The following is a 229,889-nucleotide window of genomic DNA, read 5'->3' as shown; positions in this document are numbered from 1 at the left end:
ATGCAAATCATGCAGTAATGAATAAACAAGGTTTACTTAATTTTTAAACATGTTGGTCAAATACTAAAATGAAAAAGCTTTTTGATTGTTTTTTTTTTGCTAAAAATAAATGCAATTTGTAATCCATTCAAATGGATTTGGTGGTTAAATGATTAATGAACAGCAATCATGGATTTGCGGTACCAGTTAAGCACCTAAGCACTATATGTGACAACAATGCTCTGATGTATCACTCAATAGCAACTGATGGGTGCAAGAGAAGGCCTAGTCAACAATGTGATGACCGTTTCTAACATGGCGCCTTGAATTAGATTGACACACTGTTTGGCAAATACAAACAAGACACAACGATAGGAACGCCAGATATGCATCCAACTTTACAATGTTGCCCCATTTTTGCCACCAATACATGGCAATGGGCCCTCAGAAGTACACTTTAAGCAACTGAGGCATTGCATTTTCTTGAGCTTCTCAAAAATAAAGCTCTTGAGAAAAACATACAATACTGATTCAAAATATCGTCAAATGTAAATTATATATGTTCAAATGAATTGTAACAATTTATTTCAAACAGTCTATTGAATTTTGATCCTATCAAAAACTTGTGAAACAGAGTGAATGGAATGCTTTGAAATGTACGGGAGCCATAAATTAGAAGCATGGTCCCACGTGTCACTTCTTGACGCAAACGTGACTCCTCCAGAGCCCAATTCCTCAAATACCGACAAGAGGAGGAGTGGTTTCATCTCCTGGCCCTTCTGAGCATGTGGAAGAGTCCTTGAACAACATACTGAACCCCCACTTGCTCCTGATTCTGCGTCATCAGTACGTGAATTTGAAATTAACGTGAAGCGCTTTAGTGCTATTTGTATTATTAGTAGTAGCAACGCAGAGCACATAGCATCGTAATATACAAAGTTTGTAAGAATAAATCCTAAAAGCAAGGTTTATGAATGAAGACAAAAACAAAAAGGAGTCGAGGCAGATCTCAACGCCGCTACTGGAACAAACTTCAGTCACATGGTAGATGACGTCACGAGTGATATGGCTGCCTTCTGTTAGTAAACCAAACCCTTAAAGATTTGTTGTTGACATTTTGGTTTTTTTCCTTAAACCCGAGAACCACGTTCACAAGGCAAAAGTACCGGGTGGGTATTCATTATTTTACGTACTGCATGTGGGGTTATTTAACCGGAAAGCGGATCAGGAGTTCGGATGGTGGCCCACATCGAGTCATATGGCAGATGCGGTCTGCTGTCGAATGAACGACACGTTTGCTCATCTCCCGTCTTTTATTTGAACTCACGCGGTTGTTCGCTATGAAAATCAAGAGCGAACCTTAGGTGCTCCGTGGTGGGAGTTGAAAACATCCAGATGATGTTCTTCTGTGGACCATATTCAATTGAATGATGTTGTTGTTGTTGTTGTTGTACTCGTGGCCTGGGAACTCACTCACCCCTCCAAATTTCATTTCATTTTCAGGACACGTAAAGGATCTGAGCGTGTTAGTAGTAGCGCGCAAGGAACCAAAAAGGATGAGCTCTTACAAAAGATACGTATTGTCATCTTAACGAACGTCAATCGCATGCGGAGCGGTCAACCAATGGTAACGCTCATCGATGAAGGATCCTAAAGCGTGATTGGGCGACATTTTTCAGCTTTTCCGCATTGAACGAGCTTTCGTTTTTGGGACCGAGCAATGAATCTACTTTGTTACTCAACATTCAACACATTTTTTTCTGCCCACGGTCGCAACGTTAGGACCACTTTTATTTTCATTGCGATCATTGTATCCACAAAATGCTGTTTATATTGATTGCATAATTCGTGATGTACATGTGCATGTACGGGTGTGTTGTTCATTAGGTGTAATGGTGTAATCATCCCAGCCTACACTGTACAAGGTTATTACAGTACCGGAAACACGCAAAAATACTAATAATGTCATAGTTTTCCATTCGATCAATGATGCCATTGACTGGATCTATAAAATATGCCAAATCAGCAAACACGAGGTTGAGTGTACAAGAAATATTTTTTTTCCTCTCTCCCTACCCAGCGTTTTCCTTTCGGAATTCTGATTGTAATTTCCCCATTGCGGGACAAATAAAGGATATCTTAATCTCTTAATCTTAAATAAATCAAGTTGTTTAAATAGATTAGATGGATCTGTCATCGGATAGGTGACCGGTTATTTTATTTTTAAACCTCGCAGATTACTGATTATCTCCAAAATCTTAATTATGGAAATCTTAGCTGGCATCAGCTCCAGCTCACCTGTGGCCCTAATGAAAAAAAGTCGTATGCATAGAAGGAATCTAGCAACACTACCTTTTTCCTCTTTTGCAAGAATATGATTCCCAGTGGAAAAAAAGGAAGGTTATGAAAAAGACCATTAAAAGAAGAAAGCTAGTGGTGGCCAACGTTTTTGAAAGATATATATCGGATCGGCTTTTATCTCAGTATCTCAGATGTATCTCAGAAAGAAATGGCACATTTTACTGACAAGATAATTCAAATGTATTTTAATTGCCGATAAAATAATCATTGCATCACACCCTCTCGACCTGTGCCGTACTTTAACGAAGTAAATTATAGTCCCACTGAGTCAAACCAAATCGAAAAATGCACCAATTTTTCTTTTGTGGAGATATGCAACTCCCCTGATATTTATGTGAGACTATCAACTCAACTCAACTGTACAGTATTTATAGAGCACTTTCAAACATCCATCGCTGCATGCAAAGTGCTGTGAATGGAGCAATTTAACATACATACAATAAACAGTAAAACAAATCGGTAATAACGAAAGCACCGAACAGTAAAACCAAGAACAAATCTAAGTCATGCTGAGTCGAATGCCAAAGAATACAAGTGAGTTTTGAGGAGGGTATATTTATTATTGTATTGTTGTATTGTTGGATGAAGTTTGCCCGACATCACTGTAAGAGGTGCTGGCACTAACTTGAACACCTACATTAGAAAAGCAGGATATTGGACATACCTACGGGTCCAGTAAGTACAGGGCAGTACATAACTCCGAAGGCCGACCACAATACAATCCGTCTTTATTCATATAACGCTCATTGTGGTCACTGGTAAGTGGCGCTTATCTTAGTTGACATTTGGTGAGAGGCCGGCTCCACTCTAGACTGGTCAGCAATCAGTTACATGACATGGGGACTCCAACAAGCATTCACACTCACATTTCTAACTGAACTACCTGGAGAAAACCCACAAATGGACAAGCATGCAAACTCCCTCCAGATTTGTTTAAATTGCGGGTGGGGTGGGGGGGGGGGGGGAAGATAAAATTGCCCAATGTATGAAAACGGAATTATTATACCGGATCAAATAAGATTGTGGTGGAGGTACCCAATGAAATATCCAGTCTGTGTACTACTTTTACCACTTCCAAGACACCTGTTGCTGAACCAGCATGTTACGGGGGTAAAGATCAAGATGTGATCTGTGAGCTCCACGTTAATAGACAGCCAGTTCGAGTGAGTCAGTCCTCGGGTCGTCTGAAGTCTTCCCAAATGTCTGGTAATGCCACTGCATGAGGTTTTAAATGAAGACTAAATCATTGAGATTCATTATTTTTGCTCGTGTGCTTTGCGAACATCCACAGTTGATTGTTGTGAATGATTTGTTGCGCTCTTTCAGCTGAATGACGTTGTTTTTTTTTGCCATTATTCAGACAGAAACATGTCTCCAAAGATCACAGGAGAGCTGCTCAGACAACTCCGCCAGGTGATGAAGAATTGTAAATATGTTTCGGAGCCTCTTCAAGCTTACATTATCCCTTCTGGTGATGCCCATCAGGTAAATTATTTTTACCCCTTTACAGGTTATGTCAGCTTAACTAGATACTGGACGTATTAACTCACAGTACTGATGCTTGGGTGATTGTGCACCCATTTTCTGCTTGTCTGATCTTTTAAAATGAATTCTTTCTTCTAACCTTCCCTTCTCCTTGTACAAGTCACGATGCGAGTAGGACAAATGGGCAAAGGTGGCACACAGGCTGAGGACCACTTTGCTCTGATTATTAATGAGGTGATCTACTCATGTATTATGTTTGTATTATCTCTGTGTCTTTAAGAGTGAATACATTGCACCATGTGACTGCAGGCGGGAGTTTATCTGTGGTTTCAACGGTTCAGCAGGTATGTGTTCTTGATGGTGTTTTTAAATGTGCCTTGCATGAACATGCACTTTGTCTGTGGAAACCTATTATTTTCATTTAAAACAACTGCCTCAATTTCTACTGTTTTTTAATGTTGGTTGTTGGTACTTGGTACTTTTTTGAGGTGGTACTTGGTGTTTGAGAACCACTGCTGTAGTGGCAACATTGAGTCTGAGGTTGTAGATTTTCAGTCATGGGTGGGCGTTGTGATGTACAGGTACAGCCATCGTCACGGAGCAGTATGCCGCCATGTGGACCGATGGGCGTTATTTCCTTCAGGCCACCCAGCAGATGGACAACAACTGGACCCTCATGAAGATGGGTAATTTACAACCTCATTTGCTTGCCAATTAAAAGTTGCACATCATTTGGACTGACTGCATTTATTCACTCCCTGTATTAGGAGTGAAATGATTTGTACCAAGATTTGCGGTGACCGATATGATTCAAGGACTATGTTGTTTCATGAACTGATACGAATCAAAATGAAATGGTGTCTTTCGACAATTTATCAACTGAAATGATTACCTTGGTAGTGGACAGTGTAGGTGAAGATTCCTGCTTTTTCTTGCCAAGATTTCAGTTATAAATCATGCCTATAATAGACAAATAAACAATAACTAATTGCAAACATTTTAAGTACAACAAACACTTCAGATTGAATTTAAAGGAGTTTAACCTTTTCCGCCCTCATCTTTTAACATTCACTGGTATAATTTTCCCTGCAAAAAGTGTAAGCAACATTTCAACAGTACTGTGGCGTTTACATTTAACGCCCCCCCAACATAAAAATAAGCCATAGAAATAATAAAATATTACCGTAATTAATTTTTTTAATTCAACAGCTAATAGCTGTCAGATGCTGGACAGAAGTGGACTGTAAAAACGCAGTCACATAATATGTACACAACAAATATTGATTTCCAGAAAAAGTGTTGCAAAGCCGACAAAGTACAAAGAAAAAAACGCTGGTAACCACACCTTGATAAAACAAGAGTAACAAAAGGCGCTTGCAAAAGGCATGGAAAAATACAAGAGGAAATAGCTTGTGTCAAAAGGATGAGCAAACCAGTTCATAAAAAGTACAAACCGAGAATAACTTACCAAAACCAAAGGGACTACTCCTAGAAAACCGAGAGCAAAAACGGAGCAAGATCAGCAATGTTGGGAACATTGCACACAAGTAATGGCTGGAGCAAGGCGAATTTTCCAACAGTCAGTTGTTGGCAGGGGAGTCCTCATCTCGTGGCTTGATTTCGATGCATGACAGGTGCGCAGCTGAAGGGGAAACGCCCACCGCTCAGCTGGACCTCAAAACAAAAACAGACAGATCATGACAATAGCATAAAAAGCATGATATCAGAATAAACCCAAATAATGGTTTTTTTGTCTTTTTTGGTTTGTTTTTAATTGCCATACAGGACTGAAGGAGACACCTTCTCAGGAGGATTGGTTGATAAGTGTCCTGCCAGAGAACTCAAAAGTGGGGGTCGACCCTTGGATCATTGCTGCAGGTGTTTTGGAGTTGAATTTCTAATTTCAAGAAACACAATGCATAGCAACGTGAACGCTTGTCATCATACCAGCAACATCCATCAAACCAACTATTTTCTGATCCGCTTATTCTCACAAGGGTCGCGGGCCATGCTGGAGACTATCCCCAGCTGTCTTCGGGCAGTAGGCGGGGCACATCCTGAACTAGTTGCCAGCCAATCGCAGGGCACACATAGACGAACAACCATCCGCGCTCACCCTCACACCTAGGGATAATTTATAACGTTCCAGTAACCTGTCACGCATGGTTTTGGAATGTGGGGGGAAACCGGAGTACCCGGAGAAAACCCACAGAGGTACAGGGAGAACATGCAAACTTTGCACAGGAAGGACGCAGCCGGAATCGAACTCTGCACAGTGAGGCTGACGTGCAAACCAGTTGACCAATCGTTGCAAATTCACATGATGCTTTAGGTACGGACTAATGGGCACACAACTAGAATAGCACATAATGAAGTACCTAATTTAAATATCCAATCGTAGCAATCAAAAACATTACCGGTAATACACTTTGTGATGCTATTCAATGAGGACTTGACTTCCCTTCCCTTTTGATTGTTGTAGAATTTTTACCTTTTAAACTATCTGTATTTGATAAATGTGTTCTTTTTCTTCCTGTCTGCATTCCATGTCAGACCAGTGGAAAGCCATGTCCAAGGCACTGACCAGTGCGGGCCACTCTCTCATAGCAGTGCAGGAAAACCTCATCGATGTGGTGTGGGCTGACCGTCCACAAAGACCCAGCACGCAGCTTCGCACTTTGGGATCGGACTACACGGGTGTGTAGAATTAATACACTCTTCTTCCTCCATTTGCGGGGAATAAGGACCGAGCCCTTGCGTGAATAGCGAAAATCCATGGCTGGAGAATGGCTACATGTTCACAATGAAGTCATTGATTCGTAAAATTGCTCCTCAAAGAAAAAAACAACAACAATATTTTGTATACCAGAGAGTGAACGCTACGAAAAGACGCAACACTAAAACTATCTATCATTTAAATTCCCAAACTATAATAAACCCATCCTGAGCACACAGAAAAAAAACAGCAAATAGTTCCGTTTTTTTTTAGCCAAGAACAGATAGCTTCAAAAAGGAAATCTGGAATTTGCAAGTAATATATCACGACTCTGCGGGCAAAACTACTGTATACCTTTGTCTGACCTTTTAATTTCACATTGTCAGCCATGATTTTGTTGTGCTCTTTCTTGGATTCAGACGAATAAGATTTGCAATAAGTGATTACCGATAGATGAGATGAAGACCGTGTGATTACACGATTGACATTATCTACTCTTTTAGGTATGTCGTGGCAAGACAAGATCACAGCGCTCCGTGCAAAGATGACAGAACGAAAAATGTCCTGGTTCATTGCCACAGCTCTGGACGAAATAGCATGTAAGTATTGATGTCATGTGAATGACTTTAACAACAGCAAAAAAGTCCTATGCACCTTCAGGTAAATGGGGAAAAAAATACAAATACGGGACCGTGACTAAAAACAACTCTGCTTGCGTTTTATTGCGAAGAAAAATAATATCCACTTGCGATAACCATATTTTCAAACGACAAAAGACGTGTGTACAGCAGTGTCACGTCTCTTGCCTAAGTCAGCTTTGATACATGATCACGATCCAAGGACCCCGGGATGTACGGGCGTACCACTCCATGTCTATTTGAGCGCCGTGTTGACCGTGCCTGAAGAGCTCTTGGTTCTGATTGCCTTCTTGCTGAATTTATGTTAATTACAGTGATTGTGATTGTCATCATCTTGTATTTGGACTAAATAGACATTTGGGTCGAAGGGGGAATTGCTCAGGCATCTGAGGATTAGAGGAACAGAGGATTATTGATAAATTAAAAATAAAAATAAAAAATAAAAAATTAAAATAAAAAAAATAATAATACAATTTATAGGTGCATATCATAGATTTCAGTCTTGGAGAAATATTTTTTTTTCAGCAGTTCGATTCAAATTGTGAACTTGTATGTCACGTACAGTGTAATATGCACGAATGATGATAGCTTCAGCAAATTCACCATGTCAAGCATTACAAGTCACATAAGAAACAACTAAACTAGCTAGGAAGTTTTGCCTCTGCTTCATTAATTTATTGAATGACTTTTATTTTTTGAATTGAATTAGTGAAATAAACGAAAAATTTCAATCATATTTTAATCCACTGGGATGCACAGATATTTCAGAGAAGAGTTTTGCTGAAACAGACCACTGAATGACCATACAGAAAATAGCATACAAACATTTTACTTTTTGGATAATTCATCATTAAAAATGCCAATAATTGTGACGTTTATGGTGGTTTTCCTCTTCTGTCTAGGGCTTTTCAACCTCCGTGGCGCAGACATTGAGTATAACCCCGTCTTCTTTGCGTATACCATTGTGGGGATCGACACAATACGGTTGGAATACATTGCATTCATTCATTGAATTTACCGCAAAGCTTTTTTTCTTGTGGAAAAAGAAGACAGACCATCATTTTTTCTTTGGATTTCATTCACTTGGTGTGTTTTTACTCCCGTGATTCATAAAACAATGTGCTGTGGCACATTCATGTGAGACAGAAAATTATAGGGTGTGCATGTGTGTAAAAAAACATTTACTTTATTACCTGAATCTTTACGCAGACTTTTTGTGGACATCAAGCGTCTAACCGACCCGGCTTTGAGAGAGCATCTGCAGCTGGACGCGCCCAGCAAGCCCGAGCTTCACATTCAGACGTTCCCATACGAATCGGTCTTCGCCGAGCTGCAGGCCATCTGCACTGAGCTTGTCCACAAGGACAAAGTGTGGATCTGTGACAAGGCCAGTTGCGCTCTCACGCAGGTCATCCCACAGGTGAGAGGATGCTTAAATTGTAGGTGCAGAAAGGGAGACGGGATGACTGTCTACTTTTTAAAGATGGACTATACTGTCTGTGTTTTTTTCTTTCCGTAGCAGAGGACACAAAAAAAAGATGCATATTAGTTTGCATCAAGTTTTTGTGTGGCATCAAACAAAAAAGACTTTCACATTACAGCTGTTAAAAGGCTTGTTTTGTTTTGTGGTGTTGGCTCAGATTACAATCATTCTCTCTTAATAAGCTTTATTAAGTTTGTCTGCATATGTGAGAACAAACACATTCTCAGAGATCTCCGTTTCAGGGAACATACACTCACTGTCTCCTAATTTTCTTGGCATAATCTTGTAACAGGTGTTTTGGGGGACAGGGGGTGAATTCAAACAATGCATCTTTTCATTAATGTCTTTGGTGACGAGAGAGTCAAAGTCGTTGTAAAACGTCTGCCGTTGCAAAATCTATTTGAGATGGTCATTGTCCAGAAAGTATTCCATTTAACAACACCCGGACATAAAACAGTGCCTGCTCTAAATTATTTATTTGAAAATATAGCTTGATGATTGTGTGCAAACGATATCAAGTGTTATTTGCAGTCAGTACATTTATAGAAGAATTTTGTCGTGTCGGATACAATTCAGGATAGATTCCGAACGGGTTTTCTCAAATGTCGGCTTGAGATGTTGTGCAGGAGCACGGTAGAGTTTTGATGTTAATTATTGTGCTTTTACTTTATAGTGATGTCGAACTGCACTGCATCGTAATGTGAATATTTTGCCACGTGTAAGGTGGGGCGGCTGCGCCTCAGCTGGTAGCGCAGGTCATGCATTGAACAAAGCGTGAAGTTCAAAAAAAAGAAGAAATAATAGGCATCCAAAACGAATAAGAGCTTTTATTTTGAAGCTCTGCGCCACTGCAAACTGCAACCACAATCCTAATCATGCTAATGGCTCTTTGGCAGTGTCTTATCTGCCTCCACCCTTCTTTAGATCCGTATTTGCCCCTATTTTTGGTCATTCTTTTCAAACGGTGAGCGTTTCCTTTTGCTGTGTGTACACAGGCACACAGGTCTACCATCCCCTATACCCCCCTCTGCCTGGCCAAAGCGGTGAAGAACACGACAGAGATTAAAGGCATGAAAACAGCCCATGTAAGATTGCTTCACGTTTTCATAAACCCCATCTCAGACTTTATTCGTGTATGATAATGGATGGATGGATAAACGTTCTGTCGTCTTCCTGGCAGATCAAGGATGCAGTCGCTCTTTGTGACCTCTTTGCTTGGTTGGAAAAAGAGGTAGGTAGAGTTTTGTGTATATAAAACTATATACATAATATCTGGGGCTGCATTCAGACAGAATTCCCAACTCAAGGCTGACCCTAAGCCCGTTGCCCATATTACCTGCCTGCATCAGCACCCTTCATTTTGGGCATCATGGCAATTTTGTTCTGCGTGGTTTCGTTATTCCCATCAAAAATGTAAACCGGCACATTCTTGACACTAATCAGTACCATTTAATCACCTTATTTGGCTTTTTTCATTTTCTAATATATAAAAACGGAAATGACAATGAACAACTTGATACGGATTTTTCATTTATTGTGTTATGGTTCACTCACGTGACTGCTTCTGACTACTTCAAAGACTTTTGAAAAGGCTTCGACTCCACTTGGAGCTATTCAGCACCACATTTAAGACATAATTGCTTTCATCTTTGCTATGAGTAATTCTGACAATTCTTTGTGTTTCCTCGGACTAACGACAGCAATCAAGTAGTGTAATTGTACCCGCGTCCTTTTAGAATTGGGTCATAAATCTTGCACAAGAGTTCTTTGTGGATTTGGCCCTAGATTTCTAACCGTGCCAAGTTAGTTATATCCTGGTTGAAGTGAAATATAATCCTTGCTCATGTTAAGTACTCCCTTCACTGTTTTATGCCCTGGGGAAACACATACTTTTGATTGAACTAGCTGTTATTTTGTCCTCTTAATCGTTTTGTAGATTCCAAAAGGAACTGTAACAGAAATCTCAGCTGCTGACAAGGCTGAGGAACTACGAAGGTGATGGCTTTTCTTGAGTGTTTCCAAACTTCATTCAAGGTCATGTCTTACTTCCCAAAACGGTCTCATGAAAGGCTCTCCCGGGGTTACAGCTCCCTCTACAGGATAGAAATAAAATCCATCTATCCATCCATCCGCCCATTCTTTGTACCGCTTAAACCTGAACGGATCTATGCACAATTTAATACGGTACTTTTATTGCTGGGACATGGTGCTTAATTTAAATTAAAAAAAAACAAAAACAAAATAAAGGTTCAAAAGTATTCAGACCGAGGCCACAGTTGTAATCAGTCCCTGCATCCGCAACACAAATTAAAACGAGATCTGCGCAGTGAGCAGTTTGATACAGATTGGATGAAAGTTAGTGTGGCATTAAATGTTCAACTTAAATACGTATTGAACATTTTGATTGAAGCTACCTTTTGGAAAGGTAACTTTCTTGATGGATGTCATGGATTTGTAAACCTTTTCATCAATCCATCCATAAATTTTCGGATCCGCTTATCCTCATGAGGGTCACGGGTAAGCTGCAACCTATCCCAGCTCTCTTTGAGCACTCGGCGGCGTACACCCTAAACTGGTTGCCAGCCAATCACGGGGCACACAGAGACAAACAACTATCTGTGCTCATATTCACACTTAAGGGACAATTTTGAGTGTTCCATTAACCTGCCGTGCATGTTTTTGGAATGTGGGAGGAAACCAGAGCACCCGAACAATACCCACACAGGCACGGGGAGAACATGCAAACCCCAAAGCTGAACTCAAACCCCACAACTCTGTACTGTGAGGCGGTCATGCTACCTAGTAGAGCACTGTGTCGCCCATAATGTAAACATCTTGAATTAAGATGCTTTTGTGTGTATGGAACGGTGACAACAGTATGACTTCAACCTGACATAGCCTACCTTGTGCACAGAGAAGGCAAAAGCGTTTTGCAAAAATAACGAACTGCGGCAAAAATATGTGCTTCAGCCATCAGAAAAAAAAAACTAAGAACGGGGACTGGAGTGTGTGTTCCAACACTCCTCAGCCTCCCTGCTAAGGTCTATTTGAGGCTTCTGGATAAGAGGGTCCACAGGATGGCTTAAATATTCAACTTTTTTTCTTTTTGGTATACATTTAGCCTACCTGTAAAATATTGTGGTCTTGGCGGTCGCTTATTGCTTAGGACGTCTGCCTCACAGTCCAGAAGTTCTCGGTTTGAATCTCAGCTCCAGCTTTCCGGCGACCCTAATTAGAAATGGATGGATTCAATGAATTATTCGAAGCACCACAAAAAAAAAGGCTAATTACAATTCTGATTTATCTTTTGCAGTCAACAGAAACATTTCGTCGGTCTTAGTTTTCCTACAATTTCCAGTGTTGGGCCCAACGCAGCAATCATTCATTACAGGTCAGAGAAGCCACAGATGTATTTGGGTTTGTTTTTCTATTGTTTTGGTCAAGGTGTGTTTGTAATAGAACTGACCTCTCTTTTCTCTATAGGCCTCTGCCTGAGACCAACAGAACGCTCACCGTCAACGAAGTTTACCTCATCGATTCTGGAGCCCAGTACATGTAAACTAATTGTTCACACACAACAACTTAATTGGCATGTGGTTTGACTTGTCTGCTTTTTGGCAGTGATGGAACCACAGACGTCACCCGCACCATGCACTTTGGAACCCCATCTGCATATGAAAAGGTGCATTCAACTGCAGCGAACAGTACTTGACATGCCAGAAGCTAATTTTAGCTTGAACAATACTATAATTTTAGCAGTTTCTTGGCGTTCCGCCTGAAATGACGCCGTTTCTTTGTATTCTTCAAGGAATGCTTTACTTATGTGCTAAAGGGACACATCGCCGTCAGCGCTGCGGTTTTCCCCAATGGAACCAAAGGTACCACTTTTACATTAGTTTGCAAGCACAAAGCAGTACATTCCCATTCTGTGATTGTCTTTTTTTTTTGGGGGGGGGGGGGGTACATGTAAAAGCTCCGTTTTGTGTTTGTTAAGATGTTGACATTAAATACCGTAAACATCTTGAACAAAAATAATTGACATTTGGATCTTTGTGTGTTTAAAGAACGATGAATGTCTTTTTCATTCCTCCCATCAGTATGTATTTGGTGCATTGTGTGCTGACTAATACGATGGCTTGTGCTAATTGTTTGACACAAAAATACAATTTTTACAAAGGACTGAAGAGTGAAGAAAGGCTTATTTGCTTTTTTCAAAAGAAGTACAAATAGCCAGTACAGTAGATACAGAAAATGTGCTTGAGCCTTCTGAAGAAAACTGTAATGCCACTCGCAGTTGAAATTTACCGCCAAACTAAATGTACAGTAGATTTAAAATGTTGCCTTCAGGCCCCCACTAGCTAAATGAGAACAAAAAATGAGAAATCCCATTGCAAACGGTTCACATCCACAGTCACGTTTTTACCGCCTTTCAACAATGGATCTTTGAACACATATGGTGGAACAACACATGTAGACAGCAAATATAATACTATTAATTAATGGCATTTCCATTCATTTGAATAAGTAAAGATGAGATAGGAGTAAATGTGAGTGTGTCGCCTATGGATTGAGTATTGACTGGTCCACGGTATTTATGCAGCTTCACGTGCAAAAGTCAGCTGGCTTAACCATGAGCCTCGTGAGCATCCGCGGTATACAAAATGGATGAATATGTGAGAACAATAACCGAGGCTCAAAGAACATGTGACTGCTTCTTCCTGTCCAGGCCACCTGTTGGACTCATTTGCGCGAGCCGCCCTGTGGGAGTCAGGCCTAGACTACCTGCACGGTACAGGTCACGGCGTTGGCTGCTTTCTTAATGTTCATGAGGGGCCCTGCGGCATAAGCTACAAGACATTCGCTGATGAACCTCTTGAGGCCGGCATGATTGTCAGCGATGGTATGCATTGATACACTACGACTGATACTACAAATCAGTGACACCGACTCCTTTCTGATATCGTTTTTCATTTCTAATTTGTAGAACCAGGGTATTATGAAGATGGAGCGTTTGGCATCCGACTTGAAAATGTGGTTCTTGTTGTACCAGCTAAGACCAAAGTAAGACTTTAAACTGAAGGAAAGCAGGTTCTTCAACCATTTGTACGGGTACAGTATTATTCAGTTGTTATTTCAACTATGACACTCTCTTTGGTTTCCTCCAGTACAATTACAGAAATAGAGGTAGTTTGACGTTTGAGCCCTTGACTCTGGTTCCTATCCAAGTCAAGATGATGAACACGGAGCTGCTCACCCAGAAGGAGGTAAACATCACCCACCACGTCCAACACCATTTCAATTCTTCTTAGAGCCGAGCAATTTATGTTTCACAAGTCGAATATTTCTTATTTAACAAAGGAGTCATTCTGACGTGTACCACAGGAGCTAAAAGTATGTTTGCGTGTCCGTGTGTTTGACAGAGGGACTGGGTGAACGAGTACCACAGGACGTGCCGCGAGGTGGTGGGGGCGGAGCTGGAGCGTCAAGGCAGAAAGGAGGCGCTGGAGTGGCTCGCACGCGAGACCCAACCCATCGTGTGAGGGACCACCCTGGCCAAGTGTACTGTGCCATCCAGTGCTGTGCAGTGATCCTTGTTTGTACGTGTCTCATCTTCATGTTGCTTCTTTTTTAACATGACATCCTATCAAGAGTTTTATTAAAGATCTGTGAAAATCCATTGATGTTTTAATTGTCTTGCATAGTGGAACCCTTTGAGGGACAGCGGTTACTACAGTGGACAGTTTATCGTGTTATCAGGTTATATCTTGTCATTATTGATGCATGAAAGGCTTAACTGTCAAATGACCAGCTTATCACAAGCTATAGGTTAGCTTGACCATCACTTCTGTCTTGGTAAATTTGGAATACAGTTATGGTGTTAGTTAAAAAAAAAAAAATACAGCACATTGGATTGTGCATCACAACATGCTGTTCAGAGGTGCTCCTTTTAGGTATGCTGTGAAAAAAAACATTTTTAATTTGTTTAGCTTAATCTGAGGTGCACTGAAGGAGTGTTCAGGAAATCCGCCTCACAGTACTGAGAGTGAGCGGTTTGCATGTTCCGCCTTTGTGTGAGTTTACTCCAGTTATTTCCTCCCTCATTCTAAAAATATGCATGTTATCTTTCTAAGACTAAATTGTCCCTCTGTGTGAATGTTAGTGTGATTGGTTGTTTGCATGCGATCCGCAACTGGCCCCGCCTCTGACCCAAAGTTCGCCGGGATTGGTTTTGTCTTACCCATGACTGCAATGACAGTAAGCGGTGTCGAAAATGAATAGATGACTACCGTGACGTAATCATCTGCACACACCACAGCAAGATAAAAGGAAAAGTTCTTATCATCATCTTGTGCACTTCTACGAAACTGCAAAACACTAATACACTAACAATAGTGAACATAATGTTAAATTAAAACCTCTTCTTTTTTTCCCGCAGCTCTTCGATTCTCAATAGATTGTGCAGACATGTTTTATGTGGCTGGCTGCTGCTGGTGTCAATATAATTTACTGAGATGTACAGTATCCAGGTAGTATATCTGATGACCTCTATACTTCCACCACAGGATATGCATTGTCTCATCCAACATGCTATAAAACCATTTTTGATTATACAGTACTGAGACAAATGGTAATGCGTAACACATGCTATAATTTTATTCACATTCACCATATGTACAACCAAATCAGTGTCTCACGTAAATGTAGACTAGACAATATACTTCACATATTTCATAATAATTATCTTACTGCACGTGTACTTCCAAAGATCCAGTTTTATGTTGGGAATGAAAAATAAACTCAAAAAGCACGTCCTGACCTTTGACACGTGTTGGACCAGCTCCAAAACTGCATCAATGTATAGTTTCCAAGCTGCGTCATTCGTAAGAGCCACACGTTTCAAACTTCCTTCATTAAGGTTTATAGACTTGAGTTCTAAATCCATCATCGTCTTGGCTGTTGATGAAGTCATTACGGGATTGCAAAAACGTTTCAGCGACTCAAAAATACCAGCGTGTTTTTGCGGCTGTCATGTTTATCACTGAGACAAGTACAATTGTAAATTGGACTCTGGATTTCACACGTGTAAGAATGTAATGCGGCGTCATCCCGTCCCCTAAAGCTGCATGTAAAAAATCGGTGGGTCCAGGATGACTCCACTGTGAGGGTCCTGTGCGTACTCCTCAATGGACAGAAGTGGTGGTAGTGTCACTTCCTCGGCTTTGCCTTCTTCATCCTCCTTGGCTCCAACAGGCAGTGGGTTACTATAGATGTAATAGATTCTGGAGTTGTCTTTAGCTCTCCCTGATCTATGAAAAAAGGCCAGCGGGTTGATGAAACTAGTTGACCTCTTTACCGCCCTGACTGCAACAGGGTCCTCCGGCTCAGCCTGGGTCACTGCACTCTCATACACTTGGGCTCTCTTTGATTGTCTGGAAAAAGAGGTCACTGGTAATTATGGTATCTCGTGTGCTAAAATCAACAACAACAACAAAAATGAAACTGCAGTCGCTCATTCGGTCCTCAATATTTTACCGAGTGGTGTTTGAGCTAAGAAGGAACACATTCAATTTTTGTGGGGATCTGGATAAATATGCACATATATGACTTGTTCACAGTTTGAGACATCGGGTTATCATAGGATGTGTCACGATCTAACAAACAGATTCAACTGTGTTCTATCATTTTTCATTCACTGTTGTCAACAGTTCAGTCTTGGCGGAGGTCTGCGCTTTTCTGAGTGGCATATATGATTGTTATGGCAGTGCGGAAAGCTAACGGTGGCCCACATGCACTGTGATGTATGTGTGTGCATCACCTGCTGCGGTTGGAGCACACACTGATGCAGTAGACAGCCGCGATGAAGAGGATGCACAAGGCCAAGGCAATGATGACTAAGTCAAAAACTTTGACTTCTAGGATGGAGAAATGTTATGGATTAGTGTGAGGAATCATTAGCATGATCAGTGGCTTCAGAAAATAAAATAAAAATAAAATACTTTGAGCAAATTTGTTCTTTCAGATGTGGTATCAAATTTGTAGCTTTTCACATTAATCAGTAGGGAAGACGTAGTGGGGGGAAAAAAGGTTGACGATCCTTGGTCTACGTGATCAAAAAAAGAGGAGAACAGACCAAAAAGCGCCGTTTTCATCTCTTCATCGTGCAGGTCCAAAGTTGCGTTCAGATGAAGGCTGTGAGCCGTCATCGCTCGCTCCTCTTGCGCGCCGCTCATGTTGTTGCTCGCAAAGGAGCAAAGCTGAGCTTCAAGCTTCTGCCATTGGATTCAATCGCAGCTCGGGCCAAGCGATTCACATGGCTTGGCTCGGTCGCCAAGGAGACGCCCACTCTTTTTTTGTCACCCTCATTTCAACTCTCGTTCTCCCTCTGGTCACCCCTCGTGTTGACTGCTCATTATTCGGCTCGAGGGCTTTGTTTCGGGGGGGACGATGAAGGGAGAAAGTTGCACTCTTTCGAACGGTTTGCGTTAACGAGGAAGACCGAAAAGGACACTTTTGTCATGTTTCGACTTTGACATGCTTGCGGTCGCATAAGTCAGTAAATCAGGGGAAACAAGTATTTTTTTTCATCAATATGTCCCCGTCTACTTTATCCAATATAATACGCCTGTCATAGCAGCTGGAGCTGTAATAACGCACTTCCCAGTACATATTATGTATGCTCTGAGCCAATATGAAAGCGTTCCTTTCAGAGAGGAACCCGAACAGGCCTCTGCAGATATTAGCTTTCCAAAAAGTTGCAAGAGCCAAATCAGTCCAATGAAAAACAAAGGCAGCATTCTCCCTTCCTTATGCTTCATTACATCCTGCACCACAATGCCGTTTATTCTATAATTAGTTGAGCATCTTATAAAAGAGTAGTCTGTTTGAAAATATAAACTGTACGTGGAGGCAGTACGTTTACCCACCTGTGTGTTTGCGTGTTGTGTATTCAGCTGCTTCTCAAATTCATGGAAAGCTGCATCATATTTCACTGCACCATTTCAAATGAGAAAAAGTGAGCCTCTTCAATTCATCACAGAAAGTGAAATATTTGATGGCTCTACTTTTTATAGTTTGGATAGTTATGGTTTGTAGCTAAAGAAAATCCCAACTACACCATCTCAAAATATTTGAACATTGCACATGAAGCAAAAAATATAAATAAATACATTCTGTTGGAAATGACCTTCTGAAAATTACTGTATTTTGCTGAGTTTTTAATGAATCTTAATAGACAATATCAGTTTCACTTTTTGAATTGAACAACGTAATTCAAAATAATTTTTGATAATTTTCAAATTTCTAATAGTTGTTTTGTCTTAGAATTGACTGGCGACCTAAGGGCCTCTTGCCCTAAAGTCAGCTGGGATGTGCTCCAGCATGGGAGAAGCATGACATAAAATAATTGAATAGATTAAAATTAATAGAGATGCACCTGCAAAGGAAATATATTACATTTAAAATAACACCATTATTGTTGTTTGAAAAAAAGTTAAAAAAAATGACTAACTGGTATTTTCTCATCAACCTGCCGCGCCCAATATTTTGGTGAAATATTAAATATTTCAATTGAATCCCAATGAAAAGCATTGTGTTTTATGTTTCTCCTTTAAATTACATTTCTGACAGCAACAGATTATACCCAAACTGTAATTATGTAAATATATTGTGAATAATACACATTTCTGTTACCTAATCCAGTTCCTTTTTCTGGTCCAAAAATAGTCGTTGCGATTTACGAGCGAGACTACACTTCACTCTGCACTCACTAGATGGCAGCCTTTGCTTTTATCTCTGCTCCTCAGTCTCGTTGACGCATCTGGTCGTGCCGCCTCATTCACTTCAGCGTTCCTGTTTTGCAGGGCAGCATCGAGTCTGGAAAAACAAAGACAGGTTGAATGAATAATGAGGCAGTGTCACACGGGGGCGTGAATGACACTCTCACGAACGTTTTCCTACCTCGTTTGATTTTCACATCGCCCCTTGGTTGTATTGGTGCGGTTTGTTTCAGTGAACCGGTTGGCATAAAACAACTCACTGCTATGTGATCGAGATTATTCCATTGATTACAGTAGCACCTCGTTTTAAGAGGTCAATAAAAAGGTGGGATGGATTTAAGGAATAGTCAACATGTAACATAAGCAGAGGGAGAAATTCTTAGTTTTGCTTTGACATAAAGCATAGGTGTCAAACTCGGGTCCTGAAGGGCCGCTGTCCTGCATGTTTTCCCAAGCCTCCCTGTTGCAACACACCTGATTCAAATGAACAGATTCAATGTCAGGCTTCCACAGAGCTTGCTGATGATCTGATCATTTGAATCAGGTGTGTTGCAACAGGGAGACTTGGAAAACCTGCAGGACAGCGGCCCCCAGGACCTGAGTTTGACACCTATGTCATAAAGGAAAACCAAAATGCTGCATTTGTAGTGGAAAACATTCAGAAGTGAAATGAGGCATCTACTTGGCTTGGTCAAATTTATTGTTTGTTTCCAGTAGAACGAGGGAAGATTGATATCGAGCATTGTAATGCTTTTCATCCTTTCAGAAATGAATGGAGGATATTCCAGCCGTAGTAAGAAACTGGAGAACCAAATGACATGCCATTCGGTCATTAAAGAGAAAAATTCAATTCAAACAGGAGTAAATGGGGATTTAATACAGGAACCACTGTGATTATGTTGGAAATTGAAAACAGAGGAGGGGATTTATATACAATGCATTTTGTGTGTGTTATGTTAAGCTCATCCATCCTTTCATTTTCTAGATGGCTTATCCTTTGGACGAGAGGTGAGGCACACACCGGACTGGATGTCAAACAATTGCTGGGCACATATAGACAAACGTAGACAAACAAGCATTTATAGTCACAATGGACAGTCATTAATTCGACTAACGTGGATGCATTTTTTTATTTTAAATGTACAGTATAATAGAGCAAAGAGCGTCACAAAGGCCCAAAAATTCAAAATGACACAAAATAAGAATACATTTTGTCTGTTGTCTGTTTAAGAGGCAGGACATTTCATCTGTCACATTTGACAATAAAGTTGTACTTGATACTTGACTTGATTTTTTTTTTTTTTTTTGTCATCCAGTCAACTCCATTCATCTGTGGTCGTCCAGTGAATTCTTGAGCATCCTTCATCGCCGCTCCTTGCCCCTGTCATGTTTACACATGGCTGTCTGGGAATTAATGTTCTGGTGCGATGCATTTGTTCTGATGTGGTTCAGTGGGAGGGTCCCGCATTGATTTATTACACAGTCACCCAAAGAGTTACCACTGAGCAACGACCGGTTAACCTATGACGCCTGTTGTGCTGCTCTTAATATATATATATATATATATATATATATATATATATATATATATATATATATATATATTATTTTTTTAAAACATGGATAAAATTAACATTGTGAGATTCCAGATCTCCAGCTTTTTTTTTTTTTTGGGTGACACTTATTCCAAACAAAGGCGCAGCCTCAACAAGGGGTGTTAAGGAGACGAATGTCAGAAAAAGAAGACTGCGCCCTGGTTACATGTGGGAGGCAGACTCACATTCACAGCTGTTAAAGTTCACCATCGAAAAATCAAGACCCAGTTTTGTGTGTACCGTATTTTCTGGACGATAAGTCGCTCTTGAGCATAAGTCCCACCAGCCATGAAATGGATAATCAAGAATAAAAAATAATACATAAGTCGCACTGGAGTACATGTGTATGTGATAAAATCCAACACCAAGAACAGACATGTCATCTTGAAGGGCAAATAAAAAATAGAAGACAACGGGCTGAATAAGTGTACGATATGCTAACATTACAAAACGCATAACCAACAAACTGAGAATGCACTTGGTATAGTCACGTAACATATTGAGAGTTATTCAGATAACTATAGCATAAACAACATGCTGACATGTTTACCAAACCAACAATATCACTCCAAATGACTAAATCCAATGAAATCTTCCTCTGTGTCACTTTTAAAGAACCCCACAAACTCCAGAGGGAGAAAATGCGGCGCTTCCCTTTCGACATTGTTTTTATCAGAGCACTGTCTTCTGGTTTAATGGGAAAATAACATGGGAAATTATATAATGTGTTAATAATGTCAAACATAAATGGCTCCAGAGTATAAGTCGCATCCTCAGCCAAACTATGTAAAAAAAAATGCAATTTATAGTCTGGAAAATACGGTAGTTGTATACTGTATGTCATTATTTTATGATGCTTAACTTGTTTTTACACGAGTGTGACTGTTGGTATTATTAAAATGTTGAGAAAGCATTGCTTGTATTGTATACCAGGTTTCAAAGAATCAAGACTTTCATGAGACAATAGGATGGACCCCAAAAATACCGAGGATTCTTAACGGACCCAGAAAATAATAATCTAGTGCACCTTCGTTAGCTCAGATAATAAACCCAACGTTACACGACTGTCAAAATATTTTTTTGGTCTCATCACAGTTTGTTACAACACAGGTTAATTCTTATTTAACATCAGCTATGCAAGAAAAAAACTATTTGTTTTAAAGGCCATGAACTTAGATTAGTAAGGATTTGTGGTATAACAGATATGACACACACACCTCATTATTACACTTCTTACATAAAGGAGGGACAAGCTGCAGTTTGATGTGAGGATGACTCACACTAATGAGTGATGGAGAAGCAATGGGGCATGTTTACGGGGAGAGCAGTGAAGTGATGCACCTGTGGGCACTGTGCTTTGCTTTTTGCTCACGTAAATCTTGCGACGCGTAGCCAGTGTTGTTTGATATTAGCTCATCTATTTAGTATGAGTAAAATATTTTGGCTGGAGCTCAGGTCTTAAAACAATCACGTCTTTCTGATGCTATATGTGTTTTTATTCTCATTGAGGCAAATGACTTGAAATAAAAATGTGCAGTCATCCGTGGATGAGGCACGCATGGTAGTATTGGTACAGCAAAGCAATGGGAAGTGCATTTAGTGCTTTTTTTTCACAACAGTGTTATCACATTTTAAAACTGGTCAGGTACTGGAGAAAAAAATGTATATTATTCACAAATAATTTAGGGGGCATTCTGAGAGTTAGTGCAAGCCACATGTGGCCGACTGGCTGCCAGTTGCTCATGTCTTGAAATTATTATCCTGTCTTCAAATGTACCTCCTAAATTACAGCAAACACCTTAAACGTGGTTACGATATGGATTATACAAATTATGGAGTCGGTATGTCAACTATGAAGTTGACCAGTCAAAGAGGAGTCAGAAAGTTTCATACAATTAAATACAAAGTTGATACTTTGCAGCGAAATATCAGAGTATTCAAAGACCCTCATCTCACATGTCTTCAAAGGATCAGTACAGGTAGTTTTATTTTTGTCTTGTTTGTTATTCACTGTTTGTAGTTTGCATATGATGTAAATGTTTTAAGCAGCAGCCATGCCATGTTTTTTATTGTTTTGTTTTTTATGGTGACAGTTGACTCTGGAAGAAATAATTTCAGTTTACATTTCACGCAAGATGAGTCATAGAAGGTGGAACACCTTATTTTGTCATTCGAATTATTTGGAAGTCAAAACTGCGCCAGGCGGCGTATTGTTTTTGACTTTGGAGGTTGCACTCTATCAAACTCTCATTCACAGTCTGAAAAAATGTTGGCAGCCCAAAAAGATCAAGGAACATCTAAGTATATCCAGAGCAGATCTCCTGCATACCAGAATAGTGAATAGCGTTTTATTGCATGCAAGTGGAGGCTGTTTGTGTGGGAAATGCATGCCAAACCACGTGTGACACTCGCTGTGTGTTTTTCACATATCTGGGCACTTTCCTGCACTTGGATGTTTACTTATGTTATCAGACAAGCATGAAATTACTGTAATGGGCTGATCTTGTGAAATATGCTTTTATATATACTGTATGTGTGTGTGTGTCTGTGTGTGTGTGTGCGTGCGTGTATGTGTGTGTGTGTGTGTGTGTGTGTGTGTGTGTGTGTGTGTGTGTGTGTGTGTGTGTGTGTGTGTGTGTATACATAAAAACAAGTATGAGTCAGAGCTCTGTTAAGTTCTTTGCAGCTAAAATTTCCACCATGTAGTTTAACATATCGTCCAACAAGATACATCTGTACATCATCAATATTACTCTTTCCACTTCAATACTTCCCCTCACGGATGGATTGTCTACATTTAGGACTCTTATCGAGGACCTCCTCTGAGTTTAACAGTAAGTCCACCTGATAAACTACCGGTACTGATGTCTTCAGATGATTTTGAACTCATTTATTTTAATATCTGCAACATTATCACAATATGTTTCACATTTCCAATGAACTAGGGCAGATAAATCTCCCTATGGGCGTGGACCACCAACTGCTTCATTTTCTGTCTGCTTCCCTCCTGCACAATGGAGGTCGGATTACGACAGCGTGATTACATCACTTGACGTGGTTAATGTAAAAGCAACCCAACACTGAGAAATATCTCAGTAGCTGAACCCGGTGTCATCATCAAAGATTGATAGGAATGATCAGGATTGTTGTGTTGGCAACTTCATTTGCCCTTGCAAATATCGGCCATTCTAGGATACGATTTTGGTTTATAATTGGAAAGCTTGCTTATTCTTTTTCAAGTCAACAATCCTTCGAAATGGATGTTTTTCAGAATATTTTATTTCCGACAGCATCCAAACAATACAACATTTTAAGAAACATAATACATGCTCACCACAGTTTTTTTGGTCGGCCTACACACGGTAAGTCAAATACTCCTCTGACAATATTAGTCCAAAGTGTCCATGAGTAATTTTATGAAAGCAGAATTTTGTTCATATTATTATGCTGCGTGTCCCAATTGAACACAAATACAAACAGAGAACAAAGAACCCGAGACACATTGTGGGGCTCCCAGTGACTTAATTGCGTTATCTACAAGGGCCCATCAAACATCACTTTATCTTTGTACATATGACATAGCAGACTGTGGGGAGTGTTAGTTAAACAGTTGGGGGTTGGGGGAAGGGGTTTTACTGAAGCTTCTGTTGACCATGAGAAGCCAACATTGGATTGCCTGAATAAAAGAAGGAAGGCCAAAGAGGTGGACATGAGGTGAATATTAACCACATGTCTGGAAAAGATAATTAGATTTGGGTTTGTGATGCAAATGCCAAATTTTGGATACAATGGCTTGCCGGTCCCACCTCCCACCCTCACCCAATTCATTACTTTTCCTTGAGTGATTTGTATCTCTTTGTTGATGTGACTCACCTCACAATACATACATGTCTGCCGTCCATCAAATCACAGCGGACTAACCATGTTACGAGAACTCCTCCCAGATCAACCAGAGGGTGCCTTCGGAAGGCTGTAGAGGACAACGTCAACTGATGCTGAAGTTGGATGCAGTATTTTTCGTAGTCACATTAGTGCCCATTGTATGAACTGGGTGAACTGGGTGGTGTCAACCTGTTAGGGTGTTTCTGTTTGTGACCAACAGGTGGCACTCTAATGCTCCTTCTGCAGTGGCACACCTGTTGATCATTATGTCATTAGTGTTTTGTTAAAAGGACTCCTTACCCGACCAGTCGATGTCGGGTCATTGTTTGTGGCTACTTGTGTCTGCTTTGTGTTTGTATTGTTGTTAAATACATTTTGTTGAGTCCATCCTGACCCTCTACTCCTTTTATGCATTCACTTTAACTTGTTATGTGTGCGCATGTGAGTGAGTGTGTGTATCTCGTTTTTCTTAATTTACCTTATGGGATTTAAAAAGCATGTTCATCCATCTATCTTGCTGTCAACGCCGATTAAAAATACTATTTTTACAAGGCGGCGTAGAAATCCAAATAAAGTAGCCGATTGAGGAAAAAAAAGCCCTGTTTTGTTTCAGAGACTTTTGCTGCTTATTCTGCACAACTGTGTTGGTCTCGTAGGGATTCCACTCGATAAATTTGGGGAAATTCCAGAATTTCCATACAACAGAGATAGATTCTGGCTTTAAAATAAAGCTCAAATTCCCCCAACTACCTGAATCCATGGCAAAAATTACATAATTTGTTGAAATTGTTTTACTTCATTTACAGGCAATCAAGGAATAAATGACGACCGTCACTTCAAGCTGACTTGGTATTGTTCCAAAACGCCTGGTCTGGACATTTGATATGTCATGCGTGTGAAACTATGTCCAATTGTTTATGGTTCATTATGTTGTCACGTTGATTTTGACAAAATCATTGTAAAGCTAGACAGTGCTGGTCATGGGCTTTAACATAAGGTTTGATTTGATTTGTTGAGAATGCCCAAAACCAATGGTGAATATGAAGTGTTTTTTTGCAGATTTGTCAGTTCAATAGGAGGTAAACATATTTTGTGCTCTGAGCATGGTGCGTGTTTCATTACTAATGTTGAAGTAGAAGCTCATTTTTGCAGATGTCGTTGCCACTGTGCTTTTGTTCATTGTTTGCTTTCTTTTCCTGTTGAGTGCCCTCTCTAAAAATCACATTAAGCGGTCTTGTTGGCCTTCGTTGTCTCACTGTTCATTCCCTTTTTGATTGTCCCCACTCAATGCATGCAAAGTCTGGTTACAGTTCAAAAAAAGACAAACTGCAACTGGAAGAGTATGCCTTACTCATCCCTCGCACTCCACGAATAACCGGCCACACAGAAAAAAAATACATAACGCCAAAAGTGTGTTTTTGTGTTGATTTGTGTGTGTGCGAGCCAAAAACAGAACCCAAACAAAAACAGATGCCAACAAACAAGCCCACAAAAAGACACAGTCTTGCTTGCACTTGCACTTGGTCCAAGATAAGAGACATGAAAACTTTAGGAAGAGCTTAGGGCCAGGGTTCACTGCAGGAATCAACGTTAATAGCGTCCCATCATTCAGCCATGACACTGCAAACCGCATTCCATACACGCTGGGATGCAATGATTACAGAGAAAAAAAAGAAAACACTCTAAAACGATGTACTCAATGGCGCTGGCTTTCATTCACATCAAATTGTTTCCATGTTGCATTAAGCTGTCAGTCACTTGCAGCCCACTTGTCTTAACCATCCTTGAAGGATTCAAGAGCCTAAACAGGCTCAAAATAACGTGAAAACAATCGAATAAAGTTACTGATGTTTCACTCCTACAAGAATCAGCGTATGCTCCGTGCCATTCAGAGCACCAATCTGCGCTGCACTCTGTGTTTTAAATTCCAATTAATCACACACGCAACAAACATACATGGACTTGTGTTTTGGGTTTTTTTTGGTATTTGTGAGTCATTCTCAACTTTTCGAGGGTTAAAATGAGCGGATTCACATTGCAATTTGTCAACCATAATGGCCATTTTTGCAACTTATACAAACACAAAATCAAAACTGAAAAACAGATATTTTTGTGGCACGACGCACGCATGTCACTTGGGAAGTAGGAGTCGGATGGAAAGCTACTTGGATGATGCAGTGGTATAAAAAATGTCAAGGGGAAAGAAAATATCCGGAAAATGGTGAAAGTGTGTTGGCGTCATTTCAGACTGAAATTCAAGGCGTTGTAACAGGGACCTTGCTCTCCACCAAAGACGCCCAGTCTGAAACGCGTAAGACTCAAGACAAGGTCAAAATAAAGCAACGCAAATCAGTGAGATTAACTTTAATGCACCTTACTGGCACAACGTCAGCGCTCTGAACAGGATAAGCGCCGTTTAAATGATTGTATAGGTAGGATCGCAAATGGATAGCGAATGCATATTTTGACATTGGGCATTAGTGCCTGCTTGGATTCAGATTCTGCTGGTGTACGTTGCAAATGAATTCCCAATTCCCCAAACCAACCTCATCTGTGGGACCCACGCACTTGGGCAGGCATAGATCTAACAAAGATGAGCCAAGAGGAATATATACATAGATCTCTGGGAAAAACACGTCAACAGACATTCTGTTAATGTGTGTGTGTGTGTGTGTGTGTGTGTGTGTGTGTGCGAGAGAGAGAGAGAGGAACTGTACCTAAAATAAGACGAACATATATGGAGATGGTTAGAGGAATGCAAATCCCCCCCACATGCATGCACTTTCACAGGGTGGTGGACAGTGGAGAGAGGCAAAGATCCCGATTTAATACGATCATTGGGATTGCACAGGGGGATTTATTTCTGGACAACCGGCGTTAGGAACGGTAATCCCATGATCTAGAATACATCAATCAAGGATAGGCCATGACTTCACAAATGAAATCCTAAAGTTTTTTTTTATGTATTGTACAACATGCGGCGGCCCGGTAGTCGACTGGTGAGCACGTCGGCTTCAGGGCAGAGGTGCAAGATTCGATTCAGGTTCTGACCTTCCTGTGTGGAGTTTGCATGTTCTCCCCGTGCCCGCGTGGGTTTTCTCCGGTTACTCTGGTTTCCTCCCACATTCCAAAAACATGCATGGCAGGTTATCAGAACACTCTAAATTGTCCTGAGGTGCGATTGTGAGCGCAAATGGTTGTTCGTCTACGTGTGCCCTGCAGGGTGTACAGCGGCTCTAGCCCGCCCCGCGACCCTTGTGAAGATAAGCGGATCAGAAAATGAATGAATGGATAATAAAAATGGTATTTGGATCAGTTTTCATGTTTCCTGAAAAAAAGGTTTTAAAAAATGACTTAAAGAGGGTCCAGCTAGATAGATACACACGCACACACACACACAATGGTGTCAAAATATTGAATGATAGATGTTTAACTGACACTTTGCTGGCTTAGAATCCAATCCAGTTATCAATGCAATATGGTGACTCGATGAGCGTCATTCTACTAAAATCTCGTGAGAAAACACGTTGACAGTTGACCTTGTCTGAAAGACAAGTGATTATTTTGAATAATGTTACTTCCACAATAGTTTTCTCAGGAAAACAGAATCCTTGATTGTTTTTTTGTGACAATCCATCGCTCACTTTTTTTTATTTTTTCATTAAGAAAGGGCCTGAACAAGACGACTAAAGTTTTAGTGACAGTTTTATAGGCAACACATGTTCCGCCGCTTTTGCATCCATCCCATTGTGAACGCGGTGTTCCGTATGCACATCATCTGAACAATGTGATGGATGGAGTTACTTGCATTTGAAAACAATAACGTTCTTAAGAATATTGCCATCTGTGTAGAGTCATAAGTTAGTGATCACGCTTGTATTACAGTCATATGAAGAATGTCAAAATGGCTGAGGAGTTATTTAGGGGTTTATTATGCAACAGAATATATTAATATTTCCAGCATTTCCTATGGGAAATTTATTTTTGAAGCTCGAAACTGTTTACCAGTGTCTTTAAACATATTATGCTCCACTGTGAATATGTTTAGTTTTTGTTGTTGGTGTTTTTCATCAGGAACAGGTACATCCGGATTATTTTTTCAGGTGAAGACCGTTCATTTGTAACCGCTCATTTTCTGTTAAACCTCATTATCATGTAATTTAGGATGTACAGAATGTATGTGTGTGCCTGTGTGTGGTGGTGGTGGTGGTGGTGGGTGGGGGGGGGCGGTGAGCGACATATAAACATTGTTTAATGATATTTGCTGAAGATTTTACTCAAGACTTTTGATGAAATGTTTATAACTTTTTTAGTTAACCTATTTGACTTCTGATAAACCAACTTGTTAACGCAAACAGTGCACTTGGCAGCATTTAACATTGGAACAGCTGCAACATATTCCAAAAACGTAGTAGGTATTATTTCATAATACTCATTGACAGAAGAAAAAAAAAAGCATTTTTTCAGTATCCAGTGTTTGTTCTTTAAAAAAATGTTTTCGAATTTGCATGGAATCATACGACATTTCAAGGTTACAAACAAATGTAATGCAATGATTTAGTTTGCGCAGCAATTTATGAACGTGTCAATCAGCAGCACATGGCATGACCGCACGCTCAGTCATCCCCATCAAACTCAGTACATTTGGAAAAATGACAAGATCAGAGTTTAAAAAACAAACAAACAAACAACATGATTTCTGTCAAAACGAGTATCCTCCAAAAGCAATCAATCATACCCATTTAGATCAGGAGAATATAAATCCACTAGTTTTTATGGCGGTCATAAAATTTAAACACTCTCCTGCAAAACGGCAAAAATGGAAAGAGGCCACTAGAGTTCTCAGGGGATAATTTTATGAGGTGGAGAAATGTGATTTATTTATTTATTCGTCATACTCATCATCATAAAATTTGTGACAAAATCAAAACCAAGGCGCTGAATTTAATCTGGATGCTCAACATCAAATGTGGGCACCCACGTGTCTTGTGTCATTCTATTGATTTTAACTTTATTCATAACTTTTAAAATAAGACCATAAAATACCAGCATGGATTACTGTGATGAGTTAGCTCGCAGAATCTCTTCTTGCCCACTTCACATAAAATCAACAAACGCAGAGCTGCTGCAGACAAAGATGACCTACCGCACTTTTGAGGATTTCGTTTTTCAAGGCGAAGGTCAAACATGTACTCGTGAATTACACAAGCCCAAGAGTGAACTCGTCCAAATTTCAAATAACGACCAGCGCATGTGTAAATGTGTGTCAGGCATAAACAAATGGTTGGGAAAAGATAGAGGGAGAGCGTGATTCATTGTGGTTCTGTGAGCGATCACGCGGAGCCTCACCTCTCCTGAATACAAAGAGGCCTACACAAGCAGGTTTGGCCAAACATAAAACAGAAATGACCCTCTGCCTCTGAAGGCCCCCCACTCCCACTCCATCTTTCAGACGGAGGTGTGGGATGACCCCACTCACAGCGCACTCACACTGGCAAAACAAGGACTCTCTTTGCGCCTCGTCACGGTGCGCAACCAAAGGGCAAACTCTTGGCCCAAATATTTTCTCAGCGTGGTACCGACTGTTGGGGATCAGCTAGTCAACATGAACCCCCTGGCTTCTGTTAGTTTTACTGCACTTCCCCATCTGCCAGAGCGCTAAACCTGCCTCGAGTTTATTTTAACCGCACAACGAGATCTTTTCTGAATGGCCCAGCGATAAAACTATTTGATGTCGCGGCAAGCAAACCGACTGATCAATTACTTCCACATCCCTCAAAAAAAGAAGACAGTCTGGAAGAAAATTGAAATAGGCGGTGGTGGAATCCTTTCATAGGAGAAGAAAACAGAACTTTGACATCGACCGAATACTCAACGCGATCGAGGGACATCTTCATGAATGTAAATTTACAGCCTGGTTCAAACAAGCGCAACCGTTCAAGTCAATTAGACGTCTGAAAATCCTTCAAATGTTCCCCAATAATATTTGTGAGACAGAGGAAAGCAAAGCCAACTTGGAATTAAGGAGAAGAAAAGGAACAGCTTGTGATTCACGTCACGCACCGCGTCAATCGTGATGGAGGCAGTGGTGTTTAGCCTTCGCTTCTTCTTCAATTAGTTGGGAGACTTCAAAAATAAGGCACAGCGTATGTCACCAAGTTTAATCTTGAATGAACAAATTTCAGCTGGCTTGTGTCCACGCCCTATTGATTTCTTCTTGCTCTGTTGCCTTTTAAATACTTAATAACGACAGAAAAATGGAAGCCAGCTGAGTTCACTGCAAAGTTGACACTTAAAAGCCAACGTAAACCTTTTGCTGCAAATAAATTGAGCAGCAGTGATTATTGTCGAGGTGAAACTGTGATGTATAACCGGCGCAGGGGGAGAAAAAACATTCCTGAAGCTGAGTGCTGATATTACATGGATGAAAGTTACTTTATAGGCTCCAAATTGTAAAAAACGCCTAATTTATATACTATTCTTTTTAACTGCCCCCCCCACCACACACACACACACACTTTATTTAAGAGCTATATTAGGTTTAAAGTGCCCAAGTGTTCATCTAAACAACAAACGGGACTGGACAAACAACATAAAAATTCATGCATGAAGGGTCTGAGTCTCTTCCGCTTGCTATCATATAGAGTGCATTTTCATTTATCATTTTAATCACATTGGATTTTTCATCTGTGGAACGATTACATTTTTTAGAGGGGGTGGGGGACTGATGATAGACAGACTGGTGGACCGGAGACGGAAGCGAAAATTGAAATGACATGACGGACTGACCAACTGCCAATTACAGTTTGGTTCGGCTTGAAAAAAATGACAGACTGACACTGACGGTCGGGTGCCGAGGCCTGTGACGGATAATGAATGAGAGACTGATGCGCGCACAGAATAGGAATTTCAATGATCCAATCATTGAGGTTGTCATTCATGCCTTTTCATGTCCTTCCAGTACGTTAATATTAACACATTAGCATGCCAAAAGTGTGCTTCTCTCATTGCAATTCAAAAAGGACAGTTGTTCCGTCCGACCGCCTGCAACGGATCCTAGTTCGAAAAAATGTCAGCTAACTCCTACCTAATATCATACAGCAGTGACTTATGGTTAAATGCAGCAGAAATGATCTCTGGTAATGATAATAATGTGTTGCTATTCAGTGTTGAAGTTGAGAATTTTTTGCCACTTGCTCTTGTTTGAGTCAGCTAAGCCTATTCATTCAAACTACTCCATGTGACTGGCAGATTGCGCACATGAGTGTTCGCGTCACCTAAGGAGAAGAGGTGAGATAATTGGAAAACAATTTTGGAGTTAAAAATGGGGGGTGTGGGGGGGTTACTGTACATTTGCTGATAAAATATTACCTTCCTACCATGTACTGTGTTGTTTTAACACATCTACAGTGTAAAACATACAGAAAATAAGATATAAAGAGCTGTCAAACTTTTGGGGGTTCTTGGATTGATTTTAGGGTGGGCTTCGGCGCCTCCAAAAATGCGTTAGACGCGCCTACTCGTGAGTTATGTCTTCCTGGTGAAATCAGTCGGCGCGATTCACTGGACCCACAGGAAGCGAGACTCGAGCGAGCGTCTGTTGATTTGCCCATCCCAAAAAGGGATTGAGGTCAGAGTTTTTAATCTTCCATCTGAATTCACCCAAGCATGCTTTTATGGACCTTACTTTGTGCACTAGGGAACGGAATAGCAATCTGGATAAAGAATTACAAATTTGATCGATTAAGTAGCATGCTTCGATATTTGCATGGGTATTAGCATCAATTCCCACTTAGTTTTTTCAGTGACACGTTATGAAAATAAATGCGGCGATGAAAAAGAGTAAATTAGTCGGGACAGCGAAAAGAGCCTCGGGGCTTCTCTTATTGCTTTAGATACAGTACTGCGTACGTCCTGCTGTGGTACCGACACTAGATAAACTCGGCCCAGTGTTTTCATACTTACTGCACTCTGCAGGAAACGCCGAACACACTGCACGGCTATACAAATACAAGCAATGTCTTCGAAGAGTGTGTGACCGCAGTTGTGAAATAAAACATTCAGTTAATCACAGAGGTCCTCGGGGTTTAATTTGGCAGAGTCAATAAATAGCAGAAAAGACTCAGTGGAGGACATTAGGGCCACTTGAATTCAATCCAAGGATATAATACATTCTTGCCATCTATATTTATATACATTTCACCGCAACAATATTAGTTTCACATGCACAAGAAAATGACATCTAATGTAGGAGCTATATCATTATTGTACATCTATACCTTTTTATAACCCTTTGAGGGACAGCGGTTACTACAGTGGACAGCTGATCACGTTATCAAGTTACAGGGTGCATGAAAAGGTCAAATATAAATGAAAATAGGACAAAATTTTAATGGAAAGGAGAAGAGAACACCCACCTCCCAACACACCCCAGAGAAAGCATTACCGTATTTTTTTGTGTTTTCCTGCAGTCTTTTTATGTAAATTTATGGATCAAGTAACAACCGTACTCCTGGTACCATTTGAATAGCTGTTCAGAAGCAAACAACAACAAACAAACAAACACAAAAAAAATGACGGCTTAATATTAGTAACTGTTGAATAATCACTTCAGTTAGAATGTTGCACCGTGTGGTTAGCATGTCTGCCAGACAATCGAGAGTTACTGAGTTTGAATCTTGGTGCTGTGTAGATTTTGCAAGTTCTCCCTGTGCTTCTCCCACATTCCAAAAACATGTCTGTCTGTCTGTCTACGCGTGATTCCTTACTCCGGATGTGAAATGTGCCGAGACATGCAATTAAATCATAACTGTATTTATGCGGATACCTTATTTGATGAACTCTAATCCCTCTACTCACTTTCATAAGTTGGTGAATGTATTTAAAGGACACGATCGGATACATATACAACCCCTTGGATCAAAACTCATGCATGCTTGGGGTATGCATTTTAGTCTGGCCATATTGAAACGTAATACTTTAAGCTTGTACTCAGTGGATGTTGGTTAATGTTTTTGGAAGACCCCCTTAAAGGTTCTATTAGGACTGTTTTCAATAAGATATGTTTAGTTTTTTCCACTATGTGCAACACGGGGATGAACATTTCTTGTCAAGATGATAACATTAAAAAAAAAAACTGTTGGCTAAGTACTCCGTGAACCGGTGTGAAAGATGCAAATCTTTATGAGGCACTTTGTCCATTGTGCGCTGTACCAAAATAGGTCAGTCTCACATTTTTCACATTCCCATGAGCAACCTCTTCCCTTGGTGGTGATAGCACTTTACATCATTACGTCATTGATCAAAGTGTCTTCCTGACACGCGTACATCTCAAAAGCACTTGCACATGAGCTAGGTTTTAGTTCCGGTGGGAGATGGTGAACATTCTGATTGGCGCGAACAGACGTTGTTGAGGCAGCTCGCACGAGAGCATTCCATTAAATCTGACCTCCGGAATCGTAGGTTCGACGATACCTCCATTATCCCTGCTGGCCCCTGGTGTACGTGAGGCTACTAATAAGTGAATCGGAGTCAGCGAACACTTAAAATGACCACAGGTCAGAGGAAAGAAATTAGAAGAACTTTGGTCGTGATCACATTTTCAGCTCATGTTTTCCTTTCTAAATGGAATAACTAAGCAGCGTTTCTGCAGTTTAGATGAATGGATAAATACTGTCGGTCTGAAGGTATTGCAGGCATGATGTGCTCGATGAATAAAATATTCCAATTAATAATCTTTTCTGATTACTTTGTTGAGAGGAATCAAATCACTAACGCCATTGAGGAGTGATTCAATCAAGTGGAAACAACGTCACGCCATGACTCAAGACAATTCAGAACACACTCGCGGAAAGAGTGAACAAACTCCACATGAGAGGAAAACCTGTCGGCTGTTGAAAGATGATGAAGATGATTGACTAAAAAGTAATGTATTGACAAATTTGGAAAGGAATGGTTTGCTTTATGTTCCTGCTTTCAACAAAAGCGATGCGGCTATCTGATTTTTGCATTTCCATGACAATTAGTTATTTTGTTACTCATAAAAGACAAGGCAAGTTTTAGGGTGACAACACCATGGAGAAATGTATTGGATTGATTATTTCCTTTAGAAAAGAACGTCTATCCAAATGTGCATCCAGGAATGGATTTTGTTTGACTGTATTTTCAATTTTCCATTTGTGATCCACTTTATCTCACAAAAGTCAAAGGGCATGCTGGAGCCTATCTCTTCGGGCATTAGGCAGAGGACACCCTGAAACGGTTGCCAGTCAATCAGAGGGCACACAGAGACGAGCAACCATCCGCGCTCACACTCACAATTTTTGAGTGTTCAATCAAGCCTGCCATGCATGTTTTGGAATGTGGGAGGAAACCGGAGTACCAGGAGAAACACCACACAGGCCCGGGGAGAATATGCAAACTCCACACAGGAAGGCAGGAGCTGGGATCGAACCCACGACCACTACACTGTGTGGTTGACACGCTGTCCACTGGACAACCGGGCCACCATATTTTCAATTTTAACACTAAAATATAAGATGGACTGTAGAATTGAAGAGAAGCATTGCACAGACTATAAAAATGGTGGAACAATGACAGTTCGGAAATACAGTACTGAAGTGATGCCTTTCACCTATAAGAAACTTTCATTCATTCATCTTCCGAGCCGCTTGATCCTCACTAGGGTCGCGGGGGGTGCTGGAGCCTATCCCAGCTGTCTTCGGGCAGTAGGCGGGGGACACCCTGAATCGGTTGCCAGCCAATGGCAGGGCACACAGAAACGAACAACCATCCGCACTCACACTCACACCTAGGGACAATTTAGAGCAGCCATGTCCAAAGTCCGGCCCGCGGGCCAAATCCGGCCCGCGGTCGAATTCCATCCGGCCCTCGGCCCCTGTTATAAAATCAGTGCCGTCTTGCCCGCAGGTTGGGCGCAATGGAACACGTGTTGCATTGACTGAGGTCTCGTAGACTGGTGAGTGATGTTTCATAGAGTACTGCTTCCCTCTAGTGGCTAAATGAGTAATAGCATTCACTAAATGAGTAATAGCATTTGGACACTAGGGGGCATCACTCACGAGTTAACAAGACATCACTCCGTGTTTATATTGACTGATATGTCATATTTCAAATGATCCTTGCAGTTGTGGATATGTGTATTGCTTGTTCATTTCCCTGTTGTTCGAGTCAAAGGTTTTGTGACTATTGAAAAGTCATGGTGATACATTTTATGTTTCAAATCAATCAATTTGCACTCAGGAGACTTCTGTTTAAGAAAATGTCAAGTGAATAAGCAGTTGCATGTGATATACCTGTTTCAAATGAACCAAAAGAAATTCTTAAGATTGTTGAAATTAAAATAAAAATGGAAATGTGAAACAGACTGGCTTACTTAAATTTGTTGAACAATATTGTTGTTCAATGTAAAGAATGTCAGCCAAGGTCGGCCCCCCGACATTTTACCACATAAAATCTGGCCCCCTTGGCAAAAAGTTTGGACACCCCTGATTTAGAGTGTTCAATCAGCCTGCCAGGCATGTTTTTTTTGGAATGTGGGAGGAAACCGGAGCACCCGGAGAAAACCCATGCAGGCCCGGGGAGAATATGAAAACTCCACACAGGGAGGCCGGAGCTGGAATCCAACCCGGTACCTCTGCACTGTGAAGCCGACGTGCTAATCACTGGACGACCGGGCCGCCCCCGATAAGGCCTTCAGTGACATCACATACATTAAAACAATACAAGTCAAGTCAAGTCAAATCAACAGTATTTATAGAGCACTTTCAAACAGCCATCGCTGCATACAAAGTGCTGTACATGGAGCGATTTAACACATACAATAAACAGTAAGACGAATCAGTAATAAGTAATAAGTAATAAGGCGGTAGAAAGCACCAAGCAGTAAAATCAAGAGCAAATCTAAGTCATGCTGAGTCAAACGCCAAAGAATACAAATACAGTAGAGCATGGGTGTCAAACTCAGGTCCTGGAGGGGCGTTGTCCTGCATGTTTTCTAAGTCTCTCTGTTGCAACATACCTGATTCAAATGAACAGGTTCAATGTCAGGCTTCCGCAGAGCTTGCTGATGATCTGATCATTTGAATCTGATCAGGTGTGTTGCAACAGGGAGACAGACTCGTGATCTGATTGGCTATTGCAACCAGACTGTGCCTGTTCATTTACAGCGCACAGGGGCCTGCTCTGTTTAATCTGAAGGCCCCGAGCAAATTTAATTTACCTGGCAACACAAGGTAGCTGAAATATGATTGGTTAAAAACTCTACCATAATAAATAAGTTATTTATCGAGTGGCTTTCAATGTTATTTAAAATAACATTAATAACATTGAAAGCCACTCGACGAAGTGGAAATAATATGACGTAAAGAATACAGAGAATAATTTTGTTTACATATTTATGAAAATAAAATAACATGAATTAAATTTATGTTATTATTGTATGAATGTTTAGGCCAGCAGAGAAGGCCTTGCTGGCCCTGAGGGTCCACCACTGGTGAGATATCCAAACACAAATGCATGGTTATTAAACAGTTACGAATAAAGCAATGATGAACTGAAAATAATCCTTCACCACATCAACAGAAGTAAAAAAAACAAAACCCCAAAACCTATACAGTGTAACATACAGTATATAGTACACACTCACAAGATAGCCTCATAAATGGAAACCACAACTTTCAAGCAGAGGAAGCATCCAAAAACGGACTCATGTGTTCTGCAATGAGGCGAGGAGATAAATATGGAGAAGGAAGGAAAAGAAAGATCTAAAGCAAATCACATCATGTGTGAAACGTGGTGGGAGCAATGTTACGGCACGGGCATGACCCTGTCAAAAGAGGATCACTCATGCTGATCGGTGAGACACGCTCACGGGTGTTATTGGATTGCTTTTTCATCTGAAACACCGGACGTCTAATCATAAAACGCACAGAGACACACTTGTGGTGATGTCTTCTTTCCCCCCTTCGATGCGGTAGTTATTTCGCCGCTGTCTACCTGCTTTCTGTTGACAGGTTCATGTGGATTTAACAGGACAATAAAGAGGCAATGGCTCAGTTTCCAGGAGGGAAGCCCACATCAACACCACAGGACAGGTGATAAAACATCCCACATTGTCACTGACTGCAACATATTACGGGAGCCCCTCTGCCTTGTCCAGCTGCTTTGGAGTGTGCCAGACGAGAGCATGGTCACAAATGTGAATCTTTTCCAAATGTATAATTTGCTCATGGTTTTGAGAGGAAGTTCAATATGTTGGATGTCCAACTGTGTTCTGAAGTGCTACAGTGTTTTTTCTTCCCTGGAAGAAAAACCAAGTACATATTTCAATACATAAATGGCAAACGTCCCATCTGGGTTATGGTGCGTTCAATTTCGGCTGTTGTTTTGGGTTTTGAAGTGCGGTATGGATTATCGATCTAAAATCTGGAAAGAAATACTGCAACTTTGTTCAATATACATGTTTAAACCATACAGTATATTGCTGTGGTTTAACAATGGTCACAGTGTCTTAAACCAATATATTTTGGAAATTTGAGTCTCGTTTGTCCTCCTGTATCTTTCATGGTGAAGCACAGTGATTAGTGGAATGCATGTCAGCCACTAATTAGTCGCGCACTCTAAATAGCCAAGCTATAACTTTGAGCAACCTTCTCAATTTTCGAAACGGTTGCGCACTCTGATATTATTTCTGAATGTGCCACTCACCCCGTCCAACCCTGCCCTCACAAACACACTTAGTGTACAGCTGCAGCACAAAAAGGGAACTGTAATGCAATGGTGTGGCTACTTATGTCTGAACTATAAGGAATATTTTGAAACTGAAATTCATTCATTCATCTTCCGAGCCGCTTGATCCTCACTAGGGTCGCGGGGGGTGCTGGAGCCTATCCCAGCTGTCTTCGGGCAGTAGGCGGGGGACACCCTGAATCGGTTGCCAGCCAATCGCAGGGCACACAGAAACGAACAACCATTCGCACTCACACTCACACCTAGGGACAATTTGGAGTGTCCAATCAGCCTGCCACGCATGTTTTTGGAATGTGGGAGGAAACCGGAGCACCCGGAGAAAACCCACGCAGGCCTGGGGAGAACATGCAAACTCCACACAGGGAGGCCGCAGCTGGAATCGAACCCGGTACCTCTGCACTGTGAAGCCGACGTGCTAACCACTGGACTACCGGGCCGCCCGAAACTGAAATAAATAACGAAATAAATTATTGCTGTGGTGGAAGGGGAGGCTATACGTGAATGTGAAGGAAAATTGTAAATAGTACTGAGATTTATCCATTGTGTTCATATTGTATTTAATTGAAAGATGTTTGTTGTTGTTTTTTTTTTCTCTTTCTCCTTTCTTCTTTCTACATACATTCTTGCTGCTGGAGGCTGTAAATTTCCCCAGTGTGGGACGAATAAAGGATATCTTATCTTATCTTATCTTATACGGATTCCTGATGGGGCAACAGCGTCCCTGAGCCCCGGTGTAGTGCTGTGCACTGCTGGTGTGAAGTACAAGGCGTACTCTGCCTCTACCCAGTCAGCTGGAATCGGCCCCAGATCAGATGGAATAGGCTCCCGATTACCTGAGTGTTGACAAAAGTTTATGGATATTTCAGTGCATATATGGAAAAGCTCCAGTCATTTTTTTTGTGGTGTTACTTTTTACTGTACATGTTCTGAATTATAGTTTGATAATAGGGATGTTGTTTTTACCCTTATGTGTTTTACCATTTAGTAGATTCTTTTAACATTTCTTCTCTGTAATCTTATCTCCTGTGAACCGCGTGGGCACATATGGATGTGGGTGTGAAAAAAAACCCACGCTTGCCAACACAAGCACACATACCATCCAAACCCACGACAGTCATCTTGCTCCCGAGTTATGCTTCATTGGACATGAGCGGTTTTTTTTCCACCTTTGGGCCAGTTGTTCATCTGTATTTGGATCTATTTTTTTCAGTACTGTAGATCTATAGACCGCTTAAAAAAATGTGATTCATATGGTTTTATTTAATGCAACTACTTGAGAAAATGCAGTAGAATGTTTTTTTTTCATTGTGGTCAAAAAATCAATATGTACCATTTTGGTGTATACCGCATAATTTTATTTGTGTCTTACACTTGATTTGTTCAACTGTTAAAATGTTGAAGTAGATAAAGTACACGTAAGATGCCAATTGAAGCTTTCAGTATAGTAAAAATAAAGTCAAAATCAAAATGATCTCATCCGCATAAAATAAACCCCATTTCAATAACAAACAAAAATAATATTTTCAATGTTTGTGGCTATCATTGGAGATTTATTTCAATGCAGCATCCTTTATTAAAAACATTTCTTCTGACATACAATTGCTTGTCTTTGCCTTCCCACAATTATGAAACAAATTATGCTTTTCAGGAGAAAATCACTAACAGACGTCCAAATTTCACTTGTGACTATCTGCCTCAAGAATGTTGGATCAGGTATTATTTAAAACAACGCTTTTGTTTTTAATCCCTCCTTCAAGAATAGCCGGGACAGGCACAGTTCACCTTCAAGCTCTGCTACCTCGGCCAGTTTGTGTGAGACATCATTCAAAATCTGTGAGGTTTTTAAACTAGAAAAAAAGGAACGATTATATAAAAGAGATGTATTGTGCATTTTCTACAAAATCTAAAACTGAACTTTACAATAAAATACAGATAACCCATTTTCAATATGTATTTGTGCTATTGAATGTTTCAATGAAGTTCTGAAAAGACGCTTATTGTGACTCAAATATTAGCGAGTGGAACCGCAACAAGCGTTCAATTTATTACTCTCTATCTATCCGTCTGTCTAGATAACAAAATAAGTCATGTGAACGTGGATTTGGTCAGTACCTCCAACAGGGTTAAGAACCACTGTGATAGATGAAGTCGCCTCAATTTTTCAACGTGTCTTGGTTTCACACATTTGGCAGCGACACCGACAGCATTTGAGAGTGGAGAGCATGATTCGAATTTTCACAATATTGAAGCCTCATTTAAAAAAATATTTTAATGTGATTTTTGTCAAAGCCCTTTTGTGGTGTGTCAAATTTTAGAAGAAACTAATTCTCTCTTTACAGCGACAAATGTATGCTCTTTCTACCAACCCACACACCACATGGTAAAATTGTGAGTTTCTGTGATTGGCAGGACGTCCTGTCTGCTCTCACCTATCTGACAATCTGACGATAAGGTATGCATTCATGTCTGGCGGTAAGCACATCACGCCTCCTCCTCCTGATTCCATCCGGACTCACCTTCTCTTGAGCTCATTGGGTCCATGAAGAGAGGCGTTGATCCCACTTGTTCTGGTTCACTTGTGGCTTTAATTCCCTTTTTGGATCAACTAAAAAGGAACATTTCCCTGTCCTCCGAGACAGCTAATAGCATGTCTTTTTTTTTCTTTTTTTTAGGGATTGGTGGTTTAGTCGGAAAACAGTCACACCCGAAGGTGTCCTCTTACCTCACCAGCTTCAGTCAAGGTTCAGAGCATTCCGAGATGCTCTTTAACTGGAAGTTTACGGGCAGAGCGATCAGGCCCAAGATCATCAGAGGTTTACGGGTGGACCATAAATACTCTGCTGTGGTTTGGGTGATTTCAAGCTCATCTCCTCTCACAGCCTGCCTTTTTACTCTTCCTGCCCTCACAGTTGAGAGAGGATCCTACAAACCTTGTGGTCTTGTTTCCCCCCCTAGTTCATGTATGCACTCATATCTCATGTTATCTGGGGCCAAGTTACATTTTTCAGCTTGACTACACAGTCTTCCAGTGGTGCGTACATCTCTGGCTTGTCTCACCACAAAGATGTCATTGCAGCTTAACTTAATGCACTGGTCTGTTTTCATCCCATTTGTATCGAGCAGAATGAGAAAATGACTCAATTTCTCACTTGGCTTATTACCTCGATTAAACAACAAGCCTTTGTAGAAACTGGATGATGTTGTTGTTGCCATGTTAAAGCACAGATTGCATCCAAACTGCTCATGTTAATTGTTTCACTTTGGGATAATTTTCATTCCATCGGCTCCCAGGCTACAGGACGGTTTAGAGATTGTCTCCAATGCGAATCAACAACGAAAAACATTCATTCAGGCTTCACCGAAACGCTCATGAGACTTTTCTGTTGTGACATGATGTCTTGAAATAAACATCGTCTGATAATGCAGCAAATGCAAACACTTTCTTTAATAGTTGTCAGTATTTTGGTAAGATGATTCCGATGACATATTGTTGCTTTAAATGAGTTAAGTCACTTTTGTGATAGCATGCTTTTCTGATTTGTCTGTACTACTATTTTATTTCATGGATTTCACATGGCCATGTTATTTTATGCATTTTGAGTATTTGTATGGTTTTGAGGTCAAAGTTTATGGAGGATGACCTTCCTTGCGATCATAATGTCCATCAAAGCAGATTGGCCCTCCTGTTTTTTTACCTATGCTGCCACAAATTGGAGGTGACAGTTTCAAATGTGGTCAGGGCTCTTCATAAAAGCAGCGCTGGGGTCAGTGGCACAGGTTTACATTCCTAGTTCGGGTTTACATGACAGAGGGCAGAGTTGAAGCAAAATCAACATTTCTCCATCATTTATCAAGGCAGACAGAAAAGGAAAATCCAAAGATGTATTTGCACCACAAAGATGTGACGAAAAGACACTATGATTTTGTATAGGTACATTTTCATACTGATTTGCATGAAAAACTAAAAGGGCAAGTCAAGTCAATTTTTACTTTACAATAAATATCCACCACAGGAGGGGGGGGGCAATTTAACGCTCGTTGTAGACTGAAAATGACATCACAATGTCGAGGTGCTCAGGTAACAACCAATCAAAGCTCAGCTTGCAAATGTCTATTGGTTGTTTATGAAACTGTCCAAAGGGGCATTGTATTATATGTGGTTAGAATGAATGCAAATGGCGGCAGATATTGTGAGTAGATAATGTCTTCCAAAACTTGGTCTCTTTAGAAATTAAGGCAATGCACTGTAAAACTGTGCTTTGGGGGTTTCAAACTGTTGCCGGCTGTCAAAATACATAGAAACACAGTGCATGCGAAGTTTTAGGGGTGTTCAAATTTGGAAGGTCCTCCGTCGCATTAAAACTGCTCACCAACAATCTATGAGCCAAATGCACTACTTAATCATAGATACTGATAATATTTCTTTCAAAAATGGCCAAACATTGCTAAAAACATGCATTGTGTGATGAATGAAAGTGCCCCAAGCTTGAGCTGAGACAGGAGGTCAGTTGCATTGTCGATGGTGAAACATCTTGACCAGCGCTGAGGTTTAATGTTTTATAAAGCATCCGCTGTCCGCCCAGCTGTGAAAATAAGAACAGGCCTGCAATATGGGAACATTTATTTAGAAAAATATATGTCCGACTTCTCTCCTGGAGGTGAGATTACTCACTGCATATTCAAAGTGCGTTTAGTGTTAAACGACTCACCGCACACTGTCCGCATTAGCTTGCGTCTTCCTGTGAGTCTGCTTAATGTCCATTCGTCTTCATGATTCATGTTGGGGAACTGAGAGATCTTTCGTCCTCTTGTGGGGTATTAGGTCTGAATGAAGTACCGACTAGCTCATGGGTGAACATAAAAATAATGTGGAAAACACAGCGAGGAAGTATAGATAATGTTCAGACTTCAAACTTTAAATATGAACTCCTCTGCAAGTGAAACTTCAATACATTCTGTCAACTTTGGCACTGTGTCCATTCATCCATCCATCCGTTTTCTTCCGCTTATTCGGGCCCCAGCATCAGTCTAAAATGGGATGTTCAGACTTCCCAGTCTCTGAGCACCTCACCAGTTCCACTCGAGCAGGGGACATCAATGTGGTGGTTCGTGACACCGGCACGAGAGTGACACTGAGGCGTTCCCCAAGCAGCTATGAGACTTGGTTCCTCCAACATGTCCAAGGTCCACTGCCCTGCCTCTCTCGGGTTTAACACGTAGGGAGCATTAGGGAGAATCAAGTAAGACATAGGTTCACCTGTCAGTCCTTTCAGAATGATGAATGTTCTCACACTATCTCTAGGGGTGAGCCTCAAAATCGTATGAGGAGGCCCATGTCTCAGTCAGGGGAACAAAAAGAAGCCCGGCGAGGCTAAATAGGAGGACGGGGTCCTCACTGAAACATCTGCCGCGTGAGTGGTGGCATAATCCTGAAACAACCAAACACCAAATCCAGGTTTCCTGAAAAGAAGAACTAAATGCAGCCTCTCCTATCTATCTATCTATCTATCTATCTATCTATCTATCTATCTATCTATCTATCTATCTATCTATCTATCTATCTATCTATCTATCTATCTATCTATCTATCTATCTATCTATCTATCTATCTATCTATCTATCTATCTATCTATCTATCTATCTATCTATCTATCTATCTATCTATCTATCTATCTATCTATCTATCTATCTATCTATCTATCTATCTATCTATCTATCTATCTATCTATCTATCTATCTATCTATCTATCTATCTATCTGTCTATCTATCTATCTATCTATCTATCTATCTATCTATCTATCTATCTATCTATCTATCTATCTATCTATCTATCTCTTTCTCTATATATCAAGGAAGATACTTGGGATGTTGTCCAATCAGTCCACATGTGCTTTGGGGACTTGGAAACAAAGTACTATATAGTATCTAATTTCTCCCATTTTCATCTTATTGTACCACTGTCTCCACTATCAGAAAATCTTTTGTTGTTAATTTAAAAAGAAAAAAAATCTGAATCATTAAAGCTCAAATCCCATTTTTCTTTGATAAACAGCTGTGCAGAGTGTCCTTGTTGTCCAAAGGTAATCCACTCAACCATTTACTAAATCCATGATCAACACACGCTAAGCCCATAATATCACCTTATCCGGTACTGGCGTAATGCACGCTAACCCTTTGCTCCCTGGTAGAGGGCCATAACTCTCATCCAGAAGTCACATGGTGTGGTTGACAGTATGATGAGTGGGATTTAGAAAATGAGGCTCTTCCCTACATTCATCTGAATTAACACAGCAAGGATGATTAGTGAAAGGAAAAGAGGGCATTTGTAGATAGATATAAGGGTAGGAAATTCAGTCAATTTCTGTCCAACAAGGTCCAGTCTATAATTAAGTATCCCAAAGGGAAAGGTGTGGAACTGGTTGTGACTTTTTGAGAGCCAAATGATTGAGTACAGGTATGAGCTGAAGCAGTCAGAATCAAAATCAAACTCACTAAACACAAGTTTTGAGGATATAATCGAATTTACAAGCTATTGCATACCAAAAGGCATTTAGCAATGATTTAATCCATTTTAGAACATTTCCAGCTCAATTGTGAATCCTGTGAAGATTTGAAATGTCCCTCATTCAACTTGGTGTTGCTGCTAATTCTCTGTAATTCAATTTCAATGCAAAATGAGTCATGAAAGGTGACCTCGACCGGCCGTGAGCGATTGCCGCCATCGCCGTCTTGTCAACGAGTCCTGGAATGGCTCGCTGATGAACTCGCTGATAGGATAAGAGGGAGCTGCCAGCCCCAGAGACGCGTGTATGCTGTGTAATGCTGCTGAAGAGAGTTGATATGGGTCAGAAGGGAAAGGCAAACAAGATGTTATAAGGAGAGAGCGAGAGACAGAGATAAACAAGTGAAGAAATGGGAGGAAACCATGAAGCTGGACTGCTTACTACCTGAGGTGATAGTTCATTTCAACCGGCTACAAATCTTTTTCTTTCATGGATTTCATTTGCATCAATAAACTCTTGGATGACAGTGCGATGGAAAGTAAAAATAACAAATTATGAAAACGTGCCACAAAGCAGAAGTTTTTAAAGCCATTTTGGTTCCCGACTAAACTATGATAGTATTTACCAAGTGCTGCTAATAACTAGACTTTACACCGATCTTATCCAGTGCATCAAAATCAGTTGGCATTTTATGTATCATCGCTGATCTGCTATAATGTCATAATTTGTATGATCTGGCACAAAAAGGAAATGGAAAATGTCAAGGAGGAATAAGCACTCTTGATCTACAAACACAGCAGGGTTTCATGGCCAGTTCAAGTTTTTATTATTATTATTTTTTTACTGAGATGCTCTTTGCCTCATTGCTCGGCCGCTGCAAAGTGACGAGGGAGATGGTTTTCTGAATTGCCGTAGCAGATGTGTTACAGAGCAGCTCACTCTCTGAATACTTTTACCGCAAGTGTGCCACCATCTTGGATCTTCGTTCTTTATTGGAGAAGCTTCCACAAAATGGCACCTATGTATTGAAAACAGTTTCCTGGCATGTTGATAAGCTTTTTTTTTCCGTCTGATTGGCATTTGCGAGGGTTGAAACTGAAAGAAAGGGAGACAGCTTGCGGGGCTTTATCATTACGAGTGAATGCCTACGGCCTTTGCACTGTGGCGCGGCTCAAGACGTTCTTAATGAGGTTCATCTAAAGCCTGAACATCCCAAAAAGCTCATTCACACCTCAGTGCTCAAAAATGGCCATAGACTCGGAATGATGAAAACGGTCCCTCTTACAAAATGTCTTTGGTCTTTCATTGCAACTTTGCAGCCTTTGTGGCTCGTCAGCCGGGTCGAGGTGGGTGGCTCTCCGTTTGTGCAAAATAAAACTACGGAGTAAAAAGGAGGGCAAAGGAGAACTCTTGTTTGCGATTTGCTTGGAAACTTCACAAAACTAACATTCTATAGAGTGCTTTCTATAGACGCCAACATTTTTTGTGTGTGAAAGTCATGGGGTTAATGCGATCCTCAAGGAACCTGGTTTCCATTTGCTGGCTCTGTGTAGTGAAGTGGTCCTTGTTGACTCTCCTTGTGTGGGTTTGTGCGCAAATGTGTCGCTGCACTCTCCCGCTGTGGAGACATTGAGGCAATCAACGAGAAGTAAGCATGGGCTTAACTAACTAATTCACAAACTAATTAACTAAATAACTAATGACTCTATTAAAAAGTGATATGGTGTATAATTTTGTTTCTGTGAAATGTATGCACAGCTGCGCACCGTTGCTGTCTACAAAGCATGTATTGTCAAATTTTCCAGATTTTGTTTTTTTTCAAACGTGAGAAAAATATCTTTGTTGATTTTTGGGTTGAAAAAAAACATTTGACATTTACATGCTTTGCATTAGACTTACTGATATATTTTCATCCAAAGCTGCGAAAAGCAGCCTATTTTGTCTGTCCAATGAAAAGCATCACATTATTTTGGTTTTGCTTTGCTTTTCTCTGGAAAAAACAAAAACAACAAAAATCACTTAACATTTTATTATCTTTCATAAAGAGGTGTGTAGCTGAATTCTCCTCAATCAAAACTTGTCCACAACAACAGTTTGGTTTGTGTTTATTTGCTTTTTTTTTACATTGCTCCCATTTTAATTCAAATTAATCATTTAAATCTCAAAATCAATCATTTATCCCTCGCTACTCTGGAGTACACAATGAGGCAATATACAACGTGATATATGCAAAAGTAGATACAAATGTATTTTTTGGAGATTTTTTCATACCAGTTCTACAATTTACAGGTATTATTTATTTTTCACCATGTGACTTCAAACTGATGTTTGATGTTGACTATATATATATCTATACTGTATATATATATATATATATATACATATGCAAAAATACATTATGGCAATTATATACATTTTGGGCCTTTATTCATTTCAATAAATTGTTAAAGTCTGCTGAGAATAAATTTTGTCATTCATGTATTTCCAGACATGCTATTTTGCGATAGCAGTTGACCGTTCTTGTTTAGAGACTGTGGAGATTGTACGAATGCTAATGGCTAAAGAGGGAAAGATGACATATGGCATATTACGCCCCTTTGAGGGCAAATTTCCTGTGGCTGCTGATAACACACACTCGTGTTTCACTCGCATGATGACAACATTTCCTGTAAGGACCTACTTAAGGGTAAGACCTGCCTTAAAATACTCAGGACCAGAGTGGGACACAATACAGCAACAGCTGCAAAGCCTCCACGCAGGGGCGTTGTTGGGGATATACTCCAAATCTGTCCCCTCTCGACCAGCCACTTTTTTATAACCATCCAAACAATCTACTGCCTTTGGAATGTGTACGTATTTTTTTTCCAAGATGCCCTTAAACTCATTATGTACCGTTGACGCGAAGATAACAAAGAACACTGTTGATGGCGAAGCCAATTTATGAAAATTTAAATGGCAAACATTCATGAATAATGTGGTGTGGTGTTAATGATTGTTAATATTTGAGCTGTTTTGATTTGATTTAGTTTTGCGTTGTCATGTTTTCTTTTCTTCTGTGCTTTTTTTTTTTTGCATCTTGCTAGCCAGGTTTTTGTTTCCACCAAGTTCAGAACGAGTGAGTCGGATTGTTGTGGTTGAGACTTTTTGTTGCCGGTCATTCCCCGGGAATGACCTTCTGTTAAATGTTAGGCAAGGCCCCACCCAATCCAGATTTAAAACTCAACACATCTTTTTTCTTTGTCTTTCGACCCAATATGAGACTGACGTTGTTATGTTGGTTTCTGCTGTCTACTGTATATGTATTGTTACAGCTGCAACTGTTGTGAAAAGTTGTATTGTCTTGTAATTTTATAGGCTTTGTATTGAGGCACTGGCCAGGACTCAGACAAAACTCATCATATTTCATCCGTAAATATTACAACAGTGACACGGTCGTGGGTGAAATACCATGAGGTCCACCACGCGTATCAGTGGAGCGCCAAATCTGTCTGCCTGAACCAAAATCGCGTTATACCGCCTGCACGACAAGATGAAGCACCTTTAAGCCAGTCTAAAATTCAGTCTTCTTTTTGTCACCAAATTGCAAGATGAGCTGAGCGGACAGCAGGAGGACCCAATGAGGCCTAGATCATCTACCGCATTCAAAAAACACGCTTAACTAGACCATAGCCTCGAAAATGACGATGCAGCCTTTTTTACGATACTTTCTGTCACCGAATATCAGATGCGTCGGGAGCGAGACTGCCTAAACATGTGCAACATTCCCCCAAACACATTAGACTACAATGGCACTGTCACAAAAATGTAATTACGCCTTTTTCCCAAATATAAATATTAAGAAAAGTACGACCTGAATTTTCTCAACACACTACTCTGTCTGTTTGTTTGTCTGTCTGCCGATTAAAGCTGTATCTTCCCAATAAGTCTCACAAAACGTTCTCTCGACCACCATGTTTCTCACCACTGCCTTATATTTCTGCAACCTTGTGATAATAGTCATCATGTGGTATGAGTAACAGTTGAGAAACAGTTTTGACGCCAGTCGTTTCCTATGAAGGTTGCTAAAATTATGGCAGCAAAGAGGCATTTGTAGATATCTGAGAGGCTGCCTTTGGGATGAATTTCGCTTCCTGGTAGACTGGGCTGAACATAATAAGGGCGACTATGGAAGAACTATAGGGGTACGGAGTCTGGATGCCAACAGCCCCCTTAATCCTCAGAGATGGAGGCATGACCAGACTCCCAACAGTCTTGAGTCGAAACTCAAACAGTTTGACACATCGATTGAGATGTATAGATGAAGCTTTTGTTTGGGCACTCTTTTTTTTTTCTCCAGTCTGGCTGCCTTAGGATATGTGCAGTGTCAATTTTCTGTTGACTCATATGTCTGTGGGAGTTTCCTCAACCAACTGAGTTTATTTACAACGGATATTCTTTTTTTTTCTGGATATTATGAATCTTAGGATGTGGATATCAAGACCTTTGCTATCACCTTTGTCTTCACATAAATAGCTTTGATGTGAAATCTGTTTGTTTTGTATCATGATATCCGTGTTGGGAAAACAATCTCCACATTTCATTGTTTTAAAAAAAATCGTCGAGGTGAGTGTCATTGTGTTTTAGTTGTATCACAGACAAATAATTCCCATTAAGATGATACATTTCGGGGATTGTTTTGGCTAAACATAAATCATTATGATCATACATGGCTCGAATGAAGAAATTGTTTTCTGATGAATGTACTGATGGAATCACATCACAAAAGTGTATTTCTATTTTGTGTCCCAAACCCTTATTTCAATGATTTAAAAAAAAGAGAAAAAAGAAAAGATACATTGTTGGTAGTGGTAATTAAGGTAGATTCATAGCCTTACAAAAACAGCTCTGTCACAATTTGATCACCGGGGAAAACGAGCAGGCTTTTTTTTTTCTTTTTTTGCCCTGATGATGGTCAGATGAAAGAGTCAGCTCAAGAGGAAGTGATGGAGGAGAGATTGGTGTTAGTGGATTGACCCCGGTCATCGTGATTAAGTCCAGAACGACTGCTCTGACCACATCTTATATTAGAGGAGGATTGGAGGCTGTAAACGTTTAGAATACAACAGATCTGCAGATTAACTGACACCGACGTTCAAGTCAACACCACTCACCATTCCACACGCTTGAGTTTACCCAGCAGGAAATTGACGAGCCTGTGCGCCATCATGTCCTGATGCTGTGTCTTTGTTGGAACTGTAAAAAGGTGTTAGCACGTGCTGACAGAAAAATGAACAGGATCTTTGAGAAGACAAAAGTGCAAGTACAATAACAGGGATGATAAACTGACTTTTTTTTGTATCGTAATTTCCATCTGTTAAAACACAATTAATTCTGAGATGCGTGTCGACCTTTGATTATTATTTTTTTTAACTGTACAACTCATTTTTCAGACAGGAGATTAATCTGTTCCAGGGTCAAACTGTCAACGTTCTATAGCCTGGAGACAACCTACGTGCTCACCAATTTTTAACAATGTGAGAGACCCACACATGACAGAAGAAAAATGTCCATGTGTTTTTACGTCTCTTATAGTTTGTGGTGGACCCTGTGTGGAGTTTGCATGTTCTCCCCGAGCCTGCGTGGGTTTTCTCCGGGTGCTCCGGTTTCCTCCCACATTCCAAAAACATGCGTGGCAGGCTGATTGAACACTCTAAATTGTCCCTAGGTGTGAGCGTGAGTGCGGATGGTTGTTCGTTTCTGTGTGCCCTGCGATTGGCTGGCAACCGATTCAGGGTGTCCCCGCCTACTGCCCGAAGACGGCTGGGATAGGCTCCAGCACCCCCCGCGACCCTTGTGAGGATCAAGTGGTTCGGAAAATGGATGGATGGATATAGTTTGCGGTGTACTCAAGTACTCACTACATGCACTCAGTATATGCAAGTTCAAAAGCCGGTTTAGACTTTTAGACTAGAATTTTTTTTTCGTCGCTGCGCGTCATGATGTGTTTAGACACCAAGAGTCGTCTGCTTTATTTTTACCGCCATGGTCGTCTTCATTCACAGCCGCTTTGCTTAGTGTGTGGCGGACATCACGTCACATTTTAACATTACTTATAATCTTACAAGTTGTAACATAAATGCAGCATTGTACGGTACATGCGTAAAAAACTAAAATGAAATAAAACTGCTCATACTGACATGCGATGATTGTCTAGCATTTAGAGAAGGAAAAACGCAGGTCAAATTATATGTGGATTAAATAATTGCCTATTTATGTTGCTTTTGCTGAATTGATGCAAATCTAAGACAAGATCTAAAGTCGGCCCATCTTAGGTGACGACCAGACAGGATGTGAGGACAGAATAATGAGAACCAGAGCTGTTCTAATCACATGCAAGCCTTAGTGAAGGGTTGATTCAAGCTTCCTCAGCACACACACACACACACACACACACACACACACACACACACACACACACCAGCTCATGTTGTATTCATTCATTCGTCAATATTTTGTACTGAGATGTTTTGGGGTCATATGTCATATCATAATGTCAAAGAGAGATCACGGAGAGCATATATATGTGTTTGAATGCAAGTTTTCGTGTGTGTGTGTGCCTGCGTGTGTGGGTGTATGTTTCCTCCCCAGTAAGCAGAGGTCTTACTTACATAAATATTTGGTCCCTTGAAGGCAGTTAACGCTGACATATGAATCATAAAGCTTGTTAAACGGGAGAGTAAATAAACAGTAAAGCGAGTCGCGGAGGCCCGTCGGGCTTACACTCCCGCCATAAGTCAGTCTGAGCCCCCCACCCCCGAAGACACATTCTCACCTCTCCACCTGACTTGCTAACCTGTTCATCTTGGCTGCGGGAGATGGAAGCTTTGTTGCTTTGGCGTAAACTCACGTAATGCCCGGATTGTTTTGTGAACGATCGCACTCTCAGACGTCCTTGCTTTTATAGGGTTTGACTTTGGAGGAAGTTCGGAGTTTATGGCGCGTGGATGGTCTTTACGAAGGCCAAAAAGATAGAAAGAGTGCGTACTTTTCTTTTTTGACTATACATGATTATTCCTCATCAGAACAACACCGCGCATGCCTCAGAGGTTAGTTTGAGGTCGCCAAACTGATTTGCTCTTTTTGTTCATCTTGTTTGGCATTTTAATGACAAACATTTCTAATGTGTTAGATGGTGGCGGTAGCTCCTCTAAGGGTGGTGGTGACTTTCACTAAGGAGTGGGCCTTCCCAGTCAGGATCACAAGTTTACAGAAATTTAAAAACAGCAACTAGTTGTTAAAGTTTACTAGCTGGTGTCGAGGGGCCAAAATAATTTAGATATTACCGGTAGTCATCTGCTGACCACAACAACAGTAATAAACAAGCTATCAAAAGTGAACGTGAACACCTTCGTCAAGACAAAATGTCTTGATAATTGAAGCGATGCACTTAAGCATGTGAGATGTGTGTAAACTTTCAAATGGGCAAAACGGCGATCCAAAATACAACAACAAAAATAAAGAAAGAAATACAGCGCAGTAGCATTGCATTTTTTTTTTGCGCATATATTTGCATCAATGATGGATTACAAAACGTAAAGCTTGATTATTGCTTCACGTAAGCACAATATAAGATGGCATGATGTGATTTATCCCAGTCAACCTCAGCAAAGACACACTACAGGAAGAAAGCAGTCTGGCTTCAGCTCCATTTGCGGAACATGATCGCACCACTGAGACCAACATTGGAGCCCAGATTTCCATCAAGTCCAACACCACTACAAGCAAGAAATTGGACGAACACACATATATTTCATTTTTATTTTTCTGATAGTAAATGTTTTGTCATATCCACTATAAAGGTACCGCCGTCCTAGTCCACGCATTTTTGTGCAGACCATAGCGATTCGACTCACTTACTCTAGCCAACTTTTTACTAGCTGCTTTCATTTGCTTTTTGTAAACCGATACTCGAAAAGCTTGCCTTTACCCCAAAGAAAGAAGAAGACGCCCGTAACGTAAAGGCACTTTCAGCTGTACCGCATAATCCCATCAGCTATTTTCTTTATTCCCCTTTCAGGAGGCATGTGTGGTAAGTGCTGTCTTCAGTCAGCGCGTCTGACTCCTGTGTCGACCACCGGCATCCTTTTGTTTGCCACTGCAAGGTTGATGTAGTGACCTTTGCCAGCCCTGGCGAGGTCATTGTTTCGCGCTTCTAAGTGCCTCCTGATTGCGGACACCATCGAGTGCTGATAATGTCTTCTAGGTTCTCCTGCCCTTATCACACATTGCACGGCAGCATGTCGGAGCACATTTCAACACAAGGCACGCACAACACTTACGCGACAGTAAACGCTTGATTCTCAGATGGCCGAAGAGGAACGGTGGGACTTGACGCCCTTTGTACTGATGACAACTGTGTGTTTTACCACAACACCCGCTAACTTTCACGCATGCACCGCAGGTATTACTATCCCACACCACTAAGTCCCCCACTCTCTTCACCCCAGTGAACACCCCCACACCGCGCCACTATGGTTACTTGAGCTGTCAACAGATGGGTGAGCCCACACTGTGAGTATTGATTTAGTCCGAGTTGGGAAAACAAACCAGGTGTCTCCTTTTCCTCTCTTCTCCACCTCCCCCCGAGCAACCCACCAGCACCACCGATTGCAATCCTATATGAAGAGTTATCTGTGTCATTCCAGCCAGATTATGCAACAGCAAAAATAGTATTTAATTTCATAAATAAATAAAAACATTTCATCTCATGAAAATGAAATTGTAGCGAATAATTTATCTTGGGTCTTTCCTAGAAAAGATAGGGTAAAAAGTATCAAGACAAGTACTTAATATAGACAAATTGTGGATTACAAAAACGACAAGATAAATGCATCGTACTTAAAATGCAAGATTGAAGATCAGCACAATTTATCTCACAGTGCATCAACCATATCATTTTTCAAACTACGCTTAACAAATTAATGTGTGATACCCAACATAGTATGCCACCACTGGCTCAAAATAACAGCATTGAATCCATCCATCCATTTTCCGAACGGCTTAATCCTCACTAGGGTCGCGGGGGGTGCCATAGCCTATCCCGGCCGGCTTCGGGCAGTAGGCGGGGGACACCCTGAACTGGTTGTCAGCCAATTGCAGGGCATAACAGCATTGAAAATAGCTGAAATGCCACGATTAATTAATTAATTAAGTAATTACTTAATTAATTACACCCAAAGTGTCATTAATGCTGAAATACAATCAGATAAAATAAGGGGGAAAAACACATCATAATTGCTATTTTCCATAACAAACATATCTCACTACAGTAAATTTCTGTTGTTCTAGTCACACCTCCACGCCCCCCCCCCCCAAAAAAAACCAAGATTATTTATTTTTGTGCTTTTCTAGCTTCTGAAAGACACTCCTTGTTGCATGTAAAGTAAAATGCAAACCCGCCATACATGGAAATTAAGAGCAACAAGTGGATACAGGAAAGGTGGACAGTTCGGAATAGCCCTTCAAGTGGGACTTGTGTGGCTAATAAATAGATAAATAAATAAATCAGGAGACAGTTCTTCAGTGGAAGACTCTAAGTAGAATGGGTCCGGCCTTTTTAAGATGGGGGTTTGTTTTTGGGCCAAGTTCTCAATAATCCCCTCTTCGTCTTTCACCACAGGGGCAGATCATTGGAACTTTTTTTGCGTGAGGCAGCCAACAAGGAAGCAGTTTAGTTGTTCCCAAAAGAGTTTTTTTTTTTTTTTTACGAGGGTATGAGGTGGTCCAAATGTTGGAACCGTCAGCATGCAGGTGCTCTTCTACTTTCCGTCGCTGTCAACATCTCGAATTTCCAACATGGCAAACACTGTACTTACTTTAAAACCACAAATCTGAATTTTGACAAGTCTAGAATCGACTGGTTGGAGCCAAGTGGGGGAAAAAAGTTTTTTTCATTGTGTTTTTTTTTTTAACTCTATACTTTATTTTGTTGAAAAGAACCAAATGAGCGTGTTAACTCTTGTAATAGTTTACCACAGTTGTGGTCTAGAAATCCATTGCTTTTTTCAGACTTCGAGGCTGTATTCATCACCTCGATTGTTTAACTGACAGAAGAAAAAAAAACCTCTTCACCTGTGGGCTTCGAATAAATCGAGTAAATTGGATTTGGTGGTTCCGTTGATGGATTCTGGGCACAAGAAGAAAGAAAAGACAAGGAATCTTTTGTTCATTTGGAATTCAAATAATTTTCATCAGATAGCTTAATGTCAGACAACTGAATTTTGGGGGCTGGATCGAGGCATATATAACATTTTTTCAACAATGCAACAAACCGTATTGAGCTCATGAACGTGAATGATACTACAAACGACATTCAGTCATCACATGTACAAATCCTGTCAATCATGACAAGTGAGTGTGTAGTGGGGTGATTGAATGTGTTCATTAAATAAAAGAACCCACACAATCCCCTCATGTGTCACACGCTCATGCATGCGCACACACGCACAAACAAAATCGATGAGCCATATTGCTGCTGGCTGCTCACGATGACATTCTCGATACACTTCAAACACACACCTGATTGGAGGTTTTCTTCACTTTTCTGTTACTCACTTTTGTTTTGCCACCTATTGAAGCCACCTCTCTACCATCTGCTCTTCTATTCAGCCAGCTCTGCGGCCTCAAGGCCTGCCATCTGAGGTCAGGCAGTGGTTGCATCTGTGTGTCGGCAGATAATGTCTTGACCGGACAACCCCCCTCCCTACACACGCTCACACTTCAAACACAATTCGCTGAGATCTAACACCGCGACCAGGCCGGCGGCATCTTTCAAGCTACGGTATAGGCGAGTGCCTGGAATTTATTTGTTTGTGTGTGTGTGTGTGTGTGCGCGTGTTAAATGTAATCGCTGTTCTGAGCATCAATCCATGTAAACACAAAAGCATTGTTCATGACGACCGGGCTCCCTTTTGTAAGTTGTGGCTCTTATTCCAGTTGAAAAGAATAAAAGCTCTCAAGTAGCACAAAGGTCTTGCCAAATTATTCAAGTAAGTCTATATTCAAATCTTGTTCCACTCTTTCATTCAGGTGCTTGGTAGGTTATCATTAATTGATGACCAGCGCAGTGTTTAGTTGACTTTTTATTAGTTTTCTAATGAGTGCGTAACAGTGCTCATCTTATCACAAGAATGAAGAACAACAAAACACAACCTACGTCACAGCTCTCGTCACCACTTGCTTGAGATTGATGCGTCCCATCACCTTGAGTGTGAACATTTATGACTGCTCTCCATCTGGCAAGCATCTTGCACAGATTCCTGTTGACTCTGCGCTCAGACAGGGAGGAGGAGAAGACGTCAAACAAGGAGGAGACGGTGGAGAGGTAAGAGAAACCCTGTCATGTTTTCACAGATGGCTCATAAATAGGCAATACCCAAAAAAAGGGGACCTATAATATCACTTGATAGGTCAATGGTAAAAAAGATGAGCACCGGCCTCAACAAGAGAGGTGAGCAAGGAAGTGAAGATACGAGTAATTAATCAAAGTAAATTGACTCGTGTTGACACTTTGTATGAAAGTTATCCAACATTGCCCAGCATTTCTAGTTGTGTCTGATCTTGGACTAGAGGGACCAGCAGAGCATACAAAAACACTACATTTCATAGAATACACTAAATGTAAATAAAAATTAAATCAAGAAGGTAGACTGTGTTCAAATGTGTCACACATTGAAGCGGGAGATACACGAGGATAATGGTACTGGACACTTTATCATACTATACTACACTAATATTATTAACTTAGTCGTGCAAACAAGCTTAAAGGAAGAATGAATAGTAGGTAATATTAAGCAGCCCCCAAAAAATGTGCAGAGGGCAAAAACAGTGAAAAAGATGGCAAAGTGGAAGCAGGGAACACAGTTAAGTAGCTTGCTAAGAAATGGAAAGATGAATGTTCAAAACAGAACAATCTTCCTTTTGTCCATTTAAAGCGCATGCAAAAAGTGGTTCACACGGCAATTTTGTTGATCATTTAATCATTTTGATGGCGCCAAATGTTTTTATAAATGTACGCTATCAATTCAGCATGTCAAGGAAGTAAAAATTGCATTTAGAGACAAAACACGGCATGTCACAGTCCGGTCAGCTCATATTTGGAAGTGGTTCTGTATTCAGTGGCAATTCAACAATTCCTGAACGACAACGAACTGTGCCATTCACACTAAACGTGAACAGCAAGCAGAACATCATCTGATTGGAATGCACCGCAGTAGAATCACTGCTGTGTTGTGGGCCACGAGCCAAATCATCCGAAAATTGACCCGTTTAAACTCAATTTGCTTTTTTTTTTAAAAATCTGTTGAAACATTCACACTATTGTTACTTTAAGAGAAATCGTAGCAGGATAGCACCTGCAAGGCCGAGGGCGGGGAGCAAAACCTCTATGAGAGAATTGTGACCTCATCTTCATACCAGGAGGATTTCTTCAGGATTCCAGAAAATCCGGCATACGCATGTTGCGTGCATGTGTGCGCCGTCCTGTGGTAGTGAAAGAAAAGCTGTGTGCGGGTGCACCAAAGCCAACAGATTTGGAGCTTATGAGCCAGACGTCCATCCCATTAAGGTCTCAAAGTCCAGAAGAAATTTACATCCCAAAGACAGTGACCATTCCACACTTGAATTCCTTCTAACGCCGAGCAAACTGAAGCAAAGAGTGAAATGTGGAAGACATGTGAGAGCCAATTCAGCTTTAATTTGCCAGAGCTGAAAAGCTTGGCAGAGGGAGATTTTCTTTAAAAAGGCCGCCATGTAAAACTGATGTTTTCAATTTACTTTATTTTTTTTTTCGCCTCTCTTGCCTTCCTTCACTTAGGCTTTTGGCAGAGAAACTGACCTTGTCGATTTGAAAGCGGTCCCTCAATCGCTCGTCACCATGGGACTGTCAGAAAGACAAACAGCATCTGTCGTTCTTTCATATCTTTCCGCAGAGAATCTCCAAGGTGAATTAAATTGTCTCAAGCAGATAGACTTCACATGCAGACTCTGACAGACATCATGCTGATGTTTTAATATGTCGTTGTTTTCTGTTGTTGTTGTTGTTTTGGATGTCGTCACAATACCATATTGCAGTTATTCTTCACAGGATTGATGAGGCCGCTCTGATGGCATCGGTTCAGTCAGAGAGCGCTAGGCTGGGAACTGGAAGGTTGTCGATTTAATATTCCAAAAATAAAAAGTAAAATGAAAAAAAAAAACCCACATCAATAAATCAGGAGGCCCAGAATTAGCAGAACATTGACTACCGACTTTGGAAACATGAGAATTAGGACTGGTTGCTGTAAAGATGACTATTGGCTTCTAAAGTGCTCTAGAGCAAGACCTCAAACCCCCAACCCCTCGTGGTTGCAACACAATTTGCGCAGCCCCTTCACTCTACCATTGCATATTCACGTACACTGTTTTGTAATTAACATGTTTTACAATACGGTAGAGCAATGAGTACAATGTTAATGTGTGATTTTAAACACCACCTGTACAGTTAATCAAATGTTTTATGATGGCAGCATTTTGACCCAAGAACAGACTCAAGTTGTACCGTGAATCACATTTGTTCTCAGCTGGACATTCTCAAACTAAGGAAATAAAACAAGGAAAAATAGCCGTGCCTGTGACAGAATAGTAGAGGGGCATCATCCATATATGTATTTCGAAGAACATTCACACTCTTGATGACGTGCAAAGTTCTTAACATCGTCAATCTGTCATGCTTCACAGATGAAGTTGTGCTTTTGAAGTGCATTCAAGATGGTAATGTGATTACTTTTGACACTTGAAGAGAGTCCAGCCAGCAAATCGGTTTGAACAGCATGGCTACTGCTCATTATCTAGCTGCAACAAGATCTTTCTCTCTCTCTCAATGCGTATCAATCTTTCCCAGATGGAAAATCTTTTCAAAATATTGCATCACATTGCAGCAAAATTGCTGTCTGTCATAGTTGTAACTGAAGGAGACTTCAGGAAAGTCAAATGTTAAACTAAAATTACTTATAATGGACACTGTACCGATGGAATAGCATGTTTGCAATGGGCAGTGGACACTTACTTTGGAGTGGAAAAAAAAAGAATGGTTAAGATTAGGGGTTAGAGGGTGAAGGGTGAGTGTTAGGGTTTGAGTTAGGGGGTTACGGTGCATGGTTAGAGTTATGATCACAGGTTAGGGTTTGTGTTGAGGTTAGGGTGAGGGTTGGGATTAGGATTAGAGTTAGGTTTAGGAGTTAGGGGTTAGGGTAATGTGTACGGATAGCATTAGAGTTTACGATTAATGTTAGGGTAGGGAGATAAGGGATGGGGGTTAAGGTTGGGGTTAGAGGTTACTGGGTTAAGGATCAGGGTAAGGCTTTGAGTTAGGGGGTTAGGGTTAGGGGGTTAGGGTATTATAGCTCATGAAAACTAATAAAATAACTCATCCTAAAATTGGCAAAGGGCGGCATGGTTAGCAGAGGATATGCGTTTGAATCCGGCCGTGGCCTTCCTGTGTGGAGGTTGCATGTTCTCCCCATGCCTGCGTGGGTTTTCTCCGGGTGCTCCGGTTTTCTCCCACATTCCAAAAACATGCATGACATGTTAATGGGACACTCTAAACTGTCCCTAGGGGTACTTGTGAGTATGAATTGTCCGTCTATCTACAGTATGTGTATGCAATTGGCTGCCAACCGGTTCAGGGTGCCCCCCGCCCACTGCCCGAAGACAGCTGGGATAAGCTACAACCTGCATGCTAGGATAAACGGATTCAAAAAAAAAGAAAAAGTAAATTATATATATATGAATAAGAATAAGAAAACCTTTATTAGTCTCGCAATGGAGAAATTTACAATTCACAGCAGCAATTTATATATATATACATACATATATACACTATAGAAATATAAAGAACTGTGAGCTCCCTTGTTTTAACAGACCGCGTCTCATATGCTTGAATGTACCACCAAATAAGAGGACCGGTGCTCAAGCAGCCCTCTCCTTTCTCACCAATCCTGAACATTATACAGTAAACACATGTCCTTCCTTTTGCAGGTCCTGAAACCATGACAACAGGGTCAAACGCAAACCGTGTTCTTAACAAATATATGGAAAACGCAGCTAGGCTCAATGTGCTTTTCAAGTTGGGTACAAGGACAGATGAAGAGGAGGAGGGTGGCCATTTTTGCTTTTGTTTGGGTAAGCATCCATTGAGTTGCACTTGGTGGGATGCCAGATTCTCTCCTCCACAGGCGGGCACCAGCTAAACTGGATTAGTCAATGAGAAGCCTTTCGAGCAGAAACCACAAACTAGGAGAGCACACCGCTTCAAAGACATTCAGGATGTGACAAAATTCGTATTCAGATGGAAATGTCTTCATCATTCCCTCTGGTGCCTTTCATAGCTTTTTAACTATACGTGCAGTACAAAAACTCTATTTTTATATCCTTTGCAATGTAAATGCTTGTGATGTAGCATAACTAATTAGCTGTCATATGGTCAGACTTATTCTAAATAGCTGTCCACTACTCAGAGACAATTAGATACATGTATACAGTATTATGATTTTTTTTTTCCTTCTGAAATTGAATTTGAAAACTAGCACAGATACGGTGCCTTGAAAAAATATTCATACTTACATTAAAACTTTTTTTTTTAAAGATTTGGTACAATCAATCAACACCAAATATCCAATAATTCTAAAGTGGAACGGAAATGAGGAAATTTTTGGCATTTAAACATTTGACAATTTTGCACTCAGACTCTTTGCATTAACACATTGTCAAGGCTCCTAACCCTGCGATCACAGCTGAAAGTCTTTTGGGGCAAGTCTCTACCAACCTCGCACATATAGACTGATTTTTTTTCCACATTCTGTGAACATCAATGTTCAAGCCTGGCCACAGATGCTCGATGGGATGTTCGTCTGGACTCTGACCGTGTCTCTATCAGGTGAATATGCTTTGATCTAAAACATTGCCAGGCAGCCTGGTTGCCATTGCCAGAGAGGTTGCTGTGTTGAGGATGATGAGAAGTGCTAATTGTCCGTCATGCATAGTGGTTGCAGTTTAACCAAAAGCAACAACAACAAAAAATCAACGTTGGTCTCTGACCAAATCATCTTCTTCCATATGTCTGCGGTATCCCCTACATGACAAACGAGACTTCTTACTCCTGTCTTTCCACAATATATTCCATTCTTGCCACTTTTCCTTCAAGGTCAGATTGGTAGAGTGAACCATAAAGTTGTCCCGTGAACAGATTCTGCCACCTGAGCTGTGGCTTTCTGTAGCTCCTCCATTCCAAAATGACCATGGGCCTCTTGGCTGTGCTCTCCTCGCTTGCTCTGTCAGTTTAGATGGACAGTCATGTCTTGTCATAGGCGGTTTTACAGGGTGGCAAGGGGTGGTCACTGCCACCTCAACCAAATTCCTTGCCACTCCACTTTCCACCCCTAATAGCAATGAATGCCCATCCATTTTCTTTTCTGCTTTATCCTCACAAGGGTCGCGGGGGGCGCTGGAGCCTATCCCAGCCTTCTTCGGGCAGTAGACGGGGGGACACCCTGAACCGGTTGCCAGCCAATTGCAATGCACACAGAGATGACCAACCATCCTCGCTCACACTCACACCTAGGGACAATTTAGAGCAGTGGTCACCAACATGGTGCCCGCGGGCACCAGGTAGCCCGTGAAGACCACTTGAGTAGCCCGCCAGTGCCTGGACATTGTGATTTGCTAGTAGAAATTATGATTTAAAAATGCAAACATTGGCAGTACTGTGAGACATTTCGAAACACGATCAAAGTCTGACAATTTAAATCATCAAGTATTAAAAATAACACATCCTCATATTATTGAAGGTATTTTGGACAAATATGTTATTTCAGACGTGTATCAATTTGGTAGCCCTTCACACAATCGGTACACATGAAGTTGCTCTCACCCTCAAAAATGTTGGTGACACCTGATTTAGAGTGTTCAATCAGCCTGGGAAACCGGAGTACTGGGAGCACATGCACACTTCACACAGGGAGGCCGGAGCTGGAACTGAACCCGGTACCTCTGCACTGTGAGGTTGATGAGCTAACCACTGGACCACCAGGCTGCCTGGCAATAAATATAACAACACAATGTATATGCGTTTGTATATATCCGTGTGTGTGTGTGTGTGTGTGTGTGTGTGTGTGTGTGTATATATATATATATATATATATATATATATATATATATATATATATATATATATATATATATATATATATATATATATATATATATATATATATCCCGCGACCCTGGTGAGGATTAAGCGGTTCGGAAAATGGATGGATGGATGGATGGATATATATATATATACATATATATATGTGTGTGTGTGTGTGTGTGTGTGTGTGTGTATATACTATATGTATATATATATATATATATATATATATATATATATACACATATACACATTTACAGTATATACATATATACAGTATATATAAAGAGCGAAAGAGACATTTGATTTCTGTATATCATTTGTTTTTCATTTATTCTATGTACATATCATTTAAATTTGACAGTTCACCAGCACAGAGTGACCGAAGCTTTTAATCAACACTTGGCCTTTGTGTGTAAAAAAAAAAAGAATTATAATAACTTCGATGTGCACCCCTCAGGAGAATTTCCGCATTGATTAATGTGTGTTTATATGGCACATTATGTTTTCACTGTACAGCCCCAAGTGCGATTGTGAACTACTGTTTGTCTAAGCACAGAGGAGGAAAAGCCTTCATGTGCCCGAACACACAACTCAGCAGCAGACTCAAACACAATAAACCACAGACTGCAGAGCAATCTCCTCGCAGAGATCACAACTTTACAGCTGGGATCTGCTGTTGTGCGAGATGACCGAAAAGATTAGCCTGTGTTTATTTGGGTTCATTTTTACATGGAAGGGAATTAATATTGTTTGTGCGAGTCAGCTCTAAGTGCTATTTCATCCACGCTGATGAAAGAAGGTTGTGATGAAAGTCAGCAGTATGTGTATCGTATGATCTTGAGCTAAAAGGGCGTTCGTTTTTCATCAGAACATATGTTATGTTAGTGGACTCTAGTTTATTCTACCAAGATTTTAACGCTAAGGATTAATTTATAAGGCGAGAATACTTCAACCCTGGTAGGCAACTGCATAATGCTCCAACAAAATGGAAAAATAAATAGTTGTTCTACTACCGCAGACGTTTTGATGTAACCGCAAGTGATCAGATATCACTTTGTAGCCTTTTAACGGGCTAAGAGCCATATTTAGGAATTTTGCAGTAGTTCAATAAGATACAACCACACATTGAGAAATAGAAACATCCACAAGTCTTGTAATGTGTAATCACTGTCCAAGGTCAAGCTATTGCCTGACTTTTAACATTTTATTTACGTAAGATAATGTAGTGAGTGCCATACAGGTGACACAGAGCACTCACCCTGCCCAAAAATTCGTCTGCTTTCGATCATATCCTTCATCAAGGCGGCCGATTGTGCGAGCTCGTCAATCAAGACGGGTCCAGAACAAAGACCAGGCAGTCCAATTGCCTGTAACCCTACACAGGTACATGAAACAGTGAACTCTGACCCCACGTGCAACACAAGTGGCGGAGGGAGAGGTGCCAAACACATTCCCAACCAATGTGTTTGCTGCTGTGACATGTTAGCGCTGGGCAGGCTTAAGAGAAGTGTGATTTTTTTTATTTTTTTGGGAAGAGTAACTGCGTGCCTCAGAATTTTGGTGATAAGCTTGATAATAATGAGAATTTGGGCATTTATCTGATCTTGGTGTCAAATTAAGTGAGGTACACTCATAACGATATTCGGGGTGAAGTTGAGCTCCTCCCCCCTCCCGCTCTGATTGAAGACAGCAAAAGCCTGATTGCCTGATGTCTTAACGATTATTTTGACTGATTATCCTGTCGTATGTGGTATGTGGAGTGTTACGCCCAATTCTTCCCCGGTATAGACCACCGGTGAATCCGGAAAATTTGCTTCCAAAAAAGTAGACCATAGTTCAGTCAGATGTAACTCGAGCCGCAGGTAGTGTAACGAGATTTTGGCAGACAAATCCTGCGCAAAATACCAAATGATAGAAAACCCCATCCATGCGCACAATTAGACTGCACTTTGAGCTAAGACTTGAGCTCAGCACAAAAATAGAGCCCTGAGAGTCAAAGTTGCAAAGAAACAAATAAACAGACAAACCCACACATCCTTGGAGGAGGTAATGAGCGACGATTGTATTGCGATGGAGGCCTGGAGTCCTAATGGCTTAACCTAGTGTTGTTTCTCAGTTTCTCTACAGGGACCGTAAAACACTAAAAAGGTGTTGTTTGTATCATTAGAAGAAGTCAGTACCAGTCAACCCATTTACAGTTTGCCCCCAGGCAGCGCAGTTTGATCTCTGTGCCCTTGATGGCAGTTTTAGTGCACCCCTCTTTGGCTCACTGTAAACACCCTCTCATGTTTATGACTTACAACAGGACCCGCCACTGCTCCTTCACCAACAGCAGCATAGGTCTGAAAAGAGGTTTGGTGTATGAATCCACAATCACCCTTAAGCGCTTGGATGGCTTTATTGGGCATGGTGGTGCTGGTGGGATTGAGGGGAAGGGTGGGGGGTGGCGAAGGGGCGTCATGTTCTGGCATGGAGACTGGTTTCAGTCTCAGGGAATGACATTGATGCATCACAATGTGCATGTTCACGGACACGTAGAGACAGACACAATTACAAAGTCTGTATGGTATTGTCAACATTGTTTTTTCACTTCTTTCCAGCTTTAATATGAAGCGTTTATATATAATTGAAAACTACACGGGTATTTAAGATTTCAGCATTTTTTACTTGTTTTTTTCGCAATGCTTTTACCAAAAAGGGGTACCAGACTAAGGGTGAAAGTAATAAGACTAACTTAAAAAGAAGGACAACTCTAGGTCTACCAACAAATTACCACTTATCATTGAATTTTAGTGCTTCATTTTATTTATTTATTTTTTGTGGGGTTGATCAATTTTTTTTATGTGTGAGAATGAAATATGACTCTCTGCAATACAATTCATCCTAGATGACATCGTCACCATTTGTCATAAAAGTTAAGCGTGTTATTATTGTTATCTGTGAGTTGTTATTAAACTGATCAACAGTGGAAAAACGTATACCGGTCATTTCAACATCGCCTGGAGAGTTAATAAAGAATTTATGATGGTGGCCTTTGAGTTTCTGCTGAAAACAAAAAACATTGAAAAGTAGGCCAATGTATTTTCACGCAATGGGTCTCAGTAGCCTCATATAAAGGACTCTTGAGCACAAGAATGAAGCGTAATGGTTTGCAGTTTGCATTTGTTTTTAATCCAACAAGCACGCTCGTTAACGCTTTGGTCATTATTATACTCTTAAATAAACCAGAGCTCCAGCATTTGCATTTCAACATGAGTTACATGGAAACTTTCCATTGAGCGAGACGGGCGATGGAGGGAGAGGGAGAATTGTTACACTCAGCTGATACGCAGCAATGTTAGTCCAAGAGCAGCGAGCTCAGGAGGGAGCTCACCCAAACGTGTGCGCGGCAGATGGTGAGGAGAGTCAAATAGGCTTTACAATATCAAAGGGGGCAAAATTAACATGATTCAAGATTAGATAGAAGGGGGAAATTAATGGTGGCAAGTAGGGCCCAATAAACATGCGTTAAAATGTGAATGGTTAATTTTGAGTGCATGAAAACATGAAATGATAAAAAGGAGAAAGCGATTCATTCAAGAAAGAGATGCAGGAATCGAAACTTACTTCTTCATTTGGATTCCAGAGATTTGACACGTGACGATTCGATATAAGATAAGATGGGGTAACCCTACCCTAACACAGTGGGATTTTTTTTTGTGCGTCTTCATCAATATGAAACAGAATGCCTGTGGAGAGCCACTTCCCCTGTTTGTCTTTGACACAACAATGCCCAACATAGAATACAAGAAAAAACAACCCGGAACTTAAATACACAGACTGCAATGTTAGATATTTTCCGCTAAAATAACCGGGAATATTCAAACTAATAAGCACAGTACATTACCACACACGTATTCTTTCACGAAGCAAGATTTTTTTTTGTTACCGTCTTCATAACATATACTTAAGGTAATCACAATGTTAAAAAAATATTGCCTCTACCTTTATTTCTATGAATGAAACTAGAAAGTCAGTCTTTAAATTGCTGCTTGGTTCTTCTGAGGACCACTTACAAGGACAATATAGATCTGTGATAGTTTGGGCAAGACCAGTAAACAGGGCACGTGGAATAACACAGTCCTTCAATGTCAGAAAAAAACATATTTCGGAAACTTGGGAATTGGAATTCACATTTTGACATCAACTAACACAACACCTAAAACGTTGATTCACCCGACCTTGTCATTTCAAGGCTTCAAACAGGAAGTTCTCCGAGGGCAGGTGACATCAGCAGCTTGCAACGAAGATGCAGAAAGACTGGAAGAGTCACAGAAAGGCACAGAAGGAGACGTCGTTTGAGATGTATTGATCGACTCATCGATCAAACGCCTGACTTTGTGCAAAAAAATCAGAAACATTGAACAGTTGGATGTTATACATGCCGAAGGTTGCAGAAGGTCATCTTAAGTTCCTCTGTAAAGGTGGTGTGCAGTTGAGCCTCATTTTGATTTGATCGACTTTTTTGAGTAGTACATAGTGAACCGGAGGAGTTTGACAAATGGAACAAAAGGAAAAAAAAGAATATTCCCCCCACCCAGACTTTCTACTTGACTCCCTGCCAACCTTTTACAAGTAAGGAAGTCTCTCCTAACTCGCCGCGGCTCCCTCCTCCTTCTTCTGGTCCTGCCTGACTCTCACCTCCTCTTCTCCCATGCTGGGGCACCCCCTCTGCCCTCCCCCTTCTGAGAAAGTGGGTCTCTCTCCTTCCTCTCACTCTCTCTCTCTCTTATGTGAGGTTTTAACACAACACAGCGCTGGCGGCCTCAGTAGTGCCTTGGACTGTAGCAGACGGAGCAACTTGAGCGAACACCAACATGGACTTCAAACTGCTGCCGCTGATGCTTCTGTTGGCCGTGGTCACACATGGACCAACATGTACTGGTACGTCTGAATAACTCTGTACTCATGGCGAGCATCATTTTAACTTTTCTATATTTTTAAGAACTTTTCTTTGTTATTCCGCAGGCTGAGGTCTTGACATTTATTTTCTGGAAAATACCGCATTTGTTATCCCCTTAATTATTATTTCTAAATTGCTGACATGCCTCCATCACGGAATCTCAAAAGGAAAACTTTTTTGTTCATGAAACTTCTTCATCTTCATCTTCAATTGGTATACTTTTCTAATATGTTTTATTATTATTATTATTATTATTATTATTATTATTATTATTATTATTATTATTATTAAAAACGCATTGCCATTGGTTAAAAATAAATTAAAGCACATGTTGTATGTAATATAAGCAATATGTAAATTTGTACACCAATCAAAAGAATATCTCTCAATTATTTTCTATAACATTTGTTTGTTTTTTCATAAAAAATATGTGTTTTAGATTTTTTTTTAATGGAACAACAAATGGTTATCTAACAACATTGCATGTTATCAACTTTGTGTCTTTTATGTTGCGAGGTGTCAAGTCAGACTGTTGAGCCGCCTGGCCTGCGCTTATAAGCTTGTTGCTTCTGCCCCGCTAGCACCCCCACATTGCATATTAAAGGCTTGTGTGCATTTGGCTTCTCTCTTTGCTTTCTTTTAATTACTTTCTAATTAGGGATAAACAACGCGCCGGTGATAGCAGTGGATGCTCGCTTTAGGTGCCAGTTCTGCATGCTGCATAATGATCCCCTAGTTTGCATTAGAATGGGGAATAGTCATTAGGCTGATATTACCTGGGCCTTCGCCATTTGTGGTGTCACATTCTAAATCGAATTACATCACTAAGAATATGTGGAAGGTCATAGATTCAATGGGTGCTTCTTACCGGGATAAAAAGTTGTATTTATGTTTGCTGTATGTTGTTGAAGAACTACACCAAATGTAAGAATACATCGCCGAAAGTGTCTTTGTGGAGCCTTTTGAGAACCGTCATTTTGGACCATTCCGCAAGCTGTATTATGGAATGCGCTTCCCAGACTTTGATGTTTGCCTTTATCATCTTGCATCTGCAATAGCGCACGGGGCCCCGCGAGCCTCCATGCCGGTGGTGGCACACGGGTGATTTGTAATCATTTTAAGAATGTACTTAGGGTGATTTCCACTGAGGCTGCGTGAGCTGCAGAGGGCTCTTTTATGAAAGAGGGCAACATTAGAAATTGTCAGCTGAGGACCCTTTAGTGAGAGAGTGGTCAAGCTGAATGCATTCTGACTGAAAAGCTAAAATGTGGTTGGGGCGGGGGGAGTAAGTGGTCAAAAAGGGAATAATCTCTTTTTAATGAACGTGTTGTGGAGAGCAATAGCAGGTGAACTCGCATGTTCCCATGCTTTAGAAAAATGTGACAGTAGATTAAACATGGTTTTAACACATCCAATGAGGGAAGTCAGGGATGTAATCGCGTCCTCTTTCAACAGATTAATTCCTTAAAATTCACTAGTACATTTTCTGTTATGCAACTGAGCATGTGAATTTTGCTCATCATTCATTTTTTTTGTCATAGCATAATGTTTAATCGTATATTGTCAAAAACATAAAAGTAGTGTATTTTCCTTACTCAAAACATGCCAAACAATTGTGCCTTATTGTCTTTTGTTTTAAGACATTTTTTTGTAAATGTTCGGTGTGTTTACAGCAAAGCCCATCAGTCTGGTGGAGAGGTGCTGGTGTCGTTCTACTATGAACACGGTTCCCCAGCGCTCCATCAAAGAGCTCAAGTTTCTCCACACACCCAACTGCCCTTTCCAAGTCATGTGAGTACAATGAAAAGATCAGCATATCAAATAAATGTCTGCTCATGGTTTGTCTGTTCTGAGGAGTTCTGGCGCATACAGAAACGTTATTTGTCAAATATTAGTGACATGTCAAGGTTTCCCGGTTGAGCTTCCATTGATCTGTAGTTTTGGTTTGAGGCAAAGGTTAAAGCAGCTATGCAAACAACGCAAATAAAACATGTTTTATTCATTACTCTGATTTTCACGTGTGAGCGTAAAATAGTTGGCCGGGCTCTGACAAGGAGGGATATATAAATTCCAATATGTTAAACGCAAGAGGTAAATCACAAGTGGTGCAAAGTTTTTGCAGGGAAATGCTGGAATACTTCTCATGTACAAATATACTGTAGTGTACTACGCTCCCACATCAGCAACTTTCAGGGCTCACGTTTTGATTTATGAAATGTGTGAGGAACATGAATTCAAACTGACTCCTCACAAAGAATGTCATGAGATTGGAAAAACAATGTATGATTAGATACGATGGCGTTATGAAATACTGCAATTGGCCGAAGGCCAGACCAGGTTGCAACCCGCCTCATGCCCAACGTCAACTGAGATCGGCAACACAGCTCAAGCACTATGGAGAATGGATAGAAGGATGGATGGGTGATATACTGAACAGGCCGATCCATCCATATGTCCATCCATCTTCACACCGACACTAAGCCTAAACCGCCTGCATCGAAGTCAGCCAAATCTGCGTGTGCATGTGTGTGTGTATAAATCGCAAAAGATGCATTTAAAATGAAAACTAGATGTTTCAGAATTACAAAGCCAAAATGAACTGTTTCCCCAATGTCAAAGACATAATATTTTGTGAATATAAAATGATTAGACAAATCACTTGCTCAACCTTTGAAATAAGTTCACATTCAACACATTAAATGTTCATGTGTAATTTTACACAATTCTCCAGTGTACATGCAACGAGCCCTTCAGAGTAGAAATTGTTGTGCAATGCTTTATGCGTTTTTTTGTGTGTGTGTGATGTTAAAACCATTCAAAAAGAGGCCCGACTTTAAAGCGTTGCGTTCCGATTGAGGGAAGAAGTGATGGCCGAGCTCAAGGGTGCAAAGGAAGCAATAATTAAGGGTCAAAGTGATTACCTTTGTGTTTCTGCTGACCCCCTGTGTCCCTTTTCCCCTTTTTTCTTTTTTTTTTAATCTGCTGCCTCCGACCACACAGCAAGGCTGAGTAAAATGTCACTGGCCTGGAACACATTAACTCAAAATCCTCATTCATTAGTTGTCTATAGACAATCAGGTGGCAGAAGCCTCACAGCCAAAAGGCAGAAAGGCTGCCAAATGAGGAGGGGGTGACTTGTGACTGCTTGGAGCGTGAATGAATAGCAAAAGGTCGCAGAGGACACAGAGATGCTACCAGCCCAGAGGAGACAAGAAGTCATTTAGGCAAGGCGACAGGGAAAAATACAGTTCATTTCCATGATATCTCCATTGAAGCACATGAAAGCATGCTCAAGTAACATTATACTCCTCTATGACCACCCTCCACCCCCGCCTGGCAGTGTCCCGCCGTGCTCCCCAGTATGACCCCCACAACTCCTTACCCACTCATCCCAGCATGCTGTTGGTATTAACTTGCTGTGAAGTAATTACTACCTGCTGCTTGTGGAACTCCAGCCCTCAAATTCTAGCCAAGTCAATTCGAGGTGAAACTGCTAGTTGCCGGGCCAGACAAGCAGACAGATAAACAGGACGAAGGAGGACACATCAAAAACAGGATGGAGGTCCCCAGCGGATGGACCCGCCACCCCTCATAAAAGAAGAGGAGGGGCAGAAGGGAGAGAAAGTAAACACAGACCCAGTTACAGAGCTGCCGACATGTTGGTTTGATGGTGGATTGGATGCTCATCATCCCTTTAAAGTGGAGATGCCATTTGCTCATGTGAGGTGAGGAACACAGAAGGTGGCCGGTTAAAGCGAGACGGGACATTTCATTTGTGGAACGGTGTGATGGAGATATGGAAGGAGGAGAAAGACCCCCCTCATGCTAACTCTCACACATGACCTTTTGCCACAGAAGTGTGACACACATATGTTAAGAGCCGTGCCGGCTACCCACCCCGGCTTGCGTTGCTCCAACTCTTCTATTTAGAATTTTTTCCATCACACCTGAATGCACACACACAAACACACACACACATGCACCGCACCTTGTGGCAGAATGTCAACTTAAAATTTTTTTTATGATGATAGAGATCTTAAATGGGTCTTTTGGATCTTTTAACTGGGAGAAAAGGTCCCTTTGTCTTTTTCTGAAGCTTAAAACCCTCACGGTTGAGTATTCTCAGACCACACTTTGCAAAATAACCCTAATTTGTATCCGCTAATCATTTAGTTCAATCACGGTTAAATTGAACCACCGGTCAGATCAAAAGGACTCGCCAAACTTAAGTTTACATCAAACAAATACGCACAGATGTTTTAGACTCTGTGCAATATCACACAAACAGGCAGGGGGTGATGACTTTTTTTTAACTACAATTTTTAAATCACACCTGCAGATCTGAGTACAACTGATGAGAAGCGGCAACCACATTTCTTCAAATAGTAATGTAATGTACAACAGTTTAAAAAATAATAAGTTTGAAACCAATCAAATGCTAGGCGAAGTCATAAATGCTTCGGTCACGCACGAATTGCTGCATCCTGCACAGAAATGTCTCCTTGCGAGATGTGAGTGAGCCACATTTAACGCGGAGTAAATTTGATTGACAGTGAATTAAGTCAGCTTTGTTCACCCCCACAGCAGCACACACCACCCTTTTTTAACTACGCTGGTTTGCACGTTTCTACAAAATTACCAACGCCCAGTCTAACACGCCACGGCGTAGATTCATGCTAGGGACCACGCCAGGTGTGTGCCAGTCATGAAGATATAGCTAGATGAAAATAGTTGTGTCTCTCGCTCTCCTTACTGCAGCTGCTCTCCAGTGGAAACAGAAGAGTGTTAATTTCTCACAGCTGGCCAGGGGTTGACAACCCGTCATGCTAAATAAGCATCACATTTTTAAGCTCACATGTGTTGGAGGACATGCTGAGATCTTTAGGTCTTCGCTCAGGTGTTTCTGACTTCCACTTTTATTAAATGTGGCTCAGTAATGAGTTGTCTCATTTTTTTACCGTCCGGATAAAACCCATTAAATGTCATCAAATGAAGAAACCTTGATTTGGATTTTTCCCTTTTGAAACATTGAGGTCACAGCACGCTGGAAGCAGTTTTTACGCGATATAAGTTCTTCAAAGATGAAGTGCTGCTATTATTCTGTACGCTCTAAAATATATATTTATGGGATTTATAAGCTACAGATAAACTAAAAAAGTCCAGAACCAACGGATAATCCTTTGAGTGTTTACACAGCAGTAGGTCATTACTTTTACCTTTTATCGCCGCAATATATATTTATTCTCCCATTGGGAATCATGAATGTGCATTCAAGTGAAAAAGAGCACGAGCGATATGCAATTTTAACCCTCCACAAAGACAAACTGTTCGTATTGTGCATTTACATACATTTGTCTTCACATTACTGGATTTCAGCATTCTAATTCTTTGAGTTGATCTTGCCAAAAAAGCTTTTAAAATGTTTCTCGTTTGGTTTCACGTGAACTTTATAGGCAAAGGATGCTCCATAGACAATGCAGTGTTGAATTTATGTCAACAATGATCCTGATTTATAAAGGACATCAAAAAAATATTGCCTCACGCATAAACTTGAAGAAATTAACCGAAGGAGGCCTTTTTGAGGAACGAAATTGAATCTAGCATTTTCTTTCTTCCATGAGCTTACATCACGTCAATAAAGTAGACCCTAGAATAGAAAGTCGCCCAGTTGAGCACATACAGACCTGCTTATGGAGCCCACAATATTTGCTTATTTAGTAAGCGGGACATGCTGGTATCCTGGTTCATGGAGGCTAGTCTAAAATGGCAGAGATTTACATTTTTTTTTAAATATGGGGCAGGTGGAGGGGATGGCTCTAAACATAAAAATGAAATGAATTCTCATAATTTTTACATTTTTTTTAATTCATAGGTTTTATGGTTATTCATACATACTGTACTATTTTCTTTTCATTCTGGGGTCGGGTGAATAATTCTAAAGAAAGCATCGTTTCAATTTTCTAGTCCATTTGTTGATTAGCAGGCTACTACGAAAGAAACATACATAACATGCGTACTACATGATGAATGACTCAGTAAGATAGCAATCCAGAATATTCTAGCACTTCCACCCTGGAGTAATATTCCATTGTGAGTCAAAAGGAAAGAACAATAGGAGGCTGGGGGGGGGGGGGGTGTTTGAAAATAATTAGAAATATTATTTGGGCTGACCATCTGGTCATTAGCAGTGACAGTAGCAGGCTGCTCTACCTGGTTTATGAAGAATAACACAATCAATAGACAGGTGGGATCTACTATTTGACATTGACTTGCATTCTGACTTCAACAGCAAAAGGATGAGAAAAAAATCCTGTATTTTATTATAGATCAAACAACAACTGCAAACTATCCCATAAACTGCATTCAAAACTGTACCTCATCCCTGTCTGAATAAAACAAAGCAACAGTCAAATAACCAAAATCCTCCTTTTCTTCATCCCACAGCGCCAAGCTGAAAAGCAACAGGGAAGTTTGCATCAACCCGGAAACCAAGTGGCTGCAGCAGTACTTAAAGAACGCCATAAACAAGTAAGAAACATGTCAACTCTCTCTTTCTCTCCGAGTGGGCTAGAGCATCACTGACAGACAGACGTGAATAATTACAATTTAGAGCCTGCATAGTATAAATAAACCTACCATAACAAATTGCTTGTTCACTGTCTCGCTAATAGTTACTCAGTGAAAGCAAAGACTTGGTTGACGTACTCAGCCTGAATGATCATGTGTGAAATGATGCACATGGAGTTAAGATGGGTGATAAATCTGCCTGCGCCGCGCCCGCTTCCTCCTTTCTCATAACCTTGAGGCGAAGCATCATCATCAGCTCACACGCCACACTTCATACACTTCAGCACAAAACTATGTCCAGCGGACTTTTAAATGCATTGTCCGCATGATTATCACCAGTAATTTCACATTAACAGCAGAGTTGTTGTGGTGGGGGGTGGGTGGGCGAATAAAGGTGGAACAAGATTGGCAGAACATTCACATTTTCACAAGCAATGTTGTTCAAATGTACACATTCCTCTTAAACAAAACTCTCCCGAAGTGACTGCTGGTGATTATTGCCAGGCTGCCTGTCCGAGTCTTGAAACACTACACGAGCGCTCACGATGAGAAGACACACAAAGTCGTTCATCTGAATGTATACGTTGTTCATTACTTTCATGCATGAATTACTTGGATAGTCCAGTGTTTCAAAAGATGTTCCGTTATGATCATATCAACATTAGGCATAGAATATGAAACAAATGCACTTAGGCACTGAGCCAAAGTGTGTCACCAAGCACTGTTTTTTTTCTCACCTTTTTTTCTGAACTTGAACCGTAATCGGTTGTTACCTGAGCTCTGATCAACAGTAATGTCATTTTTAGTTGACAGCGAGTAGCAAATCGGCTGCTCCCTGAGATGGGGGGAAAAATATGGGCTTAATTTATCTTCCACAAATGCAATATTAAAGAGAATGCTGTTTTTGTATTATTGAGGAAGGCACATAACATATTATTGTGAAGATTTTTGACTGAACTTCCTCTAAAACAGCAATATTTCAAAAATTCTGCATTAGATAGTTCTTCATCTTTGCCCGTTTTCAGCACTTACCTTCAAACACGTATAATGTGTTGAGAAACACGTCCCTGAACTCACTTTACACCGTCTGGATGTCTGTTTATCCTAATCTGGTTCCTTGCCCTCAAAACCAGTCAGAGCCGCGTTTTTTCTCAATTGTTTTGAACTGAAAGATGAAAATCTGGGGCCAATTTAAGAGGAAGAGTTATTGCAGAACAGAATCGTTGATGGAATTACTGCCGCCGACTTTTACTGTCTCAACACGAGACTCCATGTTTGGCATCATATGTTGCGACTGGCGATCAAACAAAACATTTCCCAGTGTGTCAGATGAGAAGATTGTGCCGCGACGCGGGAACACATTTCTATTGTTTATTGAAGAAGGGATATTATTATTTGCCAGTAAAAAATGTTTCCAAATGTGCAAACAGGGTGAAGAAATCAAGAAGACGTAACAGCAAGAAGAACTAAGTCCTCGGGATGTTTTCTATCCGGTCAAAGAAACCTTCAGGTCCAACCTGTGTATCACCTCACCACTGCTATGGATATATGTAAACACCGCTGTTATGTAACCGACCACCTCTCTGGACTGCTTGCGCAAGAAGCACTTCATTGCCAATTTGTGCCACCCGCCACAGGCCTCTCCGGATACTCACTGAGTGACACCCCGCACCGCCCAATCCCTCCGCGGTAGCACCAAGTGCGATTAACCCGCCTTGGGACAATGGATGCAAGATCATGCAACTTGTGCTTGAGTGACAATGTGTGTGAAAGAGTGTGTGTACAAAAAAAAAAATGTCTGAACAGATTTATGGGCAATGAATGTGCCCGCCACTTTCTGACAAGTGTCCTTTAAACATTCAAATCACTCAAAGGAATTATGATCTTTAGAGACAGGTCACACTAACACTAATCTCTGAACGCCTTTTGAAATATTTCATTTGTGCTATGATCAAGAATGTGATGAGATATATTCTGTTTTTATGCCTTACGTATGTGAAAGTGGCACTATTTTGAAACAATGTTATTTTCAGGATGACCAACGTGCCACGCATCAACGAGCATTGATCATGTGGTGCTACAAATTCATTTTAAAAGTCAGAATCGTTTGTACTGTTTGGTTCGTGCAAAACCATAATCGGCCGAGGTTATTTTTGGGAGCATTTCTTCATGGTCTGCTGTGAAGATGATGTGTCGAGTGTAGAGAAAGGTGATGAAGAAAATAGAACAAATGCAGTTTAGGTGTTTGTATTGTGTGTTAATGCAGCTTTTACGGATTGAACATATCAGAATATAGAAGAGACCAAATATTTATTCAGTGCAACAGGCAACAAGATAAAACCTCAGCAATAAGAACAGAATTCAAATAAGTCTTAGCTTCTTTTTTTTTTTTTTAACACGACTGACTGGAAACATTCGAGCAAGTTGACGGCGGGATTCTCAGGTGCGTATTTGTGGGGAAAGTACTCTATATCGAACAGCTGAATTGTCAAAAAAGGGAATGTTCATGATGGAAAAGAGAACGTTTGATGATATTTTTACTCTATACATGGAAATAAATATATATGTGTGAGCCACTTTATTATCAAATATGTCTTGTTAATGTTAGTTTTTAGTTTTATATTGCGTATATGCTCAATGAATGCCTTTTCAATGCAAGATGCCATACAGTAAATATTAAATGAAGGCTAGAAATGTCCCAAGCGAAAACATATTCCGGCTTCTTGCATCTGTTTATGAATACAACTTCTTAATCATTTATTACAAAACCGTTTGAAACCTTTTATTTTTTATTTTTTTGCACCAGATGAATAAGATCCTCTTTTTTAATACGTTAATGTTAAAAGCCAGCCAAGCAAATTGAATTCTGTCCATTCACTTGTTTTTGTTCTCTCTGCTTTCATTCCTTCAACAGCGGTTGTGTCTCACGTAAGGATTCTACGGCAACATCTTGTTTGAATCCGTCCGACAAATTGAGAATTAAAGTCAATATTATTGGGCCATGATCGGAGACATATTTCAGGCTGGCCACACCAAACACTTGATTGGCTTTTAAAATTCTTTATTATTTATATATGAAGCGTCAGCACAGCCTATGAGACAAAGCAGAACAAAACCTGCGGCCTGTAGTTCCAAGCAATCAACATGTGCTTTCTATTAGGACACTCCCAGCACCCCCATTGACTCTCTTCCCTGCCAAACTATTCACATAATATGGAAGTCGTGGTTGTGGTCTTTGTTAACATCATTTGTTGTCTTTGACAATTGGCAGGCCGCTTGCTAACAGGCTATAATCCAATTAGGTGGCAGGCAGCAGTGCAACCAGCATTCTTATGAGTGTTATAGATATGAATGGTCCATATTTTGTGGTTGTACTAATTCTTCACAACAATGCTTAATCAATCCATTAGATCAATGGAGAAGGGCTATCCCACAACTCAATAACAAAATTAGAGGTGACATGAGCAGCTCCTATGTTCATATAGGTGCATATTTCAAAGACAGAAATACTCTTAGATTAAAAAAAAAAAATCAGAATATAGATGTGCATTGGTCTCGCAAATACTACAAAGAATAATGACCAACATACTGTTTTTTCTTTTTTTTAAAAGCATTTTCTTAAGGATTGCACTGTATCACAATGCCTGGTTGCAACGACACTTTGTGTATTTCTTACTGTATATTTTTTGAACAGAGTTTCGCATTTACTTGTTGGTATGCAAAAATCATGTTTCTACATTTAGACACCAAGAAAATGTGAAATAACTACTCTTTGTAATCTGCTTTTGGACATATTTAAAGATGTCATATATTAGCGTTTTGGGGGTGGTTTTGTATGTGAACCAAGAGACAGTATTTTAGCTCTCGTATTCAAGGCCCCGTTTTCAATAAAGTCACATAAAATTAAATCAGGTAAATCTTTCTTGTCATGATTTCAGTACTCAGTAAGCCCAGAACGACTAGCAGGATTACCACGTCCCACATTTTCGAACATGTGACACAAACAGCCATGGTTTCGGATGTGTACGAGATGTGCAAAAAAAACACAAAACACTGCACTTTTACTCTACTACAACTCTTGCTTCTCTCTCTGTTATAAATTTAGTGTTATTCCTTGGCAAAATGCTGCTATGAGTCAGCGCCTCGCAAGCTGCAAGCCTCACCGCACATCACTGGTCCCAAGTCGTTTTTTATTGGGGGACTGACTGTTCGAATAAAATGTTGTGAAATATTTTATTGACCATCTTGCAGACACAAGTTAACTTAACAGCTTTTAGCCATGTTTGTTGTAATGGGATTGTGTTCTTTTAGCTTCCTATGAGTTTATACATACGTTCATAAGATGCTAACCCATGAATCAAATGTGGGTTTTTTTTAATTTTCCTTTTTTTGCTGAAAAGGTTTGGGAATGCCTGCTAAATCTACTGAATACGGAATCCGCTCAACAAATGAGACCTGAGAGTCACCAGCCTCTCACCAAACGTCAGTTGGGATAGGCTCCAGTTTAGATCTCTACGTTACAGTTCCCAGTTCCCAGTTCCCAGTTCCCAAGAAATCGGCAACATCGGAAATGAACGACTATAGGCCTGTCGCCCTGATGTCTGTGGTCATGAAGTCCTTTGTGCCTTGTGCTGAACCACCGAAAGAACGTAACCGGACCCCTGCTGGACCCTCTCCAGTTTGCCTACCGGGCAAATAGGTCTGTGGAAGACGCAGTCAACACAGGTCTGCACTACATCCTTGAGCACCTCGACAGCACAGGGACCTACGCAAGAATTCTGTTTGTGGATTTCAGCTCTGCATTCAACACCATCATCCTGGAACTCCTCACCCCCAAACTTCTCCACCTCGGTGTGTCCCCTACGATCTGCCAGTGGATCCTCAGCTTCCTGACGGGACGGACACAACCGGTGAGACTGGGAGCCACAACATAATCAACACGCACCACCAGCACTGGAGCCCCACAGGACTGTGACCTCTCTCCACTGCTCTTCTCCCTCTACACAAACGATTGCACCTCAACAAATCCAGCTGTCAAACTCATAAAGTTCGCAGACAACACCACAGTCATCTGTCTCATCAAAGACAGCGACGAGTCTGCGTACCGCCAACAAGTGGAGCAGCTGGTGCTCTGGTGCAGCCGACACAGCCTCGGGCTGAACACGCTCAAGACTGTAGAGATGATCGTGGACTTCAGGAAACATTCTTCTCCACAGTTGCCCCTCACACTATCCAACTGCCCTGTGTCAACCGTCGAGACCTTCAAGTTCCTGGGGATCACAGTCTCCCAGGACATGAAGTGGGAAGTCAACACCATCTCCATCCTGAAAATGGCCCAGCACAGGATGTACTTCCTGAGGCTCCTGACGAAGCATGGCCTGCCACAGGAGGTGCTACGACAGTTCTACACGGCAGTCATCGAATCAATCCTGTGTTCTTCCATCACGGTTTGGTTTGGGGCCGCCACAAAAAAGGACAAAATCCGACTTCAACGGACAGTTAGGACGGCGGAAAAAATCATTGGCAACGCCCTACCCACTCTTGAGGACTTGCTCACTGCAAGAATCAAGACAAGAGTACGGAAAATCCTCCTGGATCCCCCGCACACTGCTCACCACCTTTTCCAGCTACTCCCCTCAGGCAGGCGCTACAGATCCATGCGCACCAAATCCAGCAGACACTTAAACAGCTTCTTCCCTCTAGCCATTAACTCCCTAAACAGTCACTGACGTAGTCACTCTTCTTGTACTACAAATACTGCTACTGGTCACTCTAAAATGGTTCAATGATTTTCTGCACCAACTGTACAAACTGTCATTGTATTGTATTCTACCACTGATCGCTTTAGCTCTGCTTGATACTTTGCACATTTTTCTCACTTACATTACGAAATGTCCTTGCATACCTATTTGTCATGTCCTTGTTTACGATGATACTAATGCAGCGTGTTATACCGGAGACAAATTCCTTGTGTGTTCTACATACTTGGCCAATAAAGATGTTTCTGATTCTGATTCTGATTCTGACAACTGAATACAAGTCTTGTCGATGTGGTGTCATGCCATCTTCGGCAAGATTATACAACTCGACCTAAATCCCTGTGACAAGTCACAATACCAAGAGGATCGACTGGCTTTCTCGCCAAACAACACACAACACACGAATGAACAGTTCAGTTCCAAAGGCGCCATTATCCCCATTAGCATACTTGTCTGAGATTTGAACACTTAAATGTGTTCATTTGTGCTGGTTCATTACACCCGAGGAGCACCAGGGAGCCCACGGAGCTCCAATGTGCCGGCGCTAATCAAATGGAGCCATGCTGAGCGGATTCATTTCATGGTGCTGCTCTCTCCTCTGACCTGTGGCCAGTCATATGAGCAACACGAGACACTTTTTGGAAGTGGACCAAGTGCTTTCCAAGGTCAAGGTTGAATGTTTGGGGCCTTCTGGGCCCATTCAGAAATGATTATTGGATTTTCTATACTGTGCTTACTCAGCTGAGGCCCAGCTATGATGGAGGTGGTGGACACATGTACAGAATGTAATTATTAATATGGCTTTTAGCTGACAAGCCAGACATGCTCCATGCAGGTGACAAATTTGATCTTTTTATTTTAGGATTTTTTTTGACAATGTCAGCGGCTTAAAATGTTCTTATTAAAGCTGGATACAACATGACAAATCAACTGTGAGTCAAAGATTTAGTTTTCACATGCACCCTTAGTCTAATTGAGAACATTAATCATTAAAACAACCACATTTAAAAGGGAATGCATATTTTAGGTGGATTTTTTTCTTTTTGGCTTTATTTTTTGTTTGGTTAGCCAGTCTGGGTCTGTTATTCATTCATTCATCTTCCTAACCGCTTGATCCTCACTAGGGTCGCGGGGGGTGCTGGACCCTATCCCAGCTGTCTCCGGGCAGTAGGCGGGGGACACCCTGAATCGGTTGCCAGCCAATCGCAGGGCACACAGAGACGAACAACCATTCGCACTCACACTCACACCTAGGGACAATTTAGAGCATTCAATCAGCCTGCCATGCATATTTTTGGAATGTGGGAGGAAACCGGAGCACCCGGAGAAAACCCACGCAGGCCCGGGGAGAACATGCAAACTCCACACAGGGAGGCCGGAGCTGGAATCGAACCCGGTACCTCTGCACTGTGAAGCCGACGTGCTAACCACTGGACTACCGGGCCGCCCCTGGGTCTGTTATGTTTTACGTAATAAAAACATTTTTTTTTCAATTCAGGTGTATTTTACTCATTTAGAATTGTGTGTCATTTAAACCCACAACTAATCTTTTTATACCACTGTACAAGATAAAGGCAATTTGAAATAAGTTTAATATATTAAACCATAATTAACAAAATATTAATCAATATCTGTCTCTTTCTTTCAAATATTGGGCAAGCAATTTACTTCAAAATCATAATTCATAAAAACAAGTGGTCTGAATTATATTGTTAAACTTGCCGCCGTTCCACTTTAACTTTTGCACCTGCAGAGAAGATGACGGTGGGCTAAAATCATGAAGTTTTCTCTGAAAAAAAAGAAAAGAAAAAAAAGTGTCAGTCACATGAAAAAGACAAAAGTGCTTGAGTGAGCGCACAGGAACCTTCAGGTTGAATCACCTGAGCCAGAAAACATAACCATTGTGGACAGTAAATTGCCCGACCCATTTGCTCTTGGAAGTTGTGTGTAACGCTGCATGATTTGAGGCTCTTGACTGTACATCTTTGAACAACTTATTATCCAACCGGCTGAATGCCAGTTAATAGGAAACATGATGGCTGCAGAACTGCACTAGACTGTGTATGTGAGTGTGTGTTTACCTGGCATTGCTCATGTTGTGGGGACATAAAACTATATATAATACTCTATGTACAAGCGCCCATTTCCTTTTAGGAACGCCATGTAAGTCCACTGTATGGAAATCCTTGCAGGTCATTGTGAAGACGTGGCTAAATGGAAAGGTCAGATGGAGTCCACATTCGGTGTCCTGGGGTGATTTTATGTGGTTAGTCCAGTAGTCAAATGCCATGTCACCTAGGAATCCGCTTTTCATTTGACTTACCAGAAACTGATATAATGGTAAGGGGGGATGGTACCATCATGAGCAGTTCATGTGTGTGGATATGGGACTGACAGACAGAACAGAGTGATCATGAACACACGTTCTTTCGCTTGTGGGTCTTGTTGCAGAGTCAGTGTACGTCTTCCATGTGGTCGCAGCAACGACGGTTCAATCATCTGCTGCTTGCCTGGTAGAATATTTTGGAGCAATATCAATTTAGTAGAAGTACGATAGAGCACTTACAGCTGCTGTGCACTGAAAATTGATTTTCTGGGGCCTGGAAAAAAAGTTTTGCTCAGTGTAGGAATGGCTAGTGTAATCCTCCAAGTGGTGATATTTTGTAGGGTTTTGTTGAAGTTAAAATTTTCTCATGAGGTTTCTTCATTTTAGTTTGAACACTTCCAGAAAGTCATTATTATTATTGTTGTTGTTGTTGTTCCCTTATGTTTTTGATACAGGAAATGCTGATCTGAAATGGAAAGTATTTGAAAAGTGTTTTAAAGTGCCCCACAGAATATGTTCCTCGGCAAGAAAACAGTTTGCTGGTGTGCATAATGTGAATTTAAGAAATACATGATATTACATGTATGACTGAAATTATTCAAATTGTAACAGCACGCAATTTTACTTTACTAGTTCATTGGCATACAGTGTCTCTTCAAGTAAGAATCTGTGTCTAAAACTATAAATTATTATTTTTTATTTTTTTTCAAAATAGGAATGACAAAACTGTAATGGTGATATCTACCGTAACAATGGAATGTTTTTCTTGAAACGTGTCTTGCAATTTATTTGAGATTTTAAAGCCGCAGTGTTGAGGGTTCTGGTAATGAGTCCACTCTTCTGGCAATGGAGTGCGCACGCAAACACACATATTGACAATGTAATTCTCACAAGCAGAAAAGGGACACTCTGTGATCCCTCCATCCCGCATCTCCCTGACTGCGTGGTGACCGCGCCACATGCACATCAACCATTGGTTACCACCCACCGCCAACCAATCACCAGGCCTGAACATACAAACAATCCACAATGGCGGTCAACAAACAGTGTCTCTCTGAGGACCATGGGCATGTGAAAAGACTGAGAGAACGACAGACAGGACGAGAAATAAGGATGAAAGGGTTCTCATCTGGAGCTACCGATTCCTTCTTTCTTGTCAAAAAGACACATTTACATACGCAGCTCCAGGGGGCTTCAGAATGACCCCTAGTCCATCACGGCTGAGTATTTAAGGCTCCTGGGGACAGGTTGATCAATACTAGCCAAATATCTTGTGTTTGAACAAGCAACAAAAGGGGGAGAAAGGACCAAAGTTAGTTGAACGGGAGATAAATATCATCCCAAAATCATGTTTTGTGAGTCCCAGCTACGCAGAGAATAGCATGCAATGTATCCGTGTTTATTTGCATATTCTGGAAAACATGAGGAGAGAATGTGGCTGGTGAAAAGAAAAAAGACAAAATAGACATCATCATTCACGGCTCATTTTAGAGGACGGCATTTGGAAACAAGGCTGCTATGATCCCCGTTTAATGAATCGTTGCACTGTGATGCCGGCCTCGCCGGATTGTCTTTGTTGCCTGCTTATCAGAGTGCTCTGTTGCCATTTCGCTGACAAGAATCGTTAACTAAACAGAGAGTTGACTTCCCAGCTATTTCCTCCGCAAAGGCGAACAAGGCCTGCAGGCAATTATCAGTGAAGCCGCAATGTTCCACTGTAAAACATGTCTTGTGTTAGTGCTTAGCGCACAGATGACCATCAACAATCATAATATTTCCATGCAAGACATGTCACTCTCACATTAAGGATGAACACGAGACAAGTCGCGTAAGGTCACAGATGGTCGCTGTACAAATGAGGATTTTATTCAAGGCAGATGAGGAATTAATTTTTCGCTATAATAATGCTTGGTTGAATCGCTGCGATTCACTTCGGAAAACAGCATGCAAACTTGACAAACTGATCCCGATTTTATACATCTTGTGAATGTACGTGTCTTACAAATTCGAGCCGGGGAGAAATAAATCAATCCAGGGTAATTTTCTGCACCCTACGACAACATAGCAGAGAGTGCTATTCCTAAAATTGTGCGCAGTTGGTCAATCTCCAAATGTTCATGTTTGTTTTTCATTTTTCTCGAAAATAATAAATATAAGGGGGAAACCACCCATTCCACGGTCGCACAAACATGTCATTAAAACCATTATTTACGCAGCAGGTTATCATCCAACGAAGGCACGAATGTGACTTTGCTTGGCCAATGTACGTCATCCTTGTCATATTTTAACCTTCTTACTCACAAGTGTTAATAATAAATAAATAAATAAATAAAAGAGCATGAGAACACATTTTAAATATTTTTTTCCTAACTATATTATGTTTGGGGATAATTTCTGGAAAAGTGCAATGACTGACGGCTATGCAATACTGAAATGTGGATTTGAAATGTTCATCTGTTTTCCACATTTCCCCAGCGGTCTTGAACTTCTATACTGTCATTCATTCATTCATTCATTCATTCATTCATTCATTCATTCATTCATTCATCTTCCTAACCGCTTGATGCTCACTAGGGTCGCGGGGGGTGCTGGAGCCTATCCCAGCTGTCTCCGGGCAGTAGGCGGGGGACACCCTGAATCGGTTGCCAGCCAATCGCAGGGCACACATAGACGAACAACCATCCACGCTCACACTCACACCTAGGGACAATTTAGAGTGTTCAATCAGCCTGCCACGCACGTTTTTTGGAACTTGGGAGGAAACCGGAGCACCCGGAGAAAACCCACGCAGGCCCGGGGAGAACATGCAAACTCCACACAGGGAGGCCGGAACTGGAATCGAACCCGGTACCTCTGCACTGTGAAGCCGACGTGCTAACCACTGGACTCCCGGGCCGCCCACTTCTATACTGTAATCTCCAAAATCATCTCACATGCGTATTGAGCACGACTGGATGTGTTAAGATTATGCAATGAAATAAGACCTTCATGATTCAGACATTTAAACTTGAGTGTGTAACATGGTTAAGATTTGGAATCCAAGCTATTTTTTGGCAGTATGCGTTCACATTGGAGTATTAGAAGAGCTGGAAAGATTTCTCTCAAGTGAGCTGAGCCACTACAAGGAAAGTTTGAGCTTGACTGCCAAGAGAGCAGGAGGACAACATCCAACATCCAAGCAAAACATGTCAGTGTCCGCAGGTGAATGATGAAAAATATTTTTTATGTTATATTTGAAACTCTTACGTGAGTGACAACTAGACCGAGAAAAAAAACAAAAACAAGCTAAAATATCCACTCAGAATGTCTATCATCAGGTTTTACTGCAGTGAAATAGATACTGGAAGAAATTTCTGGATTAAAGCCAAAGTAAATGAGTGAGAAGATGTTATTTCAGATAAAAGCAGCAATTTTAAATAAGCGGCAGTCGACTTTTGCCTTCTGGTCAATTTGTAAGTCTCTGGTCAGAGGTAGAACACAAAACGAGCTTCCATCATTTTCCTTCCGGTGTGGTTACAAGATGATATTGACCTGGACTTTTCCTCCCTGGCCCAAGAGAGGCCAAGTGTTTCTCATATGCGCTACAGTTCATAAACTTACATTATTACTTGGGAAAAGGTTAAAGTGAACTCCTGGTATGTGTTTCATAAGTCTTAATGTCTCTAATGGCCTCATTCAATAGGTGTGATGTTAAACATAAACACCAAAGGACTTGGCCAAGTACGTTTCAATTACCGGTAGTTTGGGGATGTTGCAGGTCTTTTTGACCATGTCCAAGGCCTGTTAAAGCTTGTCTCATTTTGTTATAGGCGACCATTTAATCCAACAGCAGTATACAAATATAGCTATACTGACAGTGATTGGATTGTAATAGCGGCTAGAAAGGAATCTAGAATTCGGCAAATTTGCTATGCCTCCATAGGCGTTCCGGGGCATTCTATTGCAGATCTGGAAATTTGGTGGGCAATAGTAACCTTGATTTTTGACGGCCAAAAAATAGGTCTAAGTTGTGGCAAAGGTAGTGTAACGTGTTTTTGGTGAATTTAAAATGAGGGGAGGGTAGACAGATTCTGAGGTCCGTGGAAAGTGTGTGGTGCATGTTATCGTATTTCATTCATATATATGAAATGGGGGAGTGCGGGGTCACACACGGACGCACGGTTGTCGGTCGTGATGCTAATGACGTAAACACTATTCTCCTCATTGCAAGCGAGAGATAATTTTACTGGGAAATACTCTCAAAAACGTCACTACAGGTACCAACATTATTGGATCATAATTTAAATTGTGCTTTTGTCATAACACTGACATTTTGAGTACAATTATTTGACGTGCACATTACCAATCAAAGGTTCTCTGGTGAAATGATCATCTTTAGGTGCTTGTTTATGTGACATTGATGGCATTTAATGTAAGAATATTTGACTTCATTCGAGGGAGAGATTTTCACATCACTGCTGTCATGACAACGCTGAATTATATGCATTCGAGTGATAACAATGAGATATAGCCAATGCGCGCTCTTTTGGGCATACTTCAGCACGGAAAGCTTGCATTTCATGCGAGCAAGTATGTCAAAATACGGCGGCGCGTCCGTTCTTAGCTGGTCGATGTGAGAGCTCACCGTGGGTGGGAACGTACAATAAAATGCAACACTGAAAAGCACTGAGACGCGACTCCCTCCAACAGCGAGACAGGTCACATGAGGGATGTCACACAGGGTCAAAGGTTGTCCAACTACCTTGGGTGGCATAGTTTGGTTTCGCCTGCCAAATCCTCCCTCGGGGAGCCATGAGGAGGCTTTCTCCAAACTTGGACAAACACAAATTGCTCTCTCAGTGCCCCGCTGTGCCTTGACATCGACACGCTATTCCCATGTCACACATCATGTGTACTGCAAAAGAGCTGGGGAAAGATTTAGACGATAAATGTCTTGAGTCAGAAGCACGTGACAGCCTGGGTGGGTTATTAAAGGAAAATGTTGTCAGTTATCTATGCCAGTGAAAATAAAATTCCAATCTGATGAAAATAAACATTCTATTGTAGTCATGAATGGGAAAACTTTTACAAGGTGGCAACATCATTTATCAGAAATAATCTTGATGTTGAAATTGCTTCATCAATATTATGTAGTGCAGCCTCACACCACCGCAAATTACACCCACAATGATAAAAAAAAGAGCAATTTTGCTGTCCATTCATGCATTTTATATCCTGCTTGAGGTCATTGGAGTTGAGGGTGAGGAAAAACAACAATCATTTGATTTCAATTCGCATTGGACTAGAATCACGTCATTCTCGTGGCTCACAAAAACATTTAAAACAGCCAACTTGATAGATGGACTGCAACATTTTGGGGTTCAGCAAGTTTGGGCAGGGCGCTAAACTTCAGCCTCGGGGCTGACGGCATCGTGTATTCAGATATGGCTGCGTCATTTCAAATCTTTATGGTGTTTCTATCGCCAAAAGGAAATAATATAATGAAGTTTTGAAAAAGAACAATTAAAATATTCCTGCCAGAATGCTGACAAGAAAAGATGGCGAGCAACGTGAGCCGCCACATCTTTGTTCAGATTTCATTACAATCTGTAAGAATGTTATGAAATGAAGCAATAACCAATCTGAACTTGACAGCGAAAACCCACACAAGCGCAGGGAGAACACGCACACTCCGCACAGAAAGTTTGGAGAGTGCAACACAGAACACTTTAATATGAGGCATACGTGCTAACCACATGCAGAAGTAGGAGCTGCGGGAATCCATTCAAGGGGTCCAAACACAGCAGATGGTTGATGGGGCATCTGCCTGAGAATTGATGGGCACAAAGTGAAAAAAAAGAAAGAAAAAAAACCCTCTTCGATCCCCCAACCTAAGATCAAAAGAAAATTGTTTACAAAAATGTGTTGTTTTCCTTAATTGTGGCGGGTGGAGTCTTGGAAGCCAACTGCTTGTGTCAGATGTGATTTAAGTTGAAAAGCAGTGGACCCTGGCCTGCTTCTACAGTATTTTAGTCCAACACATCTTGTGGACTTCATTCGGAATGAGTGCACATTTGGAGTGGTGAAGTGACCTGAATGCATCACTTCTGCAACTGGCGGGTGCAATGATGAACGTCTCGTACTGTAAGTGTTAGTTAAGGACACACAAGGATGTCGGACAACTGAGGTTTATGGTTTTTGTGAGGAAATCAGGACAGAACAATAAAATCAAAACAGATTTCACATGGAAAAGCTGCATGCTGCGTTCAAACCCTCTTGAAAAACTTGGGAGCAAAAGATAACCAGAAGAAATCATTGAGTCGAAAAGAGAAACATCCTCAACGAAAACATAGTATACTCTGGGCCAAATTCACAAAGACTAAACGGTGGTCGCTAAGAACACCTTCAATTACACTTAATTTGCACCGGCGGTTTGCTTGTCTTCACTCCTATTCACAAAGGACAGTGATAATGATGTACCAGAGCAAGCACACTCACTATGTTTGACAATTTGGTGCAGTTTGCACCTGATTTGCCTCTGGGTGCAGTAAGCCACACATAACAAAGTAGAAATTCTGGCTTTGTTTCAAGAAGACCATGGTGAAACAATCACAGTACAGACAAGAAAGATTACATTTTCAGAATGCGACGAATATGCAAATTGCATCGGAACCCACCCCAACAACATTCCGTTTGACAGAGTGGTTTGTGAAACATTGAATTAGTTGCTGTTTGCTCCATTTTTAATGGTTAGCGCCATAAAACTGTAACAGTCATAAACAGTAAGACGTGCAACACAAATTTTGTAAATTTCCCCAGTGTGGGACGAATAAAGGATATCTTATCTTACAAAACAGAATGAGGAGTGTGAGTGAACTGGAGCCAAAAGCAGTGTCGGTGAGGACAAGCACAATTGAAATTGTAGATGGATGATATCAATAAAACTGTCCACCCCACTTGTATTTGTCTTTAGTGTTACGCGAACCAGAAAACAGCATTCCAGTTATACAAGATATGGAACAATGTTAAAACAAATGTTAAAATGTAAACGTTAAAGTGGTGGCTGATTATACTTCTAAACATTTGACTCCCATGGAAATGTTACAAACAAGCTTTCTGGTATTGCACAAGTGTCTCCTCCGACTGTTGTGTTGCTGCGCCGATATCACAAGCAACAATGATTGTATACCCAGTGGTTGAGGTCTGCATCTGGGAAACATCAGTTGTGAATCAAAAGGTAGCACGTTTGCCAAGCTGGATACAATCAAGGGGCAAGAATGTTCTGGAAAATGGAACCAAAACTATCAAAAAAATGAACGGATGATTTATTCAACAATGTAAATTAAAACCATCTTCATGATACATAAGATGAAATGTGATACTTTGCATTAATTATTACCGAACAGTTTTCTCCTCTCTTCGAGGTCAAGATTATCCAATGTGACTATGTGAAGACAATAAACGTGTTTTTCCCTAAAAGGCTGACTTTCTGTGAGAAAATCTTGTATCCTTAGTTTCCGTTTTTTTTCTTGACCTACAATAGTCTTAAAACAAGCACGAGAATTCCTTTTTAAAGATATATTTGCACAATGCAGAAGCACAGACAAGCTGCTGTCAGTCTTTCTCTTGTTTGTTGAAAGATCCAATTCAGTCATGAGAGTGTTATTTCTGTATGGATTTCTTTGTATTTGGCCTTTGATTCCACGTCGGTACTTTGTGGGAAACATGTGAATAAATCCAATATTTTTAACAGCAGAAACTCATTGGTCAGAGTTCAGTGTCACAGGTCTACGGTGAATCTTTGTCTATAGTGTGTCTATCAACGTTGGCAGCTCGAATCCATAACCATTCGTTCACTGCAAGGTGAAGCATTCAATAGACATTTGTCTTTATTTTATTTTTAAATTGTTTTTGTTTCAAAACCGAATGGGTAAATGAAATGGTGCCATCGAAACAAAACCAAATACACAATACAAACAGATTTGACAAAGGCATTTGTAAATGTATTCAATGATTGAATTCATGCTGTGTACTAAAAGAAAAATCAAGGAGCACAAAGCAAATTGAATGGAAACGAAGAAAGCCAATAAAATATGTGACATAAAAAGTCTTAAATCACGCATGTACTTTAGCTGCTTTGCCAAGTGTTGTCCCCAGAGATTAATAATACTGTATAAATGTTTGCTCACATTGCTATTCTATCAAATATAAATAAAAAGAGTGGCTAGGAGAGTGCTAATATAAATCAAAAATTGAACGAATTTATATGTATCGCTTATGATCAATTTTCAATGGAAATGGGCTGTGAAGCTGGACTGCGAAACCGAGTTGAAAAGTAGCCATAGTCTTGTTCTTAAATCATCAGCTTCCACATAGAGGCTTTTGTTTCTCCTTCCTCCTATGATGCTGCACCCAGTGAAACAATGGCAAACTTTAACAATCATCTTAAAACCACATGGAGTCACACATGGCCAGCCCCTAGTTCCAACTTCGAGGTCAGAGTGCTTCATATGAGATGAGAGTGCGTCTCAACAGTTGGATCCGCCACACAAGCGCAAAACGATGCATATGCTTCTCTCTCTTGTGTTTGTGAGGGAGCATTAATCATCAGTGGACACCGCTGACAGCAGTATTTGTGATTTTTCTTGATTGAAACTGGTGATACGCGGTCACCCGAGACTGTTCCTGTTCAATATCAGTCTGTGTGAAGACGGCAAAGTGCTTCAAGGCGTCACTGCAGCACACATCCTGGTTCCAGACCATAACACGCACACACTCCAGTCAAAGTTGACCTTTTGGAAAGTGAAGGTGTGCCACCCAGGTTTTGGAGTGAAACTGATAGAACAGGCCGACTAATGAAGATCACAACATTATGAGCACGAGCATAATCTAATGACGAAAGCGAGAGCTGTGTCGAATATGTGTCGGCCTTGACAAATTCACGGCAAGTCTATTCTAATTGAATGAGAGGTGTCGAATTCACAACATTTGATGATTGTGGTTGAAGTTTGCAGTGGTGTAAAACTGAATAAAATCATCACGAGAGCCATGTCTGATCATCTGGTTACTTCAATTCAAGATTTCATTAGGATATGCACTACCATATCTAATCATAGTAACATATTAGTTTTATGCTTGATTCAGCTGTTTGTCATTAACTTCTCATAAACCACCGGTTATGATTATCAAAATACGCTTTTATCCGACGACATCATTTGGATGAGGGCAGATATTAAATGTCCAATGATGATCTCAACCTCCTTCAAAGGAGATAACGTCCTGGAGCTCACAACTGCAATATCGTAGTCGAGCACAAAACACAACTTATCAAGGCTGCAATCTATTACTAACATGCCCTATTTGGACAATTCCAAGCCTACGCACAGTGAAATAACGTAAGTCATGAGGAGTGTTTCCTTTGCTCATCAAGACCAGATGCCATCAGCTATTAGTTAAGAACTTGATCTTCACTGGAAAATGTTGGATTTCACAGCAAATGTTGTTTCCTTATGCGAGTCAGCTACCGACACTCAATGTCAATGCCTCACACATGCTCTTTTATCCAGGGGGAGTAGCCTCATGAAAGGAGACAAGAAATATGCATGCCCTAAAGGGTTTATTATTGTATATTAATCAGCTTTGCAGTGCCTTTCACAGAAGGCTCTGAAGAAGATTATTTTTTTCTTTTAATAAAATGAAGAATGAAATTAACTCAGTCATCGGATGATTTTAAGTCCTACAGTGATAGAGAGAGAGCGAGTGAGAGAAAGAGAAAGTGATAGCTACCTAGCTAGCTGGCTAGTTGTCATCATGCTGTGATGTAGCTAGCCAGCTAGATAGATGACGAAATGAATGGGAAAATTATAAATAATATTAAAATTAATTTACACTATATTTTCTATCCATGCAACAAATATATCGAGTGTCTTGAGCCCATGTGATCCAGGCACCCATAAATAGTTATATTATGTGAAGTGTTTTATTTGAATCTTTATTAAACGAGACATTGAATTTATTTGAAAGTGTTAAGAAATGTATTCCTTCTTGTGATTTTATTTAGCCCCTCTCTGTTGTTGGTTCTGTTCAAACATGAAAACAAAGAATGTAGAATGCAAGGTACCGTATACAAATACTGTATTCAAGTCATTGTTTAACTGAGGCCAAATAATACAGTCAAAAGGAACATATTCTTCTGCTACAGGGCTAGTACATAAATGGTTTCCAGATTGAACCTCACGTCCAAATCTGCATGGTGAGCAGACCTGCCTTGAATAAACGAAAGCATGAAATAATTACAACCTGGTTGAAATAGACTGAGAGTGGTGAACCTTCCTGCTGTCCAGATGATCTACAACAGTGATGAGTGGTCCAATCACATAGAGCACTTAATGCTCAATTAACACAGTTGTCATGATGATATCTTTGAAAAAGAAGAACTCATAGCCCATCGACTCCCCGAGCAGATTTATTTTTGAGGTGGATGGATTTAGGGTGCAGGAACTTGTATGCATGCATAGGCCAATGCAAATACCACTCAGACATTTAAATTATGGCAATTTATGCTCTGTAAGGTAAAAAGACTGCAAATATACCATCTGGAACTTTCTAAATTACCAATTGCTCTTTGACATAACAACTTGCAGCTAAATTACACATCATACAAATGTCTTGCAGTTACAATTAGAAAAAGATTTTGATAAAATAAGATAAATGTATTTATTCATCCATTTTCTTTACCGGCTGAACTCCTTCGAGTAACTAGTACCAGATCTCCAACGTCCTGGTTGGGGAAAAGTTATATTTTAAGTAAAATGGAAAAAGGATGGTAGCCCTGGCGAATGTGCAGTTATTTTGTGGATCTAAAAGCTGCACCAACATTTATAGTGCAATGGCTGGACACTTTCAATGGGAATAAGCAGAAATGCGTGTGATTAATATCATCTGGCTGGGAATGTGATAACAGCTAATGCTAAATCAGAATCAGAATCATCTTTATTGGCCAAGTATGTAGAACACACAAGGAATTTGTCTCCGGTATAACGCGCTGCATTAGTATCATCATAAACAAGGACATCACAAATAAGTATGGAAAAATTAAGTATGGAAGGACATTTCGTAATGTAAGTGAACCATAGTGCGGTGGTACCACCCTGTGACAACTGTGAGACAAAGTGCAAAGTATCAAGCAGAGCTAAAGTGATCAGTGGTAGAATACATTACGATAACAGTTGTACAGTTGGTGCAGAAAACCATTGAACCATTTTAAAGTGACCAGTAGCAGTAAATGCTGGCCTAATTGTTCATTTGCCCTATTTCCGTGCAGGCAGGGTGCAGGCAGGGTGGGTGCAGATCCCACACAGTGATGCAGTAAATGTGGCTGTGACTGGTCGTTTGTCTCTGTGTGTGCCTTATGTTTGACTGGAGACCAGTAATCCGTCTTTAACACACAGTCATTTTAAATAGGCTCCAGCTCACACATGACAATGAACAGGATCATCAGTATAAGGTGGAAAAAACATAAATGGATCAATTAATCTATTTTAGGGGAACAACAATGGCTTCAATAAATATACCGGTACTTCATATTGCATTACAATCAACAAAACAACGTTTCTACATTGCATTAAATGTTTCGTCTTTCGTTAAATGTTGTGTGACAGACAATCCAAAATCTAATCTCACAAATTTAGTCATTAAAGTGGATTAATGTGAATCTTTCCAAAATTCCCCTAACAAAACTTCCCATGGTGAGTTACCGGAAATACAGCAGAGTGCCCTCCCTTATGGCGTGCTCCTGACATTTTCGTCACAATTTGTTTGTACGTATTTTCTTGTTGACTATGTTCCCAGAGTCACTTTAGTCCAACAGTCTCCTTGCACAGACAGGGAGTCTACCTGTACACTGTTTACCAGAAAACCTGGAATCCCCCTTCTGAACAACAAAAGGTGGACGTGCATGTGCAAGTGGACCGTGTCTATTTGTGTACACTTAAGTGTGTGGACTCCATGTCCTCTCAGATGTCTCTCCGTACGTCCCACTCACGTAAGTAGGTGTAACCCATTCTGCACAGCGCCTCCACTCCTCATCCTTCCCAAGTCGGGGGAGCGAGCGATCGAGGGAGCGGCCGTGATCTCCGGTGCTCGCTACGGAAACAATGGCGACATGCCTCTGGGTGACAGCAGGGGACAGGAACATGCACAAACACAGGAACCAGCCATTCTGCCACGAGGGCAGGCCACCCTGAGAATCTGGAGGCGGGATTCGCTCCCCCTCTCTCTTATATGCCCTAATATGAGAAAAATGACACACTTGCTGATTGTGTGCTGTTGTTAGCCAACAGGTCCCTATGGGAGCGGCTCTGAGCGCCACACAGTCTTGAGGAATGAGACAGAGATATTTTCAGACACAATGTATGATCACTTGGAGTCAAGAAAACAGTTTAATTAGATTTTCCAAAATTAGATCAAATTATAATATCATACATGGGGTCAGCTCGGTGGAGTCATGGCTTCTGTAGTTTAGAGGTCCTAGAGTTGAATCTCAGTTGTGGCACTTTATAGACATTTTGCTGGTGTTAAAATAAACACCCTAGGTGACAAATTATCACCTGCAGATTTTCAGTAGGGCGGCCCGGTGATTCAGTGGTTAGCGCATCGACCTCACAGTGCAGAGGTATTCCAGCTTCGGCCTCCCTGTGTGGAGTTTGCATGTATCCGGATAAAACCCACGCAGACCCGGGTTTTCTCCGGTTTCCTCCCACATTCCAAAAACATGCATGGCAGGCTGATTGAACACTCTAAATTGTCCCTAGCTGTGAGTGCGAGCTTGGATGGTTGTTCGTCTCTGTGTGCTTTGCGATTGGCTGGCAACTGGTTCAGGGTGTCTCCCGCCTACTGCCCGAAGACAGGTGGGATAGGCTCCAGCACCCCCCACGACCCTTGTTAGGATAAGCGGATCGGAAAATGAATGAATTAATTAATATTGGCAGTATAGCTGTGACATTTACCTCACAGTCCCACATTGGATCACTAGCAAGATGCTATCAGAAACGCTCAGTTCAAATTCGGTTTCACCGCAGCATTAGACTCGTAGGATTACAGCTGATTCATAATTCATTTTGCTAATTTTTTGCTTATTGCTTGAATCCAAGTTGGGATGATAAATTTGAGGAAGGTTATTTTTTTTCCCTGAATGACTGCGCCCCAGTATGCAAAAGCAAAATCCATAAGGCAGACTGGGATGATTTTGGTGTACATGAACAAGACAGAGACCTGACCTCAACCCCATTACAACAGAGATTCTGAGCCTCTCCTACAATCGTTATCACTGAGTCAGACCTCAACAAATGTTCTTCTGAATGGATGTACAAATATTCCCAGCCACATTCCCAAGAAATTTAATGAAAGTCTTCCGAGAAGAGTAGAAGCTGTCTCATGCTTTCGTCATTGTGGACTACCCAATTGATTGGTTATCAGTGGGATTTGAAGGACTAAGTTGCTCAGTCAATGGACTTGTACAAATGTTTCAAGAGAAATGAAGACATAATCTCAATATTTAATTCAGCCTTAAAAGATTTTTTCATGAATATTAAAAAGAGGGGTGGAAGTACTTTCTTTACTCACTCTCTCCATCTTTGTCCACTTTCATTACGCAGTTAACGTGTGTCACTCACCAATTTCTCTCTGCCCACTGTACTGATTGCACTCTTACCTTCGATCCTTTTAGGCCTTTAGGGTATCTCTCACACTCCAGGTTCTGATCAATTTTGCTGTTTTTGTTTTGTTTTGTATACTGTCTTAAAATAGGGCTTGTTTGGAATATGTTATCTTTTTGTTGCGCTCCGAATCTTGTTCCATATCAAAAGTCCCTTAAGATAACGTTTGATGGACATTTTGGGGCTACGAGTGCATCTGTGTAATTGGAATGAATATATAGTGGCCTGCAAAAGTATTTTGCCCCTATGAACTTTTTGACATTATGTCACATGGTCAAGTAGTTAACGTGTCGACCTCACAGTGCAGAGGTTCGATTCCAGCTCCAGCCTTCCAGTGTGGAGTTTGCCTATTCTCCCCGTGCCTGCGTGGATTTTCTCCGGGTACTCCGGTTTCCTCCTATATTCCAAAAACATGTGTTGCAGGTTAATGGACCCCTCAAAATTATCCCTACGTGCGAGCGCAGATGGTTGTTCATTTTTGTGTGCCCTGCGATTGGCTGGCAACCGGTTCAGGGTGTCCCCCCGCATACTGCTCAAAGACAACTGTGATAGGATCCAGAACGCCTCGCGACCTTGTGAGGATAAAGCGGATCAGAAAATGCATGGATGGATAGATGTCACGTTTCACACTTTAAAAGTAAAAATATAAAATTGGCAGATTTTTTTGGGGTGGGGGGAACGAACACCAAGTGGGAAACAATCAAGAAGTGCAATGAAATTCATTCAATCATTTCAACATTTTTTAAAATAAAAAAACTCAAACGTTAATTAATTTTAATTAAGTATCAAATAGGAAGGTTAATCGTTGCTTTTACTTGTTGGCAATGGTGGGAGGACGGTGAATGTTTTGTATGTTTGAGTGCGTCAGCTGTTTGCGTCTTGAAGCAAAATAACAGTGTAGTTTGAACTAGTAACGTCATTGTAATCTTAAAGGCTGGAAGCAGCCATGGGACTGGACTCATTGTCGGTGTAGTTCCACCAAGTCAAACAGCTCGCATTCTATTTTAACTGCATGTATGGTAGGAGCTCATTAATTATACTTTTCACAATGGACTCACTGATAATAACATAATAGGGCAATAAACCTGCAAATCAGCGATACAGAACAAACCATTGACTTTCGCCTTGCTTATTGTTGTGTACTAATGTCAAGTATTGAAAGCCTGCAGCACTACAATAAGTAAGCAGATTACATCGCTCAGCACCCATTGGGTACCGAGGAGCTCACACCACCCTCACAAAGCTCCTTCTGCTTCTTGGAGCATTGTTCGGTATTGATGAGCTTGACCTTGAGGAAATCCTCCGGAGCGCCTGTCAGTCTGTCCTGATGGTGGCTGCCAAAGTAAACAAGACTAATCAGCCAATAAATCACGCTCGGACATACATGACACCTCCCTGATGAGCAATAAGATTGTTGTGAACTTTTACTTTTAACTTTTGGTGAACTATATTTTTAACTTTTCGTTATGAAACTAGACGTGCTTGGGCAATGGTGTTAGGAACGCAGGCAACAGAATGTTGGGAGCAAAGCAGTTCTCCCTCTGTCCTGTAATGGTCCCACAGGCTGCTTTTCTTGCTGCAGGAACCCACCACTGAGTGAGGCTTCACTTTCTAACAATCCAGATTTAAAGAAGGGCCACCAGGCGTTTTCTGCAGGTCCAGTGTGAGAACCTGTATTCAATGTTGTTTGTTTGTGTAATAAACATTTCGTGGACTGAGGGATACTACTGCGAGTGGTTCAAAACCGTTTCAGATGTTTTACATAATGCATGGCCTTCCCCCTGAAAGGATATTATGTGCAACATTGAGCTGTCAAAAAAAATAATCCAGCCTGCTAGAAGTGGACATATGGAAAACGTACTTTTCTAATTGCTTGGATACAAATAGTTGTGTGTCTGGTGTGCCGACCAACCCATCAAGTGTGAAATTAAACAACCATTAAAGCGCTTCTCTGCCCGTGTTATTGCTTACAAATGTTTGACCAATCTAAAGTGTTGAAAATGGCTTGCGCTCTCTGACGATGCAATGTTAAATGGCCAAACAAACATGCCGTTTTGGGGGTGTTCTGAAAAGTGATGATTTTGGAGGAACAAAGATTTCTCCCAGAGATATTAACCACAGTCACATCAACTTACGCCACTGATAACAACTAACATGGCTGAAGCAGTTTCAAGACCTGGTCGATGTCAGTAGTCTACAGGCAAAGAGAGCCGCAACACTTTACTAAATTGAAAGATTCTGAAAAGGGCCACATACTTCATTCCTCAGGTGTCGATAATGCGTCACAAATCCAGATGTGCACACCAATTCACAAGTGTAATAAGGTGACTGTCAGTTAGACCAATGGAATCTTATTTTATCAGCGTCATTTAGGAATAGAAATTAGATGGCTTCAACTCGCTACACATTTTGTCTTTTTTTTAAATAAATAATTTCACTGCTTTTTTGTGATACTCAAAATTGTTGAGTTTGTCTTGTGAATTCCCTGGTGAAGGAATGTGTCTCCTTGGGGAAATGGAAAAAAAAACATTTGGTGGCAGTTCAAAGGCGAGAATCCTTGGACTCCGTCAAGCAAACTCTGAGACGTTTCACCCAAGAACACAATCGATGTTGTGATGCATACAGTTCTTTGTCTATTGTCAGATTCTCCCAGCCTCACCCTGTGTTATCCACAACATGTCCCTTTGACTATTACTGGAAAAAACATAGATTAGACAAGTGAATCCTGAACTCCTTTTGTTTTCAAATACAGCCCAATAGCGAGAACTTTGTCTGGCCTAAGCCCAGATTTCCATGGTGACAGGATAAATGTCTGCATAAAAACAGAGGTTGGAAATGTGAAACACGTCCGTCAACACATCCTTTTTTTTTCTCATGTCCTTTATCATCTCCACCGCAAAAAAGTCAATATTTCGTTATTCTTTTCTGCAATCTTACATTCAATTTGAATGGAAAATGTTTGCTACTAACCAGATGTTATTGTTCACTCAGCTGGTGTATTTAACAGCAATTCTATTGTCACAGGAACGTGTCACATTTCTGCATACTTAATCTACTGTAAACAGATTGGGTGATGGGGTGGGGGGGTGGTCGTTGAAGCATCCTATGAAGGATTCAAATGGTAGACTGAGATCAGCAGAATTTCCTGTCCTTTGTGGCTTATCCACCACTCGTAATCATTTTCTCTTGTAAAGTGGAATTTCTCCTCAACAATACATTTAGGGTAGTGATCAGGCTTATGGTTCTTCTCTGCTCCATATGTTTCGGATTTTCTTGGAGACATAGAGGATCATACATACTGTACATTGTTAGGACAGGAGATTGTTGAGGGCAGGAACAAGTAAAATAGGTCACAATGTGGAACTTTAACTTTCAGGGAAAGCATTTGCAGAATGAGCAGCAGGGTAATTTAAACAACTTTTAAAAAGAAAATCAATATTCTTGATAGAGCAAGGAACTACTGAACGTATTAAGAGAATCACAGATATGAGGGAAAAAAATCTTCAATGAGTACTGTATTATGGCATTGTTGCAACAGTGGTTTCAACCTGTGGCATTCTTCCCAGACAATATGTCAGATACAATGAATGTCAAACCAAGAGTGAATGCAGAGTACGTTTAACCATCATTAGCTTTCCTCCATCCCAGCTTCCCATCCACCTGCACTTTATAATGAGGCTATTGCAACACAGTCAGCGAGGAAACTGTGATCAAATCTGCCTGGCTCAGTACACTTTCCTTTTTTTGTTAGCCCACAGCCTCTCACACACGGAGCTCCAGCATGTTTCCTGTCATGGATCCAAAGATAAATGTGTTTCTAATTATACACTGGGCCCGAGGTTAAGCACACTCTCTGCAGGCCACCAATAGCCACAGGGATTTATGGTACCAAGTTCCAAACTCCCACCCGCGACACAAGGCTACCCACTTTCTTCTGGCCATAAATCAAACTGGTAGCTCTACTTCTGTTTTTAACTGAGATGTATACCTGCATGAGAGAAAGAGAGAAAAAAAATCTACATTTCTGCATGTCCTCTTCCAATCACCTGAAATGTATACTCAGGCTCAGTAATTCATCTTGCTTCACGACATTTAAAAAAAAAGATCTTAACAATGAGCCTAAGTAAGGATAAAGTAGAACTATCTCAAACAACATGTCCATTAACCTTCATGATGCCAAATAAATTCAAGTCAATATCCTTCAAGTCAATATCCTTTATGGCTTTAGTCATATATTCCTATAACTTCTCCAGGAAAGAAATTGCGCAATTACAAAAAGTAATTTATTTGCAACCTTTCCCAGTGATAGAGCAAATTCTTCTTCGAAAGACCACAAAGCCTCCACTGACACATAAACCTATTTCTTGTCAAATACAAAGAATCTGGATCAAACTTGGTTTCTGATTCTCCTTGCACACATTAAAATTTCAAACTATTAGGTTAGGTTTTATCCAAGATAAATGATGTCCTCCGTGTCTCGGTTTTCACCATAATTTAACTAATCATTAAAAACAAGTGTGATTAATAAAATAATAATAATAATAATAATAATCTTGTCAGTATCTTTAAACAAACATGAAATAGTGGCATATCCATACCAACATCAACATAACCTCCTTGATGAAAATAATGAGCTGAACTGAATAATGAAAACACGACTTAACATAGGATTTTTAAAAACGGCTTTCAGGACCAGCCTGACAAGCATTTGGATAACAGAGTGAGTTCCCTTTTAAACTCTGCTGCTTCAGTTTTAATATTTCAGATATGAAAATACAAAAATACATATTTATTAAGACGTCTAGAGACAAGTCGCGCAAAAAAAGACACATTTACAATTTTGACCTTTTTTTATTTTTTAGAATTTCTGCAATATGCCGAAGTGTAAATTCAAAGTGCAATAAAAAAAAGTACTAAACAAAACGCTAACAATGCTAACAAAAGGGAGGCAATGGATATCACAAAGATGAAAACTAAAGGATCAACATTATTGAAACTTTTACTTCATTGGCAAACATTTTGGCCACAACTATAGAAATTTACAACAGACAATCAAACCATTAGGCGGTCATAATTTTGACTCCTCATCATCGAGTTCTGCCTTCTTTTGCAACTTTAAGACACAAGCATGGCACTTGGTAGCACTGTCCAGTGACAGTTTTTTCACAATTCCAACATTTATTGCCATCCCCGCTGACAGAGATTCATTTGAAACTGGCTTGACATGAAAATCATGAAACAATGAATGAGAATTACTTCAGGACGAGACAGACGACAGAAAACAAGAGGAAATGCTCTGCAGGCAGGATAGTATCCCTTCTGTGTAATCAAGATTCAAAAAGTAATGACCAAAACAATAAGGAATGCACCTTATAACAATGAAATGGAATAACCTGCTCTTCTATTACATGTTTGATCACAATGATCTGGCATGACTGTACACTGCATCATAGATTCATTGAAGTTTACTGTATGAGCGGTGATTAAACATGATGGCATTCCGGAACGTTTTTCTTGGGGAAAACACCAACAGCCACCGTACACACCATTTTTTCATGTGAATTCCAATATATAGTGCGGCTAATGACTAAGGACAACAAGAAAAGCAGGAGTGCTGTTCATAAACACAGGAAATGGGGCTGAACATTAAAAGCTAAATCACCTGTGCTGCTTTCGACTCAAGTTCAATGCAATATTGTTGATCGGAGGAAGCTCGTCTCAGTGATTAACAATGAGCAAACAAACAAAGGTGGGTCTGTCGTCACTGTGTTTATTAGGAACAAGACTACAACAAGGGACTGTGGGGTTTTGCTACAGTGGAACATAGCTCTCTTGGGCCCTTCAAGAAAGCGCTGCCTGAGACCACTTCAATACATGGAGGTTTGGCAAGGAGGAAAAAAAAACAAAAAACTTGAGTCCAGGATCAGTCTTTGTTCTTGTTTTCAAGTGCTCTGGGATCCCATCAGTGAACTGACGATGGCCAACGAGTCTCTAGTGGGATTGCAACTATACACAATAACTGAATGTTTATTCCCTGTCCAGGATGTTTGAATGGATTATAATTAACAGGACTGTAAATAGCAGGCTACAAGAGGTCTGTTCCTCTGTCACGATAGATGGTCCTGATTGCACTTGTTTTTTTTTCATTTGAAGTATCATCCAGAGAAAATCAGTTGGATACAAAGACAAGTGCAGTGTCCAAGAAAAAAATATTATTGGATCATGATCAATTAATATGATAACCTAAGGACAAGGACGAGACAAATTTAATGTTCTCCATTTGAAGATGTAAACTGTACTGAATAATGTAATGTATTGATTATTTTGTTTTTGATGTTTATGTATCTTTTGGGGGGGGGGGGGGTTCGCTCTCTCTCTGGTTATATAAAACAATCAGTCAAAATAAAAAAATACAAATATATTCGAATGAGAATAGTGGTAGTGATACAGTGAAATGTGTGGCTAGAGCACAATTACAAACGAAATTCAACTCAATTGTATTCATAGAGCACTTTAAAACTACCACCGCTGTATACAGTGCTGTACATGGAGCAAATATTATACATACAGCAACCTGAAAAAAGTCAAGACCAACTCCTTCTCTATGAATTTTATGACTCACTGCCCACTTTGCTTGATGACCTTGCAGCCGATGGAAAATAAATGACAAGGCTTTGAATGACATCTACAGGATAATCTGAGATATTACAACTACGTAGATTTGCAACGAAGCCATCATTGTATACTCAAAACCAATTTTATTTTGTCCACAATTTCACAATCCAAAAACTTTAATATTGATAATTTCGCCTGCAAGTGCTGTAACATTGTCGTAACTAACATGACTTCAAGCGTGAAACACGATTGGCTACAAGCTTTGGCTCTGAGCCAATCGTCTCTCTTTTTTTAAGATGTATTCTGATTGGCTATTTGGACAAGAGGCGGTCTCCTGAATTTTGTGTTCTTGTCAATCGAGGAGCGACGGTCCCCAAGGTAAACTCTTCTCCCTAACGTTTTTTTATTTTTATTTTGCGGTGATAAAACAAAGCTTGCTTATGTTTTGTTCAGGTTTACGCAATCGTGTGGCTCGTTGCGAGCTGAAAAGACTTACTGTGTCATTTTTGTAGCTGTTTGTAACGAGTATGTCATCTGGACTGTTCAACTACACATTCAGACCAATAAAACGCAACACGGACGCACTTTTAGTCGTCTTTCATGGAGGACTAGAGAACTCTTTGTGTTGCGAGGCTGATTAATTAATTAATTAATTAATTAAGGCATCTAAAAATGAAAATACATATCTTTATTCGAGATGCACTGTCGTTCATCATCATGTTGAAGTATTGGATTGTAAACATTTTAAATGAAGTGTACAGTATATGAATAACCAATGGCGGGCCGTGCATTTCAACCTTTGGTTTCAGTGACGTCACAACATACACAATATAGGCTCCTCAAGCAGCACTTAATTTCAGGAGCATTTAAAACTATCAAGTATGCATTCACAATGAAGAGTAGGAAACTAAATTTACAGATATTGTCAAAAATAAGGAGACAATTTAAAAATACTAAATAAAATGCCACCCAAATTGCACTGTGTGATCTTAAACAAGTCCAATAAATTGAGCAATGTCGCAGTTTCATATAAGACACCAACCAAACAATAACAAAACAAACTATCCTTTGAAAATAAGGTAGCCAGATCATTTGCATTTTGAAAATCGGTGGGACATCGGCATTTTGAAAATCCCACGTTGATGGTGGCCCACGTGTACACCCGCTATATGGGGGATCTCTCGGGTGGACAGATCCTCAAGAAAGTAACCCAGAGGGCACTTAAGCTCCTCTCATCTGGAGAGGGACTCAACTTCTACCAGTTTGAGGGCATCCATAGTCACAGCGGCTTCAAGCGGCTTTACAGGAGTAGGAGGAACAAGATCGAGCTGGACACTGACACCAAGCGGAAGATCGTGGAAGAGTCCAACAGACCTTTTGGCTTCAACATGATGGTGAGGAAGTAGTGAGATGACAACATTCAGAAGACAACATTCTAACAGTGATCTGAAAACAGGTGTTCACAGAGCTTGACGAGATTGGAAAAAGAATCCCAGAGCAAGCACAAGAGGAAGCCTTTGGGCATGGTCATGCTGAAATCATGCAAGGGGAAGAGATCAATAAGTGCCCATACTACGTGGCTAAAATGGGTAAGATGGCAACCGACGTAGGAACTATGCAAAACTAGACGCGTCCTCTGGTCACGTTACTGATGTCTAATCCTATTTCCTTGTTTGACCTCTTCATCCTGCTCAAGCTTCCATGACAGGTGTCCATCCGCCAGCGGAAATCCCACATACATTTGCCAGTTTGCCACGGCTCTCCTGCAACACATGCCCTCTCAGGTAATGCTGACCGCTTGGATCGCTCTCTTTGCCGGCTTCACAGCCTGGTACCTTCTGTAAACTTTAACAATACACTGCATGCCATACACAGGTAAATGTTGTATTTTACAACAATACTTGAATACTGTATTTATAATCTCATAATTACGTACCAGGATAAGATATCCTTTATTTGTCCCGCAATGGGGAAATTACAATCAGAATTCAGAAAGGAAAACGCTGGGTAGGGAGAAGGAAAAAAAAACACGCTCGAACTATCCTCTTCCGAGGATAATTTAAGTCCAGGATAGAAAAAGACCCTAGCACATAAATAAGCATATGACAGTTATAACAAGTCACAAGACATAACATGTAATAAGGGGGGGAGGATGAATGGGGAGGGGGGGTAACCGCGATGCGGACGAAATGACCAGCTGCACGGTCACCGTTGCACTCTACATATCGAACCACGTCAAAGGGGAAAAAGAATCGGAGCGATGAAGACGGTGATAACAAGGATGTGTATGCGTGTACAGGTCATAGCTGCTTCGTCGAGGTCTGCTCATCATGAAGACAGTCCCGGCTTATCAGTCCATGGCCGAGAAGGAGGGGGGTGGTGGTGGTGGTGGCCCTAGACTCCATGCGTACTTACATCCAGGGGAAAGGCCAGATAGCGTTGTTTGTTTTGGAGGGACGGCCGCCAACAATTCCAGACAGCCTTGAGTCCTTCCGAAAGGATCCGAAAATTCTTTCCGCAGCGCGGATTCCAACTTCTCTATGGTGTTGTCGATCGCGCGGAGTTGCTCCAAAACCACAACAATATTGCGGTTGAGCTCAGTCACCGCTTGAGTCCGAGTGTTGGACATTTGCGCCAAGCCATCCAGAGTGACCAGCAGCTTCTTCACTTCCAATAGAGCCGCTCCCGTCGGTTGAATTTTGCGATAGAACAGAAAGCTACCAACACCAAACAGCAAAATACCTGTTATCAAAAAGGCCAATAATGTAGATGTCTTCCACATCCTCCACGGACAGTACTGCCAGGCACACCGGTCTCCACTTTCTCCATGGATCCAGGGCGTATCCAGCAGCAAGTGTCCCCGGAGGGCAAGCAGGCTCCCCACTGCCCGCTCTTTTCGTCGAAAAAATGTTGTTGATTACATCGAGAGACCAGCCAACTAATTCCATGGTAGGTTCTTCGGATGAAAAATACGGTAGGAGGCTAGGAATAAAGTTAGACAAACACAGCACAAGGACTAAGTGGCGAGCACGGAAAGGGTGGGGTGAAGGCAGGAGGAGCAGTGCAAAAAGCATCCGCCTTCGTCGAGAGCCAAGCAGAAAGCGTGTGGAGGAGAAAGCAAAGTGGGGAAGGTCTCTGTACACAATACATGTGTACAGTCAATGAACAGTCAATAAATGGAACAAATTGGCTCTGCAATCTTCTCTCTGTATTATAGAAGCAGCAGCCAGAGCAAATTGCCACTGCCCTGACAAATGCAATATTTTGTTTGCGGTTCAATTAAAAAAAAGAAACAAGAGTTGATGTGCTAAATCCTTCCCACCCCCAAACTCCCCAAATAAATAAAGTGCCCACATCTATTGTGATACAAGTTTAATGTCACAAGTGTTTGATACTTCTTCCGGTATTTATGCAATTATTAGATACATGAGAATCTGAAAATTGTAGAAACACTCTTCTTCAGAACAACTGTAACCAAATTGTAAATTAATTCAAGGACTCACTTGTATAATGTTAATCCAATGCAAAAGCTTTCAATTACAGTACATTGTACTTAACTGTACTAAAACACACTCTTCTATAATGTTTTGGGTTGCTCTGAGTGAGGTTTGAAACGTTAATAATTCAGTCTTTGCATCATCTAACATTATCATAACACACATAAAACGTCAACTTGAACATCCAAAAACCTTCTCAAAACGCTGTTTGTCCACCACCTGTCCAAATCGTGGGGAGTAATACAAAGTCTGAGGAGTGCTGTACCGCTTCAGTTTCAGTATGGTCTCATATGAAGAGTCCCCAGTGTCCCCTATAGTCATAACATCTGACAGAGGCATGTAGATGTCATGACGTCTACCCCAGAATGTCAGGTGGGAAACTTTGAGCGTGTTGTGGGATGAATCCAAGTACATCATTCCCACAACCCTCCTAAAGAAGTGGCTAGCCGTGTACAACATGACACCAGCAAACAGAGCCATTCCCGTCGAGTAGTTGACAAGAAAGAGCGGGGCATCTCCCATTAGGTACAGAATGTATACAGGTGGGAGGACAATCACAGTGAGCCCAGTTTGGAGTAATTTTAGCCTGGACACGGCTCTGAAGAGCTTAATGTGTGGGAATTTATAAATCACGTCGTATTTCTGTGTGGACAAATCTGAGCACTTGACGCAGGCTGTGATTTGGGGAGTAAGGATTCCACGGCAGCCTTGATGGAGATTTATGAGCTTGGATGCAGAAGGTTGCACCCCAGAACACAAAAGAAGTGAGGATTGCTGGCATGACCCTCTTATGCAGGACAGGAGGTGGGACCTCAACCTGCCTGGTAACGCTGAACAGATCTGGTTGGAGAAACAACAAAATATTTGATACATCCCTCCATATAAACTGAGCTGAGTAATAAAGAGTAGTACAATACCAACCACTGTAATCTAAAAACGACGACATTATCATATCAACATCTAAGTATGTTAGCCTGTTGTAGCAAGTCCATTCATTTCTAACACCACGTTTGTGACAAACATACAATAGTTGTCATCTCATTAACATTGTACGTCACAACAAAACATTAATGTCCTTGTAATGCTAAAGAGTATATGCTTGTCATGCAAAGCGTAAACACACAGAGGCTGAGTTGAAGCGAAAATAAATGCTAGACCTCATCATTATGGATTTGTGCTGCGATTCATCCATAATAAGTTATATTACAAATAAGAGGCTGATTGAAGCGAAAATAAATGCTAGACAAAATCTTTATGAATTTGTGCTGCGATTAATCCTTCAATTGTTATATTACAAAAAAAGGACGTTTCTCACCAAGCCAGGCATCAGGGCCTACAGTAACAGAATAAATAAATGTTGTCCAGGAATATGAGAGGTTCGTTACTACAGGTATAGGAGGACGTGAGAAAACCCCCGGAAGTACTTCATCTCCCTTCATTGGACTCGAAAGCAGCTCGCAAAGCAATGCAAAGGGTAACTACCGCCATCTAGTGTGTAATATAACAACCTGCACCATTTTTTTTTGTTTGTTTTTTTCATCGCTTTCCAGACACAGTGCACCATATTGCCCCGAAACGATTGACATTCAATCTGATTATCTGCTCACGCAGGTGGGTTTATTCTCAAGGGCAGGCCATCTCTATACCAATCAGCATATAAATATAGGGGGATAGATGGGGAGCGAACGGTCTGATACGAGATCATTTCCGTCATGATTGGGATGGAGAAGAGAAATGCATCTGGAATTTGGGGGAGGGGGGGGGTGCGTGGACTTGGCCAGGCATCAGGGTGCGCGGATGGGATTTTTGACCATGGCGCTAAATAGATCATACATTTATAAAAAGTTTTAAAATGCAAATGTAGATACCACTTCCTCGTTATTATAGTAGACTGTATCTCCACCTGTCACGCGGAAGAAGTTCGATTCCCCGACTGGCAGGTCTAAATATTTTGTTATTTTACTGTACTTTTAATGATTTTATTCAATTCCTTGTTTCTCAAATATTAATTATTGCTGAATGTGTAAATGTATTGGACTGATACCTGCCTTTTTTCAAGGCATCATAAGAACTCAAACCCTTCCATCTTTAAACTGTTCAGCTCATTCCAATTCATTTTCTTAAATCTAAAAATAAACAATGCAAATTTTGGGAGGTTTACTCCAAAACAAACCAAATACGTCCAAAAAATGACAAATCTTGCGTATTAAAAAAAGCAGCAAAAGCCATTTTCTTTTAATGTTACTGTCACAACAACTAATAATAATAAGAAGAAGAAGGAAATAAACTACAAAAATAAGAACGAAAATATTATACTGGATTATGGTGAGCAATTTTCGCATTGCGTATCTAAAATATGAATAAAAAGACTGATTTCATTCATGTTGCCAGTCCCATCCTCGTTAGTATAGTGGACAGTATCTCCGCCTGTCACGCGGAAGACCGGGGTTCGATTCCCCGACGGGGAGGATTTTTTTTTAATGCTACCCCAAATTTTACAGATCAGCTTTGGTTGGGTGGTAGGCACGGTGGACAACTGGATATCATCGTGCTAATCAGCTAATAGCACGTCAGCCTCACAGTGCAGAGGTGTAGGGTTCGATTCCAGCCCTCCTGTGCGGAGTTTGCATGTTCTCACCATACCTGCGTGGGCTCTCAGGGTATTCTGGTTTCCTTCCACATTCCAAAAATATGCATGGCAGGTTGATTGGGCACTCCAAATTGTCCCGAGGTGTGATTGTAGGCGTGAATGATTGTTTGTCTATGTGTGCCCTGCAATTGGCTGGCAGACAGTCCAGGGTGTACCCCGAAGACAGCTGAGATCGGCTCCAGCACGTCCGCAACCCTTAAACAGATAAACAGATTAGAAAATTGATGGAAGCTTTGGTCAGACGCTTCCAATTTAAGTGCGTCAACGACTTCACTGTGCATTTACGTCAGACAGAGCATGCGCAAACCAGACTCAACGTTCATTATGACTTTTCTGGGAGGCTGCTGTGTAACTAGACGTGTTTGGCATTATTTTGAGGTCGGGGACGTTTACTGGAGTTTGTGAACGTTTAAAAAAAAACATCAGTGTGACACATTTTTTTGCAAATACCCCGTGTTTTAATATGAAGACCCGCAGCTAATACATGTAAAGTGGAATACACATATTCATTGACTAAATTTAGCTGTCGTATCTTTAAATCAGGTGTGCTTTGTAATCCTGAAAGTAGTGTACTCCAATTCAGGAAGTTAGTTCATTTGGCATTTTTGAAGTTTTAGTAAAAATCAACCCTGATTTTAGAGAGAGGTGTTTGTGTTTTATTTGGACTTCCGTTCTCTATTGCTCTCTATTTCTCAAAGACCATTACAGAACCATTAAGGGTGGAGGTTACCGATACTCCGTTCTTTCATCGGTCAGCCCCGGGGCCGTTGAGTAACGGGTTTTGGTTGCCATGCCAATAATAGATATTTTTAAGAGAGGACTAATATTATTCAGGGTAGTCCAGTGGTTAGCACGTCGGCTTCACAGTGCAGACGTATCGGGTTCGATTCCAGCTCTGGCCTCCTAGTGTGGAGTTTGCATGTTCTCCCCGGGCTTGCATGGGTTTTCTCCGGGTGCTCCGGTTTCCTCCCACATTCCAAAAACATGCATGGCAGGCTGATTGGACGCTCTAGGTGTGAGTGTGGGCGTGGATGGTTGCTCGTCTCTGTGTGCCCTGCAATTGGCTGGCAATTGATTCAGGGTGTCCCCTGCCTACTGCCCGGAGACAGCTGGGATAGGCTCCAGCGCGACTCAGGTAAGGATCAAGCGGTTCGGAAAATGGATGGATAATATTATTCACTTTATCCATGTATTTATTTTTTGAACAAGAATCCACATACAAACATGGCAGACGGGTTTGATCCCTTCACATAAGGATAATTTCATTCCGCTCATCTCAAATTAAGTGCAACAACTAAAACATAGCGGCCCGGTAGTCCAGTGGTTAGCACGTCGGCTTCACAGTGCAGAGGTACCGGGTTCCAACAAGGAAAATCTGTGTCACATTAATACATTGTTATTTGTTTTGTCCTCCCTGTTCTGACCAGGAGAGAGCAATGTCTGCTGCTGCACTACACCTTTGTGGAGCACACGCTCAACAAAATGTCTAAGAAGTGAAAGGACTACTCGGGTTGGATAAGGTCGCCGAATTGATCATTACAATATATTTTATATAATTTGCATTCCCAAAATCGATTTGCGTTACATTCTTCCTCGTTAATCGGCCCACCGGTTTATCAAAATGTTAGCAAGGCAACATATTTTCATAGCGTGTCCAATTTTATTATACAATACAATACATCCTGATTTATATAGCGCATATACAACAGCAGCAGCTGTAACAAAGCGCTTAACCAAACAGTTAACAAAGTAAAATAATAAACACAATACATAAAACACTGACAGTCGTGCATTCCTAACAACTTTTCCGTCATACGCTGTTGTTTAATAGAGGAGTTTGAGTGTAAGATTATTTTACCTTGGTAAAATAAAAGGAAACTATTTGTGAGGCGAGATTAAATGTAAAGAGGCTAAATCAGTACTTCTACTTTTACCATACTTTGTTATACAATTTTTAAATTACTACTTAAGTAGGCTGCGCAGTATGTGTTCTTTTTTTTTTTTTTTTGCTCGTTTGCACAACACATCACAGAAAATGCTGTTCGGAAAAGAACTAGCAAGCACATAGGCGCTGACTTGTTTTATTTACGTTCTTAAATTAATACTTATTGTTGAATGAACGTCAAGTCGAAACAATAATTCCTCGACGTCCATTCCACCGTTATGAAACTTGACTAAGGCAAGGTTTTGTAACTCGGGCGCGCCGGCCAACCACAGGCGACCTTGTGCTCACGTGATATGAGTTTTTATGTAACCAAACGTTGGTCCACGGGGAAAGTCAGTGGACTACCCACGAATGGAAAGATAAATAGTCGAGTTAACAGAAGAAATGCCAGTTACTCCTAACGTTGTATTTTTCTAAATCAACATGTCGCTCCAGAAGCCAGCCGAGGAAACGACTGGGGAGAAGAGCGCTTTCTTCATAGGCACCGAAAAGGACGACGTCCCCGAGCAGGAAAATGAGGACTACCAGCAGCTCATCCTGCTAAAAGCCAACGGTCTAGCCTCGGAGAACTCCCTTAAAGAGGCAATTTACTGGTTCTCGGTGGCCTTGCGTTACGGGACCATCAGACCCGAACAGCTAAGCACTTTTGTGGACTGTATAGTGCGGAACCAAAGAGAAAATGCAGCCTGCGGCTCGGACTCGTCGTTGAAGCGGGACTCGGAGGACCAGGACAGCCACTGGGATAAAGTGTTCGACTGCCCCAATTGCCAGAGCTTTTTAGGGGAACCCGTAACGTTAGCGTGTGGACACTCATTCTGCAAGAGGTGTTCGCAGCGAGGGCTGTTCTCCAGGTGCAAGTTGTGCCACGAAGCAGTGAGACTCGAAGGCAAGCCCAACGTGATTTTGTGCGGACTTTTAGCCAAATGGTTACCCGTCGAGGTAAAACGCTCCAAAAGACTAAACGAAGTGGACGAACTGTATCGGCGGAAACGCTGCCTTGAAGCCATTCGCAAAGCGAGCGATCTGATCCAAGAAGGTGAGTTGTTGTACACATAACGACCGAGAGTCATGTTGACAGCGGATGTGTGTGTGTGTTTCCTGATATTGAGCATGAGCATGGACATGGCTTGAGCGGGTTGGCCCGTTGCAGGGATACGCGAGCGCGTCCCCCATTTTGAATGTGGAAGATGTGCCCCTTTAACTACTGCAAGTCAATTGACTCAACGTAATAAACTGATTATGAGTAAAATTACACAACATTAATACATAACATTACCTCACAGACAATAGCAAACGCGAATACCGCGAAGGCGTCACTTAAGGTAAAATTCGTTTCTTTGCCAATGTTGTATAAAGTAAGGAAGTACTACATATCGTGTATTACAGTACTTCATTTTCTTCTGTGCGTTAGTATAGCGACGCGATCTACCACCAGTGCCTTGCTGCTGGGCCGAGCTTACGAAATATACACTCGCAGCGCATGCGCTTCGGGGTCAGCTTGTATAAATTAGGTCGTGACACAATTGCGGGTTTTGTAACTTACAGGGGGTTGGGCTTACTTGTTATATGTGCTGCAGTGCAGCCAATCGCTTTTTGTCATAGAAAATGGTCATATGCATAAGTTGTGACTCAGGATTAGTCCTCTTGCAGCAGTCTGAAAGTAGCAGATATGTTGTTTGAGGGAATGCACTTGGAGACGTAGTTGACTAATGTTCAGGGCAAAGAAAGTCACCTAATATTATTGTTGTTGCAGGGTTATTAGATCATCACTATATAACATCATTGCAGAAACAATTGTGATCATTTCCATCCGTAACCCCCACCCCCAAAAAATAAAATAAAATAAATGACCTTGTGCATGCATGTGTTCCTAAAACATGCATGCATGCCCAAGTTTCGGCAAAAGGTAGACGGTACCCTTTACCGTTTGCCAGGCAATCCCAAGGTACAGTACATGTCAAGAAAGATCACTCAAATTCACAAATCAAATTTGATGTATTTTATTTTGAAATGTCTGAAATATGGCAAAAGGTAACCTTCATGTTCTGTTTCACTTCACGTCGGAATATTAAGTGAATACCTCGTTATGATTTTTAAAAACATTTTGACATCAATAAAAATGATTTGGTTATGAACTAAGATCAAATGAAAACATTAAATTATAATCTATTATTATTTTATATATATATTGCGCGTCGTCCCGCACGCGGTCTGTCCTTCCGTCTGTCCCTTTTCAAAACGTACCTATTTCACCGCGCCGCTGCGCGCCGCCACTGCGCCGCTCAGGCAGTGGCTCACTACGATCGCGCGGGCATCTTAGCGAAAAAATGTTGTCTACCCACAAGCATTGCAATGAAATTGTTAGTTATTTAGTAGAGCTAAACATCTCTTTATTTTCGCGATAAGCAATGAAGATGTACAAAAAGTTGAACCAAGCAACAACACTTTTGTGGGCCGAAGGCCCACCTTACCAGCCTTCCGCAGGAACTAGCTGATGAGCCGCCCGGAGGGCGGCGAACCAGCTAGTTATTTATATGTGTGTAATTAGTGATTTGTACCCGTTTTTCAACTGAGTACCTTTGTATGAATGCAGTGAAACAGTTGAAGTATAAAAATAATGACAATGAAAATAATTTGGTACTTTGATCAGTGTTTGATGTCAACATAACGACTATACCAGCATGTAACAACAAACAGTAGACCACGACATTCAGCACTGTGCTGCGAGTAAAGGGAGCCTTCTCTCTGAAGATGCACACATTTTGTGGCGATGTGTGCACATTTCTACTTGAAATTTATAATTGTAAATAAAATAGTTAGGTTGACTTTCCCTTTAAAAACGTTCTGCCATTTCTAACTCGAGTCAGGTCACATTAAATGGATGGTTCATGTTGTCCAATGTTATCTTAATGTACTGTATCTAATCCAAATGTTCTGTCGATGTGTAATGTCTCCCAATATCGGTTACTTCTTTCCAATGCTGGCTCTAATGGTGCAGGATACCAATAGCACTTGAAATGAAATGGCAAAACTACTTATTTACTAACTGCCCAGTAACAACTCTTGTCACAGGAGTAGTAAGAAATCAAACAAGGAATCTTATTTAGTGTGATGACCACTTCCATCTGCTCCAAGTTAACATCTGAGTGACTATTGTCACTCAAACAGCTGAAAATGAGGCTCAGAGGGGATCGAGCCTTTTCTGTTGCTGGTCCCTCTCTCTGGAATGACCTCCCACTGAACATTCGGCAAGCCTCCTCGCTGCCCATCTTCAAAACCCTCCTCAAAACTCACTTGTATTCTTTGGCATTCGACTCGGCATGACTTAGATTTGTTCTTGGTTTTACTGTTTGGTGCTTTCTACCGCCTTTATTACCGATTTGTCTTACTGTTTATTGTGCACGTTAAATTGCTCCATAAACAGCACTTTGTATGCAGCGATGGCTGTTTGAAAGTGCTCTATAAATACTGTTGACTTGACTTGACTGTTGTTGCCATCACGTCCTAAACAAAAGAGGCCTCATTTCATTGATAATGACAAAAAAATTATTGGTTTGCTGCCATCAGATTTTTTGCTACTCTCACTGACTTATGCAACATGTTTTTTTTCAATCAACATAGTAACAATAAAACAATAGAGACAGTTGATCAATTTCCCTTAAGCTTGAATAGAGGAAGTTTGCAAATAATTTCTCTTGCCTCTCTTTTCTCTCTCTCCTTGGTCTTTAAAGAGCCCGAAACAACAGCAGAAGCACGACTCTCAAGAGCAGAAGCATATATGTCCTTAAAAGAGTTTGATCTTGCTTTGGAGGACATTGAATTTTGTCTTGCATCTAGCTGTTCTGCTGAGGTAGGTCAGTCTCCTGTTGTTCAATCCATCTATATATAATATATATTGTGTGTGTCTCTTTCTCTCTATACATATATATACTTTATATATATCGCTTTGTATGATATTTTTGATGTTTGGCACCAAGTATGCCAGGAAAAAATAAGGTTTGGATGGTAACGCATGGTTTGAAATCGATATATATATTTTTTCCTTGGTGCAATGTATGTTCCGATTTTCAAACATAGTCCAATTTTGGAAGCTATAAATTCGGTGATTGTAATAGTTTGATGTTGTGTGCTTGGAGGCTTTGTTTAGGAAAGCCATGGTGCTTGACGAGATGGGCAAAGTGGATGAGTCTCTGCAAGTCTTTCTCAACTGCCTTGCTGTGGACGAAGACTTCCCCTGCGCAAAAAGACAAGTAGAAAAGGTGAGCTCACCGAAAAATACTGTAATTGTGGGATATTGCCTGCCTGTCAGTATGTGTTAACGGAAGTAGGAATCAAGGTCTAATTTTCTGGCGTTTATGACCATTAGTCGTGAACCTTGTCATCTCTGGTGAGAGGTGCATGGTAGCCACCATGAACACAAGCCTAGCATCCTACACTTAGGGTAAATCTAGCGTTTTGGAGGTATACAAATGCCAACATAGGATGGGTGAGGATAGAAATCCACAGCTAGATATTTTTTGAAGCGCTCTTTTTCACAAAAACTTGAAGGGAAATGCATATACTGTGTACTGTGAACCTTCCGGAAATAATTTGAACTTCTGCACAATATCATAATAATGTACTGTGAGATAAAATCCATGTGCTAACTGAACCGTGATCTATGAGCTTCAGATATCGTTCCATACCTAGCATCAGCCACCATGTTAAGTGTCTGTGAGAGTGGTTATTTGCAGCAAGAAACAGATAAAGAATAAAGCGTGAGTCATGAGCCAAGAATTTAAAAGAGGGCACAATGTCAGAAACATACAGGTATGGTAACACTCTTATGGTACTACAAAACGTGGCAGAAGGAAGTCCAGATGATGGCAAAATATGTATATTGAAAAAAAAAAGACCCGTGCTAACATTAGCTTAACTTATTTGTATGCCTTAGCTCTGACCACTACAGTTAAGTATAATATGCTAGAGTCTCCAGTCTCATCCCAAATAAACTGTCTGCTGTTGACGAGAACCACATGCTGAGAACTTATCTAATCAATATATTCAATGTGTGGTTTAAAGTGGAACAGTCACCTCCCCAAACAAAGCATTAGAGCCAACCATGTGTATTGGAAAAGTCATACAGTGGACCCTTGACTCATGAATTTTGTTCAGAGTCTCTGTTCGCAAACGGAAGCAATATTTCCCATTGAAATGAAGCGAAATATAATTGTTAAACTATGGATAAAGCAGAATGTAAGTAATTTAACCATTTAGCATATTTTTAAATCAATCGATTCCAGATCCTAGACGGTATGATTATTGTGATTGTGATGATTGTTTTTATTTGTGTGTAAAAGTAAAAACTGTACAACAGAAATACTGTTCATGAAATTACACTTGGTGAAGAAATAATGCAGTGCATGTGCTAGCCAATCATTGTATGTCTTAGCTTGAAGGTGGTGTCGCAATATTAAAAGTTGTAGGGCAGCCAAGGCACCAATTAAAAAAACAAAGGTGTGGCATTCTAGCCTAGGTCCTGACGCCAGATGTCTCATCTTAACTTGGTCAATAAGCTGTTGTGGCTGAAAACATCCCAGATAGAAATACAGAAACGAATGATCACTGATCAACATTCTAAAATCGACAATACACAATAGTGATAGTATTACATTTACTTAACTTGAGAAAAGCCATGATAAACAAATGACATGTTCGCTTGTCTCAGCTGAATCATCTTGCTTTTGCTTGTGATAAAGGTCAGCTCTTGTGACTTCATGTAATGACTTTAGCTCCACTCAACAAAACCAGCACTGTGTCGCAGTTATGCAAGAGGCGAACAGTGTGTGTAGTTGAACCTGCATTTTCACAGCACCATTATCTGCTCACGGTGTTTTAGTCCGAAACTGCCGCTGTTGCATAATTTTTGTGTGATTCTCCACATGCGTCATGGACAATGCATTAGGCTGCCCCATTTGTATCAGATTGTATGTGCACTTTTTGATAATGAGCATGAAAACATCTTTTATTATTTTCTTTGTAACAAGCATGTTAGTTGTATGACTTCATACAGTCACATGTGAAAATGTTTTAATTTTTCCTCCTCCATTGGGGGCATGTCAGGAAAAAGAACCTGCTAATTGATAATATTCTGCATCAATGTAAGTAATGCGTTTGTTTGCAAATTAGTTTGAATCTGAATTGTGGCAGTCACAAACAAATCCTTTTAAAATCGATTATCTTATCGATCCCATTTGCGTGTTTAAGTCTCCAAGCTCTGCCAGCTCCGCTTCGCAGCAATACAGGAACCGTTGATTTGTCTCGACCAATTTTTGTGGTTGACTCAACCAAGTTGGTCGACGTTTTCCCAGCCCAAATCTGAATCAAAGGTCTGTGCAGGTTGCAGCAAAGTAGAGGTTTAGATTTTTTTTTTTAATGCTTCCATGAGAGGTCTTCATTGATAGTCCGAAGAACACCCTTCCTTATCAAGATCCGGCTCACATTAGGAAAGAAACATTTTGGGATTTCTGCAGTTCTTAAGACTTGCGTCATTGACATGCTATGTGCTGGTCCCCCCCCCCCCCCACCCCCCCACACTCCCCCCCAAAAAAACAGATTCTATGTGACCTACTCTCTTTGGCTAATGACAACGTGAAGGTGGGCCTAAGGGAAACAGCGCAGAATACGTCGCAACACTTGCGCAATAAAACCCTTGTGGCCAGCGCACAAGTCAAGTCACATGATCCAATCCAAAGACAAAGCCAACGCCAGGTCCGTGCTGTGTCGGCACACCACCCAAAAGACAAGCAGATGGTGAGATTAGTCATCCGTCCTCATCATTTCAACCATATTTCATTGCTTTCATTAATATCACATGTATTGACTTGAATTGTTGCCTCTGTGCCACAGAAACGCCGGGAGAGTCTTGAGCGTCCCAGTCTGAGTAGAGCTCATTCGTTGCGTTCTCATGGCTCCGCCTCTGGCGAGCAGGGTCTGAAGAGGGTTTGCTCCGCCCCTCAGCTTGGTGACCAGGAGAAGGCGAGTCTGCTGAAGCGGAAGTTGTCCGTTTCTGACATTGGGCCTTGCATTGTGGCCAATGGAAGCAGCAAGTATAAAAAACAAGGTATTATTCAGCACTTTTCTCCCCCTCCCTGTTTTGTTTTGTAATTGCCAGCTGTTTTCATTACAAGTAAATGAATCATAGAGCGTGAGTAACGTGATGTTCTCCGTTTTATTCAAGGTGTGAAAAATTGCCAAAAAACATCAGTCGCAGCTAAAACCTACAGAAGTGTTCGAAAGGATCTCATTGACATCAATGACCTTGAGTGCTCTCTCTGCATGAGGTGAGCCTAATTATGACACTAGTCATAGTACGGCTTGGGTAAGAATAATTTGGGGCCTGTACAAATTTGTTGTGGTAATACATTTGGTGCTGATGTGATCAAGTAAAACTGTACTTGAAAAATCAAGTTTGTAAGAGATGTCTGACCTGATCTACACTCCATCTATATTAGGTTATTTTACGAGCCTGTGACGACGCCGTGCGGCCACACCTTTTGTAAAGTCTGTCTGGAACGCTGTTTGGACTACACGCCACATTGCCCCCTGTGCAAAGAGAGCCTAAAAGAGGTTAGACCCCCACAGGGTGACTGCTCTTTTGTCTATTGAGGTTTGTATTGTGTGATTAATCATAACCCTCTCCTCGGCAGTATCTAGCCTGTAGAAAGTACAGTGTGACAAGCGTGCTGGATATGCTGATCAAACAGTGTTTTGCTCAGGAGTATGAGGAGAGGACCAAAACTCACCTGGAGGAGACCAGAGAGCTTTCTGAGTAAGTTAGCTCTTGCTTTCCCTGCCTTATGTTCATTTCAGAAGAAGATTCTAATGATCTTCTGTCTTTCTGTCCTGGGTACAGCTTGACAAAGAACGTGCCTATCTTTGTATGTACCATGGCGTACCCCACGGTGCCTTGCCCGCTTCATGTATTCGAGCCACGTTATCGCCTCATGATCCGCCGCTGCATGGACACTGGCACGCGGCAGTTTGGGATGTGTATTTACGACCCCCAGAAAGGGTAAGCGTGGAGACACGGGGTGTTTGGATTTTGTGCACATCGCACTTTTAAGAGACGTCAACACTGGATGGATTGGCACACAATTAATCTTGTTCATGTGACTGATCCTATCCAGTTATTAGTTGCATGAGAGGTTACTGTGCCAAATATTTTTACACAATTAAAACTGTGGCATCCACCCTGGCAGGTTTGTCGACCATGGGTGTATGCTCATCATCCGCAGTGTTCACTTCCTGCCTGATGGTCGATCGGTGGTGGACACTATTGGAGGCAAGCGCTTCAGAGTCCTGTCCCGAGGAATGAAGGACGGTTATAGTATTGCTGACATTGAGCATTTGGAAGACACTCGGGTACGAAGCATGTACTGAAATATTACCCTTTCCTCCTGTAATCATGTCATTTCTTTCACTCGGCACCTCAGACAACCCAAAAGTCACCAGTGTGCTCAATATTGGCTTTTAGGTGGAGACCAGAAAAGAGCTCGAGAGCCTACAAGAGCTTCATGATGCTGTGTACAATCAAGCCCGTGTCTGGTTCCAAAACCTCAAGATCCGATTCCACAACCAGATCCTTCAGCATTTTGGACCAATGCCCGAGAGGGAAGCTGATATCCAGGTACACCTCTTTGCCTCCTTGTTCTTAAGTAGGTTCTGTCCAATGTCTTAAGAGTCAATGCACAGTAAACCCTCAGATCATGAAAACATGATCGGTGCTGATTTTCTAAAAGATATATTTCAAACTACAAATTCTCCACTTAAATGTGGACCAGATCATCAAGCATCATGTCTATGAAGTGTGAGAGTTGTGGCAGGACAATTCGTGGCTATTTCACCATGACCCTGTGCCTGCTCACAATGCCGAGGTCAACATTGCTGTGCCGGAGTAACCTCCCTACTCAGCTGGTCTCGGTCTATGGGATTATCCCCAAGGAGACTCCTTTCATAGACTGGCATGATATCAAAATAAACGCGACGACAGAACTGTTGAAGATCCTGGAAGAATTCTTCCATGAGTGGCTGAAGGCGTGAGATAAAAGGCTGGAAAAAGTCCAATACAGTAAACAGTGGGAAAGTCTAAATGAGTTAAGTTGGTTAGTTAATTTTGGTAACACACAGAGAGCACACCCACCTCAGACATTTTGTAAATTGGGGAGCGCCGCACCTAAAATTTAAAACCGAAGCAGCCTTTTTGATGAAAGGTGAACAGTCTTCAACATCCAAGAGACAGTTGCTTCCATTCTTCTGCGGATTACCATGACCTAGTTGATTGAGAATCCACACAGCCATATCCTCTAGATCAGGGGTGCTCAAACTTTTTGGATCGAAGATCTACTTTTCGATCAACTAACCTCCCGGGATCTACCCTTACCGGCATGCGTGCGCGCGCGTACGCACACACACACACACACACGCGCGCGCCCACGCCCTGATGAGAAACAGCCTGAAACTGAGGCATGCGACGCACTTTTGCAGCCTGTTAACTATCGTAGCTAACACGTACCGTTTTAAAGTGCTTCCCTGGGCCCTCCTAGATTCCTATTCTTTGCTCGTGCCCTCTGTGAATTGTACACAAAGCAAACTCTGAATGAGAATAATGACGATAAAAGATAAAGTGCAACAGTTCTAATCACAAGCTGCAATTGCAGACTGCTGAGAGCTAACAACTTCCGGTGACATAATCACGTGCCACCGTAATTTCAAGATTTACCTGCTTTATTTGATTTTTAAATATTTTTTTGGTAAAAATGAGACTGATAAGATGATTAGGGTGCAGTGTAACTTAACACAAAAAAATATATTATTAACATGTACAAAGACACACAAATGGTTGTTTGTTTTCTCCTCGACACTCCTCGGATCGACTTGGGACCTGTCTTAGATCTACCGGTAGATCAGGATCTACCTAATGAGCACCCCTGCTCTAGATACATTCATTTCGACACGCTTATTTTTATGCAACTCTCTGATCATATGTCTCATGATGGGCCTCCTCTCCATGACTCAAACAAATCTCATGTTTGGGATTTACTGCAGATTTTATCTTTAAACTGTCACATCCGGAAAAATCCATGACCAGTTGTGCTCTCCCATAATGACAAAAAGAAGTTGCATTATTCGACACAGTGTTACCAGGGATTTCCCAAACTTCCCTTCACAAACATGTTTGTCAAGCCGCAATTTAGGGAAAGGCTTTAAGAGGTAGTAGGCCTCCTCTTACAGGGTTCTACATTAACAGTGGCCGTGACATGACGATGTTGGGCTACCCAAAGTTCAGTGATGCTGGCCGAAAGTGGTCCAGAACAGATTTCATAAATAAATATCATGAAAATAAGTTGTTCCTGCTTTTTTCAATACAGTATTCAATATTTTTTAGATTTATCTGCTTAAATTGATCTATCATGATTGATCCATTTAATGTGCTGCACACTTTTTTTGCCTTGTTACTAAAAACCTTTAGAATTGTTTAAGTACAAAATATCACAAATGTTCTCATATGAGTATTTAAATCCATTTCCAAAATGTGTGGTTGGCATTGCAACGTTCGTCAAATAAAGTCCCGACAGGCATCTAAATTGTGCAGATTATATATTTGCTTCGGGTCCATAAAGAAGCATTAAAATAAAAAGCTCAGTGTGACATAATGGGTAAATTTACCTCCTCCTTACATCAAAAGAAGCAATATTGTCAGCGGATCTGAACACTGGTGAATCGTTCTAATCCAAATGTAGTTAATTTTTAGTTCTTGAATCTTTCTTTGCCGAGTCTATTTCTACTTTAAATCGAATGTTTTCATGCACTGAGATTATGTCATCACTGAGTGAACAATTGGCAAATCCGCGGGTGATTAAAATGTCATTAAAAGTGGATGAGAACGCACACATTGGAACTGATATTCTGTTACTTTTGGAATGAAAACCTGAAGAGCCTCACTGTGTTATGTGCAAAGAGCCCAAAGGTGATGAATTGTGGGTGCGATCAGGCGAGAAAAAAGGGCTCCGGTTTGAGTCTTGTCCAGGAGAGGGTGCCATTTATTCATTCTTATTTAACTTGACCCCTGGAAATGAGTGGGCACCATGCCAGCCCTCGGAGAATGCTGCCTTGAGTCACTGCCCAAATCGCCAGTATGAAAAAACGCCACTGGTCCTCGCACCACCATTGTTTGTTTCCCATGTAGACATGGATAATCTGAGGAGAAATCAAGATGAAGATCACTCATGTCACGAACACTTTCTTCTCAACTACCTGCACTCTCTGTGCTTGGTCAGCTCCCGACTGAAAGACTGACATGATGTGAGTAAGAGGAACTATGAGTAGTCAGTCGGGCTTTTCACTCCTAAGCATTATGTCCGAAAATAACAACCAGGACATGAATAATGCTCTCTACTGCTCAGAAAACTGGCATTGAGAAGTGTTTTTTGACACAGCCAATTGCTTGTGTGCTTCTGTTTGGGAAAGCTTACATTAGCGGGGTCTTAGGTCCATCATAGAAGATTGCAGTTGTTGTGTGCTCCTTAGGCCAAAGAGGATTAGTGCTCAGCCCCGCGAGGACTTGAGGGGCGGAGCCTTTTGACAGTCTTGGCTCAAGAGCTTATGGGTGCTTCATAGCTAATCCTCCCGCTACTGTTGCATCACAGGTGTCATGAAGAGAATCCCCTTCGTCCACATAGCACACGGTAGAGGCTTTTTTGTTCCTCCAGCTATGATCACATTCATAGCTGCTACCGATGGCCATAGTGTATGCATTTAGCAAATAGGCATGTGTGCTCAGGTGATTAGTCTTGTCCCTTTTCCAATGCACTGTACTGGCTTGGCTATATGTATTTATGAGTCCACGGTGAGGAATGACAGGAATAAACACTCAAGCTAACATTAATTACCTTAATGTCATATGCCTGTTGCTGCAGTATTACAGGTGCGACAATAAATGATAATATTGTGTTAAAAAAATCTTTTGCTCAATTAAAAATATGAAACTCACATTTTTAGCTTTTATTAAACACATGGGGGAAATTAAAGATACTGAAATTAAAGTTATTTTTCTACAATATTCACATTCATTTAGATCACAGGGGTCAAACTCACGGCCCGGGGGCCAGATCTGGCCCGCCAAATCATTTTTTTTTATTTTGCATGCGACAGCAAATCAAACATGTTAACTTCTCTGATGCTTACTAATTTTTTTCTCAAAATTTCCAATTCCCGTATGTAATGTATAAGAGAGCAAGTGTATGTTTTCTTGTTACCAAAACCCTCATGACAGTAACTTAGACTATAGTTGAATAAAGCATTATTCTTGACTTCCTTATATGGTTTCACAGTCATAACGGCCCTCCAAGGGAACGGCAACTATAACATGGCCCGCGACAAAAATTAGTTTGACACCCCTGAGTTAGATGTACTTGTACCTCTATACTCCACTGGTTCCACTTTGTCCTTCACCTACTTTTGAATTTTTTGAGAAATTATTTTATTTATTTTGAATGTTTTATAACCCTGTTTAATATGATAATTAAATTATGGATTAAATTATGGAGTATGTCAGTGATTACAGTGGAATAATTTCATTTGTGCCCTGCATTCCAGGCGACTCCTAACGGTCCCGCGTGCTGCTGGTGGCTGCTAGCCGTGCTGCCCATTGACCCGCGCTACCAGCTCTCTGTCCTCTCCATGACCAGCCTCAAAGAGCGCCTAGTGAAGATCCAGCACATTCTCACTTATCTGCAGAGCATCCCCAACAGTTAAGAGCTTCCTCTTCTCGTCCTCGCCACTCCGCCGATTGGACGCTTTAAAGCGCCCTCACCCGAACTTGACACTCGCAGCTCCAAACCTACTATGCTAAAAACATCCTTGAGCATGCCGAGACATGGCCAAACCGCCTCAGGGATTCTTCCGGTGACGCACATTGTTTGTCACGTCAAACACGAGTCACACAAGGTGAAGCGGCTCTCGCCTTTCCAGAATTATGCAGAGGAACTTCCTGATGTACGGTGACAGCGTCAAGCCTTGTGTACACAATGAAGTGGCCATCATTGAGATGGATTGAGTATGTTGGTTTGGGTCAAATTTCACCTGTTGAAAGAGGTGTGGGGGGTGGGGGGTGTACGAGATGCCAATGGGCAAATCCAGAATGTTGCATTAAAAAAAAAAGTATTGTGTGTTGTTTCCATGTGGTCATGCTGAAAAACACTCATGACAACAAATTGTCATCCTGAATGTATACTTGTCAAAATCTTCCTCCCGCAGTGGACTATTGGCTCCAAAAATCTTCCAAAGTTCGTCACCTAAAACAGGAGATATTTATGTGTCGAACTACTTCTCAATACAACACTCAGATACTCCCAATGAATTAAATGCATGGAATACAAATGGTTTGTACATTCTGACTTTATTTTTGTGTAGACGTTTTCAGTAGGGGATATTGCAATATGAAATCACCAAATCAGTATATGCTGTATGCATCTACAAGGCAGACCTTTAATATTATTACAAATATTCAGCACCCATTCATCTCGCGCTGCTTGGCGGGGAGAACCTGTTGCCTTACAGCAGTGGTCACCAACATGGTGCCCGCGGGCACCAGGTAGCCCATGAAGACCACTTGAGTAGCCCGCCAGTGCCTGGACATTGTGATTTGCTAGTAGAAATTATGATTTAAAAATGCAAACATTGGCAGTACTGTGAGACATTTCGAAACACGATCAAAGTCTGACAATTTAAATCATCAAGTATTAAAAATAACACATCCTCATATTATTGAAGGTATTTTGGACAAATATGTTATTTCAGACGTGTATCAATTTGGTAGCCCTTCACACAATCGGTACACATGAAGTTGCTCTCACCCTCAAAAATGTTGGTGACACCTGCCTTACAGCATTTGACTTTGTGGTTTCAAGTTACACTAAACTTGGTTTACCAGTTTTTCCCATCTTGATAGGAAGTACAGTATGTTATAATTGTATTTTTCCAGCAGTCTCAAGTTCACTATATTGGAAAGATACAAATTTATGGCTGGTTTACTTAAATGATTTGTGAACAGTTTTTTTTTTCTTGTTTAAAGTATTGCTTTTTGCTCTGTTTTAAGTTAATGATTTTCAGTAATAAAAAAAAGCATTCGTTTTTTTGTTTTGTTTTCTTTCAACTTTGCTCATCTTAATACACACTTCAACAAACAAAAGGTTGAGAGTAAGGTGGATGGAGTTTATTTATTAGTCATCTGAGGGCCACACTGCATCGAATATACTGTACTGTATACACACAACACATGAGAGAAGGGGGAGAGATACACATGAAAGATATGACTCAAATCTCCAACCCCTTTGCAAGTTGTAAGACTTGCTACAACGGTAGGAATAAGAGTGCCTGGAATCTAATTATCCAGGATATTTTTGAGATATTAAAATAGATCTATGAACCATTTTCTCAGACAACCCTGTGTATTGGTCAAACCCTTAGCACCTGCAGAGAAAAAAAAATCCTGAAGCTGTACCTGTCTTTTAACCGCAGCGCCAGCCTATGTAGTTTCTGGCCCTGGCGTTTATTTGGCAGTACTGTACTGACATGACGAATGTCTTATGTTACATGTACGCCTCAGTATGTACCCTCTGTAGCCACAAGGGGGCGTCAATGTAGCATCAATGATTTACTCATGCTTCATCGAACCTATATTAGCGCTAATTGCCCATTTATTGTGAGAATAAAGCCATCCATCCATTTCCAAATCCGTTTATCCTCGCGGCCATGCTGCAGCCTATCCCAGCCATCTTCGGGCAGAAGGCGGAGTACACCCTGAACTGGTTGCCAGCCAATCGCAGGACGCACATCTACGAACAACCATTCATGCTCACAATCACACCTCAGGGACAATTTAGAATGTTCCATTAGCCTGCCATGCATGTTTTTGGAATGTGGGAGGAAACCAGAGTACTTGGAGAAAACCCACGCAGGCACGGGGAGATCATGCAAACGTCACACAGGATGGCCAGAGCCGGAAATTAGCCCTTTGCACTGTGGGGCGGATGTGCAAACTAGTCGAACACTGTGCCGTCCTTATGAAAAAAAAAATGATTGACTATTTCTTTTTCAGGCGTCAGAAGTAATGTACGTAGTTTCATGGGAGAAGGAAATCAGAGGAGCAGAGAGTGGTTGTAGTGCCATCCTCACCCTCCATCAAAGGTCACCGAGCAGAGAGCATCATCACGAACTCTGCGGAAAGAGACAGCAGGTGATAATGATCACAAAAGGATGCTGCTGTACATCATTATTAGCCCATACTGAGTTCACTCACACTCTAAAAACTTTCACATTGTTGTGATGACAACATCAGCAAGTTAACGAACCTCACAAGAGGCAATCTGGTTGAAAGAATAAAAATACGGTAAATGGCTATTTCATATCGTGACCTACCTAGACTAATGGCCTAAGTCACGAAGAACTGATCTATCTCCTTATTTTATTGCGTAATGGCTTCATTTCAGGGGTAGAATTGAATGATCTGTTTCACAAAGAGTTTTTGCAGCGTTGGCCACCATCATGAGATGTTTATGGCATTTTTGGGGGTTGAAATATAACATAGGCCATTATTTTAAGAATGTAATGAGATTTTGAAAATTCATCAGTATTCCTTGCAAATAACAATTGTAGACAGCCATCCTTGACAAAATCGCAAAGTTATAATTGCCACGCTATCATTGTCGTCATGTTGCGATATTAAAAGCAGCACATCTCCATGAACAAATAAACCATTACTTTTCACCCGCTTCAGTGGAACTCAGCATTGTGAACTACAATAGCCCATGATCCACCTCCGTGACAATCGGAAGATATGACAATAAAATTACTGGCCAAGCCCATTTCTTTGTTACACTTGCTATTGTGCACAACAACAATACATGGAGCTTCGGCCGTGACTGATTCCTGCACATATTTGTTTACGCAGCCGTGCTGGCAGTATCGCAGCCGTGGCAGTGAAATGGTTTACAGTTGGACAGCAGTGATAAAATTAGCATTTATCAGTCAAAATTCCATCCATTTTCTGAACCACTCCATTCAACTGAACACTCCATTTTTTACTACGCTTTGTTTGTTTTTTCATTTGGTCACCTGTCGAATGCTCATCCCCGCCACAACAGTTGTCTACCATTGTCAAAGTGTGGCATTTGCGTTTACACAAAGCAGCAACACTTTCTTTATTCTGCCAAAATAAAGGTAAAATTGATCAAGGACCGCCCATCAATTTACTTATTGTAGTTTTGTAAACAGAGATGTCGGCATGCGCCATAGATATCTCTCAGTCAGGGGTGTCCAAAATCGGTCCTCGGGCCGTCGTCCTGCCTGTTTTCCAGTTCTCTCGGGAGCAACACACCTGATTCAAATAATCAGGGTTCTTCTAATGCTGCTTCAGAGCTGGCTGATGAGCCATCACCTGAATCAGGTGTGTTACAGCCGGGAGAGCTAGAAAACAGGCAGGACGGCGGCCCCTGAGGACAGACTTTGAACACCCCTGCTCTAAGTCTAAAACTGACACTGCAGTCATTTTTAGAGGACAGCAACTCTGAGGGAGTGTAGCAGATTCGCTGAATTGTTTCCTATAATAGACACTGTCTGACCACGGACTGATGAACAGTGAAACTTTTTTTTTTAGATATTTTTCGTGTAATTTTTCCATCTTTATGCAAGTTGAGACTTCTTGTTGAATTAAAGAGTCGTTGAGAGAGAGCGCTGAGGCATGGCGAACTGAAAGCTTACAACAAAAAAGATGTGAATTCTAGGCAGAAAATGTAAATTTTATCATACTTTGGCCTTTACTATTTACTGAATTTCACAACAGAGAGGAATTTTCAAGGAGTTTAAGATGCCAAAAATGTTGAACTGATTAATTTAGCTGCCGGAAGGGGGAAAAAAAAAAGACTGAACGCTTACATACTGCATCCAATAAACTGTAATGTACAATTATATGTGGGGATATTTAATATGTACTAAAAAAGTGAATAATTCTTTTGCAATATAGAATATAGTAATCGTTTATATAACTTGCCTCTATGAACAAGTTTATATGATATGCATATATTGTATTATGCATAATCTGAAGATATTCTTTGCATATTTTTTTTAAACTGATTGGCTGCATAATGTAGGAAGCCGGATTATTATCAGCTACTAAACTAGCCAAAGTGAGAGGGGAGGGTGCAAAAGTAGCTCGAAAAAAAAAATTAAAACAGTGTGACTCAGCCACTCACTACCGCTGTGTGTGCTGCGAGCGCTTTTGCGCATATGAATCAGTTCAATGTTCTCTGTACAAGGCTTGGGATGGCTTTTTAAAATGATGATGTGAATTTGATGACACCTATTGAGGTGAGAGGTGGGTGGCGCAAATCTATAATCCCACCAGGGCTCAGGGCGGAAGGTTTACATTTGGGATATTCATTTATTGTCGCGCCTTGTTAGACATGAGGCCCCTGTGACACCTTCAAAACTGTGCCCTCGGGGCTAATTGATGATGATGACAAAGAGTGCTCGCTCATTGATCCCTTTTGACAATGACACGGCTCTTTCATATGTTGCCGATAATTGCAAGAGATTGGATTGCTGCGACAAGACAAAACAGATCACACTTCTTGGCTCTACGTGTGCTCAAGCCTTCATTCCCTGCTATCACATGAGCATGCGAGTGTGTGTGCGTGTGTGTGTGTGTGTGTTTTCTTAGCAGGTAATGCAATTTCTACTAAGTCCTTGAGCTGTCCAGCACAGTGTGTTCTCAATGTGTCGCATGTGAGACACGTTCCGGCATGTGTATTGATTGAGGAAAAAGCCCAATTAGATTGCAAAGAATCTTTCAGGCACGGCGCCTCCATGGAAGCGTGCCATTTTGTCCTCTTCCTACTTTCTCCTCCATTTGCTCTTAATGTTTTCTTGTAATAGCTTTTTTGTGTGGATACTTTGTGTCTACTGGATTTCTTCATGCACTTTCATAAAATACCGATAAAGAGAACCACAGGGAACAAATAGATTTACAGATCTCAAAGATATTCTTCATAGGGCACTGGTAATACTTACAATCTAGATTTGAATAATGTATTGTTGTGAATTGTTTGGGGAAAAAATGTTTAATTGACTCACACACAGCCAGTCAATCATATGCATGATTCGATTAAACAAGAGAGATTTCCTCATCTTAAAAATCACTTGAGAAGTTAAAAATTAGAACGCGTGTTCCCAATTTTTGTTCTTCTGACTAACGGTACATGATTTTTTTTCAACAGTTTTCGTTTCACACTAAGTACCACCTCAACAAATGCTAAGTATCATCATGAACAGCATTAAAATACACTAACATAGTTGGGAATCATAAGTGTTCAGCAAAAATAAGAAATAAAAAAATAAGGGTTCTTTCTTTAGTTACCGGTACTCTAAGACACCGTAAGATAACTCGGTTTCAACGCTGCGATTAAAATATTGCAAAATAAAACTGGCACGATCCGAAATGGACCGTATGGTAAGCATATTGCACAAATGTAGACTCGGATGAATGACGGCACAAAAAACATATAATTACAGAAACAAGTATGAAGAGAAAGCGCTGGCGACACAAAACCAGGAAAAGCCAATCTGAACAAATTATGCTTGCGAAGAATCTGCAAAAGCAATTCTGTGAAGAAAAAACCCTTCATATACTTCAATTCATCCTTATTAGGGTCACAGGTAAGCGAGAGCCAATCCCAGCTGAATTAGGACAAGAAGCGGAGTCCAACCAGGTTCCAACGACCTCAAGTCATTGTGACTTGCTCATTGATTTTTCTGGTGACAAATGTTAAAGCCTTGATGACTTACACTCACTCAACTAACGATGGGACATCTCTTTCTGTCAGCTGCTCACCATCAAAGTCGATGTTGCCGTCTTTGTTTAGGTCAATGTCACCAAGGATCTCCTCTAGCTCGCCCTTCTTCAGCTTTTCTCCAAGGAGGGTCTTCATCCCATCCTTCAGCTCCTCAAATGTGATTTTACCGTCCCCATTGCAGTCAAACTACAAATGAAAGTCAAGACAAAGGATGTGGAGGATTAGAGGCAGAGAGGATGAAACAACAGAAGTAGAATGCGATAAACGCAGTGCAAACAACGGAAAGGATTTTAGAGGTTATTAAAAGCCACATTAAAAATCCAATTAAAGTGTTCTCTAGATAGAAAAGAAACCGATTTGAGTTTGTGGACCAGCTACCGAGCTCTGTGAAGTCCTTAAAAACTGCAATCAGCTTAAATCTGCAGATGGGGCAATGCTGACTCATGAGGTGTTAGTCCTGAAGTGAGAACATCTTTGGAAATGAGGAAAGGGCTGCAAATGAATTCTCATTTGCACACATGGTGCCTGGAGTCACTCATGTGTCCCTCTTATAACTGATTATTTATGGTGCTGACTGTGACGCAAGGAACACTCCACGCGAAGACATATTGCCGATGCTGTGTTGAAAAAAAAAGTGCAAAAAAGTTTGACACAGAATAACATAGCAAGATGTATTTTTGGTGTTGGCACAGTACTGTAATAGACTGCGGTCACATGAAAATGTGATAAGTCTGGAGGTGAGGCATCTGTTAAGAGGGAACCCTTTAATTGTATTCCAAAAATGAATTTTGGGAATAATAATAGAGTTCATTTAAAAATAATTTAATGTTGAATATATGAAGTAATACATTTTAACGTCCTTGTAAAATGAAAATAACTGTGTCTTGTAAATTAGACATACCACACAGAAGCGTGTTGTTAACAATCCTGCTAAATTGATTGACAAAATGAGGTTCTAAAATTGTGAAAAATCAAGCCGTTCTAAACGTGAGCATATTTGAATGTCCGTAAACAACGCCCCACGCGGACTTTGCATGCCACGACGAGCAGTGCTTGTCACCAGTTAGCTCGCAAGCTATCCTCCCCGCTTGGTGGTGTGTCACTTTGTGTTAGTGCACACTGCACCAGTAGCATCCTATCAGTATCAGGTCTCTATGAAGGTAGGCGGTGATTGCTTTTCACAAACTTTTCTGTCTTTTTATTTTTCTGTTTAGTTCATCCTAGGGGCCGTTATGGCTATTGCTCATCAAGACATGTATGTGTAAGTGCGTGCGTATGCGCGCGTGTGCGGTCGATCGTGGGAGGTTGGTTGATCGAAAAGTAGATCTCCGGTCAAAAAAGGTTGGGCACACATGCCCTTTATGTTATCGTGGCAAGTTTGAGCATGGCTTCATATGAAAATCCCTTTTCAGTTAGGTACCGTTAGCATGGGGCATTGTCCACAAGAGAGCACATTTTAATACAGACAAGCTTTTAAAAGTAGCTTTAGCTCGTGTGACAAAACAGTCACGCAAAATCATGTACTGTAAAATAATGAATCAAAAAATAGTGATGCAATAAAGAGCTTCTAAAATGTGATCCTATTTGATGCATGAGACTATATTGCCAATAAGACATTACCCATATAAATCAAGAGCACAGTGAGTGCACCGTTGCATATCAAGCATTTTTTAATATTTATTAGCACAGAGCACACTTTATGTCAGTGTCGTCCATTCGGCAGTAATCATTAATAACTCCCACACACAGTGCCCAGGCAAGAGGCTGGCTTACAAATTCTAGAAAATAACCTAATTTGTCTTGCTTGGTCACGTCACGATTTTGCTTGGAGGAGGATGTGGGATCTAAAAATCGTGTTTTTCCTGACTTTGTGGCAGGCGGTGCATTCGGGACTTGGTCCTGCAGTGAGGATTTATAAGACTTAATCCACCTCTTTATACCTCATGTATTATGAGGCAATTAGAAAATTATTAGACAGAAATATGATTCAAAAAATATGTAGTATACGTGCAACTGTTTAACAAACTGGAGCAACTGTGATTCAATATTCATCTCATAACCAGAGTATTTTAAAAAAATCAATCAATCATATTGACATAATACTAACCAGAGGAACTCATTATTAAACACAACTGCTCACTCAATCACAAATCTGGCAGCATCCATATTGGATTTGTCAACGTGGTGGCGAAGATGTCAGTGCTTATGTCAACATTGGCTCTTGATAGTTCTGTTAAAATCTAACTAATTATGGCATCAAAGCCGGTGGAGTGTGTAAATTTGCTGTCAGTGTGGGAATACAGAATAATTTTGGGGATTATTGTTTTTGGCACAGCACATATGTATCAAGAAGCATCAATTATTTGCTCAAATTCACTCTTCACAGACTGGCTCATTCCCAAATTAGGCCAGCACACTGTCGTAGGATGCAGGCTGAACAACTATCGATGTAGTTAGGACATCTGCTTCCCAGTTCTGAGGTTTTGGGTGTCTTTTGTTGTACAGCAAAATAGACAGTATATATGCATATTTTTTTGTGCAGATTTTCATCTGGCACTGTATTTTACGAACATTTAGTTTGATACCATGTGCCAATTCCTGTTAGCGCTCAAGTGTAGTGTGCATCCTGTACCTGTGCAGGTACTCTGTCTACCTCCCACTCAAAACTGTACGTATTCTTTGGATTTTTTTAAACACACATTACTTCGAAATCCTTCAGTCAGGACGTTTGCGCACAGTGCCACACTGCCAGCCCCCACCCCACCCAATATGACGTTTCCATGCTATAGCTACTTATTGCCTATCGAGCAGTGGTCGGGAACTCCGGTTCTTCTTGAGGCATATCCTGCCCGTTTTCGATCCCTCCCCACACCAACGCACCTGATTCAAAGGATCATCATCAGCAAGCGCTGTAGAAGCATGAAACGATCAAGATCAATTGACTCAGGTGTGTTGGATTAGGGAGAGCTCGGAAACAAGCAGGATATGGATCTCTAGGAACCGGATTTCCCGACCCCTTCTCTATTGGAAGCCTTTTTTCTCCACCCCCTCATTCAAGTAAGATCCACACACTTGCGATGGTGTCGGCTTCGTCATAACTGATCATTACCTGTTTGAAGGCACAGCGGAGCTCCTTGAGCCCAACCATGTGAGCAGTCTCAGCGAGCATCCTTGGGCCCATTAATTCGCAAAAGTCGTCGAAGTCCACGTGGCCACCCCCTGCAGAAGGACAAAGCAAACTAACCGAGTTCGCAAACGCAGGTGGGCAACATTAACATTATTTAATAATGTTTTACTGCACACGATTCGGTTATAATGTCATTGTTTTTTTGGCCACCTGAGGGCAGTAGAACAAACTGATGGCACAGCAACAAGTCAAACTCTCCTAATGTGTGTCTGTAAGCAAACTAAATCTTGTTTAAACATCGCGCAGATGGTTAGCTCTCATTTGGCTCTGTTTGTATTCATCAGGGAAAATGCAGTAACTGCGACTGCTCAATACTTTAATATGTATTTCAATACAGACAGGTAGAGAACGATTACACACAAATGGAGCACACACACACAAACACACACACACACACACACACACGCTTAGTTTTTTTTTTTTTAATGGTGACCGTTGGAAAAAAAGATTCCAAATGTGAGTTTCAAAGGGGCAAGAAAAGGTTTCCACAATACAGAACAGACTGTATTTGATATAGGTTTGACTCAACAAGCTTTTGTGGCCATTTCATGATTAAAATGTGATGATCCCCATTATCGGTGACTTGCAGCAGCATACAGGTATATAAATGTAAATGTTAAAAACCAGCGGCTGAAATATGTGACAGCTAATTATGTGATTTTCAGCCAGCAAATGATTTTCTTATTTGCTCAAACCGATAGAGTACATTTTTCTCTGCCCTGGCAGTTGTGTAGCAGCAGTCTGGGAGGAGTCCTGAGACTGCACAAGAATTTCTTTGCCTTAAGTGGGTCAGACCATAAAATATTCTAAACGTCTTAGAAGAAAAATATTATTTTCTCGACTGAAAGTGCTTGAGTGGTTATGGGAAAAAGATATCATTTCATGGTATTGTTGGCTCCAAAGGGATTTAAAAAGAAAAAAAAACTAAAGCCTCTTCTCCCTGTAAGGTTAGCATGCATGAATAATTCAAATTACAGTTTAGAGTGTGAAACAGTGACAGAAAACAAAATAATCTCTTATTTGTTATCATATTTCGCTCATAGCTATGGTGGGTCCGCAAGTGTTTGGAGGTGTGCAGTGTTCGATTTTGGCTCCAGCCCTCTTGTGTGGAGTATGCATGTTCTCCCGGTGCCTGCGTGGGTTTTCTCCGGGTACTCCCACTTTCCAAAAACACTCATGGCAGTTTAATGGAGCGCTCTAAAATGTCCCTACGTGTGATTGTGAGCATGAACGGTTGTTCGTTTTTGTGTGCCCCGCAATTGGCTGGCAAACACTTCAGTGTGTACCCCGGCTACTGTGCGGAAGCAGCTGGGAGAGGCTCCACGTTGGCCTTGTCATTAGCTCGATCTACGCATTAAAATTATTGAAAACCTGCCAAATTTGGCCATAAGAGAGACAGAAAAACATCTGGAGACCCCGGTCCTAGGAGATTAGGGCTAAGATTCTCTGCCATCATAATGACTGGCTTATGTTTTGTTTGTGAGCAGTATAGTTCAGGGAAATACAGTAAATGCTTCGATGAATGCTATTTTTGCTTTACAAATAAACTGAAACGACGAGTCATACCAATTACGTTTAAAGGATAACCTCACCCAGTTACTTGCGCTAACTAAACATAATCAAGTCGCAAATCAAGCTCTTCCTCACTGGGGCACATCTGGGCTTTTAGTTTTTCATTTTTCTTGTTTACTATTGAGACGTCATTAAGCACACCTGTATGATATAATGAGGTCCAATGCAAGAGCTCAGAAAATTAGCCTTCAGCAAAATGCTTTTAATTCCCACATTCAGTGCCACAGGCTTATTTGGGGAAACCACGGAATGCATTGCTCTGACATTGGTCATCTGTTTCACAAATACTTTGTGTGTGCAGTATGCAGGACATATGTTTGATTCTGATCACGATCAAATTTGGTATGTTTGTGACAATAGTTTTGGTTTTATCATGGACCAAGAATAGCATTTCCTTATTCACTTCTGTTGAAGTTATATTTTTTTTCTGATTTTTAGATTTCAGACTTTGAAGGAGCTGACCTTATTAATGGGGCCTGGTACTTTTGTTGAACACTATGCATATACAGTAGGCTATCAAACAATTGGGGGGGATGTCCAATGTGATACACTGGTCATTTATTTATAAATATTGTACAGAATCTTGCAGGATTATACAGGTGGACCTAATTTTGAATCTACCATCAAACACATCAATCTTATATTCAGAAACTAAATCCCTACATAATCTCTTGAATGTCTTTTGCAATAGCAAAGGCACACAGGCAAGATTTGGCTGTTTTATGCTGCCTCTCTCTGACACAATGTTTTATAGGTCACGTTTTCTCAGAATTTAGAATGTAGAAGCTGAACTATTCAGTGTGATGCATGTTTGTTTGTTTGAGGAACGAGAAGCAAAGGCAGCCCCAACTGGGGCTGCGGAGAAGGAATATCTCAACCTGCACTTCAACATGCAGAGTCACAACCATATAGCAACACACATGCAGGATGTGGGCCATCAATCAGGGTGCCAAAAAGCCTCCAATGTCCCCGGCTTCAAAGACAAACATCAATTCCGCACAGCGGAAGGGGGAAAAAAAGTGCAACGCACATCGACACATTACACGTTACACACACTTGCTCATCTGAGATGGACCCATCAGTCATTGAATGACATAACATCTGAGGGACAAATGAAAGCGAGCCATGCATACACACACACACACACAAAGGCAAACAAATGAATACCCACATCTCATCTTGATCTGCTGGATGATCTCGATCAGTTCCATCTCTGTAGGCATGTATCCCATGGTCCTCATGCAGTCAGCAATGTCTTTGTAATGTATGAAGCCATCTGCATCATAGTCAAACTCCTTAAAGGCTTCTCGCAACTCTAACACACACACACACACACACACACACACAGGTCAGAATCTTTAAAATGGTGTCACAACACCAGGCACAACAGAAATAAACTCAATGTAAATTACTTCTATCTGTCCTAGTATTTATAGTTTCACTCCAGATAAATGACTGCTGTCATTTTAGAAAGTGTCTAAAAAGTCATTAAAACAAAGAAACTGTGCTGGGTTCAGACATTCAATATATAATCCGTTCAGTCCACATGTCTCCAGGCAGATCACACCCTAACCCCCCCCCCCCCCCCCCCCCCCCCCCGCCCAAACTCCCTTGTAAAAGTCTCATATCTAATGAGAACACGTGGAGATCTTTTTGCACTTGGCTTGAAGCTTGAGGGCAGAATACAGTATTGAAATGAGATTAGGATCATGCTGTGCCTTTTAAACCCAATAAAAGGACTGTGATTCACCATACTTTTCTGACAGATGTACTCCAGCATAAGAATTATACAGCTTTCCAGAAGTAAATCTCAGCACGGTTGTCAAAGATGCAGTGACGTAGTTGACGCATGGCTACCCTCCGTCACCCAATTGGCATCTTACCATCCAACTCCAGGGGCATCAGCTCTCGTTCCTACGCAGCACAAGAGGAGGAAAAGACGCTGCATTTAGTTACAAGACACGAGTGGACGACAAGATATTAAAATCAAGGTCACTTCAAGAGGTCAAATTCTCTTGAGAAACTCCCCAGTGATAATCAGTTTGTGCCGACCAAATTAGAATAACATGCATATCATGTCAGCACAGCCGCATGATGACAACAAGCACTAATGGGATTTCACCCTGCAACGTTTCTCATTTGCAAAATGACGCAAGATCATACACTCCTACAACACACACACACACGCGCGGGCACACTCGTCTACAGCTGCAGCCTCCAGAGGGACCTGCCATACGCTTCGGCTGCGCACATACAAACACCCACCCACACGTAAACAAATGCAACGGTGAGTCGTACTGACTTTGCTCTGTCACAATGACACACAGACACAGAAAGATGGCTGCATATGCTCGCCAGCGCAGGAACACAAAACACAGCATTTGCATACGGTCTTGTGTGTGAACCGTTCTGTATTCTCTGCTGTTTTCTTTTGACATTTGCTCAGGCTGACGCTCCCTCTCTTTCTCCTTCTGTTCCACCCCAGCCACCCACCACCACACTTTTCATGCAAAGCTGGAAGCCGGGAAGACAAGGTCCGCATGAACATGAATTTGGAACGATTAAGGTGGAGCAAAGCCGGAGTTTTAGTTACTAAAGAGTTAATTCAGGGCAGGAAGGCATCCTGAGGCATCCCGGTAACTTCCCCAAAAACAAATAGACTTGTTTTCAAAGAGTGACAAGTGCTTTGTTTGTTGCCCATGAGGGCAATTGCAAATGATTTGCCTCAGTCCTCAAAACAATGGTCTCATTTGCATACGTTTAAACACGTTCTGGATGTAATTTGCAAATGTTAATTGAGATGATTTTGAAAGATGAACCAAAAATTAAAGGCATAATCTTATTAAAATGAGTGTGCCTTAAGTAAAACAAAACTATAAAAAAAATGTTGGAATCGCACAGGCCTACCCGATGCACAATTTGTCTCCTTAACCATCATCATATTCACATTGGGAAGCGAGAAACATGAAAGCTCACTCGTCCTTGTATAAGACGTATGGCGATGCTGCTTGGCACATACCCCTGGGATATCTATAACCTCAAAGAAACCTGACTGGCACAGTAGTTTAACAGGCGTATAAAATCTCTGATCATTTTTTTCCCCCTTTCGTGCAGCTGTATAAAATGAAACTGAAGGCTGTATAATCAAGTCAAAAGTAACAAATACGACCCAATATTTGTAGCATTTGCAAATTGACCTTTACTGCCATTCTTTTTCACCTGCCACTTGCAATCCCTTCTTGGTAATTTTAAGGTTCTTAGAGTGACCATTTGTCAAAAAAAGGGGGGGGGGGGCACATGAGTAAATAAATACACCATTGTATTTAATAATCCCACTTAAGAATGAACAAGAATATAACTCAGGCGGGTGCAGAAATGCGCCAAGGCCTACAGCATGTGCCTGATTATTTTCTGAGAAAGCAAATCTTGGATACACGTCTTTATCTGGATCTGCAGCAAGTTGTACAGTAATATTCTCTTATGTTCTTGTTTACATACAGTATGTACCACCCATCCATACAGTTTTGTGGTAACTGATGATCAGTTTTTGGGTAACTCTAAAGTGACAAAAGCATGGTCTCTATCCTGTTTATATCCTCACCAGCATCGCAAGTGTGCCTGCGGCCTATCTCAGCTGACTTTGGGGAACAGGTGGGGTATCCCTTCAACTGCTCACCTGCCAACTGCAGGGCACATGTACTGTAAACAACACCCTTTGGCGAAAAAAAAACCCCACCCAGGCGTGGTCAGAAAACTACACGCAAAAAGGCCAGCGCCCAGATTTGAACCTGTGACCTCTAAACTGTGAGGAGGATGTGCTAGCCAGTTGTCAACAACAAAACCAAACCGTGAAAAGCCTGACAATGGTGGTGGAGACAATGAAATGTCCTTTGCCCAGGACATATTTAATACATTCATCAAAGAAGGTCATTTGGTTTAAAGTCCTGCACGGCCTCATGAAAATTAGCAGCCCTTATGGCAAGCAGGCTCTCATGGCAGCCAGGCAAACAATTGTTCTCTGCAAAACATCGGCAGCCGAGATGAAACACAACTTCAATGCCAACGCACACTTGTGCCAGCAGTGATTCCGCTATATGTCGCACTCTGCCTCAAACACTAAAACGTTCTTATAATTCATACAAATCATTTTTAATGTTGTTTTCAACACTGCAACATTAGAGCTGGTGTCACCTGGGGTACATTGGTTATGTTTATCTTATCAAAGATCCTCTGCTCCACAAGGGTATATTTAGATGGCAAGGTCAACACATTAATTGGATTTTTCTTTCATCCAGAAAGGATTTGATGGCCATGCGGGCTCGGAACGCGCCCATCGCATTGAGCCCATTAACGGTTAATTTCATCCTGTGTGCCTTCAGTCGTCCCACGGAGCAGCCCACTGTTTCTCAAACACAAAATACATATATGAGAGCTATGTTGATGTTGGCAAACGGTGAACTGGGGATGTTCAAACGGCGACGATGCGGCATCTGTGTTACTTCTTCCGCCATGGAGTATCTGCCCTCTGTATCTTTCTTCTCTTGTAGCAGTGTCAGCCATGCAATGCATCAACTCTCTTTCATTATCTATTTGTCTTGTCCGGCCTCCTCTAATGAGGGCTGACAGTAAACTTAGCTAAGGGGCTAATTAATACTGAGGCAGGGATTAGGATCATTGCAGGATGAATGGTCTGCTCGCTTCAGCCTCTTTGCCACAAGTACGTAAGTTGTGCACGGGGGAGGGGGGGGGGCAACGCAGACCCTTCTAACTTCGTAGTGGTGACGGCGTTGGAAGCAAATAAGTTGAAGGTCATCCTGGAGCTGTTTTCACCTCCGGTAAATGGGCTTTAAAGCAACAAAACGGCCTTGTTAGTTACTGAGAAGCCAAGCGAAAAACATCATTAAAACGTTCAGGCAGATGACTCCCTTTGGTGAAAATGGTTCTCCTTTTTTGGATATTGGTAAATCCCTCCCCAGTGATGACAAAGCATGAAAACAATTTTCGTTTTGTAATGAGGTCTCATTAGGGGCTCATAATGTTCCTGGATGAAAGTGATCTCGCCATAATGGTAATAACAGGAAACACCGTAAAACTGAATCAAATACATAATGGTCTTCAACAGAGCTCTGTTTGTCTGCCTAAATGTTCCCTTATGGCCATGATTCTCCATTCTGTGACGAAAATAAAATGGAACCTAAAAATCTGAAAGCCCCTGTGAATTCAACACACATTTTTTCTGGGAAAAACCAGGTCGCACAAAACGTCAGACTTGCTGTCAGACAAAACATCAGCATATTCAAAAGTGCTTGCATTTTTTTTGAGATTTCAGCAGTGGATCTGAAAGGATTGTTTTGAATATTTTTCAATGAAAAAATCTATTGATCTAGATTGGTTGTTTACAAACAAGGAATGGACTATTATTTTCAGACTGATATTCCAATGTAGTTCCAGCAAAGCTATTGAGAAAGTAAAAAGAAAATGGTAATTATTCCAAAAAAGGTTGCCGGGTTGTTGAACTGACCTGTCCAAAGAGTTTATTGAGGTATGCGATGTAGGCGGCAGCCACTGCTGAGCTATTACTGAGGCTCCGTTTACCGCGCCGATGACGCTCCTCACCAGCACCGTTGCCCTTTTTCGGAGTCGTTGGAGACTTTGAGCTGTAAATTGTGCATTTTGGAGCCAACGATCAGCATCAATCGGGGGCTTTTAACTCCCCATTGCGACTCACTTAAACACACCCACACACATTTTGGGGGGACCAAATTCTCATAAAGATACAGCTGCATCGCACACGCTTTGAAGTTACTGCTTAGAGAAGAAATAATTGAAAAACATGAGCAGTCCAATCAGCTGACATGGCTCATTACATCAGTCACTGGAGAAACGGGTGAAGTGTCCTTTAATTTAGACCTCTGAGTGCTTGTTTTGCAGCTGATGCACCAATCAGGGACTCCAATTCTCTCCTTCTCTTAATCAGTGTTGATGAGAAACAGAGGTTGATAATAACCAGAATTTCTTGGAGAGGCTGAGCTGAAGAGCCTTATTTTTAAATCGGCCGGTGGTCGGGGATCTGCCGGCTACTGGACTCCTCGCCCCTCGAAGAGAAATGCTGGGAGTGAGGGGAAAAAAATATCATGGTTAAACCTTTAAAATGAACATTTAGAATAAGATGACTATTTATATTCAGAACTAAAAACAATTTGATGTCTGCCTTTTGGGAAATGTACCGGTTTGGTAATGATTCAATGCTAATATTGTGAAAATTTACTAACCTGGCTGCAGACGATGGGCGACTTTCTGGTCCTGCCTTTACAGTTTTTAAAGACATCCTGCTGGAAAGAGACAACAAATTTGAAAAGAGAAATTCCATAGATTCATTAATTCCACAGCTGGAGCTCATGTTGGCCAACTGGGGAAAAGGTGGGAAAGAGAAGAAGAATATTTAAGTGGGGTTGTTTGAAGTCAGCAGACTCCCATGCATAGCAGCAAGACTCTGCCGCTGTCCTAATGCTTTTGTCCAGCATGACTGAGAGCCGTCGCTTGTTGACAATGGAGAGTTTTACAGTCATGAAAGTCTTTTTTTTTTTCTTCTTTGTTTTGACAAGTAATAAGTCATTTGTGCAACGGACATCTTCTACGTGACTCAACTTCATCTTTGTCATTCGAATGAAGAGTATGACTCAAGACATTGTTTTGCAATTCATTTTGCCTTCAAACGTTCTTTTTTTAAAAACTCAGAAATGACCCTTGTGAGGGTTAAGCAGTTTGGAAAATGGAGGGATGGATGAATGTTGATTTATGATACAGCACTGATAAGGGACTCCTTGCACTAAGACAAGAAGTTCTTTAATTGTCCCACAAGGGAAAATTGAATTTCATCATTTTCATGCATATAAACACAAACCTTGATCTGCATGAATGCCTGCATCAAGGGAGCGATATCCCCGTGAATAGACTTCACTAACAATGTGGCACTCAAAGTTGTTGTGTTCAAGGGCACATCGGTAGTGCTCTCCTAAATCGACTCATTGTACTGTAGATTGGTCCTTATGGAGCTAAAGCTGCGGGGTTTTTTGAGGCAACATCGAATCAAAGCTAAAATTATAGGAAAAAATAAGTGGAACTGACATATTTTAAGCAATTTTATTTGTCTCCTCCAGGTGACTCATTTCATTTGTGTTCATATGCGAGCGTGAGTTGCTTCATACCAAGTGACAAGAAAGCAGGTGTCAGACAGATGAAATTCAAACACCTCGATGAAACGGTGTAAATAATCAAATATCGTGCAGTGCAATAAAATCACATAAGCGATGAAAAAAAGAACAGAGAGACAGTCGGGATGTGGCTTACAGATGGGCTGTGAAGAAAAACGGTATGCAAATTGGTCGACGGGGAAGCGATAGAGGAAGAAAGATTGAAGAAAGGGGCCGGGGGGTGAGAAACTTGTCGAAGCAGAGAGCAGAGACTTATGGTTGACTGTTAGTGGGGCAGATTAATGTTCTGTCATGGACCTTTGCCATTCTGACTATCACGGCCTGATGATGAATAACTGCATTTGGTGTTGATCTGCAATAAACACAAACCCTTCAATCCACCGGCGTGCATGCCACAGAAGCGGCACAAAGACAGATACCCATGATCTGCTCCAGCGGCCACCACTCGGCCCTCCGCCTACTCGTGAGCGCTAATAGGAAGAGACATGAAGATCAACCAGTCCTCTGAATTACACCCGACCGCTTCATGTGCCGTCGCCAAACGAACCCTATTGCCAACTCCCACTGGGTTACGACGTGCCATGACTGAGTAGTGATTGCCTGTCTGTCACGCTTCCATACAATCAGCGTGCATGCTGATTGCAACATGCTGCAAGCATGTTAAACTGGAAGGAGGGGGGGAAGGGGACGTTCCTGTCCTCGGGAGATTCTCTCTTACACCGTTACTCGTGACCTTCTACATTCATAGGTCACAACAATCGGTTAACATGCACAATGCCAACAGATAGATTTGAATCTAAAATATATTTTAGGAACGTTAAAAAAACACACACACACACAATCTAGTCATCTTCTATGCCACTTATCCTTTCTCGGGTGGGTGGGGCATTCTAAGGTAACATTTTAGCAACAGAATTTGCAGTCAATTTTAAAAAAATGTTGGCCCGGGTCAACCCTTCCTTACGATCCTCTTTTTAACAATTAAGTTATTAAATGTTATGACTGCTGAGCAACGTTTCCTCTAATTTTCTATGCGTCTGAGCATTCACACAAACTGCCCGAGGATTCCTTGGGCCACGGTGAGCAACATCAGACATGCACATGGACCTGAGCTCACACAGCGTTACATGATGTACAGGTAGGTGTGTTACATTAAAAAAATCAAGCCACCTCTATTTTTAAATGGAGCATATCACTAAAAAGACACTTGGGAGAACACAATGAAGTGCAGACTACTGTGCGCTAATCCACTAAACTCACCATTTGTCAAAATTGATCTGAAATACAGGTGGGGTAGGAGGAGGGGGGGGGGTTGACTGACCCAGTCAAAGTGTGAACATTTGCATTTTACGCATTGGTGACTAAGGCAGATGGGTTACCAGATTTTATATGACCATCAACACTTTATACGTGTGTTGCGGTAATATGCTTCAGTTGTGTTTAGACATAGGAAACATCGAGGCTCTTTTTGAGGTGAGAAGTGGACAGGGCGAAATGCTGGACAACGCCGAGTACGCTTGTAAGTCGACAGAGCGGAATATTTGGGTGAATGCCATGATAACATGGCATGTGTGCCAAGTGAACTTTTCAATTTATTTATATGAGGAGACTATATGAAAATCCAATATGGAAATACAACTCAGGTTTTATTGTTTTTTTAATTTTTATTTTTAAGAAAATTCATATCCCGCACGCATTTCTGAGCAAGGTTGTCAAACTCATTGCTGTCGCAGGCCACTTTGGAGTTATGGCTTCTCTCGTAGGGCCGTTGTGACAGTAAAACCAAATCAATGTTTAATCATCACATCATATTATTACTTTGATTCATTCATTCATCTTCCGAGCCGCTTGATCCTCACTAGGGTCGCGGGGGGTGCTGGAGCCTATCCCAGCTGTCTCCGGGCAGTAGGCGGGGGACACCCTGAATCAGTTGCCAGCCAATCACAGCGCACACAGAGACGAACAACCATCCACGCTCACACTCACACCTAGGGACAATTTAGAATGTTCAATTCGCCTGCCACGCATGTTTTTGGAATGTGGGAGGAAACCGGAGCACCCGGAGAAAACCCACGCAGGCCCGGGGAGAACATGCAAACTCCACACAGGGAGGCCGGAGCTGGAATCGAACCCGGTACCCCTGCACTGTGAAGCCGACGTGCTAACCACTGGACTACCGGGCCGCCCCCATATTATTACTTGTACACAACAAATTGATGGATTGCTAGGTTTGAATTCAGTCAAGTTTGTTCAATTATTTTCAAAGTGAGTGTAAACAAGGTAGAATCATTATTGCAATGTTTGACATTTCGTTACAGATTTTAGCAAGGATCGTGGAAGTTGACACGCATGATTTGCTTTCGGGGGCCACATAAAATGATGTGGGGGCCGGATCTGGCCCTCCGGCCATTAGTTTGACACATGCGTCTTAGAGGGATCATGACTGGGGAGAAATTTCAATGTATGCATTCCTTCAGTGATGTGTAAACTTATTTTCTCAAGGTTAATGTGTCTCACAGCTGCATTTTTTCATGCATGCTTTTGGATAACATACAGGCAAAACAAAATATGTGGAGTTTTTCTTGTGATGGTCTCTTGTTGTTTTCCAAAAGAAATGCTCTCATCTCCACTGAGCACAAATCCCATCAGAGTAAACCAACACACTCAGAGTAAACAAACACAACATCAATCATGGAGTGACTGACGAGTGTGCCGCTCTCCTCTCTAAGTGGTCAATTGCTGTCAATCACGGAGCGGACGCACATAATTTTAGATCCAAATCATCCTAATTGATATAATGAAATTGGGAGTCGTGTGGACTGGCTTGCTGGAAAATAAGGAAACAGAATAGAAGAGGCTGCTTGAAGGGCTTGACTGGAGTGTGAGGGGTTAGAATCTAAATGGAGATGGTCTAAATATATTTCACAAGAGCCACCGGGGTGAAGGATTCTGGGATTCATTACTGATATCACACAAACAAGGACGCCACTGTGGATGTGCACACGCATTTGACAAAAGTGACAACAAAACATATAAAACGACAAGGGCATATCGTATGTACCTGTATCTCGCCCATCATCACTCAAATGTGTACAAGAGTCACATGCCAATCACCAACACCTAATGTTTGAAATAAACCAGTCAATTAAAATAAATATATTTCGATACCCATATAGTGAAAATCAATCTAGGCTGCTCGTCAAAGTCTACTTAATATTGCAGTTCTTAAAACTTGTGTTTTTTCATTCATTCATTCATCGTTCCATTTTTTTCCTAATTATCCAGGGGCGCACCTCCCTAGCCACTTCGTTCAGCTCTGGCATGGAGATTCTGAGGTGTTTCTCTCTAATAGTGAAAATCAATCCGGCCTGCTCGTCCAAGTCTACCTCATATTGCAGTTCTTCAAACTTGTGTTTTTTCATTCATTCATCCTTCGTTCCATTTTTTTCCTACTTATCCAGGGCGGCAACTCCCGAGCCACTTTGTCCAGTTCTGCCTTGAGGATTCTTAGGTGTTCCCAGGTCATGCAGGAAGCTTTAGTTTCTCCTACGTGTCCGAAAATATGCCTGCAGCATCTCACCAGGGAAGCATCCAGAAGCCATTCTAACTGGGTGTGCAAGCCCTTTCATCTCTCATGGCGAGCCCAGAGGCCCCCAGGGGGACGTGGGGGGGGGGACTCATTCCGTCCTCTTGATTTTGTGATCTTGTACTTACTTTCAGTCTCAAATCACAACTCATGACCATAAGTGAGAGCATATTGAAAGCTTTGCATATTGACTCAGCTCCTTCTTCACAAATGTCATCTTCCACCTGGAGAGGGCACTCCACTCTCTTCCGACTCAGGATTGTTGTTTGTTTTGTTTTTTTCGTCTGACCTTAAACTTGTGTCCGGTGATGATACAAATTACTCCCATTAACATAATGACATGTCCTTCATCCGACCTTTGGCGATAATACACAGATGAATTGAATCTAATTGTCAGAACTATTCAGCCTGTGAGAAAGCCAAAAGTCAGTTGACTTTGTTGCGAAAGTTTATTGTCCAAAAATGAGGTTGACTTGAGGTTAGGCTTGACATCTCTTTGTCTTCTTTCTCCTTTCTTTTCTTTTGGATCACACGAGCTGTCCAGCCTGAAGACAATCCACCGGTGCTTGATCCATAAAAGGCCGATTGTAATGCAATTGGTTCTGGTACTCCATCTTATCTTCAGCTATTTCAACACCTCTCAACTGTTTCCTCTTCGCAACCCCACCTTACCACCATTGATTTTGTGTCAGGGTCCTAAAATGGGACCGTCACCATCATCACTGACATTGATAAGAGATTTGGATAATTCAACCTTTTCCTCACCGCCATCCTTCACTTTGTAATTCACAGACTAATTTTTCTCTGCTCTCGTAAAGATCGGTTTTAAAATGGTGCGGTGGACCTTTGAATTCAAAGCGGCTGACTGAGGATGTTGTAGAGAGCGACGGGGCAGAAACAGCAAACCAAAAACAAAGCCCTTGAAAACCGTGGCCGTGTTGGCGTAAGGGAGCCAAAAAAATTCATTCAAATCAAGCAGAGAGGAGAAGCCTGTCGGTGTCATTTGTAAAAACCGGTGTGAAATATCGTGAAAAACTTGCTCCGGCACAGTCTCACAAATGAACCATAGCCAATTCCTGCTGCGTTGAATTATTGAGCATTCCAAAGCAAAACAAGATGAAACTTAACTATAATTCAATAGCATAGCCACTTTGTAGTCTTACCTTCTTGAACAGGCAAAAACGTTGTGTTTATTTCCTCTTTGTTTGACCGGGATGATAAACAATGTGTCTAGGCAAAGCCTCACCTAACCTGTGGCTTATACAATAAAGGTGATTATCCATCTAAATATGTCTGGATTAGAGAAGTAGCTGGCCTGTTCTACACGAAGGGCAATAATACTGCCGGGGAGGAGTGGGGACATTGTGTCTCGAGAGGTAATAAGATTCAGATTCAGAAATGCATGCATGAAACGGGCACCGGGCTTAAGGCCGCGTTTCACTGCTTGGCAAAGGTGGAGTGAATGTGAGAATGTTATCCGGTTCCGTGAGGGTTCATGAAAGGTTGCTCACATGGTCGCAGTTTTACTTGTCGCAAACAGTCGTTCTTTTGAACAGGTTGCAAATTCCCGAGACCACGTGAGCGTAGTTCAAACATATGTCATATTTCATGCATTCGCATTCCCAGGCGCTCGCAACTCCGTCAGATAACAGCATCCAATCTCCACAATGATCATCATGAAAGAGATGAGGGAAACAAAAAAAAACCCCACAACAAACAAACAGAAGACAAGGATCCCACAGAGGGCTTTTGGGGAAGGTGTGGACATTCATACCGAGGTGCCGGCAAGCCAAGAAAGAACTCACTTCACTTTCAAAAGATGTTGCAGATCCCGCTGGTGCAGCGGAACCCGCAGAAATTCATTCATTCATTCATTCATTCATTCATTCATCTTCCGTACCGCTTGATCCTCACTAGGGTCGCGGGGGGTGCTGGAGCCCATCCCAGCCGTCTCCGGGCAGTAGGCGGGGGACACCCTGAATCGGTTGCCAGCCAATCGCAGGGCACACAGAAACAAACAACCATTCGCACTCACACTCACAACTAGGGACAATTTAGAGTGTTCAATCAGCCTGCCACGCATGTTTTTGGAATGTGGGAGGAAACCGGAGCACCCGGAGAAAACCCACGCAGGCCGGGGGAGAACATGCAAACTCCACACAGGGAGGCCGGAGCTGGAATCGAACCCGGTACCTCTGCACTGTGAAGCCGACGTGCTAACCACTGGACTACCGGGCCGCCCCCCGCAGAAATTAATTTCCATATTTATTAAATTGTATTATATATTATAATAGATATTTATTAAATCCATCTTCGATGTTGGACAGCAGTAAAGTGGGCACACTTTTTCAGTGAGTTGGCTCCATAGATTCGCCTCCAAATGGCAAATGGTCCCAAAGGTTTCCAAACAGTGACAAAGAGAAAGTGTTTGTGAGGCAACCCCGAGATTTCTCCACCATTCACTACCTAGCGAAATAACACTTTTAATGTTGGAGCCATTGAATCTTGGCACTTGTGATGCCAAGGTGAGGTGTGAGGCCAAAAGTGTGGGAAAATGCTGAGTTAAGCCACAAAAACAAAATAATGAGGGGTGGGTTGGTGGTGGTGGGGGGTGGGGGCATCAAAGGTTCAGAAGGTGAATTAACTTATTGCTTCAAAATTTAGACGCCATGAAAGCCGTAAGTCCATGCAACAATGCTGGTGGTGGTGGGGGGTGGGGGCATCAAAGGTTCAGAAGGTGAATTAACTTATTGCTTCAAAATTTAGACGCCATGAAAGCCGTAAGTCCATGCAACAATGCTTGGTGTCAAAAAGTGTAATGGAATGACACCGGCTAAGTCAAGAGAAGGGCTTCAAGACATTTTTGTTCCCTTGGTAATTCCCGATTAAATTCTCCACTCGTTATTCACTGTCCACTCGTCAAACAAACTAATCTCACAGTGAAGACACTGCGCATTAAACCAAAGTACAAGTTACGAATTGTCAAGCCTCACTCGATATATCGACTGCACATGATCAAAGACGAATTTAAAACTAATGGTAATTACCTGTAGGTACCTCGAACATAAGTGAGACATCTGGTTGAGTGTTCTTTCATCACATTGCGGTCCATGCTTGCCCCTGCAGCGTGAATTTTTGTTGTAGTGGAGAAAATGATATGACAGTCCAGTGATTGCAGTCGTTTGTGCGAGGACAGTTAACTAGGTCACTTTAATGTGTTTTTTCTTTTTTTCTTTTTTTTTTTTTTTTGAAGCTTGATCCTTCCTGCATTTTATATGTTTCCCTCAATTTACCTTCCTTCCTCCTCCTGCTTAGTTCTTGTACTTTGCCCAGTGAGCCGAGTCTTGCAGTGGGCAACCTTGAAGGAAGCTTCTGCTCTGTGCAATCAAAACTCACCATGTCCAAATCTGCTTACCGCATATAAGCAAAGCTCTTTTTTTCTTGAAAGAGTGGAAACATTTCAAGCTTCTCCATAAAAAGTAGCACAAAAACGCTGTCGCATTTCATGCACGAGTCAGCTCCCTCTGGAGTGTCAACTTTTGAATTATTGACTTGGAGGCAAAATCAGCTTTGATATTTGGCGTGGATTGGCTAGAGGCATTTTGGAGCTGCATGGCACTTCACATTATGGACATTAATCATATTTTTTCCCCACAGTTAATCCAATTTTTTTTTTCCTGTGTTGCGCCACTGAGTCGTTGATGACGTCTATTATCTGAAGCACAAAAATACTGGCCGTGATTTACCCAAGATCCCAAATACAATGGTACCTGTAGTTACGAATGTCTCTTCATACAAAATCTTCAAGTTACAAAACGCCTCGACAAGAAAATATTGCTACTTGTGACGAAAGAAATTTCAAGTCGTAGCTCATGTCGTAGCTCCGAGTTGGCTGAATGCAACATACTTATAGCTGCTCTGCCATTGGCTATTGCCTAGCATCTTCCTGGCATTCCATTGGTAAGCGGAACCTCTACCGTATGTGTCTATGTGTGTAGATAGATAAATAGATGGATATGTCTATGCAGAGTCCTCGTCATTCGTCCCTCGGGCCATGAGGTGTTCCGATTCTTTTACGTAAATGTGACTCATGCAGAAAAAGTGTCGGGCAATCGCTCACTATGCTAATGTTTGCCTTGGACATTTTCGAAGGATTGTTAAAAACCGACAAAAGCAAACATCCTTGGAACAGTTCTTCCCAAAACGCCAGACAAAAAACACTCTGAGAGAGAACATCAACTAAAGATGGCAAGAAAAACGATTACGACGCAAAGTTAAATCATATTTATTCTTTCCTTTACCCGTTTTTTTTTTACATTATGCACAACTGTCATTTATTGTGCAATAATCAAATTGTAACAAGTAATTGTTACATATGTTGATGCATTTTTATGCTTTAGAAAACATTGATGTCTGAATTTTTTTGGGGGGAGCGGGCGGGGGGGGGGGGGGGTGTTGCAACGGATTAGGGCATTTACATGGAAAACGCGTCTCTACTTGCAAAACTTTCTAGTTTTAGGAATTTCTTCCAGAACCAATTCATTTTGTAAGTAGAGGTTCCACTGTAGTGGTTTATAATGGATGGTATAACCTTTAGTATATGAGGCTGATTGTTTGCATAGAAGTGAAGGCGGGAAAAGAGGCTTTTGGACGGCTCTTTGAGTTAATGATGTGTTCACTTATTGCTGACTAATAATGTCATATCAGGAACTAATTGCCTGCCCTGTTAGTTCATCAAGCACAGCATGACATGTTGCCATAGGGCGATGAACTCACACTTGCCTGCAATCTCTGCTGACTCAGTGCCGTTTTACATCACCCACTCTGAAACTCAATTTCCACTTTGGTCACTGCTTGATTGTGGGCCATATTTCAGTTCATATTATGAAAGGACACTGGCATTTCACGGCTGGTTCATAGATTTAATTCCTTGACTATTACGATTGTGTTGACATCCACCTCCAATCCGACAATTTCCTCACTCTGCACTCCTCACTCCTGTCGATTTCTTGGGCATAATTCATGTCGCTACCTCTTTATCTCCTTTTGCACACTAATATCGCTTCATGTCTTTCTCTGACATTTTTATTCTTTTTTTTCTTTTTTTGCATATACTTCTGTTTGATCCCAGGTTTCCACCTTGCAGTCACCTTTACTCTCCTCATCTGGAACAGTTGGCTCATCCCTGCCCTTCTCTCTCCATCTTTCCTGGCTCTCCACTGACTTGCCTCTGGGCCACACTGGGAATATGCTGATGGAGCAAACTGAGTTAAAGATAGATTATTTATCGTTGTAGAGTGAGGAACAGAAAGGGAAATGGAAAAAGAGGTCAAAATAGTGTGCACAATTAATTTACAGACACCCCAAACCAAATCATTGTGCAGGTGTTATTTTTAACCCCTTAAGGGAGTTGCCTTCTTTTTTTTCTTTTTTCTTTTTTTACTGTTTAATGTTACAGCCCTCTGGGTTTGTTGAAACTGGGTTTGAAACTCTAACGGAGATCTCGGATCAAATGTGTAGTTTACTTGGATGCTGTGTTGATGGTGAGTTCTTGTTATTCATAAGATTTTCTTCCCCTCCCTGAGAAGAAAGATCAGGGAAGGGAAGAAGATATACAGGATGAAATTGGAGGACCAGGTACAGGCCAGCAATGTCACTGGTGTCTGCAAGGGCCTGAAAACCATCTCAGGCCATGACAGCCCAAAGACATTGACTGAGAAGGACAAGGACTGGGCAGATGGACTGAACCGTTTTTTTCAACCGTTTCGACCAGTCGTCTGTCCCTTCCCCCAACCACCAACTGCAACCACTCTTACTGAGGTCTTCTTCTCCTCCCCCTCCTCTTTCGACCAGCTCTCATCAACCCAGTCTGTCACCTGGTTCCTGCCTGTCCGTCACAACAGAGCAGGTGAGGAACCAACGGAGGAAGATGAATGTGAGGAAGGCAGCAGGTCCAGACAAGATCCGTTCCCGGCTCCTCAGGACCTTCTCTGATCAGCTGTGTGACATTGTCCAGCACATGTTCAACCTGAGCCTGAAGCTGGGCAGAGCTCCACAGCTGTGGAAAACTTCGTGCCTGGTCCCAGTGCCCAAGACCCCCCTCCCTAAGGAGCTGAACAGCTACAGACCGGTGGCGCTGACGTCTCACCTGATGAAGACGCTGGAGAGACTCGTCCTCGCCCACCTTCGACCGCTGATGAGCCCGGCATTGGACCCGCTGCAGTTTGCCTATCAGCCTGGCATCGGCGTTGAAGACGCCATTATCTACATCCTCCACTCAGTGCTGTCACACTTGGAGAAGGCTGGGAGCACTGTGAGAATCGTGTTCTTTGATTTCTCCAGTGCCTTCAACACCATCCAGCACAACTTACTGGGAGGCAAACTGCAGAACGCCGTAGTGGACCACCATCTCACAGCATGGATCATAGACTACCTCACAAATCGGCCGCAGTACGTGAGGTTGAAGAGCTGTGAGTCGGACAGGCTTCTCTGCAGCACTGGAGCGCCGCAGGGGACTGTTCTGGCTCCATTCCTGTTCATCCTCTACACCTCGGACTTCAGACACGCCACTCCAAACTGCCACCTTCAGAAGTTCTCTGATGACTCTGCGATTGTTGGCATCATTACAGAGGGGGACGATCGGGAGTACAGGGGACTGACGAAGGACTTTGTGGACTGGTGCCAGCAGAATCTCCTCCAGATCAACCCTAGGAAAACTAAGGAGTTGGTTGTGGATTTCTGCAGGAAACAGTCCTCACCAGCACCGATGAACATCCAGGGTATGGACATAGAGAGGGTGACCTCCTCCAAGTACCTAGGTGTTCTTCTGAACAACAAACTGGACTGGTCTACAAACACGGACACCCTGATTAGGAAAGGACAGAGCCGACTCTTCCTACTCCGGAAACTGAGGTCTTTTGGGGTTCAGGGGTCGCTCCTTAAGACTTTCTATAACTCGGTGGTGGCCTCGGCCATCCATTATGGCATTGTCTGCTGGTCAGGCAGCATCTCAGCCCGAGACAGAAAGAGACTGGAGCGACTGGTCAGGAAGGCCAGTTCTGTCCTGGGCTGCTCCCTTGACACTCTGGAGGAGGTGGGCAACAGAAGGATGCTAACTAAGCTAAAAGCTATGATGGACAGTCCTTCCCACCCCCTCCAGCCCGCCCTGACAGCACATGGTAGCTCCTTCAGCCAGAGACTGTTACACCCGCGCTGCAGGAAGGAGAGATACCGACGCTCGTTTCTACCGACTGCTGTCAGGCTGCTGAATAAAAATAACAACAATAATAATAATAATAATTAAATGATGTGAAAAACAACTGTAGATAGTGCGATTTATCCATTTTGTATTTATATTGCACTTAATTGAACAGTGTTTGTTTGTTTGGTTTTTTTTCTTCTTTCTTTTTTCTACCCACATTCTTGCTGCTGGAGGCTGTAAATTTCCCCAGTGTGGGACAAATAAAGGATATCTTGATGGTCTAGTTTTTAAACAAATTATTGTTGTGGCTGATATGAACAAGATCCGGTTGATTCTAAAGTTGACTTTGGAGTTGGAACAAAGGCTCCTTGGATGTCAGTCAGTAGTTTGCAATGAAATTGGATATTGTTGGGTAAAAACGACTGAAAATGAACGCACGCACATTAATTTGACTGACACAACTTATCGCAGCTTCTCAACTGTGAATTGGACTGGACCAAAACATTGAGCGCTTGCACCACAATTCCTACCAGAAGGTTGACCTCTGAAGTAAAACTGATGAGAGCAACACCAAGGTGTGCAATTGAAAAATTTGAATACTTGTCAAATTGACACTTATCAATTTGATTAAAAACGTGTATCCCATCGGTAGTAGCAAATATACGATGCAGATGATAATCACCAGCTAGCTTGTGCACAAAACCGACCACAATCCACTCGGCCTACTACCCTCTTCAGTTTACGTTGCAAAATCTGTGATTGCAAAGTTCTTTGATTGCCACATAGAATTGCAACAAGACTGTCTCGTTTCGAGAAGAGCGCCCAAAAGAACAAGGGGAAAGAGAAATAAAATCACATATTTGTACCCTTAGAGAATATCACTGTCAATAAGTCATTTCATTTGACAGGGGTCGTTTATTTCTTTAGCGCTGCCGCCGAACCTGTCACAAAGCACGAGAAAAGGAAAACCTGTTCAGTGACATTGAGTTTGAATTTGGATGTCGGGGGAAAAAAAATCATCTTGCACGTTGCTTCTGCTTGTCAGAGTTAAGGACGAATCACAGGTGGGGTTAATGGGATCTGTCTGTGTCAGGGCAGCCTTGGAGCGTGACAATGGGAGACGAAGAAAGACTGATAAAATAAGGGAAAAGAGAGTGTGGAAGGTGAGGCGCTTGGTAGTAGTTGAGAGCAATGACGAGTCATGGCAGTGTGAGAGTGGAGATGTTTCTCTTTTTTTTTTTTTGCGCGCGTGTGTGTGTGTGTGTGTGTGTGTGCACGATAGTCCAGGGGGTATGCTGGGCTAAATTTGGGGTATGCGACACATGGAGAAAAGAGTAATGCACCTTGACAGACTGGCGCTCCTCTGCCAACTTGGCCAATGATGCTCTCTAAAGCTGAGTGATGTATCGCGCAAGCAGCACCTGTGACACCAACTGCCACCCTGCGGGAGCCTCGACTGCTAGCCACCTGTTAAAAGTGCTCTCGCTGAAGTTGCGCTGCTGTGTTATCCATTCATTTATTCAATTCAGTTCATCCACTGTCATGGTGGATGCGATCGTTGTGCTTGGGTATTTTCACGCAGACGCTATCGCTCAACTAAAAACGTGCCTACTCTTTTCGCAAAATTAAAACTATATCAGGTTATTTTACCTCCGAAATGCAGTGTGGGCACCGTATTGTATCCTATAAAGCCTTTAACATATCTTTAACAAACATGACTAGGTCAACTTTGCCAATAAGAAACTGTTCTGATTGACCGCAACAGGCCATGGTTCCCTTCAAGCATCGGTCCAGCGACCCCTTACACGGGAGACATTTTTCCAAAGACTTCTTCATACTAATGCCAGCAAAAGAACATGTGTTCCCCGAAATCCTATGAAAATTGACTTGATGTTTCCACCAAAATATTCATGATCTGAGGAACTCAACCAAACTATCCATCCATTTTCTGATCCGCTTACCTCACAAGAGTCGCAGGGCATGCTGGAGCCTATCCCAGCTGTCTTTGGGCAATAGGGAAGGTACACCCTGAACTTAAATTATATTTTCATTCAGATATTTATATGGCTGCACACAGTGGGGAGCTACTTGTTTACAAAAATGCAGTCAGTGTTTCATGATTTGGTCACGATATTTATTTACTATTCCATTCACGTTACCATTTTTTTTTTTTTTTTTGCATGTGACAAAAATGGTTGCAAGGAAGAAGCCATCGTGCAGTCAATAGAGGGTCTAGCTGAGTAAACTGGAAATGCTACATGCATTTACATCAGAAGGTTGGAGGGAGTGATCGATTGAGTACAGTAGGTTTGTTTTAACTGGCACACCAGTGCACCTATGTACGTTTGCACACTTCAAATGATATAACGTTACGATTTATGCCAAATTATTCCCCAAAGGGACCCCAAGCGCAGGCTTGCAGACCCGAATGCCTTCAAGCTAAAACACACACATGCCATTTCCATCGGCAGGCTATTAGGGGGCCACGCCCCTCCACGAAGATGCTCCTGCACCCCCATCCTCCCTCACTTAAGGCACAGATCTCTCTCTACAAATAAAAGTTTTTGGTATTTTATTATAGAGGCTGTTGTTTTCTGGTGAGAAATACTGGCGTTGAGTGCAAAAAAATAAAACAAAACAATGGTGTAATGTTTGATTGATGTCCACTGTAATCTGCAATGGCCCCACTGAAAATAATGTTGTGATGTGCGATGGCTTACATGATGAATTCGATGTTGGTGCGCAAGAGTTCAGCACATTTATCACCGTGAAACTGTGAGGTTTTTTTTTAAAAACATACTGTTGTTTAATGGCATCTTCACAGATCGCTTCACTTCACCCTATACGGCGTATGATTCACCCTATACGTATGATTCAGCGCTTAAGGCAGAGGTCTGTATTTAAACTATAAATGTCTATTGTATTACTTATTACTGTATTACTACTATATTCTATTGTAATACTTCCCAGTCGGTGTTACAGATGGCGCCACTCAAGACGCTTTTCAAATACAGTGCAAAACAGAAACATAAAAAAAATAATAAAGTACTGTTTTTAGGGTAATATTAGTGATATGGTAATATTAGTGCCCCCTTCTCAGTGCTGTCCCCCCCCCCCCCTCCCTGCACTGAACACGATGTGATCAAGCCATGTTTTTTCTCAAACAATATTTCTTTCCTGCTCTGGCTATTCCAAAGTCGGCAGTTTGTCTAGAGTGTGTGTGTGTGTGTGTGGGGGGGGGGGGGGGTTCAAAATATGCGTCACATATCGCTCTGTTACAGATTCTGCTGGTAAAGAATTGGTCTGTCTCCTTCCCTCAAATTTCTCTGGGGAAATCCTGCAAGCTCAACACAACGTCAGATTCACCGCTATTATAAATAATGGCCTACATTGTTGACCGTGCAGAATGTGCACAGCCATGTTGAATATCGAATCCAAACAAATAGTAAATGGGGGGGGGGGGGGTGGCATGATTGAATCTGTCGTTCAACGTATTATTTCCTCTGCTCGTTTCAAAAATAATTTTGCCTCCTTGACCAGAGTTAAAAACCCTTCCTGAAAAGACAGTGAGCACTGTTTCCGTTGTTAAAAACAAACAAACAAATGCAGTCCCAATGTCAGAACAGTTTTGTTTATACTCGTCTAATATCCAAGTCCAATAAACCTTCTCGCTGTTTGCTTCTGCAAGATTCTATCTCTTATCACAGGCTCCATTTGATCACAAATTAGTTGACCTCTTATGCCGTTGCTGTGACTTTGAACCCTACAAACCATGTTTGCTATGAGACCTCTAAAAACAGACCTACTGCGTACAACTTTGTGTGTGTCTGACAAATTTGCACTCCAAAACAGGAAGTTCTGGTTAGTCTATTTACAGACAATTTTACGGCCCAGCATGCCATCAAAAAGAAACACCAATTACGTTGCTGGTCTCGGTCGGGAGCGCAAATGACATTCACTGAAGAGCGCAATATAAACATAAATAAGATCGTCACGGGTGTAATCTAATAGATACACAAATCAGCATGTAGCGGTGGGAATTGGACCCCCTGTTCAATTTGTAAAAGATGCAGATAAATGCGTTTTGAGTTTAAGTGTAGTGCATGAGTAGGATTTTGATCTTCGTCATGAAATGTATGCAAATTCCCATCTAGTGCCGAAAAAAAAAAATCCAGCCGCACGAGTGGCAGTCTGCAAACTGGTGTTATTTAATCTCTGAGCTAATGGCTTGCAAAGAGGCAGGGGAGGCTGCGGTTGGAGTCTTAATGGAAAACCTTCACTGCATTGTGCCTCTGTAATGGGAGGAGTTTATCTTGCCGTGCAGAGGGACGCTATGAATGCTTCGCCACAAATTGATTACATCCTCTCCTTCCTACTGTTTCATTCCAGGATTATATATTATTATAATCTTAAAGTGTGTAAGGGCTTTAATTTTGCAAACCATTCTCAGTTTGGTCATGTTTTCAGTTTCGCCATCGTTAAGGTGGGTTTGTTGTTTTGCCACGCACCGCATCTTTTATTTATTTAATTTTTTTTAATACGGTCATATGCCCCTTCAAGTTCATCCTATAATGCTTCTAATTGTAATGCAACCTGTTTCTTTCCTGGATCATGTCTAAGATAACACCACAGTGGAAAATATGCAGAAGAGATCAATATCTCAGGGTGATTGTCCAGCCTTGGTTATTTGGGCGTGATTGATTGATTTCTTCCTCAGCGAGGGGCTGCCCATGCTGATCCAGACGGGTCCACGTCAATCGAGTGGTCTGGCGTTATTTCCCACACATGTAATTATTGAAAACACTGAGTCATATGAAAGATGTCATCAGTCGTTTAATATCTTTGAGCAAGGAAACCTGAAAGGTTAAGGAATGTCATAAATTTGAACAAAATCAAAAAAAAGAAAACTCCAACACATTTTTGGAGTTTTTTTGTATGATCATCTCTTTGGGCGTAGGTGTCAATGATGAGTCTCTAGAAACATGATGCAGGGTTTTTTTGCACAAACACAATGACACTTGTGTACTTCTGAATTTAATTTAACGTTTGTGTTTTCTTACTAAATGCATTGAAAGCATTAGCATTCTTTTAGCGGCATGGTGAGGTAGAGAATTTCCACCAATGTGAAGGAGAGACTTTTCAGTGGTCAGCGGGTCACTTGCAATTTGCCAGTACAGGAAGTGCTCTTCTTTTCATTTTTAGCACAGCAGCAGAAGGTAAAGACCCTGAGAGGATTATGTTATCTATACATTCCTTTCAACCCGCTGAGAAATCAAAATAAGTCCTGCAAGGTCGACATCAGAAATAATTCTCTGTTCTCTTTAGAAGAAATAAAGAATCACTCAGTAGTCAATATTGAATGGCTGAGAAGTCATTCTATGTCATACACATCCGCAGTCATGGGTTCATGAAATATAATGCACATATACCAATCTTACATACACAATCATAATACAAGTAGAAACAAACACAAGTAAAAAGTTCAATTGTGAGGAGTTATGAGTTTTTTGTGTCGGTGTGCATTTTAGTTTTGAACAAATGTGCCATCGATCGCAGTATGCAAAATGGTGACAGCCGTTGGCAACAATTGATTACTTTAATTAGCTGTTAGTAGCGAATCAGTGCATGAGATACAAGTAAATTATGTCTTTATTGACACTGCTGCTCAATTTTAATTGATTTGCCCATATGCGATATGCCTCTGATTTTTCAGTTTTCATAGTTTGAACAGTACACTTTTGATTTTGATTTTTTTTTTTTAATCCGAGCTCTTTTGTGTGTCGATATAAATTGGCAATGTCTGCGATGCGTCTACAGTAAGAACGCTCATCCGTACACATCCGACCTGTACGTCATCATTGGTCCAATATGCCCTTGACGTAGGTCGGGCGAGTGCCCACGACACTGCTGATCGAATTGTCGGTGAATCTAAATTTTTTGAGTAACAGTGTTGACTTCACATTTGATTTAATTTTAACTGCACTTGAAGCATGAAACGATAATGTTGACATTTGCGGCCATAGTTGTCATTCAGCAATGCAAATGGTTCATTTATTATATGCGGCAATGACTTGACGTCATCTTTATTAGAAGACTCCTTGAAGTGATGTCACCTTTAGTAAACATCCCCATGATATGATAAGATTGAAAAGCATCATCTCATTTCTCTAAAATATGTATGTCACCTCCAGCGTTGCTCCTTGATATGAAATAAAAAGATGAGCGTCTGCACACTGGACCATATTTCCATCCATAAACATGTGTGACATCGTCTTTTGTGTGTGTCAGTCAATGTCATGCTTTGTGCGCACGCATGTCACATCACGGATTAGAACTCGCATTTGTTTTTCTAACGTGAATGAGTACATAAAACGATCATGTTTAAGAAAAAACACCAAATTGGGCATCACACCCGGCAGTGTGAATGTGGCCGATGAGCAACTACATTAAAGCAAAGCAACGGCAAAGAAAATGACATCTCGTACATTAAGCACAGCAAAACCTGCTTTTTATTTAGACTTGTTCCTGCTTGATTTCGAGTGTTCATTAAAATGTGACGCTTCCATACTGAGAGTTGTGCTCCAGAATATTATTTTATTTATGTGATCTCAGAGGGGAAATTGCAAATAAATAAATAAATAAACCACGTCATGCTTTTACCGCGAGAAATGCGACATGAAAAGAGAGGGTTGCGTAACTGCGCCGATGCTTCGAAGTTGGGGGGTTGTGTGCTTTGAACACGTTCATACCAGTCTGAATTTCCCTATTTTTTTTAAAGGGTCTCTCAACGTCTTCTGATATGTACTTTACGCTTTAAAATCTCGATGTTTCTTTCTCTTAAACCTTAATTTCGTAGCGCTTCACCGCCCCCGTATTCTAATGCATCGTTACTGTTCAGTATGGGAAACCATTTGAGTATTTAATTCCACATATGAAAGGCACTAATGTCTGACATCAAGGATATGGAATAAATGCTTGCCATAGTTCAGGGCTTGGAGTTGGCGCACTTTATTACTAAGACTAATGTCTCCTGCTACACACACAGTTTATTGTGTTCAAGCCAGTCAACGTGTTGAATTTAATTTCCGTTCCTTTGACGGGTGAATTCTCCCATCTTTGCCTTTTTGTGTTGCCAAGGGCGTGTCCCTCCAAAACCGCCACGTTATTTGTTTAACTGTGTATGGTTGTGCCGTTGATGCAAGCGTGCACGAGCGCGCGTCCTCGCTTCATCATCCACCTAATCTACTTCTGCCTGTTGGTCCGACTGTCAGGATCGCATACAAGCGCTCTCTCTCTCTCTTTCTCTCCCCCCCCCTCTTTATCTCTCTCTCTCTCTCTCTCTGTCTCTCTCTCTCTCTTTCTCTCTCTCTCTCTCTCCCTCTCACACACACTCTCTCCAACTGAGTACACAGTGTATGACAGTAGTGTCTGCTCTCGACTGATGAGGATTTGAAGTCGACACGTCACAAATAAGGAAAAGGGCTAGAGGGCGGGAGGGGTGCGGAGCAGAAGAGGAGAGCAAGCCATGTACAGAGAGCCGGAGAGAGAGGGGCGCATATTGACTCAAAGCCGATCTTCATGCTCTTCAGTGTGTGTGAGAGAGAGGCATGCGTGAGAGCAGTTAAGATGGGGTGCTGGCACAGATGAAGACTGCCCTGGGTATGTATTTGGTGGCTGTCTGTGTCCGTGCATGTGCCTCTGCGTATGTCTGAGGCTCCGGGCGAATGAGTTTTGTGAGCACCATGCTTCCGAGTGCTCATTGATGTCATTCTAATAAGCAAGCAGTGATGTAGGATTGTCGGTTACATAAACGCAGTGTGAAATCCCTGAATGAGTAGAGGTAATGAAATTGGATGATGGGCTCCTCGTGTCGGTGCAGGATTTCAAGTTGGACTTACTGTACATGTGTGTTTGGATTTGTTAAAGTGAGGAGTGCGCCATTTAAAATGTGACGGTACAACTAAGTTGTGGCGTTCGTATAGGACTGTCACAAAGAGGCTTGCAACAGAATCAGTTGAAGATTTCTGAGAATCAGTTGAAGATGTATGTCAGACTTGGGATGTACCAACACCGATTGTTAGCGCAATGAAAAAAAGTCCTTTAAATGTACTTCATTTGTACATCGGTTGCATGTGATCAAAATGTGTTCAACTAATACATCACTTGGTTATTATGAACGGAGGGGGTACACTGTGTCAATTAACCAAATTTTAATCATGTGCACCTAAAAGACATTTCCCCCCCTTGTGTATTTGCAAATGTCACTTTTCACCTTTAGAAAAAGACTTACAGAGAATGGAGGCACGATTATGTTGACTGCTGTAGTAAAGTCACTTTAAATGCTTCCCAATTTACAGTGAATACAAAGGTAAGCCATTCAGAAATCCGAACCATTGACTTGCTAAACAATGTTCATCATCTAACTGTCATTTGCAATTCGAGTCAAAGGTTTTATGTTTTGTTTTTTATCTGTAGGGATTGCAAATCTAAAATGATAATTGTACTCACTGGGATGGATTGCATTTATAGTCTCTGGTCTGGGCCATGGACAGTCACGAAGATTTTCTGCATGTTTGACCCTGGCGACATGATAACATTTGATGTGATCATATCACGTGAGATCGCAAGATGGACACAAAATAGTGTGCCTCTTTCTGTGTTGATGAATTTATGAAATATACTGTATATTTTTTAAAGCATGGAAGATATAAACTAGATTTAAGTTACAAACATCCTCACGAGGTAAAGCTTGTTGAATGACATCACATTCCAGTCATTTACGAGTATGCAGTGTGAGTTGTTGTTCTATTTCAGATAAAAATTAGTCTTGTAAAGCTTGATAAATATGCTAAATTTTGACAAACGTCCCCAAAGATTGTAAATGACAGAAGGATTCAATTTATAGGCGCAGGAAATTGCTCTCGTTCCAAAAAACGGGACTTGCACTTCTGGCAATTTGTGACGATGAATATGTCTCCTTCTTCCACACAGCAAATTTAGTTTAGGAAAATTACACTGATGCTTTTCATCTGCAATGAATATAAACACTCTAGTGTGTCTTTTTACATGTCTGCTTAGCGAAGTGAACATGAAGTGCTTGAATGGAGAGCATATTTCCATAAATGAGGGGTCGACAATTAATTTGGCCAAGGAGCCAAATGATGAGCTGGAATGTTTGCTGAGGGCCAAGCCTACTTTGTTGCGTTTTCTTTTTCTGAACTTTTTCAATGACTGACCAAAATTAAAACACAATAATATAGCTGGACATTTCAAAGGCAACATTATTTTTTAATAAATGTAGGGGGGGAAAGCACATATTGTCATGTTTCAGTCCATTGCTGCGTGTGTAGCTGCAGTATGTTCTAATCACGAAAAACACATTTTAAGCCCAATTAAAAAGGGGGTCTTTCAAATTTCATTTTGACACTGGAATGTTTTTTTTTGGGGGGGGGGGGGGGGGGGGTTACATTAATTTTGTGGACCAACTGCCAACTCATATCTGCCGTTTGCCAGTCAGGAGTTCCAAATATTTAGATTAGCATAAAGTATAATGTTATTGTCAGTGATGTGTCATGATACACTGATGACTTACAATACAGCCAATGCTTACAGGATATGAAACTGTAAATTTGCATATTGAGTATTTTCAGGCCAAATCTTGGCCCTCTTCCCTCCACCGTGCACAAATTAAAAATGATGATTACATTCGCACCACTGTTGTCATTTTTCTCTTTTGGGGAAAATAGTTGCGAGAGGGGTTGGAAAAGTCGATCATTCACGAGAAAACGTGGCTAAATTCGACATCATCCTCATGTATGCAAATAAAATAAAAGCATCACTTTCAAAATAAAAGTACCACATACTTTTGTGTTTTACTTTGACTTCATGGTCGCTATGAGGGCCAGTGTCAGAGAACAGTATGAACAGTCAGGATTTCGGCGCGCTGGCTTCGGACACAAATGCCAGGAAATGCCTCATTGCGTCCCGGCCTGGTTGCCATTATTTCACTTATCGATCATTATTTGGACTCTGTGACCGTCATTTGCTTTTAGTAACTCATCACAACATACAATCTGGCAATACGTTCAGAGTCAGATGGGTATACATCCCACATGTTGAACATATCGGTGATTTTATATCACAAAAAAAAAAAAAAAAAGATCAAATGGATTAAAACTTGTCTCAATAGTCACAGCAGATAAGTAATGTGTCATCGTCCTGCAAATATTTGCTTGTCACCCACATCTGGTTTACAAGTGGGAGTTAAACATTTTACTAAGAGCAGTCCAAAAACTCGAATAGTAAATGTAACATTTTATCAAAGAGGCGAAAGCATGAAGAAATGATTTAATTGATGTGACTAAGAAAGTAGGTTGGACTTTGGTAAATTGAGTCGAGAGTTTGTTTGCAGTTATTATGCTTCATTTAGAGGTAAACATGTTAATGACTCAGTTAGACTCTGAGCGGAATTATGTAAATATTGCTGAGAGGGAGGCGCCGACAAGCGCGAGGAGGGCAAGGGAGAGAGAAATGTTGGAGAGTGATGTGACATCACATGCTCAGACATTACAGTGATACATCGGACTACTCATTCAAAGCACGGACTTGGTGCGCCGACACAAAGTCTGTGTCACACTTGATGTGGCAAACATCGTGGCAAGTTCTGTTTTGGCATTTGAGAGCTCAGAATTGCATCCGCAGATGAAAACCAAAACATATTTCCCTCTTTTTTTTTTCCCCTTCCGGGTGTGGAAGATGTGATGTGAATTGAAACGCAGTGTGTCGTGTCCTACTAAGTGTGAAAAGTTGGGAGCTCCGGAGGGAGACGGCGTGTTGTTTTGTTTGTCTCCTCGAGGGCCGAGCCTCTAGTTCCTGTCTACTCACTTGTCTTTTTTTTCTTTTCTTCCTTTTTTCCAGTCCCGTTCAGCAGCCCACATGAGCGTCTCCAAACCACCGCCACCCCCTTCCGCCTCCCACCTCACCATCCCTCCTTCCTCTACTTCCACACCCTCTTCATCCGCCTCCTCCCCCTCGGCCCCACCGCCGCCCTCACCTGTCAAGATTTCTATGCAGGAGCACTTTGCCATCAACGTGTGCCCGGGCCCCATCCTCCCTATCCCGCAGATCTCAGACTTCTTCCCGCGTTTCCACGACTACCCATGCACGCCGCCACCTCCACGGGAGAAGAAGATCCTGAAGGAGGAGACTTTCAACGGGGAGATGGGCGGAGGCTTCAAAGATGGCGAGAGGCGGGGGGACAACAGTGGGGACAGGGAGGAAGTAGCTGACTCCGATGATGATGACAGTGAGTTTCTCAAGAGTTTGTGTTGGTGTTTGTTCATTTATATGGAAATGAAAAAGCATTGCAGCAGAAAAAGAACACCGTTAGCGCTAAAACTTGAAAATGAAGAGTCATCGTTTTCGACGCAAGACCTTTTTTTCTTATTCCGGAGAAGAAAACAACATGTGCTCACAGCGTAATTTGGAGAAAAACGTTTTATATGCATCTCCGCAGTGCAAAGCTGCAATCGTTTCTTTCTGCTCTTTTTTCCCAAACAGCAAGCTACAAGACGGGTCAATTCTTATTTAGCAGCTTCGTGTTTTTGTGAGTCAGAGCTTTTGAGGGTGACTGTGCGGTTGAGTCCCGCCAGTAATTGGTGTCGTCTTTGTTGCTTCCAGCCTATTTGGGGATGTTGGAGTTCACCCTGCTCTTTGATCAGGAGAATAACTGTCTTCATTGCACCATTCACAAGGCGAAGGTAACCAACCGCAAACGTTGATGTCTGCTAGACCTTCTCCCTAAAAAAAAAAAAAAGACAATGCTCCATAGCTATGTAACGACGACACGGGCCTCAGATACTGTAAAGTGTCACACGAGTTTAATTATGTAAATCCCTTTGAATAAGTCCCTAGAGGACAGCACAATCGAGTCGAGGGGAGTCAGAAACAGTGGCACGGAATAGAAACACCCAGCAGCGCTATTTTGATGTTTGCTGTCTTTTCTGACCCTGTTGTTTGCGCGTAATGTTTGAGGGCATGATGACGTCACAGCCGACACTTCAGTACAGTACCGTGTCTTTGTGTGTGTGTTTTCACAGGGACTGAAAGCCATGGACTCCAATGGGCTGGCTGATCCATATGTCAAGCTTCATCTTCTCCCCGGGGCAAGCAAGGTCACGGCTCCAACCTCACCTCAGTGGCTATTAACACACAACCCAATGTGCAGTTGCGCATCACACAAACAAACAAACAAACAAACATGGCACAAGACTTTGACAAATCTGTTCCGTCTTTCCTGAAAACGCTTTTGCCAACGTGTCACACGGCAGCGGGCTAATTTAGCGCGCTGTCTCGAGCCGCTAAGCGGGAGGCTTTGCGGTGGGCTCTTATTGCGCCTTGTTCAATACGCCACTTTATCGAGCACAAACATGTTCTGCTCGGCTGCAGCGCTCTTGTTTTGTCTCCGGCTCAAGCTGGTGGGAAGATAAGGCATGCCTCAACTTGCAGCCTTGTGTTTTTGGAAACACGTTCTTAGCCATTTTAGCTCAAGTTGGCTATGAAGTGATGCTGTGATAAAAGAGGCTGGGCACGTTGAGCCACCATAGGTCGAATGAGACAACTCTGGTGAGACGTAGAGTGGCCAACCGTCACAAGGCATCTTTGTCCTCCAGGCCTCTCCGTTGTCGACCTCCGCATTGTTCTTAGTCTCGCCGCTCGCTTCCCACTGCCGTCACCGTCTATGTCTCACCATAGCGCTGTGACCTTCTTTGACCTTGAAATACCAACTCAGAGAGGCGAGAAGTGAGAGGGAGGCTAAGGGGAGAGTTAGAGAAGGGATACGGTGGTGGGGGGGAACGACACACATAAAGGGAGGGCAGCAGCAGGTGGTTGTCATGGAAACAAAGAGCATTGTTACACGGCTCACGTCAACAGGCGGGTGTTGATGCGAGTAGAGCGGTGGGTGGGCGGTACGCGGGAAATGCGTCAATGACGAGGTAAGTACCCATGGCCCGTCATTAGTTAAACATCCACCAGACGGGGGCCACGTCACTTGACAAGTGGGAGCGAACACACGCTGAAGTGAGTATGATGGACACTCTCGCCTACTCACGCCTACGTTTAATTCGATGCATGAGAAGTATGGAGTTTAGCGGGAACGGAGGTGCACACGTTCCACCTCACCGTGTATTTCACTCTCGTCACTCAGCATATGCTCCTCAAGCTAATGCAGCATGCTTTCAATTGTAGTCACAGAAACACAGAAAGATTGACTGCAAGACCATGTGAAGTAAATTTGCAGATTCAGATATCATTTTCACCTTTTCCATGTTCCTGAATTTTTGGGGCCAGCCTCCCAGTGATGGAGTTGGACCACCAGCAGGAGTTCCCCCTCTACGGCAATATCAGAATTTCATTCTTTCATTCCACAAGACGTACTTGTGCGTCTTTTTAAAATTAGGCCCCGCCTACCTGGGACGTACTTGTACGTGTCAGTCTTTTTTTGTGTCATAGAGAGGAGGAGGGTCTGATCCAATCTGTGAATGAGAAGAAGACGTTTGCATTTTAATCATGTAAAAAAAGTGACCAGTAGGTGGCAGTGGGCCTCACGTGCTTGAAATGCATGCTTTTACAAAAAGCTCCTTTTCTCTGTTTTTTGCCCAGGAATCGCCATTTTCAAGAAAATTAGCCATTTTGTAATGCCGATTGCTGAGGAATGGAAAAAGAATTTTAGAAATATATTTTTTTTTCTGCTGAAAGAAGGGAGTCCAAACTTTATTTTGGTAGGCTCCATGTTTATATAGCATTAGAACCAAATATTCTGTGGGCCTTGCAATATCAGTCAAAATCAAGTAAAACGCTGGGATTGACGGGGTTGCTCCGGTGAAAATGGCTGGGATTGAATGAGTTAAATAAGTCACAAAATATGTTTGCTCTGATAACTGATAGCCCGGCTTTTAATGGGGAACGTTAGGTGATGCTAGACTAATGTATGTCTCTAAATTATAATTGTGTGTGATAAATAATACCTTTCTGCTGCAGACGGCGAGGATAGAGGGTGATGTTGAGGCAGGTCAGGGTTTTCTGGCTCAGAATTGGATTCTGGCTGTGCAGGCATAAACTCATAGGGACGTATAAAGTTGCTAAAGTAGCATTCTTTTATTTTTTCCAATCCGTAGTCATTGTTTGTCATTGACAGTTGAGTGAGATGAGGTTTTAGAGCAGTGGACACACTGACAGCATTTGAGCCTCATGTGATATGCTTGGTGATTTTCTTCAATATTTCAAATTTGGCAGGTTTGTGAAAGACATTCTCCATCTGTGTTGTGTCAAATTGAGTAGTCTTTTTTTTTTGCCATGTTTCCGCCAGTCAGTACAGTTCAGCTCCCCGCGGTTCATGCTGACGAGATGTGATTCTGAACCCCCCTTTTTTTTCCATTTCCAACCCACTTTTTCACATCCACAAATCCTATTGACAATGTGTCAAAACACAGCCAACTGATTTTTTTTGTTTGTTTGTTTTTGTTTTTTTGAATCCACATGGCTAGGAAAGACTAATCGAAGGAGAAAAATGCAATCAGTCGTCGATGGATGTAAACAGACAGATGGAAGAAGCTGAAGACAAATGTAAATGGACAGATGGAGAATGAAGATAAAAGATTAGAAAACAAAGTTTTCAAAGACGGCTGATGGTAAAGGCACAGAGAAAAAGGAGTGGGAACTTGCTTGTAGCAAGAAGTGGTGATATGGACAAAAAAATACTAATGGCAGTTTTAAAAAAAAGCACAACTCTATCTCTACTTAACCGAGCACAAGTTAAGCCACACTTTCATTCAGCGTCCAAATGCCATGCATGCGTGGGCTTCTTCTTTGGAGGGACAGCAATGAGGGAATGTGGGTCCATGGTCCGTGGCTGTGGGGACAAATAGAGACAGAGACAAAGACAAAGAGATGGAGAGGAAAGAGCTTTGTGTCCTGAGGCTCTCCCAACAGACTAAGAGGACGATGGCATGAAAGATGGGGTGTTTATCTTCGGAGCCACTGACATGAGCAGGAGAAAGTGATGGAAGAGCATTGTAACTTTTTGTCGTAGCTGCAGAGAGTGGTCATATACCCCTGGTGACATACGAGACGTCATTGTACTGACTCAAATGCATTGATACTTACCATTTAGAAGTTGATTCAAGTGTTGTTCCATCAATCACAGGGCACCAATTGGGGCTTTCGCCTTGATAGGTTAACATGTCAGTTTGTCTTTCTGAGAATATTGACAGGTTTAGGAACTCGTGTCGTAACGATGCCGCAGTTCCGACTTCCCTTCGTAGAGTACCTGCTTAAAGTAACTCAATAATGATACTGAAGCGGTACGACGGCAAAAGAAACAAAAACATCAGTCACAGCATTGGAATGGTAGAGGACAAAACGGTGAACTTCACATTATGGCATTTTTATTCATTCAAAATCATCTCAGGCCGTGGAGGATATTAAATTCATTGATACATCCATCTATTCATTCATTCATTGTCTTCTGCTTATCTGGGGTCAGGTCGGTGGGGTTAGGAGCTTTAGCAGGGAAGCGCTCAATTCTCTTTCCAAGTTCCGCTCTTCAGAACCATCTCAGAGGTGTTTCTAAAGCCATCTGGGGCTGAGCGAGGTTGTGTCGTCAGTGCGATCAGATTGGCCGACACTGATGCAGCAAGGAGCTTCGCCGCGTATGCCTATTTCCGGATTTTAGAAGAACCCCGTGCCATCCGTCACCAAAGTCACAAAAATACAGTATAGACAATAAATATCATAGTGTTTAGCAACAACACTGAACCATATTTACAATTTCATATCTACTAATGGATGTATTTCATTTTTAGTGATTAATGACAACAAAAAATAGAGATTCGTGAGCACACGCCAGCATTTGCTTGCCAGGTCCCATTCACTTGAATGAGAGGTGCCACTCGCCCGTCCCGACTGACTGTGGCTCTCCCACCTCAGAGATGGCCACTTTGAGTGGCTGCTGAAGGGCTTAAGATGCTGCAGTGAGGATGGTGAGCCATTGACTCAGAAGGGGGCCAAATGAATGAAAGTGAGCTCTCGAGAATGAATGAGCGCTGGCGGTGCGCCGCTTTGCGTGCCGCTTACAAAACCACTAAATCACTATTTCATCCATGGTACATGTGAAATTGTAAATATGATTCAGTGTTGTAACACAACAAATATGTGTGCTGGATACACGGTATCGTTGTCTTGATGACGCCTGGCTGTCTTAAATCCGGAAATTGATTTTTCGTTTATATGTGAAAACTTCTTCGCATTTGATGGGTTGTACTTTGCGATGTTGCCAGCCAATCGCAAGGCACACATAGACGTGCCAAATATAAACTGAAGAACGCCGTAAGGGATTAGGATCAAATGTGAACTGTGAAAGTGAAGAAAATCCATGCGAATCCTCACTATGATGAAACACGCCGAGTTTCGACAAATAATTTCATTTTACATGAGTAGTGAGTTGGAAAATAGCAGACAAGAATTAGTCCCCGAAAACATATTTTGCTGTGTTATTGACATAAACTCCGCAGTCAAACCCTCAAACATCCCGAAGGCAACGGTCGGAAATGAGGCAGCAAGGGAGGAGATGGGGAAGCCATTAGGAGCCTGCATGCAATTGACTTCCCGAAAAGCTTTACATTTTCATTCTGATTGTGTTGCACACTTTAAACGTCTCCTGGTGTCGATGCTCTGCCTCATTACATTGCAAGGGAGACAGATGGACAGGTGAGGAGAGGGAGGCCTCGCGGCCTCTCACGCTCGCTCAACAGATGTCCGAGATCTCCTCAGGGGCCGAGATGAATTATTCCCTTGCGGTCATTTTTTTTCCCAATCCCTTGTCCTTCTTTTTCTCTGATCTGATGAATTCGCCACTTAGTTCTTTACACATTGCTCTCATCCTCTTCACATGAATATTGCTCAAATGTATTTCCCTCTACAGGCAAACAAACTCCGCACAAAGACTCTGAAGAACACACTGAACCCAGTGTGGAATGAGACACTGGTGTATCACGGAATCACAGCGGCTGACATGACCACCAAAACACTCAGGTAGGCTCTCGCCTTGAAATTTCACTCCACTTGCAACTGGTGACGTTAGCCAGGCGGACGTGTGTCGTTTTCCACGCAAGAGGGTGAGATTCCCTACAAACTGCTAACAGTGCAGCCCATGCGCTTTCCTAGGGGCTTTTCCAGGTCATTTATTATTGCAGCCGACTGCCCCACTTGCTGCTACTCCTCAGGTGTCGGCTGTGCGAGAATTGTCTCCATATGGAGTGGCCGAGGTCAAACGGTGCCATCTTGACCCAATAACAGAAATATGCTTTTGTTGTCCTGTAAGATGATTCAGAGACTTTGCGACAGGGAGCGTATATGCTGCGTGCAATGAGTGTCTCTGTGGATTCGTAAGAGTGTCGGGTGACTTTGTTTATCCCGAGGAAATACAAGCAGACACACAGAAACGCTCAGTGCATTTATCTCCCCCGAACACACAAATGCAGCTCGTCGGGTATGTCCATGTGTGTGTGTGTCCTCCTATGCGTATGTCAAGGGCAACTGGTGGAAGGACTGCGTTGTTTGGCTTCTCCTCGGGATTGAGACAAAATACACCCACCCCAGACAAAGCTCATCTCCCACAGACAAAACCACCATTTATTCAGCTTCCTCAAATGCATCACCGCGCATGGCATCCCTCAAACTAGAGAAAACCCCGTCTGACCTCTATCCAAGGACAGAGACGCAAACAGCATGGTGGTGCTGGCTAGCCAAAGAGAGGAGGGGGAGGAGGAGTATGTCCGCTTGTCATGCGTGGGGTGAAGAGAGAGAGAGGGAGGGGGGGGGGGGGGGGTTCCAGACATGAACAAAGTGAGCGGGGTGGGGCGGGGTGCAGCGTGACTGATGGCAAGTGGCAGATACGGGCTTGCTGAAGAAGAAACTTGGGATGCTAAAACGGAGGACGATGACGGGGTCAATGGAGAGAATCTGCCTTGCAGTGAGTAGTGGGATTAATGTAAGTGAGGAGTAAGCGACATATTCTCCCGTTTGTGTTGAAGTCAATTCCTTGCATGCCTTTTTTTCCCCCCGCACTTTCAAGGCATGGTTAATTCTCATGTCTAAGCCTCTGACTGAAACCAAAGGGAGAATCTGTGCTGTTAAAAAAGTACGCAGCAGCACACGTTTTGACTTAAGCACATGGAAGAATATGCCCCCAAGTCAGTACTTCTCAAATGGGGGCGTATGTGATTCCAAGGAACATGTTTTTTTTTTAAATCAGAATCAGAATCAGATTTATTGGCAAAGTATGTAGAACACACAAGGAATACTAGATAAGTGTTGTATTGCACTACTACTACTACTATTATTGTAGTAAGAGACGGTGGCGCTCCCATTGTCAGTATTCACTCCTAGCATGAGCTGAGTGTTGTTTTCGAAAAGCTGTACACTGCAAAATGTGATTATGTAGCAATTGCGTTACAAAAATCTGCATAAATTATGTTGTTTCATTTTTGTCAGGTGAAATGTTTTCAATATTATGTTCTGGATGGAATGTTGCAGATCAATTTTAATTCATTAGTGTCTTAGGTTTTTAAATGTAATTTTTCAGTATCGTACGGTTCAATTAGAGAATGTTTATCGTTAAATAGCAGGGTAATACATTTCAGGCAAATCGATGTACTGTAAATATTTATTTACAGACTAAAAACAACGTTCGGTTTTCTTTGTTGCAATTCCTCCCTTTTTATTTAATGTTAATGAGGAAAATTGTTTTACAGAGCTGTACTTTGAATGATTTTCTAGTCAAACGATACTATTTATAGTCGGGGGAGAGAGTTGTGGGAGGGGCGATCGCAAAATGTTTTCTTCTTCCAAGGAGGTGGTGTAACAGAAAGTAATTGCGGAGCACTGCCCTAAGTGAATGGAGAGCCAACAAACAAAAGGAACGGAGACACGTAGAAGCAGACTGCAAATGAGCTCAATGAAAAAGCTCACATCAATGAAGGGGAGGTGAGCGACAGAATGAGAGATCTCTTTTCAAAATCTCTCTCGTTTTGTTTGGATGCCAGCACCGCAGCCCAGCCAATAAATAGTTTGCTCTCATTATTTCATGCAAAGCAAAGCAGTGTTGGGGAACGGCAAAACAGAGTTTCATCCCCAGAGAGACGTTGACTCACCGGCTTGTGCCCTGCTACATTCTACTTGGCTGCTCTCTGCTGAGTTTGCGATGAGGGGATGCTGTTCTGTTTGATCCGCACGCCACATGAGCCAAACACTCTCCAAGGAACGCGCCGGTGGTGCAGACCCTCCAATCATTAACTGGTCTAGCTGGGCGAAACGGCAAAGAGACAGAACCCAATGGCAAGCCCATGTGTTTTTCAAAATAAATGATTTTATTTGATTTTATTCATATACTGAACTGTATGTGATGGCAAATATCCACATCTACCTACTTTAAATAGCCTAGTACATTACAACTGATGTAAAATTGAAAGTTGGCAGAGAGGTCCTGCTGGTTTTTAAGGATGAACCAGCAGAATAACCTAATTAATGTCCTCAGTGAAGACTTCACGGCTGGCCTCTCACCAGCTTTAATCCTTTAATTGATGCAGGAGGGCTGCCCGAGGTGCTCAGATCTTGATTGAAAAGTTAGAAAAAGTGACACAGATGAAATAAATCACCCCCCCCACACACACACACACACATTTGCAGTTTAGTCTGTTTGAATCATTGACATATTTGTATTTATTTCTCATCAAATTAAGCTCAATTGAAATGTCTTTTTTTCTCGTGAATGTATTGTCCTGCTTTGGCATCTTAGTATGAAGCACAGTGATTTTTAAAAATATATACAGTATATTTAGGGGAAGACATTCAAGATCACATCCAAATACCATTCAATCTCTACCAGTCACTGTAGTCTGCCTCTGCACCGCGAATCCGAGACAATTGTGACAGTGGTAATGAGGAGTGGAAATAGTTCCCCTCACAGCAATTTTTATGTATCCCATTGCGCAAGAAACTAGCTGTGAACTGCACATTGATGCATAGTGCAGGTGAATTAGGGGCCTCCTATTTGGATTTCATCGCTAAAATGTCCATCAGGAGGCCTGTTAACAGAAGGGAGATGTGAAGGTGCTTTGATGAAGACATCATTTGTGCTTTTGTGTGTGTGTGTGTGTGTGTGTGTGTGTGTGTGTGTGTGTGTGTGTGTGTGCGTGTGCGTGCGTGTGTGTTTGGCCTTTCTCTTGCTATCTTTCCTCAGTTTTTTTCCCTTCTTAGTCTATCTCCCCGTCAGACTTTCTAATAGACTCGTACTGTCCGCTGCCATAAGAAGATAAAGACAAATTTAATCCATAATCTCGTATTGGATTCAGTCTTAGGGTGAATTTGGCCTCTGATAGAGGGGCAACACCATCACGACCAGCAGCAACAACAACACACCGCCAGATGAACAGAAAGAGTCGTACGCCCATTTTGACCCACTCGGCTCTGACAGAGATTGTACCGACAGAAGCAGCACAAAGCCGCCCCCCCCCCCCCCCCACCCCTTCATCTCATTCTATCGTCAACTGAGGTGTGTGAAGTTCTGTCTGTGGAAGAATTACCTGTGAAAAGCAACATGTCCTGACAACATCCCCGTATGGGTTTTCCATATCCAACACCGTAGTACCACTCCCCGAGAAAAAAGTAGTCATGACACACAAATAGAAGGGAGTCCCGGATATTGGACCCCCTGCGGCTTAGTATCAGTACTGACAATGCCGTCAACAAAGTCATCCAAATCGCACTCACATATATCAGACAAAAGGACACTTATGTTCGAATGTTTTTTCAGAGTCTGCAACATCTCCGGTAGTGAAAACATATCCAACAGTGAAAGTGCTTCGTTTTGTTTTAGGTCACATGTGAATACGCGAGATTCCTAGCTCGGGGGAACTTTTGAGTTTGGTTTTCGAACCGAATCCTTTTGTGAGTGGCGTTTTTTTATAGATACTGTATATATTACCAGAGCACACCAGACACAGTACTAACAAAACTATTCCGATTCATCTTCATGTGTGTGGCATGTAACAGATAAACAATCTTTTCAAATTCGAATTTCTTGGCGTGTACCGTGCCAATTAAGGCAAAAATAGGCTTTTGGCTTATCAACATCTATGGATGGAATAGGACAAAACTTACTTGGAAGTTTGGGTAAACAGTTAGCGTACTTGCCTCTCAATCTGAGAATGAGGGTTTGAATCCAAGCTGGGCTATCATTGTTTTTGCTGTTTTCGACACGTGGTTATGTGAACCAAAGGATATGTCCACAAGGGTCATTTAAAATGGTAGAACTCACTTTTATTTAGTCGAATTATATTTTCTGTGTGCGTATCCAGCTAGCCAACCATGTCAAGGGCCTACCCCACACAAAACTCCACCAGCAGCCACCGACTAAATTTCAGCGCTCAGTGCCTCCATTTTGTTTTTACTGTGCCTTTGACAAAGTCACAGCTTGAATCTCAAAGCTTGAATCTTCCTGACTATAACCCTTCATATTTATTGGAACTCGGCATCGGCACCGAGTTGTGCCGCATAGGAAATAAATATAGAAGCAAGAAACAATGGAGAGTTTTAGTTTTTATATTGATGAAAAGCAGCACAGTGTCGAGAGGTTCTGCATTCCAATTTCTGTCCATAGGTATGGCAATGATGGCTTGTCAATATGTGTCCTGGCAACCTGTCCAGGGTGTTCCCAGCCCCTTCAGCTGGATGACCGAAGAGTGGAAATGGATGGATGGATGTTGCTGATGATAATGATGATGAAAAGAATGGCAACATGTGGCCGTTATTGCTGAAGTCTTTTAAAGATACAGACGGTTTGTGCAGGAATAGAGGGAGAAAAATCACCTTTGCTCTGACAAGCTTGAACTGGCTGTGCAAAAGCATGAAAAGCTCCAACTTCATGTCAGACGGTTGGGTATGATCACAACTTTGCATTTGTCGGCTGTTGTTTTTGAAGGCGATGTTGATGGCATGAAATCCTATTTCTTCAGTAGCATCTGTTGGGCTTTCAGAGGAAACGTGGGGGAGAGGGTGCAAGGATTTTCAGTGGAGGCGCTTTGCCCGTAACTGGGGTGACATTTCACCACAGCCTTCATCTCATCACCCCACTTCATACGAGCACATATATGTGATGAAGCTAATGCATATCAACCACCAGAAATCCATGCTGATGAGTCAGAGTTATTCTGGGTCTTACAGAGCTTCACTGCCAATCCAATGGGACAGGGAGTCTTGAAGAGGGAAGGTTTGTGTGCGTGTTTTTTTTCCAGTACAAGAGAAAGGATATCCGAAAGAATATAAAAGAGTCGCCTCCACCAGCACGAAAGAGTGCTCGGTAAATAAAGTTCCCTCAACCAGCTTGACGGATTTACAACTCATAACAAATGACACTGGCTAAGTCGCGACTTAATACACAGAATGGATACTTAGCCTGACATTAGCCTCAGTTTGCCAAGGCACGCCGTTTTTTTTTCTTGATACCATTTCTAAAATGTTTTTAAAAGAGTTCCGAAATATCGTCAAGGCGATGAATACATATGACAATCAGAGCCTTGTCAAACTTAGTCTGTCAGACCATTTATTGGCCGACACAGGGTTGTCGATAAAGGGAGGACAAAGTCTGTGCCTCTTCACTCTCTCTCTTTTTGTCCTGTAACCCAAAAATAAGAACTTACACTATCAATTCTCTGCTGAACTTGTTGGAGAATTACATCAATGTGATCCCACATTCTTTACAGTACGTACCTGGCACCGCCATTGTCATTAGACCAGATTGCGATTCTACATTCCCAACTGTACTTATTAAAGTAGTAAACCTGTGAAACCAAAAACAATTCCCTCGTGGAACTTAGATGGCTTTTAAAGAAAACTGTCAACCGGTCACCAGAAGACTTCAAATGAGACAGTTGGTCCAGAAAGTCAATTTTCCCGAGGTGTGTTGATCAATAAACATCAAATTTGCAACATAGGAGCATTCGTCTTTTAAAAAAACAAAATCTCTTTATTTAGCCAGATTGTTCATTTTAGTGCGCACCGCTATCAAGTTTCATGCAACTTGTGTGTAATATCTTGATTAATCATGCTCACGGAATACTCTTTTTATTGTTTTTCCTTGGACTAATGTGTCTTGTTTGTGTTCATGTCGTGTAGGCTGTGTGTATGTGACATGGACAGACTTGGGCGAAATGAATTCATCGGTGAGGTGAGGGTGGCCCTGAAGAAGCTCAGGGAGGGTGACAACAAACGTTACAATATGGGCTTGGAGAGAATTGCACAGGTACAAACACTCTCAGCCTACAGTACACCAGACTGTGTACTTACTGTATGTGTCGCTGTCGTAGTAACAAATTCTAGATTTCTATGGACCACGTCAATTTTACTCAGATGTATAATATTGTGTCCTTGCCATGTTTAAAATTGGAATCTTTACTGTCATTGCACAGTGTACAAGCGAAATTGTAAAATGATCCATTTTATCTTTCATTCATCCATAATCACTCTATTATTTGACCCCAGTCAATAGATCCAACAGAGATTTCATTTGCTACCTGGTGCATATTTCATTTTCTCGTTCTTTGTGTTGTGCAGCCAACAGCCGAGATGCCTTGAACTGAGCAGTTTCATGATCTTTCTCGCATCACTCCATGTTCATGTTTCTTTGGTTCCAGAACAAAGAATCAAACAATCAAGCCGTGGAACAGGGAGCGCTCGTGGCAGAGGAGGAGGTACCAGTTTGATCTTTTCATCTCACTTACTGTTTCCGCAGCTGTCTCTTGTCTTTCGCGCCGCAATATCCCACGGGAAAAAAATGCATCCCAGGGAAACGGTGGGCACCTCATAGGGTATATTCAATTGTTGCGATTTGTCAGTCCGCTGTGGTTCTCCACTGGCTGTTATCGAAACCCTTCTTGTGATTTTAGAGGTACAAGTGAATAGCTTTTGGCCTCTGGGGGGAATAGAGCTCGTTCCTCAACCCAGACAAAGGCTTTAACTACAATGTCCACTTTCACACAGCACGTGCTTCATGCTGAAAAGCTTCAATACTGCAATACTTTTCCCTCCTAGTGCCCCTCCCGCTGCGTGTGTTCATTTTTTTGTAAAAGCGCGTGTGTTCTCTGTGGGCAGCGCGGACGCATCCTGGTGTCTCTGTGCTACAACACGGAGAAGGGCTGCCTGCTGGTTGGGATCATACGCTGCGCCCATCTGGCCGCCATGGACTCCAATGGCTACTCTGACCCCTTTGTCAAAATGTGAGTCACATCAGTGGGGTTTTTTTTTTCGGAATAAAACTTGGTTCCTCTCTTTATTTGCATATGTAAACTCTGAAAAAATGTTCCTGTTGCAGCATTGCACAACATGACACGACGTCCGCATTCGGGGTCAAAATGTGGGTTCGCTACTGATCACTTGTCATCATGGCATAAGAAAAGCTTGAAATACAAAGTGAAAAAAAAAGGACTGTTTCATGTGCGAAAATAATCCACACACACACAAAAATCTATACACTTAAAACAAACATGGCTTGAATTACAGCCGAGTGTATTTTTGTATCACGTTCTCTTTATGATTCAGTTCAAGCTCAAATTTTCATTTGTTGCCAAGTAAAAGCGTTGCTTTTTCTTTCGTCCAAAAATTCTCAAGAACAAAGTCAAAATGTATTTTAGTGCAATGACCAAAGCCAATTTAGAAAATTGTTTTGTTCAATTCTTCGTTTTCATTTATAATTTCTTCCCTTTTTTTCCTCGTTTCTTTTCTTAAATGACATAACTTAACTTCTTGTCCTATTTTTCCCCTTCCAAGTCTCTTTCTCCGATGAGTGTGCATTTTGGGAACGATTTATATTCATTCAAGTTTGGGTACCAAAGCACGGTAGCTCTCGGTGTGATGCAGCGCTGTCCTGCACCGCAGTAATTTACTCTCGCAATAATGAACTCATTTATAAATGAATACCTCTGTGACAGTGCCAATCAGAAATTTGCATTATCATCTGCGCCATATGTCAAGTCTCATTGTTTGATAGATAGAATTTGATAGAACAGAATCGTTATTTTCTGCCAAACCTCACACAAAATAAGCAAAGGTTCAGCTTTTGCAGAGGTTCTCTTCGGGTGGCCATAACCAGACAGAGAATGCGGATACACAATTTCACACTGTCTACACAGTAGTGGAGACAAACTTCTGTTTTCTCTCATTGGAGTTGAAGTGTTGACCATTACTGGCGCACAGATGGCTGTAAACATCCTGGATGCGGCATGAGTCACTGAAGGAACAACACAATGAAGGCTTTTCATAAAGCATTACGCGACTTGATGAAAGGCAGTGAATGGAGGAGAGCCAAGGTGTCTGCAAAATGGGACAGACCACACACTTTCTCTGATATACACTTATTTTTTTCGCCCTCAAGCATTGATTAGTGACTGCGCTTTTACATTCTATTTCATCCTACCCATTTGCATTAAACGCCGAATGCAGAAAAATGCACAGAAATGTCCTCTCGCTTTTGATTTCCCTTTTATTAAAGTCTTTCGTATTGCCGTATCATTCCCTTTATATTCACTCTTGTACCGAGGATTGTCCTTCATCATCAAAAACAACCTTCTTCACCTTACTTGCTCTTTTAAATCATCCGTTTGCATCCAGAGGACTGTTCTTGTGTCAATTGTGTGCGTGTCTGTGCGTATGTGTGTTGCGTGACTGCGCCGTGACAAAGTCTCCTTTCGGGGACACATTTCAGACTAAACGCCAGGAACCAAGTCCACGTCCCTTCTGCTTGAAACATCTGCCAATCTCATGCCTCTCAGACTGTGTGTGTGTGTGTGTGTGTGTGTGTGTGTGTGTATACTTGTGGGTTTTAAAATTGAGTAGTTTGACTTGAAAATAACTGCTATTGGAAAGCTGCTGCGGTTTATGAAAATGGCTTGTCATCTAGAATATGTAGCGGTCTATGATATACATCGTAATCTAAAATAGATTCGTTTTGTTTCTGTATATCACTTACATTTACAAAGTATGAACCGAGCTTTTTTTCTTCTTCTTCTTCTTCCATCAGCCTCAGAGGCATACAATGACATGAACCTACCGTATGTTGTACAAGTGTATGAGGACTCTGGCAGCAAACAGACGTATCTGTATTTATTTATTTATTTACACACAAAATGAATCTTTTGCAGCCAGAGTATGTCATAGAAGGCTTGTAAGAATAATCTTACTTATTTATATTATGAGAGGACAAATTATTGCTGAAGAAATATAAACATAAGACTTTTATGTTTGCTCCCATTTTTCACGATCAGAGAGGAAAAAGGCACCTTTAAGTGATGGATGGGGCCACAATTTTTCATCAACGCTACCAGGACCATGCACTTACTCACCAGATGAATGACAAAAATGGCATTTTAAATATGGGCAAAATAGATCAATATGTCTGGGGGATTTTTTTCTTTATTGAACCAGTGAACGTCATAGTGTCTTAAATTACAGTCTTTCATTTTTGAATATATACAAAAAGATTCAGCTTTCAACAACAAAGGGTTTGAACGAGCAAAACCCAACCACATACTGAGAGTTGTATTTGTATTATTTTTATGCCAAAGCAAAGGGATCTCTTACATAAAAATTACCATTCAAGGACAACAGAAAATTGCTGAGCAACGACCCAACATAAAGCGCAATAACTAATTTGTTTAAAAAAAAAAAGAACTCGCTCAAAATATTATTTTTCTTGAGGTTCTATTTTTGTCCCGCATGTCATTCCAAATCGGCAACAAAATATGAGGCCTTCTCATGTTGTAGTATTGGGCAGTAAGTAGGAGGCTACGATCACACAACAGCACGGTTCAGATTTTTTTTTGTGGACCTGATTTTTTTTTTTTCATGCCACATGACCAGTACAATTCAGATTTCTTTTTGAAATTTGACCTGGGTGTCTTTCGTGTGTGAATATATATCAGATATGTATACAATGTGCCCGCAATATCAAAGCTCATCCACACACATCCAACCTATTTTTCATTAAAAGCCCAAAATTTAATCAGTCATTCACAGACCACAATCAACAACCAAATAAAGTTGGGCTACAGGCGGCAAACGGTGGTCCCACCACATACATACTGTTTTTTCCCCCACGTGCCGCCTGACCCCTCCCAATATAATAAAATTATCAGATTATTTCGGCAAAGAAGTGAGACTCTCTCGCACAGATTTGTCAACAATATTCAATAGAAGTAGGCCTTCTTTGTAAAAAAAAAAGTCTTTGCATTCAGATCATGAAAAATGGGGGCAAAAATAAATGTGATGTTATAGTTTTCTATATTGTTTGTAATGACATTCTTTTTTTCAACATTGGTTACTTTTCTGGGCAGCACGGTGGTCTACTCGTTAGCAGGTTCACCTTACTGGATTTGATTCCGAGCCCAAGCCTTCTTGAATGGAGTTTGCATGTTCTCCTTGTGCCTAGATGGGTATTCTGGTTTCCTCCCACGACCTTCATGGGGATAAACTGCTCGGATAATGGATGGGTGGACGGATGGGTCACTTTTCTTTTATAGTTTGAATCTACCAACTATTCATTAAGGGGAAAAATGTCAAGCACAACATGCATGAGTATGAATAACAGCTGCGAGTCACAGTTAAGCTTTTCTTTCAGTGGAGTGTATTCAGTGTAAAAATGAGCAGAAATGTCTTGTTAGTTCCAGGAGATCCCAGCATTGGACCAATTCACATCTCTTTAAAAAGTGAGGGAGTGATCCTTCCTATCTCAGTGGACCAGCCTCCACTGTTCTGAAATATTTCGCACATTGAATTCAAGTATAGCTTGATTGCAGTTGTGTAAAATGGTTTTGGATGGGCCATTGCTATTGTCAATCGCATTCAGTTGTTTGATACAATGGGAAATTGGAATTCCCCCATCTGCGCTGCACTGGAGCCCATGCAAAATGAGATTTGGCACAGAGTAACACACACACTCACACACAACCACTCACCCATCCCCCGGTGCCTCCTCCCGAAGCTTCAGCCTCACCAGCTCAATTGCCGCTGGTCTTTGACTGCCCTCCTTAGATTACTTTTCACAATATTTTTCTTGCACACAAAGGTTGTCATTTGAAAGGACAGTTCAGTTATATTGAGGCAACTTATGGCCTACTGTGCTTCCTTTCAATTGCTTATTTGATTGGTCTGCCTCTCGCTCATCAAACAGAAGGATTGAGAAGAAAATTGTTTCCGATACCTGCTTTCCTTTTCATTGCTGACACAAGCGTATGATGAATCACTTTTTTGCACCACTTCTGATCCCGGTGCCGCAGCGGCAGCCGGGAGTCCTTGCAATGCATCAGCTGTCAGTCTCTGGCAGGGGTGGCTGTGAGATGTTGCTGAAGGAGGGAGCTACCGCGCCACCTGAAAAGCTTGACTCAGAATTTACACAGATGACTCCCACTGCCCTCTGGCAAACCGTCTGGTGCCTCTTTACTGGAGCATAAAAACTCCCCCAACCTCGGCGTGATTAGGATCTCGCTGTGGCTTGTGTTTCTTTGTCCAAAGGACTTCGAGGTCACAATTATCTTCCAAAGAGTTCTTGAAAACGTGCTTTCTCCATTTAGTTGCATTCAGCAAGGTTCATTGTTAAATGGGGAAAAAGATAAAAAGTGGATGGATTAATGACTTCCATTGCAAAAAAAATGTGGGTACCATATATTTTAAGGAGCCCTGGTATTTAAACGGACCATTTAGTTCCACAAAAATTGTTTGATTGCACGGTGAAAGTTCACCTGATTGAAGTTTGAAATGTAGCGATGACGTGAAGGTCACCCATTTTGCTGCTTTCTGCACACACTAGAAATCCGAGGAGAAAGTACATGCCTGGCCTTTTCCAAAAGTGACAGAAGCTATCGACCAAAACCAGCTAATTAAAAGCTCAAATCACCCTCTGTGGACAGGTGGTTAAAAAAAAGCCTACCCGTGAACTAAAAGGGTCATCATTTCAATTCCCTTCATCTCAATAATGGTGGATCGAAGTTTATTTTTCATTCTCACTTGGTTTTGTGGTTCTAAAGCTTTAAGTAATTTCAGGTCATTGTGGAAATGTTCAGCATATTTTGCGCCAGAATCTTCAACGGCACACAACAGCACTTTCTTGAAATAAAAACAAAACAACTTTTTGGGTCAACCTAAGGTTTGTTGTCGGTTGTTCAAGCTTGAGTGTGCTGTGCGAGGAATGTTTGATATGACACATGGTGGTATTAGCCAAGGTACCATCTGTTTTGTTTTGTTTTTTTCTCAAGAAGATGACAGGTATCTGTGGGGTGTTTATTAAAGTACAAATAGATGATTCGTGCAAAGATTAAAAGTGGCGTCTATTGGGGTGGTGGCCAACTTGCGGTAGCACAGGCAGTCGGTTGTCCCCGTTCATCCATGGTTGAGGTGCCCTTAATCAAGGTGTCTTTGTAGCCCACTGTGTCACTAATGGTGTGAGATTATTATGTTCACTAATGAGTGAAGGGTTATAAATTATTTCATTTGGCTTCTGCATGCAGTGCCACAAATCAATCCGACTTTTTTTAAAATGATTAGTTTGTATGATCCAAAGGATTGACAATCTTTCTTCTCGTCCTCGAAGCATCTTGCAGCCAGACATGGGGAAAAAGTCCAAGTATAAGACGTCAGTGAAAAAAAAGACTCTCAACCCCGAATTCAACGAGGTACACGCGCATGCATGTATTGGACGAGTGTTGCCAATCGCTTTGTATTAGCTTAATATTTGGTTGCCGTCACCAAACTGTAGGCTCCTTCGTTAGTGGGGCTTTGCCAGACTTTTCCCAAAGCCTCTTTCAGTTGTTTTGAGGCTGCTGCTTCTTCTTCCGCTTCTTCTTCTTCTTTGGCGGGTAAAAGTAATGCTCAACAGGCTCTAGATTGGCTCAGCCAGTGTAAAACTTCAAATTTCTTCAAATCAAACAACAACTGTGAGAGGTTATGGTGAAAGTCTGCAAAACCAAATAAAACAAGAATGTGATAATGTGATTGTCACTGATTTGCAACTAAATATTGGTGGCGTTTTGTTACAAATCTTCTGAGTTGTATCAGAGAGAAATAAACCTTGAATAAAAGCTCAGCATTTTTCACTATTGCTAATAGACACAGATTCAAAACAATCATGAAACAACAACGTTTGCTCTGCTATTGAGTGATCATCCTGATGTATTTGAAGCAGTGTGTTTGTGTCTTTATTGCGCACAGGAGTTTTCCTATGAGGTAACGTTGGACTTGCTGGCTAAGAAAACCCTTGAGATCTCAGTGTGGGACTACGACTTGGGAATGAGCAACGACTTCATAGGTAACGTAGCAAACTACACGATGTTACCAAAAGTATTTGTCCATGTCATGAATCACATTTAAGTGAATTCAAGTGACATCCCATTCCCAATCAATAGAGTGTCAGTCTTATGGGAACACGTGACCATTCTTCTAGAATCACATTCATCGAGTCAAACTTATTTTGGACGACTAGTCATGGTTCTTAAGCTCCTCTCCAAGTCATCTCAAAGGTGTCCTGTAACGTAAAGGACGCTGCAGGCCAGTCAAGTTCATCGACACCAAACTCTCAAGTAATGTCGCGGCAGGACACTTTTCGGAGGGAGTGGGATGCGAACTCGGGGGGTGGAACAGAAAATAATTGAGAAGAACTGGACTAGTCAAAACAACACAAAGAAGATCTTAAGTTAGATATCTGAAGTTCAAATAAGAGGTGATGATGCTTGTCTCGCGCCAAAGGGTTGACCGAGAAAGAACAGGATGTCACTTAAATTTGTACATACGCAACTCAAGGTAGGTGAGCGAATACTTTTGGCAATGGAGTGTCTTGCTAGGCCAGACCAGAGATGGGAAAGTGTACCAATTGGGAAGATAGCTGTGCAAGAGTGAATGAAAAAGGCATAAATTTGAACAAAAATCAAAACCAGGCCAAGCGTGGGTGGAGGGAGAGAGTGAGGGAGGGGTAAAAGAAACATTTTAGAAAAAGATGCATAAAAAGTGCAAGCAATCCAGAGTTAATTATGATGCACGAGGAGTCTGATTGCAAAAAGGGGGATTGAACATACAAAGGAAGTAAGAGGCTTAAGCCTTTTTTTTTAATTTTATTTTTTTGTCGGCGCTGCAGTGTTCACGCATTCATGCTTATAGAGTCACTCCCACTTAACAGCTTTTGGAATTGTTTGGTGTGGACTTCCTGTAGATAAAGCACATGGGGGTTTCAGGAGTGACCAGAAGTCAGAAGGGTGGGACAAGAAGATAAGATGCCCCCCCCCCCCGTCCCCTCAGAGTGAGCTCCATATGTTCTGATCAGAGCTTTTTGTCACGTCGGGTGTGCGCAGCGCTCTGGTTGCTGGGAGGGACTCGCTGTTGAGATCACACAATGAGTTCGAATTGTCTAATTGTCTAAAAGTCTTCAGCTCACTCGCCAACTCCTACGTAGGAAAGCCTGCAAATGCCGTAGAGATGTTTTTTTTTCTTTTTTTTTCTTGAGAGAACCTATACTGTATGTCATGTCAGGCCAACGTGTTTGAGATGCTTGAAGCTGCTGCCATCATCAAACCATCATCATCACCCTCATCCTCCTCCTTCTCTTCATCATCATCACGAACCTCATCAAGAATGGTGAGCGGTAAAGATGACAGTTTCACGTCCCAAAATAGTTACGTCTTCAATAACGTGTTAATAATTAACAAGGCGGGAGAGGTGAGTGCTGTTTAAAGCGTACCTGCCACATTTCCGTCTTTGAAAAGTTCCAAGCATCTAATCTGAAGTTGAATGATTCACTTTGGATGTGACCTTTGAATAAATACCAGGGCTTGATCTCGCCTTTGCTAGTACAGCTTCGCTTCTTCTGGGAACGCTTTCTACAAGATGTTTGGAGTGTGCCCATGCATTAAATGAACAGTTGTGTGCTTAGAAGACCTGCCGCTCTGAATCTCTGATCTTGTCCATCCCAAAGGTGTTTCATAGTGTTGAATTTAAGGCCCCAAGGTTCTTCCATATCAAATCAATTCAAGCATGTCCCGAGAGACCTTGCTTTGTCCACGGAGGACAGGAGGAGATATTCCGCAAACTGTTCATACTAATTAGAAGCATAGAATTTTCCAGAATGGGTAGGTTAAAGTGAATAATCCAGATTCAGGTGGGACTAAGGGGTCTATCCAATCATCCATCCATTTTTGTACCGCTTAGTTCATGGGTGAGGCCTATCACCTAGTGGTGGGCACGTCAGTCCGTCAATCAGCCTTCCGTCATTATTTCCGGCTGGTCCAGTCCGTCCGTCATCGTCAGCGAACACAATGACATTGTCCCACGGAGCTTTATTTTATTTTTGCATACGTGTGACTATGTTCTTGATGCCGGTTGGCTGTCGTTGACAACGACTTATGGACCCGGACCAGCTTGAAGTAATGACGGAAGGATGACTGACTGACTTACTGACGTGCCCACCACTTCGATTGCTGCTGACTTTGAGTGAAAGTTTGGGTTCGCCTTGAACTGGTCCCCAGTCTATCGCAAGGCATATACAGTACAATGGGACCTCAACTTATAAGCAATGCAATCGAGACTCAAACTCCAAACCTCAGAAAACACGCGAACCATTAGTACACTGTGCTGCTTGAAATCCAATCAATTATTGATTTAGGATTCAAGTCATAGAGAAGGAATTACCCAACTGTTTCCAGACACTTGGCGCTTTTGAAGTTGCTGTTGCCGGAGCCGAGTAAACATTTGGCGCGCAGGAGGGTTCGTGAGGAGCAAAGCTGTGTGAGCGTGCTGAACACCTGCTCCTTTCCTACTTCGCTGTCAAACTAAACTTTCTCATCACTCAATTCCTCTTCCTCTGCAGTTCCTCTCCCTCGCCATCCACCGTCAAAGCGATGGCCGAATTGTCCCGAGCGGCCCTCGGGCTCAGGGGACGTCTGTTGACCTCCACTCGGCGTCGGTGGGAATGTTTTGAGGCCACGATTCTATAGAGACCCCCCCTCCCCCCACATCCCCCCTTAACAGCTTCGGACGTTGTGTCTTTGATGTGAACAGAAAGGGACATAGAAAGCGAATGCAGGAAAGGAAGAGCATTTCCACACCACACCCCCACCCCCACCCCCAGGACCATCGTTGCAGGCAGAGTCAATTCTGAGCTGAGACGAGTCGCTCATCAACAAACCATGCTTGCTCGCTTGCTTGTGGCTGTCATTTTGTACAGCACCGTTAAAGGCAGCCTCATCATAATGCTATTTTATGGCAGTTTATGCTCCTTTAACTGTGCAATGGCGGCCAGGGGAAAGGCTGTATCATAACCCCCCCCCCCCCCCCCCCATCCCCCGGGTGTCGCAAATGGCTGTGCCTCTCTTGCAGACTCTTGCTCCATCACCTGGCTCATTTCCTGCATATTTGTCACCTCCCACCCATCATGCTCAATAGCTTCGCCTATTCTCCTAATTCCCGAGCCAAACATCTTTCCCTCGGGCCCGGCCGTCACCCAAATCACGTCCTTACTCCGTCTTCTGTTCTCGGCCTGTGCCTCCAGGTGGCGTGGAGCTGGGCATCAACGCGAGCGGACAGAGACTCAGACACTGGTTCGAGTGTCTCAAAAACAAAGGGAAAAAAGTGGAGTACTGGCATACGCTCACGCAGCAAGGAGCCCCGAGCAGCGACAAAACGGACTAAATCACACCAGACACACAGTAAACACACATGCACATCCCCCTGAAAGATAAGAGAAAAGAACAAAACTGCAATAATAATAATAATCATGTAATAGTGATGAAGATGAAATCCATCATTTAATGCCAACAGCATCGATTATTTGTAAATGATCTTCATTCTGACATCAGTGATGTTAAAAAGGTGTGGTGTTTATTTTTTTAAGGTAAACCAAATTGCCCTCATAAGTGTTACAAAGAGATACACACACAATGTTGTCATTTAGACCTTGTGGAAGTCGCTCGAATGTCCTTGTTCAAATGTTCAACTAATGAAGAGATGATTAGAATTCACTGCATGAACGAGGCCGGCAACGTTGTGAGGCCATGTGACTCTTTGGGCCTGATTTACCAAGATCCCAAATAGGGAGGCGCTAAGGCACGAGTGCACCGCAGAACGCGACGTGTGCTAAGGCACTTGTGCACCAACTTAACAGAAAGCGACATGCTTTTGGCAACAAATGTAAAAGTAGTGCATTTAAAGGTTTTTCTGCTTGAGTTTGTACAGATGGTTTTCACCATGGAACATTTTGAAGGGGGAGAATAATTTCATCACGTGTTTGCGGTGCTCTTCACAGGAAGCGCATCAAAGTGTAGTTTGATTTAACGCATGCTGAGTACATGGCAATTGAATATTCAATTACCATCCCGTGTAATCGTGTGTATGAAGCTTGAGCCAGCACTCCTGCAACTTGCCCTGAGAGATATCAGCACCAGTGGTCACACTGTGCCGAAATGACATAAGTGATATGGCATGACTCCTTCTTGTGACTGGCTCCCTACATGATGGTTTCAAAATTCCAGTACCGAAGAGACAATATGTCAGGATAATTTTATTTTAAAAATGTTTACACGAGTGGAAATCGCAATTCATCTCAGGTTTATTAAGTCATGTATTGCATATACTCCTCTGACAAGCGAAATGACTGTATGGCAATGTTGTGAATTTGGCGTCATTGGCGTGCCCGTCAGATGATCGATCGGCTTCCACATCTGTTTGCGTGACCAGTCATGTTTATGCCCTTTTCACACACGCAAATCTTTAGTAAATCAGGCCCACGGTGTCAATACACCATCGCTATGCTGGCTTATATCGTAACGCGGCATCGTTACTTTTATGATACAAAGCACAAAAGTATCCATATGGTGGATTTGTTCCTTTAACATGTCCGTGTTTTGAACGATTTGTCTTTCATTGTCTTTGTGATCGTCATCTGTATGTGTGAAGCAGGCAGTGAGAATTTGAGTGCCTCAATTTTGTTTTTGCAGCATCTCTTTTCACGTCGTGCCCCGTTGCGAATATCACAACTGAACTTCAAGAAGCACACTGTGTGGGTCGATGTATGCGTGTGATCGTGTGTGTGCGCGCGTATGCGTGTTTGACACAAAAACAACAAGGGCAAGTAAGCAGTGCACAAGAAGAGAGAAAAGCTCTGCTTCCTCCAGTGGTCGTAGCGAGCGATGTGCATTCGGTCCTGGATGGAAAGCGCACTGACAAACTGTCAATCACGTGTCATCTCATCCACTCCCAATCATAGAACAGTTTTTGAGACACCTGCACAATCTAATGAGATCCAATACAAGACAAGCATGAAAAAGTGTTCTTCACATATGAGTGATACTGCCAGCGAGGTAATCGCCATCCATCCAATACTTGTAAATACGCGTTTGTTGGTAACTACATCACTCCGAGAGGTGCAGTTATTTTTCCCTCTAACGACACCACATCAGCTGAGCACCATTTTGATCCAGCTCTTGTATCGGCTCTCTTTTGATTTTGTGCCTAATGAAGTGTCCACTGAGTGTTTATGCCTTCGTTCGTTCACTGTGCTGCATACTCATCGGTGTACAGAAAGATTGATGTTACAGCGGTGAGCTTCTCATTGTTACTTCGAGTGTACAATATCAATCAATAAACAATGCAACTTTTATTTCCTGCAGGCCATTATCATACAGTAATTTATCCATTCTGGAATGGGTGCTGTCACTTGATTTATGGGAATAGCATTGCTTACAACTTAATACTCGGTGTCCTCTGACACTCCCAACATAAAGACTTAGACCATTTCTGTGATCGCTTCCTTTTATAATACTACTGAATGTCAGGTTTATTTTCATACACTGAGTGGCAAGGATTACCCAACGTATAGTATATTTGTAAAATACATTTTACAAAAGCATGTGAAAGCTGATTGTAAACAAAAGCATCCCCTGCTAAAATCTTGGCTTGCTGGCAACTTTGTGTCTGCATATGGAGCGGCCTTAGTGGCTATCACTTAAGAGTTTAAACACAGCCCTAACCAGACTCTGCTCTACGAAAGCACGCCCATAGTCAGTCAGAGTCCTGCGGGAGGTTTTCAATCCAATCGATTCGTCAAGACCTTCGACAACCTTGTGAATGTCTCATGTTTACCACAGAAAGAAAAACTGTTCAGAATGGGGAAAGGGACTCTGTTTGCAAAAAAAAAAATCTGTCTAGAACAAGACTATTTTTAGCCAGCACTCCTGCAACTTGCCCTGAGAGACTACTAACTATTTTCATAGTCTTGTTCTTGACAGTTTTTTTTTTTTTGCAAACAGAGTCCCTTTGATGGGTTTGACCACCCATCAAATGTAAAACTAAACAAGCAAGTAAATCCTTTATCTATCTAACTGTTAGACCCTTGGAAGACTTCGACAAAAAAGCTTGAGCCACCGTGGCGGCTCATTTTCTTTTTCTATGCATCAAAAGCTCCCAGTGTGACAGCAGTAATATTATCAAACCAAAATGAAATGATTGTGATACTCTTTTTTTGCCAGCACGTCCACCCTTCTTGCATGCTTTGCTCACATTTGATCTTCAATGTAGCTGCATGTTTCGCAATAATCACCATCGTGTAAAGTGCAGCGTGCCGATGTGTTGACAGCTCGTGTCATCCATCCTGCCATCAGCGTGCTCTTTTGTGCAGGCTGTCTGTCATTCAGGATTGTTGTGTATATTATTTTGCATTTGACACTTGCCTTCCGAAACGCTGCGAGTGGTAATAATGCAAGGGGTCGGGGGAGTGGGGGGGCAAGTCTGTTGTTTATGAACTGTCAGAATCACAGTGTGACGACTGGCATCATGTGGTAATGTTGTGTCACTATTTCTCAAAATAAACTACAGTCGTTTCACCGCCTGCTCTTCCTTCGCGTCAAATGCCTGGAGTTTCGTTTTGAGAGAGAATATTCAATAACGACATAGGAATCACATTAGTTGGTTCTATAAAAGCGCAATACCGACTCCTGTACAAGACGAGAATGATTTTTGACAGATTCTAACTTTATAACAATAATCATGCTCAGTTTTGAGCTACACCCTTAGGGAGATAATGATTTCACAAAACTATACGTTCTATGGTCACTGTTCCAAGTGTAGGCTACTGATGACCGCCGCTAATCTTTTGCTGTAATGTCAACCGATTTCAGTATGATGCTGATTTCATGCAGTTGTTGAGCTAGAGCTCGGATTGCTAAACTTCTTCAACAATTTCTAGAAGTGTAAAGAATCTTTGTCTTATTTCAAGTTTGAAGAACAGTTCCAAGAACCTATTGTATTTTGTTTCATCGTAAAATGCTAGCAGCCAGCCGCTCAAATGAAGTTGCACAAATGCTCTTAAGAGACTTCTCATGCCTTATCTTTTGGATACAAGAAATTCTCAGCCTAAAGTTTAAATTAATAATTTTACTCACAAAATGTGCTTTTAAGGCCCTCACAAAACTTGCCGATTCTGTAGCACTTTGACCTCCAAGTGCAGCAACAGCCAACGTCTAATTGTAAGGGCTGGATGTCTTGTGTAGACATGAACACGGAGGAGACAGGAGAAGAATGTAAATTAAATTTCTCAGTAGGAAAGGTCAATAAGCCGCATCAATTTTATTTACATTTTTACAAGAGAGGTTATCTCAAGGCACTTAACTCATTCACTCCCAAAGACGTTTTTAAACGTCTTTTCAGACTTGGCCCAGAATTGGCTGGTAGTGAATGAGTTAACACGTGGAGCCCGTCTACAAGCAAGCGCCTCGAATATCTATGCATTCATTTTCGATTTAAAAAACACTAATCTGAATCCTTTCCATGGACAAAAATATCAAACTCTTCGATAATTTGGGACACAAACAAACCTCATATCTCATCGATTCACAGTAAGGCTCAAATGGCCTCAGTCTCTGTGCTTCTCACACCCATAGCTGTTGACCTCTTTTTTCCTGGTTCTTTGACTCTGCTCCACTAAAGTAAAAGCAATGCACCAATGTATCATTATTGCTTTGAAGCTTCTTCTTTGTTGCACATGGTAGACTTTTGATGTGTTGGAGAACAAATCATTTCGCCGCACGTCAGCTACAGACACCAACTGATGGGATGCGTTTGTTTTTGTTTTTTGGTCTGCGAGGGGAAGTTTCTGAATAGTCAGAATACACCATTGCTTTTTATTAACAACACTTGGATGCAGAAGACACTTGTACTAGTTTGTAGATGAATGGCTCTTGCATATCTGCATTTAGAAATTAAACTGAAAAAGTGTTTTGATGGAATAGTTTAGTTCATGCACTTGACTTCGTTTTTAATTCATTCTTATCTGAGTTTCTCCTTCTACCATAAGTGCAGCAAAAAAATACTCGAGTGTGAAAACCCATGCAATAAAAGAAGTAAAGGACAAATCTAGTGTAATATTAACATCTTTCAGTGACTTGGTCTTTGTGGAGAAAAATGTGCACTTTTGTTGGTGCAACAGTTTTATGCCATTTTTGTATGCACAAGAGCCCTTTGCACTGGGAATGTAAAAATTTCACAGCATATGGTTATTTTTTGCTTGCTTCATCACACCCTTTGTTGTTGACAAGTGGATCTATTATACATGCATTTGAGAAGGAAATATATTAAGATATTGTGATATACCGTGGTTCAACAAAAGGGAAAAGACAAATATCACATATTGGTCTTAGTATGGTTAGGGAGAGTCCCGCTCTTTATGTCCCCCTGCTGAATAATTGTGGCCCTCTCTGTCATTTAAATGGATCCTCACTGATCTAAATCATATTGTACATTTGTTGATAATGTATAACTATGACATATCGTATACAATTATCAATATACTATCAATTTGTTCATAGCCACATATTGGTTCTAACAGGTCAGAGCAGCATCTTCTTCCACCATCGGAGCCAACACTCAACCGCCCAAGACACGTCCGTTGTCAAGACCAAAAATAATTCATTGAACTGCGAGCCAGACTGTATCTTGTCGCTGCGAATGTCTTGTACCTTTAAACAAGTCGTGTCTCGTCAACAAGACGAGGAGTCTCATCGATAAATCGATGCTCCATTGAGATCCCTCCCGGACATTCACTGGGCGTAACCAGGCATATGCAATCGATAGCCGGCTAATTAGGGAGGGTGGGGGGGGGGACTGGAAAGAGTGAGAGAGAAGAAAGTTTTGGGAACGCGTTTGACGCTCTCAAAAACGTTAGCATCTCGTTCTACTTGTGTTCGGAGAAATCTCAGAGCTATGTGAGCTTTGTACCAAACGTGTTGGAGTCCAGATGAACCTCTGCCAAAAGAGCATGTTTGGAAACAGTAAGTTTTCCTTTTGGTCATCTGATCGACTAGCGGAAACAAAGGCTGAGATCAGAGCAGCTAAGCCTTCCTGTTTGCCCCAGCGCGTCAAATTACATCGTTTTCTAGTCATAAACAACGATTTAACTGGTCTTAACTAAATCATACTGGAAATTAGGAGGAATAATTTAAATTCCTGTTTTTACGAACGTCTTAGTCCAAAAATCCAACTTAAAACATGCTTTAAAAAGTTTTCGCCAGTTGTAATGCTCATACATGCGCATTATTTGTGATGACATCTGTTCTTATTTTTCCACAACCACAGTGAACCGCAAACCACAAGAAATCAGCGCATAAGAGGTGATCACCATGGCAACGCAGTTCACGATCGACGACGCCTTCGCGTTGGAAGTCGATGAAGAAGAAGAAGCCATGTCTGGCGTGGACGCCGATGGATGGAATACTCGGGATAAGGACAGAGAAGCAGAGCTCACGTTCGGGCCTCTGACTTTCTCCAAACCTCAGCCTCATCCCTCGCCCGTTTTGCTTGCCTCACCGGAGCACAGTAACCTGAAGTATCAAGTAAGACGCACCTACCCCACTTTTCACTTACAAAAACACACCTCCTTTATCATTTTCTGATCTTTTCTAGAATTTGGAAAATGAAGACCCACTTACCAACAATGGCAATTCTTCTTTTAACAACTTCTTCAAGATCAGGTTGGTCCATTTTGTAGCATGTATAGTTTGAACACGGGTTTTTCCAGGGATACCGTTCTGATTTAGAATGTTTAAAGAGAACTTATCCATTCGTCCATTTTCTATCCTGCTTGTACTCATGAGAGTCACAGGTTAGTTCGAGCCTATTCCAACAGGCTTTGGACAAGAGGTGAGTTTCACCCTTCCTGGACTGTTTACGATTCCATCCAAGGACACAAAGGGGCCAAACAAGCATTTGACAACCACCTTTAACATTAAAAAAAAAACATTTTAGAGAGAAAGAGAGAGACCACTGTGCATTTTTTTTCACAATTTAAAATCAAGGTGTCTCACCGTAATAACGTCTGTGACAAAATACCCAAACGATCAAGAATTTCAGCTCACTAAGACTTCAGGTTTAAAGAGGTCAAATTGACTTTTTACTGTTTGTGTACAAATATAGTTGGTGGGTCTCATGAGTGCCTGACCACCCATCCAATGTAAAATTAAACAAGGAAGTAAATCCTTTATCTGACCATTTATGAAAATGAAAACTTTCAGAATCCGCTGTATTTTTTTTGTGTAATTTTTTGTGAGTTTGTGTGTCTTTTACTGGTTTGACACAGTGTTCATGCTCTTTTTCCACCCACAGTGATCCCTCCACGCTGTCTTACTGCAGCTCTCAGTGGTCCTTCAGCACCTTGAGTTCCGTCACACAACTTTCAGCACATTGCTGCGGGTAAGATCGAAACACTTAGACACACGCACACACTCGTACACACATGCAGGCGACTCAAGTTGGTTCCTCACAACATTCATTTGTTGGGCAGTTGGGTGTCTCATCCGCTGGTGAAGAAAAACAGAAGAGTTGTCCTTGCTTCCTTCCTTCTCTTATTTACTGGAGTTGGTAAGTTTGATGTTGAACCTACAACACGTGGGCCAAATATACCCCGTTTCAATGTAAACCGAACCACCACACTAGACCAATACTGTAAATTCACACTCAGAGAAACTGCTCTAAAAACAAAACCAAATCCTTAACCTCAAAATGCTCATTTATATTTCTAGTAATGACCAGCATTGGAATCTCGGCTCTTTCTGTGTGGAATTTACTTTGCAGTACTTTAAAACAATCGGTCCAAGGTGTGTGAGTTTGGCCCACTGAAACCTACATTGACCGTCCACTTGTCTAATTTCTGACATCTTACTAATTTCCACATGTACTCTTTCTTTGTAGCTCTTATTTTCACTGGCGTTGTCATACAGCTCAATCCAAATGCGGGTAAGACAAATATCTACTGTTTTTTTCTGTGAGAGCAATTATGATATCATCAGATATTGTTGAAGTAGAATATGGAAACTGTATTGTCTGTTCCACAGGAGGTAGAAAATCCGATTTGACAAATCACACACACACATATTCACACACATACACAATGTTTCTTTTCATAATCCCTCCGAGTTCACACATCCTACTTCTATTTGTGGATTTAAAAGCAGAAACGTGCTGCTGGTTTGGCAAGATGAAAACACATGTTCTCCCTTTTTTCTTTGTCAAACGAAGTGTTCCTGATTTTTATCTGTAAGAATTTCATAGCACAATTATTTCGAGTCATAATGGCAGTTTCCTTTTTCTTCAGTACAGTTCAGTAATGCTTTATTGGTGTTTTATTCACATGACTCATGTTGGCAGAAATTCAAAACCCAATCGACTCATTCAATGGCTTGTAATCGGTGACTAGACGAAACTTTTATTTTTAAAACATCAAGTGTTGTTTGACGTAACAAATGTGATATAAGCGTTTTGATCTGCATTGTACGTCTTACTTTAAACACTAGATGGTGCTGTTCTGACAAGGCAGAAGCAATCATTTGAAGGAGTGTCGTGACATCTAACGTGAGATGTGAGACTCCCATTGGGCACACATTAGTTTTACTTTTTGTGGATAATATAGTGAAAGGATTAATCATAGAAAGCATAATACAAGGTGAAAAGCACGTTTCTCAATTGAATGTGGAGGGCTGCTGCCGCTTACTGTGTCATTCTCATCTTCATCAGAAGTCTAAACTAGAAATCCAGGGCTGCTTACCGAGTTATGCATGTGGCTGTTACAACCATGATGCATAATCAGATGACCAGGAGTAAAAACAAGTGGCATTACTGTATACTTTTTGTAACGTAATATTGGAATCACAGTCAAGCTTTGGCTGGAGCCAAATGTAATTTAATATGACTGCAGACTGTTTTCTGCGTTTGGTCACAGGCGTTTCAAGTGCTATCTTCTTTGTTCCTGGATTCCTGCTCTTCATCCCTGGAGGTAAAGAAATCCCTTTTTGCAGGAGTCCCACTCAAAAATTTCTTTGACACTCCATAAAGAGTGTTGTGAATAATAACATTTCTATTCTATGAACTCTCTCCAGTGTATCATGTGATATACATCAGCTGTGCTGTCCGTGGAAGAAGAGGCTTCAAGTTGTTCTACCTGCCCTATTTTGAAAAATAAGATGTCATCAAACACCACATGAACCACTTTTACTTTTGTTCTGTTATCATGGCAGCGTACTGATGCATCGTATAGTTTTTCTGATGACCACTGACATTTCAACTATTCACTTTCTTGGCTTTTTCCCACTATATGAACTGGCCTGTGTTACTTCCATGGACATTGTAGAGTATTTTTATGCTATGTGAACACTGACTGTGAAATTACAATAAAAACATTTTTTTTCAAAGTTCAGCTCAACCCAGCCTGACTTATAGCGCAGAACAGCTCAGAGAAGCAGTTAACACAACAACCTTCGACCTCTGAGGTTTGGTTTCAAATCGTGTGTTCCGCAACATAGGGTTCGCAAGTTCTCCCTGTTTTTGTGAAGATTGTATCCAGATACGGGGGTGCGCTCCCATATTCTGACATGTAGAACTTTTTTGAATATTTCAACAAGACCAAACTGATATGTGGCTCAACTCAACGTACCGCTGCTTAAAGCTTAATTTCTGCGTCAATACTATAGCCTGCAATACCGCCTACCTATAGAGGGCGCTGCTCGCCCAAAACGTGATAAAACTAGAATCGGCTTTCTTCGGTAAACATCGTACTTTGTCGTCAGTTACGACTCTGCCAAGGATGGAGGAAGAGGCAAGAAGGCTTCTCGCGGAAGGGATCAGTAAGAAATTGATTAGCCCGGGTAAAGGACAGCTATCGCCCTTCCCCGATGGAACAAAGGTAAAAATTAATCTAAATTGTGGGTCACTGCCTCTAATTTGCGTCTTTGTAAATGCTAGCAAACGCGCTCCATCGCGTTTGCTAATGCTAATTTTTCTCATCTGTTGTACTATATTGGCTAACACATTTTATTTGTTTCACGCTACCTAAAGACATTTCTTGTATCAAGAGACACCGCCGACGCACATGGAAGAACGTGCTTGTTAATCGCTTCCTGGTTTAAAACGTTTGGCCAGTAGGCATTCCTTTCTCCCCTCTTTTAAATGTTTTTTTTCACTCATCAGATAGACGGATATGGGCGGAACAGGATGGGTTGTTTATCAATGCTGATTGGTTGTTTTACTGTGGCAATCAATATTCCAAGGTTGTGATTGGCCAGAATAAACCGTAGCATGAATATCGCCATTCTCAAGACATTGTGCGTTTTAAATATCAATACTGTCGAATCTGAAACGCAATAAATTTGAATAAAGTGGACAATGTTGTATCTCCCATTGTGAATTTCAAAAAGTGAAACACGTGAATAATATAGATTATACACAGAGTGACATTTTTCATTTCAAATATATTCTTTAATTATGATGTTTACGTAAAAAAAACATTGTTGTATATGACATTTATATGTTAGAATTAATCAAAATGATTTTAATGTTATGAGTAGGAATCGGGCTTCTGAAAACTATTTTCTTGTTTGGTGGATGTGTATAATTTGAGTTGACTAGCAGAATGACACCATGGCATATGCATATACACACATACACACACACACACACACACACACACACACACACACACACACACACACATATACAGTATATAAAATGTTGTTTTTTTTATTTAAAATAATGAGGATGTTTCGTAAGGCTGTGTCTCAAGCATATTTTCATTTTGGCATAATTAACCTACTGCTTGTTCTTCCAGGTGGTCTTCCATTACCGCACCAGCCTGTGTGATGGCACAGTGCTGGATGACTCCCGGAACATGGGGGGCTGCAGTAAACCAATGGAGCTGATCTTGGGCAAGAAGTTTAAACTGGCTGTATGGGAACGAGTGATCATCTCTATGAGAGAAGGAGAAATTGCAGAGTTCACATGTGACGCCAAAGTGAGTGAGCTCGTTAAATAGGTGTTTTTGTACACTGGCATATCTGAGATGGTCTGTTTTTGTTCACAGCACACCGCACTCTACCCGCTGGTGTCCCAGTCTCTGAGGAACATCAGCATTGGAAAAGACCCCCTAGAAGGCCAGAGACATTGCTGTGGCATTGCCCAGATCCACTCCCACCACTCGTTGGGCCAGAAAGACCTGGACCACCTTCAGGCTAATCCACAGCCTCTTGTATTCGCCATTGAGCTGATGGAGGTGCGTGAAATGGGACACATTTTGGCTTTGAGGGAGTAGTTACAGCACAGCAGAATCATTTCGATTATTCAAGTTCGCAGTGAGCAAAAACCCAAATTTCACCATCTCAAAAAATGAGAATATAACAAACGGTCAGTGTGATTGCATTTTGAGATTTAAATTGACCTTTTGATGGTATTTTGTAAGAGATTAAATCATCTTTATTTTTAATTATTATTACTGGTGTTGTTATTATTACTGCTCTAACCCTTTAATTTTTCCTTTTCGGAACAAGAAAGAATGTTACCTGTTTTATAAGGTTCACCTAGAATTGTATTTCTTCGGTAGTATATTACAAAAGAGATTACTGTTGTTGTTGCTCCAGTAATAGTGTTGTATGCAGTGACTGTGAAAGCTGCTGCTGAGCTCCAGTGTGCTTGCAGGTTCTTCCTCCGGGCTCATTCCAGCTGGACGTGTGGGCCATGACGGACCAGGAGAAGCTGGCCTTCGTGCCTCACATCCACGAGGAGGGCAACATGCTCTTCAAGGAAGGCCGAATACAAGAGGCCACCGACAAATACTACAACGGCATCGCCTGCCTCAAAAATCTACAGATGAAGGTCAATGAGATCTGGCTCATGCACCTTCTCAACACCGTGCCAGTATATCTGATACCTCTTCATATTTTCATTTCAGGAACATCCAGGAGATGAAGCTTGGATCAAGCTCGACCACATGATCACGCCTCTTCTCCTCAACTACTGCCAGTGCAAGCTACTCCAAGGCCACTACTACGAAGTCATCGAACACTGCTCATCACTCACATTCAAATATGAGGGTAAGGCTCACCTCATGATTCTCCTCGAGCCTGTGCTTCATGGTAGATGGTAATCTTTGTGATTAGTGTAGAATTGGAGCACAGTGGCCCCCTTGCTCCCTTTGAACCATTTTTGCCATGTTCATGCAAATGGAATGAAACTTCCTAAGCATCCAATTTCAGCACAAAAATATTTATGGCTGGTATCTTTGGACAAATGTTGAATACATGTATCTCATTTATTTATACAAATGACATGATGCATGTAAACACAAACAAAGCCTAATAATCAGCCTTTGCCATCTTTAATGGCTCTGTGCGTAGTCAAAAAAAAGAATACATTGTGGGTTCCCAAGGGTGCAATGTCATGATACCCGTAGACAAAAAGGAAGTGCTTTTGCACATACGCACAAGTAGCTTGCACATATTACACATGAAACCCATTAAACATAGCTCTATACAAACGACATAAAAGTATTTATATTTCTTGGATACATTGAAAATACGCAAGAAAGAAACAAACAGACAGCTAACACAACAATTTTTTTTTCTTCCTACCACGGTGGTAACACCTGTAAAAGTACGCTAGCCAATTGGCTAGGATGTGTAGCTCAAGTGGATATTATTAATGTGGAAAATAAAATAAGGGTATTTTTAAAGTGACGCCAAACTGAACAGTCGGTTGTATTCAATGTAAAAATCTGCTTTCTTTTTGTTAGTTGTCAAGATCTTTAAATTTGATAGCTTTCCATTTGCTGTTGGCTTGTTTGTCCTTGGTCAATTTGACATGCTTGTCCTTGTGTGTCAGACAACATTAAGGCCTACTACAAGCGAGCGAAGGCCCATGCCGCAGTGTGGAATGAGACGGAGGCCCGTGCGGACTTTGCCAAGGTGCTGGAGCTGGACCCGTCTCTCGGGCCGTCTGTCACCAAGGAGCTGCGGGCCATGGAGGATCGCATCCGGACCAAGGAGAAGGAGGAGAAGGGACGCTACAAAGGCCTGTTCAATTACAACTCACCACCGCCAACTGCGACCACGGTCAGTTTACATGGACCAATTGTCCTTCCCTTTCAGTAGTGTTCTCTACAGTCATTCTTTTGCTCTTTTCTCTCATCAGGGTTGAGGAGTACAATGAGAAGATACCTTTAGATTTCAAGGTGAAAGCATAGAAACGCCAGATGCTGGTGTTTCAGTTTGAGCCACACTCACAAGACAAAACTCTGTACTCTGTGAGATACATCATGTTCCCAAAGTCAGATTTGTTTCTCCCTTTGATTGTTTTGTTGCCAATAGCAACTCAAAGCCTCAAGTGTCCTCATGTTTGATGTATCCGTCGGTTCCCTCATACAGACGTGCCACACAAACTGCTTTTCTTTTATTCAGTGTGATAATCCACTTGTAATCACATCCGAATTGAGAATTTTTACTCGTACAGCTCTCCTTTTGTCCCTCTGGACCTCATTGGTCTCAGGATTAACGGACTGGTTTCTCCTGGTCAATATAACTGGCAGATGGAGACGTTGACAATCAAATCGACACACTTAGATGTTGCTTTCTTCTGTATTCTTATTTCACATGTGGGGGGAAAAAAGTATTTTGGTTGTCATCACTTTCTGTCTCACTCTTTGTAGACCCAAATTGTGGAAAAAACTCTGTGGATGAGTCTCACCCTTGTAGTTTCATGTCACTGAAGCAGCAATTGTGTAATCCAAATAAATACGTTTATTCATGCATTGGCATTTTTAATACGGATTCCCATGTGGTCCAATTATGTTTCTTCAATACAACCAGATTAATTTTTGTCCAATGAGGGGGAGAAAAAAAACAGGACAGGTAGTGATTTATTTTATATCATTTAATTAAGATATACATACTGAACTGCAAAAGTTTGGTTTACAAAATTCCCACAATAACAAATTGACTTGAGAGAGGTACAGTACATAGTTCTTGTTGAACGTTGACTAGAAAATAGGACCAATGCAGGTGAGCAGGAAAGCAAATGGTCTTGATTCATGATGCGCAAATGAATAAAGGTAAGGGGGAAAAAAATCACAACTTGAGAACAAGTTTTGGTTTTAACTTAAAGGAGACATAATTTGGTCTGTCTGGCTGTCAACAAATATAAAATGGTTTAATCTACTTTTTACGCACGGCTCTACTTAAAATATCCACAGGCCGTTTGAAAAAAAAAAAGGAAAATGGAACTAGTAGTTTCAAGAGAATGGCCTGGTAGAATGACAAGGCCAATGTAATTTAAAAAAAAAACACCCAGAGAATAAGAACTAACAACGGATGATGGATGGGGATGGGGTAGGAAGGGTTATGTACGGGCGCTTCTTTCCGTCTCTGCCAGACACTCCCTGACCAGTGCGCGTGCATGAATGATACCTGGAACAGATAAGGCATTTGAATATGGAATATTAAAAAAATCTGCCTGAATCTACCCTCATGTGGAAGTCAAACTCACCCAAGATATCAATTACCGGCAAACGCGCACTTGGCCAAAGCAATTACACCGAATTAGTTTGGGTGTTTAATAGCTGCACCACCATAAGTACTAAAAATACGTGACCTGAATTAAACTTCAACAATTAGGTCTTGATCTGGTTGTCATCATGAAGCACCCATCACCAATCTTAAATCTGCATAAATTGTGAATAATGGACTATCTTGCTTCTTGGACAAAATGCCGGGTGTGCTGGTGTTTGAGTGTTGTTTAATACCTCTCTTTAATCTCTCCATTGCACTTTTGCTTCCAGCGTATGTGGGTCGGATCTCACGACTCATTTCCTCAATGACTGACAGAAGTTCACTGTAGGTCGACCCTTGACTGACTTTAACGGGCTGAGCAGGATTTTTCAGAGAAACAAAGAGATGCAGCAAAACATCAATAACATACCCTGGTCCTTTGGGTGACTTTATTTCATTGCCTACATAACATGTAGCACATACAGTGGAATCTTGACTTGAGAGTTTGCGACCAAACATGTCGGTAACTCATTACTTGTATATGAGATGAGAATAAAATGATGTTATTCTATTCTGGACCTCCCAAAACAAAATTGTTACGTGTTTAATAAATAAAAATAGCTCTGTCTTTGTATAAAACACAGTCACCCGAGAAATAAACTTGTTTTATAGGAGTATGCGTGTGTTATGGATGTTGCCTTCAAGGGGCGTGGCCTAGTGTGTGACATTAGGAGCTTTCTGAGTGTGAGCGTCCGGTTATGAGATGTGGTCTAATGCAGCTCTTTGCAAGTGTTTTTATTTAGTATTTGTGCGTTTGATCACGTGGATTGACAACTGTGGCTCTCCTTGCCCACATGCAAGGGCATGATAGTACCAAAACTGCTCCATTTCTTTTTTTTCCCACATAGGTTGGGTGGCAGCATATCTGAAGCTGCTCGTACCTCCGTTTGGATCGCAACACAGACTGGAAGAAGAGGAAAAAAACGAAGAAAAACAAAAGGCCCAAGTGGCGCCTTGCAACTCAAAACGCTCCCGAAATGGCAGCACCAACTGTGCAAAATGCCAGCCAGCATGTGGGAAGTCACAAAATTGTAATTTCAGTTTGTTGTTCTGTTTATGGCAAATAGGGGGAATACTGTATCTCGAACAAAGACGCTCAGCTGTGCCACTTCAACTCTTGTGGATCATCGCAGATGCTAGCATACCTGAACGAAGCCCATGGAGGGCGGGCCAAAGTCGCTGAAGGCTGGTCGGAAGTTGGATGATGACGGGAGCGAAGGAGAGGGCACGGAGGAGCCTGAAAATACACAACAAAGTCAGAAACACAAAACTGCCAACTTGGTACCAGTTGTGCCTGTCCACCAATCATGTGTGAAATTCAGCAACCAAGTAGATCAGGGGTGCGATCGACCCGTAGCCAGCAAACTCAAGTCGATCGTGGAGGGCAATGAAGGGGGCGAGGGGGGTGTTGTTAATATTCTATATTTTTGTGTTTGTGCACACTGCACCCTAAACATCCTCTCAGTTTCATTTTCACAGAAAATGTATTTTAAAAATCACCTTTAAAAGTCACCTTTAACCTACGGCGGCAGGTGACCTGCATCACCGGAAGTTGTTAGCGGTAAGCAGTCTGCACTTGCAGTTTGCGATGGTAGCTGTTGCCGTTATTTATTTTAGTTTTTAATCTTCTCGAAGTTTGCCTCGTGTACATTTCATCGATGACACCGGCAAAGATTGGGAATCTGATCTGACGTGCGAAGAGAAAAGTTTTAAAACGATACACGTGAGCTATGATAGTGACGTCGTTGCAGTGAAGACGCTGCCAAAGTGCGTCCCATGCCGCTGCGTCTTGTCTCGGCTAAGGTAGGCACTGATTCCTTTTTACAAACGCACAAGCTCTTGTATCTTTTTATTCCTATTTTTCGTCCGTGGTCCTGGCCGCTATGGCTGTTGCTCATCATGGCAAGCGTGTGTAAGTGCGTGCACGTGCAGGAGCGGGTTGATCGTCGGTTGCTTGACAAGTCGATCTGCGGTCAAAAAAGGTTGGGCACCCCTGAAGTAAATGTTTTGGTCGCTGGCCATTTGAATGCCGCTTCGTGATACAATATAATTTAATGGGCAATGTACTGATCATTCTGTAACGTATGCCTTGGCCCCCGGGAACAGTTTTAGCGATACAGACATTGACGCAGATGCAGAAAACCGTGTCAAATAAGGTACAATAACTGACAAGTGGCCGCCATATTTGTGTCATTTTCTACAAACAAACGAAACATGCAGTGAGCACTTCAAAGGCCTTTTAAGGTTAAGTCTGATGTAAACTTGGCCAACCATCTGTTGTGTAATACTTTGAGGTAAAACTATTTCAAGCACACTTTCGTTAGTTTTTAGCAACTCACGCAAGTTCACAATTAGACCCATAGCAACTCGCTTAACAATGAAAATGCTTTTGTTGGGAAAATGGACCAGAAAATTGGAACGATACATTCATTCTCACAAAGCGAATGACATTCTTTGAATAGTAAATTATTTTTTCATGCTTTATGTAATGCAAATTTCTCCATTGTGGGACAAATAAAGGTGTTCTTTCTTATCTTAACTACTAGTGACATGAAAATAATTCATTTGGGAGTTTTTAAAATTACTTCACACTTTGCTTTAAAATTGTACTTAAATTCATTTAAATGTATTATTTTTTTTAAGCCAACGCTCAAGTCCACGAACTATTCTACTGGCCATGCCGCTCCTCCCACGAATAATGTTACATTTGCCCTCAATGAAAAATGTCTCCCTTCACGGTGTGTTTCGGGCACATCAGCAGGTCTATACTGAACTTGTCTACAAGCAAACAATAGGGACAGCCTCTACAGAGAGGGCCACAAAGCCATGCAGTGGGGAGAAAAATATCTTCATGGCTATCATTTACAATTGTCTTAAGAATTTCTGACTCATTTCTTTTTCATGCAGACCAAATCATGTGGCTTCTACATGAGCAGTGACATCAGGGTGGCTGGTTGCACAGTGTGTTTGTACCAGATTAGTAAAATCCTTCGACACCAGAATGTTGCATAAGTGACTTATGTCAGGGGTATTTTGTATTGGATTGATTTACATGATGTTTTATTATAATTATTTTTTGTTAGAGTGATTTACATGATGTTTATTTTTTAAAGTTAAGCACATCCATCGCAAAGTACGCATGTTCCGCTAACCCTCTCTGTACTGTTAATGAGAGGGTTTATGATGGTGCAAGATGGAGATAGAAATAAATTAACTTGACCTTCCACGCATGGGAACAAAATGAACAAAACAATGTTGAAGTCACCAAACAGGTTGTGTTTACTTTAAGTGGAGCACACTGTTAACAAGCAGACCAAACATCAGCAGTTTCCACCTTTCGCTGGATCAAAGTCAGCAAAGGCCAAATTGTCCTCAACAGTGTTCCTTCACTACTTGCCGGTTCAGTTTTTGCGGCTTCAGTCTATCATGGGGTTTCCATTTGTGACCATGACTACTGTTCTTATTCCTTTTCTATTGGAAGACCAGGAACAACTTTTGCTGAAAGTGCATAGTCATGTCAATGAGCTTATGGTTTCCACAACATGGAACAACTTCATTTTGCATTTTAAAAGTTTGATTTATTAAGTGTAACAAGTGTTTTGAAGCCTAACTAACCATTTGTGTGTGTGTGTTGGGGAGGGGGGGGGGTTCATAATTGCTTCATGGAGGTGTTAACCCCCTCTCCCTAAAAAAAAAAAAAATTCCTCATCATATGCAGTATATGTGATGTTAAAAAAATGTCAGAATTATAATTTTTTTTTTAAATAGAAAAAGTTAATCAGGGTGTGCGTATCCCACTTTATTTTGAGAATCACTGTTGCTGGAAAACTATTTTAAAATGTGAATGCAGATGAGGTATGCAATCTGATTCTTGGCAGGTCGTCAATTATCGTAGCCAAAACAGCATTCGGGATATAGGGTTGGTGTTAAAACAAACCAGGCGGCGTGTGGTTGGAGCCAGACGGCGCAGGAGCAATGGGCTTATAACTCATGACGATGTCCACTGGCAGCTCCCCGTACGACGCGCCACTTCCTTCGGTCCGGTCGGGCCAGTGCTTATACAGCTTTACTCCTGGAGATGAGCTCCTAAGAGCTGAACACCAGAAAGCATTGTCAAATTAACTGATTAATATCAGAGCGAGCAAGCCTTTCACTTCTACACCACATATCCAAAAAAAATATTACTGCATGCACAAAATAATCTTATTGCAATGGTTGCACAGAGGTGATTGGTCATTTATTGTAAAGAAGGTTCAGCCACACTTTCTTTTTCACTTTTTCATAGATGGTTTGGTAGACAAAGTTCACAAAAATGGTTCTTGCCCAGCTCTACGAGGCACATTTTGTTTAAAAAGGTGTTTATTTAATCTTGACCATCCTACTTTTTCATAATTGTGTTAAATATTTTGTAGAAATAAAATTACCTACATTTAGCTTTTTTCCTGCTCTGGGTCCTTATTTTGAATAATAACAATACCACTAATGATGATGATAATAAATCAACCAATGTGAAATACTTTCATTGTGATATACTTTTCATACAGATCACCCAGCCCTAAATTTGGCATCAGACAAATTGCGGGTTATTTTCCCCTTTCACAGCTGTGCCGCCATGCATATCCGGTTTGCATTGCATTTAAGTACTTTGGGTGAAATGCCCTTTACCTTTCAGATATCTGTTGCTAACACCAGTTAGACTCGAATTATGACTATGCGCATGTGCGTCAAAAGCGGGCCAAACAAAGCGTAAATTAATTTTTTTTTAAAAAACGACATCGACTACTAATTTAGCCGTCAACGGATTTGGTCGTCGACACAGTCGTGTCAAGTCTACTCATCCTGGCAGCCCGACTCGTAACCCAAAATTGTTTTACTGGTGCCCTCAAGTCATTCATTCTACCCGTGCGCTGAATCATATTACGAGGAGTGCAAAGAGCACACTCATGTATAGAACCATGAATCAAGGATATCCGCAAATAAGTACCACTTCTCAGAAAGTGAAAATAAAAAGGACTGTTTTTCATATGTGTGTGCACCCACAGGCCAAAACGTTTGGTACCCGTGGGTAATTTAACGCAAGCCGCAACACACTTTTGATACTGTGAGAGGGATATCGATGTTCAAAATAAGTGTCAGTATTGGGGTGTTTCGGTGTACCATCGGGTGTACCATGACACTACAATACTATACGTGCATTAATATATATATGACCATATCACAACTAAATTTACTCAACACGTTCATTTTAAATGGTTGTTCTGGTGATCATTAGATGGTGCCGGTGTACCTAAAGAAATGGCCGCCAAGTGTTTGTCGGCGTCTCAAGACGAAAACAAGCCAAGTCGTTAAAGGTTCTCGTGACAATCAAATCACATAAACACATCGTTAAAGCTGTTGAGTTGTTTGGTTTTCATTTTGAAAAGTACTTTAGAGGCGATTTATGTGCGATGGTAACCGCTGAAGGCAAACCGGACTTAACTCGAGATCATCTTGAATGAAACAATAGCTGACGTTAGCTTAACAGGAAGGTATAATGCTAAATGTAGCTAGCTCTCGCCGGTTAGCACAACAATGTGAGAGGGACCTTAAAAGCAGCGTTGGCGCGGTTCGACGAATAAAGGCACATCAGCTGCAGCATTTAGTTGTCGGGTCCATGTATTTTGATTGTGTGGAGCGCAGAATAACATAACGTTCAGTACTTTGAGTACCTTTTTAAGTAGATTTAATATCCTCTGTGGGACGTGAGGGTCCTTCCTGTGAGTAAAGAAGTGCGCATGCGCAGAAGGAAGATGAAGCGTATCGCCCTGATTATTTATTAAACTTTTAAGTCACGCCATTGGTCAACAAATTGACCAATGGCGTGACTGTGAAGAGAGAAATGCAATAATGAATGAAGTGGCATCTATGGCAGTGTCTCCCATACCTTTTTGAGCCAAGGCACATTATAAAAATATTTTTAGTTTATTTTCGTTCAGTGAACACACAGTCACATATTAAACTAAATTAATTTACAATATCAAATTGATTAAACGGTTAGAATGACGAGCTGCACTCTCCCCAAAATAGCATTTTGCAGCATTATAGCACTTTTGATCAACTTTTAGTCCAGTACAATAAAATGCAAAGACCTGATCAAAATGCCTTATTAGAGCAAATATTTGAAGTAACTCTGACATAAATACCCACATGAAGAATACACATCCAAAAGTATGGAAAATGAGCTTTTGAATGCATGTTTTTGTTTGTTTTTTTGGGGGGGGGGGGCTCTTGTGATAGAGGCAAATCATCACCAGTTGGCAGGCAATGCTATTTTTGCGTAACAACCTTTGCTAATTGTGGTGACATTCTGAGTCATCTCACAAATTTTTGATGCATTTCGCAAAAATATGACTGGATATTTCTCATAACAGGCATACATGTGCGTCATTTGTCAGTTGTTTTTCACCTAAATTGGGATGTTTTTATACATACAGCAAACATGCATATGAATTCACTGTCAGCTGTCTAAATATGTCTCATGATTAGTGTTTATTGGTCATCCCAGCATACAAGGACTGTCACTTTTGTAACGTGCAACATATAATCACAGATGTTTGGAGAGACTTGAAAAATAAGTCTGGGTTTCACACCAACATCACAAGGTTCACTACAATTACATATCTACAGATAAACATACCGACATTTTACACAAGTAACACATGAAGCTCAGAACAACATAATAGTACATTTGACTTCATTGGAATTCAATGTAACATTTTCATTAGACAATGGTGAGCAAAGACATGTAAAAGGTGAAAACATTCTACAAATGTTGTTTTCTTTATTTACAAATAAGCATTGCAAAGGGGTGGTACATTTTCAGAAAGTTTCTAATATATGGCGAGCTACTGAATTGGCCCATTTATGTCACAGTTCTGAAGGTCTGGGTTCAAAACATGGCTGATGGCTTTTGTCTTGTCCAGGGAAGCCAAGACAACAAGTATTATCAAAAAATGATGAGAATTGGAATTTACATGTTCTCTCTGTGTTTTTTCCGTTTCTTTTTTTTTTCTTTTTTTTGACATATCCTCCAAAAACATGCATGCTCGATTCATAAAGACACTCAGCTGCACATAAGTGTGACTGAGTGTGAATCGTTGTTAGATCCTTGTCACTGATTTGCAACTATTGTGTCATGGCACATTAGTATTGGAGAGAGACCACCAGGCGTAATTATGCAATTACACTTTATTGGTCCCAAAATGATTATTTATGTAAAAATAATGTATTCTTGTTTCTCTCTCTGAGGCAGTGAATTATTGTGACAGATAGTACAATTAAATGTACTTCCACTGGATGTCAGAAAGTACATCATTACCTGCATGTCCACTTTGACATCTTTTTTAAATTATGTACTGTGAGACTTTTTGTGCTTAATGAGGAAAACGCAAAAGAAATAGATGGATAGAAAGCGTAGAACCGTACATCATCATGTGAGCTGGAGAGCATCAATATGACAAACTACTACTACAATACTGAACATATTGGAGGAATTCCTCTCTCACAGTGTCGCTCAAACGTTTGTAAAGGCAGCATATTTGATAATAAATAAAAATAGATTAGGATCACATTGTTGTAGATCGGTGTATGTATGTTGTTAAGTAATTCACAGTACGTAGCTTACCAAAGACTTTGTGAGGCTTGCCATGTTCCTGAGTTCCATGTGCAAAAACTGTTTCTCCCCAAGAAAATATCAAATTCAATAATAGACAGTAATTGAATTTTCAGCAGGTGTTTTTGTTTGCATTTTAAAACTTTCACAAAAAAGCATCACCTGGCTTGATGCCGCTTTTTTCCCAGAGAACAAAATTAATGATGAATGATAGAAATGTAATAGGTGAGGGGGTTCTTGCATCATCTTTGCATCATCAACACAATGAACTGCAGAAGTGATCCAAAATGTCCCCATGACACGACACGTTTAGTCAGCTCACAGCCACAATGGGCTCGACAGAGAGGATGTCAGTTCTCCCTGTGAGGGCCCGTCTGGCAGTGAAGAGTGAGTGCGTGTCCTTGAGATGAGGTGAATCCTCTGATAAATTGTGGTTCTTCTGCAGCGAAGGGTGGCTGGGCTGTGGCAAAGCTTGCCTCTGCCCAGACAACTCGTCGTCAGGCCAGGCGGTCCTGTGGCACGGGGGGCACGCGGTGGCGGGGTGACGCTCCAGCTCCAGTTCCACCACCACGCTGCGGCTCCTTCTGCACATGCTCAGGAGAAGACGTAACTCCTGGCGGAAGGTGGGGTTAAGACAGCAGTAGATGAACGGGTTGTAGCAGGTGGAGCTCATGGCCAGCCAGTGAAAGCAGAAGTAAAGAACGTTGGACGAGTGGATGGCCTGACTGGACAGCAGCACCACGTAACAGTTGAGCGGGAACCAGCAGACGGCGAACACGGCCACAACTACGAGCAACATGGCGAGCGTGCGGCGCCGCTTCTTCCTATGGGTGGCGTGCTGAGCCGTTGTGGCGTCGCCAATGGCATTGTGGTGCCACAGCCTGTGGGCCACTGTGGTATAGGACGCTGTGATGATGACAAGGGGCAGCATATAAAGGAGTATGAAGGTGAGGAGGTCAATATACTTCCAATAGACATCCGATGGCTCGGGGAAGTCCGGGACGCACAGGCTGCGCTCTTCTTCCTGACTGGTAAGGAGAAAGGAGATCAAGCAAGTTCAAGGCATGTTCACTGTACAGTGGATTAAGATATCCTTTTATTTGTCCCACACTGGGGAAAATTTACAGCCTACAGCAGCAAAGAATGTGGGTAGAAAGAAGAGAAAAAAACACACTGCACACTCCGCTGTGTAATGCTGTCCTGAAAACATGTTGGCAGTGTTAAAAACGATATCAGAAGACAGTGGAAATTGGTGCTGCGCTTGTTTTTTTTCTTCACATTAAAACACGAAATGTTCTGATGCATTATGATCATGGCACAGTCAGGTCATAAACTGATATTTCCATCATTATTACAAAATGATTGGAGAAGGTAATTACTCCATCACCATTGTAACCAAAATGTCATGTGACTATTCTTGTATTTGCGTAATAAAGATGAATCATAGGCGAAGCATTTAGGTCCATCTGGCTTTGTGTGTGTGTGTGTGTGTGTCTCGTTACCTGAACCTGAAAGTGAAAAGTTTCTGGTAGATAGCATGTGGAAGGGAGAAACAGCTGGCCATTATCCAGATGACAGCCACCCAAACACTGCCCTGAATTGGTGACATGCGAGGTCGTAGAGGATGTAAAATTACCTGTGGTGATGGAGGGAGAGGTCATACAGATCAGACCATTAAATGCTTGCCATTAAATTGTTTTCTTCATCTGTGTGTGCCTTACACAGATGCATAGTTATCAGGAATATCTACCAGTCCCATTTACTGCTCCAAATCCGGTTTTCCCTAATCCAGCCTGTTTTGTATGTAATCCTCTTCCAACACACATGATTTATACGATCAGTTCATCAGTAAACTTTAAACAAGCTTGATAACAATGCTGATTATTTGAATCGGTTGTGTTGAAACAGAGCTTAGTTTAAAACAGGCTGGATAGGGGCTCACGAGGTCTGGACTTGGCGTTGGAGTGCCAAATCTCAGCTAGTCTGTATGCTCCCTGTTGCCTTTCTCTGTTAGTCAAATTTGAGAAGCCACTTATCAGATTTTACGCGTGGTCAAATTCTTCCCCAATGGGCCCAGATCTCACTTGAGATTCAGAAAATAAAGCAAAAAATTGATGAAGATCAGACGAAAGACCAACATTGGAATGACTGTCTAGATAGGAAGACACAAGTCACTAAATCACACACACAAAAAAAGCCTCAACTAGACTTTGACTACGTAAGTATGCATGAGTTATGACAATTTGCACTCAGCCAGAAGGCAACTGCACTCCTATGTCAGTGTTAATATGAAGAGTGCAGTGTGTGTGCGTGTGTGCGTGTAAGGTCGACAGGTATTTTCATGCAATACAATAAAGCTGAAATGTGATTGGACCAAAAATAAACAAATAAGGACCGAAAGCTGTGAAGCCAAGACGCACACAACAACATGAAAACAAAAGACAGTTGGAAATCAATTAAATGTTCTGTCACTTCTATAGCGCTTTTCTCCCTTTGGGACATGAAGCGCTTTACAATGTTTCCTCATTTACCTCCTGCAAATGCAGGATCAAGAGCAAGTGGAGACTCTGGTTTCGTCCCACATTCCAAAAACATGTGCGTCAGGTTAATGGTTAATCAAGGCCCTTAGGTGTATGTGTGAGCGTGGATGGTTGTTTGTGTATGTGTGCCCTGTGATTGGCTGGTCACCAATCCAGGGTGAGGACACAGTTGGACACCTAGAAATCAAAATGATCCCTTCGTGCCGACCTCCAATTTGTCCGGGTCTTAAAAGGTTCTCATAGAGGAATTACGACGAAAAGAAGAATCTGTGCCAAATAAGTTTCACCTCGGTATGTTATTAAACTGTACAAAAATATCTCAAATGTAATTGAAAAATATCTCAGTACATGATCTTGTTGACAGAGCCAGGAACACTTGCAGCAACTGATTGAGATACAGACACTGGCATGTAAAATAGTTTTAGATGAAGGCTTGCTACGTTTGAAAGGTGCTGAGGCCAGTTGCAATCAAAAATGCAATTTTATCCACAATTAAACACTTTAATTTGGATCTGCTATCTTTGACCTCATTTGATGAATAGCAGGAATTCAAAATAACATTTTCAATGAAAGGCAAAGGTGTTCTGCGGGGAATTCTACAAATTACAAAAGATGATTAAACTCACGATAAGGGGGCGGGTGGGGGGGGGATATTGAATAGACCAAATCTATGAATGTCATTTTTAAGGGAAATACATTTTTTAATTAATATTCTCACCAATCGTCAGTTCAAATAATAATTGCTGAGATAAAACCAAACTTTGTATGTGAGGAGAGCTGCACAAAATTGCGAGCGATGATCAAAACCTGTTTGAGTCTCTTCTCAATATAAATTAGCATGATTTCAACAACTACTTAACAACAACAAAAACTAACAGTCATGCAATCTGCATTCGTATTGAGTTCCCTGAAAGCAACTTAATAGAATACTGAGCGGCATTAGAAAATGCCAAGTCACACTTTCAAGCAAATGAGTCGACAAGGTTCAGCACATGCACACTAACCTGTCGGCGGTCCAGAGCGATAGCCGTGAGCGTGAGAGTTGACACGTGCAGGGAGCAGTACTGCACAAAGCGACTGATGTGACACATGGTCCTTCCAAAAACCCACGTGCTGTTTACAAAGCGGACCTGTGAGAGACACACTTGCAATGATGCACTGAGTACTTGACGGTCATTCATTCAATTCAATTTATTTGGCATCGGTAAATGTGGAGATGAGATGGAGCCCCGTTTGCCTGAATCTGGGTGTGTATCCGAGCCGTTTATCCTCAGGAGGATCGCGGTCATACTGGAGCCAATCCAAGGCGTCTACGGGCAGTAGGCGGGGTACACCCTGAACCGGTAGCCAAACAATGGCAGGTACCACGTCGACGAACAACCACTCACCCTCACAAACACACCAAGGTACAATTTAGAGCAGGGGTCCTCAAACTACGGCCCGCGGCCCGGATACGGCCCGCGGGCACATTTGACCCGGCCCTCTAACCCTCCTGTTGTCCTCGGGTCAAAATGACCCGTCACTGTGTTAAAAACGGCCCAAAAAACCCTAAATAATAATTTTTTAACTTGAAATTTTCTGACTTTTCCTAGATTGTCCCCAACTGCAGAAAAATTGAAATGTTGTTTTTATTCACATTTCCATGGAAGCTGTACAAAAAAAAGTACAAAGGTGGCCTTCGGGGCAAAATGACCCATGACGCAAATAGGGTTCAAATCAAGGTCACAAAGTTATTTACACACCATAGAATGCTTCAGTGTTTTAGTTGTGTCTCAGATCAATTAGTAGAACACGTGAACAAGACGGTAGCAGACATAAACAAGACAAGATAGGTGGCGTTCTCGTAGATTGCAGAACTCTTTTTTTGTGGATTTCAAGGGGCTATAAAGAGAGTTGTTTAGTTATTATTTATTTCCTGTTTTTTTCTGTGAAGAACTCGGAGAGGGTTATTTAGTTGTTATTTATTTCATTAATAGTGTTATTATTTGTTTCGTGACTTTTTTTTAAAGAACCTGGAAAGGGTTATTTGGTTATGTGTGGCTTTCTGGGAAACAATAAATGTTTTAAGCTCCCCTACGATCGTGGATGTTACAAACTGACACCGGCCCCCCATCAGAGAAGGGAAAAGTTATGTGGCCCTCACAGGAAAAAGTTTGGGGACCGCTGATTTAGAGTGTTCAGTTAACTGACTGTTAATGTTTTTGGAACGAGGCAGGAAACCGGAGTAACCGGAGAAAACCCACGCAGGCCGTTATGACTCTGAACCCGAGATCACTTTTCTAAAACAAATTGGTGGATTACTAGTTTTGAAAGTGTTTGTTCAACTATGTTTCCGTTTATTTTAAAGCGGGGATTGGTGACAAAAAAAATCTGGCAGTATCTCATATTGTTCGTGTTATGAAGTGAACACAACGGACAAAATTAGCCTCCGTAGGCCACAAAAATGATGCCACGGGCCAGATCTGGCCACAGAGCCATGAGTTTCACATCAGTGGCGTTAACGCCTTGTTATATTTATGATTGAAAAACGATGACATCCACTGTCATGTAAGGAACATTTTTCAGAAAATTCAAATTCAAGAATGTCTGTCTGAGGCTGCAAATCCACCAAAATTGCGTTCCCGCGCCTCCAGCTAAATTCAAGTCTACTTTCTGTCACCAAATTGTCAGGTGCGCTAGCGTGTAACGAAAATGCCCTCGCTCACCCTGAACGCGAGGCACAAAGCAGTGTGTCAAATTCCCAAACACGGTCAACTCGATTTAGCTTGGCACAAAGATGAAGATGCGCAATTGTTTTTTTTTTTTGTTTTTTTTTTTACATCAAGCATTCATGCGCCTATCTACCAAAATAGAGCCAGACAGTTTGCCTTGACTCGATGACACTTTTTCACAACGGTTAAGCAAAGATTGTGTAAAGGTGACGAGATTTTAGTTTTTTGAAGAGCAAACTAACTAGAGTGGCTTAATCTTTGGACGGCACTTTTAATAGTACAGCTGTGCGTGTGCGTGCGGGGTGGGGGGGGGGCGAGGCTGGGTGAGAGGGAGAGAGAGAGAGGGGTTTTGCCTAATACGTCTTTTGAAACTCGCCACGTGCACTTTTTGGGGGGGCTTGGTTTTGTGTTGTGCAATTTTCAAATGTAAATATGTGCTTTGACTCGATAAATATAGGTTGGGAAAAATGTCACCATGCATGTGACACAATTTGAACCGTTTCGTTTCACTCGAGCGTGCACTTACCAGCGTGAAAGGCGTGTTGAGCACAGTGATGAACACATCCGCCACGGCAAGGTTCATGATGAACACGCTGGTGGCCGACTGGGTGCGTTTGTTTTTAACGATCACGTGGCACACCATTGTATTTCCGAACAAGGAGATGACGATGATGACCGAGTAGGCGGCGACCAGCAACGCCTTGACGCCCGACTCCCCGCCGCGCCTCCCGTCGCCACGAGCCAGGGAGCGCCAGTCCTCCAGCATCCCTTCGTCAAAATCCAACAGTAAATAAGGCGAAGTCATGTTGCTCAACTTCTCTGACGTGTTCGCTGCAAGTTCCGCGAAAGACAGCATCTCATTCGTCTCAGGTGAGCTGTTGTTTAGTTTGTTGAGTCCCGCTGATACGATTGTGCTCGTGGCCAAGCAGAACACAATTGCGGGCAAGCGCACAAACCCAGATCTCATCATTCTGACTATGCAACTCTAAGTTGTCCTTTTAGAATCCTCCAATTTGTGGCTAAGAGTGTTATTCGCCTGCCTCAAGTGAGCTGTAAAGAAGCGCCCAACAAGTTGCTATACGCATTGCTTTTCTTTAGACTCTCTCCTGCAGCAGGTTCCACCAACGCCCCCCCCCCTCCCCCCCGCGCGCTCAAATGCTTCCTCGCAGTCGGAGAAGACAATTACAGTCAAAGCACGTCAACCGAACCGGCCCAAGGCATAAATACTCATGAGTATAATGTAACGGAGGGCAGATACGTGATTACTGTAATTCAGGGTCATTTTCATAGCCACTTTTACCTAAAAAACTGAAGGATGGCACAAATAAGTAACGAAGTACAGATATGTGAAAATTCAATGTTCAGGGGTGGTTTTATTTTCGTTCCCCAGCGCGAGTCCACCACAAAAAGCAGTCGAACATTGTGCATGAGTGGAGATTTTTTTGTATTGGTATTTTGCGTGGGTTTTCTCTGGGTACTCTCGTTTCCTCCCACATTCCAAAAACCTGCACGGCAGGCTGATTGAACACTCTAAATTGTCCCTAGGTTTGAGTGTGAGCGCGGATGGTTCTTCATCCTGGCAAGCGGTTCAGGGTGTCCCCCGCCTACTGCCCGAAGACGGCTGGAGTAGGCTCTAGCACCCCCGCAACCCTTGTGAGAATAAAGCGGATCGGAAAATGGATGGATGGGTATTTTGCTCGACTTTGCACAGGTAGAATTGTACGGAACCGGGTATTCTGATATGGAACGAGACTTTTCCAGGCCAATTGTGATGCATCCCTTATCCATCCATCCATTTTCTAATCGCTTTATCATCATGAGGGCCGCGGGCATGCTGGATCTTATCCCAGTTGTCTTCAAGCAGTAGGCAGTTTACACCGTGCAGCCAAATTACAGGGTACGGTGCATCTCTATTTGCATTAAAATCAGGCCGGTCAGACAGCAGATTTAAATGTAGACACAAATAAATAAAAAAATAAACACAGGTCGCAGTAGTTTGCAGAATAAAGGCGAGATGTGAGCCAAGGCCACGAGGAGTCTATAGACCAAGATGGGCAGCCGGATGATGTCACCTACATTCCCTTCGATGCAAAAATGATGATAGGCGACTCAAAAAAATGTGAAGGCTATGTCTTTGTTGGGCTGCTTCTTCTTCTCCGGCCGTGAGGTGAAGCAGCCCAGGCATGTTTGTATCAGTAATTCCTGAACTCCAGAGTTTAAAAGATATTGACGAGCAAATTGAATTCTTGCTCTTGTGAGGTTTTTGATTCTGAGTGACTTCCTTCCTTGTAGATAAATAAACACGCATTGAGTAAGTGTGGTCAGGGTGTCATCAGTGCGGTTTTGATTAAAAAAAAAAAAACACTACTTTTTCTAACCAAATTTGCAGATGTTCTGGGAGGGGGGCGGGGGGGCAGGAATGCCCAGTGAGGCGTAGCGCGTCTCAACTCTCAACTCAACTGTATTTATTGAGCACTTTAAAACAACCACCACTGTATACAAAGTGCTGTACATGGAGCAAATATCACATATACGACAATAAACAAGAAATTAATAATAAAGGCAGTAGAAAGCACAAAACCAGTAAAACTAAGATCAAGTATGAGTCATGCTGAATCAAAAGCCAAAGAATACAAATGAGTTTTGAGGCGAGTTTTAAAGATGGGCAGCGAGGGGCTTGCCGAATGTTCAGTGGGAGGTCATTCCAAAGAAAGGAATCAGCAGGGACGGATAAAGGCTCGATCCCCGCTGAGCCTCCGCTAAGTTCTTGGTACCTCTAATAGTGTCTGGTCCGCAGACCTGAGGCACCGGTCAGATGTGTAGAGGCGGAGGAGCTCATAGAGGTAAGGTGGAGCGAGGCCATTTAAAGATTTGAAAACAAATAATAGGATCTTAAGTAGAACTCTAAAATGTACAGGGAGCCAGGGAGCCAGTGAAGGGATGCCAGAGGAGCAGTGATGTGCTCCCTCTCATGAATATCAGTCAAGAGGCGAGCAGCAGCATTCTGGACCGACTGGAGACGCTTAGGGAGGATTGTCTGACTCCAAAATAAAGTGCATTACAGTAATGCGGCCGGGATGTGGCAAAGGCCCGAATTACTGTTTCAAAATGCTCATGATAAAGGAGAGGTTTTCAACTTTAGCCAGCTGCCGAAGATGATAGAAGTTCGATTTAATAAGGGTACCAATTTAAAATCACTTTCCAGTTTAAGACCAAAGTTTGAGACTGGTGACTTAAGATAAGGAACCAGGTGGCCCAAGTGTACAGGATATGATGTACAAGGGCCACTGGGACCAGACGCTATCACCAAACTGAGAAATACGCTGAACTAGACCATTGACCCCTCGTGAAAATAATGACGCAGACATTTTTACGCCAAGCGTAGGTTACTTTTTGTTATCAAATTGTCAGGCGTGTTGAGGGTGAGCCAACTCCATGCGGCAGAACACCCGCAAAGTTGCACGAGTATGAGCTCATGACTTGCATGGGCATGAGCTCACCGGCAACAGTCTACCAAAGTCAATGATCTTTCTGACAGGTTGTTTTGATTTTTAACCCTAATGATGTCATTCAGCTCCTGTATTAAATTAGATTGTATTATCGCATATGTCGGTGGTCAAATCCATAGAAGTAGCGCGTGTGCGGCGAGACACGTTGCTAGGCAACGTTCAAACAACAGCCGGCTCACTCACTCAACTCATGGAACAACTCCCATTATACATTCAGTAATAAGCAAGCGAATTTAATTTTAATTAAATTGAATTTTATCATATTTATTGCATGCAGAATGAAACTGAGCATGCGCCTTCAAAGTCACCTGTTGGATGAGCCGCGCATATCAATGGAGACGAAGAAATGAATGGGTGACACATCTTCTGAGACTGCGCAATGTTTCGCTGATTACGTGATGCTTGCTTCAGTTAGAGTATTACCTTTGTTCATGGCAAAAGCACAGCTAGAGACTCCTTATATAATACAATCTCTTACTCAAATGTACTAGATAGTTGCTGTCTTTGTGACAGAAAACGAATTTCCAACCCTTTCACACATCAAACAATTTCCGTGGTTTCTGAACTCAAAAAATGCTGCAATTGTATCTTATTGTCTGCTTCTTTTATGTGTCTGAATGAAATCAGACTGAATTAATGCTGAACAGCGTGAGCCGGCACATGGATTTCAAATGACCCAAATAGGGCTTGGATGTCAAACTGAATCACCGAGCAGCTCAAAACTCAAGCTACACTTGGTCTGTTCCATTGCGAAGTGTTAATTGTGTAACAACACGTAGCAAGGCCATATTCAGAAGGCGGCATGGTGATCCACTGGTTATCACGTCCGCCTCACAGCGCAGAGGTGCAACGTTCGATTCTGGCACCGGCCTTCTTGTCTGCATGGGGTGGTTTGTTCTGGGTACAATACTCCGCTTTCCTCCCACATTCCCAAAACATGCATGGCAAATTAATGGAACACGAGAAATTTTCCAGAGGTGTGTGTGTGTGTGTGTGTACAGTGTATATATGTATATATGTATCAATAAGAATCGAGTTGGTATACTCGAGTACGATTTATCTTCGCTTTTGGTTGTTGTAGTTGACATTGTGGAATGGTACCCTTGAAGGAAAGCAGTGAAATTGAAGAATATGATGGAGATAACAGTACAGGAAAATGAACATTTTATGCGACACAAAGTAATACATACATGTTTGTCCTATGCTTCCCATTACAAGTGTGTGTCAACAAGTGCTACTATGCTAAAAGAATAATTGAACAGTTCAAATTGGTGGTTTGCGGCAAATATGTTGCTTGTGCCAATCAAGAAAAACAGATTAAAGGGATGGATGGAACTAAATTTCAAAAATTCAACAGAGTGAAAATGATATTTAACAGTGAAAATTTACAGTATTATAAAATACATCAATGGATACCTGGATGGATGGATGGATGGATGGATGGAATTGTAAATGAATTGAGACGAGATAATTATTTCGACAAATGTAGTTTTTGTCACTTTTTGCTGTTTTCGTGTCTATCGGCTGGGATAGGCTCCAGCACCCCCCGCGTCCCTAGTGAGGATCAAGCAGTTCGGAAAATGGATGGATGGATTAATGAACATGGGGGGTGAAACACTGAGATTATCGCAGTTCAAATAATAACCGCATAGCGACGCTGAACTTCAATGGAGCACCAAAAACAACAGTAGTAGAAGACGAAGAAGAGGAATATGAAGAGGAAGAAGCCGTCAAGAGACATGGGTGTAGTCCTTCAAACATGAGACTCACACAAATTAGAGCATTAAAAACTACATTTCCCCCAACGCATCAACAAAACACTGTCGGGTTTTAGTTTCAATCCGGAAAATCGAGGGGTGAGAATTCTAGTTTTTTGCCCACATTTAAAAAAACAATGTGTATAGTATGACTTTAACGCTTGCCTGCTCTGTATATTAAACTACGTGTGCACGTTTAAAAAAGAAAATGTGATTTATGACGAACGCTTGCGTGCTCTGCATTTAAACTACGTTCCCGACGATGTCCGTGTTTTAAATGAACGGCATCAAACAGCAGCAGTCGTCTGACGTCGGCATTGTAACTCCTAACAGGTATGACAACACAAGAACACGCGTTTCTCAAATCAAACGCATGCACACACAAAAGCATTGGGCTTGCGTATGGAGCAGCTTTAGGTCCACGCTTTTTATTCATGGTTTATGATCTGTAACATGATCGTGGACGCAATGGTAAACGGGAAGAAACTCGGAACCGAACAGAGAATCACAGTCGGAGGCCATTTGCTTGCTATGTCCCTGGAAATACAATGTACTTGTTTACGTGTTTGTACATAAGAGTGGGAATTTTAACAGCAGCCCGTTGACTGCATTGCAACTACTGCGAATGATGAACGCGTCTATGTTTTGTCAATACAGCAGTAATGGAAACACTTTAAAGACCCTGTCAAGATAAATAAATGCTTCCTAAATTTGACTAGCCACGGAGAAGATTGTTGTTAATTTGCGTGATTAATATAAATTGGCAAGTAGATTTAAATTAGCTATCAAAATGTTGAAAAATTAGGCTTTTTTGGCGCTGTCAAGCAGCGTGACCGTCAGCAGTCAATCAAATATTACTAAAATGATGGTTGCTTGCATGGTGTAAAACACAGGTGTCAAAGTCCCGTCCTCGTGGGCCACTTCCACACCTTTCTTTGAAAACTTTTCAACTCGGTACCAGCGTCGCAATGAGGTTGCAACACACTGAGCAACCATTTCCAAATATGGGCAAGCCTTCCAATTGTAGTGTTGAGAAGATGGGGGGGGGGGGGGTGTGGAGGCTTCATCTTTCCCATAACACTAATGAGGACAAGCACTATAGAAAAGATGGATGGGTATGTTTGCCACTGTGTCTCTCTCATTGCTTTGTTCATAAATTATTGGACACAGAGAGTCGTCAGCATGGAGTTTCCAGACGATTTTAACCAGCTAGATCTTCTAAATACACACAACCACCTGATCCCTCGAGGGGCTAGCAGCCTGTGGACTGGGAGTAAAGATGAAGAGGGAGAAATGGATGATGAAGAGGTCCATAGTGAGGAGTGGTGCCTTCAAAAAGAAGAAAGTCTCAAAGACAAACCAGCTGCGCTCATTCTTTGGGCTGCAGAAAACAACCGTGTAAGTGTGCACAAATTTCACCTGTTTGGACTCTCGTGTATGAAAGACACAATGCCGGTTTTGGGTTTTGCCATTTTGATACCTCACTTTAGTGTAACAATCTACTCAAGTCACCTCTCAAGATAAAGACAATTCAACACCACAAATCATGATGTACTCCAGTTTCAAGGATTGAAATAACTTTTTTAAATCTTTGAGCAGTTGTTTTGCTAATCAATGAATTCCTCTGAGGAGCAACTTTGTAATATTGAGGAGCAATTTTTTGGTAGATAATCCGGCGGACCTGAACCAATGACAGTTGGTTCATGACATGGAGTTACTATGCTTGTATACACATATACATATATATGTAATATGTATATGTGTATGTGTATATTAGATTTGTCAGTCTAGCGCGTTTTTATTGGCATTAATTTAAATGAATTTTAACGGGATTAAATTTTTTCTCGCGAGATTAACGCGGAACACGTCACAAGCGGATGTTACGTTGCTCTATAAATACACCAGAACAAAACAAGCGCGCTGCAGAAGTCCAAGCCCATGTCTGTTTTGCCAGCCACGGCAGCACGAGACACCGAAAACGGATACTTAAAGAATTTATGAATGGGAAGTTTACTTTTAAAAAGTTGCCCGATTGCTCCGGTGACAAGACCAAAGTTATCTGTTCTTCTCTCTCTCTGTATCATACAGGTATACAATGTATGCCACTGACACGATTGTTACTTGTTTGGAACTATTTTGTGTGGAAGGTTACAGTGTTCTGCATCCATATAAATAGAGCGGTTGGAGCTTCTCTGTTTGTCTGACAGTGGTAGCGACCTAGCGAAAATAAAACGTCCCCAGTGTTGTCATCGAACCAAGTGTAGTCATTCATAATGAGGTCTACACAAAAACCATAGAGAGACTTCCGCACAAGAAGGACCAACATAATCAACATAGCCTGACTGTGTTAGGGGGAGTGACCCTCCCCCCCCCCCCTTTTCAGAATGGTTTGCCCCAGCAGCACGGGGGAAGTGCGTGCGCTTTTTTTGTACGGCGGGCAGTTTTGAATACAGCGGCACATAATGAACACTGGTGTCTGGTGTCTCGTTATTCTTCAACAAACGTACAGAAACAGACTGCTGTGTTCAAAGCAAACTTGAGAAAAACGAAGTATGCAACCATGGTTTAAATGCACTATAGGCTGAGTACTAGTTTACCTTAGATGTGCACTTTATAATGTTGTATTGTTCTGTTTTGATTTTATTTAAAAAAGCTGTTAAAGCAGCTGTTTTGTGACAAAATATTGTTTTCACTGTTGTTGATGGAGAGTAATATTGTGTGAGAGATTATGTGTGAATAACTGCTCCAAGTGAAAAATGTTCATGTAAAATTGAAAATCGAAATTATTTTAGTAAATATTTGCATTTGGCACATAGAAAACTGATTCATGATTCCATGTTGATGAGAGCATTAAAATGGGGGAAAATAGGACAAAAAATGTAAAAGGAAATTCAGAAACGATAAAAAATGTGTGAGTAATCACGATAAATTTTTTAGTCCATTTGAGTTAATTATGACAGTTGCATTTTTAATTAGATTAAATATTTTAATCGTTTGACAGCTCTAGTATATATATATATATATATACTTCTATATACAGAACTATATGTAATTGCTAAATTTATCTTTAGCTACTCTGGTGGATGGGCTTTTGTATGTTTCTATAAATCAATAAAAGATAATGAATGTCAGTGGTCCCTGCATCCTGTTAGGACACCGCTGGTGTATTTTTGTAGTGAATTGCTGAACAACACGATGGCTCGTCACATGGTACAAAAGTCATGTGAAGTCGGTTATTTTGCAGATGCTTTAATGCTGCTGCCTGAGTGCAATTATTGGGCAGCCACGGAGCAAACCACCCATTTTTGATTACCAATGTGATTTACCTTGCAGGTGTCTTTGGTCCACAGATTGTTAGCTGCAGAGGCCTCTTTGGTACACAGCAGCGATGAAGACGCTTACACTCCCCTGCACCGGGCCGCCTATGGCAACCACGTGGACGTGGCGGCTGCCTTGCTGGCTGCCGGCTCGAAGGTGAACGCTCGCACCGTCGACGGTTGGACGCCCCTCCACAGCGCGTGCCGCTGGGGGCACGTCACCATGGCGACCTTGCTCCTCCATCATAGCGCTGATGTTAACGCTCAGACCAATGGAGGCCTCACGCCTCTCCACCTAGCCGCCTCGCACAGCAGTTCTTCCAAAAGTGACTGGCGCCACACTTTGGAGCTCCTCCTCTCGCAGCGCCACCTGAAGGCAGGACTTCGCAGCAACAGTGGGGAGAGCGCCAGTGAGCTGGCTCGACGAAACGGCCCCTACCACTTCCTGTTTGAGATGGCAGAAGACTGTACCAGTGTTTTTCCCAGCCAATGAATGTTTTCTTCAAGACAAGTGTGAGGAATTTAACAGTTTTAAATAAATGACTTTGGTAATGTCCCTCTTGTCAAATTGCATATTCAAATGTGGTAATTAATGACAGTCTTGGGAATTTTAGGAATCCAATGTGACAGATTCGGCTGTCACATTGGCATTTTGTTGAACTGAGTCTGCCCTCGCAAATTTCTTTTTCCCAACCTGTTTTATTTTGACTCTGACTTCTCCTCTTGAGGAACTCGAAGGGTGTCTGCTGATGTACACAACATTGAAAATTTTTTTTCCCTTCATTAACTGCAGACACTCAAGAGGTTACATAAAACATGTTTTGATGCTCAACTATTTGTCTTCCATCGGTGGTGAAAAATTAACACAAAGTTTGCACTTTTTGGAACTTTAGACATTAACACAGCCTAATTGTTATTCAAATTATCTGATGTTTTATGCGACACATTTTAAACTCATTTGGAATTGCGTAAAAACAAAAAAGAAGGGAGGTGCCATTATGATTCTGACAGTTCCAATTATACCATATTAACTTACATTACATGGTAAGAAAAAAAATAAGGTGTGAACATGACGGCCACATGGCAAAGTTTTGGACTTGGCTGATCATGATCCAGATCATCATCATGTAACACCTAACTGTCACGATTCGGTTTGGGGACCAACAGGTGGCACTGTAGAGCTCCCCTGGCAGCTGCACACCTGTTGGCCATAGGTAATCAGGCCTATAAAAGGACTCTTGCCCGCACACTCAGTGTCGGGTCATTGTTGCTTTGCTACTGTCATGTCTGTTTGAGTCATGTTTTGGTTGCTGCTATGTTTTATCTTCAGTCATGATTTTTGTTTGCTACTTTGGACTTTGTTTGCTTAGGATTTAGTTTTCTGTGTTTTATCAATACACATCTTCAAATACACCCTGCTCCTCTCTCCTGCCTGCTTTTTGGGGTCCACCACCACCATGCAACGTGACACTAACTGAGACAAAATGTGGATATTCTGGCCTGAGTGGTCGCCTGCAGCATCCCTGACATTATAGAACGTAGTCAAGGTGAAGTACTTACTGCTCTTTTGCATGCTCCTGACAGTCAAACATTTGTTTTGTTTTTGTCATTTCCGTTTGCTGTATGGAAAAACAGTCAACAAAGCAATTGAACAGTGATGAAAAAAATTGTCTTTTTTTTCCCGAGGCTTTCATCAGACATGCAGATGGGTGAGTCAACCTGCAGGAAGGTGACCTTGTTAGTGTTGTGTTTTAATGGTTCTTAAATAAAAACCTCATGAATTATACATGTGTGGATCGACTTGTAGTAATGATTAGTTTGGAAAAATGCATCCGAGCTGAAAAATACACCTCTGTATTGATATCTTTCATGGTAAGAAGATCAAATGATTCAATCATAATTTTAGAAAAAAAATTTTAGAAAAATCGAAAAAAGGAATAAAATGAATAAAGAGTAATCCATTAAAAGAAACCTGTAAAAAGACAAAAATATTTTTAAAAAGTGTGGAAGGCTTTTAGTTTTTTGGGTGATATCAAGAGTAATCGGTTCTTAAATTACACAACGCCTAATAATCGACAAGATAAATTTGGAGTACGAACAAGTAAGACACTCGATTGGCTCTCTCTCTGATGCAAATAATATTCTATCTTCTTAGTTTACCTTAGTATCGCCATAATTAGGTCAAGTCCAAATGAAGCTGAATTAGCTTCTCACATGTAGCGACAGGCCAAACAGCTTTGTACAATCCTAACACGCGTCATGTTCGTGAGAATAACATGAACATGGTCCGAAAACACATAAAAAACGCAATATAAATGAAGCAGTTACTGAGTAAATATAAAAGGTATTTTCTAACTAATTGTAAAGCAACAATTACATTAATCAAGCCATCATAATGCATTGTCAAGTAAAATGACAACAAATCATATGTGAATATGGTTCAATCATTACAACACCCATATCACTTTTGTGTAATTCATAGTATAACAAATAATTTTGTTTTTTTTCTAAGTCATCATGCCTTTATGGCATATCAATTTATATCATATGCCTTGCATTTGTGTGGACGGTGTTCTAATTCCCTACTTTAAATTGGGTTTGGCGCTCTCTTCATATTGACATGGTGCCCCTGTTACATCATTTATCATCCGCACTTCACTTATGGGCTCTTATACCCATACTCAGTCCAACAGTGGCCATAGTGGGCTTTCAAGACGTATTTATATATATGTCGGATTGAGTTAGTTAATGCATGTATCAAGTATGTTAAAAGCAGAAATCAATTTATTTGATGTGTAAGATGATTAAGAAATGATAGAAAACTCATCATTGATTGATGATAACTACATATTGAAAAGGTGTAGAAATTTGCTGAGTGTGATTCGACCCTGTCTATTGATAGGTCAGTTGGTTTTGTTTGTTTGTTTTTTTTGGAATTCTCCTTTTGCCCTGTTACTTCCTCGTGACGGATTGTTATTTCCACCACATCCACTTGGATTGACGGCGAGCCTTCCCACTTGGATCTAAAGAGATACAGATGTACTATGGATACCTTCTGGCGAACTCTCAATTATTGCGCTTTCACTCCCGTACAGATTACATGAAACCAACACACCAGACAAATTACTACAAACTTTTATTTCATAGCCCTACTCCAACATACCTGATTCAATTGTTCATGATTGTTTCAGGGCTCTTCAGAGCTTAATGGTGAGCTGATCATTTGAATCAGGTGTGTTTGAGTCGAGGGGGATCTAAAACAAGCAGGATATGGCTCTCGGGGGAACCCGGGTTCCCTAGCCCTGCTTTTGACGGGACAAAATGGAAACTGCTAGTTTTGCCAGTTAGTGCCCTCGTCTGCGCATGCGCGGTGAGGCATGCAACATGTATATGACTGGCTTCCCCCGCATATCAAACAAGTGACAAATTTCAAAAGGGATGATCGAGATTTCTTTAAAAATTCATTTATCACCATTGACTGGCAGCTTATTCCAATGGTATAGAACCAGGTGTGCTGGCAGCAATTGAGTAAATGCCATGCAATCGACCGCTAACCCCTTTGCAAGCTACTGGTCGATCGAGAACGACGCAAGTGAGCACACCTAATTTACATTGTGCTTCAGGCAGTTTTGCACTCTTGCCAGAAAAAGCGACCGTCTGTAATGAATGGCAATTTAGGCCATTTCGTCTAAAATAGAGTCTTTTTCAGATTCACTTTGTTCATTTGATAGGTTAGTTGTTGTGGCAACCTTTGCATGTCTGCTGGAGTGCATTAGAAATGTGAATGTGAAAGCAATTTGGCGGTTGGAACCCCAGTGAAAAATCATTCCCTTTCAATGCTGCAAACAATTTAACCTCCAGAAAGGTCACTCGATGTTGCCTCTTGATGAGCTCCGATTTCGTGCATCTTTAAATGTCGTGCCTCCACTAGTGGCACTTGGGTACGTCGGATTTTGGACTGAAGTCACGAATCGGAGCAGTGAGAGAAACATGAATGCAGTGATTAACTCTGATTGGAGTTAGAAGCTATTGCAAGCAGTAAAGATAAAAGCTTGGTACTTTAAGGTTAAAATTGAGTCATGCCTTTGGTTGTGACCCTTTGTTATCAAAAGTACCCCATGTTCAATACAGTAAATTAAATTCGGCATGGTATGTGCGCGCGTTTTAGTTTTTTGCCATTAAAAAAGTCAAATGTTTGTGTAGTTACTGGCTTGAGAATTTTTTTAATGAGGCTTTTCATGACAGCGTTCTTGTGTAGACCAATTTAGAGAGTGATGCAAAGAGCCATTGTCCACAGGAATGGATCCTTTCACCAGCCAAGTGGTTCAATATCTTGTAAATGCCCAATGAGATTGTGTGCGTAACAAGACAGCCTATAAAAATATGTTCATATTAAGTGTTTCAATTAAAGAAAATACAGATGATGATGTTCACGTATTTGCTTTTAAATCAGATTTGTGGTTTCTAATAAATAAATATTGTATACTTTTAAAAATTCGTGTCATCCGATGAGTCAGTTGTGACCCGCGATGAATGGGAAATCATAATGCAGGTGCAATGAAAGGGACATTTTTCACATCATATCACCTGACACACAACCCTTCACAGTAACATCAGCAGTGAGAGGTTCCCTGTAAGGTCTCCTAAATGAGGGTTGCTATGGAAATGGCAAATGCGCCTCTTCCCTTGATTGAAAGTGATCCACTTAAATGATTTTCCAGGTGTAGCGGAGCAGTTTTCGGACCAAAATCAAACACCAGGCTTTGCTGAAGGTTCAACATCTTTGTTCCACAAGGGCAAATTTTTCAACAGATGCTCCTTCAACTTTCAGGATTTCCAATGTATTGATCAAAACAGAGACCATAAACCACAGGCGGCCGCGACTGTGCAGTATATATTTGGAATGCATGCTTTTCTCTGATATCAGCACGTGCTGTGACCAGAGACGCGTGGAGAAGTCATGGCAACCAAAACGAAAAGGATTCCTGCACATTGTGCTGAGTGCTCTGGCTAGACCACAATTAGTGGTAAATGATAACGGGTTCGAAAATGTATGACGGGTAGTGATGTGATCCAACTTTGCAAGTGCCAATTAGAAACCATTTAAGGGTAATTGTGCTCTGAGACATAAATATAATTCAAGGCCACTTTCACTGTTGGGTCTGTTCAGTTTCAGCCAGGGACATTTCCAATAAAATCCTGTGAAATTAAAAATGTTTGCTTTTTTTTTTAGGACAAATCATGGTACATGGTTAAAATGTGATTAATCGAGATTAATTCATTACAAAGTCTGCAGCTAATTACATTAAAAAATGTAATCAACTCCCCCCCCCCTAATGTTTATAGAATGACTATTAAATAAGTAAGAATTTGCCTTGCCTAGGTTCTCTATAAATGGCCGGAAATAATGCGCTACATGGCCAAATAGGTATGTAAAAAGAATACTGATGTCAGATTATTTTTATTTACCATTTTTTATGTGATGCTGCTAATTTAGTGGAAAATACATCATGCTGTTTTGCTCATAAATGTGTAAATCTGACTCGAATGCCTCACCAGCCGTGAACGTCACAACACGCCACTGGCCCCGAACAACCTTACATGCATTATTATTACCTCGCATCTGTAATTCCGCACATTAGATTGGTATGTAGTAAAAAAGATGCAAATTCTCTTCTGCATCAGAGACACATTGGAATAATCGTTAATGGTGCAGAAATATGGGCAGTGGTTCTCACATCTTGTTCTGAGTTTTGGGCCTTGTATCTCAGCTTCTGCATTCTTGTGTGAATTTTCTCTGGGCACTGTGGTTTCCTCTCGCATTCCACTGGCTTTTTATGTTAATTGGGCTTGGCTACTTGCGTTCACCTCATGTCCTTTTTTTTCCTGCTTTGAAAATGTACCTGTAATGGGGTTGTTTTTTCCTTTCTGAAGACCTTACTGCATCCAATGCTGGACTGAGTCGATAGTAAACCCTTATCTCGTCTACCTATTGTGAAGCTGTGCTGCTCCTAATACTTCCAACTCAATAATGTGGTTATTCATCCACCGACTGCAGAAAGATGCATTTATTCAAAGTCCACAAAAAAAAAAAGCAACGATCCCGCTTTGAGCTCCCTAATGAAAAGCTTCAATCGTGGAGTTGAATCCGTATACCGTAATTTATACAATTTCGGCATAATGCCAACATTTCGCAGACTCAATTATTTTTAGTTCTTAAATATATGACGACATTTCATATGATACAGCCATTCCAGAAATGTCTCCATGTAAGACTTTATGAATTCAATATAGAGTTATGTTCAAAAACAATAATCACTGATTGGAATTTAGGCAATTTCATTTGCAAACTGCTTCTCTCGGTAGGGGGGCTGGTAGGGAATAGTAAAATAAATTGCAGTGAATGACTTAATCAACACAATCACACCAAAGCAAAATCGCATGTTTGTGTGTGTGTGTTCTCTTAATTTATATTCATCATACACTCTCTGGTGCCTTTCACTGCACATTCCCTCAAATGTTTCTGCGCCTGTCTGGTTCACTGATAAAACACCCTCAGCTAACCGTTGCATGAAAATTGACAGTAATGTAAAGAGCTTGGGGCAGATCTGTAACCAGTGGCAAACAGGCAGGGCCTTTAAAACTTAGATGCATTCTAATGAATTATGTTATATCTTTACACATAGAATATTCCTTTCCAACAGTCTTATTACCTTCATTTCATAGCATGTGTCCTGGACGTGCAGCTTCTATTCCAGTCATTTGTGAGTTAATTCTTAATTGTCCAAACTGATTTCAGCTTCCATGTGTGGCCTTGTAAATATAATTTGTCCAACAATGTATATACTGCGCTTACAAAAACCTAATCTGTCTCTGTACAAATAGCCAGCGAGTCCACTGAAATCCCACTTTGAAAGCAGACCATATGGCACCGCTGTAAATACTTTTATATTTCAAGCAAGGATTGTATCCTTTTTGTGAATCTGTACTAGGAGAAATTGTCGGGAGGAGAAAACGGTGGTGGAGGATGTGGATGGCAAGTCTATGATTTGCAGCACTGAGATGACAGCAGCGTCTGACACTTTCAAGTACAGAAAGCAGAGGGCATTGAATTTAAAAAAAAAAAGAAAGAAAAAAAGACTTTGTAAAGGGGCCCCGAAGCAATCTTTAAGCTCCCTTTAGAACATGTTTCTCCTATTTCCTTCGTGAAGACGGGAGATAAATTAGCCACAATCCTTTCCAGCAGCAACATTCAAAGCAACAGGTCACAGGAAAGGTTTACAGACTAAGCGAAGACCCTCGGGAGTTTCATGCTAAAGACTTTTAAGATAATTTTTAAAAGCTTTCTATATATATTTTTTTAATGATACAGAACAGTATATACATATAAACAATCATGCATATAGAATACACTCTTAGTGAACAGTAGCCATGCGAATATTTTTAAAAAATTGCCTTAATTGCAACATTACTATCCATACAGAAAACCAACTGGAAACACTAAATATGATACAACACAGAAATGTGTGATGGATACAGAGAAAAAGAACAGAAAGGAAGACAGAAACCTTGAGACCTGTTCTAATTATTTATTCTGAAACCTACAACACACAATTGTTCCGGATTGAATAATTTTTCCTCCCTCTGATTCTCCCTGCTTTGTGGGGGAATATACACAAGCTAAACAGCCGTGCATGTCTGTTTTCAGCTGCCTTCACTGGGCAACAATGCGCTGGAGCACGTTCCGGCGTCATCTCTGCTTCAGCACCCCACGTGACACTGCCAACCAATCAATTTGTATATTCTGTCATTCGTGCTTTTTAGAGGCACGGGTCTGGGCTATCCTTTAAGTCCCTTGCTTTTCACCTGATTCTTAGAACCAACAGTGGCCTCTATTCGTGATGAATCTGATGCCCTATGCTGATGTCGGAGATTTTCTCGGACAAAGTTAAAGAAATGACTCGGCACCAGTGGCGTGCGGTGAGGTTCATGGTTGGTGAGGCACTCACTCCTTTAGTGTTACAAATATATAAAGCAAAAAGGGTAGCTTATTCAATTGGCTAAACATATTTGCGACATGCAGTTATACGGCAAGCAGCACGAGCCAGTTGCATGTATCAACCCGGTTTGTGATGATTGCGCAATGCAATGCGCATTCAGAGGTGAGGCTCTGCCTCACCTGCCTCCCCTGACCGCACGTCCCTGCTCGGCACACAGGAAAATTGTCTTCAATATCGGCGGGAGCGGATCTCTGAGAGCGAATGACGGTTTTGTTGCTCCGATGATCACACACTCGAGCTGCCTTCCCGCCAATTTGGACTTTTATTGTAACATACAATAAAAACACTGCCCCCGATATTTGCATGTCGCACCCCCGGTCGGACCCCTCAGTAGTGATTGATTACCCGTTTTTCATACTTGAACCACCAGTACATTGGCACCTTTTCTGTGTGGTCTACATCGAATTGACATGTTGCAGACTTTGCGGATGGCTAATGTCGCCTGGGTGCGACGGGTGTTCTCAACTCGTCTTTTGTTGTTCAACCGCTCTTCCCGAATTATTCATTCCCCTTTTATGACCGAGTTTTGCCTTCTCCCCTGTGATTGCCCACCCGTATTGACTGTTGAATTGTGGACTTCAACAGCCCTCTGGCCAGGTGGCAGGCGCCTTTGTGCACAGGCATTTGGGGGTGCTGGATACGCACCCAAACGTTTAGATGTGCCCAGATGAAATGAAACTTTAAACATGATACAATTTTGTTCATAGATTCCTATAACAGCTGATGATGCCCTGGTGCTAGTTACGCAGCCGCAACAATCTGTACCTGCACTTTTTACGAATATTTAACTGGATTTCTCGGCTGCCAGGATGCGGGTAAATTGGAATAAATTAGAGGCCCTCTCGCTGACACCTCAATGCCCCCGCTGGTCAGTGCTCTTGGCGTCCAGGACCAGAGGGAAAAACACTATTCGATCCGTTTCTTGTTCGCACACACAGTGTGAGCGCCTGTCTCCAGAGCAAAAAAACAAAAGAAACGGGGGGTGGGGGGGGGGAACACGCACTCAGTAGCAGCGGGCAGCGTCTCCTCAGATGTTAATTTTAATATTCAATGGTGTCATTTCATGGCCAAAATACACGAATGACGTCACAAACTGCGATGCGAAACCGCTTATTTCAAGCATTGATGTGTTAGATGCCCCCCTCCCCTCCCTCCCTCCCAAAAAATGTAGTTGAAATAGTAAATATAAAAAGGCCGATGTTATCGGGTACTCCTCTGGGATGCAGCAGTTGTATGGTTGGTTGGATGGCAGGAAGGTCACTCGGAAGCATTCGCACTAATGGCGGTGGTCAATGCAGATCCGCA

The 229,889-nt window shown here is 41.5% G+C and overlaps 13 protein-coding genes, 3 long non-coding RNA genes and 1 other non-coding gene across 27 annotated transcripts; 11 read left to right on the top strand and 6 right to left on the bottom strand.

The window, feature by feature from the left end:
• Positions 1-3,051: 3,051 nt before the first annotated feature.
• LOC127613254 (uncharacterized) lies at positions 3,052-14,087 on the bottom strand. 3 transcript variants are annotated; one of them, XR_007966122.1, is made up of 3 exons: positions 13,942-14,087; positions 4,718-5,499; positions 3,052-4,531 (listed from the first exon to the last, which is right to left on the bottom strand). It is a non-coding gene; the product is annotated as an uncharacterized LOC127613254 (long non-coding RNA). The 3 variants fall into 3 exon arrangements; XR_007966120.1 differs by having other exon boundaries at positions 3,052-5,499; XR_007966121.1 differs by having other exon boundaries at positions 3,052-5,493.
• xpnpep1 (X-prolyl aminopeptidase (aminopeptidase P) 1, soluble) lies at positions 3,525-14,337 on the top strand. Its single transcript, XM_052084182.1, has 20 exons — positions 3,525-3,546; positions 3,701-3,825; positions 4,106-4,169; positions 4,407-4,511; positions 5,611-5,703; positions 6,379-6,522; positions 7,045-7,140; positions 8,082-8,163; positions 8,389-8,599; positions 9,658-9,747; positions 9,843-9,893; positions 10,599-10,657; positions 11,976-12,053; positions 12,146-12,217; positions 12,284-12,344; positions 12,471-12,540; positions 13,389-13,562; positions 13,647-13,723; positions 13,828-13,926; positions 14,083-14,337. Exons 1-20 carry the CDS (start codon positions 3,540-3,542, stop codon positions 14,200-14,202), a joined length of 1,878 nt encoding a protein of 625 aa, XP_051940142.1. The 5' UTR covers positions 3,525-3,539; the 3' UTR covers positions 14,203-14,337.
• A 954-nt stretch (positions 14,338-15,291) lies between these two features.
• On the bottom strand, positions 15,292-17,799 carry si:dkey-246e1.3 (uncharacterized). The gene is made up of 3 exons (XM_052084196.1): positions 16,794-17,799; positions 16,479-16,575; positions 15,292-16,092 (listed from the first exon to the last, which is right to left on the bottom strand). The coding sequence occupies exons 1-3, from the start codon at positions 16,891-16,893 to the stop codon at positions 15,777-15,779; spliced, it is 513 nt and encodes a 170-aa protein (XP_051940156.1). The 5' UTR covers positions 16,894-17,799; the 3' UTR covers positions 15,292-15,776.
• Positions 17,800-66,152: 48,353 nt separating this feature from the next.
• On the top strand, positions 66,153-76,815 carry cxcl12b (chemokine (C-X-C motif) ligand 12b (stromal cell-derived factor 1)). The gene is made up of 4 exons (XM_052084199.1): positions 66,153-66,321; positions 68,014-68,131; positions 72,785-72,868; positions 74,338-76,815. The coding sequence occupies exons 1-4, from the start codon at positions 66,255-66,257 to the stop codon at positions 74,375-74,377; spliced, it is 309 nt and encodes a 102-aa protein (XP_051940159.1). The 5' UTR covers positions 66,153-66,254; the 3' UTR covers positions 74,378-76,815.
• A 25,628-nt stretch (positions 76,816-102,443) lies between these two features.
• Positions 102,444-104,967, top strand: hmox2a (heme oxygenase 2a). Its single transcript, XM_052084570.1, has 4 exons — positions 102,444-102,695; positions 102,758-102,893; positions 103,021-103,233; positions 104,397-104,967. Exons 1-3 carry the CDS (start codon positions 102,444-102,446, stop codon positions 103,143-103,145), a joined length of 513 nt encoding a protein of 170 aa, XP_051940530.1. The 3' UTR covers positions 103,146-103,233; positions 104,397-104,967.
• On the bottom strand, positions 104,406-106,269 carry tmem186 (transmembrane protein 186). The gene is made up of 3 exons (XM_052084194.1): positions 106,114-106,269; positions 104,697-105,638; positions 104,406-104,548 (listed from the first exon to the last, which is right to left on the bottom strand). The coding sequence occupies exons 1-2, from the start codon at positions 106,123-106,125 to the stop codon at positions 104,970-104,972; spliced, it is 681 nt and encodes a 226-aa protein (XP_051940154.1). The 5' UTR covers positions 106,126-106,269; the 3' UTR covers positions 104,406-104,548; positions 104,697-104,969.
• A 925-nt stretch (positions 106,270-107,194) lies between these two features.
• trnad-guc (transfer RNA aspartic acid (anticodon GUC)) lies at positions 107,195-107,266 on the top strand. The gene has a single exon. It is a non-coding gene; the product is annotated as a tRNA-Asp (tRNA).
• A 2,401-nt stretch (positions 107,267-109,667) lies between these two features.
• lonrf1l (LON peptidase N-terminal domain and ring finger 1, like) lies at positions 109,668-122,844 on the top strand. Its single transcript, XM_052084175.1, has 12 exons — positions 109,668-110,429; positions 113,125-113,243; positions 113,530-113,652; positions 115,988-116,185; positions 116,282-116,495; positions 116,613-116,715; positions 116,887-117,001; positions 117,082-117,203; positions 117,288-117,446; positions 117,634-117,796; positions 117,909-118,061; positions 122,030-122,844. Exons 1-12 carry the CDS (start codon positions 109,817-109,819, stop codon positions 122,186-122,188), a joined length of 2,241 nt encoding a protein of 746 aa, XP_051940135.1. The 5' UTR covers positions 109,668-109,816; the 3' UTR covers positions 122,189-122,844.
• Positions 120,446-145,885, bottom strand: cabp4 (calcium binding protein 4). Of its 6 annotated transcripts, none has more exons than XM_052084187.1 (10): positions 145,006-145,885; positions 139,315-139,374; positions 139,050-139,151; positions 138,564-138,699; positions 134,926-134,956; positions 134,214-134,357; positions 131,393-131,502; positions 128,282-128,469; positions 124,610-124,651; positions 120,446-120,631 (listed from the first exon to the last, which is right to left on the bottom strand). In XM_052084187.1, exons 2-10 carry the CDS (start codon positions 139,368-139,370, stop codon positions 120,550-120,552), a joined length of 891 nt encoding a protein of 296 aa, XP_051940147.1. In that variant the 5' UTR covers positions 139,371-139,374; positions 145,006-145,885; the 3' UTR covers positions 120,446-120,549. The 6 variants fall into 6 exon arrangements, with proteins under 6 accessions (XP_051940147.1, XP_051940148.1, XP_051940146.1 ...); XM_052084188.1 differs by having other exon boundaries at positions 139,315-139,371; XM_052084186.1 differs by lacking the exon at positions 145,006-145,885 and having other exon boundaries at positions 139,315-139,423.
• LOC127613256 (uncharacterized) lies at positions 130,472-136,430 on the top strand. Its single transcript, XR_007966125.1, has 3 exons — positions 130,472-131,340; positions 131,403-131,544; positions 135,528-136,430. It is a non-coding gene; the product is annotated as an uncharacterized LOC127613256 (long non-coding RNA).
• A 12,462-nt stretch (positions 145,886-158,347) lies between the features above and the next one.
• On the top strand, positions 158,348-186,786 carry doc2d (double C2-like domains, delta). Of its 2 annotated transcripts, XR_007966117.1 has the most exons (12): positions 158,348-158,702; positions 161,961-162,348; positions 162,723-162,802; positions 163,142-163,216; positions 168,025-168,134; positions 174,276-174,402; positions 174,794-174,850; positions 175,251-175,375; positions 180,739-180,820; positions 181,356-181,452; positions 182,667-182,771; positions 184,681-184,885. XR_007966117.1 is itself a non-coding variant. In XM_052084184.1 (11 exons), exons 2-11 carry the CDS (start codon positions 161,979-161,981, stop codon positions 184,818-184,820), a joined length of 1,263 nt encoding a protein of 420 aa, XP_051940144.1. In that variant the 5' UTR covers positions 158,351-158,702; positions 161,961-161,978; the 3' UTR covers positions 184,821-186,786. The 2 variants fall into 2 exon arrangements, 1 of the variants encoding a protein (XP_051940144.1); XM_052084184.1 differs by lacking the exon at positions 182,667-182,771 and having other exon boundaries at positions 158,351-158,702; positions 184,681-186,786.
• Positions 186,787-190,252: 3,466 nt separating this feature from the next.
• On the top strand, positions 190,253-193,857 carry tmem134 (transmembrane protein 134). The gene is made up of 8 exons (XM_052084195.1): positions 190,253-190,450; positions 190,755-191,011; positions 191,082-191,149; positions 191,781-191,867; positions 191,959-192,035; positions 192,366-192,410; positions 193,393-193,446; positions 193,550-193,857. Exons 2-8 carry the CDS (start codon positions 190,799-190,801, stop codon positions 193,630-193,632), a joined length of 627 nt encoding a protein of 208 aa, XP_051940155.1. The 5' UTR covers positions 190,253-190,450; positions 190,755-190,798; the 3' UTR covers positions 193,633-193,857.
• Positions 193,858-194,192: 335 nt separating this feature from the next.
• aip (aryl hydrocarbon receptor interacting protein) lies at positions 194,193-198,241 on the top strand. The gene is made up of 7 exons (XM_052084185.1): positions 194,193-194,352; positions 195,274-195,456; positions 195,526-195,714; positions 196,137-196,313; positions 196,390-196,531; positions 197,319-197,548; positions 197,628-198,241. The coding sequence occupies exons 1-7, from the start codon at positions 194,254-194,256 to the stop codon at positions 197,631-197,633; spliced, it is 1,026 nt and encodes a 341-aa protein (XP_051940145.1). The 5' UTR covers positions 194,193-194,253; the 3' UTR covers positions 197,634-198,241.
• Positions 198,242-198,350: 109 nt separating this feature from the next.
• cdk2ap2 (cyclin-dependent kinase 2 associated protein 2) lies at positions 198,351-204,824 on the bottom strand. 2 transcript variants are annotated; one of them, XM_052084198.1, is made up of 5 exons: positions 204,748-204,824; positions 202,977-203,132; positions 200,185-200,276; positions 199,234-199,354; positions 198,351-198,898 (listed from the first exon to the last, which is right to left on the bottom strand). In XM_052084198.1, the coding sequence occupies exons 2-5, from the start codon at positions 203,029-203,031 to the stop codon at positions 198,831-198,833; spliced, it is 336 nt and encodes a 111-aa protein (XP_051940158.1). In that variant the 5' UTR covers positions 203,032-203,132; positions 204,748-204,824; the 3' UTR covers positions 198,351-198,830. The 2 variants fall into 2 exon arrangements, with proteins under 2 accessions (XP_051940158.1, XP_051940157.1); XM_052084197.1 differs by having other exon boundaries at positions 198,351-199,354.
• A 1,259-nt stretch (positions 204,825-206,083) lies between these two features.
• Positions 206,084-213,051, bottom strand: gpr83 (G protein-coupled receptor 83). The gene is made up of 4 exons (XM_052084183.1): positions 212,468-213,051; positions 210,235-210,360; positions 208,193-208,326; positions 206,084-207,718 (listed from the first exon to the last, which is right to left on the bottom strand). Exons 1-4 carry the CDS (start codon positions 212,909-212,911, stop codon positions 207,004-207,006), a joined length of 1,419 nt encoding a protein of 472 aa, XP_051940143.1. The 5' UTR covers positions 212,912-213,051; the 3' UTR covers positions 206,084-207,003.
• Positions 212,664-214,261, top strand: LOC127613255 (uncharacterized). Its single transcript, XR_007966123.1, has 2 exons — positions 212,664-212,811; positions 213,944-214,261. It is a non-coding gene; the product is annotated as an uncharacterized LOC127613255 (long non-coding RNA).
• A 2,915-nt stretch (positions 214,262-217,176) lies between these two features.
• ankrd49 (ankyrin repeat domain 49) lies at positions 217,177-221,356 on the top strand. Of its 2 annotated transcripts, none has more exons than XM_052083471.1 (3): positions 217,177-217,306; positions 218,380-218,605; positions 220,541-221,356. In XM_052083471.1, exons 2-3 carry the CDS (start codon positions 218,390-218,392, stop codon positions 221,015-221,017), a joined length of 693 nt encoding a protein of 230 aa, XP_051939431.1. In that variant the 5' UTR covers positions 217,177-217,306; positions 218,380-218,389; the 3' UTR covers positions 221,018-221,356. The 2 variants fall into 2 exon arrangements, with proteins under 2 accessions (XP_051939431.1, XP_051939430.1); XM_052083470.1 differs by lacking the exon at positions 217,177-217,306 and adding an exon at positions 217,403-217,533 and having other exon boundaries at positions 218,374-218,605.
• Positions 221,357-229,889: the final 8,533 nt, after the last annotated feature.

Source organism: Hippocampus zosterae, chromosome 13 (assembly GCF_025434085.1).
Source record: "Hippocampus zosterae strain Florida chromosome 13, ASM2543408v3, whole genome shotgun sequence".
Classification (NCBI taxonomy): domain Eukaryota; kingdom Metazoa; phylum Chordata; class Actinopteri; order Syngnathiformes; family Syngnathidae; genus Hippocampus; species Hippocampus zosterae.
The sequence above is the reverse complement of the archived record's forward strand: the minus strand, read 5'-3'. Positions and strand labels throughout refer to the sequence as shown.

Bases quoted from the DNA above. Each gene is read 5' to 3' on its own strand.
- xpnpep1 (XM_052084182.1), top strand. The intron at 12,541-13,388 runs GTACCACTTTTA...CTTCCTGTCCAG, and splicing joins TTTCCCCAATGGAACCAAAG to GCCACCTGTTGGACTCATTT. The intron at 13,724-13,827 runs GTAAGACTTTAA...GGTTTCCTCCAG, and splicing joins TTGTACCAGCTAAGACCAAA to TACAATTACAGAAATAGAGG.
- si:dkey-246e1.3 (XM_052084196.1), bottom strand. From the start codon at position 16,893: ATGAGCGGCGCGCAAGAGGAGCGAGCGATGACGGCTCACAGCCTTCAT. The intron at 16,576-16,793 runs GTCTGTTCTCCT...TCTCCATCCTAG, and splicing joins GATGAAAACGGCGCTTTTTG to AAGTCAAAGTTTTTGACTTA. The intron at 16,093-16,478 runs GTGATGCACACA...CTCTTTTTCCAG, and splicing joins GTGTGCTCCAACCGCAGCAG to ACAATCAAAGAGAGCCCAAG.
- cxcl12b (XM_052084199.1), top strand. From the start codon at position 66,255: ATGGACTTCAAACTGCTGCCGCTGATGCTTCTGTTGGCCGTGGTCACA. The intron at 66,322-68,013 runs GTACGTCTGAAT...GTGTGTTTACAG, and splicing joins ACATGGACCAACATGTACTG to CAAAGCCCATCAGTCTGGTG. The intron at 72,869-74,337 runs GTAAGAAACATG...ATGTGCAAACAG, and splicing joins TTAAAGAACGCCATAAACAA to GGTGAAGAAATCAAGAAGAC.
- hmox2a (XM_052084570.1), top strand. From the start codon at position 102,444: ATGGTGGCCCACGTGTACACCCGCTATATGGGGGATCTCTCGGGTGGA. The intron at 102,696-102,757 runs GTGAGGAAGTAG...ATCTGAAAACAG, and splicing joins CTTTTGGCTTCAACATGATG to GTGTTCACAGAGCTTGACGA. The intron at 102,894-103,020 runs AGATGGCAACCG...GGTGTCCATCCG, and splicing joins CTACGTGGCTAAAATGGGTA to CCAGCGGAAATCCCACATAC.
- lonrf1l (XM_052084175.1), top strand. From the start codon at position 109,817: ATGTCGCTCCAGAAGCCAGCCGAGGAAACGACTGGGGAGAAGAGCGCT. The intron at 110,430-113,124 runs GTGAGTTGTTGT...TGGTCTTTAAAG, and splicing joins GAGCGATCTGATCCAAGAAG to AGCCCGAAACAACAGCAGAA. The intron at 113,244-113,529 runs GTAGGTCAGTCT...GTGTGCTTGGAG, and splicing joins CATCTAGCTGTTCTGCTGAG to GCTTTGTTTAGGAAAGCCAT.
- cabp4 (XM_052084186.1), bottom strand. From the start codon at position 139,412: ATGGAATTTCTCTTTTCAAATTTGTTGTCTCTTTCCAGCAGGATGTCT. The intron at 139,152-139,314 runs GTTAGTAAATTT...CCTCACTCCCAG, and splicing joins CGCCCATCGTCTGCAGCCAG to CATTTCTCTTCGAGGGGCGA. The intron at 128,470-131,392 runs GTAATGATCAGT...TTTCATTTGTAG, and splicing joins TCCGCTGTGCCTTCAAACAG to TTTGACTGCAATGGGGACGG.
- doc2d (XM_052084184.1), top strand. From the start codon at position 161,979: ATGAGCGTCTCCAAACCACCGCCACCCCCTTCCGCCTCCCACCTCACC. The intron at 175,376-180,738 runs GTGAGTCACATC...TCGTCCTCGAAG, and splicing joins TCTGACCCCTTTGTCAAAAT to CATCTTGCAGCCAGACATGG. The intron at 181,453-184,680 runs GTAACGTAGCAA...CTGTGCCTCCAG, and splicing joins AATGAGCAACGACTTCATAG to GTGGCGTGGAGCTGGGCATC.
- tmem134 (XM_052084195.1), top strand. From the start codon at position 190,799: ATGGCAACGCAGTTCACGATCGACGACGCCTTCGCGTTGGAAGTCGAT. The intron at 191,012-191,081 runs GTAAGACGCACC...GATCTTTTCTAG, and splicing joins ACAGTAACCTGAAGTATCAA to AATTTGGAAAATGAAGACCC. The intron at 191,868-191,958 runs GTAAGATCGAAA...TTTGTTGGGCAG, and splicing joins CTTTCAGCACATTGCTGCGG to TTGGGTGTCTCATCCGCTGG.
- aip (XM_052084185.1), top strand. From the start codon at position 194,254: ATGGAGGAAGAGGCAAGAAGGCTTCTCGCGGAAGGGATCAGTAAGAAA. The intron at 194,353-195,273 runs GTAAAAATTAAT...TTGTTCTTCCAG, and splicing joins CCTTCCCCGATGGAACAAAG to GTGGTCTTCCATTACCGCAC. The intron at 196,314-196,389 runs GTCAATGAGATC...TTTTCATTTCAG, and splicing joins TCAAAAATCTACAGATGAAG to GAACATCCAGGAGATGAAGC.
- cdk2ap2 (XM_052084197.1), bottom strand. From the start codon at position 203,031: ATGAGTTATAAGCCCATTGCTCCTGCGCCGTCTGGCTCCAACCACACG. The intron at 200,277-202,976 runs GTTTGTTTTAAC...GTGTATTTTCAG, and splicing joins CTCCAACCACACGCCGCCTG to GCTCCTCCGTGCCCTCTCCT. The intron at 199,355-200,184 runs GTATGCTAGCAT...AATCCTGCTCAG, and splicing joins CCTCCATGGGCTTCGTTCAG to CCCGTTAAAGTCAGTCAAGG.
- gpr83 (XM_052084183.1), bottom strand. From the start codon at position 212,911: ATGATGAGATCTGGGTTTGTGCGCTTGCCCGCAATTGTGTTCTGCTTG. The intron at 210,361-212,467 runs GTAAGTGCACGC...TGTCTCTCACAG, and splicing joins TCAACACGCCTTTCACGCTG to GTCCGCTTTGTAAACAGCAC. The intron at 208,327-210,234 runs GTTAGTGTGCAT...CCATCACCACAG, and splicing joins TCGCTCTGGACCGCCGACAG to GTAATTTTACATCCTCTACG.
- ankrd49 (XM_052083471.1), top strand. From the start codon at position 218,390: ATGGAGTTTCCAGACGATTTTAACCAGCTAGATCTTCTAAATACACAC. The intron at 218,606-220,540 runs GTAAGTGTGCAC...TTTACCTTGCAG, and splicing joins GGGCTGCAGAAAACAACCGT to GTGTCTTTGGTCCACAGATT.